Source organism: Scyliorhinus canicula, chromosome 20, assembly GCF_902713615.1.
Source record: "Scyliorhinus canicula chromosome 20, sScyCan1.1, whole genome shotgun sequence".
NCBI classification, from domain to species: domain Eukaryota; kingdom Metazoa; phylum Chordata; class Chondrichthyes; order Carcharhiniformes; family Scyliorhinidae; genus Scyliorhinus; species Scyliorhinus canicula.
Window position 1 is genome coordinate 53692258 of NC_052165.1, and position 248893 is coordinate 53941150.

Here is a 248893-nt window from a genome sequence, read left to right on the forward strand (position 1 = left end):
GCAAAATGGGGAATCTGTGGCCTTTTGATACCAGTTTTCCTGGGATAAAAGACCAACGTTTTCCCAACGGTGTGGGTTCATAGTCCCAAAAACGGAGAATCCAGCCCGTGATTTGCACAGATCAGCGCCAACTTCGATACCATCACCAATTTAAAGTGCTGTCAAAATTGTCTCTATATCTTCAGTGAATTTCAGAGAAAACGGCAGCGAGGCTGTCACAAACACCCTTTGCCCCGACTCCCTATACTTCCCGACACCATCTGCAACCATACAGCCTAAGGATCCCCCCAATCCTGAAATACTGCACCTCCAGATAGCTAAAATGGGAACCTGTTAAGTGGCGGTAACGCCCCCAGATTAGCACCCCCCCCCCCCCCCCCCCCATCCCCTCCGCTTATCCCTTTACACTTACCCGAGGCTCTCAGGGCAATGGCCAAAGACTCAATTACCAACGCAAAGAAGAGGGGGGCATAGGGCACCCCTGCCTCATCCTTCTGTTCAGCTGAAAGTATCCAGAACTTACGTTATTTAGGTGCCTTGTAGAACAATCAAACCCACGACTCGAGTTTAGACCCTATCCCAAACTGCTCCAACAGGGCAAGCAAATACCCTCGTTCCACCCTATCACAAACGTTCTCACATCCATCACCACACTAACCTCCTGCTCTCTTCCTTCTGCCAGGGATAATACCACATTTAAAAGCCGCATTACATTAGATGACAACTGCCGACCCGTCAGCAATCCCATCTCATCCTCCCCAATGACACTCCTCTAACCTCAGCGCTAAGACCTTAGCCAAGATCTTAGCATCCACATTCAATAAAGAAATAAGTCGGTACGACCCATACACTAATGGGTCCTTATCCTTCTTTGCAACATTGTCTCTGCTGACCAAATCTTCAAACATCTCTACCAATAATGACACTAGTCGATCAACAAACTTTTAATAAAATTCTACTGGGAACCCATCAGGCCCCAGCGCCTTACCATTCTGCATTCACCCAATAGCTATCCAGACCTGCTCCACCTCCAATGGCTCCTCCAACCCTTCCCGGTCATCTTTCTACATCTTAGGGCACTCCAGCCCCTCCAGAAACTCCCGCATATCCGATTCCTCCTGAGGCAGTTCCAACCTACAGAGATTCTTATAAGACGCCTCAACATCCTGTTAACTTTGTCCGGTGCAGACACTAGTCCACCACCCAAATCTCAGATCTGAACATCTGGAAGCCGCCCCCACCTCAACTGTCAAGCCAAAGGACGACTGGCCTTCTCCCCATATTAATGCGTTACCCCCCCCCCCCCCCCCCCCCCCCCACAGCCCACAGCTGGCACACCTCCTCATCCCATATTAGATCAAATTGCATCTGCAACTTCTTTCTGCTAGCCAGAAGCTCCAGAGTGCGGCCACTCGAGTACCTTCCATCTACCTCCAAAAGCTTGTCCACCAACCGTTAGCATTCCTCTCCCGCCCCTCTATCCACCTGCGCCTTATGCGAGATAATCTCCCCTCTCACCACTGCTTTCAGGGACTCCCACAGCACCAAGGGCAACACCTCCCCATTCTTGTTAAACTCCACAGACTCATCAATCACCTGAGCCACCTTCACACAAAATCCCCAAACTGCTGACAGCCCCACATCCAATCTCCACGCCGGCCGCTGAACCTTCCCCATCTCCACATCCACCAGGTGCAGAGCATGACATGAAATCACTATCGCGGAATATTCCGCTTTCCTCACCTCTGGCAGCAGAGACCTTCCCATCGCAAGAAAGTCGATAAGCAAATACACGTTACGCACCGGAGAGAAAAAGGGGAATTTCCTGCCCCCAGGGTACAGAACTTGCCATGGACCCCCTCCCCCCATCTCCTCCATGAATGCCCCCGATGGTGCGAACAACTTTGGCTTAGACCAATTTAACTTAGGGTTCAGAACGCAATTCAAATCTCCCCTCAAAATCAACTGTTGTGTACCCATGTCCCGTATGGCAGCTAGCATCCTCTTCATGAATGCTACATCATTCCAATTTGGAGCATACACACTTGCTAAAACCACTGACTTACCTTCCAATGTCCCCATAACTATGGCATTCCTTCCACTCTGGTCCGCGACCACCTTGCCCACCTGAAACCAAACTATTTTATTTATTAGTATTGCCAGCCCCCCGGGCTCTGCTATCAAAGCCCGATTGGAACACCTGACCAACCCAACCCTTCTGAAGCCGAACTTTTGACCCCTCAGGTGGGTGCAAAAGCACCACATTGGCTATTAAACTCTGTAAGTGAGAGAAGACGCTCGCTCGCTTCACTGGGCCTCCCAAATCTCGCACATTCCACGTAACCAATCCAATCGGAGTCTCTGACCCCGCCCCCAAGTCAGCCATTTCCATCATGGGGGTTTCTCCCCTCCATACCCATGTTTCCGAAACCAGAGTCCACACATGCTGACAGTTAGTCCCACCCACTAGATGGAACAAAGAATAATCCCCCAGTCACCGTCAACCCGCTCTAACCCCCTCCCCCTTTCTTATCCCAGCAATTCCCCAGCCACTTCCTCTCAAACCAACACCTTTCTCCTCCATTCCCTTCCTCCTAACATTCACACTCTCTAGGATCAAAAGCTGCCCAAACAGGTCCAGCAAGCCGCAGCATCTCCCCCACCTCTGTTCACTAGCCAACCTCAGCCTACTAGCGAGGTAGCCTCCCCACCAGAGTACACACCACCCAAATGAACAACCACGGAAAGAAACCAAAACTCAAACCACTACATCCAAAAGCCGAAACAACCCCACCCCTCAACACCTTTCCTCTTCCCCACAATCAAATCCTCTGTCCAAACCACAAACACCCACCAAAAAGAGAAAATACAACAACAAAAAGAAGCCCCAAATGAAACACACCAATTTCAATTAACAGCAGCTTTTGTACAAAAGAGAAAAAGGGAGAAGGGGAACAAGAAAAAAGCACACATCTTTACAACAACGTCGCCATAGAAACCCGTTCCAACCATCAGCAAAGACCCTTTCAAACCAACTCAGTTCAGGCCAAGTCCTTGAGCTTTAATAAAAGCCTCCACTTCCTCCGCCATCTCAAAGAAATGACCCTTGGAATTTTGCGTAACCCGCTGCCTCGCAGGGTACACCACACCAAACCGCATACCGCTCAAGAAAAGTTCTGATTTTGCCTTGTTAAAAGCCGCTCGCCTCCTTGCCAATTCTGCCACGACATCTTGGTAAATTCAAATACTGCTGCCTTCCACTGAACTTCCCAATTCTCCTTGGCCCACTTCAGGACCCTCTCCTTCGTCCGACAGATGTGAAAATATGCTATCGCCCCTCATGGTGGTTCATTCGCCCATGGTTTCGCCTGGAGCAATCGATGGGCCCAATCTTGGACAATGGGTGGGGACCTGATCCGCCTCCCCTATCAACCTCATAAACATCAACTCAAAATATTCAGCCAGCCTTGGACTCCCCACTCCCTCAGGCAATCCCATGATCATGAGCTTCTGCCGCCCCAACCTATTCTCAAGGTCCTCGCCCTTAGCTCTCAGGCCCTTGTGCCTTTCTTCCACCCTCCACAGCTCAGCATCCAGCGAGATCAACTGATCACTATGTCACGGCAGCATCTCCTCCACCCCCTTCAACACCTCACCACGTTTGTCTCCGAGGCCCCTCCTTTACTGGGATCAATAGGTCATTCACTGATTATTTGAGGGTCTCCAGCTTCTTGCTTTTCAAAATATTTGCTAAACTGCCTTTCAAATTCAACAGCTATTACCTCTATCAGCTTGTTCACTATTTTAGGTGCGGCCCCACTCGATGAGATTGCACCCCCACCTTCAGTCCCGCAGGACTCTGCACGTTGCTCAGTTCCTCAGAAGGGGTCCTGCTCACAACTTTCTTTCCAATATTCTTATTTGCACCTTTTGATATCCTCACCCAAAGGTTCTCAAATGGGACAAATGTGTCCATCAATTACCCCCGGGAATCTGGTGAAAAGAACCAAAAATCAAGGACTCAGCGGTAACTACCTTACATCCGACCTCCTTCTACATATCACCACCGGTAGTGCCACCTGAACAGAGCTTGCCAGCTGGACAGCTGATTGGCTGTTCCACAAAAAAAAAACTACAGACCCCTGGAAAGACCAAATGCACAGAAAGTGAGGGCAACTGTGACTTCAAAGCCATTGGCATTGGGTGTCTATCCTCATAATTGGTTTGGACCTCTGGGCCAATCATGTGCGATAATGATGTCACAGTGTCCCAGGAAGGCAGAACCTCCTGTGGCACTGGACCTCAGAAATGTTTAGGTCACTGGATCACTGCCTGCACGCTCCAGCAGCAGGATAGTGACATATTTTCCAGTAAAGTAAGTTTTACTCTTCCTTTTGGTCCTACATTCCACTGTGCCTGTGCCTGCATCTTCCCTGCCATATGTCTCTCTCCCTGCGATGCTGCCTGCAGACACCTGGCCTCCTCTCTCTTCAACCCTTCTCTTCCTCCTCAGAGCAGGTGCCCCCAGTGGAGTACACAATCCCTATCTGCTGAAATGTAAATGGTACTATTCCGTGCACTGGAGGCTGCAATGGGCTGGAATGCTCCAACAGAATTGCCAAAACATACGAGTCCTCAGAACAAACTTAACTTCAGAAGAAACCGGAGGAAATGTCTGAAATCTCAAGACTAAATCAACATCAAACTCTCACCTGAATTCTGAACAATTCACACAACCAATCCTTCAGCCCGCTTTCACCCCACCCTTGGGTGAGAAACGTGAAAGGGGATGGCCTCCTGCACATGTTTACCACATGCTGACCTAAAAATCTCAAGGAGAAGGTAAATTCCAGTTGGTTGATTGTCGATGGGCGCACTGCCAACCAAAATATTGTGTAAGTGTACAGTGACACTGGGACCCGTGTCCAATGACGTCTTGTGCGATTTTAGGTTGCGGCAGTTGAGCCCAAGCTACCCAAGAACTCCGATTCCATCTGTCCCCACAACGCTCAACCAACAGGCCTCCAATCCGTTGAAATCCCTCTGGAGTTCTCCAGCCCCAGCCCCAAGCCGCTGGTACCCCAACTGCTCCCCCAGAAGCCTCTGTTACATCTCAAGTCACTGGGCTTGTTTAACCCAATCATAATCATTTGTAACAATGAGCTAAAGTACAGTTTACTTAGAGATATTTCTCTTGGCAGCTTGTGGTCCATTTCCTCTTGGCATGCACATTTTTCACTTGAATAACATATAATTGTGAAATGTCTATTTTTCCCCCACACTTGTGGGATTTCACACATCTGAATGGGATTTCTCCCTGCTATGCTGGGTAACTGCATTAATTACACTTGTTGGATTTATTACAAATCTCCCTGAATTTGACATTATACACGTTTTAATTTGTATACTTGGCCGTATATACAGACACGGGACACGTGATGCTCAGGGTGGGTGTGGAGATCGCCTTTTTGAGCAGTAACAATTTCTAGAACTTTTGCATTCGTGTGTTGTGCTTTGTACTTTAAGCAGCTGTGCAGTGGAGTGATTCAAGAATCCCTTCTGCTTTAGTATACGTGCAATGAGTCATTTTATTTACTTGACTAATTTCAGGTATATCAACTCGCCATGACATGATGCAATTGCTTTTTTTCAGCTCTGCCATTCTTCAGGTTTAGACATTTAAATACACTGGAAAATCGTCAGCTTCTACCTCGTTTGGTTTTTGCTTCAAAATTTAACACATGATGTGAGTTGTCGTAACAACAGCTCAGCCTGCACATGGCCCTAATTTTCTTGCTCAATCCTCACCCTAACTCCTGTTTTTCCCTCCAGCTTAGTGGGAATACTTCAGTAGTTTAGATTAACAGTTTTCTTTTATTTTCCATGGATAAAATCCAACTTCTAATGCTATACATTTTTCAGAGATCCATGTGGCAGTCATGTTGAAATGAGAAGCCTTCAGGAAAACGATCTTGACTTTATTACAAGGAAACCTAATCAATCACAAATCATGCAAACTTATACAGATAGATTCATTACTCCTTGGGTTGCGAAAAGTTCCAAAATTATTTCTTGGCAGTCGGAGCACTTCCCCCATCCTTACTCAAAAAGAAAATTTAATGACTAGAAATGGTATTACTTTGCCGCCTGTGATTCTTCATGTGTGTGCCTGCTGCCTGCCTTGGTACAGTCAGCGCCTGATTGCCATATTGAATGGTGAAGTGCTGAGCTGGTCAGACATCAAACACTACTCCACACAACCAACCCACTCCCTCCTCACCTCCCACACCGAACAAAAATGTACCCCAGGATGAATGACTGTCCTCAGGAGAAGGAAAGTTAGAAAGAAAATCGGGGGAGGAACTCCTGACAATTATGTAATCCCTACTCCAACTTCAAACTCTACCATTTAGAATCATAGAAACATAGAAAACAGGAACAGTAGGAGGCCATTCAGCTCTTCGGGCCTGCTCTGCCATTCATTATGATCATGGCCGATCATCCAACTCAATAGCTTGATTCCATCTTCCCGGGAAGGGGAAGGTAACATGTATAGACAACATCTGTCCGATGATCTTCGCTCGCTCCCCTGTTTTCACACTTCTCATTTACATTTTACTGTTCTTGAACAAATTTCAAATAATCTCCTCTTATTATGTTCCTGGCTCTAACAACGGAGGGTCAAGTGAACATCACGGTGTAAGTTACACATTTTCTGGACTTGAAACAGCACCAACAAAGTCAATAGAGCAGTGCACCATGTCACACTGAAAGACCGCCTGATGCTCCATAGGCGTCCATGAGGACCGGCTGTCACTCCGTAGGCATCATTTAAATATATGGAGTAAGGGTCCTAGCCTGAAGCGGGGCTTTCTGTTCAACATTTATGTTTGCACCCACTTGAAACAACACTTCTTTAACCCATACAGCAAATCACACTAGGAACAGTCAGTCAGTCACAAACAGCATTTAATGCGATCTCCAGGCAAGTCTCTACTTATTAAAACAAAACATTGTGAATGCTGGAGATCTGAAATAAAAACAGAAAGTGCTGGAAATACTCAGCAGGTCTAGCAGCAGCTGTGGAGAGAGAACCAGAGTTCAAATCGAATATGATTCTCCGTGAAAACTGAAGGAAGAACAAAAAGGAAGGCATGAGGGCAGGAGAGATTAAGGGAGAAAGATGTCATGGAGCAAAAAGCAAAGGGGCTGAAAATGGTTGTCGAATTGCCAAAATAAAGAACAGCTCGATCCGAAAACAAAAACATGAAAAACAAGAATCAGACAGGCACGTGGCAAAAACACACAATCAAAATGAGGGACAGAGTTCATGGTCTGAAACTATTGAACTCAATGTTGAGTTCACAAGTTTGGAAGATGAACTGCTGCTCCTTGAGTTTGCGTTAAATGTCACTGGAACTCTGCAGCAGGCCAAGGACAGAGATGTGCACATGAGAAACATGAACATTTGAGCAATAGCACACTCATGTTGCAAATTTACCTAACAGCCGTGATGGCCCCTGTGTAGGTGTTTTTAAAAACTTTTTTCCTGGGGGTGCACTGTGATGCTCCCCCATCGCTCCCAGCTGCACTGGAAGCAAGTTTCTGACTTCAGTGTCCCATTGGCCTGATCACTTCGGCAGTTGCTCATCCACTGGTCACCTGAGGCCCAGAGGGGACAGGAATTGTAGGAGATTCCTGCCCAGTAGCAAGAGACTCTGTCAGCCTGACATCCTGAGGTGTTAGTGTTATTGGAGAGTAGCAGAGGAGATGTATAAGTCAGAGCTGGTCCCTTACATGCTTTTCAGTATTGTTGTTGATCTCACTGGCAAGCAGCCCACTCTGAGGATTGCTGCCATTTTCTTTTGGTATGCTGGGTCCACGATGTGTTCAGCTGATTTGTGGGCCGCTTCCACTCCCCGCTGCCCTTCCTCCAGTGCACTCATTGTCATAATATACACACAAGTATATGATGGTGCACAGACAGGCATTGATTGACACACGGGATGACCAATGAACACACAGAACACAGCAGCCAATCACCAGACAGGACACGACCACTATAAAGCCAGAGGGCACTAGTTTTCCCGCTCTCTGGGGATGCAGCCTCTGACAGTCAGAGCCCGTGAGCAACAACTAGAACATCCACCATGTGGTAGTAAGATAGTCTGGTCAGGTTAGCCTCAGGTCTCCAGTCAACTCAGCATAGTGTCAACCCACAGTTAAAATATGTATAATAGTTAAGAGTTCAATAAAATAGAGTTGCATTTCTTCAAGTGTTGAAAGTCTGTCTCTCTCACTGCTACAGTAACCGCAGTCCTCGCAGACCCAGCATACCCAACACATCACTCATCTTCTGGTTAACGTCTCACGTTTACCCTCTGATCAAAGTGTGGTGAAGATGGAGTGCAAACATTTTGTGTTTGCCAGCTAGCACTTCCGTGCACAAGCAGGAAATTTACACCACAAACAATGTGCAAAACTTAATTGTGTTTATCTGTGTTTTACCAACCTGCAGCAGCACAAGGAAACCACTGACAAGCCGCAAATGACTCTTTTGCGCTGCAGAAATCAACCTGACAGGTCTATCATCTTCCACGGTGGTACAGTGGTTAGCACTGCTGCCTCACAGCACCAGCGACCCAGGTTCAATTCGGCCTTGGGTCACTATCTGTGTGGAGTTTGCACTTTCTCCCCGTGTCTGCATGGGTCTCCTCTGGGTGCTCCGGTTTCCTCCCACAATCCAAAGATGTGCAAGTTAGATGGATTGGCTATGCTAAATTGCTCCTTAAGTGTCCAGGGATGTGTAAGTTAAGTTATGGGGTTACAGGGATAGGGCAGAGTAGATGGGTGAGTGGACATGTGTAGGGTGCCCTTTTGAAAGGTCGGTGCAGACTTGAAGGGCCGAATGGCCTCTTTTTACACTGCAGGGATTCTATGATAGGCAAGTTAATCTTTAGCTTCAGAAACCAAACTTTTTCCTGAATTGCACCCAGAAGATTATACGTAGCTCATATTTTAAATCCATAACCAGCCTTGGCATTAAATCTCAAAATTTGGGTAAATTAAACCCCTGTGGGCCCTGGCTTAAAAATGTTTCACATTCTTTTGCTTGTCATAAAACAGCTGATTTTTAGCACCGGCAGGTTGTTGCGAAAGTCCCCAGGAGGAAAAGCTAACTGCCAAACCATCACAGTGTTGATTAATGAGCCTGTCATTCTGTTGAATTAAATCTGTGTGAATGTAGGTGTGTGGATGTATGTGTATTGTGTCGGAGTGCCTCTGTGGCTAGGTTGGTGTATCTGTGAGACTGTGTACATATGAAGGTCCGTATCTGTATCCGGGTGTACTTGTGTGTCAGGATATGTACATGGGTGTGTGTATGTGTGTACTTGTGGTTGGATATGTGCGATGATCGTGCATGGATGAGCTTTGGTGCATGTATGTTTGTGCGTGGGTTTGGATGAGCGTGTGCTATAAAGGGTTAACATCAGAAGCATTCCTGACGCTGATGTAATAATGACATCAAATCACATGACTGAGAAGTAAGCGGGATCTGGAAGACAGAGAAGTTCCAACTTTGGGTAGATGTCCGAATGTGTAAATACGTGATGTAAAGAAAGAGTAATGGTTTTGAAAATTTACAGACTCGAACAGCACACTTTGGGAGAATAAACATCCCACAACTCTTGTCAAGACCCCTACCACAACAAAAACATGATTAAAAGACACAGTGAACATTAAAATGTTTAGAGGGCTGGCAAGAAAAGATATACTCGAAGGAAGGACAAAAGAAAAAGCATAGGCTCATCAAGTCATCAGAACAACATGGGGGCAGCAAATTAAGGCTGAGACACAGACCTCCGGAGACCGAGCAACCGTAAGCACAGGCGTGAAGCAGCAAGTAGCAACACAGGAACTGAAAAAAACTCCAGGACCCAGCAGAGGCATGGAATCCACATTACCACAGTACCACTCCGAGAACCTTTTCAGGGTAAGGAAGGTTCACAGCCGGCCCAGAAGCAGGACAATTGGGGGAAATAGTTCACAAAGTACAGATAGAAAAGCAAAATACTGCGGATACTGGAAATCTTTTTAAAAACGATAATGCTGTAAAAACTCAGCAAGTCTGGCAGCATCTGTGAAGCGAGAAACAGTTAATGTTTTTAGTCCGTATGACTCCAAAGCGAATTTCAGGACTGCCTGACTAGTTGGATGGCCTTTTCTGGAGTCAGATTTTGGTTGTAATAAGTCCGAAATGGGTTCTCCAAGCTGGTGGATGCACGTTGAATTTCCTCGCTCGCAAATGTTATTATTTCTTAAATTAAGGTAGGTATTGAAGGATTTCCGAATATCTTCAAATTTGCATGAAGATTCATTTATTTCTTGCTTTGCAATTATGTCATTGGCTATTGAACCTACTGAGTACGGTAATGTGTTCATTTGTTCAGCCTCTGCCTTCCTATCTAATCCTGAAGCAATCCTATCAAAAAAATCTTTTATCGACACAATCCTCAATTCTGCACCTGGTCTGGCTCTTGGATCAACCCAAATCATTCTGGCAGGGTTGATTTATTATCCATGGTTGCTTTTCCATTCAGGGGAGTACAACTTTAAATGCTGTTTCACTTTTAAAGATGTAGCTGCAGCAGCTACATCTGAGCACGGTAGCATTGTGGATAGCACAATCGCTTAACAGCTCCAGGGTCCCAGGTTCGATTCCGGCTTGGGTCACTGTCTGTGCGGAGTCTGCACATCCTCCCCGTGTGTGCGTGGGTTTCCTCCGGGTGCTCCGGTTTCCTCCCACAGTCCAAAGATGTGCAGGTTAGATGGATTGGCAATGATAAATTGCCCTTGGTGTCCAAAATTGCCCTTAGTGTTGGGTGGGGTTACTGGGTTATGGGGATAGGGTGGAGGTGTTAACCTTGGGTAGGGTGCTCTTTCCAGGAGCCGGTGCAGACTCGATGGGCCGAATGGCCTCCTTCTGCACTGTAAATTCTATGATCTATGAACTGTTTCTTTCTTTTTTTTTTAAAAACAATTTTATTGAGGTATTTCTCGGCCTTGTAAACAGTTACAGACATCAACAAAAAGAAAGCAAAAAAGGGAAAAATGTGCAAACATCAAGGTAGAATCAATACTTCAATCGTACCATACTGCACAAGCCCGCTCCTCTCCCATCGACACTACCCGCCTATTTATCCCTCCTACTCTACTCTAATCTCCTCCCCCCCACACCCCTCCGCCTGCTGACATTCACTCTCCTGCGAAGAAGTCGATGAATGGTTGCCACCTCCGGGCGAACCCCTGTACAGATCCCCTCAAGGCGAACTTAATTTTTTCCATACCCAGAAAACTTCGGGGGCTTTGAGTCCCTCCATGCCAATAGTATTCGTCGCCGGGCTATCAGGGAAGCAAAGGCCAAAACATCGGCCTCTTTCTCACCCTGGACTCCCGGGTCCTCCGAAACCCCACCCCTGGACCCATCACCACCCTTGTTTTTAGTACCCGGGACATGATCCCCGCAAATCCCTCCCAGTACCCCCCCAGCCTCGGACATGCCCAAAACATGTGAACGTGGTTTGCTGGTCCTTCCCCGCATCTAGCGCACTTGTCCTCTACCCCAAAGAATTTGCTCATCCGAGCCACCGTCATGTGGGCCCGGTGAACGACCTTAAATTGAATCAGGCCGAGCCTGGCACATGTTGCGGTCGAGTTTACCCTACTCAGGGCTTCTGCTCACAGCCCGTCTTCCATTTCCCCGCCTAGCTCCTCCTCCCATTTGAGTTTCAGTTCCTCCGTCTGGGACTCTTCCCCCTTCATGAGCACCTTATAAATATCTGAGACTCTACCCTCTCCTCCTTCCCCTCTAGAGACTATTCTGTCTTGGATCCCCATTGGCGGGATGCGTGAGGAGGATGGGACCTGTCTACGGACAAAGTCCACCATCTGCAGGTACCTGAAATCGTTTCCCCGTACCAGACCAAATTTCTCCTCCAAGCCCCTCAGACTTGCAAAGCTCCCCTCCAGGAGCATATCGCCCACCCTCCCCACCCCCGCCAGCCGCCATGCTTAAAACCCCCCATCCATGCTCCCGGGAGCAAACTGATGGTTGTCACATATTGGTGCCCAGCCAGACGCACCCACCTCCCCTACATGCCTCCTCCACTGTCCCCATATCCGCAGGGCCGCCCCCACTACCGGGCTCGTGGAGTACCTGGCCGGGAGCAGCGGTAGGGGAGCCGTGACCAGGGCTGCCAAACTGGTGCCCCTGCACGAAGCCGCCTCCACCCGCTCCCAGATAGACCCCGTACCCACCATCCACTTCCTTATCATGGCAATGTTAGCTGCCCAGTAATAGTTGATCAGACTCGGCAATGCCAGCCCTTCCAGCCGCTCCTCTCGAGCATCGCCTTCTTCACCTGCGGGGATTTTCCCGCCCAGACAAAGCTCATGATGATTTTGCCAGTCCTTTTGAAGAAGGACTGTGGGATAAGGATCGGGAGGCATTGAAAAATGAACAGGAATCTAGGGAGGATTGTCATCTTTACAGTCTGCGCCCTCCCCGCCAGCGACAGTGGGAGTGCGTCCTATCTCCGAAACTCCCTTTTCATTTGTTCCACCACCCTGGCCAAATTTAACTTGTGTAGCCTGCCCCAGTCTCCCGCCACCTGGATCCCCAAGTACCGGAAACTTTCCTCAACCAGCCTAAATGGCAGCTCCTTCAGTCTATTCTCCTGGCCTCTTGCCTGCACCACAAACATCTCACTCTTGGCCATATTTAATTTGTACCCTGAAAACCGGCCAAACTTCCTCAGTGTTTCCAGTATACTTTCCATCCCGGCCAATGGGTCTGACACGTACAGGAGCAGGTCGTCCGCATAGAGAGAGACCCTATGTTCCACCCCACCCCCTGGTCATTTCCTTCCATCCCTTTGCGGCTCTCAACGCCATCGCCAACGGCTCTATGGCCAGCCCAAACAGCAACGGGGAGAGTGGGCAACCCTGTCTGGTCCCGCGGTATAGTCTGAAGTACTCTGACACTACTCTGTTCTGTTTATTTCAATAGATCTGCCAGGTTTTGCAGACCCAACCTCAAAGAGATTGATTTCTTGCAGCAAATCTTTTTTTGGGCCCTATAAAACATTTTTCGAGTATGTTAAGATGATTAAAAGGCGATTCCCTTTTATTCTCACCCGAGTCATATGCATCCTGTGCACCACCTTAAACTGTATCAGGCTCATCCTTGCACAAGCGGAGGTCCCGTTTAACCTTCGCAGCGCCTCACTCCATACTCCCCAATTGATCTTCCCTCCCAACTCCGCTTCCCATTTCTCCTTGATCTTCACCACCCTCGCCTCCCTGCTCCCCCAGCCACTTGTAAATACCCCAATTCTTCCCTCCCCGTCCACGTCCGAAGGCAGCAGTCGCTCCAGCAGGGTGCATCCCAGCAGCCTAGGGAACTCCCTCCAGACCTTTCACACAAAGTCCCGAACCTGTAGATACCTGAATTCACTCACCCTCAGCAGCTCTACCCTCTCCCTTAGCTCCTCCAGACTGGTGAACGCTTCCTCCAAATACAGATCCCTCACCTTGACCAGCCCCACTTCCCTCCACTACTTGTATACACTCTCCATCCCCCCGTCTCAATCCCATGATTCTCGCACAGCCGCATCAACAATGACATCGCTTCCACCCTAAAATGCCTCCTCAACTGATTCCTTGGGCGGGATTCTCCCTTCTGGAGACTTCGTCTTTACGCTGGCGGGAAAACTAGCAGCAACCGCTCCAGTGTTAACAGCCCCCGAAAGTGAGGAATTCTCCAAGTTTTCGTGGGCTAGTTTGATGCCGGACGAGTTGGAACCGCTCCAGCAGGCGCAGAAGGGCCGGCGGGAGTTGGTGCATGTGCGTAACAGTCGGCGTGATCTTGTGCATGTGCAGAACAGCTGGCGTATTTCCGTGCATGCGCAGACTGGCCAGTGTATTTCCGTGCATGCGCGGGGGTATTCTGCTCCATGCCAACCCCCAAGCAATATGGTGGAGCCCTTCAGGGGCCCAGCACAGAGGAAAGAAGGCCCCAATGGAAACAGCCCGCCCGCAGGATCAGTAGGCCCCGATCGTGGGCCAGGCCACCATGGGGGGTCCCCCCAGGGTTGGATCCTCCCCGCCCCCCCCCCCCAGGACCGCCCCCGCACACTTACCTGCCAGGTCCCGCCGTGCGTGAGGTGAGTAATGCGTTATTCCTTGTGTCTGAATAAAGCTCCTCGTCTTACAGTTGAAATAGATGCTTTATTTTGAGTTTGTTCTCTCTCCAATCCATATACTATGTTACATCTGAGCTGCCTGTCTGTGTCCTGTTCACCAGTTGCCGTTCCTGTGAAGAGTGCCTGACTTACTTTCTGTCTGTATTTATACATCACCCATGCTCCCTCTAGTGATTGCTTAGTTGTATTGCATTTACATTGATCCCTTGTGCATATACAGATATGCAGATCACTCTATCCCCCCCGCCCTTTGTCTTTTACATATTTTCTGTGCAGTGTTAAAGAAAATTGTACAAAACAGTTAGATTACTTATGATATGTATATCTGTACAAGTGGTGATGATATTGGTCATTATACAAAGCCAATTAATATTTATGAGTCCAATCTTAATATAAAATTTATGAGTCCAAACTTTATGAATTTGTTCGGTTGAGTTTTTTTTCTGTTTGACGTGGTGATATTGCTATTGTAATGTCTTTGTGAATGTCGTCAATGTTCTTGTGTTTAAGTAACCTCCAAGTCATCATGAGGTGTTCGAATGGTCGAATCACTGATGTTGACTGACGTGGACTTTTTTTCTGTGCTTGTGGTATCAATTTAGTGTGTCATCTGCCTGGTGTGCTTGTTTGTTCTGGAGAAAATGTGCATTTGTGAGATTCGTTGTCAGGCCATGGTATGTTTGTACTCTTGTCATTGTTTTTGAGTGTAATGTTGCATTGTCCTTCATGTGCAGAGTTGTACCATGTTGTACAGGTTGTAGTTTCATTGTTGTTGTTTCTGTCGTTTCTGTCTATGCTGTTTTCGTTGTCGTTCTTGTTATTGTTTTTGTCATGCTTGTTGTTGTCGTTGTTACTGTTGTTGCCTTTGTTATGCTTCCTGTTGTTGTTGTTGTTCTTGTGGTTGTGCTTGTAGTTTTAGTTCCAGTTGAGCGTCTTGGTGTTTTTGTTGTTGCTGTTGTTGTTCTTGTTTCTGTTATGCTTCCTGAGGTTTTTATTGTTCTTGTTGCGCTCAATGACTGCTCCGTGTGGATAATTTGAGTCCTTCACCAAGTTATTGGTGTCAGTGTCCTCTGTGGTATCTGCTGTTTCATTGAGCGTTTCTTCTTGAGGATTGCGAGAATGATCTGATGTTGCATTGATCTTGGTGACATCAGTCACCTGTGGTGGATGTCATAGAATTAGATCATAGAATTTACAGTGCAGAAGGAGGACATTCGGCCCATCAAGTCTTCACCAGCTCCTGGAAAGAGCACCCTACCCAAGGTTAACACCTCCACCCCATCCCCATAACCCAGTAACCCCACCCAACACTAAGGGAAATTTTGGACACTAAGGGCAATTTATCATGGCCAATCCACCTAACCTGCACATCTTTGGACTGTGGGAGGAAACCGGAGCACCCGGAGGAAACCCACGCACACACGGGGAGGATGTGCAGACTCCACACAGGAAGTGAGGCAAGCCGGAATGGAACCTGGGACCTTGGAGCTGTGAAGCGATTGTGCTATCCACAATGCTACCGTGCTGCCCTCTTCTTTGATTCCTCTTCTTTGCTTCCTTGGTGCTCCTCTTCTGGAGTCATTTCTGGTACATTTGAATCATCTTTAGTTTCTTGGTGCTCCTCTTCTGGAGGCAACATCTTCAAGATTTCATTTTCTTGTGGGTCTTGGTGTCCTCTTCTGGAGTCAGAATCTTCAATATTTCATTTTCTTGTGGGCCATTTAGAGTGGATGAGGATTCAATTGATGTGGTCTCTCTGGACTCATGAGTAGCCCTAATCTGATTGTTGAGTGCTTCTGTACAGACGAGCTGAGATCTGTCAGTCTCGCAGTGATCCTGCACATCCTGTATGTCGATTGTGATCACATTGTCACTGTTTTCACATACCGTGGGTAGACTTACATTGTCTTCTTGTTGATTATGTGAGCCTGGTAGACTGTCATAGTCTGCTTCTGTTTGCTCAGATATGGTGGGTAGATCTTCATGGTCTTGATCATGCATGGCATTCGCTATGGAGTGTTTAATTGCTTCCATTTTGGAGTTTGTGAACGAGCTCTCTGTGGAGGCTTGCATCGCTCTCTCTGTGGAATCTTTCACTGCTCTCTGTGTGGAGTCATGCAGTGTTCTCTCTGTGGAGTCAATCTGTGCTCTCTCAACGGAGTCGGTCAGTACTCGCTGTGCGGCGTTGTGTTCTTCTTGGGTATTTGACAGGTTGCAGTCATCCAATGTATCGACTATCTGCCATTGTATCATTGTATTGGATTCATCTACCATGAGTTGAGTCATGTTGAGCTGTGATCAGCATATCTGAATAACTCAGCCATGTCTGAGTAGTATTTTTCGATAAACAAATCATCTCTATTTGTTTCAGAGTTGTTATCGTTCTCTTCATGTTCAATGAACAAATCATCTTCTTTGGTTTTGGATTTGTCATTGTGCTCTTCACTTTGGGTGGTGCAAACTGCTTGTTCCAGGGTACTGCAAAAGTTATTTTCAACTGCTTGTAGAAGTTCAGGCGTTGTTCTGCCTTTTGAGGTTAAATTTGTTGGTTTTGTGCCTTTTAAGCGTCTTGTTTGTGATTTTCGGGCATTTCCCCTTTAAGTGGGCGTGGTCTGAGTCATTTGATGTCATGATGTAAAGCGTAGGAATCAATTGCGCATGCGCAAATCAATGTTCCTTTACTGCCCGATCTTTTGTAAACTAGAACGATCTGCGCCCAAAACTTCTTTTTTCAATTGTGCATGCGCAGAACGATCTGAATCCAAAACTACCGTTTTCAACTGCGCATGCGTGGTTGGGGTTTCCTGCGCAGACCCAGATTTGCATCTTTTGTTCCCCGGGCAGTTTAAAATGTGCTCGGATGCCATTTTAACTGCTTTAGACCCGTGGAAAAGAACTTTATCGGCATTTTTTTCTAAGTAAGCACTTAAAGTTATCTTTTTCTTGCAATCTGCACTTTTCAATCTCAATTTGCAGTGTTAAACCTTTCTGTTCTGGGAATGATTGGTTGAGTTTTACATCACTCATTTCCTGTGCAATTGGGTCTGCAAGCATTGTAAAGCAGCATTGTTACTGGTGTTATAGTAATCTTCAAATATTTTCAGTATTACTTCTAATTTGGTGTTGTCTTCACCTTTCAGGTATTTAAAGCCTTTATATATTTCTCTAGCTTCATGTCCTGTGAGGAGCAGTGCTATTTTCATTTCTTCTGAGGCTGCTTTCAAATCATAAGCTATGATATATATGTCGAACACTTGTTTAAAACTTTCTCAGTTATGTCTTAAATTACCGGTTAGGTTCAGCTGCGGTGGAGTTCCAACAAATTTCATTAAATCAGCGAAGTCTTCCCACATCAAATGTCCGGTCCGAGTTTTCTTGTCATTTTGATCTTTCTTTGTCTGCATAGTGTGTAATCTTCTAGTAAGCGGTCTGAAGGTACCTGGTACCATGTGTTATTCCTTGTGTCTGAATAAAGCTCGTAGTCTTACAGTTGAAATAGATGCTTTATTTTGAGTTTGTTCTCTCTCCAACCCTTATACTATGTTACATCTGAGCATTCTGTCTGTATCCTGCTCACCAGCTGCCGTTGTTGTGAAGAATGCCTGACTTCCTGTCTGTCTGTATTTATACATCTCCAATGCTCCGTCTAGTGATTGCTTAGTTGTATTGCAGTTACATTGACCCCTTGTGTACATACAGATATGCATATCACTACAAGTAATTCACTCCAGCAGGACCCGACCAAAACTGGACTGCCACTCGGCGCAACGGGGCCTGGAGAATCGTCGGGAGAGGCCCCGACCGGCGTAGCGGGAATCCAGCTGGCCCCCGAAAAATGGTGCCAGAGAATAGGGCAGCCGGCATCGGGGCTTCGGGGCGGGATTCGTGCCTCCCTCCAGTGATTCTCCAACACGGCGGGGGTGTCGGATAATCCCGGCTCATATCTTCACCGTAGGCTGCACCACCCAGCAACCTGAATACCTACTCAGAGCCATTGGTAATGTTGCCGTCACCATAGCCCTTAAACTAGACCCCTTACAAAATTCCTGCTCCATCCCAACCCACTCTACCACTTCTCCTTCCCACCACCGCCGCACCTTGTCCACATTCACAGTTTGGCGACACCAAACCCCCCCTGCTGCCTCTGTAGCAGGGTCCTCCCCACCCTCGGCACCTTCAAAGTTCAAAATGATTCCACTTTCCGATAAAAGGCCTTTGGTATAAAGATCGGAAGAGCCTGAAAGATAAACAAGAACCTCGGCAGAACATTCATTTTCACCACTTGGACCCTCCCCACCAACATGAAGTGCAGTGTATCCCAACTCTTAAGATCCTCCCTGGCTTCCTCCACCAGCTTCGTTAAGTTCCACTTATGGAGCCCCGTCCATTCCCTTGCCACCTGAATCCCCAAATACCGAAACCTATCCCATACAACTGTAAATGGCAATCCCCCTAAATTAGCCCGCTGTGCCAACTCATTCAGCGGGAATACCTCACTTTTGGAGTGGGTGTGGGGATGGGTTTGTATGTTGTTCAATATTAAATTTGTGGTCAGGTAAGGGTCTATTTGTGGAATTGCTGAATGTATAACTTGCATTTTTCTCCAAGTGAGAGTTGCCCTGCCAGCAGAGGTGCTAGTTAATGTGAGCGAAGCAGGGGAGAGAGCTGCTGCTGGTTACCTCCGGGGGCTGGGAGGTGAGGGGACATTTTGCTTTCTTTGTTCGTGGGGTAATGAGCTTAGGATGGTTGGGTTTTCTTTGTTTGGGAGGGGGGATGAATGAGGTGGGATTGGGTGGGAGAGGGGAGGGTTGTTGGTTTGATGTTTCGGGGGGGGAGCTGTTTAGGGGGAGGGGGGAAGGTTGGGGGGGGCGGTTTCTGATGATGTAGGTTTCTGTATTGAGCTAGTGATTTGAGTGGGGTGGCAGTGGCCATCTTGGGTGGGCCAGGAGACTTGACGAGGTGGGGCCTTGTTGAGATATGGCTCATCAGGGTAGGAGGGGTGGAGTGGTAGTGGAGGCCCCCAATCAGATGGTCACATAGAATGTAAGTGGGTTAAATGGACCAGTTAAAAGACTCAGGTGTTCGTCCATTGAAAGGGTTTGAAGACAGATGTTGTTTTCTTGCAGGAGACACATCTGAGAGTGCAGGGCCAGACAAGGCTGAGGAAGGGGTGGGTGGGACAGGCATTCCATTTGAGTTTTGATGCAAGGAAGAGGGTGACCAAGGTGCTGATTAATAAAATGGTGGATTTTTTGGTGGGTAATATAGTGGTGGATTCAGGGGGGAGATATGTAATGGTGAGTAGGATATTGGCAGGAGCTCCTGTGGTCTTGGTGAATGTGTACGTGCCGAATTGGGAGGTTACGGATTTTATTAGAGGGTGGTGGTGGCCACCCCTGACTTGGATTCACATCAGTTGATCATGTTGCGCGGGGGGGGGGGGGGGGGGGGGGGGGGGGGGGGTTGTACAGGTCTGAACCTCTGGAGGAAGGCTCGACTATGGCACAGTGGGAATGGATTTTCTGGGGTGGAGAGGGATGGGGCTGATGGCTCTGCTCAGGCTATAGGTAATTCTGAAATGTATCTGCTCCATGTAGTCTGGGAAGGCATCAGGCCCAGACGGATTCCCAGTGGAATCCTACAAATAATTTGCGGTGAATTGGGGCCACATCTGCTGGACATGTTTAACAATTCACTGATCCGGGGGGGAACTGCCAGCCACATTGGCAGAGGCTTCCATTCCTTTCATCCCGAAGAAGGATAGATCCCATGGGCTGTAGGTCATATCGATCATATCTCTGTTGAATGCTGATGCAAAGCTGTTGCCGACTCACATGGCGGGGTGCCTGCCAGGGGTAATATCCGACGAGCAGGCAGGGTTTATTAAAGGCCAATAATTGTTGGCCAACATTAGGAAACTCCTGAACGTGGTGATGTTACCCTCGTTAGGGTCGAGCTGGAGGTAATCATCGCCCTTGACGCAGAGAAAGCGTTCGACCGGGTGGAGTGGGGGTACTTTTTTGAGGTACTGGAGTGGTTTAGCTTTGGACCTAGGTTCCCCCTCATGGATTAGACCACCCACCAGGTACAAGGTCCCCACTGCAAGCTTTCTCACAAATGCATTAAGCTTGGGGTGCTTTCGGTTGCATAAGGGTACAAGGCAGTGATTGTTGCACGATGTCCGTTCATCAAATGTGGCAGTGTCTCTATGGTCTCTCCAATGTGCCACGCCTCGGGACATCCTTTCTTGCAGTATGTGAGGTAGACAACATTGGCCAAGCCACATGAGTATGTACCGCTTATCTGATGGGTGGTGTTCTCACGTGTAATGGTGGTATCCATGTCGATGATCTGGCATGTCTTGCAGAGATTTCTATGACAGAGTTGTGTGGTGTCATGGTTGCTGTTCTCCTGAAGGTTGGGTAGTTTGCTGCAAACAATGGTCTGTTTGAAGTCGTTGTGTGGTGTCGACCACGACACCACACAACCCTGCGATAGCAATCTTTGTAAGACGTGCCAGATCATCGACATGAGTACCACCATTAAACGTGAGAACACCACCCACCAGGTACACGGTATATACTCGTGCGACTCAGCCAATGTTGTCTACCGCATACACTGCAGGAAACGATGCCCCAAGGTGAGACCATGCAGATACTGAGCCAATGGATGAATGGACATTGTGCGACAATCACCAGGCAGGAATGTTCCCTTCCAGTCAGGGAACACTTCAGCAGTCAAGGGCATTCAGCCTCTGATCTTTGGGTAAGCTTTCGCCAAGGCGGCCTACAGGACGTGCGACAACGCAGAATCTTTGAGCAGAAACTGATAGCTAAATTCCGCACACATGAGTACGGCCTCAACCGGGACCTTGGATTCATGTCACATTACATTCACCCCACACCATCTGGCCTGGGCTTGCAAAATCCTACCAACTTTCCTGACTTGAGACAATTCACACCTCTTTAACCCGTGATTAAGCCTCTCTCCAGTTGCTCCGCCTGGACCTGTAAGGACTTAATTACCTACAAAGACTCGTATTCAAAGTATCGGGTTGCATCATTGACTTTGTCTGTATATGTGTTTCTGGAACCCACCTCTTCATTCACCTGAGGAAGGAGCTGCGCTCCAAAAGCGAAACAAACCTGTTGGTCTTTAACCTGGTGTTGTCAGACTACTTCTGATCAATGTCAGTTGGTTGGTTGACATTTAAGTGCTGTCGGGTTAGTGATTCATGTAAATTCAACGCGGGAAAGACAGGTTTAGGAAGTTGTAGTTTTAATAGGTCTCGCCAATTTTGTCAAAAAAGTACACCCTCTGCAGACTTGACAATGTATGAGTGGGTGCTGCTTGTCTGAGTGCTATGTCAGTATTAGACCTTTCTCCTTCTCGATGTCGCAGTCGAACAATATCATCCTTCATTAGTGGTTTTAGTGAAATCGCATGTAGATCACAATATTGTCGTTGTTTGTTGATTTGCTGTTTGATCTGGCTAAGTACATACGATTGATCCGGATTACTGATTTGAAGTGTGGGTAACATTGTTCTCACATCATGGTTGAAAAACATTTGAGCCGGAGATATCCCTGAGCTTCATGGTGAGGCTCTATAAGAAGGCAAAGCCAAGTGAATGTCAGATTGCGAGTTATTCGCCTTGCTTATGAGTTGCTTGATAATGTGCACACCTTTCTCAACTTTGCCATTTGACTGTGGAAAGTGTGGACATGAGGTGGCACGGTTAAAATTGGCAAATTCTGTCCACTCTCAGCTCGCAAGGCAAGGACCATTATCGGACATAACCGTTTGTGGAATCCCATGTCTCGAAAATGTCTCCTTATAAGCCTGACGAAGAACTGAGATCCCCAAGTTTCATCACATCAGGAACATTGGAGGAGTAGTCTATGATGGGAACATAGTCCCGACCTGTAGCATGAAACAAATCGATGCCTACTTTTGTCCACGGTGACGTAGTTAACTCATGCTGCTGGAGTGTCTCCTTACATCGTGCCTTACATTCTGCCGGTTGATGTTTTTGACAAGTGGCATAAGTGATTATCATGTCTGTTATCTGTTTATTAATACCAGGCCAATACAAAGCCTGCCTTTCTCTTCTCTTGCATTTCTCGATTCCGAGATGTACCTTGTGAATCTTGCTGAGCATCTCTGACCTGAGAGTTAGCGGAATGACGATGTGGTCCATCCACTACTGTCAATTCTGCCTGGATGTTCTGATACAGTGGACATCGTCCCTTTGGCCAACCATGCTGGAGATGCTGGAAATGATGCATTACTCGGAGTAAGGTCGCATCTTTTTGTGTCTCCTGACGAATTTGCTGCAGCTTCTCATCAGATGCCGGAAGATTCTCCGTGCACAACACCATTTAAGCTTCAATATCATCAATAGACTCAGGTGGTGAGCTTTCAGTATTGATAGATCTAGACAGTGTGTTAGCTATGTTGAGGTCCTTTCCAAGAGTGCATACTGGTGTGAAGTCATACCTCCTCAACTTCATCATAATGCGTTGTAGGCGAGGAGTCATGTCATTTAGGTTTTTTCAATTATATTGACTAGTGGTTTGTGATCCGTCGCTACGATAAACATAGGAAGCCCGTACACATAGTCGTGACATTTTGTGATGCCTGTGATCAGGCCTAGACACTTTTTCAATTTGCGCATACCTGCACTCGGTGGCGGTCATTGCTCTGGATGCGTATGCAATTGGAACCCAGTCTGATTGGTCATTTTGTTGAAGAAGCACTGCACTGATTCCATCTTGACTGGTGTTGGTGGAGATCTTTGTAATTCTGGTTGGGTCAAAGAAAGTCAGTTGATCCTTGAGATCCACCCATTCTTCTTGGTGGCGTGGAGTCCATTCAAATTCTGTGTTCTTCCTGATTAAGCTTCGTAGAGCTGACGTCCTCGTCGACAAGTTGGATATGAACTTGTCTAAGAAGTTAATGAATCCTAGAAACCTTAGCACAGCTATTTTATCTTTTGAGCTTGTATTTATACCCCCATTAGTGTTGCCCTTTAGTGATCATCTAACTGTACTGACTACATATTAACCCTTTATGTATGTACATATACAGAGATCACTATAGAAAGAACCAGGCCATGAAATTTGATCAGGATGGAAAACCAGTGCACGCACTGTTCACAAGGATACAGGACCAAAATGGAATTTGTATTCGCTGTATGTTGTAATGGGTCAGGCAAAATAACTCACTGCACAGTCTTCTCTTTCTCCACATAAACTCTGCACATCTTACTCTCACCACAATTGACTTCAGCAGCCCTTTGTTCATGCTCTGGCTTGAGGTGTCAGATATTGTAGCAACCTCTTTGGTGGAGGTGTCTCATATTGCTCCATGCATAATATGGCTTAGCTGAGAGCTCAAGCGCACACAAGGGGAAACATTTCTTGATTGACAGATGCTTTTCATAGATCTATTTTGTCAATGGCTCAATCTTTATTTAATTGCTGGTCGATTCTGTCATTAACATATTAAAAGTCTGGGTGCTTGACATTTTTATAGGGTTACAGTAACTGCAGGTTTTTAAGAAAGTTACGAACGGCTATACATTTTAAAGGTTTTGCACACATTCCTTATTGTTAACATTGGCTGGATTGAATTTACTCAAAGTGTATGTGACGGTGAGGGCTCAAGGCTTGATATTGAATCAAACAAGGCCGAGAGAAATGATGCAGGCTTTTTAATGAACCAGCCTCATCGCTCAGCAGCTTCCGTGACCATCCCTGGGGCAATAAGCCTGAATCTAGCATACACAACCTGACCCGGACTCCACCTTTCTAAATCCCTGAACAAAAGTAGCAGTTTTGCAGTTTTTACAGTGCGGTGCTTCCTCCAAAGTGAAAGTCCAGCCCATTAACTCTGAGCGGGATTTTCTGGCTCCACCACCACCGGGATCGCCTGGTCCTGTTGAAAGTCAATGGACTTTTGGCTGTGCCTCGCTGAATGCCCAGCAGCGGATCCCGCTATGAAGGGGCCGGAGTCTCCCGGCCTGTGCCTCACTCTCCGCAGTCACTACTTTTTCAGATGACCATTCTCTGTTTTTATTAATAACCAGTATGGAGTTAGTTCCCTGAGTTATTGGCCAAGTTTATCATGTGGCAAGTCAGGTACTGGGTCGGACCAATTTCAAAAAACGGTCCTGCAATCAGCTTAGTACCCTTATTTTAATCCCCTAACGTGGCTTTTTAATAGTTCCGGTGTGCACCTGGATATCTATTGAGCATCACATTCTGTAATTGGACAGTGCACATTCAGTGCTGCCTGCCAAACAGGAACTCATTTTAAAACATGTATTGTGCAACTGAATTTCTCGGGTCCCAATACTTTGCTGAATTAAACACCCAGACACATTCACATTGTCACTTCCAAGTGAGTCAAAGGCAGACTGAAAACAATCAACATATAAGTCTCATTAATGCTACTTTATTACCAAACTCCAGCCTAACAAGATTCATTCGACATGACTTACTCTTTACAAATCCATGCTGGTTCCTTCTGCCCAGCCTATCTTTGTCCAAATGCTTTGTCATTTTGTTGAAGAGGACTGTTGGCTTTTGGGCCCAAGGTTCAGGAGTAAGCTCAGTCAGTTCCTAGTGAAGACTGCTGTAAAATAACTTGGCCACAGGGCAGCACTGTTGCCTGCTGGAGACCAATATTCCCCAAGATAGAATATTTGCTACAGATTAAACTTTTGCTGTGTGTTTTTTGATAAGGTACAAGGACAGAGGAACAGAGATGTAGATTATTCATTTGGATGTTAGCTGATCTATATCTCAACTCCACCTACTACCCTTGGTTCTTTAATCTTTAATATTATTGCCTGACAAAATAAATCACTCTCAGTTTCAACGTTTTCCATTGATCTAATCTTAGAACCTGTTTGGGGGCCAAGGGTTTTAGATTCCCACAAGCCTTTCCCACAACGCCCTGAATGACCTGCTTTAATTTTACGAATATGCCCCCTTGTTTTGGACACCCCCACCAGAGGAAATTGTTTTTCTTCCTCTACCAGGTCCTTTAATCATTTTAACATTTCAAATACGCCGGGCATGGTGTAACCAAAAATAAAAATTAGAGTTTGTTCTGGGCCAGATTCGCAGATTTGGTCCTGATGCTGCCCCGCTATCTAACGATATTCTATTGCTATTTCAGGCCCATGCAAGGAACATTCCTGAGCCCGAACTTAGTGTAGTTTCCTGCATGGTGCTCCTCCGTGCAGGAAGAGATCGGGACACCTTTTTAAAATGGTGCCCCAACCTCTCGATTCCCTGATGTGACCGCCTGAACCCCCCCCCCCCCCCACACCAACATTCAAACTCACCTGTAAGGGGGTCCTCGAGCCCCCCTGACCCCGCCTCACACAGGCTCCATCCCCAACATGGGTAAAATGGCAGCTTGACATCCTGGCAGTGCCACCTGGGCATCCTGGCAGTGCCAGGCTGGCACCCAGGTGGCACTGCTATGGTGCCAGGTTGGCAGTGCCAAGGTGCCACCCTGTCCAGAAGTCGACCACCTGGAGGCCTCCAATTGCTTTGGAGACCCTCCCTCGCGTGTGTTTCCGCTTTCCCTGTTTGTGGAATCCAGTGCTAAACGGGGCCTGGCTGGGGCCTCCCCGGGGGGCCAGCGTCTGCAGAGTTCAATGGGTTTCTAAACTCACTTAACTCTGCGAGACTGTGGGCACGACTCAGATTGCGACGTCTCGCAAAATCTGTTTGGACCTCGCGAGGCGTAACGACTGTCGGAAATCCCAGGAGAGGCATCTACCAGCCATATCCCGCCACGATTCCGGTGGAACGCAGCTGGTAAATCGTGCCCATCAGCTCTGAAAAGAAACATAAGCTGATCTATACAGCCTTTCCTCCTATTTTAATCTTCTTCTTAGTCCGGGTAACATTCTAGTGAATTTATATTTCACCAACTCCAGGGTCCTCCAGAATGCACACAGAAAAATGCTGGAAACACCTTTTGAGAGAACAGTAAAATGTTACAAATATATAGGTTTTAAGCAGCACAAAGGAAGGGAAATGGGGGGGAGAAATGGAAAAAAACAAAAATGCACTGATAGTGTGGACGGCTGGCGTGGTTTAAATGACGAAATGGAATCCAAATTCTTTCTGCTCATCCCCATTCCTAGCTCTGCAACATTTAGAAAATGCTTTAATCTATTTTTCTGATGACCATAATGGATGACCTCTGCCTTCCCCACCTTCTCCATCAGCCACAGTTTTAACCACTTATTAATCTAGCAATGTAGCTTTGTAACTTTCTGCTCGCATCTGCACTATTTACTGTTCTATCTACCTAATAGAACATCAATTAATTTGGTCAGGAAACTTTAATATATCGCTCTTTATTTCTTCATCCAAGTAATTTGTAAATATAGTGAAATTATGTGGGTGTACATGGATCCACTAGTCACATTTTGCAAATTGGGTACACTACCCATCAGCCTTACTCTGCCTCTTAGCTCCTAATCAGTTCCCTTTCTAAACCGATAGTTGCCTTGAATTCTATGCATTCTGTTTTTTGTTCACAGTCTCTTATGCAGAACCTTGTTGACTGCCTTTTGGAATTCCATATAAATTACAATCATTGCCACTTCCTATCTTCCGCATCAGTTTCCTGCTCAGAAAATGTAACAAGATTCATTCGACATGACTTACTCTTTACAAATCCATGCTGGTTCCTTCTGCTCAGCCTATCTTTGTCCAAATGCTTTGTCATTATGGCCCAAGCCACAGATTGGAATAACTTCTCCACAGCTGGCATCCAACTAATAGGTTAATCATTTCCCAGTTTGTCTCTCTTGCTCTTTGTAAATAATGCAAGGGAACAAATCCTGAATCGAGTGTATTTTGGAAGATGACTAACGCATCAACAATTTTCTCACTTAATTTTTTTAATACACTGGGGTGGAAATCAGCAGGCCCTGGAGATTTGTCTGTTTTTAATAATATTTATTTCTCCATCCTCATGTTTTACTCTTATTGAATCTAGTTAATTCCCCCAATGCTTCCATATTTAATCCTGTGCGTGTAACTTTATGCCCTCCACCTGAGATGTTGATTTCTTATCCTGTGGTGGTCTCTGTTTCCACAATGCAGCATGGAACAAAACAGCTTCTTCACTCCACATCACCATCAAATGCTTTGTCTGCTGGCCCTGCCTCAAGTCTCAGCTGTGGTTCTTCCCTAGCCACCATTTCCCAGTGTCTGAAGCAGATTAACACACAGGATTTGGGGGCCCATAACATAGAACATACAGTGCAGAAGGAGGCCATTCAGTCCATCGAGTCTGCACCAACCCACTTAAGCTCTCACTTCCCCCAGTCCCCGTAACCCAATAACCCCTCCTAACCTTTTTGGTCACTAAGGGCAATTTATCACGGCCAATCCACCTAACCTGCATGTCTTTGGACTGTGGGAGGAAAACGGAGCACCCGGATGAAACCCATGCACACACGGGGAGAACGTGCAGACTCCACACAGACAGTGACCCAGCAGGGAATCAAACCTGGGACTCTGGCGCTGTGAAGCCACAGTGCTATCCACTTCTGCTACCGTGCTGCCCTGTCCCCCATGGAAATATTGGAGCCCTCTGCATTCCAGCATGATTTGGAGTACTATAGTAGTGCCTTAACCTTCTGCAGGGAAGGATAAACCTTTCTGTAATGTACAGTAAATTAACACGAATGGCAAAGTATATAATTTTTGAAAAAAAACAGTAAAAATATATTTTTGTAATATTTTGTAGGGTTTCTTCATGAATTTTCCTGCATGTGTGCATTTTAATTCAATTCACCGTGAGGCAGAGAGAGCAAGTGAACAGTAGGCTTTATTAGTCATGAACTTGCCTAGCCAGAGTCAGTAGTACAGAATAGATGCCGCCTGCAAGAGGCCGGCTTATATATGCCCCGGTATTGGCGGAGCCAGAGGCGGACCATACCGGGGTTACAGTACAGTACCTGGAAGCAGTTCATATCACCACTTCCAGGTCATAGGTCACAGGTTACAGTATTATGCATGCATTATGGTGAATACATTCACCACATTCACCCTCTGTTAAAAAATCAAGTCCAGCAGGGGTGGCGTGGTGTCATTGCAGATTCAGTCTATCTGGAGGCTAGATCGTTCTCTTCGACCTCCGCAGCTCTGGCTGTGCAGCGGGCACAGTAGTCACAGGTGGTAACTCCAGGGGCGTTGTGTCCGGAGCTTGAGCCTCAGTCCGGGGTGTCGGAGACAGTTGGGGTGCTGGGGTAGGGTGGGGAGTGATGGGTGGCGGCAGTGTCGGTGCAGGAAAATACAGGAGACCCAGGGGAGTGTACAGTACGCTGTGGGTGGCGGCAGGCAGCGGGGAGGGGGGGATGTAGGCAGGGGGGGCGTGTTGGCGGGGGAACCAGCTGGCGCCAGGTCCCGTGGGAGACCGTATCTTGCCGTCTGTCCTGGTGCACGATGTAAGCGTACTTGGGGTTGGCATGCAGCAGCTGGACCCACTCGACCAGGGGATCGGTCTTATGGCTCCTCATGTGCCTCTGGAAAAGGACTGGTCCCGGAGTTTTTAGCCAAGCTGGAAGCGAGACCCCGGAGATGGACTTCCTGGGGAAGATAAACAAACGATCGTGAGGGGTCTTGTTCGTGGCTGTGCAGACAGTGGCGTGCAGAGGGGGGGGCCGACGGTGCGCTGGCCCCGGGCATCGATTGGATGGGGGCAGCAGCGTGAAGAGAACGGAGCACGCACCGCGGTCGGCCAGAGCGCGCCTGCGAACCGCGGGCGGTCGGAGCGCGCCTGCGCACCGCGGTCGGCCGGAGCGCGCCTGCGCACCGCGGGCGGCCGGAGCGTGCCTGCGCACCGCGGTCGGCCGGAGCGCACCTGCGCACCGTGGTCGGCCGGAGCGCGCCTGCGCACCGCGGTCGGCCGGAGCGCGCCTGCGCGCCTGGTGAACAAAAAGGGCGCGAAATCTCCCGAATCAACGGCAATCAATGCCACCATGGGTGAGTTATTTATTCTTTATCTTTATCTTTTGATCCATTTTTAAACTCTTCTCTGCACCCTCTCTATAGTTGTCAATTTACTAAACTGTCGTGCCCAGAATTTGACATTTGGGCCAGGGGCACCCATTTGGGACAGAACCAGTATTTTATGAAGATTCATCATGGCCTCTTAACTTTTGCCCTCTTACCCTTTATACTTAAAGCCCAGGGTCCTATAAATGGGAGATTCTCAGAGACAGGGGCAGCACGGTAGCATGGCGGTTAGCACAAATGCTTCACAGCTCCAGGGTCCCAGGTTCGGTTCCCTGCTGGGTCACTGTCTGTGCGGAGTCTGCACGTCCTCCCCGTGTGTGCGTGGGTTTCCTCCGGGTGCTCCGGTTTCCTCCCACAGTCCAAAGATGTGCGGGTTAGGTGGATTGGCCATGCTAAATTGCCCGTAGTGTCCTAAAAAAGTAAGGTTAAGGGTTAAGGGGGGGGGGGGCTGTTGGGTTACGGGTATAGGGTGGATACGTGGGTTTGAGTAGGGTGATCATTGCTCGGCACAACATCGAGGGCTGAAGGGCCTGTTCTGTGCTGTACTGGTCTATGTTCTATGTTCTACTTGACTGCAAGCTGCTGGAGCTCGGATCTTGAACAGAGCTTTATATCTGGATTTGGGGACCCTTTATGCACTGGCATAGTGCACAAACAGGCCCCACATGACCAGGGTTTTGTGAAGAAGAAGGGATCTGGAAATGTGTCGACTGTGAAAATTATATTTGTGGAAATTGGGTGAAGTAATGCCGTTGTTTGATGAGACTTGGTACTAAAGCTTTAGAGAAATGAAGATGGAATTTGATTTGAAGAAGTTCAACGTTTTGAAGGATATTGTGGCTGAAATGAATGTGATACGTGCTGAATGGGCTGACTGAGAAATGTGTGAGATATGTCTTTGTATCTGCTATGTGTAATTTATCGGTCATATTATTGCAATTTTCCTGTTAATTCATGTTTAATTTACGTTGATTTTGGTGTGATTGCTAATATAAAAGTGAAGTTTTGTATATTGGTCTTAGTTGGGTTGTTTGTAGTTTGTTTCCACAAGGGTCATAACAGTATTTCCATGACGTTGCTGCTCTTATCCTTCTCCATGGGGGTTGCAGAGGAGGGAGGCACAACTTTCGAGACATAACATCTCACCCATTGCTGCAAAGCAAAATGACTGAAGAAGAGAACAATATCCCTAGAATCCCAGCGCTAAGGGGAAATTGACTAACTCTTACAGCGCAATTTAACCTCAGGCAGCCGTCCTATACCTTAGAGATGACCTAGAGGCAGCTTGGGGCCTGTCGTGAAGGTGAGTGAGTGCCTTTAAATTTGCTTACCTTTCACCGGGAGCAGGGTTTGAGGGAATATCAGGTAAGCTCTTCGTTTCTTTTTCTTCTTGTTTTTTTTAAATCTAGAGGTGATGTCAGGGAAGGCAGTACAATGCTTCTCCTGCAGAATGTTTGAGGTGAGGGACGCCGTCAGTGTCCCTGCTGATTTCATCTGTGGGAAGTGCACCCAACTCCAGCTCCTCAAAAACCGTGTTAGGGACCTGGAGCTTGAACTGGATGAACTTCGGATCATTCGGGAGGCAGAGGGGGTCATAGATAGGAGCTTCAGGGAAGTAGTTACACCAAAGACTGGAGATAGATGGGTAACTGTAAGAGGGACTGGGAAGAAGCAGTCTGTGCAGGGACCCTAAGCCATGGGGTACGGGCCTCTGGCACGGAGTCTGTCCCTGTTGCTCAGAAGGGAAGGGGGGAAAGGAGTAGAACATTAGTAATTGGGGACTCAATAGTCAGGGGCACAGATAGGAGATTTTGTGGGAGCGAGAGAGACTCACATTTGGTATGTTGCCTCCCAGGTGCAAGGGTACGTAATGTCTCGGATCGTGTTTTCCGGGTCCTTAAGGGGGAGGGGGAGCAGCCCCAAGTCGTAGTCCACATTGGCACTAACGACATAGGTAGGAAAGGGGACAAGCATGTCAGGCAGGCCTTTAGGGAGCTAGGATGGAAGCTCAGAGCGAGAACAAACAGAGTTGTTATCTCTGGGTTGTTGCCCGTGCCACGTGATAGTGAGATGAGGAATAGGGAGAGAGAGCAATTAAACACGTGGCTACAGGGATGATGCAGGCGGGAGGGATTCAGATTTCTGAATAACTGGGGCTCTTTCTGGGGAAGGTGGGACCTCTATAGACAGGATGGTCTACATCTGAACCTGAGGGGCACCAATATCCTGGGGGGAGATTTGTTAGTGCTCTTTGGGGGGGTTTAAACTAATTCAGCAGGGGCATGGGAACCTGGATTGTAGTTTTGGGGTACGGGAGATTGAGAGTATAGAGGTCAGGAGCACAGATTTGACTTCGCAGGAGGGTGCCAGTGTTCAGGTAGGTGGTTTGAAGTGTGTCTACTTCAATGCCAGGAGTATACGAAATAAGGTAGGGGAACTGGCAGCATGGGTTGGTACCTGGGACTTCGATGTTGTGGCCATTTCAGAGACATGGATAGAGCAGTGACAGGAATGGTTGTTGCAGGTTCCGGGGTTTAGGTGTTTTAGTAAGGTCAGAGAAGGGGGCAAAAGAGGGGGAGGTGTGGCGCTGCTTGTCAAGGACAGTATTACAGTGGCGGAAAGGATGCTAGATGGGGACTCTTCTTCCGAGGTAATATGGGCTGAGGTTAGAAACAGGAAAGGAGAGGTCACCCTGTTGGGAGTTTTCTATAGGCCACCTAATAGTTCTAGGGATGTAGAGGAAAGGATGGCGAAGATGATTCTGGAAAAGAGCGAAAGTAACAGGGTAGTTGTTATGGGAGACTTTAACTTTCCAAATATTGACTGGAAATGATATAGTTCGAGTACATTAGATGGGTCGTTCTTTGTACAATGTGTGCAGGAGGGTTTCCTGACACAATATGTTGACAGGCCAACAAGAGGCGAGGCCACATTGGATTTGGTTTTGGGTAATGAACCAGGCCAGGTGTTAGATCTGGAGGTAGGTGAGCACTTTGGAAACAGTGACCACAATTCGGTGACCTTTACGTTAGTGATGGAAAGGGATAAGTATACCCCGCAGGGCAAGAGTTATAGCTGGGGGAAGGGCAATTATGATGCCATTAGACATGACTTAGGATGTGTAGGTTGGAGAAGTAGGCTGCAAGGGTTGGGCACACTGGATATGTGGAGCTTGTTCAAGGAACAGCTATTGCATGTTCTTGATAAGTACGTACCAGTCAGGCAGGGAGGAAGGGGTCGAGCGAGGGAACCGTAGTTTACCAAAGAAGTGGAATCTCTTGTTAAGAGGAAGAAGGAGGCCTATGTGAAGATGAGGCGTGAAGTTTCAGTTGGGGCGCTTGATAGTTACAAGGAAGCGAGGAAGGATCTAAAGAGAGAGCTAAGACGAGCAAGGAGGGGACATGAGAAGACTTTGGCAGGTAGGATCAAGGAAAACCCAAAAGCTTTCTATAGGTATGTCAGGAATAAAAGAATGACTAGGGTAAGAGTAGGGCCAGTCAAGGACAGTGGTGGGAAGTTGTGTGTGGAGGCTGAGGAGATAAGCGAGATACTAAATGAATACTTTTCGTCAGTATTCACTCAGGAAAAAGATAATATTGTGGAGGAGAATGCTGAGACCCAGGCTATTAGAATAGATGGCATTGAGGTGCGTAGGGAAGAAGTGTTGGCAATTCTGGACAAGGTGAAAATAGATAAATCCCCGGGGCCTGATGGGATTTATCCTAGGATTCTCTGGGAAGCCAGGGAAAAGATTGCTGAGCCTTTGGCTTTGATTTTTAGGTCATCATTGGCTACAGGAATAGTGCCAAAGGACTGGAGGATAGCAAATGTGGTCCCTTTGTTCAAGAAGGGGAGTAGAGATAACCCCGGTAACTATAGGCCAGTGAGCTTAACGTCTGTGGTGGGTAAAGTCTTGGAGAGGATTATAAAAGATACAATTTATAATCATCTAGATAGGAATAATATGATTAGGGATGGTCAGCATGGTTTTGTGAAGGGTAGGTCATGCCTCACAAACCTTATCGAGTTCTTTGAGAAGGTGACTGAACAGGTAGACGAGGGTAGAGCAGTTGATGTGGTGTATTGGATTTCAGTAAAGCGTTTGATAAGGTTCCCCACGGTCGGCTATTGCAGAAAATACAGAGGCTGGGGATTGAGGGTGATTTAGAGATGTGGATCAGAAGTTGGCTAGTTGAAAGAAGACAGAGAGTGGTAATTGATGGGAAATGTTCAGAATGGAGTTCAGTTACGAGTGGCGTACCACAAGGATCTGTTCTGGGGCCGTTGCTGTTTGTCATTTTTATAAATGACCTAGAGGAGGGCGCAGAAGGATGGGTGAGTAAATTTGCAGACGACACTAAAGTCGGTGGAGTTGTAGACAGTGCGGAAGGATGTTGCAGGTTACAGAGGGACATAGATAAGCTGCAGAGCTGGGCTGAGAGGTGGCAAATTGAGTTTAATGTGGAGAAGTGTGAGGTGATTCACTTTGGAAAGAATAACAGGAATGCGGAATATTTGGCTAATGGTAAAATTCTTGGTAGTGTGGATGAGCAAAGGGCTCTCGGTGTCCATGTACATAGATCCCTGAAAGTTGCCACCCAGGTTGATAGGGTTGTGAAGAAGGCCTATGGTGTGTTGGCCTTTATTGGTAGAGGGATTGAGTTCCGGAGCCATGAGGTCATGTTGCAGTTGTACAAAACTCTAGTACGGCCGCATTTGGAGTATTGCGCACAGTTCTGGTCGCCTCATTATAGGAAGGACATGGAAGCTTTGGAACGGGTGCAGAGGAGATTTACCAGGATGTTGCCTAGTATGGAGGGAAAATCTTATGAGGAAAGGCTGATGGACTTGAGGTTGTTTTCGTTAGAGAGAAGAAGGTTAAGAGGTGACTTAATAGAGGCATACAAAATGATCAGAGGGTTAGATAGGGTGGACAGCGAGAGCCTTCTCCCGCGGATGGAGGTGGCTAGCACGAGGGGACATAGCCTTAAATTGAGGGGTAATAGATATAGGACAGAGGTCAGAGGTGGGTTTTTTTACGCAAAGAGTGGTGAGGCCGTGGAATGCCCTACCTGCAACAGTAGTGAACTCGCCAACATTGAGGGCATTTAAAAGTTTATTGGATGAGGGCATAGTGTAGGTTAGATGGCCTTTAGTTTTTTTCCATGTCGGTGCAACATCGAGGGCCGAAGGGCCTGTACTGCGCTGTATCGTTCTATGTTCTAAAGATAAAGAGGTCAGTGAATAGCTCTAGAACGGGTGCAACTACGTTTTCTATAGGTTTTTTGGTGATATTTAATGAAATATTTACGTGGGGCTTTGGGGCATACAATCAAGATTTGCCCCGGGCATCACCAGACCTCTGCACGCCACTGTGTGCAGAGGAGCGATCTGATGGAGTGGAGGGCTTCAGGGAGGACCTCCTGCCAGCGAGGGATGGGGAGACTTCTAGACTTAAGAGTCAGAAGTACGGCCTTCCATACCGTTGCATTCTCCCTCTCCACCTGCCCGTTTCCCTGCGGGTTATAGCTCGTAGTCCTGCTGGAGACGATGCCTTTGTCGAGCAGGTACTGACGCAGCTCATCGCTCATGAACGATGTGCCCCGGTCACGGAGGCAGGGAAACCGAACAGCGTGAAGATGCTGTGCAGTGCCTTTATGTCGGGGCAGGGGACGGCGAAGGGGAAGCGGGAGTACTCATCGATAACGGTGAGAAAGTATGTATTCCGGTTGGTGGAGGGGAGTGGCCCTTTGAAGTCAATACTTAGGCGCTCAAAGGGTCGGGAGGCCTTTACCAGGTGGGCCTTGTCTGGCCGGTAGAAGTGCGGTTTGCACTCCGTGCAGACTTGGCAGTCCCTGGTCATGGCCTTGATCTCCTCGGAGGAGAAGGGCAGGTTGCGGGCCTTAATGAAGTAGCTTATCCGGGTGACCCCTGGGTGGCAGAGGTCATCATGGATAGCCCGAAGTTGGTCATCTTGCATGCTGGTGCATGTGCCACGGGACAGGTATACGATATACCCAACTACTTGATATCGTAGTTGTTGGTGGAGAGTTCGATCCTCCACCTCAAGATTTTATCATTTTTTATTTTGCCCCATTGTGCATTGTCGAATATGAAGGCTACCGATCGTTGGTCGGTGACGAGGGTGAACCTCCTACCAGCTAGGTAGTGCCCCCAGTGCCGCACGGCTTCCACTATGGCTTTTGCTTCTTTCTCGACCGACGTGTGTTGAATTTCGGAAGCGTGGAGGATCCTAGAAAAAATGCTACTGGCCTGCCCGCCTGGTTGAGTGTGGCGGCCAGCGCGACGTCTGACGCGTCGCTCTCTACTTGAAAAGGATGGACTCATCCACTGCTTGCATTGCGGCCTTGGTGATATCGGCCTTGATGCGGCTGAAGGCCGCACAGGCCTCATCCGTCAGGGGAAATGTGGTTGTTTGAATAAGTGGGCGGGCTTTGTCCGCATAGTTGGTGACCCACTGGGCGTAGTAGGAGAACAGCCCCAGGCATCGTTTTAGGGCCTTGAGGCTGTGGGGAGGGGAGAGATCTGGGAGACGGAGCATAAGGTTGGGGGCGGGCCCTAGGACTCCATTCTCAACAACATAGCCGAGAATGGCTCATCAGGTAGTACGGAAGACGCATTTTTCCTTGTTGTGTGTGAGAATGAGGGATTGGGCGGCCTGGAGGAACCTCTGGAGGTTGGCATCATGGTCCTGCTGGTCATGGCCGTAGATGGTCACATTGTCCAAGTACGGGTATGTAGCCCGCAAACCGTATTGGTCCACCATTCGGTCCATCGCTCTCTGAAAGACCGAGACCCCGTTAGTGACGCCGAAGGGGACTCTGAGGAAGTGGAATAGCCGGCCGGCTGCCTCGAAAGCAGTGTAGTGGCGATCTTCCGGGCGGATTGGGAGCTGGTGGTAGGCCGACTTCAGGTCGACCGTGGAGAATACACGGTACTGTTCGATCTGGTTGACCATCTCCGCTATGCGGGGGAGGGGGTACGCATTGAGTTGCGTGAATCGGTTAATTGTCTGGCTGTAGTCCACAACCATTCGATTCTTTTCCCCGGTCCAGACGACCATCACTTGCGCTCTCTAGGGGCTGTTGCTGGCCTTGATGATGCCTTCATCTTGACCTCCGACTTGATAAACGTCATGTCCAACGAACTGTACCGTCTGCTCCTGGTGGCGATGGGCTTACAGTTAGGAGTGAGGTTCGCAAAGAGTGAAGGGGGGGAGACCTTGAGGGTCGCGAGGCTGCACACCGTGAGGGAGGCAAGGGTCCGCCGAACTGTAGGGTCACGCTTCGGTGGTTACATTGAAAATCCAATCCTAGCAGTAGGAGGGCGCAGAGGTGGGGAGGATGTAGAGCTTAAAATGCGCGTACTCTGCGCCCTGCATCGCAAGATTGGAGATACAGTAACCCCGGATCTGAACCGAATGGGTCCCGGAGGCAAGGGAGATTGTTTGGGAGGCTGGGTAGGTGTGGAGAAAGCAGCGCCTTACCGTGTCGGAGTGGACAAAGCTCTCTGTGCTCCCGGAGTCGAAAAGGCAGGGGGTCTCGTGCCCGTTGACCCAGACAACCATCATGGAGTTCTTCAGTTGTTTTGGCTGTGACTGGTCGAGGGTGACTGCGCCCAGCTGCCGGTAGTCTGTGTGGTCGGTGGAGTCACAAGATGGCGGCCCCCATGAGTCACACATGTCGGGCTGGGGCGAAGATGATGACCAAGATGGCCGCCCCCATCGGTCGCACGTGTTGGTCGGTGTTGGGGCCGGCGGCCAAGGTGGCGGCCCCATCGGTCGCACGTGTTGGTCGGTGTTGTGGCCGGCGGCCAAGGTGGCGGCCCCAGTGAGTCGCACATGTCGGTCGGTGTTGGGGCCGGTGACCAAGATGGCAGCCCCTACGAGTCGCATGCTGCCAATGACGCATCTGACGGGGGCGTTCCGGGCAGGCACGCAGTCGCATTGCAGGGTCTGTGCGGCTGCGAGTCTATGGGTCGGGCCTGGTGTGTTTTCGATTTCTGGGCCTTAGGCCGGCCCAGACATACTCTAGCGAAGTGCCCCTTTTCCCCCCACAATCACTACATGTTGATGTGTGGGCCGGGCAGCGCTGCTGGGGGTGTTTGCCCTGGACGCAGAAGTAGCACTGCATTTCCCCTAACTGGGCTGGCAGACGCGCGGCACAGGCCTGCGACATAGTCTGGCCCACGGGGGTCGCGACGAGGGCATCCACGAGGGTTCGGCAGGCCTGTGGGGAATGCGCTGAGGTTCTAGTAGGCCACCTCCAAAGAGGTCGCTAGCTTTACCGTTTCCCACAGGTCGGAGGTCCCGCTTTCCAGCAGGAGCTGCCTGATATAGTTCGAGCGGACCCCTGCCACGTAGATGTCCCGGATCTGTGAGTTCATATGTTCCTCCGCCGTCACATCTCGGTAGCTGCAGTTATTCACGAGTAGAGTCAGCGTTTCGAGATATTCGTCCAGCGATTCTCCGGCGCGTTGATGGCGAGTAGTGAGGAGGTATTTGGCGAACACCTCATTTACGGGCTTCATGAAATGCGCCTTGAGAATTGCGGCCACCGCCTCGTACGTGGCCGCTTTTTCGATCATTACCGAGATTCGATGGCTCACCCGGGTGTAGAGGAGTCACAGCTTGAGAGTCTCTGTGGGAGGCGTTGAGGAGGAGCCGAGGTAGGCCTCGAAGCATCGGAGCCAACATTCAAATATTTCCTTGGCTTCGGACACGCGGGCGTCGAGTTTGAGCCTGTCCAGTTTTAGAAGTAGGCTTTATTAGTCATGAACTTGCCTAGCCAGAGTCAGTAGTACAGAATGGATGCCACCTACAAGAGGCCGGCTTATATATTCCCCGGTGTGGGCGGAGCCAGAGGCGGAGCCATACCGGGGTTACAGTACTTTACCTGGAAGCAGTTCATTTCATCACTTCCAGGTCATAGGTCACAGGTTACAGTATTATGCATGCATTATGGTGAATACATTTACCACAAATAGATCAGGGCATGTGTGGTATGAAAAGAAAGTGGGAGTCACTCTGAATGTTGCTGGCATATATTCTTCTCCTTCCCATGCCGACCTTTCGTGAATATCATATATTCTTGCCTTTTTCATCTCCACAATCCACAGTTGGGCTGCAGCTACTTAGCTGATACATTTTCTCCCTAAGACTCAACGATGAAAGTCCTACCATTGAATTGGACAAGAAGCCAGACTCCAGAAAGAGAAGCATGCTGGTGAATTTATAATATTTAATATGCCATTTATTTTAGAAAGAGAAACAATGGGCGGGATTCTCCCCTACCCGGTGTGACGGGGGGTCCCGGTGTAGGGGAGTGGCGCCAACCACTCCGGGGTTGGGCCTCCCCAAAGGGGGGGCACCCCCCGGCGTCCGATCGCCCCGTGCCCCCCCCCCCAGGACCCCGGGAGCCCGCTCGCGCCGCCGATCCCGCTGCCACCAGAGGTGGTTCAAACCACGGCGGCGGGAGAGGCCTCCCAGCGGCGGGACTTCGGCCCACCCGGACCGGAGAATCGCCGCAGGGGCCTCGCCGATCGGAGTGGCGAGATTCCGCCACCGCCACTTCCCGGGTGGCGGAGAATCTCTGCCACGGCGAGGGCGGATTTTCGGTGGCCCCAGGCGATTCTCCGACCCTGCTGGGGGTCGGAGGATTTCGCCCAATATTGTTCCAACTTTACAAGAAGATTTTTAAGGCCTGTTCAAATTGAATCCAGTTCACAGAAATTAGGGGTTAAAGGTAAATTGTTTCAAAAATTGAACACCTCTGTGTTAAGAGGAGTACACAATGTGATTTGTAATATGCTGCTTTTGTTTACCATCTCTCACATTATTAGCTTTTAGAAAGAAAAACATTACAGAAAGTACAGCAGGAGAGTAAAAAACAAATATCTGAAATAATCTGCTTTGGAGAGGGTACAGAGGAGATTTCCCAGGATGCTGCCTGGACTGGAGGGCATGTCTTATGAAGAAAGGTTGAGGGAGCTGGGGCTTTTCTCACTGGAGCGAAGATGACAGAGAGGTGTACAAGGTGATGAGAGGCATGGATAGAGTGATAGCCTGAGACTTTTCCCCAGGGTGGAAATGGCTGTCACGAGGGGACATAATTTTAAGGTGATTGGAGGAAGGTATAGGGGAGATGTCAGAGGTAGGTTCTTTACACAGAGAGTTGTGGGTGTGTGGAATGCACTGCCAGCAGAGGTAGTGGAGTCAGAGTCATTAGGGACATTTAAGCGACTCTTAGACAGGCACATGGAGACCAGTAAATTGAAGGGGTGTAGGTTAGGTTGATCTTAGATTAGGATAAATGGTTGACACAACATCGTGGGCTGAAGGGTCTGTACTGTGCTGTATTGTTCTATGTTCTATGTTAACCAGTGGACTAGATGGGTGATGTGACCATCAATTCACAAGACACATGGTTGGAAGTGAACAGTGGTTTTAATAGTCTTACAACTGAGCCTGCCTGCGACGAGATGAACTGGCAGCAGGCTCACAACTGCAGATATTTATACTTCCAGTTAGTGGGAGGAGCCAAGGGCAGAGCTAAGGGTGGAGCCCAGTACAAACTCCTCATCTCCCCCTTTCGGCAGAGCCGCGCAACTGCTCGTATACCGAGCTTACATAGACACAACACATACAATATAACACAGTGTGAATTACTAGGATTGTGATTCACCACATTCACCCCCTGTAAAAAAATCAAGTCCAGCGGGGGTGATGGGTCTACAAATTGAGTCGGTCCGGCGGTCGAGTCGTTCTCTGAGATCTACGAAGCACCAGGGTTGCAGCCTCTTCTGGTGGCTGGGTGGTAACGGTCGGCGAGGGAACCATGGCGGACCCCAGGGGTGATTCGGTCCGAGCTTCGTATCCGACTGGTTCGACTGGTGACGGGGAGCACCGGAAACCCATAGGCGCGGGGCGCGCGGAGCACGGGCAGTGAACCTGCAGGCGTGGGGGCACCGGGTGCGGGGGGTTGGGTGGGGTGTAGTGTGAGGGGCGTCTCGGCGGTAGTGGTGTCGGAGTTGGATCCTGCAGTCGCCAGGTCCCGGAGGGAAACAGTGTCCTGACGGCCATCAGGGTATTCGATGAACGTGTATTGGGGGTTCGAGTGGAGTAGGAGCACTCTCTCCACGAGTGGGTCAGTTTTGTGGGTCCGGACGTGCTTCCGGAGGAGAACCGGGCCCGGTGTCTTCAACCATGCTGGGAGCGAAACCCCCGTGGTAGTGCCCCTGGAAAAAACAAATAGCCGCTCGTGAGGGGTCTGATTGGTGGCCATACATAGGAGGGACCTAATAGCATGAAGCGCGTCTGGGAGGACTTCCTGCCAATGGGAGATCGGGAGCTTCCTGGACCGGAGGGTCAGTAGGACGGTCTTCTAGACCATCGCATTCTCCCTCTCCACCTGCCCGTTCCCCCTGGGGTTGTAGCTGGTAGTCCTGCTCGAGCAGGTACTGACACGGCTCGTCGCTCATAAAGGACGAACCCCTGTCGCTGTGTACACAGCTGGGGAAACCAAACAGGGTGAAGATGCTGTGCAGGGCCCTAATGACTGTGTGGGAGGCCATATCGGGGCACGGGATAGCAAAGGGGAAGCGGAAGAACTCGTCTATGACGTTTAGGAAGTACACATTCCGATTGGTCGAGGGGAGTGGCCCTTTGAAATCGATGCTCAGGCATTCAAAGGGCCGGGAGGCCTTTACCAGGTGGGCCCTGTCTGGTCTATAGAAGTGCGGTTTGCACTCCGCACAGATTGGGCAATTCCTGGTGATGGCTTTTACCTCCTCGGTGGAGAAAGGCAGATTTCGGGCTTTGACGTAGTGGGCGAGCCGGGTGACCCCCAGGTGGCAGAGGTCATTGTGGATAGCTTTCAGGCGGTCGTCTTGCGCGCTGGCGCACGTGCCGCGGGACAGGGCATCTGGGGGCTTGTTGAGCTTCCCCGGTCGGTACATGATATCGTGCTTGTAGGTGGAGAGTTTGATCCTCCACCGTAGGATATTATCGTTTTTAATTTTGCCCCTTTGTGAGTTGTCAAACATAAAGGCTACTGATCTTTGGTCAGTGATGAGGGTGAACCTCCTACCTGCAAGGTAGTGCCTCCAGTGACGTATAGCTTCCACGATGGCTTGTGCTTCCATTTCGACCAAGGAGTGTCGAAGTTCCAAAGCGGAGAGGGTTCGGGAGAAAAAGGCGGCTGGTCTCCCTGCCTGGTTTAGTGTGGCTGCGAGAGCTACCTCTGAGGCATCGCTCTCTACCTGGAAAGGGACGGATTCATGGTCGCTTTGGCAATGTCCTCCTTGATGCAGGTGAAGGCCTGGCGAGCCTCATCTGATAGAGGAAAGAGTGTGGCCTTAAATAGTGGGCGGGCATTGTCTGCATACTGAGGGACCCACTGGGCATAATATTTGAAAAACCCCAGGCATCTTTTGAAGGCCCTGGGACAATGAGGGAGAGGGAGTTGTAGGAGTTGCATACGGTCCGGGTCGGGGCCCAGGACTCCGTTTTCCACGATATAGCCGAGGATGGCTAGCCTGGTCGTGCGGAAAACGCATTTCTCCGGGTTATACGTGAGGTTGAGTTTCTGGGCAGTTTGGAGAAATCGGTGGAGGTTGGCGCCGTGGTCCTGCTGATCATGACCGCAGATGGTGACGTTGTCCAAGTACGGAAACGTGGCCCGCAGCCCGTACTGGTCCACCATTCGGTCCATTGTTCGTTGGAACACAGAGACCCCATTCGTGACGCCAAAGGGAACCCAGAGGAAGTGGAAGAGGTGGCCGTCGGCCTCGAACGCCGTGTAGTGGCGGTCCTCCGGGCGGATTGGGAGCTGGTGGTATGCAGACTTCAGATCCACCGTGGAGAAGACTTTGTAATGGGCGATCTGATTCACCATATCTGCAATCCAGGGGAGGGGAGGAGTGTGAAGCGATTAATGGTCTGGCTATAGTCCACTACCATTCGGAATTTTTCCCCGGTCTTGACGACCACCACCTAAGCTCTCCAGCGACTGTTACTGGCCTCTATGATCCCCTCACGTAGAAGCCTATGGACCTCGGTGCTGATAAATACCCTGTCCTGCAGGCTGTATCGCCTGCTGCGAGTGGCTACGGGTTTGCAGTCCGGCGTGAGATTGGCAAAGAGTGGAGGGGGGTCAATTTTTAGCATAGCGAGGCTGCAGATAGTGAGTGAGGGCAAGGGCCCACCGAAGCTGAGTGTGAGGCTTTTCAGGTTGCACTGGAAGTCGAGTCCCAGTAAGAGTGGGGTGCAGAGTTCGGGGAGTACGTATAGCTGGAAGTTCGAGTAGCTAGTGCCCTGGATCGTTAGGGTCGCGACGGTGCGCCCTTGGAGGTGAACAGAGTGAGAGCCCGAAGCGGGGGAGATAGTTTGCCGTGCAGAGAAGATAGGGAGCGAACAGCGTCTTACCAGATCTGGGTGCACGAAACTCTCGGTGCTCCCGGAGTCAAAGAGGCACGGTGTCCTGTACCCGTTGATTTTAACGGTCATCATTGAGTTGCGGAGGTGTTTCGGATGCGACTGGTCCAACGTGACCGCGCTGAGTTGCGGGTAGTCGGCGGCTCGATCAGCTGTGCTGGAGTGGCCCCGTGATGACTGCCCTCTGAGTTCGTAGTGTTCGAGGTGAGTTTCAGCGTTTGAAGAGGATGGATCCCAAGATGGCCGCCCCGTGGATCGCACGTGGCGGGCGGCGAGGAAGATGGCGCCCAAGATGGCGGCCCCCATGAGTCGCACATGGCCGGCCGCGTGGAGGGGGGTTGCCAAGATGGCGGACCCCATGAGTCGCACATGTCGGGTGGGGGCGGAGTCGGAGTACAGGCCGCAGCATTTCGGGGCCTGCGGGCCTGTGAGTTTTGGAAACGAGTGCTCTGGGCTGCGGGAGAGTTTGGAGAGGGGGATTTCTTCGCTAGGCATACCCGGGCATAGTGTCCTTTGCGACCGCAGCTGCTGCAGGTCGCGTTGCGGGTCGGGCAGTGCAGCTGTGGGTGCTGGGGCTGTCCGCAAAAATGGCACTGGGGCTGCGTAGTGGGTGGGTGGCCGCGCGGCGCAGGCCTGGGCAGTCGCTGGTCGGGGGCCCAGGATGGAGTCACTTGGTCCGCGGGGAACGAGGTGAGGCTGCGGAACGAGGCCTCCATGGTAGTAGCCAATTCTACAGTGTCCTCCAAGTTCTGGGCCCCTTTTTCAAGCAACCACTGGCGCACATAGTTTGACCTGAGCCCTGCCACGTACACATCTCTGACAGCGAGCTCCATATGCTGTTCGGCTGATACAGCTTGGTAATTACAGTCCCAAGCTAAAGCTTTTAAATCCCGCAGGAATTCATCCAACGACTCCGTGGGGCGCTGGCGGCGGGTCATAAAAATGTGGCGCATGTAGACCTCGTTGATGGGCCTCATGTACATTCGATCTAGCATGGCTAGGGCCTCCGTATACGAGGTAATACTGTTAAGTTGAGTAGAGATACGGTGGCTCACCCTTGCGTGCAGTAGACTGAGTTTCTGCTCCTCTGTAGTTTCTGATGTGCTTGATTCAGCCAGATAGGCCTTGAAACATCTGAGCCAGTGTTGAAAGATTTCTTTCGCCTCTGCAGCCTGCGGGTCGAGTTCTAGTCGATCAGGTTTGTGGGCTGATTCCATAGTCGTTTTCTTCAAGTTTCCGAAGACTATTAAATTGATGTGACCATTAATTCACAAGACACGTGGTTGGAAGTGAACAGTGGTTTTAATAGTCTTACAACTGAGCCTGCCTGCGATGAGATGAACTGGCAGCAGGCTCACAACTGCAGATCTTTATACTTCCAGTTAGTGGGAGGAGCCAAGGGCAGAGCCAAGGGTGGAGCCCAGTACAAACTCCTGATCTCCCCCTATGGGCAGAGCCGCGCAACTGCTCGTATACCGAGCTTACAGAGACACAACACATACAATATAACACAGTGTGAATTACTAGGATTCTGATTCACCACAATGGGCTGAATGGCCTACTCCTGCTTCTATTTCTTACGAATTGGCGGGACACAAAGATACTGCACCAAAATAAACTAGACACTGAGCTCAAATTAAGGCACCAACAGTTTTTAACCTTGAAATATGTCTTTCAACCATTTTCATGTTTTGGTACGAAGTGATACCTTGAGAATGCGGCCAATCTGTGGCTGACCAATCTAACCTTGGATTTTCCTATTGACAACTCTGGGTTTTATTCTGGCACGTCACTGTTCAGAATTTATTATCATGGTAATAATTTTAAAAGTACTTTGGTATTTTATACAGATCTGTCAAAGTGAATCAATGGGGTATGCTATCAAATACCAGTACTTGAGCTGACAAGCAGGAATAGACTGAACAAGTGACTGAGTTAGCCACTTTGGATTATAAAAATAACATTATCCTCCATCAAATTAATCGTGCATTCTTGGGGAAAGGAAAATAAGGAAAGATCACATTACTCAAAAACACTGTAGTCTGCAGGCTCCCAACAGAGAGCCATTTGTCTTTTAACCCTGCTGGAGATTCAGTATTAGTCAAAGACAAAACCTTTCTGGACAGTGCTGAATTCTAGCTGTTGTGAAGTTATCTCTACTTCCATCTTTGTTAATCTTCTCACACTCCCTTTACTTTCTCCTACCCACTGGTCACTGCTCCCACCCACGATGACAGCGAACGTCTTGAGCGCAGGCTGTCCTCTGAGTGTTGCTTTGGTTTGTTAATTATTAATAACTATTGCCTCCTTTGTTAAAGTTAAATGATTAATGATTAAATGGTGCGCATTTCAATTGAAAAACAGCACAAGTCCAATATGGTTCGGTTTTAATAAAACAATACTCCAGCCATGCTGCTCAACTTCGACCAATGTTTTGAAAGTCTGTGTTGGGAAAAAGAGTTAAGCTGCTCGGTTCTTAAAAACGCTGCCTAAGGATCAGATTTCTTTTCTAACTTCTGGCTATTTATGGTATAAATAATGTGAGGCTGTTTGAAAGCCATGGGAGGAGCTGAGTGCTGGTACAGCCAACTGGCAGTAAGCAAGTGAAGCTGTTTAAAACAAAGGCACTTTGTCAGCTCACAGAGCCCCTGCTGTAAGGCGCTCTGTTCACTCCCCTGGGACTGAACTCACTCATGGCAGTGCCTTTGTCATGTGTTTCCTACCCTCGAAATAAGCAAGTCAAATATCTTTTGCTCAGTCGTTTTCTTCTCAGTTTATCCAGAAGCCATACACCAGACTTGTATTTACTCCTTCCCTCAGCAACATTATCTCACCCGCCTGGGGAAGAGCTGGCACCTTCTAAGCCAGAGGGCAGGTTAGATAGCAGGGGCACAGGCCTTGGAGCAGGCTATCTCCCAGCCTCATATTGAGTCGGGCGGGGGCTGTGCTGCTGGTCAGGGTGGTTTCGGCGAGGGCCGGGGGGGGGGGGGTAATGGTGGGGAGTTGCCAAGGGTGGCGAGGGCGTGTCCAGGGGGGCACTATCTGGCAGGTTGGGCCTGTGCATGGCGGGCCCCATGTTGTACGGCGCGACTGCTGCCGGTCATTGCCGTGCGCATGCGCAGTCAAGGATCCGGCAATTCTCCAGGCCGTTTTTGGCATGGAGGCCGTACATTTTACTTTGCACGGCTGCTAGCCCCTCACCGGTCGGAGGATTGGTGCTGGGCCGGCACCACGGATCCTCCGGACATAGCCTGGAAATCGGAGAATCCAGCCCCCAGGGTTTTTACATCCAGTACTGGATGTTGTTGTAAGGGTTTGTTCAGTAGATCTCATGAAGAGGTTCAGAGGCTTATAAGATTGAACAGCAGTGTTCACTGGTAACACATAAACTCACTCTTTCTTTAACTCAAACAATTAAAAAAGTATTTAAAAAGTATAGCGCAGGATAGGAGTTACTTTCATGTTGGCTTCTACTTGAGTCTCTCCGTGCAACTGTGTTTACTGTCATGTGTCTGGGAGGTTCTGAAGGTGATAGTGAGGGGGGAGATGATCTCTTCAAGGCTTAGATGGATAGGGAGGAGAGGGAGGAACACCAAAGACTGATTGAGGAGAATTTGGAGGTGGGTGGAAAGTATGCAGGGGACCCAGACCCGGGTCTCCTGGGCAAGAGGAAGGAGTTGCAGGTGAGATTTGATCAATTGTTCAGGGAAAGTGGTGCGTCAGTTGAGAAGGGCAAGGGGGCTGTCTACAAGTGTGGAGAGAAGTCAGGACCTATGCTGGCTGGCCAGCTCCGGAGGGAGGCAGCGGCAAGGGAGATAATTTGGGTACGGGGATAGGACGGGGAAGTTGGTGGTGGCTCCAGAGTGGATTAATAAAGTATTTGAGGAATTTTATAGGGACCTGAATAGGTAGGAGCCACCGGAGGACGAGCGGGGATGAGGGAATTTCTGGACAGGCTGTGTATCAGAGGCTAGGGAGGAGGATAGGGCAGGGTTGGAGTAGCCAGTGGAGAGCAGGAGGTGAAGAAGGTGATTGGAAGAATGCAGGCAGGGAAGATGGGGGTCTCGATGTGTTCCCGGTTGAATTTCATAAGGAATTTAAAGACAAGCTGGCACTGTTGATGGTGGGAATGTTTGAGGATGCGTTAGGCAGGGGTGTCTTGCCGTAAAAGGTGGGACCGGCTTCCATCTCGTTGCTACTAAAGAAAGATAAGGAACCAGTGGAGTGTGGGTGTTTAGGCCCATATCTCTGCTGAATGTAGATGCCAAGATACTGGCAAAGGTGTTGACGTTAAGGTTGGAGGGATATCTCCCAAAGGTGACTAAGGAGGACCAGACGGGGTTTGTGAAGGGAAGTCAGTTGCTCTTGTTGCTGAATGTGATCCTTTCTCTGGCAGAGGGAAGGGAGATGGAGGGGGTGGATGCATAGAAGGTGTTTGATCGGGTAGAGTGGGGTTATCTGATAGCGGTATTGAAGACGTTTGGAATTGGGCTTAGGTTTGTGGCATGGTAGTGGCTGTTGTATAAGGAACCGATGGTAGGTTTGCGCACTAACAACATGAATTCAGGGTTTTTTACATAGCACCGGGGTATGAGGCAGGGGTGTCCTATGTCCCCCTTCTGTTTGCATTGGCTTTAGAGCCCTTGGCCATTACACTAAGGAGCTCAGAGTTATGGAAGGGGATAGTGAGGGGAGTAGTGGAGCATAGGGTGTCCTATATGCTGATGATCTGCTTTGTATACTTCAGAAGCGAGCGTGTCGGTGAGGAGTATAATGGAGCCGCTCCAGAGTTTCGGGACGTACGTTTTCGGGGTATAAATTGAATCTAGGGGGAAGTGGGTGTTTTATGGTCCCCCCACTGGGAGTAGGAGCGGGTGTGGGGCAGCACGGTAGCATTGTGGATAGCACAATCGCTTCACAGCTCCAGGGTCCCAGGTTCGATTCCGGCTTGGGTCACTGTCTGTGCGGAGTCTGCACATCCTCCCCGTGTGTGCACAGTCCACAGTACAAAGATGTGCAAGTTAGGTGGATTGGACATGATGAATTGCCCTTGGTGTCCAAAATTGTCCTTAGTGTTGGGAGGGGTTGCTGGGTTATGGGGATAGGGTGGAGGTGTTAACCTTGGGTAGGGTGCTCTTTCCAGGAGCCAGTGCAGACTCGATGGGCCGAATGGCCTCCTTCTGCACTGTAAAATCTATAATTCCGCTTTGCGGCAACCCACGTTTGGTATTTGGGGTGCAGATGGCCCGGGATTGGGCAGGACTTCAGTTTCATTACGCTAGCTTGGTGGGGAGGGTGAAGGCCGAGGGTGAAGGTCGATTTGTTGAGGTGGAACAATCTCCCTTTCTCGTTGGCGGGCTGGGTTCAGGCAATTAAAATGAATGTTTTGCCACGATTCCTGTTTTTCTTTCAATGTCTGCCGGTCTTTTTACCGAAGTCCTTCTTCAGGGGAGTGGACAAGTTGATCTCTTTGTTCATTTGTGTGGGGAAGATGGGGATTAGGAGGATGGTACTGCAGAGGGGATGGGAGGAGGACGGGGGGCTGCGATGCATCCCAAACTTGCTGTATTATTATTGGGCAGCAATAGCGTAAACGGTACGGGGCTGCAGCAAGAAGGGGGTGTTTTGTGGGTAAAGGTGGAGACGGGCTCTTGTAGGGGCTTGGGTTGCGGGCGCTGGCAATAGTGCTGCTCCGGATGGTGCCATAAAGTATTCAGTGAGTCCGGTGGTGGTGGCCACATTGAAAATCTGGAGTCACCTGGAGTATTGTGTTCAGTTTTAGTCTTTTTACCTGAGAAAGGGCGTTCTGGTGCTGGAGGGTGTGCAGAGGAGATTCACTAGGTTAATCCCAGAGTGGCACGGTAGCACAAGTGGATAGCACTATGGCTTCATAGCACCAGGGTCCCAGCTTCAATTCCCCGCTGGGTCACTGTCTGTGCGGAGTCTGCACATTCTCCCTGTGTGTTTCCTCCGGGTGCTCCCGTTTCCTCCCACAGTCCAATGACGTGTAGGTTAGGTGGATTGGCCATGATAAATTGCCCTTAGTGACCAAAAAGGTTAAGAGGGATTATTGCGTTACAGGGATAAGGTGGAAGTGAGGGCTTAAGTGGGTTGGTGCAGACTCAATGGGCCGAATGGCCTCCTTCAGCACTGTATGTTTTATGTTCTATGTTGAAGGGGTTGGATTACGAGGAGAGGTTGAGTAGACTGGGATTGTACTCGTTGGAATTTAAAAGGATGCAGGGGGATCTTATAGGAATATATAAAATTATGAAGGGAATAGATAGGATAAATGCAGGCAGGTTGTTTCCATTGGCGGGTGAAAGTAGAACTAGGGGGCATAGCCTCAAAATAAGGGGAAGTAGATTTCGGACTGAGTTTAGGAGGAACTTCTTCACCCGAAGGGTTGTGAATCTATGGAATTCCCTGCCCATTGAAGGTAGAGTATAGGGCGCACCTCACAAAAGCAAGGATGAGCCGGCTGTTTGAGAGGGTGGAGGATGTCTGTGAACGATATAGAGGGGCCCTGCGAACATTGTTCATATGTTTTGGTCCTGTCCGAAGGTTTTGGAGGACGGTGTTCAGTACACTCCCGTGGGTCTTGCGTGTAAATGTGTAGCCCAGTCTCCTAGAAGCCATATTTGGGGTGTCGGACCACCGATTTATAGGTGGAAGCGGGGGGGATGTTTTAGTCTTCGCCTGGCTGATCACTCGTAGGCAGGTCCTATTGGGGTGGAGGTCAGTCTCTCCACCCTGTGCCTCAGTGTGGCGGGGGCACCTGCTGGAGTTTTTGACCCTGGAGAAGATGAAGTTTGAGCTGGGGAGGGGGGGGGGGGGGGGGGGGAGGAGCTCGACAATTGTTGGGGTTTATTCATCATGCACTTTCGGGAGTTGGTTACTATTGATTGTTGGGGTGGGATGGGGGGGGGGGGGGGTTGTTTGTTTGGGGTTGTTGTTTTGTGGAAATTTTGAAAATCTGTTGAATATAAATACTTTTTTTAAAAAAGAAATGGGAAGTGAGTCCAAAAACAAGAAAAGCAACGATTTACGAATCAGACTTTGATTTTTCCGTGAGAATTAGAAAATGAAACATTTCAGCCATTTGAGATTTATGATTCCAGTCGGGCTGACTTCAGCAGTTGAGTAGATGGTTTCAAGATTCTCGGGTCCTGCAGCTCAGCTGAGGAGTTGTCCCGCTTCCTTTTCAACTGTCGCAACCTGACTTGTTTCAGCAATCAGAGAGAATGAGACTTGTATATTTACCTGTAAGAACTGCGGGGCTGACTGCTGCTGACTTTTGTTTCTGTGTCACACATTCTGGCACACCCACCACTAGTCCACACTGACCAAGTTTCCCAGTTAGCTTTTATCCCCGTCTCTTGTCTTTTCCTGGAAGTCGAAAATCCACAAACCGGTGTCCGACATTATTTGCAGAAAACCATTCCTGCTGAGATGGTAATCAGCTTCTATTATCTCCACATGAGATGCCAGTATACACTGGAATGACTTTTTCTTTTCAAATGACTGTCTGAGACAGGGTGCGAACATTGCATTGTCTCTCTCTGCGTATTACCCACATCAGAGCCATTCACACAGTGACTGAATTTAACATTGCCAGAATTTACACCCTCAGCCATCTTTGGCTTACATATCCATTTTTAAAAACACCTGCCTTATTTAAAAGTTCAATAAGTCCACATATAATTTGGGTTTTTATCTCCATCATCATGATAGAGTTGAGTGCAAAGTTTTCTGTCCATCAGAAGCTCTGGTGGGGCCAATCTACATTATAGCAGGGCAGATCTATATGTTAAAAGCACCTTTGGGAAGTCTTTGTTTTATCTCAAAAGAGTTTTAATGGCATGGGCGTCTCTTTCTGCCTCACCATCTGATTGTGAATACCTTAGGGAACTGGTGGGTGTTGAAAACCGTAACTGATGGAAAATTGAGTGAAGCATTTATTTGTCAATCGCAGGCCATTATCGGAAACCACCTAGGTCCAGGATGCCATGTTTCACAAATGCTTCCTTCAAGAACCTGCAGTCAGCTCTGTGGTTGTTGTGTGTAATTGCTTCATTTCGATGCATCAGGAGGAGTAATTAACCATAATGAGGAAGGACCTGCCTTTAAACATGAACAAATCCATTCCCAACCGTTCCCATGAGCTGGTAGGGCTCCCTCTGCACAGGTTTGAGATCATTTCTTCAATTGCTATTGATATTCCCAGCTGCCACACTGCAAACTGGGCCCGTTCCCTACACTTTGTGATGCTCAGGCAGCCTATGTTGGATTGTTGGAGAATCTCTGGCCAAAAGGAGACTGGAATGACCAACAGCTCATTACGTCCCAGCTGATCATCTATCATGGTGAATGGGCAGCAAGGTGGTGCAGTGTTAGCACTGCTGCCTCATGGCGCAGAGATCCCAAGTTCGATCCCGGCTCTGGGTTACTGTCCGTGTGGAGTTTGCACATTCTTCCCTTGTTTGCGTGGGTTTCGCCCCCACAACCCAAATGATGTGCAGGCTAGGTGGATTGGCCACGCTAAATTGCCCCTTAATTGGAAATAAATGAATTGGGTACTCTAAATTTATATATAAATAAATATCATGGTGAAGAGTTTCTGCTGTTCAAAACAAGTTATCACCTGGTCTCTGCTGCGACCTCAACAATGAGACCAGTGGTTTATGATCCATTTCGATGGTGATTTTCAGGCCAATAATGTAGTCAGAGAATTTCTCACAAGACTGTGTGGGCTTCCTTTTCAGTAACAGCATTCTGTGTCTGAAAGTCCTCTCGATGCAAAGTACACTGGTTGGTGAGATCCATCCAGTTGCTCCTGAAACAGAACTGTCCCTGAGCCTGTGGACCAGGTATTTGCTGCTATAGTAATGGGCAGGGGTGGGTCATAGTGAGCCACGATATGAGGTGAGAACAGTATGTTCTTTATGTGACTGAATGCTTGCTCTTCATGCACATCCCAACACCACATCTGGCCCTTTCTGAGAAGGTGCCGCATGTGCTCTGAGACTGGCAGCAAGTTAGGCCGAAATTTCACCAGCATGTTCAAGAATCGCTGGAGATCTGAGATAGATGATGGCGTTGGGAATTCGCTGATTGCCTTCATTTGAGGAAGGTCTGCCAAAGTGCACAATATGTCCTAAGAGCCAAATAGAGTCTTAGAGAACTTACATTTCTCGTTCAGTATTGGCTTTGCTTTCTGCAAGCAACCTTCTGTTATGTTCCTCAGCAGCCGAATATGGACCAAAACATCATCAATACGACAGGTGACACCTTCCAGGCCTCGGAACATGGCTACACTGTGCATTGAAAAATCTTGAGTGCTCAGTTATTGCCAAAGGGTAAGCAGTTGAAACATAATTTGTCAAATGGGATGAGAAATGTAATCAACATTCTGGAGTTTCCATTTCGTGGAAGTCACCAAAAGCAACTGTTAGCATTGAATCTCAACAACATTGCTCTTGAAGAATTTGATCAAGTTGTCAACCACCAATGACATCGAGTGGATTTCCCGCACCATTACCTTGTTGAGTTGCATCGGGGCAAAACAGATGCAAATACAACGCATCTGGCTTTGAATCAGGAACCATTTTGGAACACCATTCTGTTGTCTAAGATGGCACCTTTCTTGATCATCTCTTCAAGTTGTTGCTCTACCTGCTTTATTACCGGGTGGGGTATTTTGTTTTTAAGAATTTAGAGTATGCAATTCTTTTTTTTCAATTAAGGAGCATTTGAGTGTGGCCAATCCACCTACCCTGCACATCTCTGGGTTGTGGGGGTGCAGACATGGAGAGAATGTGCAAACTCCACATGGACAGTGACCTGGGGCCAGGATCGAACCCGGGTCCTCAGCGCTGTTAGACAGCAGTACTAATCGCTGTGCCACCAGCGGGTGGGGTATTACCCATGGTTCGAACAGGTACACAGGCTTGGCATCCTCCATCCCTTCATTTCATCCCGTATGCATTCATCAGTCATCCCAACCCAGTGGAAAGTTTCAGAAAGGGTTTTTTTACAATTGGAATCAGGCCCTTGCTGGTTAACCTCATTAATTTTCTCAAGGAGGTTGAGGTTGACACAAAAAGGAAAATGACTTCCTTGTTCATTTATTTTTCTATTGGAGTGTAGCTTGCAACATACCTTTAACTGGAAGCTTAATGCCACCTATTCCGTGGAGCTGTGTTGTGGGTGGTATCAGGAACAGCCACACCAGCCATGGTTCATTATCCGAAAGGACCATGTTGGATCTTCGAATTCTGTTGCCTAGAGACAGCATTGAGATGAGAAATGGGAATGGCCTGAGGATGGTTCCATAGGGGACATCAATGTAACTGCTGGAATGGGAATAGAAGCCATTGATGGTGATTCTCTGACTACAATTCAATAGATAAGAGTGGAACCAGCCACGTGCGATTCCAACCAGCTCCACAACGAATTGTAGATTGACACTATTGATGAAGGCTCTTCCAAGTTACATAATAAGAGTTTTATTCGTCAGTTTTGGATTGGCAGTGCGCGAATCCATTGTACAAACTTTCAAACCTTTCACTGCACACTTTACATTTTAAAGGCATAAATTTATGTGGAAGCATCCAATGTGGTGGCATGCACGTACATTCTGAGCTAACACTGCATCTCCCACCATGTTGGCATTGGCTTCAAAAGAGGCTCCCAGGACCCACTTCTAAAATAGGCATTGGACTCTTTGCATATGCAAATAAAGGTTCTCATGTATTTTTGAGGTCTCCTTTATTCAACTGGTTTTCCCTAAACACAGCCAACACTGGGCTCGCTGTGTTCAGCGAAACAAAAGACTGCTACAGGCCAGATGAAGAAAAGTTCTTAAAACATACCTATCTGAAAGTGGCGCAATGTAGCACAACCTGAGAAAGTGTGTAAATGTGTGCAATTCAAATGAATTGTTACAAAATACCGCATGTTGACCTGTTTTCCAGTCTGATTCTGAGAACCATCGGAAAATTCCTCACCTCCCCAGCAGAGGTCCTTAGAAACAAGGTTGCAGAGGTAGTGTTCTGCTATTTTCAACCCCACGAAGATGTAAAGCCAAGAAATATTTACAAGCAGCTATCATGTTTATACCAATGAAACAAAAAGGAAAAATCAACTGCACAGCATAACAAAATAGTTAGGAAGGAAGGAAGATCAGAGATTAGGAGAAACACCTTTATGCAGAGAGCATGGAATGTTACCATAGGACAAAAACCAAGAGCTAAAAGTTTAGTTTGACCTGTTGGTGGGTGCAGAGATCATGACACCCAGGAGAGTTCAGGCAGGCAGCTCTCAAACTTCATGCTGCCCCTGCAATACAAAGGTAAGTAAGGTTACAAGGTCAAAGGGTGAAGAGAGGTCATTTCCATAAGTGTTATATTTCTTTGTTGCCACAAAGAGGAAAAACACGATGGGAGGTTTATTAAAAGTGTTGCTCGTACAATCAAGTTGGTGATCTGCTCGAAGCCCGTGCAAACACTCTGTTGACTTCACTACACATCACATGACACAGAACCAGCAGGAATGTATTCCCAGATACATAACACCCCTCCCTCTTTACTTCATTAGTGCAATGACCATTTTTAAAAAACAAATTTAAAGCCCCCAATTCATTTTTTTTCAATTAAAGGACTAATCTGCCTACGCTGCACATCTTTTGGGGTGGGGGGGGGGGGGGGGGGGGTGACACCCACGCAAACACAGGAGAATGTGCAAACTCCACATGCTCAGAGCTGGGATCAAACCTGGGACCTTGGCGCCGTGAGACTTCAGTGCTAACCACTGTGCCACTGTCTGCCTAGTGCAATGACAATTAACATTTATACAACAGATCCCCTGGTATCTTATTTCTTGGCTACTTTCAACTCAGAAGTGTCCTCATTCCTTTCTGTAGGTGGTCCTTTTTGAGTAGCTGGTTCATTTCTATCACTATCAGCATTGAAAAGTCCTCGGAAACAGAATCTGAATCGTCACTCTCTCTGGTCTCCTTTCCTTTATTAAAAAAAATTTTTTTTAAATAAATTTTGAGTACCCAATTATTTTTTTCCAATTAAGAGGCAATTTAGCGTGGCCAATCCACCTAACCTGCATATCTTTGAGTTGTGGGGATGAGACCCACGCAGACATGGGGAGAATGTGCAAACTCCACACGGACAGTGACCCAGGGCCGGGGTCAAACCTCTCTGGTCTCCATTCCAAAGTAAAGCTCTCTAGATCTTCTAAAGGTGGAACTTTTTGAGAAGTTTCTGCAAACTCACTTTGTGCAGTAAGTAACTGATCAGTAGTACATCGGCAAACTCTTTTTTCATCCGTCTGTACAGTGTATGATATTTGAGCTGTCTCTGGGAGAATCCCGCCCACGATGCTTTGACTTGATGCTTGCACTTTAGGAGGGTAGTGTGGTGTTGGATTTGGCAGATATTGTAGGGAGGGATAGACATAGACATAGAACATACAGTGCAGAAGGAAGCCATTCGGCCTATCTCCGTAACCCAATAATCCCCCCTAAACTTTTTGGACACTAAGGGCAATATATCATGGCCAATCCACCTAACCTGCACATCTTTTGTCTGTGGGAGGAAACCGGAGCACCCGGAGGAAACCCATGCATACACTGGGAGAACATGCATACTCTGCACAGACACTGACCCAGCGGGGAATCGAACCTGGGACACTGGTGCTGTGAAGCCACAGTGCTCACTGTGCTAATAGCATTTAAGCACAAGCTGAGGGGCACAAGCCATTACAAACAGGTTCTGCTGCAGAGAACACAGATGAGAGCTTCAATGGAGTGTAATATAGTTGAACACTATTGTATTGATTCTGGGACATTGCCAGGTCTGCGAGAGAGCCTGTTGTCACTGTCAAGGAGGAGTTCAGCTCCAACTTGGCACAGAGCATTGTGGATGGAGATACCAGTGCTCACAAGGGCTTGCTGTCTCTCAGAGTCCAGCAGCAGTTCAGCAATCCATGAGCCAGCAGCTTACTAGGATTGCTGAAGAGCTAGTTCAAGACAATGGTTCCAGGAAGCACGAACCTGCTCTGTCTCGTCAGAGAGAAGGCAGCAAAGTTCCTTCTGCTGCTGCACAGGGTCTCTGATGTCTCCCTGATACAGCAATGGAAGGTAAACTTTGAGCGTTGTCACCTTCCCCTTGAAGGAGCCACTGGCATAACATTTGGAGACCACGGTGACATTCACAGCCCACTGGCTACAACAACCTTGCCTTGTTGTGGAGCTGTCGGTCCAGTTGCAGGAGGTGACACAGCAATTCTATGGCAAATGTAGCCCTTTCACACTACTCCTGGCTGAGGTGATGGCAAGAGTGCTTTTACCTGAAAATCTTTAGCACCCTCATCTTCCTCCCTCTGCTAACAGCTGGTCCCCTCGGCTACCTATGCTCCATGTCCTATTGTACAGCAGCCCAAGAGGAACCAGAATTATAAACCCCATGAATGAAGACAGGCCTTCTGCTGACCGGTCCTCAAAATCATCTGACCTCAAGGGCATAGTTCATAATCACTGCCAATGGGGGGGGGGGGGGGGGGGGGGGGTCAGTTTTGCCCGCCATTTCAGAATACCTGCTCTCAGGGTCTATATTTCTTTTAGCCTTCCTCCTTTCCATTTATTTTTGTGTATGAAGCAAGGGGTCATTTGAATCCAGTCCTAAGAATCTTCACAGTCTCTCTTCACCCATTTTCAATTTTCCCAGTGACAGTTTTAACGCCTCAATCTTCGTTGCCAGTTTTCTCTTTAATTATATTTTTAAATTGCCGCAAAGAGAAAAAGTATGGGGCTGCCACATACTTGGGGTTTCTTAAAAACAAACATGTTTATTCTGGGGATGTTGCTTAACATAGAACATTACAGGGCAGTACAGGCCCTTCGGCCCTCAATGTTGCGCCGACCTGTGAAACCAATCGAAAGCCCATCTACACTATTGCCTTATCATCCATATGTTTATCCAATGACCATTTAAATGCCCTTAATGTTGGCGAGTCCACTACTGTTGCAGGCAGGGCATTCCACACCCTTATTACTCTCTGAGTAAAGAGCCTACCTCTGACATCTGTCCTATATCTATCTCCCCTCAATTTAAAGCTATGTCCCCTCGTGCTAGCCATCACCATCCGAGGATAAAGGCTCTCACTGTCCACCCTATCTAATCCTCTGATCATCTTGTATGCCTCTATTAGGTCACCTCTGAACCTTCTTCTCTCTATTGAAAACACCCTCAGGTCCCTCAGCCTTTCCTCATAAGATATTCCCCCCATACCAGGCAACATCCTGGTAAATCTCCTCTGTACCCTTTCCAATGCTTCCACCTCCTTCCTATAATGCGGCGACCAGAACTGCATGCAATACTCCAAATGCGGCCGCACCAGAGCTTTGCACAACTGCAACATGACCTCATGGCTCCGAAACTCAATCCCTCTACCAATAAAAGCTAACACACTGTACGCCTTTTTAACAACCCTATCAACCTGGGTGGCAACTTTCAGGGATCTATGTACATGGACACCGAGATCTCTCTGCTCATCCACACTACCAAGAATCTTACCATTAGCCCAGTACACTGTATTACAAGACTAAGATGAAAAGAATAATAAAAGCCCGTGCAAACACTCTGCTGACATCACTACAGATCACAAGATGTTCTACCAGCAGAGATGTACTACTTAAAAACATAACACCATTATCTTCAAAACGCACCACAAATTTCATCTCATGGCTTACCAATGATTCCATTCCCCTCTCACCCAGTCTGTCAGACTGAACCAAACTCATCACAATCTTGGCTTCCTATTCACATACAAGCTGTTCCCTCTATCACAAAGACCATGGGTGTAACTTACCAGGAAACCCGGCGTATGTTTTTAAGCAGCAGGAGGAAGCCTCCTACAGGAAGCCTACAGGGGCTGGTTTAGCTCACAAGGCTAAATCGCTGGCTTTTAAAGCAGACCAAGCAGGCCAGCAGCACGGTTCGATTCCTGTACCAGCCTCCCCGGACAGGCGCCGGAATGTGGCGACTAGGGGCTTTTCACAGTAACTTCATTGAAGCCTACTCGTGACAATAAGCGATTTTCATTTCATTTCATTTCATTTCATTTCAAGCCCACCATTGATCGGCAGCGAGAACATCTGGTCCCATCGTTGACAACAGAATTTCCCATTGAATGTACCCCTTGCTGCCAGGAAACCCATGGCGGGGGTTCACCATCAGCGGGCCTGGAAAATCCCACTGACGTGAATGGCCGGAAAATTCCGGTCCACCAAGGTCATATTTTTCAACTCATCCTATCCATGACTGAGCCATTCAAATGTCCCTTAACTTCTGGCCCCACCAGAGGGTGGGGCGGGTGTTGTAGTATGGCCACTAATCGGCAGGTTAATTGAATTGATTGGTTCCCCTCATCTGGATGAGGGCAGCCAAGTCGCTTCTGTTCCACTGCTGGAAATATCCTATGGCAACAGGAAGTTGTTGGGTTTTTTACTGCCATTATACCAGTCCTCTCTCCTCCTAGCCTGTCTCCAGGGGGCTGCTAAAATTCGTGCCCATTACAGCTGCCATCACTATCCTAGTGCTGCAAAAGAACCAATTTAAAACTCTCATCCTCATGTTTAAATCCTGTCATAGCATTGTATATATCCACCTGATGAATGTTAATTTAATCCCAAATTATGATGGTTTTCAATGGCAATATTTGAAGAGTGGACTTGAAAGTATAACACTTTTCACTGAATAAATCCCCTCAGGATGACTTAACATATTTTTGTTCAGGTCTAAAAGCTTATAACGGAGGGAATATGAAGATGCTTTATTAAGATGGTTACTCTTTCACTAAATGTGTTGGTAAATGCCACTCAATATGACATCAGGGACTAGGGGGCAAAGTTGGAGCAAAGCTGCCCTGCAGGTTTTCAGTGTTCATGTCACTTCCTCATGCCCCCTCCGATCTGTCAGTTTCCATTTCTAATTTCCCCATATCCTGGCCCTTTACGCCCTCTTGCTGCTCTCATTCCCTCACATTTAATTTGGCCTCCTGTCCGTCTAGGCCGGGATTCTGCAATAATGGGCCTATGTCCCAACGGCCGCGAGAAAACGGGCGTGAATCACTCCAAACTTTTTTCTAGTAAGTCCGGAGTGATTCTCCATTTGTAAGGGGGCTTGCAGGGCCCCGGAGTGCTCCATGCAGCTCCGGCTGCCGTTTCGGGGCCCCGCAAGACATGGCGGACCCACACAGCGGGCCGCGCCGAAGAAGTTGGCCACCCCCCAGATCGTGTGCGCCGGCCAATCGGTAGCCCCCAATTGTGGGCCTGGCCGTCGTGGAGACCCTTCCCGGTGACGGATACCTTTGCCCCCCACAAAGACAGCTACCGCAGCTGCGACTCTGAGCTCCCGCTGGGTGGAACCATACGTGAACCACACCGGTGGGAACTCGGCCAGTCGTCCGTGGAGAATCATCGCGGGGGCTTCTTTCAACGGATCCCGACCGGTGTCACGTCAACCGCGCGTGCACGACTGCCGCCGATTCTCCCGGGAAGACGTCGCTGGTCCGACGCCCCAGTCTCCGCCCCCTTGTCGGGGGCAATTGCAGCACGGAGAATCCCAGCCCTGATCTTTAACAGAATGGTTTTTTAAAGTACACTCAAAGAGCCCAGGTTAACGATGTGAGGGGGTTAAATGGACCAGTTAAAATGTTCTGGGTTTTTGCCCATTTGAAAAGTTTGAGGGCTGATGTGGGTCTTTTTACAAGAGACCCATTTGAGGGTTAGAGATCAGATAAGGCTGTGGAAGGGATGGATTAGACAGGTTTTTCACTCCAGCTTTGATGCCAGGACATGGGGGGGGTATTGATTAATAAGAAGGTAGCTTTTTAGGCAGTCAATATTATGGCGGAGTCAGGAGGGAGGTATGTAATAATAAGTGGGGTTTTAGCGGGCATGTCGGTGGTTTTGGTTAATGTATATGTGCCAAATTGGGATGACACGGATTTTATTCAGAGGGTGCCAGTGTCTATTCCTGATCTCCATATGCATCAGTTAATTATGGAGGGGGACTTCAGTTGTGTGTTGTGTGCTGGACCCTAGGCTGGACAGGTCGAGTCACAAGTCCTTTACCGGGGGTGGCAAAGGAACTGTTAGTGTTCATGGGTAGACCTGTGGCGATTTAGACATGAGAGTGATAAGGAGCTGACTTTCTTTTCCCATGTTCATCGGGTTTACTCCCTTTTGTGAAGACCAGTTTGTAGAGTCAAACAGAAAGTAACTTTATTTACAGCAATATGTACACAGCATATACTTCCTTCTCCAGCCGGTAGCACACTGACCAGCTCTATTTATGCAGTTGCAACTACTAGCGCCCCTCCTTATTGGGGAAGCTCACATTCCCCAAGTGTCATGGGATAACCAGCCTTCCGTGCTCGGTGGACACCGAGGGGTTGGATTGCTTTATTGACCCCAGTTTTCACATTTTGATTCAATGTTTTTTAAGTTTCCATTCCTCTTTGTTCTTTTGGGCTGTGCTCCTTTTAGGAAAGGCCCATATTAATTTATCCCTCAGTTAATTTCTGTTCTTCTATTTTGTTGATTGGTCCTATAATACATCATGGGATAATCAATTATTCCCAGCCAATAGGATCCGGGCAGGTTATAACACTCCCACTTAATAACTTTCATCCCCATCCCAACTTCAGTCACATGGCCATTTCTCAGAACTAAAATGCTGGCTAAGAAGTCCAATTTTTAGAATACTCTTCTGTTTCACTTTAGAATTAAAAGGAAAATGCGTAATAAGGAAATACAACTTTTTTGCACAACAGAAGTGTCATCATATTGATCCTTCCTAAACTATCATTTCATCCTGTAATGTAAGGCTTTCCTCCTCGCTATTTACCACTCGTTTCCCTGGTTACCCTTTTGTTCTTAATATATTTTTTTACTTTTTTTATTGGGTTTTCGAACACACTATATTTACAGGTGTACACAAAGAAAAAAAGAATGAGAAGATAAAACAAACCAGATTAAAACAATAATGCTATATAATTAACATCACGTAAATAACAAGTAAAGAAAAACAAGGTGTGGGGGTAAAAACTGGGGAAGATATACATTGATGTACTGGAGAGACAATTGAAGTATACCTTGCTTATTCTTTCATTTTTTTTTAAAAGCACCCTGGAACAGTTGGGTGAATGGCTCCCACGTTCTGAAGAAACCATTGGCCGACCCTCGGATGGCGAATTTGATTTTCTCCATTTGGAGAGATTCTGATAGGTTGGACAGCCATGTCTGGAGCTTTGGGTGGTGCTGCTGACTACCAGCCAAGCAGAATCCTATGGCAGGTGATCAGGGAGGCAAAGGCAAGGGCATCCCCCCCTCCCCCCAGGAATAGATCTGGCTGGTCTGATACCCTGAAGACCACCATTTTTGGGCACGGCTTCACCCTCACCCCTACCACTTTGGACATTGCCTCGAAGAAGGCTGTCCAATACCCAACAAATCTGGGGCAAGACCAGAACGTGGGTGTGATTGATAGGGCCCCCTTGGCACCGTTCACATCTGTCCTCCACCTCCGGAAAGAACCTACTCATTCGGGTTCTTGTTAAGTGGACTCTATGTACCACCTTTAGTAGCATTAGGTTGAGTCTTGCAGCCGTGGAGGTGGAGTTGACCCTATGTAGTGCTTCACTCCAAAATCCCCACCCAATTTGGGGCCCAGGTCTTCCTCCCATTTCTTCCTTGTTGCGTGTCGGCCCTCTCTACCAGCCGTTCGTACATGTCGCTACAGCTTCCTTTATCTAGAATGTTTGCGTCAAGTAACTCCTCTAGTAGTGTCTATCATGGTGGACATGGGTATGTCCTTGTCTCCTTCTGCAATAAGTTTTTAAGCTGCAGGTACCTTAGTTCGTTGCCACTAGCTATCTCAAATCTCGCCGTCAGTTCGTCCAGTGTTGTGACATAGCCGTCAGTGTATATGTCCCTAACTGTCAGTGCCCCCCGTCCTGTCTCCACTTTTGAAAGGTGGCTTCAGTGAGCGCTGGCTTATATTTATAAAGCACCTTGGAATTTTGCATTATTTTGGTTTGGTTTATTGTCACATGTATCGAAGTACAGTGAAAAGTATTGTTCTGCGTGCAGCTCAGACAGACCATTCCGTACATGAAAAGAAAATACATAATAGGGCAAACATAAAATACACAATGTAAATACATAGAAAAAAGAAACGTTAGTGATATGTCAGTGTTAGAATTAAGTTCTAAGAGATTAGTACGGAGATGTAAGAAGAGGATCTGAATGAGGGAGCTCGCAGAGAGTTACCACGCTCCGGTGTCATCTTGAGAGACTTGTGTACCTAGTGCATTTGGTCCTCCAGTGATTTTTCATGCCCCCTCTTCGCTCTCCAAATTTATTTTTTAATTACGCCTCTGAACCTTCTATACTCCTCAAGGACATCCTCTGCCTTGATCCCCCTATATTTGCCATAAGCATCCATTTTGTTCCTTCTATGATTACTGGCGAAAGTGACTCGAGGGTAAAATCCATTGAGTGGGCAGTGAGAAATCCTACATACTTGAAGTCAAGTTGGAAAGATGCAAAATTACACATGGAACCACATTTGTGCAGAAAATGATACCAGCGCATGAGGCATACCTTTATTAAAGTGACTCATTAAAGTGAAATTTGCCTTTTCATTTGAAGTTTCATGTCCATGTTAATGCTTGAATTTTATTGATTTTAGCTGGTTTGTAAAATAAAAGTTTTAAAAGTGCAATCTTGACTGTCTGTTTTCTTGCCGTTGGCATTCTCTTCTTTGCTTTAAGATTCTTTTTTTTTTAAAGTTATTGGTCTCTAGGAAGATCATAACATTAGTAAAAAGGTAGTATGTTTTCTTGGGCAAGCCAGGGTTGAAGCAGCTTTTTTTAATAAGGAATGTATCCTTATCTGAAATGCAGATCGAGAGAAAATAAATACAAAATGCATTGGAACATCATTTGCTCCTTCAGGTTAGAAGGAAACATGAAGGCAGATAGAACAAAGAACAAAGAAAAGTACAGCACAGGAACAGGCCCTTCGTCCTTCCAAGCCTGTGCCAACCATGCTGCCCGTCTAAACTAAAATCTTCTACACTTCCTGGGTCCGTATCCCTTTATTCCCATTCTATACATGTATTTGTCAAGATGCCCCTCAAATGTCACTATCGTCCCTGCTTCCACCACCTCCTCCGGCAGCGTGTTCCAAGCATCCACGACCCTCTGTAAAAAATGTGCCTCGTACATTCCGCTAAACCTTGCCCCTCGCGCCTCAAACCTATGCCCCTTAGTAATTGACCCCTCTACCCTGGGAAAAAGCCTCTGACTACCCACTCTGTCTATGCCCCTCATAATTTTGTAGACCTCTATCAGGTCACCCCTCAACCTCCATAGTTCCAGTGAGAACAAACCAAGTTTATTCAACCGCTCCTCATAGCTAATGCCCTCCAGGCCAGGCAACATCTTGGTAAACCTCTTCTGTACCCTCTCCAAAGCCTCCACATCCTTCTGGTAGTGTGGCAACCACAACTGAACACTATACCCAAGTGCGGCCAAGCTAGGGCAGCACGGTGGCCTAGTGGTTAGCACAACCGCCTCACGCGCTGAGGTCCCAGGTTCGATCCCGGCTCTGGGTCACTGTCTGTGTGGAGTTTGCACATTCTCCCCGTGTCTGCGTGGGTTTCGCCCCCACAACCCAAAAATGTGTAGAGTAGGTGGATCGGCCACGCTAAATTGCCCCTTAATTGGAAAAAATAATTGGGTAATCTAAATTTATAAAAAAAAAAAAGTGCGGCCAAGCTAAGGTTCTATACAGCTGCAGCATGACTTACCAATTTTTATACTCCAATGCCCCGGCCAATGAAGGCAAGCATGTCATATGATTTCTTGACTATCTTGTCCACCTGCGTTGCCACTTTAGTGACCTGTGGACCTGTACACCTAGATCTCTGACTGTCAATACTCTTGAGGGTTCTACCATTCACTGTATATTCCCCATCTGCATTAGACCTTCCAAAATGCATTACCTCACATTTGTCCGGATTGAACTCCATCTGCCATCTCTTCGCTCAAGTCTCCAAACGATCTAAATCCTGCTGTATCCTCTGACAGTCCTCATCGCTATCAGCAATTCCACCAACCTTTGTGTTGTCTGCAAACTTACTAATCAGACCAGTTACATTTTCCTCCAAATCATTTATATATACTACAAACAGCAAAGGTCCCAGCACTGATCCCTGTAGAAAACCACTAGTCACAGCCCTCCAATCAGAAAAGCACCCTTCCCTGCCAGTTCTGTATTCATCTTGGCAGCTCACCCCTAATCCCGTGTGACTTCACCTTTTGTACCAGTCTGCCATGAGGGACCTTGTCAAAGGCCTTACTGAAGTTAATATAGACAACATCCACTGCCCTACCTGCATCAATCATCTTTGTGGCATCTTCGAAAAACTCTATCAAGTTAGTGAGACATGACCTCCCCTTCACAAAATCGTGCAGCCTCTTACTAAAACGTCCATTTGCTTCTAAATGGGAGTAGATCCTGTCTCGAAGAATTCTCTCCAGTAATTTCCCTACCACTGATGTAAGGCCTGTAGTTCCCTGGATTATCCTTGCTACCCTTCTTAAACAAAGGAACAACATTGGCTATTCTCCAGTCCTCCAGGACATCACCTGAAGACAGTGAGGATCCAATGATTTCTGTTAAGGCCTCAGCAATTTTCTCTCTCGCCTCCTTCAGTATTCTCTGGTAGATCCCATCAGGCCCTGGGGACTTATCTACCTTAATATTTTTCAAGACGACCAACACCTCGTCTTTATGGATCGCAATGTGACCCAGGCTATCTACACATCCTTCTCCAGACTCAACATCCACCAATTCCTTCTCTTTGGTGAATACTGATGCAAAGTATTCATTTAATAACTTTCCCATTTCCTCCGGCTCCACACATAGATTCCCTTGCCTGTCCTTCAGTGGCCAACCCTTTCCCTGGCTACCCTCTTGCTTTTTATGTACGTGTAAAAAGCCTTGGGATTTTCCTTAACCCTATTTGCCAATCACTTTTTGTGGTCCCTTTTAGCCCTCCTGACTCCTTGCATAAGTTCCTTCCTACTTTCCTTGTATTCCACACAGGCTTCGTCTGTTCCCAGCCTTCTAGCCCTGATAAATGCCTCCTTTTTCTTTTTGACGAGGCCTACAATATCTCTCGTTATCCAAGGTTCCCGAAATTTGCCGTATTTATCCTTCTTCTGCACAGGAACGTGCCGGTCCTGAATTCCTTTCAACTGACATTTGAAAGCCTCCCACATGTCAGATGTTGATTTACCCTCAAACATCCCAATCTAGGTTCTTCAGTTCCCGCCGAATATTGTTATAATTAGCCTGCCCCCAATCTAGCACATTCACCTTAGGACCACTCTTATCCTTGTCCACCAGCACCTTAAAACTTACTGAATTGTGGTCACTGTTCCCGAAATGCTCCCCTACTGAAACTTCTACCACCTGGCCGGGCTCATTCCACAATACCAGGTCCAGTACAACCCGTTCCCTCGTTGGACTATCTACATATGGTTTTAAGAAGCCCTCCTGGATGCTCCTGACAAACTCTGCCCTGAACAAGCCCCTCGCACTAAGTGAGTCCCAGTCAATATTGAGGAAGTTGAAGACTTCCATCACAACAATACTATTGCTTTTACTCCTTTCCAGAATCTGTCTACCTATCTGCTCCTCTATCTCCCGCTGGCTGTTGGGAGGCCTGTAGTAAACCCCCAACATTGTGACTGCACCCTTCTTATTCCTGATCTCTACCCATATAGCCTCACTGCCCTCTGAGGTGTCCTCCCGTAGTACAGCTGTGATATTCTCCCTAACCAGTAGCACAACTCCGCCACCCCTTTTCCCTCCCCCTCTATCCCGCCTGAAACATCTAAATCCTGGAACGTTTAGCTGCCAATCCTGTCCTTCCCTCAACCAGGTCTCTGTAATGGCAACAACATCATAGTTCCAAGTACTAATCCAAGCTCTAAATTAATCTGCTTTATCCGTTATACTTCTTGCATTAAAACATATGCACTTCAGGCCACCAGTCCCGCTGTTTTCAACAACATCTCCCTGTCTGCTCTTCCTCAGAGGCATACTGGCCCTATTCCCTAGTTCTCCCTCAATGTTTTCACATTCTGACCTATTGCTCCGGTACCCACCCCACTGCCATACACCCCACTCCCCTCCCGTGTGACACTAGCAAACACCGCGGCCAGGATATTTATGCCTTTCCAGTTTAGATGCAACCCATCCTTCTCATACAGGTCACAACTGCCCCGGAAGAGCTCCCAGTGGTCCGGATAATGGAATCCCTCCCTCCTACACAACTGTTTAGCCTCGTGTTTAGCTGCTCTATCTTCCTATTTCTAGCCTCACTGGCACGTGGCACAGGATGTAATCCTGAGATTACAACCCTAGAGGTCCTGTCTTTAACTTTCTGTATAGCTCCCTGAACTCCTGCTGCAGGACCTCATGCCCCTTCCTGCCTATGTCGTTAGTACCAATATGTACAACGACCTCTGCCTGTTTGCCCTCCCCATTCAGAATGCCTGCTACCCGTTCTGAGACTTGCTGGACCCTGGCACCAGGGAGGCAACATACCATCCTGGAGTCTCTTTCACATTCACAGAAGTGCCTATCTATGCCCCTGCCTATAGAGTCCCCTATGATATTGTTCTTCTGTGCTTTGACCTTCCCTGCTGAACATCAGAGCCAGAAATGGTGCACTGCTCTGGCTGCTGCTGTTTTCCCCTGATAGGCTATCCCCCGACAGTATCCAAAGGGGTATACCTGTTCAGGAGGTGGACAACCACAGGGGATTCCTGCACTGACTGCCTGCCCCTTGTGGTGGTCACCCATCTCTCTGCCTGCACCTTGGGTGTGACCACATGTCTATAACTCATATCTATGACACTTTCTGCCACCTGCTTGCTCCTAAGTGCATCCAATTGCTGCTCCAACCAAGCCACACAGTCTGTGAGGAGCTGCCATTGATTACACTTGCTGCAGATGTAGTTGACCGGAACGCTGGAAGCGTCACAGATCTGCCACATCTCACAGTTGGAGCACTGCATCCCACTGAGTGACATTTAAGCACTAATTAATTAATTTAAAATAAAACGATTGAATTATTGTTAGATTGAGTTACCATATGGCCCTGATGCTAGATGATTTTTACTGCAAAATTAAATACAAAATACTGGCCTCAGGTTTAGTTACTCCATCATATAGTTAATCAATGAGATTTGTTTTGCAATATTATTTTTTTTTCAAATTTAAAAGATTCCCAACCAGCCAATCAGGTCACAGCTTTACTGTGATATCACTTCCACATAATTTGAAAAGGTAATAAAAATCAGTTACCTTCCCAGGATGCTCTCTGGTTCTCCCTCTGCAGATGTACAGTTACAGGCCAGAAGAAAGAACAAAATGGTCCAGAAAAAGCACCTTCTCCCACTCTGCGCCAAATTACCTCACTGCACTAAATTACCAAATTCCAATTCCCATTCTGGATGTATCTCCTTCACCTACACAAAGCTTACTGAGTGCACTTTCTGTCTGTCTTTTATACAGACCTCAGCTAACCAGGGTGACTGACACTATTTAAGCTTCAAACCGAAGAATACAATGTACACCCTTGTGCCCCTAAACAGGCCTCAGGTGACTGACAGATAACTGCCTCTCAGCAATTAGGGTGGGGCAGCTTCAGCCAATCAGACACTAAGCTACACACTGCATTTTTAACTGAAAAACAGCAGAATTAGACTTACCACTTACCTTTCCTGATTACCTCACTGCACCAAATTACCAAGGTCCAGTTCCCATTCTGTATGTGTCTCACTCACTCAGGATGTGTCTCCAGCACCTGCGCAAAGCTATCACATTACATGCCTGAAGACCAATTAAAAAGAGGGAAAGCAGGAGGTTTTTCATTTATTACCATTTAAATTTGTATCAAAAGCAGTAGCACAGGTTTTCTCCAGGACTGAAACCTGAGGCACGCCACGAGGCTCGCAACCTGGGAAAAGCCATAATGACTTTCCATTAAGTATGCTGCTCCTCTCTGCTGGGCTCCTGGTCTAGTGTATTAAAGCCAAAAACTGTCATACGTTCAGTCAGTACTGAAGTTAAGGTTCACTATTGTCTCAGAGTGTCCTGACTTAAAATTTCTACCCAATTCCCTTTTTCCCAATTAAGGGGCAAGTTAGCATGACCAATCCACCTACTCTGTACATCTTTGGGTTTGAGGGTGAGACCCACGCAGACACGGGGAGAATGTGCAAACTCCATTCGGACAGTGACCCTGGGCTGGGATCGAATCCGGGTCCTTGGAGCCGTGAGGCAGCAGTGCTAACCACTGCATCAACATGCCGCCCCTGTCCTGACTTGAAATTGAGAGACTGCCAAAGAGATGTCCAATAGAGGTGCTGCCATAATGATCCTTTCCCATAATTTAACTTTATTAGAAATTCCGGGCTACTGGGGAATTCCTGCTCAACCAATATGCTGATTGTGATGCTAGCCTGTATACGGATCAAGGATACTACTTCTTTAATGGCACAGCGACCAATGTTTTGTCACCTCCATTTCCCCGCCAAATCGCTATCGGGACTCTAGTCCCTCCCACAGACCCCTGCGCCTCTGCGTGCGGGCAGCCTCAGCAGAATTCTGCGAGAGGGGAATCCTGAGCACAGCTAGGGATTGGACCAATAGGTTATCATGAAATGATAAAAGGAGGGAATGAGGAAATGAACAGAAAGGCATAATGAGTAGTTAGGCCAAGTTAGGAGTAAAATTTTACTGCAGTAGAATAAGGAGTTAGGTTTGTGAACTTTTAAACATCAACTCGCTACCGTGCTGCCCTTAGCTATAAGATGGTAGTGAGTGCACAGATACATTTCAGACAATGTAGAATATTTACCTGTTCAGCTGATAGGACTGTCCATTAATAAATTAAGCTGTGGTTGAAGTTAATTCCAACAGTAAGGGTGCGATCCATGCTATTGACAATAAAAAGCAAAATATATGTTTCTTGGTTCATTTAGAACTTTTTAAAATTAAGGGGCAATTTAGAGTGGCCAATCCACCTATCCTGAACATCTTTGGGTTGTGTAGGTGAGACCCACACAGACATGGGGAGAATGAGTAAACTTCACACAGACAGTGACCCGGGGCCGGGATCAAACCCGGATCCTCAGCGCCATGAGGGAGCAGTGCTAACCACTGTGCCACAGTGCAGCCCACTGGTTGATTTATAACTTAGCAGTTATTTATGCTTGTGGCTCCACACTAAGTTAAGACCCATGGTGTTATATTTTTGATTGTGGTGCAGGAATTTGTTCCTGGAATGATTGAGAGGTTGGCTATGACTCTTTCCTCTTACCAGTCAACTTGATTGAAATCTGCGATATCCATTTTGAAAGAGGATATCAGAATGTGCTGAGCAGTTATAATGTGCTTATACAAGGGCACTGGTCAACAAATGTGTGTATGCCTCTGCATGTGCACAGCTGTCCCTGCAGAGCACTTAACTTCTAAAAATAGATTCTATTTTGCTTGCCTTGGTGCTGAATTAGAGAATTGTTTCACCCCAGCAATACAAAGCCTGTTTTGACAAACTGGATCATTAACTGCCAATTAGAAATTGTGCAGATTCATACAGTTATGAGCAAAGAAAATATGAAGGGTGTGCGAAAGGTGACAGTAACTTACGTCACTTGTCAAGAGAAAATTGACTTTATATGATCAGGCAATTTTTTTTTGCTGCCAGGTTGTGGATTGCTAACAAGGCACGATTTATTGTTCACCATCTGACCTACAGGGCAATCTGGATATGTGTTGTATTTAATCAGCATTTAATTGTCGATGTTAATTCAAGTTTCATTTAAAGCCAGTACTCAAGGCACAGTATACAGATTGTACAATTTGGGATCAGGGCCCATCGTGTGATCTGATTCCTGCGCTTGAGAAGTATTGGGATGAGGCACGACATGACTGAAACTCCAACAGCACGTTACCCCCCCCAGAATCTGGACCAAGTATATTCTTTAATGCAGGCTTGTCCAACTGGGAGCTGGATTTCAGCCCATGACCACCCCCCTCCATTGCCCCAACCACCCCCCCCCCACAACCACCCACCCCCACAACCCCATCAAGCCCCCCACACACACCCCAAAACCCCCACACACCCCAAATCCCCACCAAGACTCAGCCCACCAAACCCGTTGGACAAATGACTGATTATGGTTTGAAAAATGCTGGAAATTGCTCATCTTCGCACACTGGTTCCTCACTACATATGCTCCTGATAGGTCATCAGTGAGCCCATCAACAACAAATGTGGGGGGGAAATAGGCTAAGTTTGGATGAGCATAAAATAGTGGGAAGGTAAGGTCTCAAGGTAAGTGCTGGGGCCCAGAGCAAGAGAGGGCCGTGGGGGGCCCAGAGCGAGAGGGAGGCCCCTGACCAAGAGGGAGGTGTAGTGGAGCCCAGAGCGAGAGGGAGGCCTCTGACCAAGAGGGAGGTGTAGTGGGGCCCAGAGCGAGAGGGAGGCCCTGACCAAGAGGGAGGTGTAGTGGCGCTGGGGATCTGGAGTTTGAGGAGACACAGTGAAGCGGGCGGGTGGAGCGAGAGGGGAAGCAGTGGAGCCAGGAGGCCTGGGGTGAGAGGGATGATGGCAGATCAGGGGGGGCCATGGCTCTGGGGAGATAGTGGGGTTGGGGCAGTGCAGGGGGGGCTTGGGGGGAGGTGGTGGGGGGGGGGGGTGCGGTGTGGCCAGTGAGCCTAGAGAGAGAGAGAGCGGGGCCACCCGAGTGTGCGTGTTTATAACAGAGGAGAGAGTCTGTGGCGAGAGCTTTCCATGGGTTTCCTGAGCATGTGTGAGACAGGGGAGAATGTGTGTGTTTGTGTGAGAAAGGCGAGAGAGAGGACAATGTGTGTGTGTGGTGAATGTGTAACCACTATAATTCACACTGTACGTTACTGTGTCCCTGTGGGCTCCATCTGTGAGCCATTGCATGGCTCTGCCCACAGGGGGAGATGAGGAGCATGTACAGGGCTCCGCCCTCGGCTCCACCCCCTTCAGGAAGTATAAGTGCTGCAATCCTGCGAGCCCGCCTTCAGTTCAGCATAGTCGCAGGCAGGCTCAGTTGTAAGCTGATTAAAGCAACAGTTTATTTCAACTCGTGTCTCTGAGTGAATTGATGGTCGCATCAGTGTGTTTGTGTGAGAGAGGAGAGAGCGAGGAGAATGTGTGTTTGTGTGAGAGAGGAAAGAGCGAGGAGGAGAATCTGTGTGAGACAGAGAACATGGATGTTTCCGTGAGAGAGGAGAGAGCGAGGAGAATGTGTGCGTTTGTGTGAGAGAGGAGTGAGCGAGGAGAATGTGTGCGTTTGTGTGAGAGAGGAGTGAGCGAGGAGAATGTGTGCGTTTGTGTGAGAGAGGAGAGAGCGAGGAGAATGTGTGTGTTTGTGTGAAAGAGGAGAGAGCGAGGAGAATGTGTGTGTTTGTGTTTGAGAGGAGAGAGCGAGGAGAATGTGTGTGTTTGTGTGAGAGAGGAGAGAGCGAGGAAAATGTGTGTGTTTGTGTGAGAGAGGAGAGAGAGGAGAATGTGTGTGTTTGTGTTTGAGAGGAGAGAGCGAGGAGAATGTGTGTGTTTGTGTGTGAGAGGAGAGAGCAAGAAGAATGTGTGTTTGTTTGAGAGAGGAGAGAGAGGATAATGTGTGTGTTTGTGTGAGAGAGGAGAGAGAGGAGAATGTGTGTGTTTGTGTTTGAGAGGAGAGAGCGAGGAGAATGTGTGTGTTTGTGTGTGAGAGGAGAGAGCGAGGAGAATGTGTGTTTGTTTGAGAGAGGAGAGAGAGGATAATGTGTGTGTTTGTGTGAGAGAGGAGAGAGAGGAGAATGTGTGTGTTTGTGTTTGAGAGGAGAGAGCGAGGAGAATGTGTGTGTTTGTGTGAGAGGAGAGAGAGGAGAATGTGTGTGTTTGTGTGAGAGAGGGGAGAGCGAGGAGAATGTTTGTGTGAGAGAGGAGAGAGAGGAGTGTAGCCATCTGAAATGGACACCAGTCTACAAAATGGAGAACCGCAAAGAATACAGGGAAAAACAGCCATAGTAAGGACACACAGCTTGCAGAAGCATTTAGCATTTAGCACGTGTACAAAAACCGGTTTCAAAGCAGCTGCAGAAACTCAGCCAAAGGTGCAAATAGGAAAATGATCTGCATACTAATGAGGTGATACCGGCCCAGTCCCAGATACAATAGATACATTTAAGTATCAATCGATACTTTTCTATAGCTACCCAGCCAGGATGGCGCCAGAGAAACTAGAACAATGAGCCCTAGGAACCGCCCCAGCCATCGAGAAACGACCCCAGGATAGGGGAGTTCAAAACGTATCGATTGGCAAAGACCCAATCGATCCCCAGCAGGTGAGAGAGCCCGCCCCAAGGGGCACGGACGTCTGGGGACCTATAAAAAGAAGGTCCCGCACATGGTTCGGCCTGTTTTGTCTCCGGCCTCCGGCTCCAGCCTCCAGATCCTGTCTTTTACACCAGCCGTTGAGCAGCAGCCATCTATAAGTAAGTGCCAAAACGACGATCGCTACGTGACCCAGGCATTGCTTGTACTCTTGCCGACTATTAGCGAACAGAAGTTGCAGACCAGAAAGGAACAAAGGCTTTGTTCCCTGACCTTGCTTGTTCCTACTTAGATAAGTATTAGTCGTTTAATAGTAGAAGTAAGTTAGTCTTTTAGCGTGTGCATGAGTATTTATCATAATTGTTATAATAAACTCTAACTGTTTTGGACTTACTAATCGGTGTATGACTTTATTGACTTGAACCTGACCTTAGCACCTGTGACGGTGACTCTTATGGCACCTGGCGACTCCAGAGCATAGAAATAAGAAACAGAGCCAAACGAGTGTTAAGCACACTGCCTCTATTGGAGGAGTGTTAAACACACTACTCAGAACGACCAACAGTGTGTTTGTGTGAGAGAGGGGACAATGAGGATGTGGTGAGATAACCACTGTAGTTATGTGTACTGCAGTAGGGGGATGTATGCCTGTACCTGTAATACAGGTTCCTCCGGTCAGCCCCTGTCGGCTAGCTCCGCCCACAGGGAGCTTATGTATAAATGTATGAGAGCTGCTCAGACCCTTAGTCTACTGTTGCAGATGGAGGGACAACATCGTACAGCAATAAAGCCTCTATTGTACTAGTCTCTCGGCTTTGAGTATAATTGTTAGCGCCACAATTTATTGCTGTACGATTTCCCAGTCACCATGGACATCAGAGTCAAGCCTGACCGTCTGCAGCTGGATCCGCATTCGCCTCACGCCAGAAAAGACTTTGATCACTGGCTCGCAGTCTTCGAGGCCTACATCTCTTCAGCAGACCCTCCCCCGACGGAGGCTCAGAAAAAGCAACTCCTGTACTCCAGACTTAGCTCCAGCGTCTTTCCGCTCATTCGAGATGCGACCGACTACACCGCAGCTATGGAACTGCTCAAGGAGAACTATGCACCATCGGCGAACACCCTGTTTGCAAGGCATCAACTTTCTACTCGCGTCCAGCAGCCGGGTGAGTCGATTGAGGACTTCTGGAGGGCCCTTATACCTCTGGTATGAGACTGCGACTGCGGGCCCTCACAGCCATGGAACATTCTGATTTACTCATGCGCGATGCCTTCATTACAGGCATTGCATCGGACCCCATCCGGCAACGACTGCTGGAAGGGGTCGCCCCCGACCTCGCGGCCGCAAAGGCCCTGGCGCTCTCCATGATGGCCGCCTCCCGTAGTGCGCACACTTACTCCGCTAGCCACTCGGCCCACCCGTCCTACCCCTCGTGGACCCCGCAAACGGCTCCCCAGGCCCATCCGTCCTACCCCTCGTGGACCCCGCAAACGGCCCCCCCCAGCAGCCGCCCCCGCGCACTATGCCTGCGCTGCCCGCCGCACCGCACCCCCTGGGGGTCCCCACTGTTACTTCTGCGGCCAACAGAAGCACCCTCGCCAACGCTGCCCGGCCCGCACAGCGACCTGCAAAGCTTGTGGAAAGAAAGGCCACTTTGCAGCGGTGTGTCCGTCCCGGACGGTCGCCGCTATCGCGCCGCCGGTCCCCACGCCTCAGCCGCTCCCTCAATGGGCCCCGCCGTCCGCTTCCCCTGACCCCACGTGCGATCAGTGGGCGCCGCCATCTTTTGCCGCCCCCGCCACGTGCGCCCCATGGGCGCCGCCATCTTCATCCACCACAGCCATGTGCGTTCCATGGGCGCCGCCATTTTGTTCCGACCCCATAACGTGCGCTCCATGGACGCCGCCATTTTACCCACAGGTACTGCGGATGCCGCCATCTCGTCTCCAGGGGCTGCAATCACGGGACACGGGTCGCTACCGCTCCTCGTCGGACTCATCTGACTCAACCGCCGACCAACCACTGCTCGCCTCCGTTACTCCAGTCCCGTCCTCGCAACCTGGCACCCTCTTCCACATCGGTGCTGGTCAACGGCCATGTGATCTCCTGCCTCATCGACTCCGGGAGCACCGAGAGCTTCGTCCACCCGGACACGGTAAGGCGCTATTCCCTTGCGATCCATCCCGCCGACCGGCAGATCTCCCTTGCCTCCGGTTCCCACTCTGTCCTGATCCGGGGTTTCTGCCTGGTTAAACTCACTGTACAGGGTGTGGAATGCGACCGTTTCCGTCTGTACATTCTCCCCGACCTCTGCACTTCACTCCTACTAGGCCTGGATTTCCAGTGCAATCTCCAGAGCCTCACCCTCAAATTCGGTGGACCCCTAGCTCCCCTCACCGTTTGCGGCCTCGCGACCCTCAAGGTCGAGCCCCCCTCCCTCTTTGCTAATCTGACTGTGGATTGCAAGCCCGTCGCCACCAGGAGCAGACGGTACAGCACCCAGGACAAGGCCTTCATCAGGTCCGAAGTCCAGCGGCTGCTTCGGGAGGGTATCATCGAGGCCAGCAACAGCCCTTGGAGAGCCCAGGTGGTAGTGGTTAAGACCGGGGAGAAGCACAGGATGGTCGTGGACTACAGCCAGACCATCAACCGGTACACGCAGCTCAACGCGTACCCCCTCCCCCGCATTTCTGATATGGTCAATCAGGTTGCACAGTACCGGGTCTTCTCTACTATTGACCTGAAATCCGCCTACCACCAGCTCCCCATCCGTAAATCGGACCGTCCCTGCACTGCCTTCGAGGCGGACGGTCGTCTGTACCAATTTCTGAGGGTTCCCTTCGGCGTCACGAATGGTGTCTCGGTCTTTCAGCGAGAAATGGACCGAATGGTTGACCGGTACGGATTGCAGGCCACCTTCCCGTACCTCGACAATGTCACCATCTGCGGCCATGACCAGCAGGACCATGATGCCAACCTTTATAAATTCCTCCACACCGCATCTCTCCTTAATCTCACGTACAACAAGGAGAAATGCGTGTTCCGCACAGACCGCTTAGCCATCCTTGGCTACGTAGTCCAAAACGGACTACTGGGACCCGATCCCGACCTCATGCGCCCCCTCATGGAGCTCCCAATTCCCCACTGCCCCAAGGCCCTCAAACGCTGCCTTGGGTTTTTCTCTTATTACGCCCAGTGGGTCCCGCAATACTTAGGCCCGGCCACTTATCCAGTCCACACATTTTCCCTTCTCGGCCGAGGCACAACAGGCCTTCGCCTGCATTCGATCTGACATAGCCAGGGCGGGGATGCACGCCGTAGACGAGACTCTGCCTTTCCAAGTAGAGAGCGACGCTTCAGATGTCGCCCTTGCTGCCACGCTGAATCAGGCCGGCAGACCCGTGGCATTCTTTTCACGCACCCTCCACGCCTCCGAAATTCGGCATTCCTCTGTCGAAAAGGAAGCCCAGGCAATCGTTGAAGCAGTGCGGCACTGGAGGCATTACCTGGCCTGCAGGAGATTCACTCTCCTCACTGACCAACGGTCGGTAGCCTTCATGTTCAACAACACGCAGCGGGGCAAGATCAAGAATGACAAAATCTTGCAGTGGAGAATCGAGCTCTCCACCTTTAACTACGAGAACTTGTATCACCCCGGCAAGCTCAACGAGGCCCCCAGACGCCCTCTCCCGAGGTACATGTGCCAGTGCACAAGTGAACCAGCTCCGTGCCTTGCACGACAGCCTTTGCCATCCGGGGGTCACTCGCTTGTACCATCTGATCAAAGCCCGCAATCTGCCCTACTCCGTCGAGGAAGTACGGACAGTCACCAGAGACTGCCAGATCTGTGCCGAGTGCAAGCCGCACTTCTACCGGCCAGATCGCGCACGCCTGGTGAAAGCATCCCGCCCCTTTGAACGACTCAGCGTGGACTTCAAAGGGCCCCTTCCCTCCACCGACCGCAACACCTACATCCTTAGTGTGGTCGATGAATTTTCTAGGTTCCCCTTTGCCATCCCATGCCCAGATATGACGTCTGCCACCGTCATCAAGGCCCTGGATTCCATTTTCGCCCTGTTCGGTTTCCCCGACTATATCCACAGTGACAGGGGATCCTCATTCATGAGCGATGAGCTGCGTCAATTCCTGCTCAGCAGGGGAATCGCCTCCAGCAGAACGACCAGCTACAACCCCCGGGGTAACGGACAGGTAGAGAGGGAGAACGGGACGGTATGGAGGGCCGTCCAGCTGGCCCTACGGTCCAGAAACCTCCCAGCCGCTCGCTGGCAGCAGGTCCTCCCTGACGCACTCCATTCCATTCGATCACTACTGTGCACCGCAACTAACAGTACACCCCATGAGTGTGTGGGAGACAGGGGAGAATGTATGTGTTTGTGTGAGAGAGGGGACAATGAGGACAATGTGTGTGAGAGAGGGGAGAGAGTGTGTGTGAGACAGGGGAGAATGTATGTGTTAGTGTGTGTGTGTGTGTTTTGTGTGGGATAGTGAGAGAGAGGAGAGTGTGTGTGAGAGGGGAGAGAGTGTGGGCAGCATTCTCCAGCGGCATCCACCCCAGGGACTGGAAATCCCCCCCCCCCCCCCACCCCGTCGAGGTCAATGAACATTTACATAGTCCGCATCCCGCCCGTGGCGATCTTGCGGCAGGCGGGGTGGAAGAATCCAGCCCTGTGTGTACGAGTATGGGTAGAGAGAGAGAGGGAGGGAGAGAATGTGTGTGTGAGGGAGAGAAGAGGGTGTGAGAGTGGGAGTGTGAGTGTTTGATTGATAGAGAGAGGGAAGATTGTGCATATGTGTGAGTGAGAGAGAGGAGAGTGCATGCTTAAGTAATAATAAGATACATAAGCAATTCTGTATGTTAATGTTAGACCTCCAACCAGCAAGTGGCAGTAGAACTACACCACGTGACACCGCGAGCTAGAGGAGTCTGGGTGAGGAGTCATCGTGAATAGTCGTATTTAGTATTAGATCTCGTATTCTAGTTGTTAACAGTTTACAGTTTGTAGTAGTATTAGTATTGTTTCCACCCACGTAATTGTAATTTAATAACTCTTAACTAGTCACAAACGAGACGTTCTTTGGTGCACTGACTTAATCATTGCCACACACTGGAACGTAACATAAGTCTGACTCACTCCCAGTTTCAGGGCTGTCATTCCCTCCCACCCCCAGTGGGTGAGGGTGAGTGAGTGATAACCCTGAGCCTTGTTGTGAGCTGGATACACATACTCTCACACTCAAAATGTCATCTTTCTTTACTCATTTAAAAAAATCATTCATTTATTGCTTTGAAATTGTTATTTTTTGCTTGGCAAGTTGTTTCTTTTCAAGCCTCAGCTTTTAAAAGAAAATTCATGTTTAATATTCTGCCAAACCTTATATTTCCGAAGTTAGCTTATTGGCCACTTGAGTGAGGGAGTGTGGTTTTCCCCCATGCGAGAAGGATAGACAAACTTGCTTTAATGAAATTGAAATCAGCAGCATCTAGTGACGTGGACAAACAAATGAAAAGAACTTTGGACATGTACCTTGGGCTGGATTCTCCCAAAATGGGGCTATGTCCCAACGCCGGCGTAAAAACGCAGCCGTAACGCTCCCAAGTTTCCTGGAAAAAAACAACCTGATTCACTTACCTTCAGGGGGCTAGCAGGGACCCGGAGTGCTTCACGCAGCTTTGGCTGCGGATACGGGCCCTCGCACCTCCGGTTCCGAGTCCGCGTATGCGCACGGCAGCGGCCTCCAGCAGCCACGCTGAGCGCCATGGCGGACTCGGACCAACACAAACAAACTAGGCCCCCCAATCAGCCGCACGCCCGATGATCCTTCTGACCCGATCGCTGCCCCGACCGCCCGTAAGGCCCCCCCCCCCCCCTCCGCCGTGCTTGATCCCCCCACCACTCACCAGGGCGGCCGCGGACTGAGTCCGCAGCCACCACACGAGAGTCCCGACTGGCCATACCATATTACTTCCACGCCGTCGGGAACTCTGCCAGTCGGGAGCGATGAGCGGTTCTCTGACAATGGCCCCCTAGCCGTGCGGCGTAATTCACAGACGCACGGTTATTCAGAGCCCGGAGAATCGCCGGAGCGGCGCCGGGCCCAATTCCGTCGGGAACTTCGATGCTCCGCCCCCACGCCAAACGCAATTTTGGCGCGGGGCTGTGGAGAATCCAACTCCGAACTATCTGAACTCTTATGCTGATATTTCAGCCAGGTTTATCTCTGTTCTACATGCCAGAGTTCACAATTCCACACAGTTAGTATGGCCAAGGCATTTTGCTTCTCATCTGATCTCCCTTGCCCCATGTGATGTAAATCTAATAATCTAAATTTTCACAGCCCTGGGATTGAACCTGAGATCTCATGGCTCAGTAAACGTCAAATGTTAACTTGAGAAACAGTCTAAATCATGGTACCTGGAACTTCTGCGAGGATCTTCTGATCTCCCCCTGCAACCTTATATTAAGGGAACTCCTAGAAATGTCTTTCTAGAAAGGAAAATGCAAGGGTGTGAAAACTGTTATCAGCAATATTTCCCCAAATAGCAATTGCACTGAACATTGTCTGTGAACAAAGTGCACGCTGTATAACTGCTGATTACTTGCTCAACTGCTGGCTCAATCTGTCATCAAATTGTTTTTGTTGTACTCTCAGCTAGGTATGCATTTGGTCACTGAGACAAACTCTGAGTTCCACAGTCTTAGAATTATTACCATTTTTCGGACGCCTGTTGGCATTATATAATTCCAGCTAAAGCCCACAGATGGATTTTAAATGCATGTCACTGTGTAAGAGGATATGAAATGAAACCAGAAGTAGAATCATAAAATTTTACAATTTGAATGATTGGACCTTTCAATTCGGAGATAGTCACTTCGGCTCTCTCCGCATATTCTTTTCTTAATAATTTCAAATACTTATTATCCACAACCCTTTCAGATGCAAGAAAGGATTCTGTTTCTGTCATTGATACTGGTAAGATATTGTGGGACAATCTTATTTGTAGTGAATATTGGGTGAGGTTTCCACTTCACACACCCAATGATACCAAATCAATTTTGGTCATTCAGCTTTATTTAAATATAAGTGGCGGGATACCAGTACTAAACCTACAGTTTATATGTACCTCAGTATTTGAGAGGGAGAGATATCTAATGGGCCTTTGGGTAGGTTGGTGAATGAAATATGTAACTCCCAAAGTTTTACAGTTCCTTTCTAATTCCGTAACTCTCACCAAATGATTAAATTAAATGACTTATCCATCAATACCTTACTTTCTAATGCTTTAAAGGAATCTTAGGTGGCAGTACCCTCTCTCTCTGCCTCTTTATTTTGTATTTTCCTCTCTCTTTAACTGTGTTCACTTGCAGGCTCTGTGACCTACACACCACTGTGGTTTTGGAATCATTTATTTCTCCATTATCTCTCCATCACAAATTTATCTCCCTTATCATACTATTCATATGCAAACAAATACATAACAGCAATAGCAATCCTGACATAATTACCCTTTAATGGACTGCTGTTTAATCCATTCCAAAAGTCAGTTTGATGGACTTTAATGTGATTCTTTCCGAAGCCATTGGTTCCAACATGACCCACAGCTATGCTATGTATGAGGCAGACGCCAGTTATTTTCAAACCCATTTTGTGGGTCAGCATGTGCAATACCAATAAATACTTTCCCTCTGATGTCACACTTCTGATCCATTCCAATTTCATTTCCATAAAACAATAAATTAGAACCCTGGAGCCAAGATAAATGATTTTAAACATCCTCCAAAAAAAATAAAAGAACAGAAACTCATCCAAGTTGCTCAAAATAGATTCTCGAATCCTTATGCCTGTCACTTCACTTGCTGTCCCTTCAAATCTCTAGGGTTCAAAATGGGATTTCAAGTATTCCAAAAACATGTTTCAACATAGCATACTGACCTTAATTATAAAATTATCATTTAACAATCTTTAATTAGAGGCGTTAGCTTAACTCCAAAGGTCAAAGTTATCACCTTCAGCTGAAAGTTATTATAAACATATCTCCAGTTCCCAGGATGCTACAACATTATCACGTGCAGATCTGTGCTGCAACACAACATTTTTTCAAATGATTTACACATAGGCTGGAACTTGATGTTTAAATTATTTTTTGAGGCAGGGGCTTGATGGGTTGTTTATGCGATTAATTTTCATTAAAGCGATCAAGTATTTATTTATTGTTTCTTTACAGTTTCCTTTCATTCCCAAGTGAAATTACTCTCAGATGATTTACCTGTCTGGTGCAATGAATTCTGAATGGTTGCATTGGCTGCATTATTTTTTTGTTTCTCCTAAGATTATGAAGAGTTTGTCACTACAGGAATATTTACAGAGGAATGTTACTGAGAACTTGACTAATTATCAGTCTGCAATGCATAAGTAAAACATTCCGGTGCGATTCTCCGGCCTCGTTCCGCTCTCGTTTGAACGAAACGAGGCCAGCGAATAGCGGGAGAGGCCGAAAATGAGAACCACGACAGGTGCCAAACAGTTTGTGATGCAACCGGCCCGCTCCCATAAACAAAATCAGAATCTCGCCTTAGCGAGGCGAGAAATCAATTATCCAATAGCTACCCTTAATTCAACGGCCTCCCCAGCAAGTGGTCAATTAATACTCCTCTTTTAAAATGTGGACTTGGCGGAAGGGCTTCTGTAGGGGAGCCAAGGAGGTGAGCAGCCATCTTTGCTCACAGGCAAAGAGTCGGGGGCGCTGGGCTTGCCACCCTAGCGCTCAACAGGGGATCGGAACCGCCGGCTGGGAGTGGGGGACCTTCCGCAAAGGTGGGCAGCCATGAGAATGTGGGGGAGAGGCGCTGGGTGGGGGCAACCGTGTGCGGCACCACCATGCCAACCCCTGGATCATGTGTATTTGTTCTGGGAGCAACCCTTGTCCCTGTCCGCCTGCCCCTCCGGCCACCCATAACCCCCACCCACTGCCAAGGCCTCAGCCGTGCAGCTGAAGGCTGTTGCTAATAGGGAATTGGCAATCGTAGTTAAGTGAGCACAACCCAAGTGGATTCCCCTGGGTGGGTGGGCCATGTAGCATGTGGGAGTCATTGCCCAGCAACCCTATCAGATGTGATGCCTGGACACTGTGCCTGAACACAGTGGGAGTTAACACCACACACGCAGCAGCCAACATCCGAACACCCAGGGGATGGGACACAGCTCCGGGGACATGTCCACAGCCGGAGGGTGGGTGAGTGCCATGGGGAGCTAACCAGTGCCTGGGCTAAATGACGTTCCGAGCGGGTGTTCGGGGTACAGGGTCTGTGGTCCGGTGAGGGAGGCCCGCAGCGGCTGGGATTGCGTGGGGAGAACGTTCCGGGTGGGGAGGAGGGGGGGTGATCGATGGGCGAAATGGAGGGTCCCGGGATGGGAGCCACCGCTATTTGACAGTCTCATACCCTCTCCCAATGCATTACAGATACTGAACGCTATGGAAGGGATTTTGGACCCAGCAGAATTTGCCCTAGTGATGCTGCTGGTAGGCTGGGCAGCCAGACACTGGAGACGGCGACAGCAGCAGTGGCAGCAGATACACGAGGTGGCAGCCCACGTGCTGGACACCGACCCACACTCTGAGGACCCAGCTGCTCATCAGGCCAGGGAGGAAGCCAGAGGGGGAGGCCTGTGGCGGCCCAGGGCATAAAGGCGTCGCTGGTCGTTTGAACAGATCACCGAGAGCGCATGGCACAGGAGGCTCCGCCTCAACAAGGAGATGGTACGGCACCTGTGCCTTGTCCTTGCAGACTTGGTACCACCATGGAGGGGGAGGACACCCGCCCTCTTCGGCCGTTAAGGTCACTGCAGCTCTGAACTTTTATCTTTTTTTGAATAAATTTTAAGTACCCAATTCATTTTTGTCAAATAAGGAGCAACTTAGCGTGGCCAATCCACCTAGCCTGCACATCTTTTGGTTGTGGGGGCAAAACCCACGCAAACATGGGGAGAATGTACAAACTCCACACGGACAGTGACCCAGGGCCGAGCTCTGAACTTTTATGTCTTCGGATCATTCCAGGTCTTGAGCGGGGACCTGTACGACATCTCGCAGGCCAAAGCCCACAGATCACGGATCCCCTGTTTGCCCGGCGGAAAACTATATCAACTTTGACATGGACCTAGCCCAACTGGATGCATGGGCAGCAGATTTCTCTGACATCAGCAGGATGCCCCATGTCCAGGGGCTGATAGACTGCACGCATGTTGCCTTGCACTCACCGGGCCATCTAGGAGTGCCCTATGTTAACAGGAAAGGGTTCCACTCTCTGAACATACAGTTCGTGTGCGACCACTGCATGAAGATCATGCACGTGTGTGCACGTTTCCCGGGGAGCGTCCACGACAGTTACATCCTGGGGCAGTCGGTCAACCCTGGCCTCTTCAAGGGCCACCACAGCATGGGTGGCTGTCTCTTGGGGGAATATGGGGTACCCACTGAGGACCTGGCTAATGATGCCAGTACCGTGGCCGGAAACCGAGCAGTCAGCACCGAGAGAATTAACCGCCAGTGTAATGTGGCCACTCAAATTTCTCCATAGCAGTATTATTGGCACAATAAAGAGTACTAGCCAGGGCTGTTTCTTTCAATCCTTTTCCCAAACTGGGAGATACAGGGACAACAATCCTGAAATGTGATCGGACATTTTCCTGGGGCTCGTCACCAATTATAAGATTTATTGAATTCAGAACTACAATTTGCTGTGGTGAGATTTGAACCAATGACCAGGCTACTGTATTGCAAGAATAAAATGCGGGAAAACCAGTTAGAAGACAATTACATCATTATGTATTTGGGAATACGATCTTACTGGTTCTGCGTCACCAGGTGTAGTGATGTCAGCAGAGTGTTTGCACGGACTTTGAGCAGGTTGACTGTCTGAGTAACATCCTGAATAAACCTCTCATCTTGTTTTACAAGAATCCAGAGTGTGGGCATCTCTTTACCATTTATCCAGAGTGTGGGCATCTCTTTACCATTTATCCAGAGTGTGGGCATCTCTTTACCATTTATCTTTGCGGCAACAAACAATTATAACAGGAAAGAAAATTGGCGACGAGGAATTAGGCAAGAAAAAAAAGCTGGAAAGAAGATTTTCGTTGACTAATTGTGCAATGGCATTGGGAGCAACAGAAGAGTCTTGGGTCCGGAGTCACATGCACATAGACATTGGGCGAAGCACTTTCACCGAAGTGAAGGTTTAACAAAAATTTTCAAAAGCGAGTAAGAAGACCGACAGTCAGGGAAGACTTGCCTGCGATGAAGTAGATGGAGCTGGGCTGCAGGGACTGCACATGTGGCAAAGCAGGGAATGGGAATTTTGTAGTCTGTCGACTCTGAATGTGCTACAGGTCGGGAGGAAAGTTGAAATACTCAGGCAAAAAGGGGAAAGATTTCCTAGTTGCTTATTCAAGGAATTGCAATACTTATCAACATATTCGGAAGGGAGGAAGTGTAGAATCTAGGAGCCGGGCTTCAAAAATAGCATGAAAAGTGCACACCATGGACACATTTGATGAGGGTTATGAAAAATAGAATTCATATGAAGAAAGATTCCAATTGTTTTCAATAGTTTTTTTTTACAAATTTAAGAGTACCAAATTATTTTTTTTTCCAATTAAGGGGCAATTTAGCTTGGCCGATCCACCCAACCTGCACATCTTTGAGTTGTGGGGGTGAAACCTACGGAGGAACGGTGAGAATGTGCAAACGCCACGCAGACAGTGACCCGGGGCCAGGACTGAACTTGGGTCCTCAGCGCTGTAGGCAGCAGTGCTAACCACTGCGTCACCATGCAGCCCTGTTTTTAATAGTTAATCAGAGATCAGAGGACTGAAGGGTTCCAATAATTTCTCGGCTTAGTTGGACGTGAAATGTTTATGCAGTCACAGAATCTTGTTCAATCAGCAAAACCAGGAGGCAAGTCCTTCAGTGAATTAATTAAAATTTCACAGGAACATTTCTCTCCTGAACAGTTATTGATTGCAGACAAGTTCTGATTCCGCCACCGTAGTCAGGAAGAGGGTGAAACAATGTCTTCAGTCTGTAGCGTCCTGAAGAAGATTGGCTGGACATTGTGAATTTGGTACAACACTTGATGTTACTCTTCGAGACAGAGTGGTGTGTGGGTTACACAGTGAAGCTATTCAGAGGAAGCTGCTTACTGTAAGTGATTTAACTCCGAAAGCTACTGTGGAAGTTACATCATCAATGGAGCTTGATACAAGAGACGCTTCGCAAGATAGAGGCTAGAGCGATGATACATAAAAGAGCTACATCAAGGAACAGGGCAGCAAAAGTGCAACCATGTCACCATTGCACACTGGTTGGAAAGAAATTCAGTAAAATTGATCTTTCACAGGAATATCTGCAGATGAATATGGCTGCCAAATCACTCCTGCGAATTACCACCATAATGCACAATGGTCTGTTTCATCACAAAAGACTTCCTTTGGGAATAACATAGATCAAATTCTAAATGCGCTAAATGGAGTGCAATGTTATTTAGATGACATACTCATCACCGGTCCATGTGAACAGGAACATTTGTAGAATTTGAAAGCAGTTACAGGGCCTGAGAATTGAGAAGAAAAAGTGTGACTTTTTCAAGTCACCCGTGAATTACCTTGATCACACCATCGACAGAGACAGTTTACACAAAGCAGCGAAGAAAATGTCAGCAATCTTCGGAGCACCATGTCCTCAAAATGTGACATAATTAAGGTTGTTTTTAAGATTGATGAATTATTATGGTAAATTTGTGCTGAATGTAGCAACACAATTGAAGCCTTTACACACGTTGCAATGTGTCAAACAGGCATAGCACAGTTCAGAAGAATATGAGAAAGCATATACTGAAGTGAAAAAAGTGTAATTAATTTCTGTGCTAATAGGAGTGCGTGAAGCAAATGTCTGGCTTGATTTTTATGTGCAGGTCATTCCTCTCCTGAAGGCATTATATGCGAGACGTCTGTACTAACCCCTAAGGTGAGGCATCGCAAGCTAATTGCAACTTCCTTTGGATAATAATGAACCAGCAGGCTAGCAAGGTGAGGCAGTGGTTAGCACTGCTACCTCACAGCTCCAGGGGCCCGGATTCAATTCCGGCCTCGGGTGTGTTTGCACTTTCTCCCCGTGTCTGCTTGGGGTTTCCTCAGGGTGCTCCGACCTGGTGACAACTCTGTGGACTTTGGGTGTGCAGTATGTGTTTTAAATACACACTTTGATGCAACTTACAGGATCCTGGCTGTTCACTCTGCTGAGTGCTCACTGTATCCTGTAAAGGTTCAGAGCGCCTCTGGTTATTTGGGAGCCCTACCAGGTCTCCAGTCAAAATCCTCTGACCCCAGCTGTATCATCAACAGGATGGGCTTGGCCAAGCTCAATCACTGACCCACCAGGTGCTGCCACTCCTCAGTTCACTCATCAGAATAGCTGCCCCATTTGCAGGGGAAGCAGGGGAATAGCAGAGCTCACCCTAAACAAAGGACACATGCACTGTGGCCTTTGGCACCCTGCCTGGCACATTGCCGCCCTCAGGGCAGAGGCATCAACAGACACACTATCAGTTAGTCCACTCCGCAGGACCACCAGCTCCCTATCCAAGCCCTGCCTGTCCACCACGCCCCTTCTCCCATCCATCCGGCCCCAGGTCAAGCTGTCACAGCCTGTGTGTCACACCCAGGACCCACATCACATTGCAGCTATGCTCCCAGCAGATGCACATTTCCCTCACTCACCCCCATCTGTAGGACCTGCCCACACACAAGCCTCTAGGCATGGAGGTGATTGGCGGCACACTGTGACCCTTTCCACCACACAACCAGGTGCCACCCTGCTGGCAAGATAACATACGGCCCACCCAGTGAGGACACCCACAGTAGACCCCCCTGGTGAGGCAGGACAGGAGATGTAGAGCCTATCGCTAACACGGGTTGCACAGCCACCGGTACCCCTGTTGACAGAGATGGGTGATGAGGATAGGGGCTCCCCGGTGCCACTCACTGATGGGGAAAGGGATGCAGTGCGGTTGGCAACATATCAGGAGGACCGGCTGAGGGGTGGGGTGGGGTTGGGGGGGGGTCATGTTGAGGGTGGTGCCGAAGTACAACTCAGGGTCACCATGTAACTTGGTGGTGTTGGATGGGCAAGGGTGTACTCGTCTTGCCAACATGTCTTTTCTTCTCACCCCACCCCCCTTTGCAATCTACCTGCCTGTTGCTGCCATTGCAGATGCACGGAGGCTGGAGAAGGGTCAGCTTAGGGAGGACCCTGTACAAGAGGAGCCTGCCCCAGAAGAGCAGGGGCCAGCTGGTGAGGTTCGATTGCCAGCTGTTCAGTAGGCCAAGGAAACGCTGCATAAGGGCACATATATATCATCAGCGCCCGGCTTTGAGGGGCCCTTGGGAAGGTGGTGGCGTAGTGGTATTGTCGCTGGACTAGTAATTCAGAGACCCAGGATAATGATCTGGGGAAATCCCACCACGGCAGGTGATGGAATTTAAACTCCATAAAATATCTGGAATTAAAAGTCTAATGATGACCATGAAACCATTGTTGATTGTTGTAAAAACCCATCTGGTTCATTAATGTTCCTTAAGGAAGGAAACATGCCATCCTTCCCTGGTCTGGCCTACATGTGACTCCAGACCCATAGCAATGTGGTTGACTCTTAAGTGCCCACTGAAATGGTGTAAAAACACAGAAAGGGAATGAAACCGGGCAGACCACCCGGCATCGAGCCAGGCACCGGAAACGACAACGGCAAACCCAGCCCTGCCGACCCTGCAAAGTCCTCCTTACTAACATCTGGGGGTTTGTGCCAAAGTTGGGAGCTGTCTCCCAAACTAGTTAAACAACAACCTAATATAGTCAAGACAATGTCCCAGACACCGCTATCACCATTCCTGTCTCACCAGCAGGACAGGCCCAGGCCCAGCAGAGGTAGCCGCACAGTGGTATACAGTCAGGAGGGCGTTGTCCTGGGTGTCCTCAACATCGACTCTGCACCACATGAAGTCTCATGGCTTCAGGTTAAACATGGGCAAGGCAACCTCCTGCTGATTGCCACATACCAGCCAACATCAGCTGATGAATCAGTACTTCTTCATGTTGAACACCACTTGGAGGAAGCACTTGGAGGAAGGGCACAGAATAAGCTCTGGGTGGGGGACTTCAATGTCCATAACCAAGAGTGGCTCGGTAGTACTGACCGAGCTGGCCGGGTCCTAAAGGACATAGCTGCTACACTGGCAGCAGGTGGCAAGGAAACCAAACAGAGGGGAAAATATACTTGACCTCATCCTCATCAATCTGCCTGCTGCAGATGCAGCTGTCCATGACAGTATCTGTAGAAGTGGCCACTGCACAGTCTTTGTGGAGACAAAGTCTCGTTTTCACATTGAGGATACCCTCTATCGTGTTGTGCGGCACTACCACCGTGCTAAATGGGATAGACCGAACAGATCTAGCAACTCAATACTGGGCATCCATGAGGCGCTGTGGGCCATCAGCAGCAGCAGAATTGTATTCAACCACAATCTGCAACCTCGCAGCCCAGCATATCCCCCACTTTACCATTGTCACCAAGCCAAGGGATCAACCCTGATTCAATGATACCAAAAAATGAGGTACCGGCCTGGTGAAGCTACAACACAGGACTGCTTGTGTGCCAAACAGCATAAGCAGCAAGTAATAGACGGCTAAGAAATTCCATAACAAACACAACAGACTGTAATCCTGCCATATCCAGCCCTGAATGGTGGGGGACAATTAAACAACTTACTGGAGGAGAATGCTCCACAAATATCCCCATCCTCAATGATGGAAGAGCCCAGCACATCTGTGCAAAAGACAAGGCTGAGGCATTCGTAACAATCTTCAGCCAGAAGTGCCGAGTGGATGATCCATCGCGGTCTTCTACGGATGTCCCCAGCCAATACGATTCACTCCACGTGATATCAAGAAACGGCTGAAGGCATTGGATACTGCAAAGGCTATGGGCCCTGACACTATCCCGGCAATAGTACTGGAGACTTGTGTTCCAGAACTTGCCGTACCCCTAGCCAAGCTGTTCCAGTACAGCTACAACATTGGCATCAATCTGGCAATGTGAAAAATTGCCCAAGTATATCCTGTACACAAGAAACAGGACAAATCCAACCCAGCCAATTACTGCCCTATCAGTCTACTCTCTATCATCAGCAAAGTGATGGAAGGACTTATCAACAGTGATATCAAGCGTCACTTACTTAGCAGTAACCTACTCACGGACGCTCAGTTTGGCTTCCACCAGGCTCACTCAATTCCTGACCTCATTACAGCTTTGGTTCAAACATGGACAAAAGAGCTGAATGCCAGAGGTGAGAGTTACTGCCCTTGACATCAAGGCAGCATTTGACCGAGTATGGCATCAAGGAGCCCTAGCTAAACTGGAGTCAATGGGAATCAGGGGGGAAACTCTCCACTGGCTGGAGTCATACCTGGCCTGGCATAAAGGAAGATGGGTATGGTGGTTGGAGGTCAATCATCTGAGGACATCACTGCAGGAGCTCCTCAGGGTAGTGTCCTAGGCCCAACCATCTTCAGCTGCTTCATCAATGACCTCCCTCCATCATAAGTTCAGACGTGGGGATATTTGCAGATCCCAATGTTCAATTGCACAGTGTTCAGCACCATTCACGACTCCTCAGATGATGAAGTAGTCCATACCCAAATGCAGGAAGACCTGGACAATATCAAAGCTTGGGCTGACAAGTGGCAAGTTACATTTGTGCCACACAAGTGCCAGGCATTAATATCGCTGAATCCCCCACAATCAATATCTTGCGGGTTACCATTGATCAGAAAATGAACTGGATTAGCATATTAATACTGTGGCTACCAGGGCAGGTCAAGGGCTAGGAATCCTATGGCGGGTAACTCACCTTCTGACCCCCCCCATGTCTGTCCACCATCTACAAGGCACTAGTCAGAAGTGTGATAGAATACTCTCCACTTGCCTGGATGAGTCCAGCTTCAACAGCACTCAAGAAGCTCAACATCATTCAGGCCAAAGCAGTCGCTTGATTGCTCCCCCTTCCACAAACATTCAAACCCTCCACCGCTGACAAACACTGGCAGCCGTGTCTACAAGAGCAGCAGATACCTGAGAACCCCACCACCAGGAGGTTCCGCTTCAAGATGCTCACCACCCTGACTTGGAAATATATCGCCGTTCATTCTCTGTTGCTGGGGCAACACCCTGGAACTCCCTCCCTAACAGCACAATAGGTGTACCTACACCTCAAGGACTGCAGCAATTCAAGAAGGCAACTCACCACCACCTTCTGAAGGGCAACTAGGGATGGGCAATAAATGCTCATCTAACCAGTGATGTCCACGTCCCGGAAATTAATTTTAAAAAGGCGGACCACCTGTGCTGCTGAAGACTTCAGCTAACCATTGAAACCATGCATCACCTGTGGCAGATGTGGCAAACCTGGCACCATTTGTATTTGGAAAGGACACCCACTCCTGACGGCCATCAAGGTAATGGTCACCCTGAATCTTTATGCCTCTGGGTGTTTTCAGGGACTGAGCGGGAACCTGTGTGGAATCTCACAGTCATCCACACACAGGTTTGTCCGCACTGTGACAGGGTCCGGTAGCAGGCTATATAACGTTCAGTCTGGACCAGGCCCACCAGGATGTCCGAGGAGTAGGTTAGCCGCCATTGCTGGCATGCCCCAGATCTGGAGGAGGTCAATGACACGCATGTCCCCCTTCGAGCACCTGCCCATCACGGGGTGCCCTTCATCAATTGGAAAGGGTTCCACTCCTTGAATGTGAAGTTGGTGTATGACTACCAGCGGCATATCATACACATCTGTGCACAATATCCAGGCAATGTGCACAACGTTTACATCCTGACACTCTGAGGTTCCCAGAAACTTCGAGGCACTCCCTTGGGTTAGGGGATGGCTCTTGGGCAACAAGGGTTACCCGCTGATCATGGCTAATGATATCTGTCCAGAGGCCCCAGACCGACATGGAGACCCATTATAACGACGCCCATGCAGCAACCAGGCGCCCATTGCGCAGTTCAGTGGCTGACTGAAGTTGCACTTCCGATGCCTGGCCTGCTCTGCTGGTGCTCTCCAATATAGCTTCAGGAGGGTCTCGAGCATCATGATGGCCTTCTGCATCCTGCACAACATCACACAGCAGAGACACCACATGCTACAGGAGGAGGAATAATGCCAGGACTCATCTGACGAGGAGGAAGAACTGGACATGGAGCCCAAGGATGTCATCAACAGGACAACCCCGTCAATCCCAATTTGCAGACTAAGAGGCTTGGCCACCGGCAGCTTTGCTGCCCTGTCTCATCTTTCCATTCCCCCCCCCCCACCACTCTTCCACCACTGTCTTCCCCATAGCCACTCACACCTTCCCTATCATTCCTCCCTTCGCTCCACCTTTCCCGTCCCTCCTTCCTTCCCTATCACTCCTCCTTTCCGTATCCACAGCCCTTGACTCCATCTTCCCTGTCCCACAGCCCATCACTCCATCCCACTACCTCAACTTCCCTTCCCTCCCCCCTTGAAGGGTCCAACCAGCATCACCACAGGGTGTTGGCCCTGGGCAGGCAGTATCAGCGGATCTTCTCCATTGGACGGAGGATGATGATGACTCACTGTGAGATGAGCTCTGGTGTTCCTCATCATTTGACAAAGTCTGAGTCCTGCCTTTAGGATTGCCTTCTACTATCCGCCTGGGTCATCTAGCTGGCCAATCTATCTCACGGGCTCATATATCCTTCGGGGTGGCGTGGGAAAGGAGGAGCAAAGATTCTGGAGTTGGTGAACGGTGACTGGTCACTCACTGGGTAAGATGTCATAAAAGACGGCCTCAAATTTCTGACCTGGTCCTTGCCACCTCTCACTGAGGGTGTTCTCAGGTGGGACAACTAAGCGACATGTCATGGGGACCCTTCTCCATTTCATCCTACATCCCCCACCTCCCTACCCTCAAACCAAGCCCCCTCCCAACCTCCCCCATCCCCCACTCCCACCCGGCACACCCTCTACACCCAGCCCTAGCCCATCCCTAACAGCCTTCAGACAGAGGTTAGATGCAGGTCGGAATAATAATAATTATCTTTATTAATGTCACAAGTAGGCTTACAACAACACTGCAATGAAGTTACTGTGGAATGTTGGTGAAGAAGAGTTTACTGGTGGCTATATACATTGTTGTGCCCTGACACTTAACTATCACTTATGTGCTACACCCATGCCAACTTAAGTGATGTATATCTTTCTAATTTTCCATGCTCTAATGTTCCTTCTAGGTGTTACCCCAGACAGCACATCAGACGTAGAGTCATCCTGCTCCATGTCTTACCCTCTGAGATGCCTTTGGCAACTTTTCGAAGGTCACAAAGGAGTCCACACCAAGTAGTTCAAAGAAGCTTAGTTTCTTTACAATTACTATACTATACATCACCAGGTAGACCCCAACTGGGTCTGCCTTGCCGGTGCCTAACTGGCCGGATTCATACACCCTCCAACTATACATTGTTTAGAGGTCCCCCACCCCCTTTCCAGGGGAGCTCGTATTCTGCAAGGTTCACAGGGAAGCTAATTATTCTCACCCTGTAAAGATACTTGTGGGTTATAACAGCGATGGTCCTCTGGAGACCTGGACCTGGATGGGGCCAGCTGACATTCGGGTGTCACAGGTGATAATGTGCCACACTGTTCTGCCCACTATCCATCAAATGCGCCAGTGTCAGGTGGGGGGTATCAGGCGGGAAGGTTAGAGAGTCAAAGGTTGGTGAATGCTATTCTGATGTTGGACCCAGCTACCCCAAAGGAGGAGTTGTTGACAGAGAGGAAGAAGCTCCAGATAGAGGTCGAATTGGTATCGGTTGGCCAACTTTGCTGTGTACCAGGTGCGTCTATCAGTGTGGGGAGAAGTCCAGGAGGTTACTGGCTCACCAGTTGAGGCAGCAGTTGACCTCTCGGAATATAATGCAAATTAAGGTCCTGGGGAAAGCAATAAATGGGGTGTTTGAGACCTTTTATCGGGCTTTGTACAGGTTGGAGCCCCCGGAGGGTGGCTCTGATATTACACAATTCTTGGATGGTTTTGACTTCCCGGTGACGTAGACTGAGAAAGTGCAGGGGCTGGAGGCTCCTCAGGCTGGAGGAAATTATAAGGTGCATTGGTTCTGCACAGTCTGTGAAGGTTCCAGGCTCAGATTTCCAGTGGAATTTTATTAAAAGTTTGCAACGGAGCTGGGGCCACATCTACTGGGGATGTTCAACAATTCAGTAACCTGGGGTGGTGCCGACCACATCGGCACAGGCCCAGAGGAGGATTTTGCGAGGATGGCAGGTACCGGAGTCACCTAGGGCGACGACTTGGGTGGGGGAATCAATCTGGAGAAAATCAAGTACGCCATCAGGGGGTCGGAGGAGGGGTTCTATTTGAGGTGGAAGCTGTTTACCTCCTTCTTTAAGAACTGGTAGTCATCAACAAATTTTTTTTGGGGGGTAGATAGGGGGTGGGGGAGGAGTTGCACAAAGGAGTTGCACAAAGGAGTTGCACAAAGGAGGGACATATGGGATGGGTAGATGGGTTGTTTGTTTATTATAAAAATTGTACAAAGTTGAGTGATTGTTCTGTATATTGCAAAATGGAAAATGTCCTGAATAAAATATATTTTTTGAAAAGATCTAAAGGCTGACAAATTCCTCAGACCTGATGCTCTGCATCTAAGGGTGTTAAGAGAAGTGGCTGAAGAGATAGTAGAGGTTTTGGCTATAATCTTACAGAAATCCTTGGATTAGGTCATAGCATATTGCTATATGGCAAATGTAACACCTTTATTGAAGAAATGACAAGAGGCAGAAAGCAGGAAGTTATAAGAAATTTAGCCCACCATCTGTTGTAGGGAAATTGCTAGAATCCATTATTAAGCCGACGATAGCAGGATACTTAGAAAATTGTAACGGAATCAAGCAGAGTCAACATGGTTTTGTGAAAGGGAAATCATGTTTAATTCATTAGAGTTATTTGAGGATATTGTACAGTGGACGAACATGGCCAGCAATGTACATAATTGTTTACAATTTTTGAAAATGCCAATAATAAGATTGCAACAAAAAAGAGTTATTTGAGGAAGCAAAGTGGGTAAAGGGGACATGTAAATGTGGCATACTTGAATTTCCAGATGACATTTGAAAAGGTGCCACATCAAAGAATACTACACAAAATAAGAGTTTATGATGTCAGGGTTAATAGGGTGGATAAGGGCCAGGTTTAGGTTGGCAAGCTGTAATTGGTGGAGTGCCACAGGAATCAGTGCTGAGGCCTAAACTATTTACGATCTATAATCAATGAGTTGGAGGGGCCGAATGTATGGTAACCAAATTTATCAATGACACCAAGATAGGTCAGAAAGTAAGTTGCCACAAGGAAGTAAAGAGTCTAAGAAAAGTTAAACAGGTCAGGCCTATACCCATTGGGGTTTCGAAGAATGAGAGATGATCTTATTGAAGCAATATAAGATTCTGAGGGGACTTGATAGGGTGGATGTTTCTTCTTGTGGGCAAATTTAGAACAAAGGGACACAGTTGAAGACAGACATGAGGAAAAACATTTTTTCAGAGGCTTGTTAGTCTGAGGAATTATCTTCCCTACAAAGCAGTGCAGTCTGGGTCATTGAATTTATTCAAGAGTAAGTTTGAAATTTGATAGGGGAGTCAAGGGTCATGGTGTGATAGACAGGAAAGTGGAGTTGACAGCACATTCAGATCAGCCATGACCTTATCGAATGATGGATTTGGTTCAAAGGGCTGAATAGCCTACTCTTGCTCCTAAGTCCTATGTTCCTTGGTACACATATTCTAGTAAATAATGAAATCATGTGTTAAAGACAATTTCCACAAGAACCCTTTGCTTGTTACAGTCTTGTGCCCATATGACAGGCTATTGCTGTTATCTTATGGCATCACAATGTTTGCGTTTGCCCTTTGGGCAAATGACACCACTGCACCATTTACTGTTCTTGATTTGCTGCCAGCTAACATGCTAATTGTGTGACCTCTTGCATTTTTCAATTTGAACACCCAACTAATATAACCTACTGGTCACGAACAAGGAACGTGGCACCATCACTGCACCAGGCACCGCTCATGAACTGATATGTTATCAGGGTAACATGTCCCTATAATCTCCACCTACAATATAAGGTTATTGTTCACTATCTCCACAATCCCAATATAACGTGCTAAACGGTAATCTTGTTCCTGGAACAGCTTGGGGCCATTTACTCCTGATCTATCTCAGACTGATAGACAAGTAAGGCTTTGACATACCATAGTTTGCAATAAATTTGATGAAGAAGAAAGATAGACAACAAAATATTTGGCTAGTTTACTATGCTTCACTGAAGGTGTCTCTTTCAAAATAATAATGCAAGGTATTAAACTTGTTCTTGGGTGGTTGGCAAGCTTGCATTTATTGCCCATTAATTATGCCAAAAAGGATCAAAAAGAGTGGGAATGCTGAGTGGTGCTTCACTAACAGGAGGGCAATAAAAGAGAGGAGTGAGATTGCCTTTTTAAATGGCCAGCGTGGGTCGGATGAGACCTGCAGCCTCCTGTGTGTAAGATTGCATGATGGAAAGAAATTCACAAAATATTAGGGCAGCCAATTTAGAAATCTTTATTAAATTTCTCAGGATGTAGTGTTTGCTAGCAAGGCATGTATTAATCATCAATCCATCTGTAAAATCTGTACCTTTGCTATCCTCAGTGCATTCACCAATCGGTGCTTGACAATGGGAAATTTAACTGAATTGGGGAGGGGGGGCAAAGTGGGTTCATCGGTGGTATGTTTCCTTTCCCATGTTTGGCTGAAAGCATGGAACCAAAGCATGGTCATGTGTCAGTGTTGAGGTCTCCCAGAGTCACTCCCACCTGGCTGAAGACCACCCTGCACTTCTTCGTCTGCCCTGCCATTGGGGCATTTTGCTGATGGATAGGATTCTGTAAGTATGACTATGACAAACTATTGCTTAATTAATCTACGCGATGGTTCTCTCAACTATGGGTACCAAGCCCCAAATATTAGTGAGAAGGATCTTGCAAGGTCAACTGGGATGGTTTTACCATCATCAGATCCTAATTTGCTGCCAGGCCATAACCAAGGTCAGTCTCATTTTGTTCTTTTATATCTTTTTAATGGTTTGAAAGGCCAGAATTGCTTGCGAGGCCACTTTAGGAGTTAGAAGTCAATCATGAGACAGCAACCAAATCAGGCAAAGACAGTAGATTTCCTTCCCCCAAAGGAAATTTAATGAACTAGTCCCGTTTTTAATGCCAGTCCACCAGTTACACAGGGGAGAATTCTGGAGGGGTTTTCCCTAGATGCATGCGGCTTGCCATCAGCCGCCGACAGGATCTTCTGATACCTACAATGTAGCCAGCAACTTACATTCCTTGCCATGTGGCTGACGGGAAACCTGCGGTGGAAGTCGACCTGGGCGGAACCAGAACATCCTGCCACCAAGAAGGGCTGGAATGTTCCACCCACTGTTTTTTAGCCCAACAAGTACAAGATGCATTTCCCTTCGCTGAGTGCTGTGTTCAGTTCCTTAGAATTGACATTCCATGCATTGCTTCTCAACTTTTAAAAGGAGAAATTAAATGCAGTTTGTAGAGTACTTCAAGATTGGCAAACCATTTATACTTTGAAATGTAACTAGCGACATTAAAATTAATGTTAAGTCAATGGTTATCGTCATTGGCCATTAATGACTGCATTATAAACAAATGTCTTGAGTGGCAGCGACCATAATGATCAACAATATTGGATCAACACAGCGGGTGCAATTGAGCGACCCCATTGCGCCCTGAACCAATCAAGAGCAACGGGTGAATCGTGCGCAAGCTCCAAATCAGGCTCTGCGCCAATTCATGCGACTTGCTCTGCCTGACACGATCTGGATCTTGCTCACACTGGGTGAGATCCGGTTCTGCATATTGAAATAAGCTGAATGGGTCAAATACCCAGCGTCGGCGACTCACCGATCACGCCTGGGAGACCTAGTCAGGAAGCCATTTAGTACTGGTCCACACAAACGTGGAACAGGTGTAATAGCACCTCGGAGGGTCTTGCAGGCCAATGGAGACTCCCGGCTGGACTAGGACAGAGCAGCTTGGCACCCCAGACACCTTGGCGGTGCCAAGGTGCCTATGTGGCACTGATAGGATGCCTGGTCTGGCCTGGGAGGTCCTGGGTGCCTCCCCAAGGTTGGGGGGGCTAAAGGCCCCTGCAGTTCGCCAGCAGGAAATTCCTCTAATTGCGACCTCAGTGAGAAGAAACTCCCCAAGGCCAGAAGAAACAGCAAAATTCAGGTGGATAACTGGATGTTTCTCGGTGCTGCAGCTGCTGTGAAACACCCAACTAAACACAACTTTTAGTGGACTTTAACTTCAATCCGCTGAATCGCACACAGCATCTCAAAAACACAGCATATCTTCTGTTTTTATAACAACTCTTTGCAGGGCTTTCCAATGCCTTTGTCACCCAGTCACCATTAACGCATACAGTTCCCCCCCTCCCACCCACCCCCCACAGTTCGCCCCTTCCACAACCTCCCACTAATGTTCAATGTTATCCAGTTCTTGAAAGTGCATAATAAACAGTGCCCATGACTTGTAGAACCCCTCCGCGCTTCCTCTCAGTTCGAACCTAACCTTCTCAAGGGTAAAGTATTCCAACAGGTCCCCCCGCCACGCCAGGGCACAGGGTGGAGAGGCTGCTCTCCATCCCAGCAGGATCCGCCTTCGGGCGATCAACCAGGCGAAGGCTATGATATCTGCCTCCGCGCCCATTTCCAACCCTGGCTGGTCCGACACCCCGAATATGGCCTCCCGGGGACCTGGGTCTAGTTTCACATGCACCACTTTGGAAATTACCCTAAACACCTCCTTCCAGTACTCCCCAAGCTTTGGACAGGACCAAAACATATGAACGTGATTAGCGACCCCCCCCCCCCCCTCCCCCCCCACCGCAACGTTCACACACATCTACTCCTTCAAAGAATCGGCTCATCCTCGCCCTCATGAGGTGTGCCCTGTACACCACCTTCAGCTGTATCAGCCCCTACTTCGCATATGAGGTGGAGGCATTCACTCTCCGGAGCACCTCACACCAGACCCCCTCCTCTATAACCTCTCCCAACTCTTCCTCCCACTTTGCTTTGATCGCCTCCAGTGGTGCCTTATCATTTTCCAACATAGCTCCGTATATCGCTGACACTGTCCCCGTCTCCAGTCCCCTTGCCGTCAGCACCTCCTCCAGCAACGTGGAAGACGGTTCCTCCGGGAAGCTCTGTATCTCCTTCCTGGCAAAATCCTGAACCTGCATATATCTAAACAGTTTTTCCTGCTCCAGCCCATACTTCGCTTCCAGCTCCCTCAATCCTGCAAATCGACCCCGAAGAAACAAATCTTTTAGCGTCTTAATCCCCTTCTCTTCCCATTTCCGAAAGCCTCCGTCCCACCTCCCTGGCTCAAATCTGTGGTTCTCCAGAATCGGCATTTCCCTCGATCCTGCCCCCAACCCGAAGTGTTGGTGAAACTGCCTCCAGATTTTCAATGAAGCTATTATTACCGGACTCCCTGAGTATTTCCCCAGAGCTATCGGGAGTGGCGCTGTTGCTAGTGCTTTCAGCCCCGACCCCCTGCACAAGCTCTCCTCCATTCTGACCCACTGGAAATCAACCCCTCTGACCCAGCTCCGCACCTTCTCCATATTCGCCGCCCAGTAGCAGTACATCAGGTTCAGGAGACCCAAACCCCCTGCCTGCCTTCCCATCTGTAGCAGCATCTTCCTCACTCTGGCCACCTTCCCTCCCCATATGAACGAGGTAATCCTTCCCTCAGTCTCCCTGAAAAAAGCCTTTGGCAGAAAAATCGGTAGGCATTGAAAAATAAACAGGAATCGCGGCAACACATTCATTTTAACCGCCTGCACCCGACCCGTCAGTGACAGAGGGAGACCATCCCACCTTGCCAGATCAGCTTTCACTCTCCCCACTAAACTAGTGATGTTGTACCTGCGAAGCCTTCACCACTCCCGGGCAACCTGCACCCCCAGATACCTAAAATGAGTCCCAGCTCAAAGGAATGGCAGCCCCCCCACCCCTGCCCCCACTCCCGGCCGAGACACCACAAAATACTCACTCTAGTCCAGGTTCAGCTTGTACCCCGAGAAAGACCCAAATACCTGCAGCAACTCCAATATTCCTCCTATCGACGCACTCGGTTCCGACACATACAGCAGCAAGTCGTCGGCATATAAGGACACCCTATGATCTATCCCCTCCCACACCCTTTCCATGCACCCAAACTTCTTAATGCGATGGCCAACGGCTCAATCGTAAGTGCAAACAGCAGGGGGGGCATAGGACATCCCTGCCTCGTCCCACAGTGGAGAGAAAAGTATCTCAAACTGATATTGTTCGTGTGGACACTTGCCTTCGGCTCCTTATATAATAACTTTACCCAGTTCACAAATCTTGGTCCAATCCCAAACCGCTCCAGCACTGCCATCAGGTACCCCCATTCTACCCGATCAAATGCTTTCTCGGCATCCAATGCCACAACCACCTCTGTTTCCTTCCTTTGCGCCGGTGCCATAAAAACGTTCAAAACCCTCCTAATATTCGAAAACAGCTGCCCCCCTTTTACGAACCCCATCTGATCCTCACCTATCACCTTCGGGAGGCACTCCTTCAGCCTACCCGCCAGTACCTTCGTCAATACTTTTGCGTCCACATTCAGAAGTGATACGGGCCTATACGACCCACACTCCGTCGGATCCTTATCTTTTTTAAGCAACAGTGAAATCGATGCCTGCCCCAAGGTTTGCGGCAGCACTCCCTTCCCTATCGCCTCTTCAAAACATCCCTACCATCAGGGGTGCCAACTTATCCTTAAATTTTTTATAATATTCCACCGGAAACTCATCCGGCCCTGCAACCTTCCCCGACTGCATCCTCCCAATCGCATCTTTTATCTCCTGCTCCAGTATTGCTCCTTCTAATGTAGCCCTGTCTCCCTCCCCTAGCCTCGGGTATTCCAACCCATCTAGAAATTCCAACATCTCACGGTCTCCCCGGGTGGCTCTGACCTGTACAACTTCTCGTAAAACTCCTCAAAAACCTTGTTAATCAGCTCCGGAGCCACCACCAACTTCCCAGCCCTATCCCTTACCTGAAGAATTTCCCTTGCCGCTGCCTCCCTCTGGAGCTGACCTGCTAACATCCTTATCTCCATGTTCATAAACTGCACCCCTTGCTTGTCTCAGTTGGCGCACCGCCTTCCTGGTGGACAGTCGGTCGAAGCTCACCTGTAGTTCCTTCCTCTTTTCCAGCTTTGCTGGGTCCCCATCCTCTGCATAACTCCTATCTACCTCCAACATCTCATCTATTAGCCTCTGCCGCTCCAACCTCTTGTCTTTGTCCACCCTGGCCTTGAACAAAATTACCTCACCCCTCACCACCGCCTTTAGAGCCTCCCAGACAACTGCCTTCGACACCTCACCCATACAGTTGAAACCTACATATTCCTTAATTACCTTTTCAATTTTCTCACAAAACACTTGGTTCCCCAAAAGCCCCACATCCAGTTTCCACCCCGGCCTCTGCACTACCCCCTTCTCCAGCACCATATCCACCCAATGTGGCGCGTGATCTGACAGCAATTGCAGAGTATTCCGACCCCTTGACTCCAGCCAGCCTTTCCCACCACAAAAAGGTGATCTGCGAGTATACCCTCTGGACTGCTGAGCAAAACGAGTACTCCCGTTCCCTAGGGTGCAGGAAGCTCCAAGGGTCCACCCCTCCCATTTCCACCATTAGCCCAGCTAGCGCCTTCGCCCCCCCGATGGGACCAGCGAGCACGGCCGTGATCTGTCCAATCTTGGCTCCTGCACTAGGTTCCAGTCCCCCCCCACAATCAGCTCATGTGTGTCCAAGTCAGGAATGACTCCAAACATCTTCCTCGCAAATCCCGCATCGTCCCAGTTGGGACCGTCTACACTTACCAGCGCCACTAATCTCCCCCCCAATGCCCCGGCCACAATCACATATCTACCCCCCTGATCTGCCACCACCGTCTCCATCTGGAAGCGTACCCTTTTGCTGACCAACACCGCAACCCCTCGAGCCCTTCCATCAAATCCAGAGTGAAATACTTGGATAACCCAACCCTTTTTAAGTCTCACCTGGTCCTTCACCCTCAAGTGAGTCTCCTGCAGCATTGCCACATCGGTTTTCAAACTTCTAAGATGCGCAAGCACCCTTGACCTCTTGACCAGACCTCCTAGCCCTCTCACCTGACTATCTTTACTGGAGGTCTCTCACCCCCCCCCCCCCCCCCCCCCCCCCCCACCTTTCTTATCCACCATCATCATACCCCCGGGCCCTGCCCCATAAGCCTGACCCGCTCCATGTCCATTGTTAACATCGAACCTCTTCTCCCCCTCCCGAGAACCCCCCCTATATTTCCCCCTGAAACAACATCCATCCCTTCCCCTCCTCTCATTCGCCTTGTCGGCCCATTGACGCCTGCTGTCAGAGGTTAACAGAGGACTCCGAGCAAAGCTTGAAGACTTGGAAAACCGCTCAAGGCGGCACAATTTGAGAATTGTGGGCTTGCCCGAAGGGACAGAGGGCCCAAGGCCAACACAATACTTCGCTAAGAAGTTGGTGGAGCTGATGGGGGAGGGTGGAGAGCCCCTCCCGGTACGAGCTAGACCGAGCTCATCGGTCATTAAGGCCGAAGCCCAAAGTGAACAAGCTGCCAAGGGCAGTAATTATCTGCTTCCATAAGTTTTGCATGAAGGATAAGGTATAAAACTGGGCGAAGCAGAAGCGGGAGGTGCTATGGGATGGTACTGCGGTTCGGATCTACCCGGACTTGACGGTGGAGTTGGCAAAAAGACGAGCGGCGTTTGGGTGAGTGAAGGCAGACGTTGTACAAGAAGGGGGTGCGATTTGGTATGGTGTACCCAGTGAAGTTGAGGGTAATGTATAACGGCAAAGACTTTTATTTTGAGACAGCGGATGCGGCTGAGGCGTTCGTGAAGGCAGACGTGAAGAGCGGAACTGGAAGAGAGACTGTGGACTGTGTTTGAACAGCTGGAAAATGTATAAATGTTATAACTTTCTTTTTACGGATTTGTATTGTAATTTACTTCTCTTTGCATTGCTACAGAGTTCAAATTAATAGTGGGTTGATGGGCGTTCTGTGTTGCGACAGTTAAATGTTATGTTAGTGAATTGTAGGGTTTGGATTGTTGGGTTTGTTTTGTTTCTTTCTCTGGGACTGGGTGGAAGGGGATGATATGTCTTGGCGGGGGGGAGCCACCCGCACTAGCTAGCTAAAGTCAGCTAGTGAACGGAGGTGAGGGGAGAGTTGGGCTGAGGATGTTGGAGCCTTCGCCCTCGTTGATCGCCCGAAGGCGGATCCTGCTGGGATGGAGAGCGGCCCCTCCACCCTGTGCCCTGGCGTGGCGGGGGGACCTATTGGAGTACTTTACCCTTGAGAAGGTTAGGTTTGAACTGAGGGGAAGCTCGGAGGGGTTCTACAAGTCATGGGCACTTTATTATGCACTTTCAAGAACTGGATAACATCGAACATCAGTTGGGAGGGGATGGGTGGGTGGGTTGTGGGGAGGGGGGCTGTGTATATTAAAGATAGCTATGGGTAATCCCTGATTCCTTTGTTGTCATTTGTTTATGTTAACATGCGGGCTGATGTTTGGGGGTTGGTGGGAGGCTGGGACCGTTGTTATTGTTATGCGGTTTGACATATTTGTTGTTGATTATTGTTTGTTGTTGGTGGGTGTAAATTCGGGAGAAAATGTGAAAAAGGAGGAGAATTTTAAAAATGTTTTAAAAAGGGAATGCAAGATGCGAGGAAGACACAATGAAGTTGCAGAGATAGAGGCAACAAAGTGTCAGTTAGGAGCATAGTGTGGGAAAGTGAGGTTATTTTCTTTGATAGTAAGCATAAAAAGCAGAATATTTATTAAAGATGAGAAGCTTGTAAATGTTCAGGTGTACACATACATATAACACAAAGTTGGCATGCAGAAGAAAGGCAAATGGTATGTTGACCTTTATTGTATTCCAATCCACTTGCAATAAAGTCTTGTTGGATTGGATTGGGTTGGATTTGTTTATTGTCACGTGTACCGAGGTACAGTGAAAAGTATTTTTCAGCAAGCAGCTCAACAGATCATTAAGTACATGGAAGAAAAGGGAATTAAACAAAATTCAAGAAAATACATGAGAATACATAATAGGGCAACACAAGATATACAATGTAACTACATAAGCATTGGCATCAGATGAAGTATACAGGGTGTAGTGTTAATGAGGTCAGTCAATAAGAGGGATATTTAGGAGTCTGGTGACAGTGGGGAAGAAGCTTTTTTTGAGTCTGTTCGTGTGTGTTCTCAGACTTTTGTATCTCCTGCCCGATGGAAGAAGTTGGAAAAGTGAGTAAGCCGGGTGGGAGGGGGATCCTTGATTATGTTGCCCGCTTTCCCCCGGCAGCGGGAGGTGTAGATGGAGTCCATGAATGGGAGGCAGGTTCGTGTGATGGACTGGGCGGTATTCATGACTCTCTGAAGTTCCTTGCGGTCCTGGGCCGAGCAGTTGCCATACCAGGCTGTGATGCAGCCCGATAGGATGCTTTCTATAGTGCATCTGTAAAAGTTGGTAAGGGTTAACGTGGACATGCCGAATTTCCTTAGTTTCCGGAGGAAGTATAGGCGCTGTTGTGCTTTCTTGGTGATAGCGTCGACGTGAGTGGACCAGGACAGATTTTTGGTGATGTGCACCCCTAAGAATATGAAACTGCTAACCATCTCCACCTCGGCCCCGTTGATGCTGACAGGGGTGTGTACAGTACTTTGCTTTCTGAAGTCGATGACCAGCTCTTTAGTTTTGCTGGCATTGAGGGAGAGATTGTTGTCGTTACACCACTCCACTAGGTTCTCTATCTCCCTCCTGTATTCGGACTCGTCGTTATTCGAGATCCGGCCCACTATGGTCGTATCGTCAGCAAACTTGTAGATGGAGTTGGAACCAAGTTTTGCCACGCAGTCGTGTGTGTACAGGGAGTAGAGTAGGGGGCTAAGTACGCAGCCTTGCGGTGCACCGGTATTGAGGACTATTGTGGAGGAGGTGTTGGTGTTCATTCTTACTGATTGTGGTCTGTTGGTCAGAAAGTCAAGGATCCAGTTGCAATATGTTACACATATAGAGGGCTTTGGTCTCCTTATTTAAGGAAGGATATGCTTGGCTTGGAGACGGTACAGTGAAGGTTCACTCGATTAGTCCCTGGCATCAGAGAGTTATCCTATTACAAGAGCTTGAATAAATTGGTCTATCTCTCTGCGGTTAGACGAAATGAAGTGAGCTCATTGAAATATCCTGAAGGGGCTCGACATGGTGGATTCTTCGGTTTGAAATGTCTTCCCATTTAGGTCCCATACCTCAGCTTTTCACCCCATAAGCCTCGGAGGATTACAGTCATATAAAGAAAGATTGGACAAACTCAATTTTCTGCACTGGGGAAACAAGGGGAGGCCTAATAGAGGCTGCAATTAGAGGAATTTCCTACTGGCGAACTGAAGAGGTCATTCGCCCCCCCAGGGCCTCCCAGGCCACACCCCTTGTAGCACCAATCTCGCATGCTAGTTTCTCCCTACTTGCCCAATGAAAATGGCTCATTTTGAAAACCTCTATTAGGCCTCCAATCGTTCTTTACATGACTGTAATCCCTCATGCCAGTACAATGATAAACCTCTCTGCATTCTCTCCAGCGTCTTGACATGTTTTTGAAAGTGTGATGCTGAGGATAGTATGCAACAATTTTCTTGAATTCTGTTTAATTCCCTTTTCTTCCATGTACTGAATGATCTGTTGAGCTGCTTGCAGAAAAATACTTTTCACTGTACCTCGGTACACGTGACAATAAACAAATCCAATCCAATCCAATCCAATCCAACAATCCATCTGAGGCCTTATTTATTTGCAGATTTAAACAGGACTTCTTTGATTTTGTATTCAATGCTCCTATTTCCAAAAGTGCCCATATGTTCTTTTAGCATTTTATGTACTTTTAACAAAAAGGAATCAGGAATCACCCAGTCACCATTAACACATACAGATCCCCCCCCCCTTCCCACCCCCCCCCCCACCCACCCCCCCCCCCCCCCTTCCACCCCCCCCCCCCCCCCCCCCCCCCCCCCCGCCACGGTTCTCCCCTTCCACAACCTCCCATTAATGTTCGATGTTATCCAATTCTTGAAAGTGCATAATGAATACCGCCCATGAATTGTGGAACCCCTCTATCCTTGCCCTCAGTTCAAACTTAACCTTCTCAAGAGTCAAGAATTCCAACAGGTTCCCCCCGCCACGCCAGGGCACAGGGTGGAGAGGTTGCTCTCCATCCCAACAGGATCCGCCTTCGGGCGATCAACGAGGCGAAGGCTACAACATCTGCCTCCGCACCAGTTTCCAACCCTGGCTGGTCTGACACCCCGAATACGCCCACCACTTTAGAAATTACTTGAAAAACCACCTTCCAGTAATCCTCCAGCTTTGGACAGGACCAAAACATATGAACGTGATTAGCGTGCCCCCCCCCCCCCCCCCACCCCCCCCCCCGGCACAACGTTCACACACATCTTCTACATCCTCAAAGAGCCGGCTCATTCTTGTCCTTGTGACGTGTGCTCTATATACCACCTTCAGCTGTATCAGCCCCAACCTCACCAGGTGGAGGCGTTCACTCTCCGGCGCACCTCACACCAGAACCCCTCCTCTATACTCCTCTTGTTCTGCAACCTTCAAAAATCTTTGAATACATATTTACAACTCCTTTTACTGTTGCACCCACTCTCAGAATAGTACCATTTAGATTACACTGCTGTTTCTCCAAAAGTGCATTACCTCATCTTTACCAACAGTAACTTGTATTTGTCATTTGTCTTCCCATTAGTGAGAGGCAGCATGGTTTTGTGAAGGGGAGGTCGTGTCTCACTAACTTGATAAAGGTTTTTGAGGAGGTCACAAAGATGATTGATGAGGACTTACGGTTGCGGCCATGCTTAGCTAGGTCGCACGTTCGGCAGCTCCCGCCAAGATCGGACTTTGGGCCCTTTTGAGGAGCTCCAGCGGCACTTGTACGACGGTTCCCAGTGTGGAAGGTGATAGTAAAGTTCCCCCAGCACTGTATGGAGTAGACCAGGAGTGGAGCGATCAAAAGAGTGGTTTTGGAGCAGCGAAGAGAGCGGAGGAGGAAAAGCAAGATGGCGGTGGGTGGAGATCAAGCAGTGTGGGCGCAGTGGTCGCAGGAGCAGCAGGAGTTCTTCAAAAACTGCTTGGCGGAGCTGAGAACTGAAATGCTGGCGCCAATGAAGGCGTCGATAGAAAAGCTGGTGGAGACCCAGCAGGCCCAAGGGGCGGCGATTCGAGAGATGTGGCAGAAGGCCTCAGAGAACGAGGACGAGATTTTGGGCCTGGCGGTGAAAGTGGAGGCGCACGAGGCGCTACACAAGATGTGGCAGGAGAAGTTTGAGGACCTGGAAAACAGGTTGAGGAGGAAGAATCTTCGGATTCTGGGTCTCCCTGAAGGAGTGGATGGGGTCTGACGCTGGGACACGTGTAGTTACAATGCTCAACACGCTGATGGGCGCGGGTGCTTTCCCGAGGCCCCTGGAGCTGGATGGGCGCATCGAGTCCTGGCAAGGAGGCCCAAAGCCAACGAGCTGCCAAGGGCTGTAGTGGTGAGGTTCCTCTGCTTTATGGACAGGGAGTGCGACCTGAGATGGGCGAAGAAAGAACGGAGCAGCAGGTGGGAGAATACGGAGATCCGTATCTACCAGGACTGGAGTGCGGAGGTGGCCAAGAAGAGGGCTGGTTTTAATCGGGCCAAGGCGGTTCTCCATCGGAAGGGCGTGAAGTTTGGAATGCTGCAGCCAGCGCGATTGTGGGTTACGTTTCAGGACCGTCACCACTATTTTGAAATGCCAGATGAGGCGTGGACCTTTATTCAGTCTGAAAAGTTGGACTCAAACTGAGGGTTTGTTGTTGGGGGGTGTTTACTGTATTGTGGGGGTGTTCTTCGGGTTTCGGGTTGGGAAGCGGGGGCATGGGAAGGGATGAGTGGATATGATGTGGGGGCTGTGTGAGAGTATGGGCGCCGGTACTGTAGGGGCAGGTCCCTGCTGATGAAGGGGGGGGTTGGAGGCCGGGGTCGGGGAGCTGGGGCGAGGTCGCAGAAAAGGGAGCTGTGCCATGGGGGCGTGGCCGGCTCGGATGGAAAGCGTGGGCTTTTTCCCGCGCTAAGGAAGGGAGGGGCGGGGCCTGGGGGGAAGGGCGGTGCTGGAGGAGAGCGCACATTGATTGGCAGGGGGAGGCGGGGGGAATTCCCACACTGGGGGGGGACGTTGGAATGGTGGGAGTGGCCGGGGTCAGCAGGAGTCAGCTGACTTATGGGAGCGTAATGGGGGGAGCAGAATGGCTGGCTGGACGGTGGTCTGGCTGGGGGGTTGGGGGGGGGGGGGGACTGGGTTGTTGCTGTATTCGCCAAAGGGGAGCTGGAGGTAGAAGAGGGAGTCGGGGCGGGGGTCCGCTGCCTGGGGGACTGGACGGAGTGGGAGGTGCGGGCACGTGGCTGGCCTAAAAAGGCCGATGGCTAGTCGGGGGGGGTGGAGTAGCCCCCTGATCCGGCTGATAACATGGAATGTGAGGGGCCTGAATGGGCCGGTTAAGAGGACCCGGGTGTTTGCGCACTTAGAAGGACTGAAGGCAGACGTGGTCATGCTTCAGGAGACACACTTGAAGGTGGCAGATCAGGTCAGGCCGAGAAAGGGATGGGTAGGGCAGGTCTTTCACTCGGGGCTGGATGCAAAGAATAGAGGTGTTGCGATACTGGTGGGGAAGCGGGTGTCGTTTGAGGCGATGAATATTGTGCCGGATAATGGAGGTCGATACGTGATGGTGAGTGGTAGGTTGCAGGAAACGCGGGTGGTACTGGTGAACGTTTATGCCCCGAATTGGGATGATGCCGGATTTATGAAACATATGTTGAGTCGGATCCCGGATCTGGAGGCAGGGAGCTTGATAATGTGGGGGGGACTTCAACACAGTGCTGGACCCAGCACTGGACCGTTCCAGGTCCAGGACGGGTAAGAGGCTGGCTGCGGCCAAGGTGCTCAGGGGGTTTATGGACCAGATGGGGGGAATGGATCCGTGGAGGTTTGCCAGGGCGGTGGCCAGAGAATTTTCTTTTTTCTCCCACGTCCATAAAGCCTATTCCCGGATAGATTTCTTAATAATGACAATAATCGGCACTAATCCCGAAAGTGGAGGGAACGGAATATTCGGCTATAGCCATCTCGGACCACACCCCGCATTGGGTGGAGCTGGAGTTGGGGGAGGAGAGGGACCAGCGCTCGTTATGGCACCTCGATGTGGGACTGTTGGCAGATGAGGTGGTGTGCGGGTGGATCCGGGGGTGTATTCAAAGATACATGGAGGTCAATGATAATGGGGAGGTGCAGGTGGGGGTAGTTTGGGAGGCTTTGAAGGCGGTGGTTAGGGGAGAGCTAATTTCCATAAGGGCCCATAGGGAGAAGAGAGAGAGGAGGGAGAGGGAGAGATTGATGGGGGAGATATTAAGGGTGGACAGGAGCTATGCAGAGGCCCCCGAAGAGGGGCTGCTTAGGGAGCGACGAAATCTCCAAATGGAATTTGATCTATTGACCACGTGAAAAGCAGAGGCGCAGTGGAGGAAAATGCAGGGGCGGTATATGAGTGTGGGGAGAAGGCGAGCCGGATGCTGGCACATCAGCTTCGTAAGAGGGAGGCAGTGAGGGAGATTGGTGGAATTAGAGATAGAGGGGGGAATACGGTGCGGAGTGCGGTGAGAATAAATGAGGTATTTAGGGACTTCTATGGGGATCTGTATAGGTCTGAGCCTCCGGAGGGGGGGGGGGGGGGGGGGGGGGGATGCGGCGATTCTTGGATCAACTGAGGTTCCCGAGGGTGGAGGAGGAGCAGGTGGCTGGTTTGGGGGCACCGATTGGGCTGGAGGAGCTGGTTAAGGGATTGGGGAGCATGCAGGCGGGGGAAGGCTCCGGGACCAGATGGGTTCCCGGTTGAATTTTACAGAAAGTACGTGGACCTGCTGGGCACATTGCTGGTGAGAACTTTTAATGATGCGAGGGAGGAGGGGACCTTGCCCCCGGCAATGCCCCGGGCACTGATCTCGCTGATTTTGAAGCGGGACAAGGATCCATTGCAATGTGGATCGTATAGGCTGATTTCGCTCCTCAATGAAGACGCTAAGTTACTGGCGAAGGTTCTGGCTACGAGGATTGAGGACTGTGTCCCGGGGGTGATCCATGAGGACCAGACGGGGTTTGTGAAGGGCAGGCAGTTAAACACGCATGTGCAGAGGCTCTTAAATATGATCATGATGCCCTCGGTGGAGGGGGAAGCGGAGGTAGTGGCGGCCATGGACGCGGAGAAGGCCTTCGATTGGGTGGAGTGGGAGTATCTCTGGGAAGTGCTTAGGAGGTTTGGGTTCGGGAAAGGGTTCATAAGGTGGGCCAGGCTGTTATATAGGGCCCCAGTGGCGAGTGTGGCTACGAACCGGCCGAGGTCGGAGTACTTTAGGTTGTACACTGGGACGAGGCAGGGGTGTCCCTTATCCCCCATGTTGTTTGCACTGGCAATTGAGCCGCTGGCCATGGCACTGAGGGAGTCTAGGAACTGGAGGGGATTGGTCCGGTGGGGGGGGGGGGGGGGGGGACACCAGGTGTCATTATATGCTGATGACCTGCTGTTATATGTTGCAGACCCATTGGAGGGGATGGTGGAAGTTATGCAGATCCTTGGGGACTTTTCGGGTTATAAGCTCAACGTGGGGAAGAGTGAGCTCTTTGTGGTGCATGCAGGGGACCAGGGAAGGGGGACAGACGAGGTACCGCTGAAGAGGGAGGAGAGGAGCTTTCGATACCTGGGGATCCAGGTAGCTAGGAATTGGGGGACCCTGCATATGCTCAATTTGGCATGGTTGGTGGAACAGATGGTGGAGGATTTCAAGAGATGGGATATGCTGCCACTCTCCCTGGCGGGTAGGGTGCAGTCGGTCAAGATGATGGTCCTCCCGAGGTTCCTGTTTGTGTTCCTAATCCCCAAGGCTTTTTTTTTTTAAAAACGGGTAAGCAGGAGCATTATGGGATTTGTATGGGCGAATAAGACCCCGAGGGTGAAGAGGGTGTTTTTGGAGTGCAGCAGGGACAGCTGCCGAATCGGTGTGGCTATTATTGAGCAGCTAATGTGGCGATGATCCGTAAGTGGATAATGGAGGAAGAGGGGGCGGCGTGGAAGAGGCTAGAGGTGGTGTCTTGTGTGGGTACGAGTCTGGGGGCACTGGTGACGGCACCGTTGCCGCCACCACCGGACTCATGGTGTACCTTATTGGCGACTCTGAAGATCTGGGGGCAGTGGAGGTGACATAGGGGCGAGGTGGGGGCCTCGGTCTGGTCCCCGATACGAGAGAACCACAGGTTCGTTCTGGGTAGGATGGATGGGGGGTTTCTGAGCTGGCATCAGGCAGGGATTAAAAGAATGGGGGACCTATTCATCGATGGGACTTTTGCGAGCCTAGGGGCACGGTTACCACCCGGGAATGCTTTTAGGTACATGCAAGTGAGGGCGCTTGTGAGACGGCAGGTGAGGGAATTTCTGCTGCGCCCAGCACGAAGGATTCAGGGCAGGGTGATTTCAGGCGTATGGGTTGGAGAAGGCAAGATCTCGGCGATCTATCAGGAACTGCAGGAAGTGGAGGCCTCGGTGGAGTTAAAGGGCAAGTGGGAGGAGGAGCTTAGGGAGGAGCTGGATGAGGATCTGTGGGCTGATGCCCTGAGTAGGGTTAATTCCTCCTCCTTTTGCGCCAGGCTCAGCCCAATACAGTTCAAAGTTGTTCATAGGGCGCATATGACAGGGGCGAGCATGAATAGAATTTTTGGGGTGGAGGACAGGTGTGTGAGGTGCTCGGGGAGCCCAGCAAATCACACCCATATGTTCTGGACATGCCCAGCGCTGGAGGGGCTTTGCGAGGACTATGTCCAAAGTGGTGAACACCCGGGTCAAGCCAAGCTGGGGGATAGCATTATTCGGAGTAAGTGAGAATAATTTTAATCCTTGACAATATTCTCTCGCAGTTTTCCCACCACTATTGTTAGAATGAGTGGCCTGGAAGTACCTGGTTTAACACTTTTTTTCTTATGGCTAGGTATGTCCAGCGATCCTCCAAACTCTACAGCCCCACTCCGATATCCAAAGATTGAACAACTGTCGTCAGAGCTTCTGGAATGTCTATTGTAGCTTCCCTCTGTAATCCAGGATGCACCCCATCTGGACTGGGTGACTTATTAACTTTGATCTATTTTTTCCTATTCATGTCGCTACTCCCTACAACACTGAGACTTGGGAATTAATTTCTTGCTCAAGCTCAAATGTATATGATGGAGGAGAGAGGAGGAAACCAACAGCTTGGACAATAAAGCAAGTTCAGTAATTATCAGGTATATTAGTATTGGTAGCTATGAAGTCAAATTGATGCAATGAAACCAGGCAAAAAAAATTATACTTTTTTTATTAGATGAATTAATGTTACATCAAGTAAAAATCCAATTATGCACCCTCAGCCAATATATAATCTAGAGACATTCGAAGTAAAGCAGTGGAAAATAAAATAAACAAGGCCTCCTTTTATTTGAAAATGAAATATTATTGACTTTAAAACACTCCTCACAGCAAGCAAAAAAACTGATCCAAATAAGGCATAGGGCAAACTCTTAGGAACTCTTATCCGAGCTAAGCAGCAGGTGCTGTGTAAGTAATACAAGAAAACCAAGTACAGTAGGATTGCGTTTTTAAGAAGATTTCTCATTTTGATAATTTAGGTATTCCAGTTTGACCAGGTGTGTTCATGTATTTCCCCCCCCCCCCCCCCCCCCCAAGTAGTCAGATAAAAAGAAAAATTAGAATCCCAAAGGATTCCAATCATTCAGATGCTCTAATGGAAACAGCATGGTGACATTCCAAAACACCACAAGTCTAGATTTGAAAGATTCAGATTCTCTCTCTTAGGTAATTCACAGGAAGACAAGGTGCCATTTGTCTGTGCACACGAGCGTGAAACTTGAGCAGATAGTGGACATTTTTACCCATCTCTTAAGATATCACTGAATAATTCATTTAAAATTAATTATGTACAATATAAGAAACTGATCCTTTACATTTAAAGCTTGGATTCACATATCTGCTCTTGCCAAAACATGACAACTTTTGTCCCTGTATGGCAAGATTTAAAGACTACATTTCAAGTTTGATACTTTCACCAGCACTCATTCTAGCTGCATGGAAGGATAATATACTGGTCTTTTTTTTTTTTGAGGTGAGGTGGACGGGGAAGGAAATAAGAATCAAGCAATATTAAAAATTAGAATAATCAAGAAAAATTCCCCTTCAAGAGCACTATAACTGTCTTATTTTAGTTTCATGAACCCGATACTGTTAAATGGTGGAACTTGAATACGAGTACCTCAGAGTGGCTTTTTATTGTTGGAGCTGAGGTAAGACTTCAGTCATTTACTGTATTTTTCTTCCCTTTTGCCATAATGCGTCACTTCAGTTAGTATTGCAAGCTTCTTCATACTGCAGTCAATATTACTTCATACTCAACAAACAGAAACTAAGTTTGTCTTTCCTCCTCCATGGTAAACACTTCAATCAACAGTCCAGTTTGAACCAATCCAAACACGAGGGCAACTTTAATAATTTAGGGAGGGGGAAGAGTGGGGCCAGTAAAGAAAGATAAAATTATCCATGGTAATTCAGTGCTAAAGCGAGCACTAATTAATACTGAGTAACTTGCCTATCCTTTGTCAAGAGTAAAAAATTTCACCACCATTTCCACTGAAAAATTTCAGCCATAAAAAAGTAACTGTCATCATTACAGCTGTGCAGATAACAGAAGCTGTTGCACCCAAGTGCAGTGAATGAGTTAAAATGGTACAAAGTGGGTAGATTTATTTGTTCAAAGCATGTATCTTAAATGGAAACCTTGGTGCTTAGATTCATCACTATTGCTCTGAAATGAGGAAAGAAGCAATTTTCACCAGTCCTTCAATAATAAAGGGAAACCATAAAAAGACCCATTTCTGTAATTTAGATTTACCGGAATATCCACAGTGACAAAATAAACTGAAAATATGTTTTAAAGCTGATGATTTCCAATTCTAACTGAACCTGAAAGCAAACTGCATCAGTCCAGTTATATCACTTTACACCAACCATTTACAAACTAACCAACAAATGTAGTGACAAGTCCTACTATCCCCAACCCATGCACATAACATCACAACAATAAAAATAAAACTGCTCATATATGCATGAATATGTCTATAGAACATATGTATACATATAATTCCTTACAGGTTGAGCTGGGTGCACAATCAGTAGAAATTTGTGCATGCCTGTTTCAAGTTGATTTCACCGGTCACTGCTATCTATTAGCATAGCACACGGCAGAATAGAAAATAAAATTACCAGGCCTCAGAGCACACTTAGTGGGCAAGCCATCACAGAGAAGGCTTTTTTGCATTGCTTCTTATACTAGCATCTTTCTACTACCTGAAGTGATGTCTACCAATATTTGTGCAATGTAAGTTAACAGTGTGTGGTACTCTTGCGAATGCTTTCTGTACAAAAGTCTTTTATAATATAAATTTTCTAATTAACTGAAAGTTAGAAATCTTATTTACAAGGACCTTTTTGTTATAAGCAGCAGACCCTGCTCAGAAATATTAATTCCTTCAAATTCTTCTTCACTTTATATCTTTTCATAGAAATAAATACAGTATTCAGTAAAAGCAGAACTTTGCTTCAGATTCAGCAATTATGTAAATTACATACTAGCTTATAATTTATAATTTACATATTTTAATTGGGATTTTATAACTCGGGCGATTGCATGGGCAACCCTTTGTTGACTTCAAGAACAGTGGCTTTGTCCTTCTTTACTATCAGCGTTACTTCCTTTGACCACCCATGATCACCGTGGAAAAACATCATTCTGACGCAGCTGTAGTCCTGTATTCCCGATGAAGCTCAAACTAGTTATTCATCCTTCCAGTTGGATCCCATTCATCTGATTACCATTAGTTTATAGGCATGGATGGATATTACAGCATCATCCAAAACAGGTGAGAAAATTGATCACTAGTCGTGAAACACACAATATTGGACTGATTGACCCAAATTACAACTGTGGTACGTATTATCAGAATAGTCTTTCAGTTATTCTATCTCCATTTCCATTGATCAAAGTTTCACTGCACATCTAATCAGTGATCAGTTTCATAGCAAGTCATTATCGGAACATCCACCGCCAACACCATGACGAAACTCTTGAAGGTTTGAGACTCCATGAAAGTGGACGAATGCACCAGCCACAACCAGAACATGGAATAACTGATGCGAATGGAACTGTCAAAACAAAAGAATCAAAAATGTTACGATCCAGAACATAAACAAGACACCAATGTCTCTCACCGATTAACCCGCACACCGATTTTAAATCTGCAGATTTTCTACTAAAAGTTAGTGTCAGAACATCTTAAAATAGAGTATCTATCTGAACTTTACATAAACCACAAGTTATAATAATTTAGATGTCTGTAGTTACTGATATATTTATCAAAACAAATAAAAAGGTGAAGAACACCTATTTTGCCTATTTAGTAAGATTATGAATTGTGATTGTTAGAGCTCCAAATCATTCTGCAAATAGGAGATGCTATTTAAAGAAAATATCAAAAACAAGGAGGGGAGGACTCAGATTTTATTGCTTACAACAAAAATTGAACAGTTTAAAGACGTTTTCTGGAATGTTAGTTTTCTTTCTACACGGTACCTGCCCACTCCATTTTAGCAGCACGTTATCCAGTATGTCAAAGATTCATAAAGTCAGAAATTGAGCAGAAGGCCAAGAAGAGTAATCACTAATTACTCACCCAAATATCACACTTTCCAGGAAAGAAACGCTCAGGAATACGGGCAGCATATAAGGCAGCTCCTGTGATATACAATGCTGCCATCAGGAATAACCAGCCAATCTGACCAATTGTAGCAGCCCTGAAAAATCCTTCTGATATCATAAAGTGCAGGGTAGGCACAACTCCACTCAACCCCAATCCTACAAATACTCCTAGACGTAAACAGAAGACAGACAATGAGTCACTGTTTAAATGCAAAAATATTAAATTAGAACAGCTTCATTGCAATCAGCTTGCTTCCTGTTACTCAAATACCATCAATATCAGGTGCCTGGAAACAAGCCCAGCAGTGTTCCTTAATTTGAAGTAAGTATTTTATTTGTCTTTAACAAAGCATTATTACAGAACATGAAAATATTATAGAAAACATTCTAGATTGTCAACAGTAACAATTTTGGTAAGAAGCCAGAGACCATTTGCGTTTGCCAGAGGGCAAGTTCCAATAGGATGATCAAGCCTCCATTCCACAATTATAAATTGTTTGTTCTCACTGGCACATTCGGCTGCCTCAACCACAAAGTGTACCAAATACACAATTTTCAAATAAATCTCTTCTTTCCAATTTAGAGCACTATTTTGAAGTTGGTTAATTACATTGACACATTACATCGAATGAGTGTTATGACCGTATAAATGCCATGATAATGCACAAAACCGATCTGTCTACAGGCATGCATTAATAGAAACAAGAACTGAAATATGCAGATTTGAGAAAAATTGTGAAAACGAGGCAGTTAAATCAATTTGACCTCAAACCTGCTGCTTTGATAATATCCCCAGTGATAGCTTCATGAAATTGAAAACAAATTATTGACCTATTTAGGTGGTTGGTTAGATGGTAGAATAGAAAGATTAGGAATAATGGGTGTATGCTTGAACTGGAAGTGTAACAGTGTCCAACATGATTGTGTTGGGGCTTCAACTGTTCACTTTATTTATTAAATACATAAGTAACACAATCGAATGCCATATATTTAAGTTCGTCAATGACTGAAAGGTTAGTGATGCTGTAGGTAGTTTAGACAGGAGCTTAAAATTACAAAGATATTTATAGAGTGAGTGGGGGAAATTGTGGCAGATGAATGTCAATGCCAGCAAGTGTGAGGTCATCCATTTTGAATCAAAACATATATTTGCGTGTGTGAGTGAGAGAGAAATGTATTATTTAATTAGTGCAAAGCTAGGAACATTGGAGATCCAGGTTCATGTATACAGATCACCAAAATGTGGTAATCAGGCACGTAAAAATCAAAATGGCTAATGGAATATTAGCCGTAATAAGTAGAGGGTTTGCATATAGATGGGAAGAAGTTTTATTATAGCTTTGCAAAACCTTGGTTAGAACAAATCTAAAATACTGTATATAGTTCTGGGCACCACACCTTAGAAACAAAATATTGGTCTGGAAAGGAATGCAGCAAAGATTCACCAAAATGTTACCAGGGTTTCAAGAATTAAATATGAGGCGAGATTACATAAACTGGCTTGTATCCCTGAATTATAGATAGTTGTGGGTTTATTTGATGGAGCTGCTTAGGTTTTGAAATTATTTTATAGGGTAAGAGTGGGGGAGTCTATGAAATGTGGATATAACCTTAAAATCAGAACCAAGCCATTCATATCATCGAATTCCTACAGTGCAGGAGGCAGCCACAGTCCACTGGGTCTGCACCAACACTCTGAAAGAGCACCCTACCTAGGCCCACACCCCACCCTATCCCCATAACCCAGTAGCTCCACCTATCCTTTTGGACACTAAGGGGCAATTTAGCATGGCCAATCCACCTGACTTGCACATTTTCAGACAAAGGCTAGTCAACAAAATGTGGAAAACTCTCTCCAGAGAAATTGGTAGATGCCAGCTCAACCAAATTAAGAGATCAACAGATTTTTTTAGCCAAGGGTCCTAAAGGATATGGAGCCAAGTTAGTGGAAGGAATTAAGATACAGATCAGCCACAGTCTCGGTAAATGTTAGAACAGGCTCGAGGGGACGAATTGACTGCTCCAGTTTCTATAAATGGAAATTTGCGGTGGATTACAATTCTAGGTAAATTCTACCACTGGAGTAGAGCAGCATATAGACAGAGATATACTTCAATACAGCTCATGAATGATGAGGACATGCATTTAAAGGAGCTACACAATTGGAACGTTTAGATATTTCTGAATCCAGTGATACAGATTTTTAGCAGTTAGCAATCAACTGTCACCAAAAACATATTCTGGTTAGACATATCACTTAAATTAGGGGGATTGCCCTTCGTATCCAAAATTGCCCTTAGTGTTGGGTGGGGTTACGGGGATAGAGTGGAGGTGAGGGGTTGGGTAGGGTGCTCTTTCCAAGAGCCGGTGCAGACTCGATGGGCCGCATGGCCTCCTTCTGCACTGTAAATTCTATGAAATCTATGGATCAGTATTTATAAATCGGTCTCAATAGCTAAATACTAGACAACTTGAATTCTAGTAAGAAACTAAGAAAGCAATTGGAGACAGAATTATCCCTAGATATTCATGATAATCTGATCAAGTGCAACTTTTAAGCTATATAAAATAGGTGGCCTGATGACTAGAATTGGATTATGGCTCATATGCGGATACCTAATTATAAAATGTCTATATTTTGTTTATCTTGTATAGATGACAGTATAACTGGTGCCAAATGGGAACAAGTACCATTGGGTTTGAACAATATATTATCCTACTCAAAACACGTTTGCAATGAGGTTTTCACTATGGTGGTACAGAGAAACCTTCACAACCATTGGATGATTATAAAAGTGGCAAAATAAATGTTGAAAAAAACACAGGACCTGCCACAGCACTGCTGGCATTGAGAATCCATCCTGCAATATACAAGTGTGCTCAGCACCACAGCATTAGCAGTCTCAGCTTATTACAGAATCACTTTCTGCTTAATGTGGCTCTGCAAGATAAAGGATGTCGCCATTGGGCTGATGTCCAAGTTGACTCATCTGGAAACTGACACTCTAAGTGTCAGTTTAGGGTATGAAAAGAGCTCTCCTCTACCAAATGTTGAGCACTCAATTTAGGAGGATAGCATCCAACCAACATGATAGGGAGATTTAGCTTCAGACCCCAACACAGTAAATAAAACAGGTTCATAGCATGGCAATCAATTAAATTCAGTTACAAAAGCAAAATGCCACGAATACCAGAAAACAGAAAATGCTGGAAATATTCAGTAGTTCAAGAAGCATCCATGTAGAGACAAACAGTGATAATATTTCAAATCAAATGACCTTTTGATTAACTTAGGTATGATAGCATTTATGCAAGTACAGAGAAGGTGGTGGGGGGTGGTTGGAGAACAACAGGAAATGTCTCTGGTAGAGGGGGAAGGAAGGAAAGATTAAATGACGAAAAGGGATGATGATGCAAGGTTAAAGGGAGTGGTAATGGTAAATAAAAGATACAGATATAATGAGAATAGCAGAATCATCACCGAAATAAGTTTGAGGCACAACACCGGAGTCTTTTCACTTGGGTACTTTAAGCCTTCCAGACTCTATGTAGAGTTCAACAATTTCCGATCATAACCTTTGCCCCCAATCGTTTGGAAGGCAGCTGTTGGTGATGACTCTGCTATTTCGTAATATCATCAACAGCTGCCATCCAAAAAATTATGAGCAGAGGTTATGATCTGAAATTGTTGAACTCTACATTGAGTCTGGAAGGCCTAACAGAAAAGGTAGAGATGTTGTGCTCGAGTGTATGTGGGGTATCATTGCAACAGTGTAGGAGGCCAAGGACAAAGATCGGAGGTGGAGCGGGGTGGATGGAGAATTAAATAACCGGTGATTGGAAGCTCAGGGTAACACTTGCATACGGATCGGACATGTTCTAAAAAGCAGACATTTAATCTACATTTGGTCTCCTCAGTGCAGAGGGCACAGCACAGTGTACACAGTGAATAGGGTTTACTAAATCATCATCCCTTTTCGTCATTTAATCTTTCCTTCCTTCCCCCTCTACCAGAGACATTTCCTGTTGTTCTCCAACCACCCCCCACCACCTTCTCTGTACTTGCATAAATGCTATCATACCTAAGTAATTTGCTTTGCCTTAGACGAGTGCTTGGGGCTCGAGGCAGGGAGAAGGCAGAAGGTAACATGGCAGATTTTCATCAGCAGTCTTGGCATAGGAAGGTGCAGCAGGATGTCACAAAGGGAATGCCGAGGGGGCATGGGGCAACATTATGCAATAATAGAAGTGGTTTAAAATTATAAGAGACTTTGATACTTAAAATTTGTTTATGCATTTCAAGATTACATTATGCATTAAACAGCACACCCATCTAAATGCTTTCTTGAGTCTAGCATTTTGAAACTAGACAAAGAAATGAATGTGCCTCAACAGCCCAGCCAAAAGAAACTTGCATTATCTCAATGAGTATTCTGCTTACAATATTATAGAAGAGACAATGATAAGTAATTCTAGAGGTTACATCAGCAATTAGTATTAAAAAAAAGATGAAATTCTGATAAACTTACCAGCTCGTACACCTCTGTACTGTGGTGTTGCAAAATAGTCCCACTGGGAAACTATAATTGCTGTGATGCCAAGTACACAGACTACAAGCAAGTAAATGAAACATGGCTGAGGGTTACAGTAGAAGGAGTAATACAACCATGGTACAAAACTCCCCATTATTAGAAGTGCTATACCAGAATAGTCCAATCTGAGGAAAGAAGAAATTAGATTAATTGTAGCAATATAAAACTCACAGCAAACAAAAAAATTATCAACCCAAGAGAAAGAAGCTCCAGTTTGAACTATAATATTTTGCAGCAAATATTTCCAAAACATCTAGTTTCTAATACTAACTCATTTTATTTGCACAGTGGGAATAAAAAAAAAATCAAATTTCCAGCCGAGGTTTGAATTTTCCATATTACAGCCTTATGTTAGCAGATGATCAGTGACAGCTACTGAATCATAGGTAAGAGGGAAAAATAAGATGCGTACCATTTCTCACAAAAGGAGCAATGACACCCCATTCTTTCTCTCTCCACTCTTCCCTCCCAACTAGAATTTTACACTACCATAAAATGATCTCTCTAAATGAAAACAATGGTGCGGTGCGTTAGGAAAGCAAAGGTAGTTTTATGGGATTTATATCTGTATTGGTAAATATTAGAAATAATGCATAGTTTTAAGTGTTTAATGTTTCTGTGCCTGGAGGGGTAAAACCTGTAAGTTAGATTCATGCTGCACAGAAGGTGTTTGCATGTGTGGGGGTTGGTTAAGTTTCAACTTGTTTCTATTGTGCCTGGAGAGAGCTACTGCATTAAGAATAAAGAAGGCAGCAGTGATTGTTTAGCAACTGGTGCCTTGTAAGGTAGGAGAAGCTTCACGTTTTAGTTTGGCTAATTTGATTACAGTAGCAAGAGGGAAGGCAGCTCTGCTCGAAACAGTTGGTTTTCAAAGGCTAATGAAATGAAATGAAATCGCTTATTGTCACGAGTAGGCTTCAAATGAAGTTACTGTGAAAAGCCCCTAGTCGCCACATTCCGGCGCCTGTTCGGGGAGGCTGTTACGGGAATCGAACCGCGCTGCTGGCTTGCCTTGGTCTGCTTTCAAAGCCAGCGATTAGCCCAGTGAGCTAAACAGCCCCTATTAGAGAGAGAATATCTCTCTCAGCCTTGCTAGAAGAAAAGTCATACTATGGAGTAGCAGTTAAGAAAAAAAATGTTTGCCCCATGGCACGATGCGAGGGCAAGACTCCCGCTGGAAATCTGAGTTTTCTACCCTTTTTCCTGGTGCCACAGGTCAAATAAAAATCCTGAAATTTTGCTGTGAGTTCACCCTTTAAAATTAAAAAAAAAATTTAGAGTACCCAATTCATTTTTTCGAATTAAGGGGCAATTCAGCATGTTCAATTCACCTAGCATGCACATCTGTGGATTGTGGGGATGAAACCCACGCAAACACAGGGAGAATGTGCAAACTCCACACGGACAGTGACCCAGAGCCAGGATCGAACCTGGGACCTCGGCGCCGTGAGACTGCAGTGCTACCACTGCGCCACCGTGCTGCCCTGAGTTCGCTCTTCTTAGTGATGCCCAAGAGAGGCAAAGCCAGAAAAGAACTGGTCCGACTCCCATCGACTGACTCTGAAGCCTCTCGGGGATCAATTGGGAGGTAAGATGGCAGAGGCAGTTTCTTCTCAAACCACGCCACTAACGACCGAAAGCTTTCACCAAATTATGGCGATCGAGCTTGATAAATGCCAACAAAATTTGGTCGGCAGATCTTAAAAGACCAACTGAGGAGACCTTGGCCCCCATTCTTTTAGTTCTTGAAATCACCCAGCAAATCACTGAAGCTCAGAACCACATTTAAGGGCACGGAGACGGCATTGTTGGACCATAGTGATAGGATCACCTCCCTGGAGCCCGATCTTGCTTCTGTAGTTGAAGTAGAGAACAGATCTGCAAGATTTCATAGTTTCAAAGAGAAGGAGCTGGTTCTTCGAAGGGCATGGGAGCCCCAGGATTTTAAGTGGGAGGGTCACTCTGTTAGGATAGGAGTGCAGACCTAGCCAAGGAAAGACCTCCCCTCAAGTGAAGTCCATCCCTTTTTTTAAAAATCTTATGGCCATTTTCAAAATTTATAAATAGTTATGTACATTGTTAGCTGTGTTTATTTACTGTATTAGACTGAAAGGTTAGTCTTGTCCTTCCCTTGATTTCCTTTATTTACATTCTGCCGCTCTCTGGCTCAGCGTGTGGTCCCCCCCCCCCCCCCCCACCCCAAGCCTACAGGTCGGCAAACTGCCCCCATGCATTTAGGAAGCCTTCCTCCGACCCTCTGATGGCATTCTTAATCTTCTCCAGGTGGAGAAATTCTCAAAGGTCAGCAAGCCAGTTTGCAGCTCTGGGTGGTGCTGCTGATTGCCAGCCGAGCAGGATTCTCCGGCGGGTGATGAAGGAAGTGAAAGCTAGGGAGTCAGCCCTCTTCCCCATGTGTAGCTCTGGCTGCTCGGATACCCGAATATTGCCACATTTGGGCATGGCTTCACCCTCATCCCCACAATGTTGGACATTGCCTCAGAAAAGGCTGTCCAGAACCCAGCAAGTTTGGGACATGCCCAGAACATGTGGGTGTAGTTGGCCGGGCCCCTCTGGCACCATTCAGATTTGTCCTCCACCTCCTTGAAGAACCTGCTCATTCGGGTTCTGGTCAGATGTGCTGTGCACCACTTTGAACTGGATGAGGCTAAGCCTTGCGCAGGAGGAGGTGGAGTTGGCCATGCTCAGTCCCCACCCCACTTCTGTCACCAGTTCGTCCTCCCATTTCGGTCTCGTCTCGTCCAGTGGTGTTCGGGCTCTGTCCAGTAGCTGTCCATATATTTTCCCACATAGTCCCCTTCTTAACTGTCTGTCTGTGTTTATCAAGTCCTCTAATAGTTTCTGGGGCCCCGGGGTACTCTACTATTGCTTACGGAGGAAGTGATTTATTTGCAGGTGTCTCATTTCCTGTCCTGTCGAAGTTCCCACACTGTCAGTTCGTCGAGTATCGCTAGTCTGTGCCCTACGTAAAAGTCCCCAACTGTCAGTGTGCCCCCATCCCATCTCCATTTCCGGAAGGTGGCGTCTAGAATAGCTGGAGGAAATTTGTGATTGCCGCAGATGAGAGCCATGGGAGACATCCTAGTTAGCCCGAAGTGCTACCTTAATTGGGCCCACGTTTTCAGTGTGGTCGCTATCACTGGGCTTGATGTGTATTTTGCCGAGGGGGATGGAAGTGCTGCTGTAGCCAAGGCCCAGGGGGTCACCCCCTTGCAGGAGGCCTCCATCTGTACCTACCCTGAGTTGTGTTCTTTTACCCATCCCCTCATTCTTTCCACCATTGCTGTCCATTGGTAGTACTGCAGGTTTGTTAATGCCAGGCCACCTTTAATTTTCCTCCTTTGTAGTGTCGGTTTGCGCACTCTTGGGTTCTTACCCCCCACCCACACACCAACGCCATGATGAAACTGTCTACGTTTTGAAAAAAGGCCTTGGGGATGAAGATCGGTATGGATCTAAGCAGCAAGAGGAATCTCAGCAGCACGTTCATCTTGATCATCCGGACTCTCCCCGCCAGGGAGAGTGAGAGAGCGCCCCACCTCAGAACATCCTTTTTAACTTCCTCCACCAGGCTGCTCAGGTTCCATTGTGGATCTGTCCAGTCTCTGGGCTGTTTTAAATGGGAGCCCCTCCAGTTCTGCCCCACCCCCGTTTGGGTTCACTGGGAATGCCTCACTTTGCCCAGGTTGAGTTTGTAACCAGAGAAGGTTCCAAACTCTTTCAGGATCTTCATGATTGCCTTCAGTCCTTCCTGCAGCTTTGAGGTATACAGGAGCAGGCTAACCGCATAGAGTGAGACTCTGTGCTCCCTGTTTCCTCTCTGGATGCCATTCCAGCTTTTCACGTCCCGCAGAGCTATCGCCAGGGGTTTGATTGCTAGCGGGAATAAGAGCGGGGACAACGGACATCTTTGCCTTGTGCCTCTTTGTAGCTGGAAGTATTCAGAGCTGGTGTGTTGGTTTGAACGCTCGCCTTGGGCATGTTGTACAGGAGTCTCACCCAGACGGTGAATCCCACTCCTAGCCCAAACCGTTCCAGTACCTCGAGGAGGTACTTCAATTCGATTCTGTCAAAGGTCTTTTCTGCATCCAGGGAGACGATCACTTCTGGTGCTGGTGTTCTACCCCCGCCCCCAGCTTACATTCAGAAGCCGCCTGACATACGCAGTGAGTTGCCTACCCTTGACAAAGCCCGTCTGGTCCGCTGCGCCCACCTCTGGTATGCGGCCTTCCAGCCTTTTGGCCAGGATTTTTGCGAGTATTTCCACAGTGAAATTGATCTATATTATCCGCATTCCATCGGGCCTTTATTCTGTTCGGGTATCAGTGAGATTGTGGCCTGTGCCAGCGTAGAATGTAAAGTGCCCCTTGCCAGCGAGTTCGCGAACATATCCCTTAGCTGTGGGGCCAGGGCTGGGGCGAACTTTATATAGAAGTCCGCCGGGAACTCGTCAGGTTCTGGTTCCTTCCCCGCTTGTATGGAGCTGATGCTCTCCCAAGATTTCTCCTAGATCTATTGATGCTTCCAGCCCCATCTGTCTTCCGCCACAACTGGTAGTTCCAGTCTGTCGAGGAACTGTTTCATCCCCACTTCCCTGTTGGGGGCCCGGAGGTTTACAGTCCTCAGACAAGGTCTCGAATGCCTGATTGCCCTCTTTTGGTTCTGCTACCAGTCTGCCTCTGTTGTTCTTTACCTGTGCTATTTGTCTTGTGGCAGCCTGCTTCCTCATCTGGCGATCCAGTAGGTGGTCAGCCTTGTCCCCGTGTTCATAGAAGGTCCCCTATGTCTGGTGGAGTTGGTGCACTGCTTTCCTGGTGGATAGCAGGTTAAAGTCCATTTGTAACTTTTTCCACTCCACCAGCAGCTCTACGGTCGGGGCCTCGGAGTACTTTCTGCACACGTTGTAGGCTTTGATCTCTCCTCTAATCACGGCCTTCAGTGCCTCCCAGAATGTGGAGGGTGAGACCTCCACATTCTGGTTGTTACCAACGTAATCGCCTATGGCCCGCGATGTTTTCTGTGCACCTGCGAGGGTGCACACCCTGTGCACCTGCGAGGGTGCACACCCTGTGCACCTGCGAGGGTGCACACCCTGTGCACCTGCGAGGGTGCACACCCTGTGCACCTGCGAGGGTGCACACCCTGTGCACCTGCGAGGGTGCACACCCTGTGCACCTGCGAGGGTGCACACCCTGTGCACCTGCGAGGGTGCACACCCTGTGCACCTGCGAGGTTATGCATCAGGTACAGCAGAAGTACTTTGTATGAATATGGGAAGGCCAGTTGTCTTCTGGCTCACCAACTTAAACCACCCGTGAGATCCCTCAGATACTTAACCCAGGAGACAACCTTGGCCTATCTAGGTCAATGCGGCTTTTAAACCTTATTACTGTGACTTGTATAAATCAGAGCCTCCTGCGGACAAGTCGAGCGGGTCTGATTTACTGGACATCTTCCCATCGCAACTGTCGATGCAGACAATAGTTGAGGTGGACTCCTCGTTACAGCTCGACGAGATTTTAAAATGCATTGGCTGACCCAGGTAAGGCCTCTGAGCCGATGACTTTACAATCAAATTTTATAAGTAGTTCTTGGAACAGTTCGCACCCTTGTGATTAGGTAGGTTTACTGACTCCCTATCCCATGATTCATTGCCTCCTTGAGACTCAATTTCCTTGATCCTTAAGAGGGACAAGAGTTGGACCAAGTGCAGTTCATACTGACCATCTCGCTTTTAAACACTGATTTTTAAACACTTTTAAACGCAGCTCACTAAAGTTTTGCACTCCAGTTGGAGCCTTGCCTTCCAAGTATAATTTCGGAGGATCAGGCAGGCTTTGTATGGGTTCAAAATTCAAGATTCATTTCAGAAAAAGAAAAATTATCCTTACCCGTTCAAAGTAAATAGAATAAAATATCCCTCTAGCACAGGGCTAAATCTCTGGCTTTAAAAGTAGACCAAGACAGGCCAGTAGCACGGTTCAATTCCCGCACCAGCCTCCCCGAACAGGCGCCGGAATGTGGCGACTTGGGGCTTTTCACAGTAACTTCATTTGAAGCCTACTTGTGACAATAAGCGATTTTCATTTCATTTTATTTCAATTGTACAGTTTAAACATAACTTCAAATTATGAATGCCAGGTTTACTGGTTTACAAATGGTTACTTACTTGGAAAATACACGTGAAACATTTTCTGAATGGCAGTAGAATGTGTGAAATAACCAAGAGAAAGACAGGCAGAGTATTGCTCCCAGGAAGAACGCCCCAAATACTACTTTCTCCTGCACCGGAGCCACAAAGGATATGTTCGGCCTAAACATGTAGAAAATGCCAAGACCCAGGAAGAAAAGACAACCTGAGAAAGAAAAGATCGATTTGTGTAGTAAATGATTTGAATCAAAGAAATCAGTGGCATCATGTATCAACACTTAATAAAGAAATTTAGTTGATTAATGTTTCATGGTACATTAAAAACATTTTTGGAACCAAATTTAATGTTTTATTGGAGCCAACAACCTAGCTACTGAAAATAGGAGACGGGTTTATAAGCATACCAGAAACATAAATAACTCGGCAGAATAATTAGTAGAGAGCCAGAGGTTTGCACCACAAAAAGAGATCCTTTGATCATCACCTGCGCCGACCACCAATCATCTATTTATTATAATCTCATTTTTCAGCACCTATCTGTAGCCTTGAATTCTATGGCGTTTTAAGTGCTCATCTAAATGCTTCTTAAATGTTGTGAGGGTTCGCACTTCTACCACCCTTTCAGACAGAGTTCCAGATTCCCACCACCCTCTGAATGAAAAAGGTTTTTTCAAATCCCCTCTAAATCTCCTGCCGCATTACCTTAAATCGATGCCCCCTATCTACCCCATCTATGACCCTCATAATTTTGTACTCCTCAATGAGGTCCCCCCTCAGCCTTCTCTACTTTTGAAAATAACCCCAGCCTAACCAGTCTCTCTTCATAACTGAAACACTCCAGCCCAGGCAACATCCTGTTGAAGCTCCTGTGCAATCACATCCATCCTATAGCAAGTATGGTGACCAAAACTGCACACAGTACTCTAGCTGTTCTATACAGCTCCATCATAACCTCCTTGTCTGATAAAAGCAAATATCCCAAAGGCCTTCTTAACCACATCTACCTGTCCTGCTGCCTTCAGGGATCTATGGGCATGCACCCAAAGGTCTCTCTGGTCATCTGTATTTCCTAGCATCCTACTGTTCATTGGGTATTCCCTGACCTGGTTAGTCCTCCCAAATTGCAGTACCTCAGGGTTAAATTCCATTTGCTGCTGTTCTATCCATCTGACCAGCATCTATATCATTTGTTATATAGAAAGTTGAGGAACTGTAATTTATACAGCCCTCCTCACCCACATCAGATAAAAAGTCTCACCCTTAAGGCAGAAAAGTGAGCATAGATGAAAAGGAGGAAAAGATGGGGTCAAAAGTGACCTAAGCTAAGGTCATAGTACATCACATGTAACAATATTTTTCAAAGTGTGGATTGTGACCCACGGATGGGTCGCAGGCAGTGTCAGGAAGGTGGCGGAGTGATCGGTCGCAGCGTTCCTGCAGTGGTCCTGATTGCAGGAGAAGTCCCCAACGGCTATGACTGGCATTTTTATTGAGAATGGCTGCCGCCATTTAGATGATAAGGAAATTAGGCTGTGTGCAATCATCCAGCCAGAAGCGGCAGCTGTGAGCAGGGCACATGCTCTGCATGTACATTTGACGTCAAGCGCCTTGTGTATACCTGTTGTTTCCAAATCACAGAGGAAAGCTCCTTCCATTTTCTAGCAAGCAAAGTAAGAGGACTGTGAAGGTGAATCATTTTCTTACAGGTAAGAAACAGCCAGAGACACAAATAGACAGTGTGCCTACTGGCCAGAATCTCTCAAACCTGAATTTGCTGGGGAGAGCTGCACAGGAGAATCCAGGGCAGGATAGAGCAGTGCTAGTGTTCGCTCTGTAGAGCTCCATAGCCTCTGGTTAACAACCTCAAAGAAGAAACTTAACACAGGGTCAAGGCAGTATAAAGAGGATTTCTTGAGATATGGTTTTGTCAATTGTGCCAATGCAAATTATGATGCTAAGCCATGTGTCATAGGCAGGGAAGCATTGGCAAATGAGAGCAGACGTTTCAAATTTTGACAGAGAAACGGTGGGTGTAAAATTTATTGAGGTTGAAACCCCAGAGTTAGTCATTAACTTACAGCTGACTCCAAATGAAAAAACTATGCTCCTGTACCGGAACTGTGATAGCAGATTAAAGCATAACAAAAGCCCATGAGGCTGTGTTCTAGAGTGGCATCTCCCAGGAGTAGCATCTCCTAGGGGTAGCCAGTTCTGAGTAAACAAACTTTGTGCTATTGCCCTTCACAATGACCTGCATGTGCAAGGTTGGATTTTCCATTCTCACAATGAAGAAGACGGCACAAAGGAACTGGCTGAACTCTGCACCTGATATGCACATTGTCTTCTCTTTCTGTGAACCTGATTGGAGTGAGATTGAGAGGATAAAACAGGTCACCCTTTCACATTAACGGGAAGTGAACATGGTCCCCCAAATCACTTCAGCCTGGATAGGATCCCTACATTGGGACACAACGCTGATAGGGTAGTCTGCACCTTTGGTTACAGCTTGTTGTTTTCTTCTTGAGCTCTAGATTCCATTCACATTTACCAGCTTTTTCCGTTTCTAATTTCTCATCTCAAAAGCAAAATACTGCAGATGCTGGAAATTGGAAAAAGAAACAAAATAAAATCAAGAAATACCCAGCAGTTCAGGTGTACTGAATCTATTTGATGTTTTGTGTCTCTTAAATGTCTTAATCACTTCAACCATTTAGCTGTGGAGAGGAGGATGCAGGGCAGACAGTAGAAAGGGAAGGGTAGTGGCTCTCATTGGGCTCCCCTTCCCAATGTTCAGTCCCTCGATCAACCAGTGCCTTTGATCAAGGGACCAAATCAAATGCTTTTTCTGGATCAAAGCATGCCACCAGAAAGAGCAGAAGATTCTGTGCAGCTCTACAACTACAAATGGCACACAGCCATGGGAGATTTTAGGGGAGTAGGGAAAAGAGAAAAGAAAGGGTTCCTGCTCCTGTCCAGTGGAAGTTGATGTGCATTGACATCTGATGAGGAGGGGGTGATTTGCTCTGCTAACTTCCATTTCTTATTTTTCACCTCCAACTGCAGTGTGGGGACAACAATGGGCTTGACAGCATGAAGGCAAGGCACTGGAGAGCAATACGATTCAGAGTCAATGGCCTCAAAAGAGGAACAGGGTAGTCCTGTGAGTGAAGTCTTTTAGCGTTCTCTCTTGCTCACTCAAGTTTGAGATAATTGATTAGCTCACAATTCAATGAATAAATGAGCTTCAAACGAAACAGCTGGCTGTAATGCAGAACAAGGCCAGCAGCGAGGGTTCAATTCCCGTACTAGCCTCCCCGAACAGGCGCCGGAATGTGGCGACTAGGGGCTTTTCACAGTAACTTCACTGAAGCCTACTTGTGACAATAAGCCATTATTATTATTACACCCCGTTCAGATCTCAGCCTTATTGAGCATGAGGAATTGGAGATGATAAGGAGAATGGCAAGAATGATAAAACAGTTCCCAAGATATTGCTGGATTTTTCCCAGCAGACGGTTCAGCAGTAACACTGGACATTGACAAATGCCTGCATGTATGCCTTGGGAATAACAGGGATGGATACATTATTTCAACTTAACGGTGACCTATTATTGAATTTTTAAAAGTTCTTTCACCTCGGAGCATACATCTTTGAATTGAATTTTTTCCTCCAGTGCATTGCACATAGTACTGAAAATTCCCCCTCAGTTGCCTCTCAACTGGCATCCAAGTCTAGAAGGAATGTCCATCTTTAGAGCCATTTGCTCATGCTGAGCAATTCCCTGCAAAGAGGCAGTATGCCATTCCTCTATAAAAATCTGAAACTCCTCCTGTATAAGATTAAGTCATTAATGCCGAAACAGACCAAATCCAACAAACCATGCCAATAAACATTCATACCCCTTGATTCCTGGAGAGATTATTCCTCGAGAGCAGCTCCGTTAGACCGCTTGACGGCTCTGGAGCTGCGGATGGACTCACTTTGGAGCATCCGCGATGCTGAGGACGTCGTGGATAGCGCGTTTAGCGAGTTGGTCACACCGCAGGTGAAAGTTACTGAGGGAGATAGAAAATGGGTGACCAAAAGACAGAGCAAGAGTAGGAAGGCAGTGCAGGTGTTCCCTGCGGTCATCTCCCTGCAAAACAGATATACCGCTTTGGATACTGTTGAGGGAGATGGCTCACCAGGAGTAGGTAGCAGCAGCCGGATTCATGGCACCGTTGCTGGCTCTGCTGCGCAGCAGGGCAGGAAGAAGAATGGCAGGGCTACAGTGATAGGGGACTGAATTGCAAGGGGAATAGACAGGCGGTTCTGCGGACGCAATCGAGACTCCAGGATGGTATGTTGCCTCCCTGGTGCAAGGGTCAAGGATGTCTCGTAGCAGCTGCAGGACATTCTGTTTGGGGGGGGGGGGGGGGGGTGAACAGCCAGCTGTCATGGTGCACATAGGTACCAACGATATAGGTAAAAAATGGGACAAGGTCCTACAAGCTGAATTCAGGGAGTTAGGGGTTAAACTAAAAAGTAGGACCTCAAAGGTAGTAATCTCAGGATTGCTACCTGTGCCACGGTCTAGTCAGAGTAGCAATGTCAGGATAGATAGGACGAATGCGTGGCTCGAGAGATGGTGCAAGAGGGAGGGATTCAAATTCATGGGGCACTGAACCTGGTTCTGGGGGAGGTGGAACCAGTACAAACCAGACGGTCTGCACCTGGGCGGGACTGGAACTGATGTCCGAGGGGGGGGGGGGGGGGGGGGGTGTTTGCTAGAGCTGTTGGGGAGGGTTTAAACTAATGTGGCAGGGGGATGGGAACCAATGCAGGAAGTCGGAAGGTAGTAAAACAGGGACAGAAACAAAAGGCAGTAAGGGGGAAAGTGTAAGGCAGAGAAGCCATAGTCAAAAATCAAAAAGGGCGACAGACAAGGCAGTGACTGAGGGGAGCTCAATGAATAGGCCCAGTAATACTAAAAGGAATAAAACGGGAAGTAAAAACGTAAATGGTAAGCGATGTGGCAGGTTGTTACATGAAGATATGGGTTCAACGTCGAGGAGAAAAGTTAAGAGGAAATATAACTTATGAGAGGTTACTGATCAAGGTGTTAAGATTCAAAACAGAAGTATAAAAGCCAACATAAGTGTACTTTACCTGAATGCTTGTAGTATTCGTAATAAGGTAAATGAGTTGATGGAGCAAATCATCATGAATGTCTATGATTTAGTGGCCATTACTGAAACATGGTTAAAGGATGGTCAAGACTGGGAGTTAAATATCCGAGGATATCAACCTATTCGAAAGGACAGAGTGGATGGTAAGGAAGGTGGTGTAGCTCTGTTATTTAAGGATGACATCCAGGCAATAGTAAGGGATGACATCAGGGCTATGGAGGATAAGGTTGAACCCATTTGGGTGGAAGTAAGCCGAAAAAGTCACTGATAGGAGTAGTCTACAGGCCACCAAATAGTAACATTATGGTGGGGCAGGCAATAAACAAAGTAATAACTGATGCATGTAGAAATGGTACAGCAGTTATCATGGGGGTTTTAATCTACATGTCAATTGGTTTAACCAGGTTGGTAAAGGCAGCCTTGAGGAGGAGTTTATAGAATGTACCAGTGATAGTTTCCTGGAACAGTATGTAATGGAACCTACGAGGGAACAAGCGGTCCTAGATCTGGTCCTGTGTAATGAGACAGGATTGATTAATGATCTCATAGTTAGGGATCCTCTCGGAAGGAGCGATCATGATATGGTGGAATTTAAAATACAGATGGAGGGTGAGAAGGTAAAATCAAACACTAATGTTTTGTGCTTAAACAAAGGAGATTATAATGGGACGAGAGAAGACTAAGGTAGACTGGGAGCAAAGACTTTATGGTGAAACAGTTGAGGATCAGTGGAGAACCTTCCAAGCGATTTTTCACAATGCTCAGCAAAGGTTTATACCAACAAAAAGGAAGGACAGTAGAAAGAGGGAAAATCGACCGTGGATATCTAAGGAAATAAGGGAGAGTATCAAATTGAAGGAAAAAGCATACAAAGTGGCAAAGATTAGGGGGCAATAAAAAGCTATAAAGAGTAAGATAGAATACAAGTGTAAACTTGCTCAGAATATAAAAACAGATAGTAAAAGTTACTACAAATATATAAAACAAAAACAAGAGTGGCTACGGTAAATATTGGTCCTTTCGAGAATGAGAAGGGAGATTTAATAATGGGAGATGAGGAAATGGCTGAGGAACTGAACAGGTTCTTTGGGTCGGTCTTCACAGTGGAAGACACAAATAACATGCCAATGACTGATAGAAATGAGGCTATGACAGGTGAGGACCTTGAGATGATTGCTATCACTAAGGAGGTAGTGATGGGCAAGCTAATGGGGCTAAAGGTAGACATGTCTCCTGGCCCTGATGGAATGCATCACAGAGTGCTAAAAGAGATGGCTAGGGAAATTGCAAATGCACTAGTGATAATTTACCAAAATTCATTAGACTCTGGGGTGGTCCCGGCAGATTGGAAATTGGCAAATGTGACACCACTGTTTAAAAAAGGAGGTAGGCAGAAAGCAGGTAATTATAGGCCAGTGAGCTTAACTTCGGTAGTAGGGAAGATGCTGGCGTCTATCATCAAGGAAGAAATAGCGAGGCATCTGGATGGAAATTGTCCCATTGGGCAGACGCAGCATGGGTTCATAAAGGGCCGGTCGTGCCTAACTAATTTAGTTGAATTTTTTGAGGACATTACCAGTGCGGTAGATAATGGGGAGCCAATGGATGTGGTATATCTGGATTTCCAGAAAGCCTTGACAATGTGCCACACAAAAGGTTGCTGTATAAGATAAAGATGCATGGCAATAAGGGTAAAGTAGAAGCATGGATAGAGGATAGGCTAATTAATAGAAAGCAGAGTGGGGATTAATGGGTGTTTCTCTGGTTGGCAATCAGTAGCTAGTTGTGTCCCTCAGGGATCAGTGTTGGGCCCACAATCGTTCACAATTTACATAGATGATTTGGAGTTGGAGACCAAGTGCAATGTGTCCAAGTTTGCAGACGACACTAAAATGAGTGGTAAAGCAAAAAGTGCAGAGGATACCGGGCGCCTACAGAGGGATTTGGATAGGTTAAGTGAATGGGCTAGGGTCTGACAGATGGAATACAATGTTGACAAATGTGAGGTTATCCATTTTGGTAGGAATAACAGCAAAAGGGATTATTTAAATGATAAAATATTAAAACATGCTGCTGTGCAGAGAGACCTGGGTGTGCTCGTGCATGAGTCGCAAAAAGTTGGTTTACAGGTGCAACAGGTGATTAAGAAGGCAAATGGAATTCTGTCCTTCATTGCTAGAGGGATGGAGTTTAAGACTAGGGAGTTTCTGCTGCAATTGTATAAGGTGTTAGTGAGGCCACACCTGGAGTATTGTGTTCAGTTTTGGCCTCCTTACCCGAGAAAGGACATACTGGCGCTGGAGGGTGTGCAGAGGAGATTCACTAGGTTAATCCCAGAGCTGAAGGGGTTGGATTACGAGGAGAGGTTCAGTAGACTGGGACTGTACTCGTTGGAATTTAGAAGGATGAGGGGGGATCTTATAGAAACATTTAAAATTATGAAGGGAATAGATAGGATAGATGCGGGCAGGTTGTTTCCACTGGCGGGTGAAAGCAGATCTAGGGGGCATAGCCTCAAAATAAGGGGAAGTAGATTTAGGACTGAGTTTAGGAGGAACTTCTTCACCCAAAGGGTTGTGAATCTATGGAATTCCTTGCCCAGTGAAGCAGTTGAGGCTCCTTCATTAAATGTTTTTAAGATAGAGATAGATAGTTTTTTGAAGAATAAAGGGATTAAGGGTTATGGTGTTTGGGCCGGAAAGTGGAGCTGAGTCCACAAAAGATCAGCCATGATCTCATTGAATGGCGGAGCAGGCTCGAGGGGCCAGATGGCCTACTCCTGCTCCTAGTTCTTATAAGAGCCGCTTCTAAGATCATGCACCAGTGGTTAGTACTGAGTCAACAGCTTTGCTGCATACTGTACCTATGAGATGTGTCCAAATGTTCAAGGTTTCCGTGTGGATCCTAAATATACTTCTTAAACAGGCACGAAAAGATGGCATTGGTGGCCTGTGGCCATGCAGGAGGTAGTCATTGTCCTTCAGCCAATCAGGAAGCACATCATGGGGGATGACACGCCATCGCCCCTCCCATACCTGTAACAGGAACAGTTGTATTGAACAAACCCAATAGCATATTTCCGAGTTCTAAATTTGAGATTATGAGTGTAATTTAAACTGAACTGGTTGAGCAGATGGCCACCTGTTGTTCAACTCGCCTGATTTTAGCTCCAATAAAATCAAAGGAATGAAAATCAGGTAGGTGATCCCCTCCACCAGGCTACCATCCAGGTGGCAGAGTTGAATATTACCTCTGTCAAAAAGCAATGTTTTCTCATCAATTGTTGGATCAATTTAAAAATCAGCATTACAAAATATCACTGGAGCTAGTGAACTTTGTAAGTTGCAAATTCTGCTGTATATTTTAAGCAAAACATGCAACCACTACAGATAAACTGATAGGAAACAAAATTTTACAGATTGAAGAAATGTCTACCACATTACTGTCAACTGGATAAACGACATTTTCTGCACAAATCAGATCAATGTGCAAAAATAAAGTGTAACACGTATATAATACATAGTTGTGTTAAAACATCTCAGTGGCTGCTTTGAAGAAACTGGAGAGCTCATTGCTTAAATGGTGAAATGTGTACTTACACATATCAGCTGAAGACCAGAGGGATAAAAATGTTCAGATTCTTCCCAATACTGCAGTTCTGGATTCCTGCTATTATTATTCCTATGTGCTACAGAAATTGAGCTTTATCTGATAGTCAGTGAGAGTGTGTAGTGGTGCCAGATGGGAATATAGAACTGGAAGGAATTGACTCTGAAAACAATTAGCAGAGCTCTGGGTAGATAAGTCACAGGACCCTGATGGCATTCATCCTAAGCCATTGATAGAGAGGAGATAAAAAGATATTTCAACCCTCCTTACATATGCAAATCGTTTTCTGATTGGAGAGAATCTACGTAACAAACTTGTTCAAGAAAGGCGAGAATGACAAACAACAGAACTTATCAGTTAGTCGATCAGTTTTGGTCAATCTCAATCAAAATTTGCTCAAATTAGTGAGCATTTTGAAATGTAGGAATAAATTGATCTCGAGCTGCAACAGCCAGGGGACTGTGAAAGGTCATAAGATCATGGACATTAGTGTTAGCAGTCTTTAATCATTTTCTTTGAGGAATCTCCCTAAACTGTATTTAGGGCTTTGGTGAGACCACATCTGGAGTAGTGCATGCAGCTTAAAAGGAGATGAAAGCAAAAGCTCACTAGATTGTTTCCTTGGATAAGAGGGCTGTCCTACGATGAGAGGCTGAGTAAATTGGGCCGATACTCTCGAGTTCAGAATGAGAGCCGATTTAATTGAAACATACAAGATTATGAAGGGGTTTGACAAGGTACACACAAGGTTTTTTTTTCCTGGCTGGGGAATTTAGAACAGAGAGACATAATCTCAGGATAAAGAGTCAATCATTTATGCTCTATCAGAGAGTACATTTAAAAGTACAATAGATGGATGTGCAGAGGACACAAGAAAGTAGAGTTGAGGTAGATGAACAGCCATAAATGTACTGAATGGCAGAGCAAGCCCTAGAGTTTGTATTGTCTACTTCTAGTCCTTTACTTTATGTTCTTTGTAGGATAGGGGGTCCCCCCCCCCTTCCCATTAAAAGGGAGTAAGCAGAGAGTCTTGAGAATTCAGTGCCGAGATCAACAATACCTACCGTTTAAGATTGGGCCATAAACTTGAATGGAGTAGCAGTCAGATTGCTACTCTGCTCCTGTACATACAGTAAAATCTTTCCCACTAAACCTTTCAACTTGGGCCAAGTGAGAAAGTGCAATGAATGGACAAAAGGAAGACAAGCCCCCCCCCCCCCCCGCCCCAACACTTAGCAGCCATAAAGCAGGTACGTTTAAAAGGTCTAGTCACTTTGAGAAACAGGGAGTGTGTAAGGCAAGTGGGCACGATGCACGAGGGTGGCGGGAAAGAGGACAAGTGGAATGGGATTGGGTGGTCAGTGTGGGATGATTGGGGGTTGGGTAAGACAGTCCAAATCATCTGAAGGTTGCAATTTAAATTGGAGTATTGGATGGTTCTGAGTGCATGGTAATTTCCCAAAAGTCTGAACTTCGAGCTATTGCCATGTAATCCTTCCCGGGTTGGCGGGGGTGTTACGCAGCACATATTTGGGGTACCTCACTTGTATGACTTGCCGGAGATCGAAGTCATGACTCAAAGAGTCTAGTAATGGGTAACCCACATGGAATACAATGTAGGCCATCATGGTTCCTCACTGTCCTGTGGCGAACATTTGTACTGGGGGTTGGATAATATGTCCAAGCTTGTGTCTTTGTGAGCCAGATTGATTATGTACTTGGGTATCTTTAGATTTAAAATTTATATGTGGTCCTGTGCGTTAAATTAAAATTTACAGATTTTGGTGCTCTGAGAATTTATCCAAAAGAGACAACAATGTTAAAATCAGTCCTTTGCATAACTCCAGGCCTACAACATTCTAACTATTTTAATTAAGTCAGTTTTAAAATTGCATAATAGTTTCTTCCATTTCTGGTATCCGATCAAACATCTCAAGCCTCAGTCATGTTTAAAATCAAGCAAATCCTGTGCTCTGGTTGGCAATCTGGAGTTTAATATTTGTTTCTGTAACTTCTGTGCTGTGAGCAGGGTTACAGTATAAAATAACACGTGGACTGAGCTTCATAAATTCCTAACATTCCTCATTCACCTTCATTTCTTATTTGCACGTCATTGATTTTTGAAATTTAAAAAAAAAAAGAATCACCTGCTTATTACCATTTTCGGCACTAATTTAACTACTTTGTACAACTGTTCCAGTACAGCTTTACAAATTGTTGCTCGTGTGCTCAGTTAAATCAGGCTTAAGTTAAAAATGTTGGCTTTCAATTTCACTAAAAGCACATCAAACTTTTGGATACTACTTTCTGTAGGACTATTCCAGGCTGTTTGGGTTCTCTTTTGCCAGTGTAGATGAGCACTTTAATAATAATCTTTATTGTCACAAGTAGACTTACATGAACACTGCAATGAAGTTACTGTGAAAAGCTCCTAGTTGCCACATTCCGACATTTCGTGTTCGGGTACACGAAGGGAGAATACAAAATTCCAAATTACCCAACAGCGTGTCTATCGTGATTTGTGGGAGGAAACCAGAGCACTCGGAGGAAATCCACGCAGACACAGGGAGAACATGCAGGCTCCACACAGTTAGCAAGCCAAGTTTGGGAATCGAACCTGGGACCCTGAGGTTGTGAATCAAGAATGCTAACCACTGTGCTACCGTGCTGCACTTATCAGAATAAATACAACTTTCTACTATACTTGAATGGGAAATTGAGTTATTTCCCACCATATCTATCTGCATTCGATATAAGCAATTAAAGGTCTCAGATTAGGGCCATTTACTTCTTGCCTCATCAGGAGTGCTCTAATTGCGAAGAAGAAATACATAGGGGTTTCTGAACATGAAATGATCTGCTTTGTGCTAGTCCCCACTTTCAAATATACGGATAGGCGTGAGCCTCAAACTGCTGTTAAAATAAGTGGTAATTGAATAGATTATGTATTAAAGAGGGCCAAAATTGCTATGCAGTCGCTCAATCTTGTTTCATGACAGTTGGATCATGGTATTATTAATTATAATGCCTCCTAAGAATCGTGCTTATCAGATGGCAATCCAAATTTAATTTTCCCCCTCCCCAAATGTTTACTTTAATAGAATGGCATCTTTGGTATGGAATATAGTGTATAGATTTAAGCACCACTTATACTTATGTATACCACCTATGGTAAACAGGGGCTGGTTTAGCACACTGGGCTAAATCGCTGCCTTTTAAAGCAGACCCAGGCAGGCCAGCAGCACGGTTCAATTCCCGTACTAGCCTTCACGAACAGGCGCCGGAATGTGGCGACTAGGGGCTTTTCACAGTAACTTCATTGAAGCCTACTCGTGACGATAAGTGATTTTAAAAAAAAAAAACTGGTTACATGGTTATGACACAGAGGAGCAACTCAAAATAAATTTTATCAGGAGTTCAATCATATTTTAGTTAAAAGAACCTCGACTTTTAACTCTATTCTATTAGGTAATGAAACCTAATTGTAATCGACTCAATTTCCTTCCTGGTATTCTGACAACGTTGTCTCTCTCTACTGATCATGCCAAACAAGTTCGAATATAAACAAATACTTGCCCAGTGCATAAATCAGAAAACCAGCACATGGAGGTTCAGTTAAAAAAAAGTGAGAATTACAAAAATGAAAGAACAAATTCAGTTGGCAGTTCTTTTAACTTTAGGCACATTACGTCCCAAAGTTTAAATGAATAGCTCATACGTCATTTTGGTACATTTCAGTTTGTGCGCCTGCAAGACTCAAAACCAATAACAGACTATTTTCCTTTGGAAGCAGTGATGTAAGTGGAGAGAAACTGAATGGAATTGGACTCATTGTGCTGTGACTGATAAGTGAACTTGAGGCAGTTGCAGCATGAGGAAATTGACACCACCATCGGCAAACTGACTGCAGCCTAAAGACAAGTAATCTGCACTAGATTTACTACCATACAAGCCTCCACAATGATTGATCATACACACAAGTTCATTTGCAAACAGAAATAAACTATTGGACTATAGGAACAGTTTACACATAGATTGCTACTTCATTAGGGATATTAAAAGATGCAATGAGATTCTAATTATCAGTGAATAGTCATGGTGCCTACTCACAAAAGAAGCCTGTTCATGGAAATGCAGATTCAGGAAACTCAATTGGTAATGCAATTTAATTTGACCTTTGTTAACACTGAAAAATAAGAGACAGTAGAGGCTATTCTGCCTTCTGTTCATGCTCTGTCATCCAATAAGATCATCGTGGAATTCATCTTGGCCTCAATTCGACTTTCCATCCTGTTCCCTATATCTCTCAACTCCCCTATAGGTTAAAAATCTGTCTATCTCAGCATTGTATGTATTCAATGCCGCAGCGTCCACAGCTCTCTGGGGTCCAGAATTGCAAAGGTTCACGATCGTGAGAGAAGGTAGCCATGATGTGGAGATGCCAGCGTGGACTGGGGTAAGCACAGTAAGAAGTCTTACAACACCAGGTTAAAGTCCAACATGTTTGTTTCAAACACTAGCTTTCAGAGCAGTGCTCCGAAAGCTAGTGTTTGAAACAAACATGCTGGACTTTAACCTGGTGTTGTAAGACTTCTTAATGTGAGAAGACATAACTCCTCATCTCAATAGTAAATGGGTAACCCTGGTGGGAACATCCTCACCAATCCTGTCAATACCTGCTATAATCTTACATGTTTCTTTAAGATCACCTCTCATTCTTCTAAACTTCACCAAGTATGGGCTCAAGTTCTCCTCTTTTTTTCCTTCATGGGTGTGGGCATCACTGGCTAGGGCAGCATTTATTATCCATCCCAAAATCCCCTTAAACAGGTGGTGAGCCACCTTCTTGAACTGTTGCAGTGCATATGGTGCAGGTACACCCACAGTTCTGTTAGGGAGTGTCAGGATTTTGACCCAGCAACAATAAAGGAATGAGTCAGGATGGTATGGGGTTTGGAGAGGGATTGTGCATCTATTGCGGAGGGAGTAAATGTTGAAGGTGGTGGGTGGGGTGCCAACCAAGCATGCCGTTTTGTCCTAGAGTGTGGTTGGAGCAGTGTTCAGCCAGGCAAGAGTATTCTATCACACTCTTGTTTTGTGCCTTGTAGATGGTGGACAGGCTCTGGGAGTCTACGGATGAGTTACTCGGGTGTGGCCGACTCAGACGATGTCCCGTCTTCCTCTCTAGGCTTTTGCTGATTCTACTGTCTTTTCGGGTCCTAGTATGGGTGGCACGGTTCACAATGGTTAGCACTGCTGCTTCACAGCGCCAGGGACCCGAGTTTGATTCCCGGCTTGGGTCACTGTCTGTGCGAAGTCTGCATGTTCTCCCCATGTCTGCGTGGTTTTCCTCTGGGTGCTCTGGTTTCCTCCCAAAAGTCCCAAAGGACGTGCTTGTTAGGTGAATTGGGCATTCTGAATTCTTCCTCAGTGTACCAAAACAGGCACCGTATTGTGGTGACGAGGGGATTTTCACAGTAACTTCATTGCAGAGTTAATGTAAGCCTACTTGTGGCACTAATAAAGGTTATTATAAAACCTACATCATCTCAATTTGGTGCATACACATTCACCAATACCACCAGCGTCCCTTCTAATACCCCACTCACCATCACATATCTCCCACCCGGGTCCCTTACTTCCTTCGCACTCACAAATCTTGGTTTCTTACTCATTAAAATTGCCCCCCCCCGCCAGACTTTGAATCAAACACCAAGTGGAAATCTTGACCCACCCATCCCTTCCTCAGCCTGACTTTCTTTTAAATTTAGTGTACCCATTCATTTTTTTCCAATTAAGGGGCAATTTAGCGTGTTCAATCCACCTACCTTGCACATCTTTGGGTTGTGGGGACGAAACCCACGCAAACACGGGGAGAATGTGCAAACTCCACACCGACAGTGACCCAGAGCCGGGATCGAACCTGGGACCTCGGCGCCATGAGGCAGCAGGGCTAACCCACTGCGCCACCATGCTGCCCTTCCTCAGCCTAACCTGGTCCTTCACGCAGAGGTGTCTCTCTTGCAGAAAGACCACCTCAGCTTTTAAACTCCTTAGGTGTGCAAAGACCAGAGATCTCTTCATCGGTCCATTGAGTCCTCGCACGTTCCATGTTATCAGCCGTATCGGGGGCTTACGCCTCATTTCCCCTCTACCGTCCACCATCCTCACCTTTCAGCTCTACCCCCTTTAATCTCACCCTGTATCTGGCCCATCCAAGATGCCCCCTTTTTCCTCCCTTGACCATATTTCTTCTCCAACCTCACCTCATCATCCTCCTCCACACCAACTCCCCTTCCCCCACCCCCTTCTCTCGGCCTTCTCCCCCACCTGACTTCCGTTCATCAGCATTACCTGCCAGGCTCCTCCTGCTGATCCCCACCCCCTCGCCCTCACTTCTCCGTTCTGAGAAGGCGGCTTCCCACTGACCTCACCCTCTCCCACCCAAACAAAGACTCTTCATAAGCTCTTCACCCTAGGAATGAATTGAGTGAACCTTCTCTGAGCTGCTTCGAATGAATTTAAATCCAAAACTACACATGGTATTCTAGATTATGGTCTCCTCAATGTCCTATACAGTTGCAGAAAAACCTCCCTACTTTTATATTCCATTCCCCTTGCAATAAAAACCTTCATTTGCCTTCCTAATAACTTGCTTATAAACTTTTGCAATTCATGTACCAAGAGACTCTAATCTCTTTGTACCACCAGGCTCTGCAATCCTTCTATTTAAATAGTATACTGTTTTTGCATTCTTCTTGCCAAATTGGACAAGGTCACGTTTTCCCACATTATATTCCATTGTTTAATTTCCACAACCTATGTACATCCTTTTGTAGATTCCTTACCTCCTCTTGACAACTTACTTTCCGATCTATCTTGGTGTCATTGGCAAATTTAGCCACGATACATTTGGTCGTCTCATGCAAATAATTGATATAGAACATAAATAGTTGAGGCTGCAACACTGCTCCCATGGCATTCCATTAGTTACAGCTTTCCAAACTACAAAATGATCCATTTCATAGAATCACCACCATTCAGCCCATAGTGTCTGTACCAACCCTCCGAATGTGCACCCCACCTAGGCCCACTCCCTACCATCCTCAGCTTCCCGAGTTAGCCACAGATGGTGCATCCTTCTCAAAGTATTTATTTTTCAATGGTATGTGCCTTTTTTGAAAACGAAATGCCTCCTTAAATGTCTGTCACTGTTTAACTCACCCGCAGTCCACTTTAGCCAACTCAGTCTTCATATCCTTGTAATTGTCTAAGTTTAAGACATTTGTTTTGGACCCATGTTTCTCACCCTCAAAATTAAATGATAAATTCTCTGTTATGATCACACTTTCCAACAGAATTCTTTACTCTGAGATCATTGATTCAACGTGCATCATTATACATTACTAGGTCTAAATTGCCTGTTCCTTGGTTGATTCCAGAATGTATTGTTTTAAGAAACTAATATTCTCTTATGAACTCACCCACAAGGTTACTTTCGCAAATTTGATCTGTCCAATCTAGAGGAAGATTAAAGTTACCCACGATTATTGCAGTAAACTTCTTAAAAGCCTCCATTATTCTTCAATATAATCAGTCTACAATATAGATACTGTTAGGGAGCCTTCAGAGCACTTCCACCAGGGACTTCTTTCCCTTGCTATCTTTTATCGGCATCCAAACGATTTGCCATCTTGCCTTCCAAGCCAAGATCATTTCTTACACTACTGATTTCAGCTTTTATTAACAGAATTACACCACCTTTTCGTTTCTTCCTACCTTTTCAAAATGTCAAGGATTCCTGAATATTTAGTTCCCACACTTGGATCACCTTGCAACCACATCTCTGTAATGGCTGTCAGATTGTACCCATGCATGGATTCAGATACACATGTGCCTTTTTGCCCTTTTCCCCTGCTCTGACCACATTTGCTGGTGCATTCAAATGATTGCATGCTCTATCACTTCCTGGTTGCTATTACCCATATTGCTACCCTGCATTATTGCGTAGCCGTTTCTCTTTAATTATTTCCCTCAACTGAATCCTGCCCCCTGCCCCAACTATTTAATTTAAAGCCCTATCTGCAGCTCTAGCTATGATTCGCCAGCACAGTTCAAGTGAAAACCATCCCAACTGAACAGCTCCCTTTTATCCCCAGTATAGGTGTCATGACTGATGGCACAGGAATATGACAGAAATCTAATTCTCCCAGAGCAATCTTTGAGCCATGCATTCAACTCTGATTTTATTGACTCTGTATAAATTTGATCATGGCTCAGGTTAGTCATCGAGATTACCTTGGAGGTTCCGTTCATTAATTTAGCCCCTAGCTGCTCATAATCCCTCATCAGAACATATTTCTTATGTAGACAGAACACCATCTATCCCATAATTATACTGTCCCCGAGCACTACTATAATCCTTCTCCCAACTTGATTAGCCTCCTTTACCAAAGTGATATAGTCAGTTTACTCATCCTCCTTGCAATTCCTGCTCATATCCACACAGGCTACAAGAACCTCAGACCAGTTGGATTTGCAAGGGCTGAGGCTCCTCCAATACTACCCTCTGGATCCCCATACGTGTCTCACCGGACTACAGACTAAATTTGAAGTAGCTGCTCCTTCTTTCTCTGCCTATCCCAGATCATTTATCCTTTAGTATAGTGGGATCAAATGATTGTGTATCTTGAGAAGCATTTTGAAAGAGACGGAGCTGAAAAATGTTTGAGATGGGTTGAAATTTTTCTCCAGTTAGATTGGATTCAGGAAAAATTTGATTGGCTAGTATACATATGGAACAGAGTTGAACAGCTGTGTCAAACCTAGCCAAATTAAGAGGAACAGAAGTTGAAACAGCCAAATATACACATCTAAAAATATAATCTGGTTATGCGGTTTTTCACCATCCACCTCAACAAAAAGCTTGCAAACGGTCATGGAAGTCCCTAGCCCCACCCTGCCAAGTAGAATGACTTCCCAGCAGTTTCACCCCACGTGATATCCTTGACCACAGCTACCTGGTCAACTTCCCCTTTCAAGCAGACTCTGGATTAAAGGCCATTTGTACTTTTTTTAAAAAATAATTTTATTCAAATTTTTCAACAATAAATTTTCTCCCAACAGTTAAAGTAAAGAAGGTGTAAAACTAAACAAACAGAAAAAGAAATCCCCCCAATACAAAGTAATAAATTAGTAACTAATAACAATACAAGAACAAATAGAAAACACACCGTCACGAAGACAAACCCCAAACCCCCCCCACTCCCCCCCCCCCAGGCTGCTGCTGAGACTGACCACCCTCTACCCCTCCGCCAGGAAATCGAGAAAAGGCTGCCACTGCCAGAAGAACCCTTGTACCGACCCACTCAGGGCAAATTTAACCTTTTCCAGCCTGATGAACCCGGCCATGTCATTGATCCAGGCCTCCGGGCTCGGGGGCTTCACGTCCCTCCACTGTAAGAGAATCCTACGCCGGGCTACTAGAGACGCAAAGGCCAGGGTACCGGCCTCTCTCGCCTCCTGCACTCCCGGCTCCGATGCTAGCCCAAAGATCACGAGCCCCCAGCCCGGCTCCACCCTGGAACCGACCACCCTGGACAAAGTCCCCGCCACCCCCTCACAAAACCCCTCCAACGCCAGACATGCCCAAAACATGTGGGTGTGGTTCGCCTGGCCTCCCAAACACCTCCCGCACCTGTCCTCCCCCCCCCCCCCCCCCCAAAAAGAACGGCTCATCCTGGCCCCAGTCATGTGCGCCCTATGCAGCACCTTCAGCTGAATTAAGCTGAGCCGTGCGCAAGAATAGGACGAGTTCACCCCCCCCAGGCCATACGCCCACGTCCCATCGTCAATCTCTTCCCCTAGCTCCTCCTCCCACTTCGCTTTCAGCTCCTCCACCGAGGCCTCCTCCTCTTTCTGCATCATCTGATAAATCGCCGAGATCCTCCCCTCACTGACCCATGTCCCCGAGAGCACCCTATCCTGAACCCCCCTCGGCGGCAGCAGCGGGAACTCCGCCACCTACCGCTTAACAAACGCCCTAATCTGCATATACCTGAAAGCATTCCCGGGGGGAGGCCCCACTTCCCCTCCAACTCCTCTAAAGTCGCAAACTTCCCGTCGAGGAAAAGGTCCCCCATCCGCCTGATGCCTGCCCTATGCCAACTCAAAAACCCACCATCCATTCTCCCTGGTGCAAACCGGTGATTGCCCCGTATCGGGGCCCACACGGAGGCCTTCACTTCCTCCCTGTGCCGCCTCCACTGCCCCCAAATTTTGAGGGACGCCACCACTACCGGACACGTGGAATATCTTGCCAGGGGGGAGTGGAAGCGGGGCAGTCACCAATGCCTCCAAACTCGTACCCACACAGGACGACACCTCCAACCTCTTCCATGCGGCACCCTCCCCCTCCATCACCCACCTGCGAATCATTACCACGTTCGCAGCCCAGTAATACCCACACAGGTTGGGCAGCGCCAAACCGCCTGCCTCCCTCCTTCGCTCCAGGAATACCCTCCTCACTCTCGGGGTCTTCCGCGCCCACATGAACCCCAGAATCCTCTTATTCACCCTCTTGAAAAAAGCCTTCGGAATCAATATGGGGAGGCACAGGAGCACCGTCATCTTACCCGACTGGACCCTGCCGGCCAAAGAGAGTGGCAGCGCATCCCACCTTCTGAACTCCTCCACCAGCCTCGAAAAGTTTAGACTGTGCAGGGCCTCCCAGCTCCTACCTATCTGGACCCTAAGATATCTAAAGCTCCTCTCTGCCCTCTTCAACGGGAGCTCTCCTATCTCCCTCTCCTGATCCCCCAGGTGCAGCACAAACAGCTCACTTTTCCCCAGGTTGAGCTTGTAGCCCGAAAAGTCCCCAAACTCCAAGTATCTTCAACACCTCTGGCATCCATCTCCATCCCTCCCCCCCCCGGATCCACGATGTACAACAGTAAATCATCTGCGCACAACAACAACCGGTGCTCCCCCCCCCACCCCCCCCTGCACAATCCCCCTCCCCCCTGCACAATCCCCCTCCAGTTCTTCGAATCCCTCAGCGCCATGGCCAAGGGCTCAATCGCTAACGCGAAGAGCTGGGGAGACAAGGGGCACCCCTGCCTCGTCCCCCGGGAAAGCCGAAAGTCCTCCGACCTCCTCCCATTCGTCACCACACTCGGCACCGGGGAGCTGTACAGCAACCTCACCCAGCTGATGAATCCCTCACCAAACCCGAACCTCCTCAGCACTTCCCACAGGTAGCTCCACTCCACCCTGTCAAAAGCTTTCTCCGCATCCATCGATGCTACTATTTCCGCCTCCCCAGCCGCCGACGCCATCATCATAACATTAAGCCGCCGTACATTGACATTCAGCTGCCTCCACAAACCCCGTTTGGTCCTCATGGATAACCATCGGGACCACATCTTCCACCCTTCTGGACAATACCTTCGCCAACAACTTTGCACCCACGTTGAGGAGTGAAATCGGCCTGTAAGACCCACACTGGAGGGGGTCCTTATCCCGCTTCAGGATCAGTGAAATTATTGCTCTAGACATCGTCGGGGTCAGAGCCCCCCCTTCCCTCACCTCATTCAGGGTCCTCACAAGCAGCAGGCCCAGCAGATCTGAAAACTTCGTGCAAAACTCCACCGGGAACCCGTCAGGTCCCGGTGCTTTCCCTGCCTGCATGCTAGGGAGGTTATGTTGCAATTGTATAAGGTGTTAGTGCGGCCACACCTGGAGTATTGTGTTCAGTTTTGGTCTCCTTACTTGAGAAAGGACGTACTGGCGCTGGAGGGTGTGCAGAGGAGATTCACTAGGTTAATCCCAGAGCTGAAGGGGTTGGATTATGAGGAGAGGTTGAGTAGACTGGGACTGTACTCGTTGGAATTTAGAAGGATGAGGGGGGATCTTATAGAAACATTAAAAATTATGAAGGGAATAGATAGGATAGATGCGGGCAGGTTGTTTCCACTGGCGGGTGACAGCAGAACTAGGGGGCATAGCCTCAAAATAAGGGGAAGTAGATTTAGGACTGAGTTTAGGAGGAACTTCTTCACCCAAAGGGTTGTGAATCTATGGAATTCCTTGCCCAGTGAAGCAGTTGAGGCTCCTTCGTTACATGTTTTTAAGGTAAAGATAGATAGTTTTTTGAAGAATAAAGGGATTAAGGGTTATGGTGTTCGGGCCGGAAAGTGGAGCTGAGTCCACAAAAGATCAGCCATGATCTAATTGAATGGCGGAGCAGGCTTGAGGGGCCAGATGGCCTACTCCTGCTCCTAGTTCTTATGTTCTTATGCTCCCCAGCGCCTCCATCAGCTCCTCCAACTCGATTGGGGCCCCTAGACCCTCCACCCGCTCATCCTCTACTCTTGGGAACTCCAGCCTATCCAGAAAGCGGTCCATCCCTTCCACGGTACAGCCCCTCGTAAAAGGATCTGAACACTCCATTAATGTCCCTGCCACCCCGCACCAAGTTCCCTCCTGCATCTGTGACTCCCCCTATCTCTCTCACTGCCTCCCGCTTCCGGAGCTGGTGGGCCAGCATCCGACTTGCCTTCTCCCTATACTCATATACCGTCCCCTGCACCCTCCTCCACTGCGCCTCCACCTTCCGGGTGGTCAGTATATCAAACTCCGCTTGGAGACTGCGACGCTTCCTCAAAAGCCCCTCCTCCGGGACATCCGCATATCTCCTGTCCACCCTTACCATTTCTTCCACCAGCCTCTCCCTCTCAACCCTCTTCCCCCTCTCTCCCTGTACACCCGAATGGATATCAGCTCCCCTCTAACCACTGCCTTCAACGCTTCCCAAACCACCCCAACACCCAGCACGGTGGCACAGTGGGGGCAGCACGGTGGCACAGTGGTTAGCATTGCTGCCTACGGAGCGGAGGACCTGGGTTGGAATCCCGGCCCTGGGTCACTGTCTGTGAGGAGTTTGCACATTCTCCCCGTGTCTGCGTGGGTTTCGCCCCCACAACCCAAAGATGTGCAGGTTAGGTGGATTGGCCACGTTAAATTGCTGCTTAATTGGAAAAAATAATTGGGTACTCTAAATTTATGTGGCTGGTTTAGCTCACTTGGCTAAATTGTTGGCTTTTAAAGCAGATCAAGCAGTCTGGCAGCACGGTTCGATTCCCGTACCAGCCTCCCCGGACAGGTGCTGGAATGTGGCGACTAGGGGCTTTTCACAGTAACTTCATTGAAGCCTACTCGTGACAATAAGCAATTTTCATTTTCAACTTGCACCTCCCCATTATCGTTGGCTTCCAAATACCCCTCTATACCCCTACGGACCTCGCCAACATACTTCCTCCTCTGCCAGAAGCCCCACATCTAACGTCCACAGTGGGCGCTGATCCTTCCCCTCCCCCAGCTCCACCAAATGCGGAGCATGGTCAGATATGGCTATCGCCGAATACTCCACCCCCACATTTGCCGCATGAAGCCTGCATCGTCCCAGTTGGGGACGTACACATTGACCAGAACCACCCGCTCCCCCTGAAGTCTACCACTCACCATTACGTATCTACCTGCACTGTCCGCCACCACATTCGACACAACAAACGACAAGCTCTTGCCAACTAAGATCACCACCCCTCGATTCTTCGCATCAAGCCCCGAGTGAAACACCTGCCCCACCCAGCCTCTTCTCAGCCTCACCTCAGCCTCACCTGATCCGCCACCTTAAGGTGCGTCTCCTGGAGCATAGCTACGTCCACTCCCAGCCCCTTCAGGTGCACCAAGACCCAGGACCGCTTCACTGGTCCATTCAGCCCCCTCACATTCCATGTGACCCGCCGAATCTGGGGGGTCTTCCCCTTCCCTCTGCGCTGGTCAGCCATAGCTCTCCCTTGGCTCACCACGTGCCCTGAGAACCCGGCCATTTGTACTTCTGACTATCATTTCCTCCCCATCCCAAATCCCAACCACAGTCAGGTTTGCACACAGATAAATACTCTTGTCTTGTTTAGCTTCTTGCCCATATTCCACTACCTCCCCCAACATTACAAGTTCATTTTGTTCACATTAAACATCCCCTGCTCCCTCAATCCCTTCTCCACTCAACTTCCCTTCTTGGCCCCTATGCGAAGTGGATGTCGTTAATGATTAACTCTTTTCAGGCACTTTTGGTCTCTCCTTCAATACAATTGTCAGTATCACACTCTTAACCCCTCTCCAGCAACTGCCACATTCATAACTAAATTTCCTCTCCAAAGTCTTCGAACAGATTAGTACTTCTATCTGTGTGCATCTCAGTCCAGCCCAATTCTGACCTTAATTACACCAAAACAGCCAAACATCAAAGAAAACACACTCTGGTGATCTGCCTGCCCTTGTTCTTCTCCACCTTTCTAGTGATCCATTGAGTTCACAATCCTATCCTCCTCCCAAATGTCTCCTTCGCTCTCCAGCTCAATGGAACTATTCTTGCAGCATTCCCTCCCGAGTTATCCGAGTTATCACATCTCCAGCAATTACTTCTTTACCTACCCTGAAAATGTTACCTCTGGGATCCTGTATGGATCTAGTTTAATTTTTACGGTTTCTTTGGCAACACTATTCACATGAATGGACTAGATCAGGGGTGGGCAAACTTTTCCGTGCAAGGGCCACATTCAGAAATTCACAATTTTAAAGGGCCGCATAGTATATCAAGTAAAATAATTAATATTTAAAATAGCCAAAATAAAAGGTTTTTAAAGAAATAAAAAGCAATTAATTTTTATTAATTAATATTTTAAAGTAGAAACTTCACATGAAACACATGTTGTGCCGAGCAATGATCACCTACTCAAGTCAACGTATCCACCCTATACCAGTAACCCAACAGCCCCCCCGCCCCCCCCCCCCCCCCCCATTAACCTTAAAATTTAAAAAAAAAAATTGTTTTAAAATTTTTTTTAATGACTTGATCTTGGTGGGCCGCATAAAGACCTTTGGCGGGCTGCATGCGGCCTGCGGGCCGTAGTTTGCCCACCCCTGGACTAGATGGTCTGTGTTCTAATGATACCTAATTATATCTCTCCACCATTTTTCCTCAACTTCAGCCCCAGACTACTTTCCCAAAAATCAAGTCATAGGCAAGTCTTGGCAATACATTAAACTTTCTTTCATCAATTATCTTCAAAATTAACTTTTTGTTAAAACTTATTACAAAGTAAAATTAGATACATAAATATTTTTCTTTATTGCACAAATTTATAGTTAAGAGTACACAAGAATATAACGTAACAGAAATCTTTTCTGACAATACCAATGACATCCAAGGGCAAAAAAGGTTTATTAAAGAACCAACACAAACATTTCAAGAAAGTAATTATAAAAATACTTGAGAATTATTATTTCAGAATGACAGATTTAGATTAATTTACCTTGTGAACAAACTCTTCCATCTTTTCCATGGCATGGTGGGCTTGTAGCAGTGGAGCAATGCTCATGAAACCCTCTTCTTCAACAGTTTCACTTTCTTCAGATTCCATGTTATTCTGAAAGATAACAGCATACTTTCAAAAATACAAAAAAAAACGCTAGTTTCCAGTTAGCTCTTAGCAGCAAGCAGTTTGTTAAACCCTACTTGTGCATAGTTTAGCCCATTAGGTGAATCAGGATTCCCCCATTCCTTCAAAATCTCTTTACATTCAGAACTTCTACTTCAACTGCTTTTCACCAAGACCATTTGTCCTAACCATGGACTCAAGGCAAGACATTCACAGCAATGCAAGGTCAAAAATGCATGACAGTGCTTACAAAAAGTGAAAAGAATCAAATAGCATTAATTATTAATAGTGAGCTTGTAAAAAGGTTATAGGTACTGCATGTACTTTCAAATCTAGATTTAAAATAATTGCACCAAAGTTCTCAGTTTCTGCCCAGATAAAACAACAGTACACTGCTTCACCAGGGCACATTGCTTGGAATGTTCTGCTTGACCTGGGCACCTTGCTTAGAATGCTGTTTGTACAATTCACTAATGGACGTGCATTGGATTCCTCACTGTAGGAGGTGTGCTTCTTGGTCAAATCATTCAAAATCAGTGGGCTCTGAACCTAGGAAAGAACAATTTGCACAATACTCCGAACCAAGGATGGTTTTCTAGCAACGGAGTAGCTGGACCAAGTGCTTTTGTTTATTTGGAGTAAGCTTAAATCAGATCATCTAACAGATAGCAATGTGAACAGTTGCCAAAAGTTAGTCAAATATGTTGGACAATTTCTGAATCAAACATGCAGCAGAAATATATCAAGTTATTTGAGGTTAACCAAATGCATTAGAATGATGCATTTGATGCATCGTCAGGAAATTAGAATTGCATTTCACAATAATGCTAACAAGTCACTAGCAAACATCCAGCCTCAATTCCAGTGTCTCTGTAATGGCATGTAACACCTGCAGAATGTATTGTGCAATGTTGAGAAATTGTACACAATTAATTCAGCACAATGCAGAACCAAAACTAGTTTGCAGTTTTGCAGCTTTAATTTTTTTTTCCTGATGTTGGGCAATTGTGAAATTAGCCATATTAATTAAAATACACACTAGGAACCAGAGGTTACTCATTCTTGAACCATTCACATAGCGATAGTATGGGTAGAGAACACATCAGAAAGCTTTCGAGTACAATTTACAATCAAAAGGAGATTGACAGTAGAAATATCATAGTCATGCACAATCTGACAATCACTTGACAGCCACACTCCTACACACCCCCTTCAAATATTAGCATCCAGTGTCAGCACTAAACATCCCCATGTAAGATACAGTATTGTCACATGTAAAATAAATCTAAAAATAATGCTGTCAATTGTTTTCCAAAGACCAAGTTTGCATCAACAACCTGGTGAATCTGTGCCAAATATCAGTTTGTTTTTCTTCCTGCAAAACCATTTTGGCAAGGTTGAATTGTCTGACCTTACTTGCGGATGTGAAACCACCAAAGGAGTTTTTCGGTTCATTTTTCATCAACAGTTTGACAGTCCGAAACATGGTAGCGGTATCCACACAACCATTCAATAATCCAGGCCCCTTACAATTCTTATAATGTTAATATTTCTTCCAATCATCTCCAAATTCCAAATGAATGCTCACTCTTCCTTCCTTTAAACAAAGGCCAGGGCTTGGGTTGTGGGGGGGGGGGGGGGGGGGGGGGGGGAGAAAGAGAGGGAGAGAGAGAGAGAGAGAGAGAGGGAAGAGAGAGAAAGTGGTTGACAGAAACTGATGGAGATGCTCCTGCAAACAGACGAGCCTTCCACAATCAATTTGTCTCGATTGCTAGTATTCTTACCCGACTCAGGAGACAAAGTCAATTGAGGCATTCAAAAGAAAATGAATTATCTGCTGACACAAAAAGATCTGCAGAGCTATTTGGGGGCGAAGGAAGAGAGTTGCTCTTCCAGAGAACAAGCAAACATAGCAGGCCAAAATGCTTCCTTCTGTTGATGGGAATTAGATATAATTTTACGGTATAGCTGTATTTATGGGTGTTAGGAACAAGATATAGAAATTTAATTAAATTTTTTTATTTATGTGTTGAGAAAGATGAAACCTGGGTTTGGTTTCAGCTTTAGTGTTTTGTGAGCTGCAGCCAGCAGCTCTGGGGCCTGGTTTCTTTATGTTAATTTTTGACTTGAGGTTTTCTTGGAAGTGAAGAGATGGGTTACTAAGGGGTTAGTCATTTAGGATAGTTAAACACAAAGTAGAAAAAACTGTGCTGTTACCTAGAAAGGAGGGGGGGGGGGGGGGGGGGGAATCAGAGAAAAGACCCACACAGACAGGGAGAGGCAAGAAAAGGTGTTTTCGTTTCAGCTGGTATGAATATACCTGGGAGTGAATACAGAAAAGGTTCAAGAATGTCTCTAGCTGAAACTGATGGCAGGATACTGAAGAAATTAGTTTAAAGGAACATCAAGGATGGCATGGTGGTTAGCACTGCCGCCACAGTGCCAGGGACCCGGGTTTGATTCCAGCCTTGGGTGACTGTGTGGAGTTTGCATGTTCTCCCAGTGTGTGCATGGGTTTCCTCCGGGTGCTCCGGTTATCTCCCCTAGTCCAAAAACGTGCAGGTGTGCGCCCAGGTAGAGTGCCCTTTCGGAGGGTTGGTGCAGATTTGATAATCTGAATGGCCTCCTTCTACACTACAGGAATTCTAGGGATATATATTGCTCTTAAGTTAAAAATGATAGCGAATTTAGTGAGTTTTCTCCAAGGCAGATATCAAATGTGGAAGGAATCGTAGTGAATGTTCAGAAGTCTACTGGAAAATAAATCACTTTATAACTGAATCAGCTCTACCCCTGGTGTGGAAATACTGGTACCTCTTTGCTGCAGTGTTGGGCTAGAAGGAGATGGTTGGGATAAAAAGGATAGTGTGAGTTTGAATAATTTTTCCATGGTGCCTGTGTTGAAATCTTTCTAACATTTTTGTTGTCTAGTGTAACACAAGGTTTCTTGTTTAATAAATGTTTTATCTTTTTGTTAAAAGTCAGCAGTAGCCTCAGAATGGGTTCAGTAAATACCTTCCACAGTTTGAAAAGAAATACAAAAAGCTATGGTCTACCAAGCTAGTTTCCATTCTGGGATCTGACTTGTCCAGTCAGAACATCAGCTATGATCATAAAACTGTGCTGTAACCATTCTAAGATTAATGATTTCAAGCTCTATTCAGAACACATAATCTAGGTCAACACTTCCGTGGAGTACTGAGGGTCACCTGGACTTGATACATTAGCTCTTATTTCTCCCTACAGATGCTGCCAGACCTGCTGAGATTTTCCAGCATTTTCTCTTTGGTTTCAAAATTTAAAAAGCATACGGTTTAAATAGTGAGATCCAAAGGGATCTATCAATTGCAAAAGGCTAATATTCAGGTACAGCAAGTAATTAGGAAAGCTAATTGAATGTTATAATTTATTGTGAGCGAAACTGAATACAAAAGTATGGAGGTTATGTTTCAGTAATACAGGGCACTAGTGAGACCACATCTGGAGTATTGGTCACCTTACTTAAGGGAGGATGTAAATGCATTGGAAGCAGTTCAGAGAAGGTTTACCAGATTAATATCTGGAATGGGCAGGTCGTCTTATGAGGAAAGGCTGGACAGGCAAGGCTTCTATCTGCTGGAGTTAAGAGGAGCAAGAGGCAACCTGAATGAAACATACAAGATCATCCCGTGGGGTCTCGAAAGGGTGGATGTGGAGAGGATGTTCCCTCTTGTGGAAGAATCCAGAACTAGGGGTCACTGTTTAAAAATAAGGGGTCTCCCATTTAAATCAGAGATTAAGTAAAATTTTCTCTCTGTGGGTTGTCTTTGGAACTCTCTTCCTGAAAAGGCGGTGGAAGTAGAGTCTTTGAATATTTTTGAGGCACAGGTGAATAGATTATTGGTAAGAAAGGGGGTGTTTGGCTATTGGGTATAGATGGGATGAGCTCATTATCAGATCAGCAGTGATCTTCTTAAATGGCAAAGTAGGCTCAAGGGCTGAATGGCCTACTCATGCTTCTTGTTTGTATTGTTGTTTGGTTTAGGTATTGGGTATATATTCTGCACAATCTGTATGGTAATCGCTGCCTCTTCCAATTCCAGTGCCTCTTTCATCGCCCCTCTAATTTGGTTAACAATTTCAATTATTTTGTATTGAATTATTGGATTTCTGAATCCAGGTTGCATGTGTAAATTAGAAATAGTTGTGTAGAGATGAGGCACCCCATTCAATTTTGCCTCTACTTTTTAAACAAACTCCAAGAAAATATTTCTGATAATAGAAGCAGGAGGCCGCCATTTGGCCCTTCAAGACTGCCCCGCCATTCATTATGATCATGGATGATCATTACGTTCAATACCCCGATCCCGCCTTCCCTCATGCCCTTTAGCCCCAAGAGCTATATCTCAATTGCTTCTTGAAATTACACAATGTTTTGGCCTCAACTACTTTGTGGTAGCAAATTCTACAGATTCACCACCCTCTGGATAGTGATATTTCTCCTCACTCCAGTCCTAAAATGTTTACCCCTTATCCTCAAACTATGACCCCCTCGTTCTGGACTCCCTCACCATTGGGAACATTCTTTCTGAATCTACCCTGCCTAATCCTGTTAGAATTTTTAAAGTTCCTATGAGATCCCCTCTCATTCTTCTAAACTCCAATGAATATAATCTTAACCGATTTAGTCTTTCCTCATATGACAATCCCACCATCCCAGGAATCAGCCTGATAAACCTTCACTGCACTCCCTCCATAGCAAGAGCATCCTTCCTCAGATAAGGACACCAAAACTGCACACAATACTCCAGGTGCGGCTTCACCAATGCCCTATACAATTGCAGTAAAACACCCCTATTCCTATTCTCCAATCCTCTTGCTATGAAGGCCAACATACCATTTGCCTTTTTAACTGCCTACTTTGCCTGTGCACTTACTTTCAGCGACTGATGCACGGCCTAGTTTGAATCATAAATCTGCTTAATCCCACTGAAGAGCAATTTTAGAGTAATATTTATAATCAAATCAGTTTAGCTGAATTGAGAATTTCTGACAAGGACACCCAATCTCTTAGAACATGGAGAAATGTCTCACCATTCAAAAAAAATTAGCACTTCTATTCTGCCCACAAAAGTAAATGCGTTGAGCGGGATTCTCCGTCCAGCCGCACCAGATGGGATAAATATGTGAGATAAAGCATATATAAATGATTCAAAGCAGGTCTTCCCTTTGCCCCTCCCTTCTATTAGCAAACAGGTTAATAACCATGGTGCACAGATTTAAAGTAATTGGTAGAAGAATTAGAGGCAAGTCGAGTAGTTTTTTCACCAAGAGTGGTGGGGGTCTAGAACTCATTGCCTGATAAGAGTGGTAGAAGCAGAAACCACACTGCAATTATAAAACCGTTAGATATGCACTTGAAGTGCCATAATATACAGTGAATATACAGTGATATGGACTAAGAGGTGAACGGTGGGATGCAGCTGCCTTTTTCAGCCAGTACAGCCATAACGGGCCGAATGACCTGCTTTGGTGCTGTAAATCATTCCATGTTTCCAACTTGGTTGATCCTCTAGACCAGCCCACCTTCCCACACTATCCCTGCACCGTAGATTTTGGATACTATCAACTTCCGTCTTGAACATACTTAACAACTGAGCATTCACAGTTCCCTGAGGGAGAGTCCCAAAGATTCACAAACCTCATTGGAAAAAAAAGTCTTCTTATCGCAAACTGCAAAATTGTTACAATGAGATCACCTCTCACGGCACTGAGGACTTGGGTTCGATCCTGGCCCCGAGACACTGTCCGTGTGGAGTTTACACAATCTCCCTGTGTCTGCATGGGTCTCACGCCCACAACCCAAAAATGTGCAGGGTAGGTGGATTGGCCATGCTAAATTGCCCCTTAATTGGAAAAAATAATTAGACACTGTTTATCAAAGAAAAAAAAACAATGTGATCACCTCTCATCCTTCTAAATTCTAGGAACCGTTGGGCAGGCCACCCAAACAGCCCATGTGGGCAATTCACTTATCACAGAAATTAACTTAGTGAACTCTCATTGCAATGTGTTCAAGAAACAAGAGATTTGTTTAAGACTACGTCGATGCTTATGTCAAGCCACAAATACTAGGAAAAAATATGCAAAGAAAGCAATGTTGAAAATGTTGAAAAAGGTGAAAACGGTAACTTTTAAAACAATAATCATATCCTTTTGAAGGAATTTTCAACTAAAAAAGTACACCTCACTCTTTGCAGGTCAAGTTCCTCATTTGCATAAATGGTGCCCTGCAACCAATGTTTCCTCCAAGCCAGTTTATCAAACTATTTTTCAATGTTTCCCATTTTAAGGCACAAACTGAACATGGTCCCAAAGGCTAGCAAAATTGAGAGCAAAAAAAGCAGCATAGTAACATTCAGTATACAATTTTATGTAATACAATGTAATACAACGTATTACAGATCAACAAATAATACACCATATAAATATGAGAACCCGAGTTTTAAAGTAGTTTGTAAAAATTTTATTTTGAGTACTCATGGAAGTTTCAACCATGCTCTCAATATTCCCTGGTGGCAGAAGAATCAGTGAAGCCCATCTCTCCCACACACAGTCAGTCCCTCTCCTTCACCACACGCATCAAATGCCCCTCTTCCCAAACCTCTTCCCCACTCCACACAAATTCACCGAGAAGCCCCTCCCCCACTCCATACAAATTCACCGAGTAGCTCCTCATCACAATCCATTCAGAGACGCCTTTACTCACATGTACACGTCTTGGAAATTCTGATCTTGTTCATACCAAAATGATACAAATGATCATACTACAGTCTCCCCAATTGATAGTTGTCTATCAAACCTGGATACGTTAGGCCTTTACTGTAAATCTAACCGAAGGACATGTTCCCACACATATTGGAGGATCAGCTGAATAAGGAAGCAGTTTTGTTAAATAAAATGGTCCCTCACCAACATAATTATTAACCAGCCCTCAAAACACTAAGCATGCTTTGCTGTCTCTGTCATACTAAGTAGCACATAATAATACGGGGTGGGAATAATAATAAAGCTGTTCAGCAAGATTTCATTCAAAGCAAAGGTGGTATATTTCATAACTTATGGCATGTACACCACATTTCAATGAGTCAGTCATATGAAATATAACACTCTAGGCCACAGTATTTCAGTACCTCCATTAATTTTGCTGTAGGCAGAAGGGTTGCTATTCTGGAAAGATATTCAAGACCAAAATTTATTTCATGGAATCATGAGTGCAAAAGGAGGCCATTCGACATTGAGTATGCACCAACCCTCCAAAAGTACACCCCACCTAAGCCCACCCCGTAACCCCACCTAACTGTGGGACACTTACGGGCAATTTAGCATGGCCAATCCACCTAACCTGCACATCTTTGGACTGTGGGAGAAAACCAGAGGAAAAGAATGCAGATGGGGGGGGGGGGGGGGGGGGGGGCATGCAAACTCCACATAGACAGCCACTCAATCTGTATCGAACCCAGGTCCCTGGCGCGTGCAGCAGGAGTGCTAACCACTGTGCCACCAATTTAGTGACAAAACTAGACTATTAATTACTACAAAAGTGAACCTTTCCAGAAAAAGTTTGATTGCAGCAACTTATTTCTGCTGCGATCAAATTATTTTCAGAGTTAGCAAATAACATGTATTGTGGCTTCCTTGAGAATTCAGTTTTTGTGTATTTTGATGGTGATAAACCAGATTTGTTGCAAAGCTAAAATGGATGGTACAAGAGTCCATCACAAACAGTTATTGGAAGTAATTATTTTATTTCTGAAGAGCAAAATCAGAGGACATAACAATGTTGATGTATCCTGAACATTTTATCCAATTTGTAATGCTGCTGAGTGCCAGGAACCAACCTTATAGTGCAAAAGCAAAAATACTATGAATGCTGAAAAAAGTAAAAAGGAAAAATGGCAGAAATACTCAGCAGATCCAAAAACATTTTTGGAGAGAGAAACAGTTAGCATTTTCAGTCAACGATCTTTCGTCAGAGTTGTCATTACAGTGTGGCAAATCTGGCAGCCATTTTGGACATAACTCCATGCTTTTGTGGGATCATGCCAAGTGGCTAATTAACCTATTTTTGATGGTGCTAGTTGGGGAGACTGAAAAGAACGTTTTAACATCTACCTCAACTATCATAACAGACTGGCGTGGCTTTAGTTTAAAGATCAGCCTACAAGCCATCAGCAATGAATACTGCACTGGATTAGCCTGGATCATAGAATCTTTCAACACAAAAGGAGGCAATTTTGCCTATTGTGCTTGTGCCAGCTGTTTTGAAAGAGCTATCGAATTTACTACCACAACTAGCATTTTCCCCCATAACCCACCAAATTAGTGCAGGTTGCCTGCTTTGTTTCATGCACTGCAGTAGTGGCTGTCCCTCAGGAGTGCTTTATTGGCTGTGCCGCACTTTGCCAAGTTGGAGGCCGAGAGAAGCACCGTGTAGATGCAAATCTTTTTTTCCTTCCAGCAATTAATTATTATTAGGAAAGAACCTTCAGGTCGCATTCTGTTTTGTAGCTGTCAACGCCATCCATCTCCCTAGCTACCGTCCACGATTAAACAGATCTGTTCAGAACTGCGGTGTTAAATTTGAACCGGAGCGGAGCTTCTAGCCACGTATGTTGTCGTCACTCACCTTAGCAACATTGGCTGCCATTTGTCCCATGCCGAAACGTTTATTCATGCTGTTATTACCTCTAGACGTGACTATTCCAACACATTCCTGGATGGCTTCACATCCTCAACCCCTCCATAATGTTGCGGCCATCAAAATCTCTGCTGCGCAAATCCAACCTCACACCAAATCCCAGTAACCTATCCCACTGCACTCATTGACCTACATTAGCTCCTAATAAAACTTAATTTTAAAATTTTCATCCTTATTTTCAAATCCTTTTATAGCCTCACCCCTCACTATTTCTATAATCTCCTTCATCGCAAATATCAAAGCTTATCTAATTCTGGCCTCAACAACTCTGTCACTATTAGGAGCCATACTTGCAGTTGCTGAGGCCTTAAGGTCTGCAATTCCCTCCCTAAACCTTTCTTTAAGATACTCCTTAAAACCTACTGCCTTGACCAAGACTTTGGCCAACTGCCCTCATATGACCTTATGGGGCTCAATACCAACCTTACTGCATAACACATGTGTGAAGTGCTTTGGAAGTGTCATTGCATTAAGGGCATATTATGAATACAAGTTGTTTACAGCCCACATGCATTAGGTCCTTCTCAAATTTCTACGATTAGCTTTTTTCAGTTGAGCATTTTCACCACTGATTTTTCTTGGTCCCTTTCTGTAACTTCTTTAAACCAGAAGTTATTATGGTCATCATTACCCAGATGTTCTCCCACTGAAACTTATTTCATTTGCGCTACTTCATTCCTCGACCCAGCACGGTTTACTTCCTCATTGAGCTAGAAATATACAGATTAAAGAAGTTCTCTGTACACATTTTAGGATATACTCACCTGCCTTTCTCATTACTGTGTTTTTCACAGTCTGTATTAGGGCACTTGCAGTCCCCGACCTCAAATGCTGGATTTCTTTTAAATTTCTTTTAATTTGCCGACAGATTCATCCTCTATCTCTTTCCAACTACTCAAGAGTCTATAGTAAACCCAGCAATGTAACTATTTTTTTATTTCACCAGTCTTTGAAGAGTCTAATAAATTATCCCTGCAGGAACATCTCAGGAACCATGCTGATATTAGATAAAGTTGTCAAGCGTCTGCTGACGAATACAATTTTTAAAAAAAACAATATTGATAAAAACTCATTTACTACATTTAAACTTTAATCCCTTATGAAAGCAAGTATTTGGATTTATAGTCACACTTCAAACAGTTTATAACCACTTACAGCTGTCAATCAAATTGTGAACTGACAGGCGCCCCATTGCGATAGTAACAGGCTGCAAAATCAGCCATATAGCATTAATCCTATAATGATTCCAGTCAGGTTAATGTCAATGGACAGTGAAGTAAGCAGTATTCTTTTTTAAGAAACATTGCTGTTTTTTAATATTTAAAGGACAGGATATTGAAACTTGTTTAATTCTCCTCCTTTTTCACATTTTCTCCCAAATTTAGACCCACCAACAATAAACAATCAGTAACAAATATGTCAATCCCCATCTCAATAACAACGATCCCATCCTCCTGACAAATCCCAAACATTGGCCCGCATGTTCACATAAACAAATGACAAAAAGGAATTAGGGATCACCCATAGTCGCCATTAACACACATAGCCCCCCCCCCCTCCCCCCTCAACTAATGTTCGATGTTATCCATTCTTGAAAGTGCATAATGAATAATGCCCAAGAATTGTAGAACCCCTCGATCCTTCCCCTCAGTTCAAACTTAACCTTCTCAAGAGTGAAGAATTCCAACAGTCCCCCCCCCCCCCCCCCCCCCCCTCCCCAAACACCACGGCACAGGGTGGAGGTTGCTCTCCAACCCATCAGGATCCACCTTCGGGCGATCAACGAGGCAAAGGCTACAACATCTGCCTCCGTACCCATTTCCAACCCTGGCTGGTCTGACACCCCGAATATGGCCTCCTGGAGGCCCGGGTCGTTTCACGTGCACTATTTTAGAAAGGGCAGCACGATAGCATAGTGGTTAGCACAGTTGCTTCAGAGCTCCAGGGTCCCAGGTTTGATTCCCGGCTGGGTCACTGTCTGTGCGGAGTCTGCACGTTCTCCCAGTGTCTGCGTGGGTTTCCTCCGGGTGCTCCGGTTTCCTCCCACAGTCCAAAGATGTGCGAGCTAGGTGGGTTGGCCATGCTAAATTGCCCTTAAGTGTCCAAAAAACGTTAAGAGGAGGTTACTGGGTTATGGGGATAGGGTAGATACATGGGCTTCAGTAGGGGGCTCTTTGTAAGGGCCGGTGCACTCAATGCACCGAATGGCCTCCTTCTGCACTGTAAATTCCATGATTCTATATGACCCTAAAAGCCTCCTTCCAGTAATCCTCTAGCTTTGGACAGGACCAAACATATGAACATGATTAGCCACCCCCCCCCCCCCCCCCCCCCCCTCCGGCAACGTTCACACACATCTTCTACTCCTTCAAAGAATCGGCTCATCCTCGCCCTCATTAGGTGTGCTCTGTATACCAACTTCAGCTGTATCAGTCCCAACCTCGCACACAAGATGGAGGAATTCACTCTCCGGAGCACCTCACACCAGAACCCCTCCTCCATATCCTCTCCCAACTCTTCCTCCCACTTTGCTTTGATCCCTTCCAGTGGTGCCTTCTCTTCCAAAATAGCCCCGTAACCCGCTGACGCTACCCCCTCCTCCAGTTCCCCTGTCGTCAGCACCTCCTCCAGCAATGTGGAGGCCGGCTCCACCAGGAAGCCCTGTTTCTCCTTTCTGGCAAAATCTCAAACCTGCATGTATCTAAACATTACCCCCTGCTCCAGCCCTTACTTCGCGTACAGTTCCTTCAGTCCTGCAAACCGACCCTTAAGAAACAAATCTTTTAGTGTCCTTAATCCCCTTCTCCTCCCATTTCCGAAAATTTCCATCCCACCTCCCTGACTCAAATCTGTGGTTCCCTCAAAATCGGCATTTCCCTTGACCGGGCCCCCAACCCAAAGTGTTGGCGAAACTGCCTCCAAATTCTCAATGAAACTATTACTACCGGACTCTGAGTACTTCCCCGGGGCTATCGGAAGCGGAGCTGTTGTTAGTACTTTCAATCCCAACCCCCTGCACAAACTCTCCTCCACTTTGACCCACTGGGAATCTATCCCTCTGACCCAGCTCCGCACCTTCTCCACATTCACCACCCAGTAGTAATACATCAGGTTCAGAAGACCCAAACTTCCTGCCTGCCTTCCCCTCTGTAGCAGCACCTTTCTAACTCTGGCCACCTTCCCTCCCCATATGAACGACGTAATCCTTCCCGTGACTCTCTGAAAAAAGCCTTTGGCAAGAAAATCGGCAGGCATTGAAAAATAAACAGAAATCGTGGCAACACGTCATTTTAACCGCCTGTACCCAACCCGCCAGTGACAGAGGGAGATCATCCCACCTTGCCAGATCAGCTTTCACTCTCCCCACCAGACTAGAAATGTTGTACCTGCAGAACCGCCCCCCCCCCCCCCCCCCCCCAACCACACTCCAGGCAACGTGCACCCCCAGGTACCTAAAGTGAGTCACTGCCCTGCGGAATGGCAGCCCCCCCACCCGAGACACCACAAAATACACACTCTTGGCTAGATTTAGTTTGTACCCCCGAGAAAGACCCAAACACTAAGCAGCTCCAATATTCCCCCTATCGACACACTCGGTTCCGACACGTATAACAGCAAGTCATCGGCATATAAGCACACCCTATGCTCTATCCCCCCCGGCCTCCCCGCACTATTCCTTTCCATACCCCCCAAACTTGTTAATGCAATGGCCACCGGCTCAATCGCGAGTGCAAACAGCAGGGGGGGGGGGACGACACAGACATGGGACATCCCTGCCTAGTCCCATGGTGGAGAAAAAAGTATCTCGAGCAGATGTTCTTTGTGCGGACACTAGTCCTCGTCTCCTTACGCAGTTCACATATCTTGGTCCAATCACAAACCCCTCCAGAACTGCCATCAAGTACTCCCATTCTAACCAGTCAAATGCCTCCTCAGCGTCCAATGCCACAACCACCTTTGTTTCCTTCCCCCCAAGCCGGTGCCATAACGACGTTCAATACACTTCTAACGTTTGAAAAGAGCTGCCTCCCTCTCACGAACCCCATCTGATCTTCACCTATCACCTTCGGAAGGCACTCCTCCAGCCTACCTGCCAGTACCTTCGCCAATACTTGTGTCCATATTCAGAAGCGATATGGGCCGAAGCGACCCCACACTCCGTCGGATCCTTATGTTTTTTTAGCAACAGGGAAATCGATGCCTGCTCCAAAGTTTGTGGCAACACCTCCTCCCCTATCGCCTCTTCAAACATCCCACCATCAGGGGTACCAACTTATCCTTGAATTTATTATAATATTCCACCAGGAAAACATCCGGCCCTGCCACCTTCCCTGACTGCATCCTCCCAATTGCATCCTTTATCTCCTGCTCCAGTATTGCTCCTTCTAATGTAGCCCTGTCCCCCCTCCCTTAGCCTCGGGTACTCTAAGCCATCTAGAAATTCCTGCATCTCATGGTCTCCCCAGGTGGCTCTCACCTGCACAACCTCTCATAAAATTCCTCAAAAACCTTGTTAATCAGATCTGGAGCCAGCACCAACTTCCCTGCCCTATCCCTCACTTGCACCATTTCCCTTGCCACTGCTTCTCTCCGGAGCTGACCTGCTAACATACTTATCTCCATGTTCGTAAACTGCACCCCTTGCTCGTCTTAGTTGGTGCACAGCCTTCCTGGTAGATAGTCGGTCAAGGCTCGCCTGTAGTTCCTTCCACTTTTCCAGCTTTGCTAGGTCCCCATCTTCTGCATAACTCCTATCTACCTCCAACATCCCATCTATTACCCTCTGCCGCTCCAACCTCTCCTCTTTATCCACCCTGGCCTTAAACAAAATCACTTCCTCCCCCCCCCCCTCTCACCACCGCCTTTAGAGCCTCCCAGACAACTGCCTTCGACACCTCACCCGTACAGTTGAAACCTACATATTCCTTAATTACCTTTTCAATTTTTCTCACATAACACTTGGTACCCCAGAAGCCCCACATCTAATTTCCACCCCGGCCTCTGCGCTACCCACTTCTCCAGCACCATATCCACCCAATGCTGCGCATGATCTAACACTGCAATTGCAGAGTATTCCGACCCCTTAACCCCAGCCAGCAAAGCCTTCCCCACCACGAAAAATCAATCCTTATGGACTGCTAAGAAAAAGGAGCACTCCCGTTTCCTCAGGTGCAGAAACCTCCAAGGGTCCACACTTCCCATTTCCACCATTAGCCCAGCCAACGCCTTCGCCCCCCCCCCACCCCACCCCACACTAACCTGCCCTCCGGCGCCCGTCACAATCACATATCTACGCCCCTGATCTGCCACCACCACCTCCATCTGGAAGCATACTCTTTTGCTGACCATTACTGCTACCCCTCGAGCCCTTCCATCAAATCTAGAGTGAAACAGTTGTTGGGTGTTTCTGTATATTTGTACTGTTGAAATCTCTATTGTGGGTCGTTGGCTTCTTATGGGGTGTTTTCTCCCGTTTCCAATTTCCCTTAGTTATTTACCCCTCCTACCCTTTTTCTTTGGGTGCTTGGGGGGGTTTTTTGGTTCTTTTTTTTCTTTTCGGGTTATGGTTATCTGCGGTTATTTATACTGCTTGATGGAGGGTGATGGTTGGGCACGCGGTTAGTTGATAGTTAGTTAATTATTTTGTTATTTAAGTATGTAGTTAAGTATTTATGTATTTAGTTGCCATTGGGTATTTGTATTTATATCGTTAAGTTGGGGAGACGGGACGGGGGGGAGCGGGTTGATTATGCGGGTCTTTCTCGGGGGTTTTAAGGGGATCTTTCACGGGCGCAGATGGGGTGAACCGGGAGGAGTCGGAATGTGGCAGGAGCAGCCGGGTCAGCGGAGACCAGCTGACTCTCGGGAGTACGATGTGGGGTACATCGCGGCTAGGAGGGGTCCTAGCCAGGGGGGGGGGGGGGGGGGGAAGGGGGGGGGGACTGGGGGGGGACACCGGGTTGCTGCTAGAAAGACCAGGGACGAGAAGGGGAGAGCCGGGGGGGGTGGGGGGGGGGGGGCCATCGCTATGGGAAGCGGGTCAGAAAAGAAGGGATGACCCGGGGCGAGCAAGGGACAAGACATGGCTAATCGACAGGGAGTAGGGACGGGTCGCTCCGCGACCCGATTGATCACGTGGAACGTAAGGGGGCTGAATGGGCCGGTCAAAAGATCAAGGGTCTTCTCACACCTGAAGGGACTGAAGGCTGATGTAGCAATGCTGCAGGAGACTCATTTGAGGGTAGCAGATCAGGTCCGCCTGAGAAGGGGGTGGGTGGGACAGGTGTTCCACTCAGGCTTGGATATCAAGAACCGGGGGGTGGCGATTTTGGTGGGAAAGAGAGTGTCGTTTGTGGCGGCAGAGGTGGTGGCAGACAAGGAGGGCAGGTACGTGATGGTGAGGGGTAGGCTGCAGGGAGAGAGTGTGGTACTGGTAAATGTGTATGCCCCGAACTGGGACGACGCGGGTTTTATGAGGCGCCTGCTGGGCCTCATCCCGGGACTGGAGGCAGGGGGCCTGATCATGGGAGGGGACTTTAATACGGTGTTAGACCCTGGGCTGGATAGATCGAGTTCCAGGACGAATAGGAGGCCGGCAGCGGCAGAGGTGTTAAGGGGGTTCATGGAGCAGATGGGAGGGGTAGACCCATGGAGATTTGGTAGGCCTAGGGCGAGGGAGTATTCTTTTTTCTCCCACGTCCACAGAGTGTACTCTAGGATCGATTTTTTCGTATTGAACAGGGGGCTGATACCGAGAGTGCAGGACACGGAGTACTCGGCCATTGCGATATCGGACCATGCACCACATTGGGTGGACGTGGACATGGGGGAGGCGCGGGACCAACGCCCGTTGTGGCGCCTGGATGTAGGGCTGTTGGCGGACGAAGAGGTGTGCAGAAGGGTGAGAACGGGCATTGAGAACTATCTGGGTACGAATGACACAGGTGAGGTGCAGGTGGGGACGGTCTGGGAGGCCTTGAAAGCAGTGATTAGAGGAGAGCTGATCTCCATAAGGGCACACAGAGAGAGGAAGGAGAGGCAGGAAAGGGAGAGGCTGGTGGGGGAGCTCCTAGAAGTAGATAGGAAATATGCGGCGGCGCCAGAGGAGGGGCTATTAAGGGAGCGGCGTAGCTTGCAGGCCAGGTTCGACCTACTGACCACTAGGAAGGCGGAAATGCAGTGGAGAAGGGCGCAGGGTGCGGCGTATGAGTACGGGGAAAAGGCGAGCAGGATGCTGGCACACCAGCTTCGTAAGCGAGATGCAGCCAGAGAGATTGGGGGAGTGAGAGAGAGGGGTGGGGATGTAGTGCAGAAGGGGCAAGAGGTGAATAGGGTCTTTAGGGACTTCTATAGGGAATTGTATAGGTCTGAACCGCCGAAGAGGAGAGGGGGAATGAAGAACTTTCTCGACAAATTGGGGTTCCCAAAGGTACAGGAGGAGCTGGTGGAAGGGTTGGGGGCGCCGATAGAGCTGCAGGAGCTAATTAAAGGGATAGGCCAGATGCAGGCGGGGAAGGCGCCGGGGCCGGATGGGTTCCCGGTGGAGTTTTACAGGAAATTTGTGGACTTGGTGGGTCCAGTGCTGGTGCGAGCCTTCAATGAGGCGCGCGAGGGGGGGGTTCTGCCTCCAACAATGTCGCAGGCCCTGATCTCCTTGATTTTGAAGCGGGACAAGGACCCGGTCCAGTGCGGGTCCTACAGGCCTATCTCCCTCTTAAATGTAGATGCCAAGCTGTTAGCAAAGGTCCTGGCAACCAGGATAGAGGACTGTGTGCCAGGGGTAGTCCATGAAGACCAGACGGGGTTCGTGAAGGGACGCCAACTTAACACAAATGTTCGGAGATTGTTAAATGTGATTATGATGCCAGCAGTGGAAGGGGAGGCGGAGATAGTGGTAGCGCTGGACGCGGAGAAGGCATTTGACAGGGTGGAGTGGGAATACTTGTGGGAGACGTTGGAAAGGTTTGGGTTTGGGGAGGGATTTATCAAGTGGGTAAAACTGCTCTATTCAGCTCCGATGGCAAGTGTGGTAACAAACGGGAGGAGGTCAGAATATTTTGGGCTCCATCGAGGTACTAGGCAGGGATGTCCCCTATCTCCCTTACTCTTTGCATTAGCGATTGAGCCGTTGGCGATGGCACTGAGGGGTTCAGGGGGGTGGAGAGGACTGACAAGGGGAGGGGAGGAACATCGGGTCTCGCTCTATGCGGATGATTTGTTGTTGTATGTGGCAGACCCGGAGGGGGGAATGCCGGAGGTAATGGGGATACTAGCGGAGTTCGGGGATTTTTCGGGATATAAATTAAATCTGGGGAAAAGTGAGGTCTTTGTAATACACCCGGGAGACCAAGGGGAGGGAATTGGGAGGCTCCCCTTCAAAAGAGCAGTTAAAAGTTTTAGGTATTTGGGGGTGCAGGTGGCAAAGAACTGGGGGACCCTACACAAGTTGAACTTTTCCAGACTGGTGGAGCAGATGGAGGAGGAGTTTAAGAGGTGGGACATGGTGCCGCTGTCGCTAGCAGGGAGGGTGCAGTCAGTTAAAATGACGGTCCTCCCGAGGTTCTTGTTTTTGTTCCAGTGTCTGCCCATCTTCCTCCCCAGGGCCTTTTTCAAGAAGGTAACGAGTAGTATCATGGGGTATGTGTGGGCACATGGTACCCCGAGAGTTAGAAGGGTCTTTTTGGAGCGGAGTAGGGATAGTGGAGGGCTGGCGTTACCCAACCTTTCCGGATATTACTGGGCGGCAAATACATCGATGGTACGAAAGTGGATGATGGAAGGGGAGGGGGCAGCCTGGAAGCGCATGGAGAGGGCGTCCTGCGGCAACATAAGCTTAGGGGCACTGGTAACGGCACCATGGCCGCTCCCTCCCACGAGGTATACCACGAGCCCGGTGGTGGCGGCCACCCTCAAGATCTGGGGGCAGTGGAGGCGACACAGGGGGGAAGTGGGAGGTCTGATAGGGGCACCACTAAGAGGGAACCACAGATTTGCGCCGGGAAACACAGGAGGGGGATTCCAGAGCTGGCAGAGGGCGGGTATTAGACAACTGAGGGACTTGTTTATAGAGGGGAGGTTTGCGAGCCTGGGAGAGCTGGAGGAGAAATTTGGGCTCCCCCCGGGGAACACGTTCAGGTACCTCCAAGTGAAGGCATTTGCCAGACGACAGGTAGCGGGGTTCCCCGCGCTCCCCGACAGGGGGGTGAGTGAGAGGGTGCTATCAGGGGTCTGGGTCGGGGAGGGGAAGATCTCGGACATCTATAAGATTATGCAGGAGGTGGAGGAGGTACCAGTAGAGGAGCTGAAAGATAAGTGGGAGTTAGAGCTGGGGGAACAGATAGAGGACGGGACATGGGCAGACGCCCTGGAGAGGGTTAACTCGTCGTCGTCATGTGCGCGACTAAGTCTCATTCAATTTAAGGTACTGCATAGAGCCCACATGACGGGGACAAGGATGAGTCGGTTTTTCGGGGGTGAAGACAGGTGTATTAGATGTTCGGGAAGCCCTGCGAATCATGCACATATGTTTTGGGCATGTCCGGCACTGGAGGAGTTCTGGAAGGGGGTGGCAGGGACGGTGTCGAGAGTGGTGGGGTCCAGGGTCAAGCCAGGATGGGGACTTGCGATCTTCGGGGTTGGGGTGGAACCGGGGGTACAGGAGGCGAGGGAGGCTGGAATATTAGCCTTTGCGTCCTTGGTGGCTCGGAGGAGGATCCTGATTCAGTGGAGGGACGAAAGGCCTCCGAGTGTTAACACCTGGTTAAACGACATGGCAAACTTCATCCAATTGGAAAGGATCAAATTCGCCCTGAGAGGGTCGGTGCAGGGGTTTTCCAGGCGATGGCAACCCTTCCTAGACCTCTTGGATCAGAGATAGAAACTGAGGCCATGACAGCAGCAACCCGGGAGGGGAGGGGAGGGCGGGAGGGGGGGAGGGGGGGGGGGAGGGGGGAAAACGACGAAGGGAAGTACGGTAGCGGCGGTGGCACGGGCAAGGCCTGCCCGAGGACGCTGCTAGAAATGATAAGCTGGTCTGACTGTCGGTTCGCCGGCGGGGGGGGGGGGGGGGAGGGGGGGATGCGCGGGTAGGGGGGGGGGGGGGATTCTTTTTCTTTTTCTTGTTAAGTAGGGGGGTTTGACTTTGTTTTGTTATAATTTAAATGTAAATGTAGGGGGGGTTAAAATGTTTGTATTTTGAAAAATTCAATAAAAATTATTTAAAAAAAAAAAATCTAGAGTGAAACACCTGACTAACCCAGCCCTTTTTAAGTCTCACCTGGTCCTTCACCCTCAGGCGAGTCTCCTGAAGCATTGCTACATCGGCTTTCAAATTTTTAAGATGCACAAGCACCCTTGACCCAACCTGCTAACCCCCTCACGTTCCACATGACTATCCTAACTGGGGGTCTCACACACCCCCCCCCCCCCCTTCTTATCCACCACCATCATACCACCGAGCCCTGCCCCATGAGCCTGACCCACCCCTATCCATTATTAATATTGAGCCCCTCCCCCCAAAATCCCCCCCTACATTTCCTCTCGAAAAAACATCTCCCAGCATCAATCCCCACCCTCCCGCTCGCCTCGCAGGCCCATCGAAATCTACTAACCAGGCTCCAATGTCCGCAGCCCTCCAGGATATTGAAACTGTTAAGGCACTTAAGTCAGTTCATGCACTTTTTACCGACATTCATGACTACTTTTAACAATCTCAAAGTGCAACTCGTATCTTCCAGAGAGGCATCAAACCTCTCCCAGAGGACCATATTCAAAAGTGTACCGTACTTCTCCAGAAGAATACTCCTCCACTCCAAAGGAGTCCAGTAGCTTTAGGCTTTCTCTTAACAGATCCAAACTGTGCAAGTTATGCTTTGGACATCCCACTAGCCAAAATGAAACCGGATTAAGGCAGCATCCCTTTAACATAAGCAGTTGCCTCGATGAATAATAGATGCGTACCGGGTTCAATTCCGGCCTTGGGTGCCTGTGTGTGGAGTTTGCATGTTCAGCGTAGGATTCCTCCGGGTACATCGGTTTCCTCCCACAGTCCAAAGATGTGCACGCGAGGCGGACTGGCCATGCTAAATTGCCCCCAAGGTGTCCAAAAGATCAGGTGGAGTGACGGGATAGGACGGGGGAGTGGGATGCTTCTTCAGAGGGTCAGTGCAGACTCAATGGGCTGAGTGGCCTCCTTCTGTACTGTATGTTTCTATGTTTAGAACTAACCATAAATTCCTCCCCCTATGAAAATGGTAGACACCTGATTCAGGGACTGGACTTCTGATTTGAGTCCTCTGCCACCATTTTCGCAAAGACGACAGCCTTTTCACCTGCATGAAAATTCTGACAGACTTTTTAATAAAAAGTCTCAACTCTTCAGCATATCATTATTTCCCCCATTACAAGAGGCTGCCCTGTTGAAAGGTGAAATATACTTATGTTCTTTACAATACTGTCGCTCATAAGTATTTAAAATACATGTTTAAGTGTCTAAACATTCTACTTAAAGTGGAAAAATACAGAACTAAAATAACTCCCTCACTCTAGAAACGTTTTAACGTAATTTTATTGCACATCTGAAAAGGCAATGTTTGGTTTAACAGCCAGCCCCTTTATTGTTTTGGGTGGGGGGGGTGGGGGGGGATTTTCCTCTAAAATAGCAAAAGATAAAAAGAGGTATGAAGTCTACAGCGCAAGCCACGTTCTACTCCCCTGTACCTTGAGTATTACATGAGGCAACCTGATAACATTTTCCCAACTCACCAACGTGGATTTTGGTAAAGTACAAACCCAAATACATAGGCAACTTTGGGCCTTCAAAAGATAATTCCACAATTTTTCAAGTCATGGCTTCCAAATGAAATGCTCTCATGGTTGGCATATAACAATTTCTACAGGTAATCACAAGATTTTAATCATATTTCAGTTTGAGAAAAAAGTTTAATTTTTGATTTGTAGGCCTTGTGTATTATGGTATGCGTGCATTTGTGACCACTCAACAATTGAGGTCTTCATGCACAACTGTTTAGCTGTTGACAAAACAAGTCTGCAATGTAAATAAGGTGAGCTAACACTATTGTGTAAACATTTTCATAACATTAAATGATCATTTACATTCCAAGATGAGAGCTCTCACCTTTAGACATGACATGAAGCAATGTAGTTGAAAATTTCAAAGATCTTAGTGAGAAATACATTGCAACCACCCAATATTTTGTCAGCAGCAATTTTTCTGACTATTCAAATAAACTTTTCCTTTTGAGTGCAACAATTCTGTTTTACAAAGATGATGACATCTAAAACATGTTGAAATATTTCAAGTGTGATAACATATGCTTGTCTATAAACTTTATTTCTTGGCAACAGCTAATCTGTAAATTTCTACAATAACAGGAAAGAAACCCCCAGCTGGTAGCCCAATGTAGGAATCTGGAAGAGAAAAGATGGCAGAGGCGGCCACACCCATCATGTTGGAAACACTGGCTGGAGCAGGAGTTGGAGAAATTTGGCAGGTAGATGGATGGTCAATTTGAGCGACAAGAGAAGATTAAGGAGTCATTTAAAGCCACCATTGAGGAGACATTGAGACCGATACAAGAGGAGCCGGACAAGACAATCAATGCTGTGAAGGAGCAAGGGGAGATGCTGAAGGGCATGGAGGAGACCTTGCCCAGGCAGAGGACCAGCTTGCTTTCTTGAAAGCCGAGATGCTGCTCATGTCGAATAGGAATAAGGGCATGAAGGACAAAGTGAAGGATCCAGAGAGGAGGTTGAGGTGCATGAACCTCAGTGTGGTAGGATTGCTGGAGGGAGTGGAGAGCCCCGAGGCCAACTGAATATTTTTCAGAAATGCTATCTCGATTGGTGGGTGGGGCGAAGTGTTGTCTGTTCCAGAAATGGGCAGGGCGCATTGGGCTCTGTAGCAGACGCCTCGGTCGAACGAGCCTCCATCGTCTGGATTCAGTTACCAGAGGAAGGTGGGGGTCCTGGAGTGGGCCAATAGTCAGAACATCAATTGGAATGCGCACATAGTGCGCATTGAACAGGACATATGGTACCAAACTGGCAAAGCAGCGGACGGCCTTCAATAAGGCGAAGTGCTGCTGTGCAATAAGGGTGTGCAGTTCGGGTGGTGATCGAGCAATGCTGAGTCATGCTGGACTCGAAGGATTGCTGGTTTGACACACCGGAGCGGCCGAGGCCTTCAAGGACAGGACTGGAACTGGCTCGAGGATGGCTGGTGGGACTTTGAAAACTGGGTTGGGGTGGCTGTAAATATTGCATTGTTGGGTGCTGTGTTTTTGCTCTTTTTCTTGGGAGGTTGGTATTTTTTTCTTCTAGGGGCTAGAGTTATGGGGATGGTAGAGCTGGGGGGGATTGATATGGTGATTGGAGGAAGAGAGTAGCATGGCAAGGATGTCGAGATGGGGACAAGGGAGTATAGGCTTGGGAGATGGGGTTGTGCACCTTTAATGTGGTCATTTTTGGGTGGACCAGACTGGACTCTGGAAAGCCTGAGTAAACCTCGTGTTCTACCTGGGCGGGGCGGGGGGGGGGGCAATCTTAATTAATAAGGAGAGTTTGGTGCCAGACGGAAAAACAAAAAGTTAGAACTGAACTGATGGTATGTGATGGCAGTTGGGGCATGAGAGAGGAAGTCAGTGGTTCTAGTGAAAATGTACACCCGAATTGGGATGATGTATCATTTATGAAATAGTTGCTGGCCTACAGTGCCGGATTTGGATACCCACTCACTGAGCTAAATCGCTGGCTTTTAAAGCAGACCAAACAGGCCAGCAGCACGGTTCGATTCCCGTACCAGTCTCCCCGGACAGGCGCCGGAATGTGGCGACTAGGGGCTTTTCACAGTAACTTCATTGAAGCCTACTCGTGACAATAAGCGATTTTCATTTCATTTTCATTTTTTCATTGATTTTGGGGGGTGACTTAAATTGTGTGTTGGACCTGAAGGTGGATCACTCTAGGCCAAAATCGCCAGTCCCAGCTGGCACGGAGAAGGTATTGCCTGCGTTTATGAAGGCGACGAGAGTGGCAGATCCGTGGTAGTTTATGCATCCTGGGGAGAAGGAGTTCCCGTTTTTGTTTTTCTTCGCTACACAAGATATATTCGAGGACTGATTATTTTGTTATGGGTCAGTTCATGCCCCATGGGTGGACCTGGTGTTTGAGGTCAGTCGGGGGCATAAGGGGTGGTGGTTCGACGTAGGGCTGCTATTGGATTTTGGGTTGTGTGAGGATTGAGGGTTAAATGGAAATATGTGGAACATAATAATGGAGATGGCTCCCCCTCGTTTCGTGGGAGGCACTGAAGGTGGTGATTAGGGGAGAGATCAGAGCGTTTGGGGCAGCAGGGTAGCATGGTGGTTAGCATAAATGCTTCACAGCTCCAGGGTCCCAGGTTCGATTCCCGGCTGGGTCACTGTCTGTGTGGAGTCTGCACGTCCTCCCCCTGTGTGCGTGGGTTTCCTCCGGGTGCTCCGGTTTCCTCCCACAGTCCAAAGATGTGCGGGTTAGGTGGATTGGCTATGCTAAATTGCCCGTAGTGTCCTAATAAAAGTAAGGTTAAGGGGGGGGTTGTTGGGTTACGGGTATAGGGTGGATACGTGGGTGTGAGTAGGGTGATCATGGCTCGGCACAACATTGAGGGCCGAAGGGCCTGTTCTGTGCTGTTCTATGTTTAAGGCACATGTGGATGGGGAGGCGACGGATGGGTGATGCGGAGAAGGTATTTGGGGTAGTGCGGAGACCCGGGGCTCTCTGGGTTCAGATGGAGTTGGGCTCATCTCAGGGGACAAGTTTGGGGCATTGGTAACTGCCACTTCTGTTGGCACTGGCAAGGTACTTGGCAAACCCAATGGTGGTGTCCACACTAAAGGTATGGAAGCAACTTTGCCAGCATCTTAAGTTGGGTGTGGCTTCTTCAAGGTTGGCTCCCATTTGTGCCAACCACCTGTTTCAGCTGGCATGGTTAGGTACAAGAGTTGCGAGAGTGGACCTGCACACCACACACACATTTTGGTCCTGTTCTAAACTGGTGGGTTTCTGGGGGTCCTTTTTAAACACCATGCTGACGATCATAAATATTGAGCTAGAGCCCTGCCCTCTGGTGGCTGTGTTTTGGGGTTTCAATGTGCCGGAGTTTCGAATGGGTGTGGGGGAGGATGTCCTTCTCTTCGCCTCGTTGGTGATGCACAGGCATATCCTACTGAGCCCGAGGTTGTCCACACCATTGTGCGCCTCAGCGTGGCTGAGGGATTTGACGGGATATTTGCACCTCGAGAAAGGTAAAATACGAGGCGGTCAATTGAAGGATTCAACCAGAGATGGCGGTTCTTTATATTGTATTTTGGAGAATTAATCACCGTTAGCTGTTGAGGGGGTGGGGGTGTTTCTCTTTTTTGTTTTTGTTGTTTCACGGGTTGGAAGGTTGCGGTGGAGATTTGTTTGGGGCTCGTGTATGATTACGAGCTTTTGTTTGTATGTTTTGTAATTTAATATAAAAATGGTGAAAATTGAATAAAAACATTTTCCCCCCACCAAAAAAAATTTTTTTATTGGAGCAAGTTGTTTCTTGTTAATACAAATGGGTCAAATTGAGGAACCAATAGCTATCAGAGGCACCCTTGGGGTATTTAGGTCCACTGGTAATAAAAATCCAGGAAAGGGAAGGTTCACAAGTCGAAACCCAAACTTATTGCAGAAACTTTCTGACCCATATTCACAGCTATCCTCTCTTCGACACTGGTCTCCACGAGCAACAATGCCTATTCAACCACTTTGTCACCACCATCATTCCCTTACATTCTTTCAACCTAATTTCCTTTTGAACCCACCCCATCCCAAGGGCAAAAAGAATCCCTCAAGTTACTTACAAAGTCCCAAATGTCTATCCTTGGATCTTCACTCTCCACAGTACCATTTAAAATGTTCATTTGATCATCAAAGATTACTTTACGCTCTTGCTTGCAAAATCTCTCATTCAGTCTTGGCTAAGCTTTCACAAATCCAAAGGATGCAGACCTGAGCAAGCCTTAAAGAGGAAGCCGTGGCCTGGGATTGTATGGAGATTGCATCATGAAATACTCAAGTGGGTTAACAGTTAACATAACAGTCATTATGTGATCTCCTGGACTGGTTTGAACCACCGCAGGAAATGGTTTCTAAGGATCTACCTATAGGGAGCTACACAGAATTCAATATAGCCCATGGTCCTGATGCAGGCAGGTAAATGGCAAAGAACCTGACCCCAGAGTTCATCATATCCATTCAGAGGAGACAATGCCAAATTTGGCCACGGTTTTAGGCCAGCGTAGAGAGCAATGCCCCTAACCTGTCACACATTAGGCACAGGGAACGTTTCTCCTGCTTCTGTAAAGTTCTAACTTTGAAGTTAAATTTCAAGCCAGTTGATCTTCAAGGTGACATTCCACACAAAAAAAGTTAATAACTTTTCTATATTGTTAATTGCACCAGTATAAAAGAGTATTAACATAAATTTTAAAACTGTTTTATCACAAAACCAGCATGTTCTATTGAGAAAATAGAAACAGTTTGGAACTTAACTAACCCTCACATAAACAACACCTTCATCCAACATGAATCAAACTATAGCTTTTACCCTTCCAAGCACAGAAACATTAAATTAAACCCACCCTATTTTGAATGTTTATCAAAACAAATATAAGCCGTTTAAAGCTACCCTCTGTTTTCCGAACACTACCAAGAGATAGTCTAACAACCTCTCCTTTAATTGGTCTGGCCATACAAATGCTTTGGCTTCAAGAGCAGAGGCTGTAAATTCAACAGCGATTAATTCCACAATCTATAAAGCATAAGCCAGGAGTGTATGAACATACGAAATAGGAGTAGACCATTTGGCCTCTCGAGCTGCTTTGCCATTCAATATCATAGCTGATCCGTTTGAGTTCTGCATTCCCATCTATCCCTTTCGATTCCTTTGCCTAACAAGAATCTATCTTCCTTTGTTTTGAAAATATAAATATTCAATGATCCTGCCTCCATAGCCTTCTGAGGCAGAGAGTTCCAAAGTCGCACAACCCACATAGAAAAAGTGCGCCTTCATCACAATCCTAACAGGGTGGCCCTAAATTTAAAGCAGTGCTCCTTAGTTCTGGACCCAATCACAAGAGGACACGTCCTTCCTACATCCACCTGGTTGAGACCATTCAGGATCTAATATTCTTCATCAAGCAAGTCCTCCCTCATTCTTCTAAACTCCAGTGAAAAAAAGCCCAGTCTGAATGGAGGAGGTATGTTGATGGAGTTTGGGTAGAACCTTCCTGAGGTTGGCCTGGTTGAAGTCTCCAGCCACAATTGTCAGGGCTTCAGGGCGATTTGTTTCTTGGTTGTTGATGGTGGTGTAGTTCGTAAAGTGCTTTCTTCACTTCCAACTGGGGTGGGATGTAGACTACTGTGATGAGTACACAGGTGAATTCACGTGGGAGGTAGAAAGAGCAACACTTCACGGTCAGGTATTTTAGGTCTGGGGAGCAGTGGCACGCTAGGGACACCACATCAGAGCACCAGGTGGTGTTAATGAAGAGGCAAAGAAGAACAAGCCTAAGAAATTTCATCAAACAAAAAAAGTAGCTCAGTTTGGGATTAGTAATTTGTACAAAATGAATCATCGTCTGAACAAGACGACATTATTGGTGCCGATTAGAGGTTTCATGTATTCAGCGATACATACAAAATGAAATCTACATCACTGGTGCTTATAAAATACAGATTGCATCACTATACTCTTTCTTTCAGAAACAAAGTTCACTATGTATAAAGTTCATCACATGCTTAAAGACGCAATTCAAAAGGAAACTGATAGGAAAAAGAAACTGGTGATGCAAAGCAAACAAGAAAACACTGACAAATGGGAATTTTATCAAGATCTGTTATTATCTAAAACTTGTCCTAGTTGGAAAAGATCCATCCCAAGCACACAAATGATCAATTAAATATGGCTGCAGCATACTGTCAGTATTATTTTGAGCCTGGTTAATGATTTGAAAGGGTAAAGAAAAACTTGGGAGCAATTATATAGATATAAACTCAGTAAAAAAGAGTGAAGGAACATGTTTCACAATTTATTTTTTGAATATGCAATGACTTATGCATGTAATTTGGTTTAAAGTCAATAAACAAGCCAAGTTACCAAGTTGAGATCTAAACATTGACAGCCCAATATACTTGGAATATTTTAAAATTTTAAACACAAATTCCCCTACAAGATGCATACGTTAAAAAAAATGCTGTTATCTCGCTCAGGTTCAGTGTTGGAAGGGATCAATCTGTGAACTCCTATTTACAGCTAACAACCAGAACCATTAAATAACCAGAATTAGGGACATCAGCAAAAAATAAAATTAGGAGCAAGAGAACAATGGGAGGGAGCCACAAGTGTAAACAATAGTCCAAATACTCAGCATTGTAATAAAACAGCACCCGACATAAATAAAATGGGCATAGCACCAAGGCTATTTGCAGCATCTGCGCATATGCTGAAGGCTCAAAAATGGACTATCCACAAGTTCACAGAACAGCAAGGGCTAATGGCCAAATTGCATAAATCACCACAACATTAAATAATACCCCTTTTGAATAAAAAAGATGCAATGCTACAACAAGCATTCTTCACTAATCGAATCGGAGTTGATGAAGTAATTTCATTAAGTTTAATTCTAAGCTGTAGAATTATATGCAAGCCAAAGGTTTTACTCAAAGCTTTGTTACATTTCCCTCATGATTTAGTTCATTTAAGGAGGAAGTCATTGGAAAAGTGGGTACTTATTGTCCATCCCTAGTTATACTGAAAGTAGCTTGATACAACAATGTAGCTTAATAATCCACTTCAAAGAATAACTGAGAGGCAATCGTATTGTTCATGACTCAAGTCATGGAGAGGACAAACCAAGTACGGCATGTTTCTCTCCCCCAAAATTATTATAATATGGCAGGTGGTAATTGCCAGGCTGCCCAAATCCCAAAGGGGACAAGCTTTCACAATAATTTGCAGATTGTATTTTATTACAAGGATGTATGTGCTCTGAAGTCATGAGCAAGAATTGCAAAACTATTTGAGATTTTAAATATGAAACTAAAATAATTGCAAAAAACCCCGCAAGATTAAATTTATACAATTGGAAGTATTTCTACAAACATTTCCAACGGTTTTCTGTTTAGTTAAATCCAGAGCAGTTCAATCCATTCCTTTTCAGTCCTTAGATTTTTAATCTGTAAAAATTCCACTAAGAGTACCACACGACAAAACGTTGCAGGGGCAGTTTGACAGGCTGACACCAGGGAGAGCCGTAGGGCAACTGCGAAGGGCAAGGGGGGTGCAATAGGAGTATGGGGAGAAGGCGAGCCGCATGCTGGCACGCCAGCTGCGGAGGCAGGCTGCATCCAGGGAAATGTGGTGTCAGAGCCAGGGAAGATAAAGGAGGCATTTAGGGAGTACTACCAGGAACTTTCGGAGGCAAACCTGGGAGGACAGGAGGGGACATGGGGCGGTTTCTGGACAAGCTGGAATTTCCCCAGGTGGAGGAAGCAAAGAGGCAGACGTTAGAAGAGCCTCTGGGGCTGAGGGAGGTGCTGGATGGTAACAGGGGTATGAAGTCGGGGAAGGCCTCTGGGCGGATGGGTACCCGGCAGAATTTTATAAAGGAACCTGGCACCACATCTGTTGGGGGCATTTAATGAAGCACTGGAGAAGGGGGAGTTGCCAGAGACGATGACGCAGGCAGTAATCACACTAATCCTGAAAAAGGGGAAGGACACAGTGGAATGTGGGTCGTATATGTCCATATCACTATTGAACACGGATGCGAAATATTGGCTAAGTTGTTGGCGGGGAGGATAGAAGAGTGCATCCCCAGGGTGGTGGCAGAAGATTAAACAGGCTTTGTGAAGATCAGGCAGCTCGCGAGTATTACAAGATGGCTATTGAATGTGGTGATGAATCCATCGGGGGCTCTGGTACTGGTAGTGGTGGTGTCCATGAACGCGGAGAAGGCATTTGATAGGGTTGAGTGGCGGGACTTGCTCATGTTTTTGGAACGGTTTGGGATTGGGCCGAGATTTGTGACATGGGTACGGTTGTTGTATGTGGCACCAAGGGAGAGAGTGGGGACGAATGATGTGAGCTTACAGAGCTTTAACTTATACAGGGGTACGAGGAAGGGGTGCCCACTGTCACTGCTGTTGTTTGTGCTGGTCATAGAGCCATTGGCGATGGCTCTAGGGGATTGCCAGAGTGGAGGGAGATTAGGAGGGGACAGAGGAAGCATCGGGTGTCGATTTATGCCAATGACCTCTTGCTGTATGTTTCGGATCCGTTGTAGAGTATGGGAAGGATTATGGGCCTGCTGGGGAGGTTTGGAGGGTTCTCAGGGTACAAACTGAATGTAGAGAAAAGCGAGGTACTCCCAGTGAATGAGCTGGCACAGCAGGCTAATTTAGGGGGGGGAATTGCCATTTACGGTAGCAAGGGATAGGTTCAGTATTTGGGGATTCCGGTAGCGAGGGAATGGGCGGGGCTCCATAAGTGGAACTTAACGAAGCTGGTGGAGGAGGCTAGGGAGGATCTTGAGAGATGGGTCACACTGCACTAACGCTGGCGGGGAGGGTAGGTGAAACCTACCTGTATGTGAAGTGGTGAAAATGAATATTCTGCCGAGGTTCATAGAATAGAATCATAGAATATACAGTGCAGAAGGAGACCATTCAGCCCATCAAGTCTGCACCGGCTCTTGGAAAGAGCACCCTACCCAAGGTCAACTCCTCCACCCTATCCCCATAACCCAGTAACACCACCCAACACTAAGGGCAATTTTGGACACTAAGGGCAATTTATCATGGCCAATCCACCTAACCTGCACATCTTTGGACTGTGGGAGGAAACCGGAGAACCCGGAGGAAACCCACGCACACACGGGGAGGCTGTGCAGACTCCGCAGAGTGATCCAAGCCGGAATCGAACCTGGGACACTGGAGCTGTGAAGCAATTATGCTATCCACAATGCTACCGTGCAAGGTTCTTGCTCATCTTTCAAGCCCTCCCGATCTTTATACCAAAATAATTTTTTTGGAAAGTGTACACAATCATTTCTGACTTTATATGGGCGGGGTAGGTGCCGAGGATGGGGAGGACCCTGCCACAGAGGCAGAAGGGGGTTTGGCATTGCCGAACTCGTTTCATTATTATTAGGTGGTCAATGTGGATAAGGTATAGCGGTGGTGGGAAGGAAAGGGGTAGAGTGGGTTAGGATGGAGGAGGAAATCTTGTAAGGGTCTAGTTTGAGGGCTATGGTGGAGGCAGCATTGCCAAGGAGCCCGGGGGTGCAGCCCACAGTGAAAGCATGGAATAAGTTGAGGAGGTATTTTTGGATGGAAGGGATGTTGGTGCTAATGCCGCTGTGTGCGAATCATGGGTTTGAGCCGGGGCAGATGGATAATGTATACAGGAGATGTAGGGAATTGGGGCTGGTCAAGGCGAGGGATCTGTATTTGGAGGAAGGGTTCGCCAGTTTGGAGGAGCTAAGGGAGAGGATAGAGCTGCCGATAGTGAGCAAGTTCAGGTATCTGCAGGTTAGGGACTTTGTGCAAAAGTTGGGGGGGGGGGGGGGGGGGGGGGGGGGCTCCTAGGTTGACAGGATACTCCCTGCAACAGGATACTCCCATACTCCCTGCTGGAACGACTGCTGCTTCCAGATGTGGAAAGGGAGGGAAGAATTGGGGATATATACACAAGTGGCTGGGGAAGCAGGGAGGCGAGTGGGTGGTGAAGATCAAGGAGAGATGTAAAGCAGAATTGGGGAGGGGAGATCAATTGGGGAGTATGGAGTGAAGCACTGCTTGGGTAAATGGGATCTCCTCTTGTGCAAGGAAGAGCCTGATACAGTTTAAAATGCTGCACAGGGTGCATATGACGCGAGCAAGAATGAGTGGCTTCTTTCAGGAGGTAGCAGATGAGTGCGAGAGGTGTGGGCGGGGGCCAGCGAATAACACGCACATGTTTTGGGGTTACGAAAAATTGGGAAAATTCTGGACGAGTGTGTTACTGTCTTAGCCAGGATAGTGGAGGAGATGGACCGGGACCCTATGGTGGCGATATTTGGGGTTTCAGAGAAGCCGGAGCTCACGTAGAGGAGGAAGGCCGATGTCTTGGCCTTCACCTCAGATTACATGGCGGCGAATATTGCTGGCGTGGCGGTCGGCATCGCCACACAGAGGTAGAGGCTTGGATGGGTGACATGCGATTAGAAAAGATAAAGTATGAGTTAAGGGGCTCTTCAGGAGGGTTTAAGGAAAGGTGGGGGATGTTTGTGACCGTGTTTGAAGGGCTGTTCGTCGCAGGGGAGGTGGCAAAAAAAAAAAAGGGGGAAATCTGTACAGACTGCAGAGTTGATTGCTGGGAAGTAAGTTTCCCAGGGTGTTTATTCGCTGTAACCTGGTTTGGTACACATTTGTAATAAAATATATTTAAAAAATAAGAAAAGAGTATCACAAAGCATCCACTGCTGCTACAGGGGACATATTTCACTCGATAATGGAAATCCATGACTGGTGTCAAAATCTTGCAGCCAAAACACTTTTCCCTGAGGGTGGCTGAGACTCCCACTGCTTCTTTCACAACTTTCTTCAAGCACAGCACAATTCTTCAGGATATCAAGACCACTCCTATTCAAACAGCTTCCAACCTCTCTTTAATATATTTTTTCTCTTTCATGTTCAAATCTATTGTTCTTAAATTCTATGGAAGTCCCATTCCCAGAATATTATAATATTTCATGTTGTTTTTATGGCTACTACTTTTGAGGAAAAATAAACTTCATACTTTGCTTTACTCACTTGAAATACAAAAACTATCTTCCAACACAAAAACCCACACCTACCTATTTCACAGGGCACCACAGGGATATATGGAAAATTACGATGGTCTGTAACTTCCTGACGCCACAGCCAGGTACACCAAAGATGCGCTGCAGAATCCCTCTTGAATGTTTTGAGGAAAGGATCTGCCTGGCAGTTGTCGAGAAGTACTAAACTTCCCCAGAGAACTGCGGTGCACTCGGAACCATCCAACAAAGTGATATAAAATTGCCAACTTTAGTAAACCATCCTAGTGTGGTTTCAACAACAAACTGACAACCTCATGGTCACTTTTAATTTCTTTCTTTTCCAGATTTTTGTCTAAATTAAATCTAGGATTTCAACTTGTGCTCTTCAATATAGTCCAGACATTTGAATTACTAACTCAGTAACATTTTTTAGTCTATTTATCCAATCAACCTTTTTAGCCAACTCTTATGTAGCTGGTTTGTTTACATTTATAACTCTTGTTTGGGACTGAAGTTTGTTGTTTTCAAACTTAGTACGAAATTCAATTGCATCATGATCACATTTTCATAGATTCAACAGTGAAGGAGGCCATTTGGCCCATGGAGTCTGCACCGGCCCTTGGAAAGAGCACCCTACTTAAGCCCAGGCTTCCACCCTATCCCTCTAACCCAGTAAACCGACCTAACGGAGGGGTAATTTCAGCATGGCTAATCCAAATACCTTACACATCTTTGGACTTGAGGAAACCGGAGGAAACCCACACAGACTCGGGCAGAAAGTGCAAACTCCACACAGTCATCCGAGGCTGGAATTGAACCTGGGATCCTGGAGCTGTAAGGCAGCAATGCCACCCACTGTGCCACCCATTTCCCCAAATGATATTTTTAAAATATTTGTATTCAAACGTTTTCCATTTTATACACAATACCAAAACAAAACACTTCCCATGGGGATTTTTGACAATAAAATTACTAATTAAACCTGCCTCATTGCACATTACTAGATCTAAAATACTTTAATCCAATCCCTCTTACTGCTGTCTCACGGCACCGATGACCCAGGTTCAATCCCTTATGGAGTCACTGTCCTTAAGGAGTTGCCACATTCTCCCCATGTCTGGGTGCGTCTCACCCCCACAACCTAAAAGATGTCCAGGGTAGGTGGATTGGCCACACTATATTGCCTCTTAATTGGGGGAAAAAATTGGGTACTGTAATGAACTCCAATTGGCTTTATTGGTTGGCCAATTGGAGTATGAGCTCCCTCAATGATAGCTCATCGAGGGGGCCCATATAATCACCTGTGTAGGCTTTGTGAGCCAGTCTTAAGTTGACTGGACTGCTAGCAGCACTGTTTGTAGCTGCTCCTGTAATATCGTTATTGTAAATAAATATTGGTGCGGTGAGGGAACTCCTGCCTCCCGTGGATTACTACAGTGACGACGAGGTAAACTACAAATTTTGAGGAGACCAGCTGCCGCACTCGGAGGGTAAGCCTTGCCATTTTAAAAAAGCCGTTTTTTGGGAGATTAGAGGCATTCGACCCGGCTATTGAGGACTGGTCCCAGTATGTGGAGAGAATGTGTTACTTCTTCCGGGCAAATGATATACTGACGGACGAAAGGAGACGGCTTATCCTGCTGTCGGTGTGCGGACCCTCCGCTTTCGCCATTATACGTAGTCTGACTTATCCCGATGCGCCGGACACGAAAACTTTCCAAGAAGTAACGGAATTGGTGAAAGAGCACTACGGCCCAAAACCACCCCTCATTTTGCGTAGGTACAGATTCTACACAGCGAAGCGGGAAGACAGGGAGTCAGTCACGAATTTCTTGACCCGCCTGAGAAGGCTGGCGGAAAAATGGGAGTTCGGCCCGACGCTAAATGAAATGCTTTGGGACCGGTTAGTGTGTGGTATAAACGACCTCCCAATACAGAAACGCCTGTTGGCGGAAACGGAGCTAGACTGCAGGCAGACGTTACAGCTCGCACTGTCCCTAGAAAAGGCAGCAAGTGGGGCGCAGGAACTACAGGGCACGCCAATGGAGGTAGATACCTGTGAGAGGGACTACCACAACAGGTCCTGCTACCAGATAGTCGCTCTCAGGAAAAACCTGAGGAATAGAGGGAAAAAGGAAAACCCCAGAACTGCCCCCAAGTCTGCCAGGACTAACTGGAGACAGAGGGAAGTACCGGCTGAGGCTCCCCCAACAGAGAAGGACCGTTTCTGGCACCAGACAGAGTGGGGTAACAATGACAGAAACCCTAGAAGGTGGTGGCAAAAGAGGAATAGCAGGTGGGGACACAGGGAAGTACACAACCTAGACGCCCCCATCCTCCTCCGAAGGGGAACAATTATATAATATTACAACGAAGAAAGCAGAACCCATTAGGATTACCCCACGGGTGAACGGGCGGCCGACAATAATGGAAATAGACACGGGTGCGGCCGTATCAGTAATGGGAGTGGCAGCATTTAGAAAAATCAAAGATGGACTCCAGCCACTAACCCTAACAAAAACATCGACAAAACTTAAAACCTACACGGGGGAACCCCTGGAATTTCTAGGCACGACTCATATACCTGTGGAATATGAGAAACAATTGCTCAGATTACCGTTGATGATAGTAGAGGGCTCCGGACCGAGCTTAATTGGATGGAACTGGCTGAAAGACCTAAAATTAGATTGGATGGAAATTTTCCAGAGTGGAAGCAGGCAGTTGAGTGGAGTACTCCAAAAATACCCAGAGGTCTTCCAGGAAGGTTTGGGGGGAATCATAGGCGCCAAAGCAACTTTGCACGTAGACCCTGAAGCCCTTCCAAAATTTGGTAAGGCCAGGCCGGTACCTTTTGCATTAAGAAAGTAGATGACGAAATAGAAAGGTTATGGCGCAACGGCATTATCAGACCAGTACAATTCTCGGAATGGGCAGCGCCGGTGGTACCAATTTTGACGCCAGACGGCACGATACGTCTCTGTGGAGATTTCAAACAGACAGTAAACAAATACGCACTGCTGGACAAATACCCAATCCCGAAAATAGACGACCTATATGCCAAATTGGCAGGTGGACTTTTGGTCACGAAACTAGACATGAGCCATGCCTACCTGCAGTTAAAACTGGACAAGGGCTCCCAGAAGTTAGTTACGATCAACACCCTGAAGGGCCTTTTTCGTTATACTAGGCTACCTTTTGGAGTGTCATCAGCCTGCGCTATATTCCAGCGTACGATGGAAAATATTCTGCAGGGACTACCGCAGGTGGCGATTTATTTGGACGATGTCTTAATCACAGGTAGGACAAACAGGGAACACTTCAGGAACCTGGAGGAAGTGCTCAGGCGTTTCGCAAAGGCAGGCGTACGGCTAAAAAGGGAAACGTGTTTTTCTGGCCCCACAAGTGACGTACCTGGGATATAAAGTAGACGAGTCAGGCTTACATCCATTAGAAGACAGAGTAAGGGCAATAAAAGAAGCCCCAGCTCCCACCACGGTCCAGGAGTTACGATCATTTCTAGGGTTGGTAACCTATTATGGAAAATTTATTGAAAATAGGGCGTCCATCCTGGAACCCCTCCACCAGCTACTAAAAAAGGGGCAAGAATGGAAATGGTCCACCCGCCAAAACCGAGCATTTAGGGACATTAAGGAACAGCTGTCATCCGAAAATGTCCTAGAGCATTATGACCCAAGGAAGGAGTTGGTGGTCACTTGTGATGCATCCCCATACGGGGTAGGAGCCGTCTTAGCCCATAGAGGAAGAAATGGGGAAGAACGGCCAATAGCCTGTGCTTCGAGGACCTTGGCGATGGCGGAGGGTAAGTACGCCCAAATCGAGAAGGAAGGACTGGCGGTGATATTTTCAGTAAAAAAATTTCACCAGTATCTGTACGGGTGGAAATTCACCATAGTGACAGACCATAAGCCGTTATTAGGGTTATTAAAAGACAAGTCAATACCCCCGATTGCATCAGCTAGGATCCAACGCTGGGCATTGCTACTGGCGGCATATAGATACGTTCTGGAGCACAGACCGGGAACGCGAGTAGCACATGCAGATGCTTTGAGCAGACTTCCCCTCCCGGACACTCCGCCGCAAATACCAAAGTAGAGGAGACAGTAATGACTCTAAATTTTTTGGACACCCTACCCGTAGACGCACAACATATTCAGTTTTAGCCAAGATGAAGCATTTACTGCTAACAGGGGAACTGGAAAGACCAGTGGAGCCCCAGATGCATCCATACTGGAGCAGAAGGGACCAAATAACCGTAGAAGATGGTATCCTATTATGGGGAGCCCGGGTAATCGTCCCAGCTCAGGGCCGTCAGGCAATCTTAACTGAGTTACATCACGGACACCCAGGGGTGTCTAAAATGAAGATGCTAGCTCGAAGCTACATTTGGTGGCCAGGTTTGGACACAGACATAGCAGCCTTGGTACATTGGCGCCAGGAGTGCCAACAGGGGCAAAAAGTGCCACCAGTGGCGCCATTGCACCCGTGGGAATGGCCAGGCAGACCGTGGACCCGCCTGCATATTGACCATGCTGGCCCTTTCATGGGCTCAATGTTTTTGGTGATAGTGGACGCCCACTCCAAATGGTTGGACGTCCACCGGGTAAACACGGCAAGCACAGCATCGACAATTGAAAGGCTCAGGGCCTCGTTTGCAACACATGAGGTATTGGTGTCGGACAACGGAACAGCATTCACAAGTGGGGAATTTGGAAAATTCCTGAAGGAAAACGGAGTCCGTCACATCAAAACGGCCCCTTACCATCCAGCGACCAATGGCCTAGCAGAGCGAGCGGTCCAGACACTTAAAGCGGGACTCGGGAAGCAGCCGACAGCATCAATAGACACAAAGCTCTCCCGCTGGCTGTTTGATTACAGGACCACACCGCATTCCACAACGGGCATACTGCCAGCTGAACTCTTAATGGGAAGGCGGCTGCGAACGAGGCTGAGTCGCCTTTTCCCAAATTTAACGGGGAAAGTGGAGAAACATCAGGAGGCCCAACGCAGGGGGCATGATAATAGTCGGCAGCAGAGACATTTCCAGGTGGGGGCACCGGTTTGGGTCAAGAATTATGGGAATGGACCAATGTGGGTCAAAGGCACGGTAGAGTCCCAAACAGGGCCCATATCCTATGAGGTTTCAATAGGAGGTAAGGTGCTGAAGAAACACCTAGACCAAATAAGGGCAGCAGAACCACACCTGGAGGCAGGCGAAGCAGGACCGCCTCAAGCTGGGATAGCCCAGACGGAAAGGATACCCACACCCCAGCCCCGAGCAATTTCTCCAGCCCCGTCATCCAGTCATCAGAGTCGGAGATGGATACACTCGACGAGGCCGCCGCAACACCTCTCCCCGAGGTGGAGGAAGAACAACTTCCAAGGAGGTCGTCAAGGAAAAGACGGGCACTTATAAGGTACACCCCGCCGACTTCGGAGAACGACCCGGCGGACAACACAGAGGTGACAGACCCAGACATGAGGAGCAGGAAGAAGCTCAGAGGAATGCCAGCTGGCAGGAATTCGGGGGGGGGGGGCTCATTGAGGGGGCCCATATAATCACCTGTGTAGGCTTTGTGAGCCAGTCTTAAGTTGACTGGACTGCTAGCAGCACTGTTTGTAGCTGCTCCTGTAATATCGTTATTGTAACTAAATATTGGTGTGGTGACGGAACTCCTGCCTCCCGTGGATTACTACAGGTACTATTTAAAAAATTTAAACTCTAACACCTAGTTCGTTACGCACTGAGAAAGTGGTTATAAAAACATCCTACAAACTTATCTGCCAGACATTCTTTACCAATTTGATTTGTCCAGTCTACCTGAAGATTAAATTATTGCATGGCCTTTATTACTATTACAAGCTCCAAATATTTTTTGCTTAATGCTCTGTCAACGGTGTAGTTACTGTTAAGGGACCTATAAGCTACTCTCTCATTTGTTATGGATGCCTGGCCAGCTCTCAATAGTGGCTAAGAGACTGAATCAGGACCATAACTTTTTTAAAGTTTTAAGATGATGCGGAAAGATCAATTTGTTCTAGGAGCGATAATAAAAAATAGGGCTTGGTTATTTATAAACAAACTTTGTTAAAGCAAAATTAAAAATATTTAAACTTTTAAACTTCAACTCTAACAGATTACATGTAGCTTCTTAACCCTAACACACTAGTTCCCATTAAATAACACCAACAGAACATGCAATTTTCATGTCACTTTCACAGGTAGACAACGGCAATACTTGCATTTATAAAGCAATTTTTCTTCTGGTAGGGACATTAGTTCTGAATCCTTTTTCCAAAGCCTGCCTTGGTGGCAACTTCATTACGTTCTCAGTCGATTTCCAAAGCCTGTAACTGTTCAAAACAGCATTCCTTCTCTCCCTCAAAGCTCTGCCAGGCCCTCAGACAAAGGTTCTCTGGGGTTTCCAGACTTGAACCTATTATCGTTATCTTGGTTGATTGTTCATTCCATTTACACAAAAGAACAGAGCCATGCTATCGATATGCAACTAACCTCCCATTGACAGACAAAGAGGCCATCAGACTCTATTGGACTAATAGCTGGTCAGACAGGACGGTCGAGAAGAATAATAGATCGGATGGATCCTGTGTATTCTCACTAACAAGTTCATGTCTGGCTGGGACAATATAGCGCAGCCAAGTGTGGGCATACCCCTCCGACTCTGCTCCAGATGGTCCCCCCTCCCCCTCAGTCGGTTTAATCCCTAAATTGCCTGCTACATCAGGATCTTATTTCTGGACCCAAATCTCCTCATATCTTCCTTGCGTGACGCATGCAATCTCTGATCCTTGTTATTCCCAATTTTCATCCATACAGATTCTACTTCCTGATCTCCTGAGTCAAGACCCTTTCTTCCTACTGTCCTTTAGAATATATTTTTGGCTCCTTTTTATGGTCTTCCTGGCCCATAAAAACTGGATCTTCCCTCTGTCACTAGATCTCCACTTCACAGATAAGTATACTTCGACAGCGGACACGTTCAGAATACAACCTACAACTTCAAGCCTGGGATGTTTCAAAAGCTTTACACTGCAAATAAATGGCATCCGATCAGGGTCAGAATAGCAAAATAATTACCCACTTAGCTCCCTCTGATTTTTCTGGCTAATGTTCTGACGGAGGATCCTGCAAAACTCACTCAAGGCAGAAAACCCTGGAAGGGGCAGTGAAGAGAGTCTGAGAAGCCACCCTTTTACAACACTAGCTGTCATATTCTATGATGTGGAAACACCGGCGTTGGACTGGGGTGAGCACAGTAAGAAGTCTTACAACACCAGGTTAAAGTCCAACAGGTTTGATTCAAATCACTAGCTTTCAGAGCACTGCTCCTTCCTCAGGCGAATTGTCATATTCTAGTCAGCAAAGAGTTTAAGTGTTGAAAGCTTCTTAGTATGTTAAATGAGAGTATACATGAATAGGTGAATGTGCAGGTGGATAAGTGGATAGGGTGGCGAGGGAAAGTCAGGTGTTGGGGGTTGTGTTGGTGGTGTCATAGTTGTATAGTTACCCAGAGATTAGACAGGATTTTTCCCTCAAAATATTTCCTGGGTAACTTATGGCAAGTAGGGACTGTCCAAAGTTTCCAACTCTTAAAGAGTTGTAAGGACCCTTCCTGTTGATTCCCACATTGTCATCTCAAAACAAGTATAGTTTGGGAAAAATAAAGCAACAGTACTTTCTTGCTGTAATTGCTTGTCCCCTTCTACACAGGTACTCATACATCCTCAAAAATATTGCACTGTACCATACAATATAAACTATGAATCTATATCAGGGAGCCACCAATCTAATCAATTAATGTCCCGTTTACATTGTGGACCAGAAGATGCAGTTCATCAGCACTACCAGGTGACCCAGAACAGTACCACATAGCATCCATCCCAGCTGCACAAATTACAAAATTGCAGAGCTTAAGAAAGCAGTAATGGTTGCGTGCACAGGCGAGGAGGTGCTGTGAGAGGAAGACTAAGAGGAACTTGTTGGTCAAATGCTACCAACAATGACTCATGTACTTTCAGAAATCTAGTGTCTGGACAAGTCTCAGCAATGGAACATAGCCTCAAAATTCACCTAATGGTCTTCTTTAATCCGGCAAGTTTTAAAGTGCACACGTGGCAATTTGCAAAGGTTGCTATGATGATGAAATCAAAGTCAAAGTCAGACCCAAAATGAAACTTTCAGAAGATGAAAAAAGCATGAAGATACAGTATGATTAATAATGAGCGATTAAATCAGTCTGGTCTTAAAATTATCATATATTTTAAAGGAAGGCTGAGAAAGTTAAGGGGTTCCATAACTTTGTAGTCCTGGGAGCATAATGAGCCTCAATCTTTTAAAAATATATTCAGAGTACCCACTTTTTTTTCTCAATTAGGAGCAATTTAGAATGGCCAATTCACCTATGCTGCACATCTTGTGTGTGTGTGTGTGTGTGTGTGTGTGTGTGTGTGTGTGGGTGGGGCCGGGGGGGGGGGGGGGGGGGGGGGGGGGGCGAGGGGGCGGGCGAACCCATATCCTCAACGCTGTGAGGCAGCAGTGCTAACCACTGTGCCACCATGCAGCCCCTGTGGCAGGGAAGGGGGTGGGGCACAGGGGAGGAAAACGCACATTAATAATAAGAAATATCATTCATAATTCATAGTATTATCATTTTTTGATTTTATCGATAAAGAAAGATATCAAATTAAAAATCGGATGGAATTGAACACAGATGAACTAGTTTCTCCCATGTCCAGAAGTGTGACAGAGAACAAAGAACAATGTAGCACAGGAACAGGCCCTTCGGCCCTCCAAGCCTGTGTCGGTCATGATACCACCCTTGGCCAAAACCTTCAGCACTTCCCAGTGCCATATCACTCTGTACCCATTCTATCCATGTATTTGTCGAGGTGCCTTTTGAGTGCCGTTAATGTACCTACTTCCACAACCTCCCCTGGCAGCACGTTCCAGGCACTCATCACCCTCTGTGTAAAAAACACCTGCATCGCACATTTCCTCTCGCTCCACAGACTTTAAACCTATGCTGCCGAGTGACTGACCCCCTCCACCCTGGGAAAGAGAGAGGTATTAGAAAAGACTCTCCCATAAGGCAAATATGTTCAAAACTTTGCCTGATTTAAAGCGTTATAAGTTGTTGAAAGAAAAACTTAGACCACACCACCAAAAAGAGGCCAATCAGCCCACCTTTGGACTGTGGGAGGAAACCGGAGCACCTGGAGGAAACCCACACAGACAAGTGGAGAAAGTGCAAACATCACACAGACAAGTGCAAACATCACACAGACAGTGACCCAGGGTCAGAATTGAACCCGGTCCCTGGAGCTATGAGGCGGTGGTGCTACCCTCACTGCCGCCCTTTTGTAATGGACTCTAATTGCCCTGTAATCTCTTGTTTTTTTAAATCTCCCCTCCTTTTAGAAGGGCGATAACATTGGCAATTTTCTAATCCTCTGGGTCTTTTCCAGAATTTAAGGATTCTTGAAGATTACTACCAGTGCAACCCTCATTTCTATAGCTACTTCCTTTAATATCCCAGAATGCAATCCATCAGATCCAGACTTATCGGCCATTAGTCCCATTAAGTTCCCTTGTATTTTTTCTCTAGTGGTTGTTATTGAATTTATTTCCTCCCCCCACTTTTATGCCCGTTGATTAGTTAGCTATTTGGAATGCTATTAATGTCTTCTATCATGAAGACTGATGAAAAATATTTATTTAACTCCTCTACCATTTCCTGTTTCCCCATTAAACAGGCAATTCAGTCTCAGCTGTGCCAATAAAAGGGTATGAAATTAAATTAAATGAAAATCGCTTATTGTCACGAGTAGGCTTCAAATGAAGTTACTGTGAAAAGCCCCTAGTCGCCAAATTCCAGCGCCTGTTCGGGGAGGCTGTTACGGGAATCGAACCATGCTGCTGGCCTGCTTGGTCTGCTTTCAAAGCCAGCGATTTAGCCCTATGCTAGACCAGCCCCTGTGGTTGAAAGCAATGAAGAACGGCAGGCGTGCATTGGAATAGTCAAGTCCATTTGACAGACATTATAGAGTTATGTATATTATGCAAAACAACATTTCATATTTAGATTCTTCAGGCGTAAGCTCAGAGCTCAAAACAGGAATTGATCATTTTTAAAAATGCAACACTAAAAATGGTGATGGAAATGCAAATACTGAACAAATTATTTATATACCGTGTTATTTGATAAGGAAGCACAATTGAGCAACTTGGAAATAAATACTGTACAGCATACACCAAGCTCGCAACTTGGCCCCCAAAAAACAAATTATTCTCTCACTACCAGCCTCCAAATTTTTTTTAAAAAATATATGAATATACTATGCCCATTTAGCATTTTTGGAATGCGATTAATGTCTTCTATCATGAAGACTGATGCAAAATTTGAACTTCTCTCATTTCCCACAAGTGCCAAATATATTCTGTTCATCCTCCCTGCATCATCACCATGTTAAATTAAAGATTAATGATCAAATCTTGTCCCACTCAAAAACTTATCCTTTCTACAGGACCTTAATGCAGTTCTTTTGGCTGCAGACTTTTCCTGTTGTCAGTGGAAATAATGTCTGAATTGGATGCTGATCTTTGCATGCAAAAATAAATTGAGACTCAAGTGCAAATGGAGTCCAAGACATTGCTCATGGTTCTCATCCTACCAAGTATTTACAGCGCCAATCCTTTATCTTCTCACCTGGTATCCAAATTTGGCCTTTTCCTTTTTGGCATTGGATCTTGCCCAACTGGGGAAAAAACTTCCCACAGCTTCTTCATTTTGGATCAATCGTATTGTCATGTACTGCCAGACAAATGACTTACCATTAAATAAAGTTTATCCTTATAATCTTCCAACACATTTCTGTAGATAATGTCAAACTCACTAAAATACCTTTCCTACACCTGCTGCCAAGTTGACATGCCTTCTTGCTACTACCAAACTCGCCACCACTCTGCCACTCTTGCACCTATCAGTTGATGTGGGAAGTGTACCTTCATCAATCAGAAACAACCCCAGACATCTTTCCAGTTCATGCTGTGAGAGCTTGGGTTTGGGTAAGAGCCGGGAAGAATTCATTTCAAAGCCAACTCTTCCATGGAAAGAGATTTAAAGGGGAGATGTTCTGAACCAGATAAAAAGGGAGGCAGATTTTTTAAGGATAGACACATTTCATGCTATTCATTATGTTTGCTAATAGATTGCATGACAAAGCAAAAATCTTTTTACTAACACAAAACAATGATATTGGTAGATCAACACAGCAGCCATATTTTTATTACATTCCTCTTCTTCATTATGAGAGTTTGACCAAGCACTAAAGTAATTTTAAATGTTGTTGGTACAGTTAATGTTGCAGGGCAGGGGCAAAATGTGGCTGAACAAAATAGTGATATCAGCACTGCTTTGCTTCCAGAAGTGTTTCTGGTGAATGTAGTGGGACAGGGGGCACCAACTTCGGGATTTTGCCATATAGGGTAGCTAGGGAAAGGTTCAGGTACTTGGGATTCAGATGACTAGGGAATGGGCTACGATGCACACGTGGAATTTGACAACATTGGAAGAGGAAATTAGGGAGGGATTCTAAGAGATGGGATACATTACACCCGACACTGGCAGGGAGGGTGCAGGTGGTAAAATTGAATATGCTGCCACGGTTGCGGTTTGTTTTCCAGACCCTCCCTATCTTTCTCCCCAAGGTCCTTTTCCGGAAATTGGAGACAATAATTTTGGAGTTTATATGCGCGGGGAAGGTAACGAGGGTAAAGAGGCAGAGACGGGCAGCACGGTGGCGCAGTGGTTAGCATTGCTGCCTACGGCGCTGAGGACCCGGGTTCGAATCCCAGCCCTGGGTCACTGTCCGTGTGGAGTTTGCACATTCTCCCCGTGTTTGCGTGGGTTTCACCCCCACAACCCAAAGATGTGCAGGGTAGGTGGATTGGCCACGCTTAATTGCCCCTTAATTGGATAAAATAATTGGGTACTCTAAATTTACAAAAAAAAAGAAAAAAAAACATTTATTAAAAACAAATCATTAAAAAAAAAAAAAAAAAAAAAGAGGCAGAGACAGAAAGGGGGGTTGGCACGCCTGAACCTGCTGCACTATTATTGGGCGGCGAATGTGGAGGTGGTGAGGCAATGGTGGAGGGCTATGGTGACGGCTCCACTGCCACTAGCTTCAGGGGAGTATATGGGGAGATTGGTGGTACTGTCGGCGGTTAGGGTGTGGAATCAGCTGCAGAGACACTAAGTTGGAGGGGATGTCGGTGTTGACACCACTGTGCAAAAACTATAGGTTTAAGCCGGGAGAGATGGGTGGGATGTACGGGAAGTAGAGGGAGGCAGGGCTGGTAAGGGCCTTGTGTTTGGGAAGTTTGGATGAGTTGCAGGAGAGATTTGAGCAGCTGGCGGGAGTGAATATGCAAAAAAAGAGGGACTTTGCACAAAAGGAGTGGTGGACGTCTCCCAGGTTGCCAGAGTACACCCTATTGGAGCACCTGCTGTTCGTGGATGAGAATAGGATTGGGGATGGATATAGAGTGGTTGGGGGAGCAACTAGGTTAGGGTCAAAGAACAAATGGGGGGAGGAATTGGGAGGGGAAGAAATAGGCTGAGGACTGTGGTGCGAGGCAATGCATAGGGTGAATTCAACCTCTTGCGTGAGGACGGGCTCAATCCAGTTTAAGGTGGTGCACAGGGTACACATGACCAGGGTGAGGATGAGTGGGTTCTTCCAAGGAGTGGCTGTTGAGTGCGAGAAGTGTGGGCAACGTCAGCGAATCATGCGCACATGCTCTAGGATTGCGAGAAGCTGGAGAGTTATTGGACAGCGTTGTTTGGAATGTTAACTAAAATCGTGGTGATCTTTGGCTATCGGAAACGCCTGAATTTCTGTAGGGGAAAGGGGCCAATGTTGTGGCCTTTGCCTCTCCTATTGCCTGGCGACGGTTAATGTTTAATTGTACATTGGATATTCCGCCAGGGGTGGCGGCCTGACTGGGGTATTTGTACAACTTTCTCCGGTTGGAAGAGAAAGGAGTCAAGAAAGTTGTTTTTGAACTGCACTGAAAAATAGTATTAAGAAATATGAAGAAAGTATTTTTTCTAGTTACTCAACACAGGATATTGCAATCCCTAAACCTTTGGTTAACCAACAATTGAAATACTCTGTAATGCTATTTAATGGGTCAAACATCATTTAAAATTATACATATTGCTAGTAAAATAACGTTACAATATAAATTTACATTTTATACTTACATCCAACAAGTCAGATGCATGTTCCACTTCATTCAACTCGGAGCTTGGAGTGTTGCACGGTTTTTCTTGAAATGACATCTGATCTCTTACTCCTTCCCTCCGATTCCTTAAGCCGGAGCTTAGGTCCTCGTCTAACCGTGGGCCTTCCAGTTTGCCAATAATGTAGAGTTGTTCTTTAAAAATTAACTGGTGTTTTTTTTTTGTTCAGAAATGTAGTTGATTTTAAAAGCCTGTTTAAAAAGAGTAGATAAATTACTATTCTGCATTCTTATTACAAGCTAATACTATACTAGTATTGAGAAAATGATTATTTTAATAAAAACTTCAGACATTTTATCAGTGTAATGAAGGGATCCAAACAATTGAGTTTAGTTCATGGTCTGATTTTTAAAAAATCTCACTTCTCAAACTTCCTCTCTGAAAGGCACTGATTTTTCTGCAGTACAGCTCCATTGTGTGAAACGCCCTCTGGTATTTTGCCATATTTTAGGTGTAAACCTATAGTTCAGCAGATTGGTGCACCATTCGAAGGCATTACATATTCTTTCAATACTTTCCAACAGGGTCATTCGATCAAAATAAGGAACTAGTCTGCTTATTTTCCTCCCGTCTATCCCAGGAACAGTTAAGCTAAATTTGGCATCCCGTAAGAGATCAGGTTCATCACCATAGTCTGGGAATCAAACCTAGGACCTACGATCAACATACCTTTCCATTACACCGAAACAAAACAAATAAAGGAGGACAGGTCACAAACACACCGAAAGAGGAACCATTCACAAACTCCCTACTGCTGTTTAAGCAAAGGCCTGCCCCCAAGTGCTATTAAACGCAATTTCTACTCTCAAATATTACTAATTACCAACTATCTCCCTCCCCATACCACCTTGATGTGTATTCTCAACTTTTAAATGGTACAGGATAGAAAATGAATACATGGGTAACAATATAATACACAAAAGCCATTGATGCATTTTTGTACTTGGGAGTAACAGACAGTGGTGACTCAAACCGCAAAATATCAAAAAATACCAATACCAGAATACAATTTAACATGAAATTTGTCAGCAAAACAGTGATCCTATGTTACTCTCAATAAGGCACCCACCACATCCGTACTCTTTTAGAAACAAATCTTTTGCCTCACTAAGCAACACTATAAAAGGAATAGTAATCTTAAAAATCTTGCATTTGCACAAACTTACCCATCACTTATCCATTATAAATCCTAACATCACCATTAAAAATAGGAACTAATTCCATAAACATTTTTTTAAAAATATTTTTATTATCCATAAACATTTATAATAGTAATTAATAAATAAACCAGTTTCAATAGGAATCTCTTTTTTACCAGTCCACACAACATACAAGCCTCCCACCATATCGCATGTTTTTGCCTGCATTTCAGTTTAATTTCACTATCACTTACTTTTTTAAATATAAATAAATTTTCAATATTTATGCTGCCTGCTCCTAATCTCCCATTTCATTCGTCTTTAACAATTATTTCAAACTTTTGTACAATGTGCATCTGGCCTTTTTCCTGCCCCACTTTCAACAACACCAATTCCATTTGAGCCCTATCTGTTCATACTCAGTTTTTCAGAAAAAGCTTAGTTCCAGCTGGCTCTTTACACAAAACCAACCCAAGGCCTCCAGTTCCATTCTGCTCCTTCTCACTCAATCCTACAGCCCATTCACTACTCGCTATTTCCTTAAAATCCTTCAGAAAAAAAAAATCACTCATGCAGCCTTGTCTAAACCTGATCCTGACACCTCTGGAAAACGTGATTTAAAAATTCACCCTCAATCACACTTTAAGAAAATACAAATGATGATATCATCATATATTCACAAAATGTTGCATCTGTGGAAAGAAATACCCTCAAAATGCACAAATTAAACATATTGTGTTCACACTAATAAAAACTTTAAATCTAGCCCAGTCATGAACCAGTCTCCAATCTTCCTCACTCCAACGAGAAACCGAAATTTAAAATGTTGTCCTGCTGTTTACACTTTAGCCAGGTAGCTTCCTATTTTCCCGTACACTGTTTATATTTCAAATGCAACATTGTTCAACCTGGAGGATAAAATTGCAGTCTTAATCCAAAGATGAATTTTAAACCTTTTTACGAGCCCTATTCCCTTCTCTGCACCATTAATTTCAACTGCTTGCTGTTCCCATAACACACCCATACCCACCATCACAGCTTCCGAAGTCCGATCGGCTTTCCTGAAAGTGAACCCTTGGAAGGCAACGAGACCGGACGAGATCCCTAGTCTTGCACAAAGAGCCTGCGTGGACCAGCTGGCAGATGTGTTCATGGACATCTTTAACCTGTCCATACTCCGCTCCGATGACCCCACTTTCTTAAAGACCACCATCATACCAGTGCCAAGGAAAAAACAGACAACGTGCCTCAATGACTACCATCCGGTGGCTCTGACTTCAGTCGTAATGAAGTGCTTCGAGAGGTTGGTCATAGTTCATAGAATTTACAGTGCAGAAGGAGGCCATTCAGCCCATCGAGTCTGCACCGGCTCCTAGAAAGAGCACCCTACCCAAGGTTAACACCTCCACCCTATCCCCATAACCCAGTAACCCCACCCAACACTAAGGGCAATTTATCATGGCCAATCCACCTAACCTGCACATCTTTGGACTATGGGAGGAAACCGGAGCACCCGAAGGAAACCCACGCACACACGGGGAGGATGTGCAGACTCCACACAGACAGTGACCCAAGCCGGAATCAAACCTGGGACCCTGGAGCTGTGAAGCGATTGTCATGAAGCGCATCATCTCCATATTCCCAAAACGCCTTGATCCACTGCAATTTGCATACCGCCGCAACCGGTCCACAGCAGACACCATCTCCCTGGCCCTACACTCACCCCTAGAGCATCTCGACAACAAGGACTCCTACATCAGACTCCTATTTATAGACTACAGCTCCGCCTTCAACACCATAATCCCAGCCAAGTTCATATCAAAGCTCCAAAACCCAAGACTTGGCTTCTCACTCTGCAACTGTATCCTCAACTTTTTAACCCACAGACCACAATCAGCAAGAATAAACAACACCACCTCCACATAGTACTCAATACCAGGGCCCCGCCAGGCCGCATATTTAGCCCCCTACTATACTCCCTGTACACACACGACTGCGTGGCAAAACTTGGTTCCAACTCCATCTACAAGTTGGCTGACGATACGACCATAATGGGCTGGATCTCGAATAACGATGAATCAGAATAGAGGAGGGAGATTGAGAACCTAGTGGAATGGTGCAGTGAAAGACCTTGGGATTTCTGCTCACTTGCAGTTTGGGAGTGGGCCGCCATGCGTAGTTCTGCATCTTTATGTTCTTCGGGCCCAGGACAAGCCCCTTTCCTGCACAAAAAGAGAAAAGATGGTTTCGAAAAACCTGGATCAGTGACCAGGTGCGAAGAGCCATCAAAGGCTAGTGTTCCACGCAGGGGACAGGTCCCAAAAAGAAGTCATGGTTAAGGGACAAAGATAGGGAACAGAAACAGATCCCAGTTAAGTTTGTTTTTAAAAAAAAGAGTAGAGAAATAAGCTTTAATTAGAGTAAGGGCTGCGAGAAGGAGACTAAGTAAATTGGACCCTGCTAATTGAAAAGGGTAAAGAAGAAGAAGCCCTGAAGATCCAAGAAGGCCACCAAAGGTTGGTGACTGCTGCGAGCTGTTGGGGCAAAGGCATCCCTTTGAAGCAGTGATGCTCTGCTTGGCATGGCCGAAGATCTGAAGATGTGCCGGTATTTGGTGAGCATAGGACATGACTGAAACCCGATAAAGTGGGCCATCAATGAACACGTCCAAGTTGGAGAGAATTTCCATGCAAGATCTTTGAAGGGGAAGATTGGAAACCCACGAGTGAGTCGGAGTTGACACCTAGTGTTACGGACATCTAGGGGGGTTAAGAAATTCATGGAATAGATTCAGAAAGTGTCATTTATTTTTCAGTGTGATGTGGTACCTTGTGGCTTTCTTCGCTGAGCAAATGTCTTGCCCTAATTTCTTTTTTTTTTTTTTAACGCATTTTATTCAAACTTGTATCAAAGTGGGTTACAGCAAATAAACATCCCAGGAAACATATTTCCCAACAATCAACTATACAGTTTGTACAGATTTTTCTCCTTTTTCACCCACCCTCCCCATCACCCAACCCCAACCCCCCTGCGACAAACAGCTCCTCAAACACGGTCACAAACATAAAAACATTCCCCATCTTTACTCAAACTCCCCTGCTGAGCCCCTTAACTCATACTTTATCTCTAGTAACCGCAGGAAGTCATACAAGTCACCCAACCATGCTGTTACCCCCGGTGGCGATGCCGACTGTCACTCCAGCAAAATTTGTCGCCATGCAATCAGAAAGGCGAAGGCCAGGACATCGGCCTTCCTCCTCTCCATGAGCTCCGGCTTCTCTGAAACCCCAAATATCGCCACCAAAGGGTGCGGGTCCACTCCCTCCTCCACTATCCTCGCTAAGACTGCGAACACTCCCGCCCAGAATCTTCCCAATTTTTCATAACCCCAAAACATGTGCACATGATTCGCTGGCACCTGCTCACACTCATCTGCTACCCCCTGAAAGAACCCACTCATTCTCGCCCGAGTCATATGCACCCTGTGCACCACCTTAAACTGCATCAGGCTCACCCTTGCACAAGAGGTCCCACTTACCCTTCGCAGTGCCTCATTCCATATCCCCCAACTGATCTGTATTCCCAACTCCGCTTCCCATTTCTCCTTGATCTTCACCACCCGCTCGCCTCACTGCTCCCTCAGCCACTTGTACATATCCCAATTCTTCCCTCCCCTTCCACATCCGGAAGCAGCAGTCATTCCAGCAAGGGTGTATTCCGGCAATTTAGGGAACCCCTTCCAAACCTTTGTGGAAAGTCCTTAACCTGTAGATAACTGAACTCACTACCCCTCAGCAGCTCTACGCTCTCCCTTCGCTCCTCCAGACTGGCGAAGCCTTCCTCCAAATACAAATCCCTCACCTTGACCAGCCCCACTTCCCTTCACCTCCTGTATACACTATCGATCCTCCCCCCCCCCCCCCCCCCCCCCCCCCCCCCCCCGACTCAAACACATGATTCTCACACAGCGGCGTTAGCACCGGCAACCCTTCCACCCCAAAATGTCTCCTCAGCCGATTCCCTATCTTCACCATGGACTGCACTACTACTGGGCTCCCTGAATACCTACTCTGAACCATTGGCAATGTTGCCGTCACCATAGCCCTCAAACTAGACCCCTCACAAGATTCCTCCTCCATCCTAACCCACTCTACCCCTTCTCCTTCCCACCACCGCCGCACCTTGTCCACATTCGCCACCCAATAATAATGAAGCAAGTTTGGCAACGCCAACCCCCCCCCCCTGCTGCCTCTGTAGCAGGGTCCTCCCCACCCTCGGCACCTTCCCCGCCCATACAAAACCAGAGATTATTGTGTCCACTTTCCGAAAAAAGGCCTTTGGTATAAAGATCGGGAGAGCCTGAAAGATAAACAAGAACCTCGGTAGAATATTTGTTTTCACCACTTGGACCCTCCCCGCCAACGTTAAGTGCAGTGTATTAAGATCCTCCCTGGCCTCCTCCACCAGCTTCGTTAAGTTCCATTTATGGAGCACCGTCAATTCCCTGGCTAGTGGAATCTCCAAGTAGCTAAACATATCCCTCACTACCGTAAATGGCATCCGCACTAAATTAGCCTGCTGTGCCAGCACATTCACCTGGACTACCTCGCTTTTCCCTACATTCAGCTTGTACCCGAGAACTCTCCAAACCTCCCCAACAGGCCCATAATCCTTGCCAAACTCTCCAACGGATCCGAAACATACAGCAAGAGGTGATCGGCATAGAGCGACACCCGATGCTCCCTCTGTCCCCTCATTATCTCTTGCCACTCTGCCGACCCCGAGAGCCATCGCCAATGGCTCTATGGCCAACGCAAACAGCAGCGGCGACAGCGCGCACTCCTGCCTCGTACCCCTGTGCAAGTCAAAGCTTCGTGAGCTCATATTATTTGTTCACACCCTCGCTCTTGGCGCCACATACAGCAACTGTACCCAAGCCACAAATCTCGGCCCAAACCTTCGAACAAGTACCGCCACTCCACCTGATCAAATGCTTTCTCCGCGTCCATTGACACCACCACCTCCGGTACCAGAGCTCTCGATGGATTCATCACCACATTCAAATAACTCACGAGCTGTCTGCCCTTCACAAAGCCTGTTTGATCTTCTGCAACCACCCCCGGGACACAATCCTCCATCCTCCCCGCTAACAACTTAGCCAATACTTTCACATCCGTGTTCAATAGTGATATGGATCTATACGACCCACATTCCACCGGATCCTTCCCTTTTTTGGGGATTCGTGAGATTACTGCCGGTTTCATCGTCTCCGACAATTTCCCCTTCTCCAGTGCTTCATTAAACGTCCCCAACAGATGTGGTACCAGGTCCACTGCAAATTCCTTACAAAATTCTGCCGGGTACCCATCCGGCCCAGGGCCTTCCCCGACTTCACACCCCTGATACTATCCAGCGCCTCCCTCAGCCCCAGGGGCTCCTCCAACACCTGCCTCTTTGCTTCCTCCACTTGGAGAAATTCCAGCTCGTCCAGAAACCACCCCATGTCCCCCTCCTCTCCTCCTGGGTCTGCCTCAAAGACCCTGGTAATACACTCTAAATGCCTCATTTATCTTCCCGGCTCTGACACCACATCCGCAGCCCCAGTCCAGATTTTCAATATTTCCCTGGACGCAGCCTGCCTCCGCAGCTGGTGTGCCAGCATGTGGCTCGCCTTCTCCCCATACTCGTATTGCACCCCTCTTGCCCTACACAGTTGCCCTACCTGTTGTCAGCCTGTCAAATTGCCCCAGCAACTTTTTCCTCCTCGGCAATCCCTCCACGGTGGGCACCCACGAATATTCTCTGTCCACCTCCACCAATGCGCTCACGAGACTGTCCTGTTCCGCCCTCCTTTCCTTATTAACACGAACCGTGAGATAATTTCTCCCTGGCCCACTGCCTTCAGTGCTTCCCAAAAAATACCCACCGACACCTCCCCAATCGCCAACCGCACCTCATCACAAAAACCTCCATCCGTCAACCCGAGTCAAACTCCACCCTGGCCTCTGCTCCCGTCCCGTACTGAACCGAATATCCAGCCAGTGGGGTGAATGGTCAGAGATAACTATCCCTGCATACTCTGCCCCCTCCACCTGAACCAAAATCTCCCGACTCACTCCAAAGTAATCAATGCTCAAATACACGTGTGAAAAGAAGGAATACTCCCTTTTTTTGCACATTAAAATCGCCACACACCTCGATTTCAAATCAAACCCCCGAGTGAAAAACCTGCCCGACCCACCCCTTCCTTAACCTAACCTGGTCCTTCACACAGAGGTGTGTCTCCTGCAAAAAGACAAACCCTGTTTTCAAGCTCCAAAGACTCGCAACCTTTTAACTGGCCCATTCAGTCCCTGGACGTTCCACGTTACCAACCTTACCGGAGGCTTGCGCCTCCAGTCCCCTCTACCGTACGTCATCTTCCCCACTTAACGCCTGCCCCTTTAATTCCACTCTGTACCTCGCCCATCCCAGATGGCCCCTTTCTTCGCCCTTGACCATGGTCATCTCTCACCCCCTGCCACGTCGCGGAAGCCCCTCCCCACTTTTCCCCTTCTTCCCCCCCACTTCCCCTTTCCCCCCTCCACCGGCCACCCCTCGTGGCCTTCTGCCCCACCACCTCACTTCCGTTCACCAGCATAACCTGCTAGCGTGGCTGCCCCTGCCCAAAGGCATATCCTAATGACCACCCCCTCCCTCTCTGCGTGCCCCCCCCCCCCCCCCCCACTCAAAGAAGAAGGCCTCCTGCTGGCCTTATCCTCTCCCGCCCAAATAAGGACTTCTCCTGAACGGGGCAGCAGGGTAGCATGGTGGTTAGCATAAATGCTTCACAGCTCCAGGGTCCCAGGTTCGATTCCCGGCTGGGTCACTGTCTGTGTGGAGTCTGCACGTCCTCCCCCTGTGTGCGTGGGTTTCCTCCGGGTGCTCCGGTTTCCTCCCACAGTCCAAAGATGTGCGGGTTAGGTGGATTGGCCATGCTAAATTGCCCGTAGTGTCCTAATAAAAAAAGTAAGGTTAAGGGGGAGGTTGTTGGGTTACGGGTATAGGATGGATACGTGGGTTTGAGTAGGGTGATCATGGCTCGGCACAACATTGAGGGCCGAAGGGCCTGTTCTGTGCTGTACTGTTCTATGTTCCAGGTAGCTTTCTCCAAAAGCAAACAAACAGATGTTAAACACAAACAGTCCCATAAAACGGGGGGGGAGGAGGGGAAGAGAGAACATCCATCCCCACATAAACTTTTCACCCCTACAACTCCTTACAATCTCAACATTGAACAGAACCCCCCCCCCCCCCCCCCCAACACACAAAAAAAGGCAAAAATCCCCCAATCCCCACACCCACTTCAATCATGCTCCCGACCATTACATAGTGCCAGCACCCTGGTTCCCAAGCATCGTCAACTCAGTTCCCCCCCAGTTTATGCTCCTTAATTAAGTCTTCGGCCGCTTCTGGAGTCCCGAAATAATACTTCCGGCCTCCAAACGTCACCCATAATTTCGCCGGGTAGAGCACCCCAAACCTGATCTGCCGCTGGTACAGCACCACCGTGGCCTTGTTGAACCCTGCCTGCCATTTTGCCAACTCTGCACAGATGTCCTGATAAATCCGGACGTTATTTCCCTCCCGGTCGCAGCTATGCTTCTCCATGGCCCACCGTAGAATTTTCTCTTTCTCCACAAATTTATGGAGTCTCACGATCAACGCCCGTGGCAGCTCCCCAGCTCTAGGCTTTTGCCTCAGAGACCTATGTGCTCGGTCCACTTCAGGTGCCTTAACTAGCACCCCTACTGCCACCAGTCCCGCCAGCATCCTCGAGACATACCTCGTGGCACTCACACCTTCCACTCCTTCATGCAGGCCCACTATTCGCAGGTTCAGCATTAGAGGCATTCTCCTGCTCCTCCACCTTTGCCCTCAGCGTTTTACAAAGGTCTCCTAGGAGCCCCACCTCCGCCTCCAGAGCCACCACACGATTGCTGTGGTCCGAGATCACTCCTTCAATTTCCCAAATCTGTGACCCCCGCAGCTCCAAACACCTCTCCATCCGCTCCAAAGTGCTCTTCAGGGGTGCCACAGCTTCTGCAATGGCCTTTGCATGATCCTCGTGCATTCCTTTTCCCCCTTGATAAAAGTCATCTGTATCTGGGGCCTTACAGCTTGCCCCTACTCCTCCTGCATGCTGGAAGAGACTGTCTGTGATGCACAAGACGGTTTCAACTTTCCAGCCAAACCTCTCACTGTTTTCTGCCAGGTCTAGTGATCAGAAGACATACCATTCCAGGGGTAAACTACTCCTCTAACATTCACCTACGCCTTTTCATCAAAATTGGATCCGGATCTGGGAAAAAGAGAGCCCTTTTCTGTGACTTTGAACAGGGACAGCCCTTTATGTGACCAATCACTCCATGGTCACAAGCAGAAGTCTTGAATCTCTAATTTTATCTACTTTAAACAAAATGTTATTGGTTCCTAACCAGATCTTACCGACAACTTGGAGGCCCTGACCAAAGATCATAATAGGTGTTTCAAGCTAATTAAATGGTGCGGTCAATGTTAGTTATTTCAGGGTATGCAGTAGTATCGTGGTTATACTACTCTACTGGTAATCTAGCGGCCTGGTGTAATGATCCAGAGACTCAAGTTCAAATCTCACCATGGCACATGGGGAATTATAAGTTCTGTTAATGACTCCAGATACACAGCAATGTGGCGGACTCTTAAATGCCTTGTGAAAGCAAGACACTCCGTTCAAGGGGAAATTAGGGATGGGCAACAAATGCTGGCCTGGCCAACAACGTCCACATCGCACTGGAGAAAAGGAAAATAAATCAAATAAATCTTGAATAAAAATTCTAGTGTCAGTAATGAATAAATAAATAATAAAACTACTAGATTATTGTTCACTTTAGGGAAAGTAAGAGTGGGAAACCTGTAGAATTCTCCACCACATATAACTGTGGGGCAAAGTCACTGAAAGTATTTAAGAAACCGATAGATTTTAATGACATTATAGGGTGCGGGTAGAGAACAGGAGTATAGAGGATCAGCCATGATCACACTGATTGGCAGATCTCACTCGAAGGGCTGAATGGCCTATTCCTGCTCCTATTTTCTATATTTGTAATAGGGTGGGGGAGGGGATGGTGTCTAGGAAGTCCCCAGGGTACAGTCAACCCGGCCCTTTTGCGAGCCCTAGGTTCAGCTAACCCTGTTCTTTTATTCTCTCCTTTTTCACATTTTCAGCACATTTACACCCCCCCCCCTCCCCCCAAACAAATAATCAACATCAAATACTACAATGACAATCCCCTGGCCATCACTCCCTTGTTGTCCAGCCCACCCACCCCCAAACAATTTAAATACAAAACACAAATGAAAAAGAATCAGGAATCCACCATAAACCCTTACATAATCAATAACTTATACATTCCAAACCTCCCCACCCCCACAAATGTCCGATGTCATCCAAGTCCTGAAAATGAATGCTAAAGAAAGCCCATGAATTGCAGAATCCTTCCATCCTTCCCCTCAACTTGAACTTCACTTTCTCAACATCAAATACTACAGCAGGTCCCCCTGCCAAGCCGAGGCACAGGGCGGAGAAGCTGACCTCCATCCCAACAGGACCTGCCTTCAGACAATAAGCGAGGCGAAGGCCAAGACATCTGCCTCCACACCCACTTCCAACCCCACCTGATCCAAAACCCAAATATGGCTTCTAGGGGACCTGGTTCGAGTCTCACGTGCACCACCTTCGAGATTACCCTAAAGACCTCCCTCCAATACCCAACTTATGAATGTGATGTGCAGGGCCCCCTCCCGCAGCGTTCACAAACACCACCTTCAAAAGAGAGTCGGCTCAGCCTCATTCTTGTGAGGTGCGCCCTATACACCACCTTCAACCGTATCAGCCCCGCGCACTAAATTGCCGCATTCACCCCCCAGAGCACCTCACACCACAACCCCTCCCTCCATACCCTCCCCCAACTCTTCCTCCCATTTTGCCTTAATCCCCTCCAGCGATACTTTATCTTCCCCCAGAATCACTGACACCACCCTCTTTGCCATTCTCCCATCGTCAGTACCTCTTTCAACAGTGTGGGGGCCGACGCCACCGGAAAACTCTATCTCCTTCCTGGCGAAATCTCAGACTTTCATATATCTAACATCTCCCCCTGCCCCAACCCATATTTCTCCCCCAGCTCCTCCAGCCTCGCAAACTGGCCCCCCACAAATAAATCCTTTAATACCCTAACTCCTCTCTCCTCCCATCTCCGAAAACTCCCCGCCCACTGCCCTGGTTCAGCTAACCCCTTTAGTCTCTAGAAGGGTTCCACTTCAGGGTTACGGCAAAGCCATTGTGAAAGCAGAGTGATGGGTCTTCCTGGTTGGCAGAAACCTAATTCAAGTGGTCTAACAACAGCTAATGAATACAGGCTGTTGTTAGCGGAGTACTGCAACCTGCAGAAGGTAACCACAACCACTACAGTACCTTGCCAAGCATAACTATGAACTGATGCAAATAAAAAAAAAAGCCACAACAGCTTTGAGGAGACCCCTTCAATCCAGGAGGGAATGCCTCGCTCAATATGGCTAGCCATGCGCTACAAATGACACCAGATCATCATCATGCAACTGATAGAATCCAAAAGAAGATCTGCATTGGAACATGAAATATGACAACTCTGTTATAACCTGGAAAATTGATGAATGCCAAGCATTAATTGGGCCGTTTGAAAGTCAATATTCTTGATTTGAGTGAAAAATGCTGGAAAATGCAAATAATTTTACACCACATGGCATCACATTCATCTACTCAGGAAGTCCAAAGCCAGAGAGGGATGTAGGAAATTTCTTAGATGAAGTTTCAAAATGTGTGCTGGGTTACTGGGATATCTCGAACAAAATGATCTTATTTAAAATCAAACCCCAACCTCACAATCTTGCCATCATCCAAGTCTAGCACCAACATCTTGAAAGGAAAGAGAATGCTTACTGATCAATTCCATGAAACATACACAGCGACAGGCATAGAAAATAGAAGCAGGAGATGATCATTCGGCCCTTCAAGCCTGTCTGCCATTCATGATCATGGCTGATCATCAAGTTAAAATACAGATCCCGCATTTCCCCCAATCTAATTCCTCCTCAAAATTACACAATTCTTTGCCTCAACTATTTTTTTGTGGTAGTGAATTTCACAGGTTCACCACTCTCTGGGTGATGACATTTTTCCTCATCTCAGTCCTAAAAGGTTCCCCCACCATTGGGAACATTCTTTCTGAAACTACCCAGTCTAATCTTGTTAGAAGTTTATAAATTTCTGAGATCACCTCTCATTCTTCTAACCAATTAATATCATAACCGACCTAGTCTCTCCTCACATCCCAGGAATCAGCCTGGTAAACCTACACTGCACTCTATCCATAGCAAGAACATCCTTCCTCAGATAGGACACTAAAGCATCACACAATATTCTTAGGTGTGGCCTCACCAATGCCCTACACAATTGCAGTAAAACAGCTCTATTCCTATACTGAAATCTTCTTGTTAGAAAGGCCAACATACCATTTGCTTTCTTTACTGCCAGCTACACCTGCACACTTGCTTTCAGAGACTGATGCACAACGTTCTCGCCGAGAATCCACCTCTCAATTTACACCCATTCAAATCATAATCTGCCTTCCTCGCTTGCTACCAAAGTGGATAACCTCACATTCATCCACAATGTACTGCATATGCCATGCATATGCCCACTCGCTCAGCCTGTCTATATCCCACAGAACCATCTCTGCATCCTCCTCACAGGTCACTCTCCCACCCAACTTTGTATCATCCGCATAAATGGAGATACTACATTTAGTGCCCTCATCCAAATAATTAATATATACTATGAACAGTTGGGGTCCTAGCACAGATCCTTGCAGTACCCCACTAGCCACTGCCTGCCAATCGGAAAAAGACCCATTTATTAAAACTTTGTTTCCTGTCTGCTAACCAGCTTTCTATCCATCTCAAGACACTATCCGCAATCCTATGCACTTTAACGACACATAATAATCCGCTACGTGAAACCTGTGAAGAACTGGTTATAGCCATTTACCAATGTAAACAAATATGAGCTGATTTTTGTAATGACTGATTTATATTTAAAAGTGGGTTATATCAGGAAAGGCAACATAGTTGGACCTCATGGCAGGGATGAGCACAATGAAAGGAGGGAAATGTGGATTGATTTGTGTGCAGCAAATAATCAGGTTATTCTAAATATCTGGTTCAATCAAAGAAGGAAATACACCTGGAAAAGTCCAGCATGACCAGAAATCAAATTGGCTATGCAACAATAAGCAGCAATTGCAAAACGTAATTCAACAAGCAAAGACCTACCCAAGCACCGATTACGAAGTGACCATGGACCTGCTATTTACACCATCAAAACAAAGCCTCGGAAGTGGGGGAAAACAGGGACATTAAAGAGACTTGATAATGAACTGCTCGATAAAGAGCTCAATTAAAGAAAATTTAAAGTGTAAGTTCAAAACTGTTTTGAACAGCAAGACCACCAAGGAAATCACTCAACATGGGAAATGTTCAAAGCATCAGTGCTAGAATCATAAAAATGTGCCATTCAATTAAAGGGAAAGAAACAAAATTGGATGAATGGTGAAATATTGGCCCTGATGGAGAACAGAAGGCAGGTATTAGAACAAAAATATCAAGAATTGGATAAAAGGATTAAACAAAAATGTGTTGTAAAAGGAGGAAAAATGGTTGAACAAAATACGTGCAAGAATAAAAATAACATGAAAACACAGGCTGAAGAACAACGCATAAAGGTATTAGGGAAATCACAGGAAAAGTTAGGTATACATCTAGCAGCTGTCTGATCAGTCTGATGAGTCATAGAAACATAGAAAATAGGTGCAGGCAATTTGGTCTTTCGAGCTTGCATGCTCCATTTATCATGATCTGACTGAGCATCTAACCCAATAGCCTAAAACCCCCATATCCTTTGATTCCCTTCACCACAAGTGATATATCTAACTGCTTCTTGAAAACATATAATCTTTTGGCAACAACTACTTCCTGTGGTAATGAATGCCAAACTCACCACTCTCTGGGTGAAGACATTTTTCCTCATCTATCCTAAATGGTTTACCCCTGGTTGTGAACACACCCATCGGAAACATCCTTCCTGCATCTATCCTGTCTAGTCGTGTTAGAATTTTGTAGGTCTCTAGGACATCCTGCCTTATTCTTCGGAGCTCCAGTGAATACAATCCTAACAGATTCAATCCTAACCGATTCAATTTCTCCTCACACATCAGTCACATCATCCCAGGAATCAGTCTGATCGCTCTAGAACAACAACATCCTTCCTCAGCTAAGGAGACCAAAACTGCACACAATATTCCAGGTATAGCCTTACCAAGGCCCCGTATAGTTGCAGCAAGACATCCCTGCTCCTGTACTCAAATCCTCTCACAATGAAGGCCAGCACACCATTTTCTGTAACTGCAGTGACTGGTGTACGAGGACACCTATGTCTTGTTGCACATTCCCCTCTCCTAATTTATTTATTTATTTTTTAAATTTAGAGTACCCAATTAATTTTTTCCAATTAAGTAGCAATTTTGCTTGGCCAACACATCTTTTGGGTTGTGGGGGCGAAACCCATGCAGATACGGGGAGAATGCGCAAACTCCACACGACAGTGACCCAGAACCTGTGACCTCGGCGCCATGAGGCAGCAGGGCTAACCCACTGTGCCACCGTGCTGCCCTCCCTCTCCTAATTTATGGCCATTCAGATAATAGTTTGCCACCTCATTTTTGCTACCTTGCAGTTATCTTAATTATTCCGCATCTATCAATCATTTGTCCACTCTCTCAACTTGCCCAAATCACAATGACGGGCCTCTGCATCCTCCTCATAGCTCAACCTCCCACCCAACTTGGGTGTCATCTGCAAATTTGGAAATATGATATTTTGTTCCCTCGTCTAAATCATTGACATATATTGTGAATAGCTGGGGTCCTAGCATCAATCCCTGCGGTACCCCACTAGTCACTGCCTGTCAATTTGAAACACAGACATTAATTCCTACTCTTTGCTTCTTGCCTGCCAATCTGTTTTCTATCCATCTCAATACACTACCCCTAATCCCATGCGCTGTAATTTTACACACCAATCTCTTTTACGGGTTTTGTCAAAAGCCTTCCAAGTCCAAATATGCCATGCATTGGCTCCCCCTCATCAACTCTACTAGTTACACCCTCACACATTATGAAGATCTGACTTTGAGCAGTAATGAATAGGGCCAGGAGAAAATAAAGCCAGAAATTTCAGCTCTTCAATGTGGTTTTGGAGAATATAGAGAATGAGACCCATTTTTTGGTACGTATGGTATTAGAATGAGTCATTCATGTGCTTTATTGGTTATAGCAAGGTATATGACAAGATAAAACATGAAGAACTGATAAGCATGTTAGAGTCTCTTGACTTGATGCCAAAGATCTTAAAGCGATAAGAAATCTTTAAGCGAACAAAGTTGAGAATGATGTAAGCAATTTTGAGAAGATCTAAGAAGGGCAGGGTGGCATTTTCTCACCAGATTTATTGAATTTGTACAGTGAAATATTCTTGACTGAAGACCTTCCTGGCATATTGGCTGGAGGGTACAACTTTAATAAGTTGTATGGGCAGCACGGTAGCAAGTGGCTAGCACTGTGGCTTCACAGGCCAGGGTCCCAGGTTCGATTCCCCGCTGGGTCACTGTATGTGCGGAGTCTGCACGTTCTCCCCGTCTCTGCGTGGGTTTCCTCCGGGTGCTCCGGTTTCCTCCGACAGTCCAAAGACGTGCAGGTTAGGTGGATTGGACATGCTAAAATTGCCCTTAGTATGCAAAAAAGGTTAGGAGTGGTTATAGGGTTACGGGGATAGGGTGGAACTGAGGGCTTAGGTGGGTCGGTGCCGACTCGATGGGCCGAATGGCCTCCTTCTGCACTGTATGTTGTAACAAGATACACTGATGATATAGTTCTTACTTCTGATGATATAGAATGACCAAGAAATAAGATGGAAGGATTGAAACAGCCAAAGGTGCATTTCAAAAAATGAAAAAGATTATGATCAACTATGACTCGATGTCAGGGCAGCATGGTGGCACAGTGGTTAGCACTGGGGTTGCAGCACTGAGGACCCGTGTTCAACCCCCGGCCCTGGGTCACTGTCCGTGTGGAGTTTGCACATTCTCTCCATGGGTTTCACCCCCACAACCCAAAAGATGTTCGGGTGCGGTGAATTGGCCACACTAAATTGCCCCTTAATTGGAAAAAATAATAATTGGGTACTCTAAATTTGTTTTTAAAAACTATGACTCAATGTCCAACATGACTTCTTCGGAACCAGTTTGAAATGTTAACCGTTTCTTTCTCCACAGATGCTGCCACACTGCTGAGTTTTCCCAGCAACTTTTGTTGTGATTAAGTCAGAAAACTTGTATATTTTAACCAGCACTGCTCCTAGCTCTTGCCTCGCTCAAATCATGTTTCTCATTGCGATTGAAAAGTGGTCACTGCCTCAAAAGCGCGTTCAATGTAGAAACACTATTGCATTTAAAAAGCATTTGGATGTTTTGTAACCTTCAGGGCTGTAGGTTGACCAAAAGCCAAAAAAGTGGATTAGACTGGATAGTTATTTTTCAGCCAGCATGGACATGATTAGTCGAATGACCTCTTGTGCCATAAATTATTTTAAGTTTCTTATTTGTAATTCTTTTTTTTAATTTTTCCAATTAAGAGGCAATTTAGAGTGGCCAATCCACCTACCATGCAAATCTTTGGGTTGTGGGGGTGAGACCCACGCAGACACAGGGAAACTCCACACAGACAGTGACCACTGCGCCACCCTTATCATTTTAAGTTCCTGTTATACAACCAGCTCAAGTAAATCATCCATTTCATATCCACTCTTTAAAGAAAAGTAGTTCCTGATCATAGCATCACTGGACATGACGAGCAAAGTATTATATTCTGCTTCCCAGAAAAGATTAAACACATTACTCTTTTAAGATGAGCCATAAAACTCATTCGGAATTTCTGATGCACCAACTTTCTGATGCTCACTTGTTCTGTGGGCATAACTAAAAGAATAAAAACCTTTTGAATGGTACCGTTTAATTAGCACACATTGGCAGCTATGTGCAAACCTCAAATTTCTTAACCATCACACTATTTGGAAAGATTCATAGATTACCATCAGCAACTGTCTCACTTGACCAGTTCATGGGCAACTTTAGATTCATGGAGGATGCCCTATGGTACAGTGAATAACTGCCCTGCCTCTGAACCAGAAGTTCAAGGTTGATTATCAACCTAGAAATGCTTCCAAAACACACCACAGACAGACATTTAGAGCAGGACAGAATTCCTGGTCAGCCACATGATGGAAATTAAGTAGAGGCAGCACGGTGGTTAGCATTGCTGCCTACGGCGCTGAGGACCCGGGTTCGAATCCCGACCCTGGATCACTGTCTGTGTGGAGTTTGCACATTCTCCCCGTGTCTGCATGGGGTTCACCCCCACAGCCCAAAGATGTGCTGGTTAGGAGGATTGGCCACACTAAATTGCCCCTTAATTGGAAAAAATAATTGGGCACTCTAATTTTTTTTTTTTAATGATGGAAATTAAGTTGAAGCCTGTACCATCACTAGCCATAGCTCCAGACTACAACATGCATGTAAAAGTGTATATTGCCACAGCAATTTGGGACGCCTTCAGTAAACTATAACACCAGCACACATTGGATTCAGCAGTATTATTTTAGCAGCGAATGTTCACATATGAATAGGTTCCACGTAGATACACACCCATGAGAGTGTCACTGGTCACAGATGTCATAAGATGAATAGAGGAAGTTGAGTGTAGGGGGGTGGGGGGAAGGAGATTACAAAGTTGTGGAATGGGGAGGTTAGGAAACGAGCACAAGATTTAAACGGGGTTGGGAATAAAAGAGCGTGATTATCCAGATGGGAAGATTAATCACATTCTTTTATTCCCCCTCCCACACTCTCGTAATTTTCACATCACTGAAGCTTGACTAATTGTCCTGTTGCTACCAGGTTTATCCCTCCTGCTTTGAACAACTTTCACAATCTTCCAGTCCTTTGGCATCATTCCATTATTAAAGGAGGAATAAAGAGTGTGGTCAGAAGTTAAGTTATCTCGACCTTAGCTTCCCTAATCAACTATGGATGCATTCCATTAGATGAAATGATTTGTGACTAGACAACAGAGGCTACATGGTATAGGCAGAGCTAAACAATGGATCAGGTCAGAGCTCTAAAATCTTGTAACATCCACTCATGAATGGCAGTGGACGATTAGACAGCTAAGAGGAGGAAAAGCACCAAACCTCAACAATGTCACACACCAACATACAAGTCCAAAGACAAGGTTGAAGCATTTAGAACATCTTCATCCAGAAATACCAAATGATGTTCATCTCGGTCTCTTTCCGAGATCCACACCATTACAGATGCCAGTTTTCAGCCAACTCAATGCACTCTGCATGATAGTAAGAAACGGCAAATACAACAATGGCTATAGGCCCCGACAACAGGCCAATAGTGGTGCTCGAAGCATGCACTCCAGAACTAGCTGCACCTCTATCCAAATTGTTGCAGTACAGGTGTTAATGTTGTCCTGAAATAGTAGAAAAATGCTGTGGTACATCCTGTATTCAAAAGAACAGGACAAATCCAATCTAGTCAATTACTGCTCCATCTACCTACCTACTCTCAATCAACGGCAAAGTGATGGAAGGTGACATCAACAGCACAAGTAAGCAGCGCATACCAATAGCCTGCTCAGTTTGGGTTTCACCAGGACAATTACAGCCCTGACCAAACACAAACAAAACAAAAAGCAGAATTCCAACAATGAGATGAAAGTGACTGCCCTTGACATCACTGTTGCATTCATAGACCAAGAAACCAGGGTAAAATTGGGAATAATAAAAATTCTCCACTGGCTCAAATGAAAATGGCTGTGGTTGTTTAAACCTAATTATCTTAGTCCCAGGACAATTGCTGCAGGAATTCCTAAGGGCAATGTGCTGAGCATAAACATTCAGCTGCTTTATCAATGACCTTCCTTCCATCATAAGGTCAGAAGAGGGATGTTCACTAATGTTTGCACAATGTTCAATTCCATTTGCAATACCTCAGATGAAATACCATTCCCAAATGTAGCAAGACCTAGACCCATACTTTGGCTGTTAAGTGGCAAGTAAGAACATAAGAACTAGGAGCAGAAGTAGGCCATATGGCCCCTCGAACCTGCTCCGCCATTCAATGAGATCATGGCTGATCTTTTGTAGACTCAGCTCCACTTTCCAGCCCGAACACCATAACCCTTAATCCCTTTATTCTTCAAAAAACTATCTATCTCTATCTTAAAAACATTTAATGAAGGAGCCTCAACTGCTTCACTGGGCAAGGAATTCCATAGATTCACAACCCTTTGGGTGAAGAAGTTCCTCCTAAACCCAGTCCCAAAATCTGCTTCCCCTTATTTTGAGGCTATGCACCCTAGTCCTGCTTTCACCCGCCAGTGGAAACAACCTGCCCGCATCTATTCCCTTCATAATTTTATATGTTTCTACAAGATCCCCCCCCTCATCCTTCTAAATTCCAACGAGTACAGTCCCAGTCTACTCAACTTCTCCTCATGGTCCAACCCCTTCAACTCTGGGATTAACCTAGTGAAGCTCCTCTGCACACCCTCTAGCTCCAGTACATCCTCTCAGGTAAGGAGACCAGAACTGAACACAAGACTCCAGGTGTGGCCTCACTAACACCTTATACAATTGCAGCATAACCTCCTTAGTCTTAAACTCCATCCCTCTAGCAATGAAGGACAAAATTCCATTTACCTTCTTAATCACCTGTTGCACCTGTAAACCAACTTTTTGCGACTCATGCATGAGCACACCCAGGTCTCTCTGCACAGCAGCATGTTTTAATATTTTATCATTTAAATAATCCCTTTTGCTGTTATTCCTACCAAAATGGATAACCTCACATTTGTCAACATTGTATTCCATCTGTCAGATCCTAGCCCATTCACGTAACCTATCCAAATCCCTCTGCAGACTTCCGGTATCCTCTGCACTTTTCGCTTTACCACTCATCTTAGTGTCGTCTGCAAACGTGGACACATTGCCCTTTGTCCCCAACTCCAAATCATCTATGTAAATTGTGAACAATTGTGGGCCCAACACTGATCCCCGAGGGACACCACTAGCTACTGATTGCCAAACAGAGAAACACCCATTAATCTCCACACTTTGCTTTCTATTAATTAACCAATCCTCTATCCATGCTACTACTTTACCCTTAATGCCATGCATCTATCTTATGCAGCAACCTTTTGTGTGGCACCTTGTCAAAGGTTTTCTGGAAATCCAGATATACCACCTCCATTGGCTCCCCGATATCTACCGCTCTGGTAATGTCCTCAAAAAATTCCACTATATTAGTTAGGCATGACCTGCCCTTTATGAACCCATGCTGCGTCTGCCCAATGGGGCAATTTCCATCCAGATGCCTCGCTATTTCTTCCTTGATGATAGATTACAGCGTCTTCCCTACTACCGAAGTTAAGCTCACTGGCCTATAATTACCCGCTTTCTGCCTACCTCCTTTTTAAACAGTGGTGTCACGTTTGCTAATTTCCAATCTGCCAGGACCACCCCAGAGTCTAGTGAATTTTGGTAAATTATCACTGGTGCATTTGCAATTTCCCTAGCCATCTCTTTTAGCACTCTGGGATGCATTCCATCAGGGCCAGGAGACTTGTCTACCTTTAGCCCCATAAGCTTGCCCATCACTACCTCCTTAGTGATAACAATCATCTCAAGGTCCTCACCTGTTCTAGAAATATCAGTCACTGGCATGTTATTTGTGTCCACTGTGAAGACCGACCCAAAAAACCTGATCAGGTCCTCAGCTATTTCCTCATCTCCCACTATGAAATCTCCCTTCTCATCCTCTAAAGGACCAATATTTACCATAGCCAGTCTTTTTTGTTTTATATATTTGTAGAAACTTTTACTATCTGTTTTTATATTCGGAGCAAGTTTACTCTCATTCTATCTTACTCTTCTTTATAGCTTTTTTAGTAGCTTTCTGTTGCCCCCTAAAGATTTCCCAGTCCTCTAGTCTCCCACTAATCTTTGCCACTTTGCATGCTTTTTCCGTCAATTTGATACTCTCCCTTATTTCCTTAGGATATCCACGGTCGCTTGTCCCTCTTTCTACCGTCCTTCCTTTTTGTTGGTATAAACCATTGCTGAGCACTGTGAAAAATCGCTTTGAAGGTTCTCCACTGTTCCTCAACTGTTTCACCATAAAGTCTTTGCTCCCAGTCTACCTTAGCTAGCTCTTCTCTCATCCCATTGTAATCTCCTTTGTTTAAGCACAAAACACTAGCGTTTGATTTTACCTTCTCACCCTCCATCTGTATTTTAAATTCCACCATATCATGATCGCTCCTTCCGAGAGGATCCCCAACTATGAGATCATTAATCAATCCTGTCTCATTACACAGGACTAGATCTAGGACCGCTTGCTCCCTCGTAGGTTCCGTTACATACTGTTCTAGGAAACTATCACGGATACATTCTATAAACTACTCCTCAAGGCTGCCTTGACCGACCTGGTTAAACCAATCGACATGTAGATTAAAATCCCCCATGATAACTGCTGTACCATTTCTACATGCATCAGTTATTTCTTTGTTTATTGCCTGCCCCACCATAATGTTACTATTTGGTGGCCTATAGACTACTCCTATCAGTGACTTTTTCGCCTTACTATTCCTGATTTCCACCCAAATGGATTCAACCTTATCCTCCCTAGCACCAATGTCATCCCTTACTATTGCCCGGATGTCATCCTTAAATAAGAGCTACACCACCTTCCTTACCATCCACTCTGTCCTTCCGAATAGTTTGATACCCTTGGATATTTAACTCCCAGTTGTGACCATCCTTTAACCATGTTTCAGTAATGACCACTAAATCATAGTCATTCACGATGATTTGCGCCATCAACTCATTTACCTTATTCCGAATACGAGCATTCAGGTAAAGTACACTTATGTTGGCTTTTATACCTCTGTTTTGAATCTTAACACCTCGATTAGTAACCTCTCCTAAGTTATATTTAGTCTTAACTTTTCTCCTAATTTTCCTTGTCGTTGTAACATTCATGTCATGTAATTTCCAGTTTATGATCATCTCCAACAAAACTCTCAGCACCTTCCCTTTGACATTCAAAGGTATTACCATCATAAAATCTCACAATGTCAACAGTCAAATGGCTATCATTTGGAACAGACACACAAATACCGTGGCTACAAGAGTAGGTCAGAGGCCGGCAACTCTCCAGCATGCGATTCATCTCCCGACTCCCCAAGTCCTTTCCACAATCCTCAAGGCACAAGTTGGCAGTGTCTTTGGATATTCTCTAGTCAGGTGCTCTACTCCTTTAATTAATCACTGCTTCATAAGCCGCATGATGAACGACAGCAACTGGTCATGACTTCTTTGACAGCACCTCAAGGTACTCGGCCTCTACCACCAAGAAAGGAAGAGCAACAGGCACATGGAGTACCAGCACCTCCAAGTTCCTAACATCCTAACTTAGAAATATATTATGTCCCTTTACTATTACTGGGTTAAAACCCCCCTACTACACAGCACTGTGGGTGCACCTACACAACAGATCAAGGGAATTCAAGGCAGCTCACCACTACCTTCTCATAGGCAAGTAGGAATGGGTAATAAATGTTGGCTATGCCTGCATCCCGCAAGGAATATTTATTTTTCAGATTAGAGCGTATCCTTTACTAGTCCTGCCATATACAAGGCATTGTATGCATGATATTTGCAATACTTAACTATTCCAGTGCTATCCTGGCTGGTCTCTCATCTTCAGCAATCAACAAATTTGAGCTCATCCAGGTACATTCCTGCACCTATTTCCTATGTTCTACCATGGGTACATTGCAGCCTGAAATAGATATGGGGCAGCAATAAGAAAGTAAAGTGGAGATAGATAATCAGCCATGACCGTAGGGAATGGCAGAGCAGGCTTAAGAGGCAGTACGGTCTCCTCCTGCTCCTATTTCATATGTTCTTGAAAACTCCACTGCATACATCCCAACTCACAGCCAGTCCTGTTCACCCATCATCCCAGTGCTCACCAGATAACATTGGAGGATCATGAGCCAACACAATTTTGATATTTTTACCCTCTTATTGAAATTCCTCCTTGGTCTCACCCCTCCCCGAACTCGGCTGGTGGGCGCCATCCGTTTTACAAAAGGTCAGTATGGGATAGGCACCATGTGTCCTCGGAGAGCACCCGTTCCAACTGCGTGTGCGCTTCGTCTGAACTCTACAACCTGCTTCAAAATGGATAAAGCAGGATTGCCCATGGCAGAGAACATTGAAATACTCTACAGCGGGCAGAATCGAATTATGCATTCTGTACAAGCTGCAGGGGAGGGAGAGCATCCTCCCAAGAGGAGCATTTGGAAATTTGCTCTGCCCCCGTCGCGCTGAGAGACACAAGCCTAGTCTCCATCTCGCGCTCCCCCCGGTGTCGGTCGGTTCTCTCGCTCGCGCTCCCCCCCGGTGTCGGTGGGTTCTCTCGCTCCCCCCTCCGGTGTCAGTCGGTTCTGTCGCTCGCGCTCCCCCCCGGTGTCGGTCGGTTCTGTCGCTCACGCTCCCCCCGGTGTCGGACGGTTCTGTCTCTCGCGCTCCCCCCCGGTGTCGGTCGGTTCTCGCTCGCGCTCCCCCCCGGTGTCGGTCGGTTCTGTCGCTCGCGCCCCCCCCGCCCGGTGTCGGTTGGTTCTCTCGCACCGCTTGACCTCGGTCACAATGAATTCCCTGTTTCGTACAATTCTCATCTACCCGATTCCGTCCTCAATGCGGTTTACCATTGATTAACTGTACGGTTGGCAATTTACATTACCTAGTCGCTGACGAGGCCTGTACTTCTCTCGCTATCCGCCTCCAGCTTGCGGACGCTCACTGCTCCATATCCTTATCTCTTTTTGCTTTGACTCGGTTGCTCCGCGGCGTCAGACATCTCCTGAGCAGCGGCTGGCCAATGGGAATGCGCCATTGACGCCACGTGGGTCCTTCACTTCCGCCGGCTGGCTGGAGGAACAGGAAGTGAGCTGGGAGCTGAAGTGTCAAATGTTTGGTAAACATCGCAATGGTTTCTACTGTTCACAGCAGCGGAGCCAGTCGGTTCCTTGCTACTGCTCCACAGAAGACGTGGCTGAAAATTTTGCCAATAGCCCTGAGCGAGAAAAATAACAAAAGCTGTTCAATATTTTCAAAGAAGTTGGCAATTCCGCAATAGCCTTGATGCAAGGTAGTTGCAGGGGTGTTGCATTATCAGTGGTAAATAAGAAAGAACGACTTGCATTTATTGTAGCACTTTTCGTAACCACTGGACTTCTCAACGTGCTCCATTGCCAGTGAGATAGTGTTATAATGCAGGAAATGCAGCATTAAATTTGTGCGCAGCATGATCCCACAAAAAGGGAGCATGCTGCGGGCATCCCTATGGGCAACACCTTAGCATAGTGGTTAGCATAATTGCTTCACAGCTCCAGCCCAAGTTCAATTCCCTGCTTGGGTCCCTGTGTGGAGTCTGCACGCTCTCCCTGTATCTGGGTTTCCTCCTGGTGCTCCTGTTTCCTCCCACAGTCCAAAGATGTGCAGGTTAGGTGGATTGGCCATGCTAAATTGCCCTTAGTGTCCAAAATTGCCCTTAGTGTTGAGTGGGCTTACTGGGTTATAGGGATAGGGTGGAGGTGTGGGCTTGGGTGGGGTGCTCTTTCCAAGAGCTGGTGCAGACTCGATGGGCCGAGTGGCCTCCTTCTGCACTGTAAATTCTATGAAAAGCAATGCGATCGTGACCAGGAGATAGATATTGGCCAGGATACCAAGGATAAATCTCAATGTTCTTCAAAAATAATGCCATGGGGTCTTCCACATCCACCCAGCAAGCAGCTGGAGCCATGGTTTAAAACTCACTCCCTATTCACTTAACCCCATTCCTACTAAACTGCTGGCCGACCAACATTCCTTTCTGGTGCCCATGCCAACTAATGTTAAAAATGGTGCCAGCTTCTTGGGCACTGTTTAAAACAACTGCCATCTCCCAAAAAGCCACCGTCATGTAAACATAGATGATTTACTAGAGGAGACCATTCAACCCATCTTATCCTTGCCAGCCAATAAAGAGCTATCCAGAAGAATCCTATAGGTCATAATGATTAGCTCTGTTGTTTATGCCACTTACAATGCAAATCAAAGTATTTTTAAATTCAGTGAGAGTTCCAGACTAAACCATCCTCTTGGTAAAAACATTTCTGCTCAACTTTCCTCTAATCCGTACATCCGTTATTTTTAATCTGCTAATGGAAAGAGATCCTTCAAATCCACTCCCTCCAAGTCCCTTCATAATTTTACACACCTCAATTATATCTTCCCTCTGTTCCAAAGGAAACAGCCTAAATGGTGTTCATCTAAAAGAAGCATTGCGTAAACTTGCTAAGCCTCATGCAACAGGGCCTTCCAAACCCAAAACCTCTGCCACTGAAAAGAAAAGCAGGTGCAAATGTTGTTGGGTCTAAATCCAAGAACTCCCTCCCTAATAGCACTGTGATGATAGTGATTAAAGATAGCGGCCCACCATCACCTCAGGTCAATTAGGGGTGGGCAACAAAAGCTGGTCCTGCCAATGCGAGGAGTGTATTACATGATCATAAGTAATATATTTTGTTTTAATTTGCAGTAATGTTATTTAAAATCTGGGTTAAGGTTCAACACAGACAGTATAACTGCTAGAGTGGTGATTAACATATTATAACAGTGAGGTAATCATTGATTTGCAGGTGAAGTATTCTGCTGATAGACCTTGAGAACCATTTATTTATTTATAAATAGCTTGCTAATGGATTGTTGTTTAGGTTTCCAGGACCCCTAGAAATGTAGCTAATTTATGAGGGGTATTGTGTTTGGTCCTTGATAAACAAGTCAAGGGACATCGTAAGAAGAGACAAAAGAATGCCTTATGCTTTGGGTACAGATGATATCGTTAATGGGCGGTGAAGAATCAGTTGGTCCTAGAACTCTAATCTGAAAGAGGTAATTCAGTTTGGCCCTGAAAGATTCTCTCTCCGACGACTCTACACAGAGAAAAGCAAGTAAAATCCTGGTTAACTTTATTCATATTGGTTTGCTTAATTGGAATATAGTAGCAGGTTTAAGCAGTAAGTTAAGGTTTCTTCTTTTATGTAAGAACTGTTGACTGTGAAGACATTTTTTGTTACTAATGTAGTTAATTCTGTGATTAAATTAAAGTTTGTTTTAACATAAAAGATACCTATGGATCAGTGTTATCACTCCCGTGGTGCAGTAACATTTCCTCACTGTTTTGCAACTTGAAAATAATTGGGTTTTCGTTCAGGATCCTAACACCTGGGATGTTCACACCCATGAAAAAATATGAAAAAAAAAATTAGGCTTTATCCTCTAGCTCTAAACTCCGTAACCTACAGAAATAAATTATCTTTATTTACCCTAGGGGCAGCACGGTGGCGCAGTGGGTTAGCCCTGTTGCCTCACAGCGCTGAGGTTCCAGGTTCGATCCCAGCTCTGGGTCACTGTCCGTGTGGAGTTTGCACATTCTCCCCACAACCCAAAGATGTGCAGGCTAGGTAAATTGGCTATGGTAAATTGCCCCTTAATTGGAAAAGATGAAGAGGGAACGCTAAATTTATTTTTTAAAAATCTTTATTTACCCTATCACTATTAAGGGTAATAGTTTGAAAACCTTAACTCCTTGGGCTGGATTCTCCGCAGCCCCATGCCTAAATTGCATTTGGCGCGGGGCAGAGAATCAACTTTCCAGACGGAATCAGGCCCGGTGCCGCTCCAGCGATTCTCCGGGCCCCGAATATCCATGCGTCCGGATGGCTGGGGGGGACATTGGCAGAGGCCCTCCCAACAATACTCCGCTCCCGACCGTCCGAGTTCCTGATGGCGTGGAAGTAACATGATATGGCCGGTCGAGATTCTCGCGTGGTGGCTGCGGACTCAGTCCGCGGATGCCCTGGTGGGGGATAGGGCACTGGGTGCGCACAGATTGGGCCAGTCTGATGCAGGAGCGTGCGGTCGATCAGGGGATTAAGGAGCTGCCTCCACGGTCCGAGTCCGCCATGGCGCTCGGCTCGGTCGCTGGAGGCCGCTGCCGTACGCTTACGGGGAACCGGAAGTACGAGGGCCAGTATCCACAGCCAAAGCTGCTTGAAGCACTCCGGGTCCCTGCTAGCCCCTGAAGGTAAGTGAATCGGGTTTTTTTTTCAGGAAACTCGGGAGTGCAATGCCTGTGTTTTTACGCCAGCATGGGGACATAGCCCCATTTTGGGAGAATCCAGCCCATAAATGTTAAATTGCCTAGCTTGTGCAATATTTCCACATAACCCAACACTTGGGAGTCCAGATATTATCCTGATAAATCTATACTGCACTCTCTCCCAGGTCACTAAAATCCTTTGTAAGACAAAAGCTAAATACTGCACATGTTGGAATTGTGAAATAAGAACAGAAAATGCTGGAAAAACCTTGCAGGTCATGCAAAATCAGTGGAGAGAAACAGACTTAACATTTCAGGTTGATGATCTTTCATCTATTTCTGAAGCCTCCTCCTCCAGTAATTGTTCAATTGTCATAGCTTCATCATGTTGGCACCTGGTTGATCTCTGGCTTGATGGTAATGAGAGAGTGACGGATTCTGGTTATAGATAATGGTTGAATAAAAGAAAACAATGGCCCACAATGCCTCGTGGATACCCAGTTTTGAGCTGCTATATCTATTTTTTTTTAATTACTTTATCAGAGTTACAAAGCCAGAGCTCAGAGTGTGGACAGGGGCAAACCCCTAATCCAGCTCCTTGCCTGCTCCAAAAACTAATTCAAATTGAATGCAATTCATGGTCCCCACAAGAGAGACACACCAGATCCAGGCATTACATCTGACCTCATGCTCATCTTAGCCAAAAGGCCGAGAAGCGATTGCTATACCTATTCGGAGCTTATCGCATTTAGCATGGTGATAGTGTCATACAACATGACGGATAGTATCCTCAGCGTGAAGACAGGAGTTCATCTCCACAAGGAATGTGATCACTCCTACCAATACTGTCATGGTCTACAGTAGGTAAATTGGTGAGGATGCAGTTATTGTTTCCTTCACTAATACCACAGGCCCAGACTGGCAGATATGCCCTTCAGGACCCAGCCAGTTTGGTTAGTTAAATGCTACTACCAAGCCAGTCTTGGGAATGTACATTGAAGTCCCCCACCCAGAGTACATTCTGTGCCCTCAGTGATTCTTCCAAGTGGTATTCAACTTAGATGTGTACTGATTTATCAGCTGAGAGGATGGTAGATGGCAATCAGCAGGTGGTTTCCTTTCCCATGTTTGCCTGATGTCACGAGACTTCATGAAGTCCAGAGTTAATAAGAAAGACACAGAGGGCAACTCCCTCCTGACTGTACACCACTCTGCTACCATCTCTGATGGACCTGAACCGCCGGTGGGATGGTATCTGGGACATTGGCTGGAGGATTTAGTGACTATGACTATAAAAGGCTGTTGTCCGGTCTGTAGGCCAGTTGTCCCAATTTTAGCAAAAGTCCCAAATGGTAGTAAGGAGGGCTTCTCAGGTTCGACTGGGAAGGATGTGCTGTTGTTTTCGGTGGCTAGGTGATTGCCTGGTGCTCCATATAATTTTATTTATTTTTTACTTTTCTGTAGAGGTTTAAAACAACTCAGAGGGCAGCCACATTGTTTGGGTCCGGAGCCACACGTAGACTAGACCAGGTAAGGATGCCCGATGTCCTTCCCAGAAAGACGTTAGTGAACATGATGAGTTGTCACAACAATCTGACAGTTTCATGGTCACTGTTAGTAGAACCAGCTTTAATTAAATTTAAATCTCAACAGTTCCCTATGGTGTTAATAAGCACGTTGAATTGTTAAGGCACCAACACAAATCCTTCCGGAACATCTCTAGCCACATCCTGCCTATTAGAGTACCTGCCCCTGCCCATTATTATTTGACAGTCATCCAGACTCTCTATCCACAGATGCTGTCAGGCCTGCTGAGATTTCCAGCATTTGCAGTAATTTGCTTTATCTTTATGCCCTTTATCCATTCTCAGTCTTACTGCCACTCATCAAGTTGCTAGCCTGCTCAATAATTTGCTCTGATCTTCAACTTTAGCTAAATTTATCGAAAGCCTTCTAAAATTCCATATATGTAATATCCATAGCATTCCCTTTTTAGTCACGTTTTCATTTGATTCAATGAGATGGACCCTTTCCAAATCTTGCTTGGCATTTCAAAATATATTTTTGTTAGAGTTTTATAAACAGATTACACAACAAACTTTAAACACATATTGGTACAGTACGGAACAATTATTTCTGCAAACATGAGAACAGATAAAGGTAAGTGCCCCTACTTAAAGATGGATCAGTCAGAGAGTAGGGGGGAAGAGGATAAGGCCATACAAACATGGTAAGATGCCATAACAAGATGCACATGTATGTATAGTGAAATCAACACTTACAACAAACCTTGCAGGAGCAGGCCAGACAAAGCAGAGCCCAGGGGTCCCACACTTTACAGAATGTATCAATTTAGAACAGAATCCAGAAGCTAGGAATTCCATAGGAATACAATCCATAACTATTTTATGCCAGTTTTGAATCGAAGCTTACTTGTATTTTTCTAAGCTACAAAAGTCAAGGTGTTATACAGCCTTTTTCGTTAGCATCCAGATTATCTGGAAGACCCAGAATTAGGACTAAAGGATCAAATTCCAAGGCCCTGCCAAATATCCTCTCAAGCTCCTTAACAACACCAGACCAATAGGATTGAATCTTGACACAAGACTATATGCAGTGTATATAATCACCCTCAACTACCAGACACATCAAGGATATAGTGTGATCAACCCAGAGTCTAAACTTGGTTTGATGTGCAAATGGTGCAGTATCTTAAACTGAATCTCCTTCATTTTATTACACACCAAAATTTAGCGGCATAATCACATATATTACCCCATGTTTTCTCATCAATGTTAATTGCCAAGTTTCTTTACCAAGACAGCAAGGTACCCAATGTACTCACACAGGATCTAGAACACAAAGTATCATACTAATCAAGTGTTTAAGTTCAGCAGAAGACAAGATTTTCCCACCTGGCAAATAGAAGAGTCAAGATGCATACTTGTCTTGTAAAGGATAAAGTCTCCAAGTTGCAGATACTTAAAAAAAGGAATGTCTTAGAATATTAAATTATTGGCATAGCTGACAAGGAGCTACCATTGAACATATCTCCCAGCCTACAAATGCCTCTCTCTAACTCTGCAAATAGTGAATCCATGAGACCTGGTGGGAAGTCGGAGCTGTCCTGAATAGAAGAGAGAGCAGAAGTCAATTTATTCATTTATTTATTTTTTTAAAAATTTATTAAGGGGAAATTTAGCGTGGCCTGACCTGCACATCTTTGTGTTGTGGGGTGAAACCAACACAGACACAGGGAGAAACTGGCATAAAATCCCCGGGGCCAGGATCGAACCCGGGTCCTCAGCATAGTTTATATATCCTTTCTAGTTGACAGAGACCCTCCTCCACGCTCTTAGAGTGTTAATAATTATAGGATTCTCACACCTAGCAGAGCTCCACCTAAAGTCCTCTTAGAACAGCAGAGCCTGAACAGGATACACTGACTGCCCTGCTTCAATGCCAAGCCAAATGAAGGGGGGATCCTCTCCGAAGATGAGGCTAATTGGTACATTCTAACACTCGGCACCCCCAAAAGAAGCTGGGAGCTGCAACTTGTTGAATTTCAAACAAGGCTTCTTTTTATTCCATATAAACGAGCTGATCATTCTCTTTTAAGACCCAACAGACAATAACATCTGCAAAGGATACAGCAATCTCGGAATAAGATTCATCTTAACATCCTACCCAGCTACAAAACCAGCAGGGAGGGCTAACGAGTCAGGTCCCACCTAATAGACAAAATCAACTGACAGAAATTGGCCCTACATAGTTGCTTGAAGAAAGGGGCAATTACAACACCCAAATAAGTAAACCCGGAAGGGGAAATTCACAAGCGAGGAATGATTTACTTCTCAGCTCTTCCATTGGCCAGACTTTGTAAAATTAATCGTACAACAGAAAAGGCATTTAATCTATCTGCGACAGCAATAATGATGTTTGCACAACATTTGATTGTTCTATTGGTTTATGTGAGCAATACCTGTTCTCGGTTTTCCTATTTTTGGAATAAAAATATTTTAAAAAATAATAGAGAGAACTGAAATGTCCGGCTTTGATACCAACAGCAGCACAAACAGCAGCACATCAGCAGAAATCGTGATCTTAATGTCGCATCTCTCCACTGCAGAACCCAAAAAGCCAAAGAATCCTGTCTAATAGCCTCCACCAAAGGCTCTATAGCCAATACGAACAGCAAGGGGACAAGGGACATCTTTGCCTGGTCCCTCTCTGAAGGCCAAAATTCTCAGACCTGTAATAATTCATGAGTTCTGTGGCCAAGTGCCTGTGATACAGCACCTGTAACTGTAAACCAAGTTATTCCATTCCACCTGTTCAAAAGCTTTGTCCGTATCCAAGGAAATCACGAAACCATCTGACACCCTTTTGAAAGACTTGGATGACATTCAATAACCTTCTGACATTATTGCAATAATTCTAACTGAGCCCAGTCTGACCCCTCTGAATAATCAGTGGAAGAATTTCCTCATGAAGCCACGGCAACACATTAGACAACAATTTTAAATCAACATTCAGAAGCGAGATGAGCCTATAAGAAGCACACTCCTCTTGAGGTATTGCTTGCACTCAAAATCAAGGAAATATTCACTTCGCGGAATGTCGGTGGTAGCAGACCTGCCTCTAATGAATGACAGTTAATACCAATTAATAGATCTATCGGCAAGTTCTTAAATTCCCTGTAAAGCTCACACCCAAACCATCCAGCCCAGGGCCCTACCAGGCTGGAGCTCCCTAATACCAATAGCCATTTCCATTTCAGAAATAGGAGCATTAAGGACAAGCTGTTCATCCTCCGAAGCCATAGGAAGCTCGAGGGAAGAAAAGTAGCGCTCTATATGTGTCAGTACATCTCCAGACTGGCCCAACTTAAGTAGCTCATTATAAAAATCCTTCAATTCCCTATTCCCAGGGCGAACAAAACCTGTCCCACCCATTCCTGCTTTAACTTCAAAGTGCTTCTTGTCATCCCAAGGAGTTTCCTGTAACAAGGCCATGTCCACTTTCTCCTTCTTAAGGAAGGACAGCATTTTTTTCCTTTTGATAGGATGATGAATTCCCCGCACATTTCTGGAGCGCAGTTTTAAAGTAGCTACTGCCATTTCACAAACCACTAGAAGAAATATAGGATAGCATTTTCATGCCACTTTCAGGCATACACCAAAACATACCTGCCGCAACCCCCCCCCCCCCCCCCCCCCCCCCCCCACCTCACCTCAAGTCACACCAGAGACTATAAAGTCCTTATAACATTCTTTTCAGATAAGAGACATTTCTAGACCATTGCAGGATCCAGCCAACACCTTACCAACCCCAATGCAACAAAAATATTGTGACCAAAATAATTCTAAGGGGACATTCCTCAACACAAGTGAGGAGCCGTAAGGACTCTACGGCCATATCATCAGGAGACAAACTCCTCAAAAAAGAACAGGAGAGAAGTCAATAACAAAACTGGAGCCAAATGTCCCTCCTACATTTTGGACCCATCCATGAAGACCTAAACCATTCACCCACCTCCCGGCAATGGTGCCAGTCAATTCAGTCATGATTAAAGAAAGAATATCACAGCCAGTATTACTTCCATAAAAATACGGTTAAAAAGCAAAAAAAGACATTATAACAGAGAAAGTCAGGATAATTCAATGAGCTGCAGATGTTTCCCATATCCCTTTAATCAGTTTTTTAAAAAATCAAAAATATATTCATCTCCTTCTTGAAACCATTTAATGAATCAGATTCCATCGTACTATGGGGCAGCGAGTCCCACAAATTCACCACCCTCTGAGAAGTAGTTGCTCCTCATCTCATGACCTCTTTGTTTTAGATTGCCACAAGGGGGAACATTTGGTCTATGTTTACTTGATCAATCCCTTTTAGTATTTTACATACCTCGATCAGATCCCCTCTCATCCTTTTAAACTCCCGTGAGTAGAAGCCCAAACTGTTTAATCTCTCCTCATACGTCAACCCCTTCATCCCCGGAATTAATCTGGTGAACCTCCTCTGAACTGCCTCCAATGACACTACAGCCAAGCCACTAACCGGATCATCAAAAGACTCCCAGTTGTCGGATATCTCCCTCAGGGTTGTAGGATAGGTTGTAGGGTTGGCAGCACGGTAGCATTGTGGATAGCACAATTGCTTCACAGCTCCAGGGTCCCAGGTTCGATTCCGGCTTGGGTCACTGTCTGTGCGGAGTCTGCACATCCTCCCCGTGTGTGCATGGGTTTCCTCCGGGTGCTCTGGTTTCCTCCCACAGTCCAAAGATGTGCAGGCTAGGTAGATTGGCCATGATAAATTGCCCTTAGTGTCCAAAATTGCCCTTAGTGTTGGGTGGGGTTATGGGGATAGGGTGGAGGTGTTGACCTTGGGTAGGGTGCTCTTTCCAAGAGCCGGTGCAGACTCGATGGGCTGAATGGCCTCCTTCTGCACTGTAAATTCTATGATAATCTATGATAAAGCAGGGCATAATTCACTCCAGCTGCTTAGAGTGGTTTTCTAACTTCATCAAAGCCTCTACATTTCTGCTGTGTCACTGCCAAGAAGTCCTGGAAAAATTAAATCTTCGTCCCCTCATGGAACCAGGTCCTGCCGAACCTCCCCACCTCCAGAAACATCTGACGACTTTTGAAGTTGTGAAAGCGAATGATTATGAGCCTGTGATGTTGAATGTCCCTCGACCTCAAAGACAGGTTACAAAGTGCATTTTCCAGCTTGATAGGCCTAGCCTCCACATTCAGCTTAAGGAAATGTGGTAGCCTACCCCTCAAAAACATAACAGGGATCTTATCCTCCGCTCCTTCAGACGGGCCAAAGACCCGGACATTCTTCCTCCAGCCTCTGTTCTTCAGCATTTCAGACATAGCTGTAGATGTAGCTGGTTTTCCAAGAATTAAATGTGAGATTCGGCTGAAGAAGCAACATTTGCAAGTTTCAGGATTCTTTCCTCCGTTTCATCAAGCCTTTTATTTGTATTCTGCAGCTCGTTCTCATGAGTATACGAGTACTTAAAATTTGTATCAACAAGCCAAGTTTGTCGTCAATCACCATTTGCAACGCCTTCAAAAGTGTTGGGTAGAGAGCCCGCTCGAGGATCAAGTGATTATATTGAGAAGATGGATCCACCCCCGTTCTATCTGTCTGCTCCCTTTATTGCCAGTTTTCTTAGAATTTTATTCCAACACTAAATCTTCAAGAAACATATTATTAATTTCCATCCCCGACCCACACCCCCGAAAGCACCCTATCCCTTAACCCCCGCGGGGGCAGCGAAGGGAACCCCTCCACCTGCCGCCTAGCAAACGCCTTGACCTGAAGGTAACTGAACATATTCCCGGGGGGAGCTCAAACTTCTCCTCCAGTTCACCCAGGCTCGCAAACCTCCCGTCAATGAACAGGTCTCCCAACGGTGCTCCCGAGGTTTTTGTTTCAGTGCCTCCCCATTTTCATTCCGAGGGCCTTTTTTAGGAGGTCCGCGTATTTCTTATAAAATTCAACCGGGAACCCATCCGGTCCCGGCACCTTCCCCGACTGCATGTGACCAATCCCTCTGACCAGCTCCTCCAACTCGATCGGCGCCCCCAGTCCCTCCACCTGCCCCTCCTGAACCCTTGGAAATTGCAGCCTGTCCAAAAAGCTCTCCATTCCCCCTCCCACCACCGGCGGCTCCGACCGGTACAGTTCCCTGTAGAAGTCCCTAAAGACCCCATTGACCTTTGCCCCCTGCCGCACCACATTCCCACCCCTATCCTTCACTCCACCAATCTCCCTAGCCGCGTCCCGCTTGCGAAGCTGATGCGCCAGCATCCTGCTCGCCTTCTCTCCATACTCTTAGACCGCTCCCTGCGCCTTCCTCCACTGTGTCTCCGCCTTTCTGGTGGTCAATAAATCCAACTTGGCCTGCAGGCTACGCCGCTCCCCCAGCAATCCCTCCTCTGGGGCCTCTGCATGCATCCTATCTACACTCAACAGCTCCCCCACCAGTCTCTCCCTCTCCCTCCTCTCCCTATGGGCTCGGATGGAGATCAGCTCTCCCCTAATCACTGCCTTCAGAGCCTCCCACACCATCCCCACCCGGACCTCCCCAGTATCATTGACCTCGAGGTACCTCTCGATACATCCCCGGACCCTCGTACACACCTCCTCATCAGCCAACAACCCCACGTCCAGACGCCAAAGCGGGCGCTGGTCCCGCACCACCCCCATCTCCAGATCCACCCAATGCGGAGCATGGTCCGAAATCGCTATAGTCGAATATTCGGCCTCCTCCAACCTCGGGACCAGTCCCCTACTCAGGACAAAGAAATCAATACGGGAATAAACCCTGTGCACATGGGAGAAAAACGAGTACTCCCGAGCCCTTGGCCTCCCAAACCTCCAGGGATTCACTCCTCCCATCTGGTCCATAAACCCCCTCAACACCTTGGCTGCCGCCGGCCTCCTGCCTGTCCTTGAACTAGAATGATCCAATAGGGGATCTAGCACCGTATTGAAGTCCCCCCCATGATCAGGCCCCCCACCTCCAGGTCAGGAATGCGGCCCAACAAACGCCTCATGAAACCAGCATCATCCCAATTTGGGGCGTACACATTTACCAACACCACCCTCTCCCCCCTGCAGCTTACCGCTCACCATCACATATCTGCCGCCACTATCAGCCACCACCTCAGATGCCTCAAACGCCACCCTCTTCCCCACCAGCATCGCCACCCCTCGGTTCTTCGCGTCGAGCCCTGAATGGAAAACCTGCCCTACCCACCCCTTCCTCAGACGGACCTGGTCCGCCACCTTCAGGTGAGTCTCCTGGAGCATGGCCACATCCGCCTTCAGCCCCTTCAGATGCGAAAACACCCGGGCCCGCTTAACCGGCCCATTCAACCCCCTCACGTTCCACGTGATCAGCCGGATCAGGGGGCACCCCGCCCCCCTCCCCCGTCGACTAGCCATGGCCCATCGACTGCTCGCCCCTGGCCAGCACCCATTCGGCCCGTTTCCCACGGCGATAGAACCTCACCTCGACCCACACCAGCTCCTCCCTGGCCAATCCAGCAGCAACCCGGTATCTCTCCGCCCACTGCCTCCACTCCTCAGGGGCTCCACCGGCCGCCATTTTGTCCACCTTCCCCCGCTTTTCCAGGGGAGCTGCTGCCGTTTTTCTCCTTGCCCCACTTCGAATCCGAACCATAAATCCCGGGGGGTTTTGCTCCAGACCCCTTTATCCACCGGGAATCGTCGAATCAGCGCCGTTTGGGGCCCTTAAAAGAGCCCACAAGTCCTATTAAAGCGGGAGCTGCCGAACGTCCGGCTTAGCTCCGCATAGCCGCAACCGGAAGTCGCCACTCAAATCATTGAAACACCCTGGTGGCCAATGGCCACAGTAGGCATGCTCAGAAAAAGTATAGAGGACGCAAAAAAGCAAGTGGAGACTCCCAAGCTCAGTCTCCCACGGGTTACCCTAATACACAACAATTGGCCATCCTGCCTTTGTATTTCCAGGAGACAGAATTGATCCTGGAGACATTGGGCTCAATTCTCCAGAAATATTCTAAGTGTGGTAGCGAGCGGGAATTGCCGTAAGCTTCCCGGCACGCAGCCCAGCAAGACCAGCAACTCAATTCAATGTTAATTGGTCCACTTAACGAGGCCTCATGTCGCAAATGAAGGTTCGCCAGCTGATCCGCCAGGACCACGCTCGTCAGGCCCCTGCTAACAAGGTCAAGCAGCACAATGGCACCAAGGAGACCGGCCCGAAGATTCGTAAATGCTGACCTGTGGAGGCTGCTAGACTTAGTGGAGGCCAGGAGAGATGTCCTGATCCCCGAAGGTCCAGGAGAGCCAGCCACAGGGCAGCCAGTGCTGCCTGGGATGAGGTGGCAGCAGCTGTCAGTCTGGGGAGTGTAACCAGGAGGACTGGCCTCCAGTGCCGGAAAAAGGTCAACCACTTACCACCAGGCAGCACGAGTGAGTAGACACCAACGACCCACCCCCACCCAAGGGAGCATCCACCCACAACTCCCCATGCGACTACTAGCCCTTCCTCCACCCATTCCCCCCTTCAACCCTTCCTTCACACTCCCCCCACTGTGAACCACACATGTGGCTAATGATACCCTCTGTCTCCTCAGGTAAAGCTCTCTCATAACCATCAGGAGAGGGTCCAGGCCGACAGAGAGGTGCCAGATATCAGAATCCTCACCTCCTTCGAGGAGCGTGCCCTGGAGGTGACTGGGTGGTCAAGGATAGATCAATCACCTATGTGGTGGCTGGCAGATGCCGCAACGGTGAGGAGCCACCAGGCCCCACCCGGAGGACCTGTCAACCGTGAGTTGTTATTGCCTTACTGACTGACCCATTCCTCCCACTGATCACATGTCCATTCTCCCGCAGGTCCTCCAGCCGACGGCGTCGGCCCATCCCGGGCGGCACCCTCTCTGATTCTGAGGAGAACACCTCGGAGGGGAGCACTGAGGAAGCACCCATAGTAGCGGCACAGCTGTCATCCCCACCCTCCACCAGCGGAAACACACACACCCTCGGTGGGAAATGCTAGTGACCAGGCTTCGGGGCCACAATCTGGTGAGCATCACACCACTGATGATGCACATCAGGTGGAGTGAGGAACCCACAGGTGAGACAGCAGTTGGAGGTCTGCTGGATCCCAGGACCCAACTGGGTCCCAGCTTGGATGCTGAACCTGTAGTACATAGGTACCCGGAGCTGATGGAGACAATAGCGAGCGGCCGGGAGATGTCAGCGACACTCCAGCAGATCCATAGCTGCTTGGAGGAGTCCCGGAAGCTACAGGCGCAGGACATGGCACTGGCAATGAGTGGCACCAAAGCCAACACTGCTAGGGTGGCGACCAGTGGAGAGCCTGGTGCACAACATTGGCACCATGAGTGAAGGTGTCCAAGGCGTCGCACAGTCTGTGACGGCCATGGCCGAGGGTTTTGTTAGAATGTCCGACTTGCTGGGGGATGTCACCCAGTACCAGGCTGACCTTTATAAGGTTCTGTGGGACATGTTCCGCTCTCATATGGGCTTTGCCAAGGTGCTGCAGACATCGTCCCAGTTGCAGGTGGGCATGGCTGAGGTGCTGCAGAGTATGTCGCAGTCACTGAGGAGCTTCGCTGAGGGTGTTGACACTATGGTGCGGACCATGGGGAACTACCAGGGCTGGCAGAGCCAGATGATGCAGGGACAGCAGGGGCTCGAACCAGCTACCCCTTCATCCCAAGGTGAACCCCAGAGTCCTATGGGCACCGACTGGGAGGAGGGGACACTGGGTGCCATGCCAGACCCTTCCCATGGAGTAGGATGGTGGCCACCAGTTCCCCTGAGTTCCACCCCTTTGATGAGGCCACATCTCGAGGTCAGCACACGGGATAGCTGCGTATATGCCATCGACAATTGAGCCGCGGCCCTCTGACCCCAGAGCCCCCAGAGGACGCCCGCCAGGGGCATCGAAGCCCACGGGACAAGGTGGGCAGCTGACAGCCTTCACCCCAGATGTGCATCCTGAGGAAATACCTAGTCGTAGTGGTAGAGCTAGGAGGGCAAAGCGCATTGAGGATCACTGAGGGCACTGGGTAAGTAGGGGGCCGGGGGTACGTCACCGTCGGGAGTGGGGTTTGTGCAACACATTAAACATCTTTTCACACAACCATTATGATGCCCCTGTAACTTCCTTCCGCAAAGTGAGCTGATGCCTCTGTAACTTCCTTCCGCAAAGTGAGCTGACCCCCTGACCCTTTGCAAATCTCTCCATACATCATCCCTCCTCATGGCGCTCATTCACTCTACGGCCATGGACATGTGCCTGGAACTATGTCCCATCCCCTGGGTGTTCAGATGTTGCGTGTTGCGTGCCTGGTGTTGCCTCCTGCAGTGTTCAAGCACAATATCCAGGCATCAAGGTGTGATTGGGATGCTAGGCAATGGCTCCCACATGCTACATGGTCTACCCACCCATGGAAATCCACTTTGCATCTGTGAAATGCTCACTTAACCACGATTGCCAATTCCCTATTAGAAATAGCCTTCAGCCGCACGGCCAGAGGCCTCAGCAGTCAGTGGGGGGGTTACGGGTAATCGTTGGGGCAGATGGCAGGGACAGGTCTTGCCCCCACAATGGGTATACACGATCCAGGGGTTGGCATGGTGGTGCCGAGAGTGGTTGCCCTCCTGTTGCCTCCCTCACGGCGGTCCACCACTGCGGAGGGTCCCCCACCTCCTCACTGAGTACTGAGGTGACAAGGCCAGCACCTCCGGTCCTGTTGCCTGTGAGCAAAGATGGATACTCACCTTCTCGGCTCCTCACAGAAGCCCTTCCGCCAGGTTCACATTTTTCAAAAGAAGTACTAATCGGCGCCAGCGTGAGCACTTGCTGGGGAGGCCACTGAATGATAGGAGGATGTTGGATAAGGGGTGGCTCTCGTTAATTGTATGGGCTTAAGTGGAGATAATTGGTTTCTTGCCTTGCCAGGGCGAGATCCCGATTTTGCCTATGGGAGCAGGCCGGTTGTATCGCAAACTGTTTGGTGCTTGGCCGGATATCATTTTTTGGCCTCTCCCGCTATTCCCCGGCCTCATTATGCTTGAGCGAGAGTGTAACGAGGCTGGAGAATCACACCCATTTTCTTTGTGCAAAAACTTGTTGAGCTGACACTTAAAGGGGTGGAGCCTCAGGCAGGAAATTCAGATCCGAGACGTACTAGGTCCAAAATTTAAAGGGACAGCACGAAACTGAAGTGCTGAAGGACTGTCCCTTAAAGTGACATCGCAGATCTAAGTCCTTAAGGGGAGTGTGGTGATATGCCTATGGGCTCTATCATATTTGGATGGTGAGCGACCTCCAACCAGCAGGTGGCAGTACAAACACACCATGCAGTCTCCAGACCAAGGTCATGTGACCTGTGACTCATAAAGGGAGATATATCAGCCACCTTTAGAAGAAGATTGAGAGGGTAACAAGATGTAAATGGTTAGTGCTAGGTTAACTTCCAGAGGAGGGTAACAAGATGTAAATGGTTAGTGCTAGGAGTAACTTCCAGAGGAGGGTAATAAGATGTAAATGGATAGTGTGTGGTGATCCACCACTGTATATATATGTGTGTGCTTGTATTAGGGGATGTACAATAGTACCTGCTATTACAGGTTTGCCGGTAAGCCCCTGCCGGCTAGCTCCGCCCACAGGGAGCAGTATAAATATTCATGAGCTCTCCTGAGCTGCCATTCTACAGCTGCAGTCGAGGGAATAACATTTCACGGTAATAAAGCCTCTCTTGTACCGATTTGTGTCTTTGTGTGAAATTGTTAGTGCATCATAGTGCTAGGTTGACTTCCAGAGGAGTAGTTAGCAGACTCCATGATATCGTGCTCTGCATCAGCTTGCTATTTACCACACAAGACTCAATAAAGGATTCTGGTTTGGACAAGTCGAAGTGTTTGGTGAGTTTCCTTTGTAAAGTACAAAGTACCAAACACAACAGGTAGGACACTGAGGAGTTTGCCTGCAAAGAAAGGGAGAGGTAGTGGAATCATCCACTCTGTCCTATTTCATTCCCAAGTGCTAGAGGGGATGGACAGTGACATCTGAGACCTCAGTTAATGTGATTTTAAAAAAAAAGCCTTTTCTCTTTTAAACTTATTAGTGATTAGCTCTTGTTAAGGGGACACAATATAGTCTTAATGGTGTAAACTTTAATTCCACAGATTTCCCCAAAACAATTGCCTTATATTCCATATCTAATTTCATTTCAGCTTTTTTCATAGACAGCTTACTGAACAGCAATGGTATTTCACTGGATATTACATATGTGCTGATAGAATGGTTACTGTGGCTATGTTACATGGAATCACTGCTCTCTTTAGTGCTTTTAATGTGTTATCATCCCCAAAACTGAAGTAAGTAGAACTTTCATATTCTTTCACCTTACTTCAGTCTTTACTATTTGGAGAATCCAGGTATCAGTTTAATCAATCCATTCTACACTGTGAAAGTATACATGGGGCGCGATTCTCCAAATTGGATACTAAGTGTTTGCGCCGTCGTGAACACCATCGCGTTTCACGACGGTGTGAAACGGGCGTGGAGACAACCAATTCTGGCCCCCATAGGGGGTAGGGGGCCAGCACGGCGCTGGAGCAGTTCACGCCGCTCCAGCCTTACATCCTGGCACGGACTGGGGGCAGCGCCAACCTGCGCATGTGCAGTGGCGAAGCACCAATCGACGCATGTGCAGTAAACTTGCGGAACAGTCCGGCCCTGACGCAACATGGCACAGGGTTCTGGGGCCGGAAGCGGAACAAAGTAGATCCGGGGTGGAAGAGGCTGGCCCACCGATTGGTGAGCCCCGGTCACGGGCCAGACCCTATCGGAGGCCCCCCCGATGAAGTAGCGCTTTTTCCCGACCCACAGGCCGCCCCCCGACCCTTTGCGCAGAGTTCCCACCGGCAGTGACCAGAGGTTAATGGCGCCGGTGGGACTCTGCCATTTCCGCACGGCCGCTCGGCCACATCTGGGCCGGAGAATCGGCAGCCTGGCCGCGGACAGCGGCCTGCGACCGGCGCCAAACGCGCCGGCGCAAATGGTGCCGATTCTCCGCACCTTGTAGAATTGCGCGCCAGCATCGGGGCGGCGTGGCATGGTTGCGGCGATTCTCCAGCCTGTCACGGGGCTCGGAGAATCGCGCCCATTCTGTCTAATACAGCACGATTGAATGAGTCTGCAACTAGAATACCCATCACTGGATTAAAGTTTCGGGTGACCAGTGCAATTCCCTCTGACTGATCTGGATCTTCATCTTCCCCTTCTGATCATTCCTTGTCATTTTTTATTTTTTTTTATTTGTTATAGTGATATTTTGAGTCATACCTGAAGCACTGGGCTATCATTCCTTGGTTATTCCTGGAGTTCATTCTCCTGTCATAGTTGGTCAATTCCAGTCATCTATTCGAGCTACCAAAAGGGCCTCTATCCTCATTTCTTTTGTTTGAGGTTCTTGTTTTGTATTGATGCTCGCATCCTATATCTAAATAGTCTAAAAAGGCTGCCAGCATCGAATCCTCCATCATTTGTGCTACTATTGAATATTCCATTGGTGCCATTAAAGTGGCTGGTAATGAATATCCCCCCCCCCCCCGCAAATCTTTTTAAAGCTTCAGCTATCTATCCCAGAGGCGCCTCTCTTTCTTGGAATCTAACTCCCGTCTGGTTCGACACTTTAACACAATCCATCAATTTGAAGGCAAGCACTGAATTAGGGATCTCCAGATATAATTTCTGCAATATGTTATATAACCTGTTAAATTTATTGACATATTCTTCGATGGAATAACTATGCATACTTGTAAGTTTATCAAATTCTGATTATGCATTTAACAGGCCATCTTTCTACATTTTGAGACTATCAAAACATTCTTTAATGTCCAAATGATGAGCCTCTAGCTCTGAAAATGTTTGCACATGATCCTGCTTCTGTTGGGAAGCGAATATGCCAAAGCCACAACTTGCTTTTTCTTTGGTAAGGATGTAGCCAGTGTCCATATATCTACTCCATGCTTCCCTTGGTTTCAGAGAACAGTGCAAAATCCTATATCAGTCTTCTGTGTAAAGATATCTTAGTTTCCAATTTTCACCATTGACATTAACTGGATCCACATCAGTGGGTGAAATTAACACTAAGACACAACAGCTTTTTGCTGGAGAGAGTTTAGTGACTTAGCTCAAAGTCAACTCTACTCCAATCTCCCAGTGTTCCCAATGTAATTGTCATTAAACCTCAATAATGTAATTAATAAGGCATTATTAATGATATTAGCCACCCGAGTAAACCTATTTTCTAAAGTTTGCCCTACATTTCAAAGCAAAAGAAGATAGCGACCATTAAATCCTCACCTGTAAGGGTGGGGCAATAGATAGTTCAATTGACAGTGCAGTGGACCAATACACAGAGAGCTGTAACATCATTAGAGGTCTGGCTCTCTATTTTCTCTTTGGTTTAGAACAAATGAGACACAAGGGAAGGAATTCTCCGGCCGTTCACTGGCTGTGGGTTTCTCTGGTCCCGCCGGCGGTGCATCCCCACCCGTGGGTTTCCCGATAGCAGCAGAATGGGGCGACTTCAGTGGGAAATCCCAATGACAAGCGGCAGGAGTAGAGAATCCTGTCGCCAGCGAACGGTTCGTCACATTCTCCGTCCTCTCTAGCAGCGGTAGCGGGGCGGATTCGCAAAGGGGAATCCAGCCCAACCTCTGCAATTTGCAAGATTTAGTAAAGAAGACTAAAGAGCAAAAAAAATCATTCTCGTAAGTATTGGACAGACCAAATTCAGTTACAATGCTAGCCAGGAGAGTTATATTTTGTCAGTGTGACATGCTTTTGTTATCTTTTCTATGTTAACAATGTATTTTATTCAGTCTGAAAGATAGGAAAAACATATGTTGGAAGATTTGAGATTATAATATCCAGTTATGATCAAATTCATTGTCATGACATGGGGTCATACTTGTATCGATGATTGTGCCCCCGGATGGAATATAGTCCTGCGCCCAGTGGGTGGCGCTCATTTTGTACATAAGTCACTGGCAGGCTAGTTCTTTGTGTCATAAAGCCTTCGTTCACTTGTTCATGTGGTCTCGCTGTGAATTGATGGTATATCACGGAGTGGTTGGGAATGTGGAATTGAGATTACAATCAGACTAGCCGATGGCCTACTGCTGCTCCTAATTTGTATGTTTGTACGTTTATATGTTCTGATCAAAAGGAAAAGGGATCAGCTTGCAGAAAAATAAAGCTAAACATAGGAGAATATCTAGTGCAGACCCAAAATTGATGACACATACTAAAAGGAAGGTTTTGCAGAACTTTAATTACTGTGTAGGGCTGTTTGTTCTTTTTGCCCCGACAGAACCTCAATAGAAAAGCTCCTAAGCAAAGCAACAAATATCAACTCTACCATCACTCACATACCACAAGAAAGAATTGTTTGTGCACATTACACAACACTTATCAATCCACTTAATACCAATACAAAGCATACCACATTACATTACTGACACATTTTCACACTGCTTTTCATGCAATAGAACTAAAAGTTAATTCTCAATTACCCGTTGAGGAAAATTATCAGTCGACACCAACAGCAAATAACAAACAAATAAAATGCTGTAAATAATTATAGTTACTAAATCTGAAAAAAATGTCACTTAACGCTTCAAAGGGATCAGAACATCACACAACCAATTCCTTCTATCTGCTAATTTGAATATTCAAAAGCCAATACATTGAGATCATTATACCATGATCTATATACTGTACTTTAGTATGGTCATCCAAAACTCTGATCTGTGTCCTAACTCGCATCAGGTCATACTCAACCAACATTCTTGTGCTCCCTGATCTACATAGACTTCTGGTTAAACAATGCCTCAATTTTAAAATCCTCACCTTTATTTTCAAATTCCTCCATGACCTTGTCCTTTCTAATTTTGTAATCTCCTCCAGCGACAACCCTCCAAGGAACTGTCTCTCTTCCAATTCTGGCCTTGAGTAATCTTGATTCTAATTGCTTAACAATCAGTGGCCATGCATTCAGCTGTCAAGGCCACATGGCCACATGGTCTTACTCTATATAAAACCTCTTTGCCCTTTGACCTCTCTCCTCTTTTAAGATTCCTTAAAACCTGCGTCTTTGATTAAACTTTTAGTCAGCTGCTTTAATATTACCTTATGTGGCTTTATGTCTGTAGTAACCCAGGAGAGGAAGATTTAAACAGATTTATTCTGAATTCAAAAGTAAAGCCACACCCACAACGTACAACACAAGTGTCCCAGCCAGGGACTAACATAACTCCCAGTCTGGGTCTGGGATGGTATATAAAGGACTTGGTAACGAGTCAGCTCGCTCTCAAAAAGGGGAGGGAACCATGGACCGCAGGCCCATGGCTATTTACTACATCTACTTTCTATGAATACTAGTTGTTTCTTGGGATGTATGTTTGAAGTAGTCCTTGGTGATTTGCCACCGTACATTGGGCAGAAACCTGGTGGGGGCAGATGTTTATGTTGATAGATTATGGAATTCAGAGACAGCTATCATACCTCACAAACTGAGTGATATACTGGGTGGCCCTCTGCCCATTACCATGGGAACGCGAACTCCATAAGTCCCACGAGGAAATCAATAACTGATTCCCTGTGGTCCTCATGAGGGTTATCATAGTGTCATGGTTTGTTTGTTCATGTTCCTCTGAAGCTCCCTGATCAACTTTACTACATTAAGATGCTTATAAATACAAGTTGTTTAAGATATTTCCTGGGTGAAATATGAATCTTACTATTTGTAAATTGCTCATGTTGTGCTTTTTTGAAAAATGAAGTAATGCAAGGCACAAAAATCACTTTTCAGCAGATTAAATGCAATGCAGCACTAGTAATATATCGGGTCTCCTGATGCTGAAAGTCCTTTTCTGAACTTTATTTTATATTACACTATTACTCAATAATTGTGACAACAGCACATCATTGATTTATTTAAGGCAGCATGAAATTCTGGGGAAAATGAGGCAATATGAGGAACAGAAATATGAGTTCTGTGGACAATAAAGTTGATAAACGTTTTGCAGGCGATTTAAAGTAAAAATAAATTGAGTTTTGTTGTACTGAGGCAAGATGCCAAGGGGGAATGGCAGAGGTAGTGTCGTGAAAGAATGGTAGCACCGCCACCTAGTGTAGGAGGATTGAAAGGCATGTATATGAAATGTTAGCTTTAGAGTCAGTGCTCAGGGCCACAAAATGTAAAAGTTGTAAAACAGACAGTAAGAAAAATGGGACACAAATGTAAGAAATGTATTTAATGTAATTAATGTTCATGTAAGTGGATCTGTGTATAAATGCATTCAATGATGCCCCACTAACTCAAAGCTGATGTAGCATGGGAAAATAACATTGCTTGATGACTGTTCCGTTTGGGAGCTATGCCAATCAACATTCCAAATGGCTTGAGTATCTTTGGGAATTAAAACTTATCGGCAAATAATGGCTCTCGCTACAAGATAATATGAATGAAATTAAAAGGCCTCCCAATGCTAAATTGGTTTAAGTCACAAAATTCTACCGTTCATGTGAATTGGTTTTTAAACAAATTACCTTGAAGTAGAGAGTTTCTGCTGGTAATATTAGTGACATGCGGGCTGATTTAGCCAAATCATTGCAAAAAATTAGGATTTTAATTTATATTACACTTAAAATCAGTTGCCTTTGTGTTTTCCAAATGTTTACACTGGTTGAAGATTCAATTTGCCTGAATCAGGCCCCTCCCATAAAACTGGATATACCCCCATCTAAATTTGCAAGATTTTGCAAATTAGAGTGTGATGAATGTCGGAATTTCAGGTGTATTGTATTAAATGTATTTGGAGCAGTAAGGGTTAAAAGCCTGAGTTAGTATGTGTTTGACTGCTGCAGTAGTGATTTTAAAATAATGATAATCTTTAATGTCACAAGTAGGCTTATATTGCAATGAAGTTACTGTAAAAAGCCCCTAGCCGTCACATTCCGGCGCCTGTTTGGGTACACAGAGGGAGAATTCAGAATGTCCAAATTACCTAACAGCACGTCTTTTGGGATGAGTGGGAGGAAACCGGAGCACCCGGAGGAAACCCACGCAGACACGGGGAGAATGTGCAGACTCCACACAGACAGTGATCCAGCCGGGAATCGAATCTGGGACCCTGGCGCTGTGAAGCCATAGTACTAACTAATGTGCTACCGTGCTGCCCTAAAAAGTCTGGTTTAAGAGCCAACTATGTTTTTAGGAGACAGGAGTGCAACTAAAACATCATAAAAACTTCAGCTAATGAATTTTTAATTGGATTAAGATGGCTCTCTGGGGAGTAGTTAATTAGATATATTTGTTTCAGCTTGGTAAGATGGTGTAATTAATGGGAGGAGCTGGAGTACCAGGCATGTTGTAGAAAGTTTTGGTTAGTTTTAGATTGGGATGCAAGCAAAAGTCAAACATCTGCTCTCACTGCAGTTCAGTTAAAAATGTGACGGGGGGCAGACCAGAAGCAGATTTGCCTGGGAACAGGCTAGGCAGTTTCAACAGTGAGTTGAGAAAGACAGGAATTTTCAGTTTGTTCTGGAAGTCAAACTATGATGACAATTTCTGAAGACTTCAGCTAGATATCCTGCATTGTTCTGACAGGATTCAGATCTACCTCTTAAAACATTTTTAAAAGAACACCTCTTAAGCAAGTCTGCTAACTGTATTTGAAAGTGGATTGAGAACTGAGATGGTTTTCTTGTTTGAATGGAAATAAAGATAGCAGTTAAGGGTTATTGTGTCAATGTATTGATTAGCATTGTTAATTGTAAGCTATTTTCTTGTGTGATGTTAAAGATCATAGAATTTACAGTGCAGAAGGGAATTTGGCCCATCGAGTCTGCACTGGCCTTGGAAAGAGCACCCTAATCAAGCCCATGCCTCCACCCTATCCCCGCAACCCAGTAGTCCCCCCAAACTTTTGGGCACTAGGGGGAAATTTAGCATGGCCAATCCACCTAACCTGCACATCTTTGGACTGTGGGAGGAAACCGGAGCACCCGGAGGAAACCCACGCAGGCATGGGGAGAAAATGCAAACTCCACACAATCACCCGAGGCTGGAATTGAACCCAGGACCCTGGAGCTGTGAGGCATCAGTGCTAACAACCATGCCGCCCTAATATTTTAATACTGTGTTAGTAATAAAGTTTATTTTAATATATCATATCCCTATTTTGTGTGAAATCACTCCTGGAAAGAGATATCCTTTCCTCACAGTCTTAAATTAAAATAAAGTATTGGGATTTCTGTCCAGTATCCTAGCCACTGTTCAGGTCTGGTTTGGAAAAGTAATAACATTGCTTCAGTGAGGTTCTTCAAACTGTGCTAATTTTCTTTGGTGCACAGGCATTAATTGATATGCTTCCTTTAAAAGTTTTTTCCATATCAAAATATATTTAATTTATCAAGAAATTGAATAATATATGTCAATGGTATTAATTCGGTTTTTGACATAATTGTCCGTGATTTTTTTTATTTTTTAAAAATAACTTTAGAGTACCCAATTCATTTTTTCCAATTAAGTGGCAATTTAGCATGGCCAATCCACTTACCCTGCACATCTTTTAGGTTGTGAGGATGAAACCCACGCCAACACGGGGAGAATGTTCAAACTCCACATGGACAGTGATCCAGAGCCGGGATCGAACGTGAGACCTCGGCGCGTGAAGCAGCAGTGCATTTTCTGTGATTTTAAACCAAGTATAATCTCATTCAAGATGCATATTTTTAGTGAAAAATCTGTAGGTGAGAAAAGCTGAATGAATAAAACTGAACCATACTAATACCCTTAAATATACCAAGGATTATATTTTATTGATAGATGAAAGAAGAAACAAACATGTTCTATTGCATTTATCGATTGTGCTGATTCATTGAAGATTGTGCAGATGCAGGTGACTTTTAGGGAAAACTTGACCTATAACCTAACAAACATAATTTTGATCTATTTTTGTCACAATTTACCGCTTGCACCCAAAGTAGAAACTCTACAGGTTTACTGCACCGTGCGGGTTGTCCCGTATTGATCTCCTCTTCCTCACCTTGTTGCATTTCAGCATTCCCAATGGAATTACTGTCATTGCAATTAATGGGCGTAGGAACTGGATGCAGTCAGTATAGCCCGTGGACGCCTCTCTCGGGATTCCCGATGGTCCTTACACTTTGTAAGATCTAATGAGATCTCACGATCTGGATCCAGCCCACAGTGGGTGAGACCCAGATTTGCAGTTAAGTGAGCTTTTGATGACGCCAGATCGAACGAGCGCCCAGGATCTACTGCTTTGCCGAGGAGACGCCAGCCGGGCACCGTTTGGCAAAGGGTCCCCACAAATGGGGACGAGGTGGGACGGACTGGGGGTGGTTCCCCGGGCGATCAGAGGCCCATGAGTCATTGGTATCTGGGCAGGGTTGCACCCTGGCACTGCTGATGCCATTCAGGCACCATGGCACTGGCAGTGCCATTCACACACACTGGCAATGTCACTTGGGTGCCAGCTTGGTACTGCTTGGTGCCCAGATGGCACTGCCAGGCTGGCAGGGGCATTGCCAGGCTGGCAATACCAAGATGCCATGCTGGCATTTTTCCCAGGTCGGATTTCGAGCCTGGGGTGCCCTGCCTGTGTGAGATGGGGTGCGGGGGGGCTCAAGGAGCCACCCACAACAGGTGAGTTGAGGAGGTCCTGGGGTCTTTTCGGCAGGGATTGGGGCACCATTTATCTCTTCCTGCGGTAGCACAATGGTTATCACTGTTCCTTCACAACGCCAGGTTCGATTCCCGGTTTGGGTCACTGTCTGTGCGGAGTCTGCACGTTCTTACCGTCTGCGTGGGTTTCCTCTGGGTGCTCCTGTTTTCTCCCACAAGTCCCAAAAGGACCACTGTGCTACCCTCCAGAGGTCCTCCAGGTGACGGTGCTGACCCATCCTGGGTGGCCCCCTCCCCTGCCTCCCATTAGACCACTTTGGACGACAGCTCCGAGGATACCATGATCGACGCATCCTCTCCACCCTCCATCAGCGCAAATACCCACACCTCGGTGGGCAACATTAGTGGACAGGCTTCTGAGGCACAATCTGGTGAGTACCACACAGCTGCTGATGCACATCAGGTGCAGGCAGGAACGCACAGGTGGGACAGCAGTAGGACGTCTGCTGGATCCTAGGACCCAACTGGGTCCCAGCCAGATGCTGAGCCTCTGAATCAGGGTTTCCCGAAGCTGATGGAGGCAAAAGGGAGCGACTGGAACATTCAAACGTAGATGTCAGCAACACTCCAGCAGGTCCATAGCTGATTGGAGGATTCTCAGAGGCTACGGCGCAGGAAATCTCGCCGGCAATGCGAGGCACCGAGGCCAATGATGCTAGGGTGGTGACCGCAGTGGAGAGCCTGGTGCATTATGTTGGCAGCATTAGTGGAGGTGCCCAAGGCATGGTGCAGTCAGTGATGGACGTGGCTGAGGGCCTTGGCAGAATGTCCGGCTCACTGGGAGATGTGACCTAATGCCAGGCTGACCTTAATGAGGTTCTGCGGGACATGTCCCGCTCTCAGATTGGAATTGGCCAAGACGCTGCGAGCTTGTCCCAGTCGCAGGTGGGTATTGGCGAGGCACTGCAGAGCATGGCCCAATCACCGAGGAGCATAACCAAGGGCGTCGACACGATGGTGCAGACATCGGGGTACCGCCAGCGCTGGCACAGCCAGATGATGCAGGGGCAGCCTGGGCTCAAACCAGCTGTCCTCCGTCCTGAGGTGAACCCCTGGGCCCGATGGGCAAAGAGTGGGAGGAGAGGCCGCTAGGTGCCAACCCGGACATATCCGATGGAGTGGGAATGGTGGTCATCAGCTCCCCCGAGTTCCACCCCTCTGATGGATTAAGAGTCCGAAAAGACAAATGTGAATTTTTCTAATCTTCAATCATGTCATCAATGCCACTGGATTGCAGAAGTTGCCTTCGACAATCAAATCCGTGGCCGAGGCACCCGCTCCTCAGAATGTGAACCAGCTTTGATCTTTCTTAAGCGTCTTGTATGTACCATAGACTATCATGGAAGGTTTGTCCCTAATCTGGCTACTGTTCTAAAACCCTTACACAATTTACTGTGTCGAAATGAAAAGTGGCCATGGGTGGATCAGTGTGAGAGAGCATTCGTGCAAGCCAAAGAGGTACTACTCAAGTCAAAAGTCCTGACACATTTTGATCCAAATTTACCTCTGCAACTGGCATGTGATGAATCATCTTGTGGGGTTGGGCTGCCTGTTTCGCACATAATGCCCACAGATGAAGAGAAGCCGATAGCCTTCACGTCAAGGATCTTGAATAAAGCCAAACATAATTGCACGTAGATAAAGAAACCCTTGGAATAAAATGGTTCTGCCAATTCCTGTATGGGAGGAAGTTTATGACAGACAATTGTCCACTTACAATGATTCTTGGACATCAGGCTGGGATTCCATCAATGGCAGCGAGTAGAATGCAGAGGTAGGTTTTGCTCTTGTCAGCATACATATACACAACCAAGTATTGTCAGTCAAATATTTTAAAAAATAGATTTAGAGTACCCATGTGGCGAATGTATTTCACCTAATGCATGAGCTGTCTGTATAATGATGTGACCCATGACCTGGAAGTGATGATACTGTCTACTTCCAGGTACTGTACTGGAACCCCGGTGGGCTCCGCCTCTGGCTCAGCCCTCACCGGGGCCATATATAGTCCGGCCACCTGTGGGTGGCACTCATTTGTACAGCCGACTCTGGCAGGCGTGTTCATGAATATTAAAGCCTAATCTTCACTCGTTCTCACGGTCTCACAGTGAATTGACGGTATAACAACCCAATTATTTTTTTCCAATTAAGGAGCAATTTAGTGTGGCCACTGCACCTACCCTGCACATGTTTTCGGTTGTGGGGGTGAGACCCATGCAGACACGGGGAGAACGTGCAAACTCCACACAGACAGTGAACCAGAGCCGGGATTGAACCCGGGTCCTCAGCGCCGTGAGGTAGCAGTGCTAACCACTGCGCTACCGTGTCGCTCTCATCAGTCAAACCTTATTGGGAATGCAGTTGGAGTCTCTTGACTATCGTTACAAAATACTTTGTCATTAAGCACTTCATGTGAAAACATTTTTTACTTTGAGCAAGTAGATACACTCCTGTATCTGCAAGGCAAGATAAGAAGCCGAGCGAAATGATCCAGTCCTGTCAGAGGTCATGGCATGGCGCTTCGAGGAAAGTCTTCAGGAATAAATCCTGAGTTAAAGTCTTAGTCCACTTGAATTTTCCATCCAGGCAGGTTATCTCCTCTGCGGAATGACAGTCATAATTCCAACCTACTAAGAAAATGTGTATTGAATCAATTATACGAAGGACATTATAGTATTGTAAGGATGAAGGAGATAGCCAGAAGCTATTTTTGGTGGCTCGGACTAGGTGTCAAAATCAAAGACAAAGCGGGAATGTGTTCATCTTACACAAAAGTATAGAACCTGCCGCCATTAGTCCCATTACACCCATAGTAATGGCAAGAAGAGGCCTGGCAATGGGTACATGTTGATTATGTCGGACCGTTTGAAGGGCGTACATTTCTCATTCTAGTCGATGATCACTCAAAGGTCTAAAGTTGTACTCATGATGAAAACGTCAGCGGAGAAAACAAATGAGAGATTGGGTGAAATCTTCAATAAATTCGATTACCTTGAGCAACTCGTGAGCAATAATGAGCTGCAATTTATTTCGCAAGAGTTTGTACACTACTTGAAGGAGATGGAATTCAACACATCCGATCCTATCCTTATCATCCTGTCACAAATGTGCTGGCAGAATGTTTTGTACAGTTGATGAAATATTCATTGAAGGTAACTAGAGAACAAGGTTCATTGTCTAAATGCTTGAGCCAATTCCTGCTCACGTACAGGAATACTGCACACTCAATAACTCAAATTTCCCCAGCGTTGCTAATGGTTAGATGTTAACTATGCACAGCATCCGATTTTCTTAAACAACCCAAGGCAAAATAAATTGCAGCAGGAACTGGTCATACAGCAGGAGAACAAGACGAAAGAAACAGCATGTGTGGTATTCTCCGTTGCCCAATGCCGATATCGTAATTGGCTATTGGGCGGAGAATCCCTTCTGATGCCCAAATCGGGGACGACGCCAGTTTGATGCCAGATTTCTAGTTCGTGCCCTCTCCAAAATGCCATTATCACGTCATGCGCCACATGCCATTGGAATGGGATACGCGCATTATCGGAAGGCCCTCCCCGATGCTCCAACACCGATGGGCCAAGTTCCCGACGTGCATTTGACGTGTGGTCTGAGTGGTCGGGAACCCAGCATGGCGGCCGCAGATTGTGTCCAACGTCGCCATAGTCAGCCGGCAGCCGTGCTGCTGGCCAGGGGGGCTTCCGCGAGGACTGAGCGAACTGGTGGGGGATGGCCTGCAGTTGTCCTGTGGAGCAGTATTTGGCAGGTCGGGTCTGCGCATGGCCGGCGCCATGTTGTATGGCGCGACCGCTGCAGGTTGTCACCATGCGCATACGCAACCACGGACCCAGCCATTCTCCGGCCATTTATGCTGTGGGAGCCGTGTATTTTATCCAGCGCAGCTGCTAACCCCTCACCGGTTGCAAAATCGGTGAGGGTTCAGCATCAATTTTAGCATGGTAAAACACCAGAGTTCCCATGCCAGCATTGGCACTTAGCCGCAAAATCAGAAAACCCAGCCCCATGTTTTTCGCCAGAGGGGTGAAGATGTTCTGGCAAGAAACTACACCACAAGTGAAAAGCGGATACCTGCCACCATTTTAACAGATAGGGCCCGTCTTCAAACCCGTACAAACCTGAGATGATATCATATGGAGGAAACATGCAGATCAACTTTTGGAGACAAGAACCAATCTGCCAGAGACCGAACTGACAGAGAATCCAAATCAAACTGTGCCAAGCAACAACCTGGATCTTTCCGAGAACCTGACACTAATCAAACCAACTGGGGAAAAGCAATACCTCAGTTGAGAACCAGACACCGATTCAACCTCAGAACACTACATCGACTCTAGTTAAGGTGACCATGGAAGACGGCTAAACCAATCTAAAGACATAGAGGCTGCAGCAAG

At 47.0% G+C, this 248893-nt stretch overlaps 1 protein-coding gene and 1 long non-coding RNA gene across 2 annotated transcripts; one reads left to right on the plus strand and one right to left on the minus strand.

Annotated features, from left to right (window-relative positions):
* Positions 1-111085: 111085 nt before the first annotated feature.
* LOC119954716 (adiponectin receptor protein 2-like) lies at positions 111086-218890 on the minus strand. The gene is made up of 8 exons (XM_038780213.1): positions 218743-218890; positions 194518-194747; positions 149468-149581; positions 133345-133516; positions 125331-125517; positions 119081-119268; positions 114526-114719; positions 111086-113998 (listed from the first exon to the last, which is right to left on the minus strand). Exons 2-8 carry the CDS (start codon positions 194593-194595, stop codon positions 113870-113872), a joined length of 1062 nt encoding a protein of 353 aa, XP_038636141.1. The 5' UTR covers positions 194596-194747; positions 218743-218890; the 3' UTR covers positions 111086-113869.
* Positions 218891-218903: 13 nt separating this feature from the next.
* Positions 218904-243373, plus strand: LOC119954717. Its single transcript, XR_005458304.1, has 3 exons — positions 218904-218976; positions 223609-223674; positions 243344-243373. It is a non-coding gene; the product is annotated as an uncharacterized LOC119954717 (long non-coding RNA).
* Positions 243374-248893: the final 5520 nt, after the last annotated feature.

Coding starts and splice junctions, on each gene's coding strand:
- LOC119954716 (XM_038780213.1), bottom strand. CDS start 194,595: ATGTCATTTCAAGAAAAACCGTGCAACACTCCAAGCTCCGAGTTGAAT. Junction 149,582..194,517: donor ATGCATCTGACTTGTTGGAT/GTAAGTATAAAA, acceptor GTTATCTTTCAG/AATAACATGGAATCTGAAGA. Junction 119,269..125,330: donor GTTTCACGTGTATTTTCCAA/GTAAGTAACCAT, acceptor TTCTTTCCTCAG/ATTGGACTATTCTGGTATAG.